The sequence below is a fragment of the Heterodontus francisci genome, chromosome 8 (genome assembly GCF_036365525.1).
Source record: "Heterodontus francisci isolate sHetFra1 chromosome 8, sHetFra1.hap1, whole genome shotgun sequence".
NCBI classification, from domain to species: domain Eukaryota; kingdom Metazoa; phylum Chordata; class Chondrichthyes; order Heterodontiformes; family Heterodontidae; genus Heterodontus; species Heterodontus francisci.
The window spans coordinates 25,671,549-25,931,968 of NC_090378.1; the positions used below are offsets into that span (position 1 = coordinate 25,671,549).

At 43.1% G+C, this 260,420-nt stretch overlaps 3 protein-coding genes across 5 annotated transcripts in view; 1 reads left to right on the forward strand and 2 right to left on the reverse strand.

Moving 5' to 3' along the window:
* The window catches only part of LOC137372709 (choline transporter-like protein 3), an 82,284-nt gene extending 78,421 nt beyond the window's left edge, over positions 1-3,863 (forward strand). For all 3 annotated transcript variants that reach the window (XM_068036830.1, XM_068036832.1, XM_068036831.1), the window contains exon 16: positions 1,511-3,863. In XM_068036830.1, coding sequence (XP_067892931.1) covers positions 1,511-1,565 — 55 coding nt within the window. In that variant the 3' untranslated portion in view covers positions 1,566-3,863. The remainder of the gene's footprint in view (positions 1-1,510) is intronic.
* A 5,246-nt stretch (positions 3,864-9,109) lies between these two features.
* On the reverse strand, positions 9,110-83,797 carry cnn3a (calponin 3, acidic a). Its single transcript, XM_068036833.1, has 7 exons — positions 83,576-83,797; positions 23,439-23,560; positions 19,400-19,466; positions 18,378-18,515; positions 14,145-14,261; positions 12,500-12,646; positions 9,110-10,629 (listed from the first exon to the last, which is right to left on the reverse strand). Exons 1-7 carry the CDS (start codon positions 83,630-83,632, stop codon positions 10,288-10,290), a joined length of 990 nt encoding a protein of 329 aa, XP_067892934.1. The 5' UTR covers positions 83,633-83,797; the 3' UTR covers positions 9,110-10,287.
* Positions 83,798-116,504: 32,707 nt separating this feature from the next.
* Positions 116,505-215,095, reverse strand: alg14 (ALG14 UDP-N-acetylglucosaminyltransferase subunit). The gene is made up of 4 exons (XM_068036834.1): positions 214,874-215,095; positions 204,973-205,124; positions 177,419-177,541; positions 116,505-118,590 (listed from the first exon to the last, which is right to left on the reverse strand). The coding sequence occupies exons 1-4, from the start codon at positions 215,016-215,018 to the stop codon at positions 118,360-118,362; spliced, it is 651 nt and encodes a 216-aa protein (XP_067892935.1). The 5' UTR covers positions 215,019-215,095; the 3' UTR covers positions 116,505-118,359.
* Positions 215,096-260,420: the final 45,325 nt, after the last annotated feature.

Consider the following 260,420-nt stretch of genomic DNA (forward strand, 5'->3'; position numbering starts at 1 on the left):
AGTACTTACCAGCAGAGCACTTACCGTGTGTCCGGCCCGACCCGACCTGACCCAAGCCAGAAAGCCAGACCCTGAAAATGGGCCTGACCCGATCCGAACCAGCCACATGTTGTTGGGTCCCATCGGTAGCAGGCCTCTAGCATGAAGTACATGTGGAAGAAGCTACTGAGTTTTTTTAAAAAAAGGTCAGAGGGTGTTAGGAATATAAGGGAAGGAGGAAGTGGCTGTGAAAAAAAATCATCTCATGCTTTTTTGGAGGTGGGGTGGAGGAGATGATTTGTTGTTTAAGATGCTGGGATTGTTCTCGACTTCCAGTATCCTTAAACAATAGGATTCATTCTTGGCCAAATCTGACTGTGACCTACCATGCCAGTCAAGTTCTAGGTGCGTTTGAGTCTGCAGCCCTCAGACTTGAAGGCAAGAACTGTTATGTGGGATGGGGATGGAAGAGCAGGCTTGACCAGAGGTTTGATGGGCTGAAGGGATAGAAGGCAGAACCGGAGACACTTAACATGTCAAAAGCGTTCAACAATTTAGGCAGCAAAAATCTTATGTAGTACAGCCAAGGTTTTCTGGTCACCAGTCTGTAATTTTCCTGTCCATTCAAATCAGTGGGAGGAAATCATAGCTATGAGTGCACGGGCTGAAATTTATGAGTGTGCTGCCATTGGCAGCGGTGTGCTCCAATATTGCCGGTCTTCCCGCGCAGATGCGCCGATAAGCCCCTGCGATATTTTGCACGGGGACTCACTTAAACGAAGTGAGTGGAGCGGCCGCCCCCAACGAGGTAGCGGGGGCAGCCGCTGAGCCTCAAAGGCGTCTGGGGCCACTGCGCAGGCACTGTTTTAAAGGACTTCAAGCCCTTCAGGTCCTGTCAAATCTTTAAAGGTGCTGGCACCCAGAAATTAGAAACAAAATGACAGAAAAACTTTCCTTTCCCTTTCCAACCCCCCGAGTTATTAATTAATAAAATAACCTATGCCCCCGAAAAACCAATTTGTAAAATTATAAACTTTGACCAGCATCTTTGACCCTCAACCACTTCTCACCATTCCCACACCCAATCGGAGCAGTTTTCCCTACCCCCCCCCCCCCCCTGACGGCACGCAAGTTTCAGTCAGCAGCCGGGACAAGGTAAGCCAATTTGCATTTATTTTACTTCATTTTAGTATTTAAATGAAGAGTCCTGCCTTTGGGTTGGGGGGTGGGGTGTTGGGGTGTTGGAGCACCGAGGCCTCGCCGTCGCTGGTAAAATGCAGCGGGGCCTTCTCGGCATTGGGGGTCGTGGCAGGCCTCTCCCGGAAGAATTTTCAGGGCCCTCCCCATCACAACCCCCACACAAGAGGCCTCATAAAATTCAGCCCGAGTGGAAAACCACAGTTTGAGTTGAGAGATCTTGCCCTTAAAATGTTTAACTAGCAAATATTTTACACAGTGATTAGTTAATATGTAGTCAATACAGCACACCTACAAAATTAAAATTGCAATGTAATTCTTTACTATTTGGCAGGGTGCAAATACAGCATGATGGAGCTCCAGTGAATGGGATATCAACATTCCAATGATCTTAACATTTAATTACTACAAGCCAAATGGAGCACCGAGCCCCATCAAATTAGTCTGAATGGTCTAGTTCATGTAGGAGCATTTTTCTACATTTTGTTTAATCCTTTTTTCTTAAATGTTTTATTGCTGTTCAGTCTATCATATGCTGGGATTTCTTTACTGTGACACCAGTAACCTTACATTGCTGACAGTTCAGCTTATGTTACTTCTGTACACAAACTAGTACAAAACTGGATATTCTTGGTAAAAAGGCAACACATCCAATGATCTTATCTAGGTTGGGTCAAAGAGTTTCACCAAATAGCTGTTAGCTCCATTGCTAATGATTGAAAAGGGTTTGTGTTGACATTAGTGTTTCAGGGAAAATTAATATATTAAATTGAAAACATGGATTTTTAAAGAGAATATATTTGTCATCAATTGAACTGTAATTCTTAATGGATGGTTGTAAAATGTTAGTCAATTTTTAAATCTAAGTATTACCAGAACTTAGCGAGTCCATTAAATTAAATGCATAAAACTTGACCCCATAGACAATTTTTAAAAATAAATCCTGAAAAGTCATAGTTCTAAATGTTTTATCTTTCATATTTATTAAGTCTTGGTATCCGTATTGTTTATAATAATGTAGTAAGCCTTTAATATTATTTACTGATCCCTTCTAACCACATGAAGCTCTCTGCCTCCCATTGAGGCCCACTCCAACTATTCCAAGCTCTGCTCTGTCCATCAGTAATTATAGAAGCATTCAGTCCCCTGCTGTATTTCTACCCTCTTTTAACAAAAAAAAATCTAAAAATAAAAAGCTGGCACCCATAAAACAGAGGACTTATGAGCAGTAGGCCCTTCGAGCCTGCTCCGCCATTCAATAAGATTATGGCTGATCCATTGTCCTGTCTGCCCCCCATAAAAGGGACTGTGAAGTTGTCAGATTGTCATAAAGATCCAACTGGTTCACTAATGGCCTTTAAAGGAAGGAAACTTGCCATCATTTTCCACTCTGGCCCATACATGACTCCAGACCCACACCACTGGGTCTGATTCTGACCTGTCCTCTGAAATCACTCAAATTGTATCAAACTGCTAGAGGAAATTGCAACAGTTCCAAGAAGCTGGCTCACTTCCACCACACAGCAACCGAGCATGGCAATAAATCCCACGAACACAAGATGCAGTAGACCAAGCTCGCAGCAATGCCCTCAACCAGAGAATGGAAAAGTAAAGAAATGCCTTCTGTACTAATGTTGTGAATCTAGTGTGTTGCCCTGCTGAGCCGTTAAGACAATTTTACACCCCTTACCCCGTTAAGACAATTTTACACCCCTTACCCATTTATTTGGAGTAACACTGAGTTTTCTGCTGCTGCTAGGCCTCATTCACTGGCAGCATATTATCAGAAATTCAGGTATATCTTACACAGATTCCTAAGCATAGTGCTTGTGATAGTGAGCACTGCCCATTTGAATATTTGGAATGTGGCATGGGGAGTGCAGGGTCCCTACTAGCAGCATAAATTTATAAAATGATCAACATCTTAACCCACTTTGCTCTTTCAATCATGCCTCCTATAAGGATAGCCTTCATACTCTGAGATAGGGCAAGGTGGGAGGAGGCTCATGTGGAGCCTCAGCACCAGCATAGACCTGTTTGAGCACTGTAAAATTTACAAAAGTGTCCTATGTAGAAGTTCCTACAACAGCAGGAATGCAAACAGTCCCAGCTGTTGGCCAGTGATGATCCTCCAAGTCTGAGTGCAGGAACTCCCTGGAGTTCTTCAACCTTTTCTTCTAACCTTCTCCTAAAAACTTAAGACATTGAGCCTATCTGCATGCTGGTCCTAGACTAAACAAAAAGAAAATAAATTTGGTAAGAGGTAGATGCTAAGATCTGCCTGTTAAGAAAGGTGCATCCACTGCCATTAGTTCCAATACTTGGGACACTGCTGTAAAAAAAAAAAGACTTGCCCTTCTTTATAGTCTACATTACAAATACTTCACTTACCAAAAGTAAGGTTATATTAGATTGAGTCTTCACCAGCAACACCCCCCTCCCCAAATTAATGTTTCTGGTTTGAGAATATAAGGGTTAAGATTGAACTATTTTTGTATAGTTTGTAATTTGAAGATTTTACATTTTAATGGATCAAGCAATGGGTAAGCCTGTCCTTAGAAGTACAATTCATGGTAAAGTCTTTTGTTTAAAAAAAGTGTTAACTATTTTATGTCTCTTAAATTATGTATCTTTGAGTTGATACTGACTGGGTGTATCAGTTTTTAATATCCTGTCAGAATAGAACACAAGTCTCATTGTAAAATTAAAAATTTTAACAACTTAAGTGTCATTTGGCTGGATGAATTGGAAGCTTCTAGCATTTACATACACTAACATACCATATATTCTTGTGCCAATGTCAGTGTGTTGGAGATTGTGAAGGCTGGATTTGATAATTATCCTGTATATACAAATGACATATTGGGTGAGATTTTGTATGGGTTGAAAAAACATGAAAGATCTGGCGGTTAAACAGGTTGGTTTAACCACACTAGGAATTATCTGTATGGTATTAAATTCAGATAAGAAAACCTATTAAATCTGAGTGTCCTCGCCAGTGGAATCCCATTTAGTGACTCCAAATCCACATTCTCCCACTTGTATTCCTTTAGAAAAACAGTACATGTAAAAAGTTAGTATTCTTTTGAAGGCAAGGATCTAACTGGAGGACATTCCTGTCCCCTTTCCTACTATTAACCATCTGTTGAACCAAGATTGTTGCGGTAGTGCTGGTTCTGTGCTGTGACACCAATTTGCATCACCTGAGGCAGTTGACCTGGCTATGCATCTTAAAAAGAAAAAGCACTGGCTGACTGTGGAGGAAGGGGTGCAAAGCAGACCAGGGGTAAAGAAAGTAATGTGCATTTATCTAGTGCTTTTCATGACCTCAGTACATTCCAAGGTTCTTTACAGCCAATGAAGTGCTGTCACTGTTCTAATATAGTAATCCATATGCATTTAAAACTAGGACTTTGTTCCAGTCACAATCGGCAATGGCTTGGAGCTCAGCTGTTAATTGTCCCAGGCTGTGATAAACACTTAAAATTGATTCATTGTTTAGCTTCATTACTACTAGATCAGAGAAAATGGAACTCCAAATTTTACCACTTAGCCAGCTATAATGTTGAGTTGGCTGGCTCCCAAATACCAAGCTGTAACAATACCTTACTGTGCTACAGAACTTTAAGCACAAACAGGAAAATATCCAGCGACAGAATGCAAAGTCTTAATTAAAATGCTAATACCTGATTTTGAAAAGGTACTGTTTTAATGGTTAAGGCTAACAGAATTAAAAGTCTTGCATGTGGTTTTAAATGACCTCCAATAAGAAAATTAAGTGACAAAGGATAGTTTTGGAAATATATTTCAAAAGAGCTTTTCATTATGTAAGCTGAAAAAATCCGATGTAAGATTCCAACAGTTGCTTTCATTACCAAATTACCACCATATTTGCTGTGTTTAAGCTAGAGTTCCCAATTACTGATTTGAAATGAGTGAGATTTACATCAAAACACTGCTTTAGTTGGGGAGAATTATGTATTCCCAACTGGAATAGAAGTTTCTAAATATGCTGCCTCTCCTCCTTCCTGCCCCGTTGAAAGGACACTGTTTTTGTAGACAACATTGGTCTATGAGAAGCAGTTTGATTAATAGTTACAAAAGTGGTGCAGAGTTATTTCCATTATGTCACTCAATTTTCAACCTCTGATCCTTATCCCAAATATATTCCTTTTAATTGATATCCTGATGAGTATAGTATTCAGTTCAATTTGCAGCTCCTCAGATAATGAAGCAGTCCATGCCTGCATGGAGCAACATTCAAGCTTGGGCTGATAAGTGGCCACACAAGAGCTAGGTAATAACCATCTCCAACAAGTGAATCTAACCATTTCACTTCCCCTTAATGTTCAAATTCCCCACCATTAACATTCTGGGGGGGGGGGAAAGAGTTTAACCATTGACCACAAGGGTAACTGTACCAGCAACATAAGTGGTTACGAGGTCAGAGGCTGGGTATTCTGAAGCGAGTCATTCCGGGTACTGCCTGTGTGGAGTTTGCAAGTTCTCCCTGTGTCTGCATGGGTTTCCTCCAGGTGCTCCAGTTTCCTCCCACATGCCAAAGACTTGCAGGTTGATAGGTAAATTGGCCATTAGAAATTGCCCCTAGTACAGGTAGGTGGTAGGGAAAATATAGGGACAGGTGGGGATGTGGTAGGAATATGGAATTAGTGTAGGATTAGTATAATATGGGTGGTTGATGGTCGGCACAGACTCGGTGGGCCGAAGGGCCTGTTTCAGTGCTGTATCTCTAAACTAAACAAAACTTCCTGACTCCCCAAAGCCTTTCCACCTCAACAAGGTACAAGTCAGGAGTCTGATGGAATACTCTCCACTTTCCTGGGTGAATGCAACTTCAACAGTCAAGAAGCTCAACACCATCCAGGACAAAGCAACCTATTTGACTGGCACTCATCCACCACGTTGCAGTGAGTATCATCCAAAGATGCACAAAGCAACTCACCAATGCTTCTTCAACAGCATCTCCCAAACATGCAACCTCTAGCAACTAGATGGACAAAGGAAGCAGGCTCGTGGGAATACCATCATCTGCAAGTTCCCCTCCAAGTCGCACATCATCCTGACCTGAAAACATATTGCTGTTTCTTCATTATTGCTGGGTCAAAAGCCTGGAACTCCCTACTGAACAGCACTGTGGGTACACCTACACCACAGGACTGCTGCTCCTCTGACTGCTTCTCAAAGGCTATGAGGGATGGGCAATAAATACTGGCCTTTCCAACACCTACATTGTACAAAAGAATCAAAAAAATGAGTCATGTATTTGCTTTCTTTCAAGTGTTACATAGGAATTACAATACAGAAACAGCCCATTCAGTCCATCATGGTGTTTATCCTCCAAACAACCAGCAGTCCTAATCCTTTGTGTCTGCTCTGTTCCCATTTAACCCCCCTTCCTTCGATCAGTCTCTATTTCAATCACCAACTCCATCAGTGCATTTCACCACCTCACAAAGCAGTTCTTGACCCAGCTACTGGAAACAGTCTGGCTCCATCTAATTGTCCCATCCATTTTAGAAACTTTTATTATCCCATAATCTGTCATTCCAACAAAAAAAGCCAACTTTTAAGTTTTTCTTAATACTTGTATTCCCTCATAACAAAACAATCTAGAGAGTCTGCATTGTATCCTCTCTAAAGCCTCAATACCCTTCCTATAGCAGTATGACAATGTCTTAAGGTAGTTGTGTGCAAGATAGTACTGCACTACAACCTAGTCACTCTAAATAAAAATGTGAATGTTATAGTTGTAACAAATTCTAAGTACTTCTAGAAAAACAAATCAGTTCTGATTATGTTCTATACACTGTTATGCCTATATTTGTAAATGAACAGGTTACACTAATCAATTCTTTTGTGCTGATTATTTTAATACCAAAATTAAACACTGTAGCACCTCGAGTGCTCACTATAATAGTTTACTATAATAACTTGATCAGTTGGTAATGGTGAAAAGTTTGAATGCTTGATTAATTATTTAACATTCAAATGCTCACTCCATCACTATGGACAACTGGCTTATAAAAAGACAAAAGGTCTCACATTAACAATGCAGTCACACTGCAGTTTGAGACCAGTAGCTGCATTCAGCTTCTAGCTACGCAGAGCTTCATTTTGTATGGCTGGCTGGAACAGTCTCGCCCAGGAAGTAAGCTGTGTGCATGTCTGCATAGAGAAAGGGCGGAACTTTCTCCTAACAGTTAAAAAGGTAAATTGTTTAGAAAACAGAGAAAATATTTAAATTCAACAAAAGAACTAGGAGGAGGAGTAGGCCATATGGCTGCTCAAGCCTGCTCCACCATTTAAGATCATGGTTGATCTGATCTTGGCCTCAACTCCACTTTCCTGCCTATTCCCCCTTTACTCCCCTATAGTTCAAAAATCTAACTCAGCCTTGAATATATTCAATGACCCAGTATCCACAGCTCTCTGGGGTAGTAAATTCAAAAGATTCATGATCCTTTGAGAGAAAAAAAGTCCTCCTCATCTCCATCTTAAATAGGTAATCCTTTATTCTGAAACTGTTCCCCCTAGTTCTAGATTCCACCACAAGGGGGACATGTTGTCAGCATCTACCCTGTTGAGCCTCCTTAGAATCTTGTTTCAATAAGATCACCTCTCATTGTTGTGAATTCCAATGAGTATGGGCCCAACTTTCTCAACCTTTCCTCAAAACAACCCCATTGACCTACTGAACCTTCTCTGAACTGCCTCCAATGCAACTATAGCCCTCTTTAAATGAGACCAAAACTGTGTGCAGTATTCTAGGTGTGGTCTCAACAATGCCCCATCTTTTTCTTTTGGGCCTCCTTATCTCGAGAGACAATGGATACGCGCCTGGAGGTGGTCAGTGGTTTGTGAAGCAGCGCCTGGAGTGGCTATAAAGGCCAATTCTGGAGTGACAGGCTCTTCCACAGGTGCTGCAGAGAAATTTGTTTGTTGGGGCTGTTGCCCCATACAGTCATAGCAAGGCTCCATTATATTCCATTAGGTGGACAGACCACCAAGCATTTTGAAAACAAGATTTAACACTGCATTGGATTTATTGTGTCAAAGTGGTGCATGACTACTCCATCTAGGGAGAATCTCACTACACTTTCCTCCTGAGTCAGATTGGATTTTGACTATTTTCATTCAGGACATTTATATTACCAGTTCAATGTTTGTGCCAATGCTAAATTGCTTTGCATTGGTACTAAATTTATCATAAATGAACTAAACACCTTTATCTTCCACTAAATGTGGTGTGGTTGAGATTTCAGGCTACATAGTACTTCTGGCTTGTATTAGCCAACAAATACCAATGTAAAAAGGTGCAACTGATTGAAAGATGTAGGAATGGATTGTATTTGCATTCAACTCCAACTCAAACTCTCTTCCTGCATCCGAGTCCTAACACATAGACATGCATGTGGAGCAAGTATGCTCAGCAATATGAGCTAAGCAGTACAAAAATAATAATAATGCTTCGAAATATCAGTGCCTCTCAACTCTGTTGCAACCTTGTAACATGCTTACTGCCAGCTACAGTTCTGAATGGTAAACTATACAAGTGATTCTGAAATTTTATTTAGAAATAAATAAATTTGAAACATTTTAGATTTACTGATTGCTGGGGTAAATTTAGAAATTCACTCCAGCAATCAAATCAACAACTGAGACTTTTCATCAGTAATTACTACAAAAATCAATCTTGATTACGTTGTAATGGAAGGTTGGTTTAAACTCCTCTTTATAACAGCATTGCGTCCAGTTACACAGTTAAGTAAACTGTACCAGAACAGATCATTCACTTATGTGTTTGTCAAATCTAAACAACTTGCATTGTGGAGCACTTTTAACATAGAAAAATGTTCCAAGGCACTTCACAGAGGCATAAACAAAGAAGACAAGCCAAGAAAGGTACAGACAATTATTTCTAGTGAACAAGTTGTCTCTATAGTAATTTTTATTCACAAAAATGAACCATACACAGACATTTATGCCAAAGAAAATGGCAATAAATACAAAATGAGAGAATTCCTACATGGATAAAATATGGCACATAAGTAAAATACATTTAATCTATAGCAAAAATGAAAAAAGCACTGCATTTCGTAAAGTCCCTTTTTAGTACAGATATTTGTTCAATCACTTAACTTTGCAAATTGTTTTGATCATTTCATTTGGTTAAAAGAATGATTTCAATCACAAGCTTTTGCCTCTTCGTATAGACATCTCAATAGTTCCAAATAATGCATTACATCAATGTATATTGTTTTAAACTTATTAACCTACATATTGCATAACTAGTTTTGCTGTTTAACAATTCAGGATGTAAAGGTTTAAGGCATGGTTAACTATTTAAGATTTGTGCCCCAGTACTTTAGCTTTGGACCCCACATAACACAGTAGTGAATGGTTCCTTTTCTTACTTGCAGCTGTTAAGGTCAATTTCACTTCTAACCTTAGAAGGGCTGTTACCCATGAACAAGATATTTTTCACAGTTTTGTGTTCACTTTAAGTTGTGTGTTTGAAAAGGCATTGGTCCCAAACAAAATGGTTATGAAAATTAGAACAAAAATCATAAGACTAAAGGATATGACAACTGGCTAGCTGTAGATGCACATTTACACTGGTTTCAGCTTTTAACATTTGTCACTACATCATAACTGACAGCAACTTGGTGCAGTAAACATGCATTGCATTTGTTTAAAAAGGAAAATGCCAATATCAGCAATATTTCTGGCAGCCTCCCAGAATACAAAAAAACATGCTCTGTAAGAAGGCGGCAATTAAAGTCAAAATACTAAATTTTAAAAGTGGGAAGGCACCAGGTATGATTTCTAAATGTTGATTTTAGGTATTTTCCTTCAAGTCAGAGTGAAACTGAATTATCTCCAGTACTTAAAAATGGTAATTACTGCTACCAGCAAGTGGCAATAAAGAACAGAAAAGCAAGACAGCAAAATACTGATTTTATGGATTAGCTGTGCACAGAAAAGGCAGCAATCCAATCTTTTGGACCTTTAAATTCATGGAAGACTGTGTAGCAAAACCAAAGCTGTCTAGCTAGTTCACAAAGGTGTAATGGGTCATAATACTGCTCATTAATAATCAACACCGTGATCGGAATATTCACCACGGTAATCTCCTTGGTACTCATCCTGATACTCCAGGGGATAGTCGTCAGGGTATTCACCTTGGTAATCTCCATCACTGTATTCTGAGCCATTTGTTCCCTGGCTTCCATTGTGGATGACAGGTTCAGTTGGGGTGGCACAATATTTGGAGTCGTACACCTGCCGTCCCAGGCCATATACAGTCATGCCTGTTTGAGAGGCCCCTTTATTAGTGCCCATCTGCAGTGATATTGTGGAAGTGTCACATTTCTCCGTCGACACTTTTTGATCGTAGATGTGTCTTCTGGTACCTGGGGCTGTCATACCAGCCTAGAGAGAGCAGGGGTTGTGGAGGAGAGTGAAATTATTCAAGGGAACAGGGTTTTAATACAGGTATGAAAGAGTTGGTAGACAATTCCAAACTGTAAAACTAACATTGGCAAAAAAAAAAAAAGCACAATATGAAAAGATGATTGCCAAAACCAGAAATGCAACATCCTGCCTTTGCCAAAATACCAGATTTAGGTTTGGCAAAGGCAGTCTGCAACCTCCCTCTTCAGAAATAAAGCATTGTGCAAAGACTACTGCATATGCTCATGTACAAGCTAATAAATGTAGGCCTTTGTTTGGAAGTTTGAAGTTTGGGGAACAGCTCTCTTATATGAGAATAATATACACAATAGGCTTGGAGTACACCATGACTGTTACTGAAGTCTGTCACACATTTATTAAAATCAAAGGGTCCAAGTGTCTTGCAGTCCAGAGAGCTATGGTGACTCTTGGGATGGCAGAGTGTGGGAAATCCGAATCGGTTGCTGTTTGAAGAAGCTGAGCAGTTTGTTAAAATCGCATTCTCCAATCTCAGCAGTCTGTCTCTTTGCAGGCAGGAATTTGAACTCACTAAAGCAGCGGGGGCGGGAGGGGGAGGTGCAGGTCAGGGAAACAGGAGCCTACAGTAACTGGGAACATCCTAAGCAGCACAGTCAGCCACCCGAGACTAACCGGCCATTACACAAGTATAAATGTTCATGTCCTGTACAGTCACGTGCCAGCTGGAGACTGACCAGGCCATGAAGACTTTAAATGTTTTCAGACAGACTGCAAGTCCCTTTAGTATTAGTAATTAGTAAATACCCAGATCAGTTCCTTACAATTTAAAAAAAAAACTCTGCATTTTCTTTACGCAAGAGTTTTAAAAAAATCTCCACTGAGTACCTAATCCACACCATTCTCTGGGTCATTACATTTCTAATGTAACTGATGTACCACTTGGCTTGTACTTCAAAATATCTCAGCTAACATGACAAATGGAATTTTAGTCCCATGTAAATTGTAACCCTGAAGCTCATATTATAGGCGGATCAGGATTTTTTTGGCTGGATTGTTGGGTGGGGTCCATACATGGATCACTATATATACACACACACACACAAACGAGTATATTTTAGGAATGAGACGGGCTTCTTCTACACAGAAAAACTGCATAGTAGAATGCCAACATACCAAAATCCCAGAATACTGAAATATTTGATTTAGCAAATAGCCTTTACGTCACCTTTAGCTGCCTGACTGCTCAAGTCTCAATTTCCCTGAAGGCTTTCACCACTCAACAGTTTAGCTGTAATCAGGAGTGTGTGAAGTGTGGTGCTGTGCACAGCCCGATTGACTATGGAGGAAGTTACCAACTGCTCATACAGTCCAGATGTGCTCTACTTCACTGACCTGAACTGTTTAAAATTAGACTCTGAATTCAAGTGCCAGTAAGTAGAGCAAAGCGTGTAAAACCAGCTATTTCCTACATTAGTTTGTAACTTCCGGCTTGCTCAGTTGGGCAGTGAGTGGAGAAGTCTTTGGAGCCATCAGGATTCTGAGGCAAGCAGCTTTCTTGTATATTTCTGATTTATTGAACAGATCCAGGTCTGCCAAGGAAGATTTCTACTCAGCCCCCAATGCCAATGGCATCATCCATCATCAGGTGTTTTTGTGGGGACGAGGTGCAGTGTGGGGGGGTGGGGGAACGAGAGCTCTGCATGGAAGGAATGAGCTGTTAGTATGTGCAGTAACTGAGCAGATCATAGAAGGTTTCTAACAAAGGGAGTATATCTGCCATATTACTGAGGATTAGTACCCTTGCAAGGGTTTCAGCTGGGAAAAGATAACATCCAGTTCTAATCGCACATACACACGCTGGGTTGCTTACCTGACTGGCACCTTTGTTTGTTCCCATCTGGAGACTTATGGTTGTTTGATCGTATGGTTTTTCAGTATGAGTCTTCGGATCATAAAGATGTCTTCTAGTCCCATAGGCAGTCATACCAGCTTGGCTGGCACACTTATTGGTCCCCATCTGAAATAAAATGAATCACAAAATTTTCTTTACGGTGGCATCAAAGGAAAGTGAGGGCATGTGACCCAATACAAAAAAGAAAAACATCAACATCTCAGTTGAGAATCCAGATAACATTAATCTGGCCAGTCACATTTCAAAGGATGATTTGAGGATTCAGACAAAATTGGGCTCAATCTCCTCCATCTATCCCCTCTAGGAATGCAATAGGTTACCAGTACTTACTGATGAGGCTGTTTAATGGCCACTTGCACAAGCTACTGGTGGAGGGCAGTGACCAGTGCTTTTGGAACTACATCCCTGCAAGGAGAAAATGCCCTTAGGGAGGGAGAGGTGGTAAGGGTGGGGGGGTGGTGGGGGGGGGGGGGTGCAGAACAAACTTGACATGAAGTGGAAAAAAATCTTGCCGACCAGTAGAGAATTGGAACCCAGATATACTGGGAATGCTAGTTTCAAGTTAGGTCAGGGCTTAGGAGATAGAGAAACACCACATCATAAACAATTTACAAAAGAACCCAAGATTTTAGGAGTTTGACAAGTCTGTCGATCTTTGGGTAAAAAAGTTAAGCAATGTTTATTTTTAAATAATAAAGCAAAGAATTTTAGTTTTAAATCTGACATTTTTATCCCTCCTGACACGTATACACCATGACCAACTAAGGCAGGAGGAACATACTAGTGTAGCACCGTCCTAACTTCAAAATTCCCTTCTTTCTGCACAGGGCACCTGGCTTCTATTGATGCCTCCCCACACCAATATGCTGCTGATTTGAAGCTCAACAGGGTAGATGAAAACTATCATGGAATGCAGTCTAGTTACTGTGACACCATGTCTTGCTGCTTTAATATGGAATAAAGATTATTTATGGTCACTTAACACTTAAATTGCTTGTGACATTTAAAGTCAATAGCTGCATCCAGCTTAGAATTTTTCAGCTTTGCTCTCCTCGATCATTCTATTATCCTGCCCTACCAAAATGAGGGAAATATTTCCTCCCCTTCAAAAAAGGTTTGAGGGGGACAAACTATTGTGACTTTTTCCAGATAGTAGAGCTAAAAAATTTTTACAGCCACAACAAATACTACCCTGAGCAGTCAACAAAGATACAGATTTTGCAGTTGTTTTCTCATTGAAAAGTGGCATGCATCAGTATTATAAGATATCATACTTAACCGTAGATATCAAAACTGAGGAGACATTTTGCATTGAAGCGACAGGAACCCAGAAATCATCTAATCAAAAAATCAGTAATGCAACCATTTGACAACTACATTATTTCATGACAATATCCAACATAACTGACATTCATTACCAGTTTAGTTATTTCTATTCCATTCTTGGGCAAATTAGAGTTTTATTACCAAGATATAACAATTTGGGAAACTGAAAAATATACAGCAGGTACAAACTTGTTTCATCACGACCTTTGTTCCCAGTTAATTAGTGGTGAGGAGAGAGAAATACCTCACAAGTACCTTCGAAATAATTAATGACTACCTGAAGTCCAATTACACTTTGTCCAGCCTTCAGTTTTTCCTCCTTGAAGTGCCTTTCTTGTTTATCTGCATATTTAACGCCAATATCCATTCTTGTGTGAAAACCTTTAGTTTTTGCCTGTTCAAAAGAAATCAAGTATAGCGACACTGAATGCAAGCCACTGTAACTGAAGGAAACCAACAGTTCAGGCAGTGTTTCCTTTGGAACAATTACAGAAAACATAAAAGCAACTAACAAAGATTTAACAGTAAACCTGCATTTGGAACATGGAGACTAAACAAAGTGGGAATAGAGACAAACAAAATGCAACTCTGCAAAGCAGTTGTTCAAGGAACGGCTTCAAAATTTGCAAGTTAACTCCAATAAATCGGAAATATCCCTGGGATGTAAATCAAACTTTACTTGTCTTAGTCCTATCAAAATCAGCCTTTTGGATTCCCCCCTGGTGCTCTCTGCTGCCTTATCATACTCCCTCTTTGATTTCAGCACTAAGGGAGCAATACTGTTATCTTTGCTAATTTTACTTGGATACAAATCAACTAATCCCAACTTTGTCATTTATACTAGGAAGGTGGAAACTTCAAGCTTTCAAATGACATAGGATGGCATGAATTTACTTGAAACATTTGCTTTTATTTGTTGTTTAGCTGCCTCTCTCATCTTACATAGAAGTTACAGCACAAACAAGCCATTCGGCCCATATGCTCCACTCAAGCCTCCCTCCCACTCTAATTCATCTACTCTCATCTACATATCTTCTATTCCTTTCTCCATCATGTACTTATCTAGCTTCCCCTGAAAGGCACAATGCTATTCATTTCACATTCTAACCACTCTGGGTAAATAAATTTCTCCCGAATTCCTTATTGGATTTATTAATGACCATCTTATTTTTATAACCTATAGTTTTGGACTCTTCCACCTAGAAACATTTTCTCTACATCCACCCTATTAAACACCTTCATAATTTTAAAAATATCTCTATTAGGTCACTCCCTCAGCCTCATCTTTTCTAGAGAAAAGAGCCCCAGCCCTTTTCTGATTATTATAACCTCTCATTTCTGATACCATCCTTGGAAATCTTATTTGCTCCTTCTCCCGTTCCTCTATAATCCTTTTCATAATATGGAGTCCAGAACTGTACACAGTACTTACGTGTGGACTAACCAAGATTCCATACAGGTTTAATGCAACTTCCCTGCATTTCAATTCTATTCCTCCAAAAATAAACCGCAGTGCTTTGTTTGAATTTTTATGGCTGTATTAACTTGTGTTCCTATTTTTAATGATTGGTGAATGTGTAAACTTCTTTGCTCCTCTAAACCAGTTAAGACTTTTGTATTCCAAGGCATATGTGGCCTCCTTATTCTCCCAACTAAAATGAATAACCTCACACTTACTAACCTGCGAGTTACACGCTCATTCCACAAGTTTATTAACGTCTTGTATTTTGTTGCAATCCCCTTCAGCACTCTGCTGTCCGTGATTTAACTTGCACCAAGTCCTGTTCCACTGTCACCCCTGTGCTCCCTACATTGGCTCCCGGACAAGCAACGTCTTAATTTTAAAATTCTCATCCTTGTTTTCAAATGCCTCCATGGCATTGCCCTTCCCCATCTCTGTAATCTCCTCCAGCCCCACAACCCTCCAAAATATCTGCATTCCTCTAATTCTGGCCTCTTGTGCATCCCTGACTTCAATCGCTCCATCATTGGTGGCTGCACCTTCAGTTGCCTCAGCCCCAAGCTCTGGAATACCTCCCTACATCTCTCTGCCTTGCTTTCCTCCTTTAAGACACTCCTGAAAACCTACCTCTTTGGCCAAGCTTTTGCTCATCTGACCCAATATCTCCTTGCCTCAGTTCCATATTTATTTTATAATGCTCCCGTAAAGCGCCTTGGGATATTTTATTACGTTAAAGGTGCTATAAAAGTTGTTGTACTAACTATACCCCCCATCCAACAAAATTTAGTGTCATCTGCAAATTTTCTTTCCAATTTCCAAGTCTAAATCATTAATGCAAATGGTGAACAGCTATGATCCCAGTGCCAATCTTTGTGGAATATCACTTCTCACCTTCTGCCAGTCTGACCAATATTTCTTGAAGCATTTGTAAAATCAAGAAATTTTCAGCTGGTCTTAGTTGCTTAAAAGATTTCTAAACGGAGCACATTTTAGCCCAATGAGCAACTTACTGTTGACTGAATGCAACAGATTATACATCAGTAATATTTTAAAAGTACAGTATAAAGCATTTCTTAGAGCAGCTATTGCCCATCCACACTTCATTCAATGCTTTCATGCTCATTTTATTTGTAACTTTATCCAAGTGTAAGCATTAAGTGTTTCAAAAATGGCAAGATCTTTTTCCTACATAATCAAAACCAAAATTAAGCATCAAAACTGCTTAGAAGATTACTGATTCCAAACAGATAGGAACTGCTTCTTTAAAATATCACAATACAAAGAATGAGACGGGGCATATTGGAAGCAAATAAATGCCAAGCCAAACCACTGCCAATTAGAGGAGTAAAACTGAAATGGGATAGGGGAGGAGAGAAAGTGGTAAGACAGAGGGTAATGGCAAGCATCCAAAAAGAAGATCAGATTCATCTGAAGATAAGCAACTTTTGACTTTGCTACTGCAATATTCAAGGAACACTAGTAGTCAGATTTTCTTTACTGTTCAGTGCAGACAAACAGTAATTTAGTAGAAAATATGAAATGGACAAGGAAGTGGAAGAAGAGAGAGAAACCAGCAGGACAAAGAAACCAGATGGACAAAAGTGTACACTCATCCTTATGTAAGGAATGGGCATTCCAAAATAATTCAGTTTCATCAAGAACATGGAGATTGATGGCGTGATGGTGGAAGTTTCAGTACTTTAGTAAAATATATATTTCCATTTTTGTTTTAACCCTAGTATACTGGGCCAAATTCTATAGCTCAAAAGCACTCTCAGATGCAGACCCCATTGCTCTGCAGCACACTTTTAAAGTTAATGTTGGGTAACAGGAGTTTTAGTGGTGCTAAAAAGCCACAGAAAGGATTACTGCCCACAGACACAAGAACATCACACTTTCACAGTATCTCCTGCTTTTGAGTGCGAAATGGTGGTATCAGAAGGCAATATTGTTATCACTTTTAAAGTCTTTGTTCAGTTGAAAACCAAATCTTAGAAGGAAACAAGTGATTTGTGTAGCAGCTGGCATACAACGGTGGTGACAAGAAACCTGCAGTGTCAGCATCAGTGCATCTCCTTCTGGTCTAATCTGCAGGGGGCCTACTTTTGAGATAGCATATGTACATCTAAATAACAGCCCAAGCATGCAGAAATTAAAAATGTAACAGGTTGCATGGTCTTTTAATGACCTTGGTACATGCAATTCCTCGTACAATAGACACAAATAAACCAAGATCTGAACTCCTGTGCCCATCATGTCCTCAAATAATTGACTGTGAAGTGCTTTTGGGATATGAGGACATGATGGGCACAGGAGTTCAGATCTTGGTTTATTTGTGTCTATTGTACGAGGAATTGCATGTACCAAGGTCATTAAAAGACCATGCAACCTGTTACATTTTTAATTTCTGCATGCTTGGGCTGTTATTTTTATATTTTATTTATATATATTATATATATTTTATTTAGATGTACATATGCTATCTCAAAAGTAGGCCTTCACAGTCAATTATTTATTTTCATTCCATTAATTATTTTCTGAAATGTAGTCACTTATGGAAGTAAAAGCAGCTGCCGATTTGTGCACAGCAAAATCCCACTATAAGTGCAGATACTTTTAGTGGTGCTGGGTGATGGATAAGCATTAGCCAAAAGAGGACTCCCCCCATACCCCACCGCACCCCCACCTACTCTTCTTTGAATAGTTCCATGGGATCTTTTACATCCACTTGAACAGGTAGAAGGGAACTCTATTTAATATCTCATCCAACAGACAGCACTTGCAACAATGCAGAACTCCCTCAGTCCTGCACTGAAGTGCTGGCCTAGACTATGTGCTGAAATCCTGGAGTGGAAATTGAACCCACAAGCTTCCAACTCAGAGGTGAGAATGTCAAGTCAATCAGGCAACCAAACTTAGTACCAGATATTAAAAGGTAATTAGCCTCCAAAATTAAAAAAAAATTAAAAACATTAATGGGATCTGGGCTGCATTAAAACCATACATTAACAACTTCCTAGATTAGACTCCCTCCATAATCGCACTTACCAGACTTGCAAGTGCCAAAAGTGTTGTCTGTACTTGAGTCAGGTTCCCATTCTCAAAAAGGTCATTTGCTTCAAAGATGTCATGTGGTTTCATCCCATAACACTGAATGGCTTTAATAAAGTTACCAATATTCTCCAGCTGAAGAAAAATAGACCAAGCAGTTAAACAATGTACTCTAGCCCACTTTTGAAAGATATACAGTTTTATTAATATACCAATTTCACTACCATCCCCACCCTTCTTAATACACTGACTCTTTGCTGGGGTATGCCTCCATTGTCTTACACAGCTGGTGGTTCTTCACATGTATCAGGAGGTTATTCAACCATGGATGGCACCACAGAAAATCCAAGAATGTCATAGCATCAATTGATGGTATTCCTTTGTTCACACACTTCATTCCAAAATACCTTCTGGCAGAACAGTAAACAATACTGCTAAACAGGAACTTTATAGAAAAGAATTTGCCAATTTAAATTTTGCTCGAGTGTGTCCACAAATGAACTGTGAACAAACCTTAGAAATTAGCAACCATCCTTTTATAAACTGACAGCTCTGGACTGGCATCCAGAGCCAAACAGGATACTGAACCAGACCAATTAAACAGAATGCTTCCCAAGCTTGTGGTTGACATTAGCCCAGCAGCTGCCTGGCAGCTTTTCAATAAGAATGTCAGGGAAAGGAGTTGAAAATGAACCAACTAAGAGAGCTCAACTGGGGTATGGCTCACTGGGTGCTTTCCAGTATACCCTGTCCAGCTGGCAGTTCACCTTAGTATCAGCAAGTTATTCAATCATAGAGAGTACCCCAGCCAATCCAATCATGAGAGCAGCAGGTGAGAACGTGTGCCAAGGTCAGCAATGGACAGCTCAGAAGTGCCCAAATCATTTGCACATTACTCAACTATACATACAAAAACCAGGCAAGATACCAAAAAACACCGGTAGAATCAAACTCCCAACATTAGTCAGGACAGAGCTGGTTAGAATAGCTTTAAGAAAACAGACAGTTACATTTCTTACCTGATGCCAGTTTAATTTGGATTCATTTATTTTCTTGATTGAATTGGGTTGTAGCATGTTCATGAGCCTGAAAGATTGATCAAGAAGGATTCAGTACAACTTCTAACCATTTGGCCGAAGCCAAAATTTTTAATTAAAGGCCAACTAAGCTGTTCTAGACTCTCAAATCTGCAGCTTACTACCTTGTCGATTGTGGTATTTCTTCGCTCACACACTACATTCCAAACTACTTTCTTTCAAGATGGTAAACTATATAGTTAACCAGGAACTTTATAGAAAAGCATTGGTTAGTTTAAACATCGCCAGTGTTGGGCTATCTAACTTTAGAAATTAGTAACTATCTTTTTACAAACTAACAGCTTTAGACTGGCATCCAGACACAAACAGGATACCAAACCAGGCCAGTTAAACCAAGCTGTTTACCCGAACCTGCAGTTGCAGCTTTTCAAGAAGAATATCAGGGAGTTGAAAATTAGCCAATTCAAGAGCACAACACTTCAAAACTGAAAAGCTTGGAGCAGGGTCCAGGATTCATCATTCAGAGGGACTACCTCCTGCTTGTGCAACTGGTCCATTTGCATTAGATAGGTTTCACAAACACAGGGATGGGGTGATGAATTGAAGAAAATCCCAACAAGAAACATATGGCTGCAACTGCCACAATCTTCATTCCCTAAAGGAGGTGTTTTTCTGCCATATTTAAATGTAACTTTTGAATTTTTATATATTAAAAAAAACACTCCAGATGCATACAGCTTCAGTCAAGAGAACTGAATCAAGTTTATCAATAAATTTGAACGCTGATATGGCTTTGAGCACACTGAGCACAAGTCAACTGTGCCAACAATAAAACTGTTACTGTAATCAGCTATGGACATTCTGGCAAAAAGCCATTTGAGACAGCAGCTCGGGGAATTATCTGCATGAACGTACGTTGTGGAAAAAGAAAGTTTAAGTATTTAAAGTTTTCCATCTGAACTTCTGAGGAAACTGTTCCATGAACAGCTCAAAACCAATTTAAACAGCATAGCCAGATGCCCAGACCCAGTGCAATAGACATTTTGCCTACTTCACTGCCTAGTGCTCAGACCAGTGCAGGAGGCACTTTGCCTATTTCAAAGTACGCCTAACAAAAATAAACAGGTGTTAAAAGTAGGTTTACTGCACAAGTCAAAAGACCCAACAATATGGAAGGAAAAAGGCATGCCATAAAAAGCCTTGTGTAAATCCTGCAGCTATGCCACAGTAGCAAATGGGTCACCACAGGTCTGTGATATTGCAACAGAAGTCCAGTGGGAAGATGGAGACAGTCTAGATGAAATGCTGCTTGAAGTTCAATCAGATGCTGGGCTGAGGGAAACCAGAAGGGGGCTTTATGGAATCTGGCCAAGTCTACAGGAACAAAATTTAAGTTGGTTAGGATTGGAGTCTAATTAAGTATATCAGAACTGTTTCTGTAGGAGATTTTTGCATATTTAAACAATCTTCAGAGATGCCACCTTAATCAATGCATAAATGATTTAGAAAGTTGCCTTTTTGTCAATTGTTGGTTTCCCTCATCCCCCATATTAGCAACCTCCAAGGTAGAAATCACACTCTAAAATCAAGGTGTGTATATTTCTCTTAGCATGGCCGCTGGGCACCATCTTTGCTTCCACTCACAGTAGTCATTCTGAGCTGACCTACAAATTCACATTGAGTTGTTTCTCCAATGTGAAACCTGCTTCATTGTGCTGTACATCAGTGAAGAAATGCTGTATCATAGTCTGTCAGTCAGTCAGCATCGGTAAAGAAAAAAAAGGTTGTAATGTTTCAGGTGTGTATCCTTCATCAGAAACTTAAATAGTTGCGAGATAAACAGGAATTTCAGCAAGCTTGTAGAAACAGATGCTGCTTGGTCTGTTCTTATTTCAGATTTCCAGCATTTGCAGCTTTTCCTTTTTATTTTTATAGAATGCCAGATTACCTCCTTTAAAGTACAGTCTTCCTCATGTTTTGAACGGCAATCATTCTCCACAAAAGTTACACCCAACCTGTCCTCTGTTCCCGCTTTGGCTTATTTGGAGCCATCTGAACAAAATAGCATAGATGCATTTTATTAGGCGTTACCTTTGGATAGTCGTGGCATTCGCGTGGTGTCGGATGGATGTGCATGAAAATCCCACTCCAGAGACTTCAGCACATAATGTCGGCTATCACTGCAGGGCAATACTGAAGGAATGCTGCACTATTGAAAGCACTATTTTTTGGATAAGACATTAAAATGGAGCTCACATCTGCCCACTCAAGTCAATGTAAAAGATTATTCAAAGTATTTTGGCCAACATTTATCCCTCAACCAACACCTAGTACAGATAATCTGGTTTTGTATTTCATAGCTGTTTGTGGGACCTTGCTGTGTGCAAACTGGCTGTCATATTTTCTACACTGCAACAGCAACTACACTTAAAAAGGTACTTAATTGGCTGTAAAGTTCTTTGGGACATGCTGAGGTGGTGAAAAGCACTATGTAAATAAAAGTCTTTCTTTCCATTGCTTGTGATCACTGTCCTAGTGTTGTCTGATTTGGTCAAAAGATTTGTGGACATGACCACAGCAAAGCGCTTGGAAACATCTAAATGGAAAATCGTCTGGTCTAGATTCAAAGAATGCAACTTCCCTCATGACAATGATGGATTTTCCTATTGACAATTGTGCTGTATTTAAAGAGTAAGGCATCACTAAGTTTGCAATTTTGAGTCTCCCATACATAATCCTAGCAGTTTCTTGTTCGGATGCATTAGCCTTTATTGTGAATGTGAATTCAGGATGTTTAAAAAAAAACTAATTTCAAATTTGTTCTGATGAAGGGTCACTGACCCGAAACGTTAACTCTGCTTCTCTTTCCACAGATGCTGCCAGACCTGCTGAGTGGTTCCAGCATTTCTTGTTTTTATTTCAAATTTCAGTACCTCATTCTCATCCATCCAGCCCTCCCTCTCTTTTAAAGTTATCTGTCTGTTACCCTCCAAAGCCCCATATGATTTTTTTCACTGTGATCACCTCCCATAGCCTTTGTATCAAGGACCTCTTCAGTGTTGAGCGATTTCAGCCTTTATCTAAATTCCTCTGGTTCTTTCTCCTCAGATTTCTCCGTCTGCACTTCAACTCCCCCCGCCCGCACTTCAACTCCCCCCGTCCAAGGTTACCCCTTCAACTTTTCTATCGTAAAAGGTCTCGCAACACCACCATAATATCACTGCCTGTGTTAACTGGTTCAACTAAGTGCCCTCTATTTTGCCATGACACCCTGGTTCAAATCTTCAGCCCCTTGTCTTCCCCATTACAATTCCCACTTCCGCACCCTCAAGTCTTAGGATCACTGACTCAAGTCTGCACCTTTAGGGTGTTCCAACTGCTTCACAAAGACTTACTTTCAGAGTGTAATTTCTGCCTTTTTGTACATATGCAGAATGCAATTTATTGGTTTATAAATTAAAATGACAGCCAGCTTTCAATTAACAGAATGGTAAACGAAGGTGGTTAAATGTAACAAATTGAATATAAACAGAAGCAAGCAGCATGTAAACTGTATTTCCTACATTACAACAGTGACTACACTACAGCCAATCAAGTACTTTTTGTAAAGCACTTTTGGACGTCCTGAGATTGTGCAAAATGCTATGTAAATATACGTTCTTCTGTTTTCCCATTTAAGCCAGCACAAGAAAATAATAAAAACAGAAAATGCTGGAAATACTCAGCAGGTCAGGCAGCATCTGTGAAGAAAGAAACAGAGTTAAACGTTTCAGGTCTATGACCTTTCATCAGAACTCAGCTTTCCAGCACCCACAGTATTTTGCTTTTGTACAAGAAAATAGGACACATTTTTGGAGGCAATCTTTCCAAAGTCGAGATGTGGCCAGAAATAGAAACATTAAGCACTTTTGACGCCAGCACAAGGAAACTGCAGCACAGTCCCAGACTCTAAAGTGCAACATGGCAGCAGCATAATGGACACCAGCGGGAACAGGGCTTAGCAAAGCAGTCAATTACTTACATGCAAAGAATGACACCATCCTTAAGGCTGACCTGGAAGTTCTCACCCAAGCGTCTGCCTGTGACTTCTTCAATCCAGACTCGCAACTCTTCCTCTTTCTGAGGGTCATATTTCTGAAGAATCTAGAAGAAACAACCAAAATATATGATATACATACATTACCACATAATTGAATGTACATCTACGCATCGACAGTGATGACTCTCGTGTGCTGAAATTTGAGATTTGTGCAGCACTCCAGGCATCCTTACTCAAGAAAGGGCGTAAGGACAGCCTGACCAACTACAGGCCTATAACATCAGTGATAGAAACAATAATCAGGGAAAATATCAATGGACACTTAGAGAGATTCGGGTTAATTAAGGATAACCAGCACGGATTTCTAAAAGGCAGATCATGTTTGACTAATCTAATTGAATTTTTTGATGAACGACAGACAAGGCTGATGAAGTCAATGTGGCAGATGGTGTTTATATGCATTTTAAGAAAGCATAAGGTACCACATAAAAGGCTGGTTAACAAAATTGTGGCTCATGGAATAGAAGGGTTAGTGTCCAATTGGATAATAAATTGACTTAAAGACAAAAAACAGCGAATTGTAGGAAATGGTTGTTTTTCAGACTAGAGGATGGTAGCCAGTGGTGTTCCCAAGGGTCAGTGCTGGGACCACTGCTTTTTTTGCTACATATGCTCCATACTTGGATATTGGAATACAAAGTAGAATCTCAAAATTTTCCACAACAAAAAACTTGGAGGTGAGGCAAACAGTGAAGATGATACGAGTTACCGCAACAGGACACAGATAGGTTAGCAGAATGGGCAGAGAGGTGGCAGATGGAACTTAATACTGAGAAGTGTGAGGTGATGTATTTTGGCAGAAGGAATAGGGAGAGGCAATAGACACTTAATGGCACAGTTCCAAGAGTGTGCAGGAACAGATGGGCCCGGGGATGCATGTGCATCGAGCTTTGAAGGTGATAGGACATACTGAGAGAGTGGTTAGTAAAGCACCTTGGGTTTCACGAATAGAGGCATTGAATACAAAAGCAGGGAAGTTATGCTGAACCTTTACAAAGCTCCGGTTAGGCCCCAACTGAAGTATTGTGTCCAGTTCTGTTCACCACACTTCAGGAAAGATGGGAGGGTCCTTGAGGGTGCACAGGAGATTTATCAAAATGGAGGATTTTAGTTGGAAAAGCTGAGTTTGTTCGCCTTAGAACAAAGGAGATTGAAGGGAGATTTAGTAGATGTGTACAAGATTATGACAGGCTTAGATAAGTTAGAAAAGGGAAAACTGTTCCCATTAACAAACAGTACAAGGATTAGGGGATACAGATTGAAAGTTTTGTGCGAAAGATGCAGGGTGTTGGAAGCAGAGATTATCAATTTAAAAAAAATCTCTCTTCAAGAGTAAGTTGGACGGCCACCTGAGAGAAGTATACTTGCAGGGCTATGGGGATCGAGCGGGGCGGTGGGACTGATTGCATAGCTCAGTGAAGTGCCGTATATGACTATGACTCTAATCTGGTTTCCTGTAGAGAATTGCATCATCTTTATTATTGGCATTGCTTTACTGGTGGAAAAAGAATGTCATCACTAACTTGCACAAGCTGAAAACATACAATGATGGACCTTCCCTCATAAAATACAAGCATTACAATAAACCCATTGGAAACTTCTGGTACTTTTCTTTCATAAAGCCTCAATATGAAATACTTGGTCAAGGTTTGAGCATGAATGCTCTCCAATAAGAATCCAAAGTCCTAAAGGCCAGATTAGGTCTTGCATGAGGAATCTTGGCAATTAATCGACGTAATGAATGACAGTTGCTCACTTCCATTTTGAGACCAACTATTAGTTAATACTTCAGGATTCCTAAGAAACATGAGGAGCAAGCTTGTGGACTATATTCCACCAAGCTAATAACTGCATGACTGACCCTACTTTGGCAATCTTACTTGTTCACAATTCACAAGAGAGATCATGCCTAGACTCTAACCTCACTAACAGCTCTCCCTGAACCCGTCATTATGACATGTGACTCAGGGTCTGACTGTTCCTCTTTTGGAAGCTTTGTATTTCTTGCTTACACAGAACCTGAAGGAGCAATTTTACCTTGAGCCAAGTTGTCTACGCCAGTTTTGGAACTTCACGCAACAAGCTTTTTGCTGAGGTATAAATAAAATCCTATAGGAGCATAGGAAGATAGGAACAGGAGTAGGCCATTCAATGAGATCATGGCTGATCCGCAGCCTAACTCCATATACCTGCCTTTGGCCCATATCCCTTAATATCTTTGCTTAACAGAAATCTATCTATCTCAGATTTAAAATTAACAACTGTTCTAGCTTCAACTGCTGTTTGTGGGAGTGAGTTCCAAACCTCTACCACCCTGTGCGTGAAGAAGTGCTTCCTAACATCTCTCCTGAACGGTCTGCTCCTAATTTTTAGACAATGCCCCCTAGTTTTACAATCTCCAACCAGTGGAAATAGTTTATCTTTATCTAGCCTGTCTTTTCCTGTTAATATCTTGAAGACTTCAATCAGATCACCCCTTAACCTTCTAAATTCTAGCGAAAACAGGCCTAATTTGTGTAATCTCCTCATAACCTAACCCCTGTAGTCCAAGGCCCTGCACTCCCTCCAAGGCCAATATATATATCCTTCCTAAGGTGTGGTGTCCAGAACTGCTCACAGTACTCCAAGTGGGGTCTAACCAGGGTTTTGTACAGCTGCAACATAACCTCTGTGCCTTTATACTCCAATCCTCTAGATATAAAGGCTAGCATTCCATTAGCCTTTTTGATTATTTTTTGCACTTGCTCGTGGCATTTTAAAGATCTATGCAACTGAACCCCCAAGTCCACTGTACTTAACCTCTTCCCATTTAGAAAGTACCCTGCTCTATCCTTTTTTGGTCCAAAATGGATAACCTCACACTTGCCCGCATTGAAATCCATCTGCCACAGTTTTATCCACTCACCTAGTCTGTCAATATCTCTTTGCAATTTTATGCGATCATCTAGACTGTCTACAAAGCCACCTAACTTCGTATCAGCAGCAAATTTGGATATATGACTTACTATGACATCATCCAAGTAGTTAATGAATAATGTGAATAATTGAGGCCCCAACACAGATCCCTGCGAGACACCATTAGTTACATCCTGTCAATCAGAGTACTTAACCATTATCCCCACTCTGTCGCCTACCACTCAACTAACTTTCTAACCATGTCAATAATTTGCCCTCAACTCCATGGGCTTCTACCTTAGTTAACAGTCGCTTATGTGGGACTTTATCAAATGCCTTCTGGAAGTCCATATAAATAACATCCATAGACAATCCCCTGTCCACTACCTTAGTCACCTCTTCAAAAAATTCAATCAGATTTGTCAGGCATGACCTTCCAGTCATGAATCCATGCTGGCTGTCCCTGATTAACTGAAATTTTTCTAGGTGTTCAGTCACCCTATCCTTGATTACAGACTCGAGCAACTTGCCCACCACAGATGTCAGGCTAATTGGTCTGTAATTTCCTTGGTTCCCCCTTTCACCTTTCTTAAAAAGTGGAGTGCCATGTGCAACTTTCCAATCCAGAGGGACCACTCCTGAATCTAAGGAACTCTGAGAGACTATAGTTAGGGCATCTACAATGTGCTCCCCTACTTCCTTTAACACCCTCGGATGGAAATCGTCAGGTCCTGGGGATTTCTCACTCTTTAGTTCCATTAATTTCCTTGTTACTGATGATTTACTTACGTTGATTGTATTAAGTCCTGGGAATACTCAGACTAGGCAGCATCTGTGGAGAGACAAGCCATTTTGTTGCCCTCTTCAATTCTTTGCTCATGCCACAAACCTATCAAAGGTTTGCTCCTGCTACCAATCTGCATCCTTCACATCTCCATCATATTCTATCTGCCTGCCTGCTTATTTCTAAAAACTTAATATAAGGAGATGGCAAGTGAAAAAACAAGAGGAGGACTGTAACTTGCAACAAAAATAGGTGCAACATTTTAAAATGGAGAGCCATAAATGCTAGATTATAAAGAGTGGACGAGGCCATTTGAGCGAAAGCACGAGTTAATCTTGGTACGCAAAACTGGCTTGCATCAGTCTGGGAGTGTTCTTTGATAAATAAGCTCCAGAAAAAAAATTTTGACAACGTAAATGGGCTTCACACTGCTCATGCCCCAGAGTTTGCTCTCATCCAGTTTTCAGCATTTTCTTTTGAATATTGTTTTAGCTAATGATGCAAAACATCTGTCAAAAGACCATCGATCATTAAACTAATTAAAACAAATAATTATACACTTGAGACCGCAATCCTTTGAGATTTAGAACAAGAGTGCTCCTAACAGAAAAGGTGGTGCAGATATTTTCACTAAAGTACAACAGGATTGGGTAGTAGCCATCAATGCTATAATCATTTCTAACTTAGTCGAAGGAACCATTCAAACCAAAGCCCCAGGTTAGAGTTTCCGTTGGTTTCTACCTGGTCTAAAAGGTGATCGCACAAAACCAACATTGATTTGTGCATTCCATTATGTAAACCATGATATAAGCTATAATGTGACCTGGAGAAAAGCATTTAAGCAAACCCCTCACTTATGTCATCTGATCATATGAATTTAATGAACAACATATTACTTAAATGGATCAGTTTTCAGCTGCTTACTGATCAACAGTACAAATGAAAATGATGCACTGTTTTATACCAAGCATTTGGTAAACACAACATTCGCTTCCTAAATTAGCCTTTGTAGAATATTCTACAGTGTCAGCTTTACATATTTGTTGAAAAGGAGAAAACCTCTGCACTTGGCTAGACAAAAGGAAAATTTAGCTGATAGTAGGCAGCACGTTCCCCAGCACTCTCAAGCTGTCACTGCAGACATATATACTGCAGGTCAGTACTCTTTTCTGACAAAAGGTTTAGTGTTGAAAAAGATTAAACAGCTGACTTCCAAACCAGACAGAGCTGTTTTGGAAGGGGAAAAAAAAATTGATCCCATGAGCTTCATGGAGCAGAAGAATGTGCCAATGTTAGCATTTTCAAGGAAGTTAGGAGGCAGCATATTCTTACACACAAGCATAGACATATACAAACACACTTTTGTAAAAAGGGAAATAAAGTACATTGACAATGAATGCTTGGGCACTCAAGCAGTGAAAATCTGATCATTGACCAGAATCAAGTTACATCACAGAAGTTAAGCAAATTTAAGCTCATCAGGAGCAAGTTGGTAGGTTTTGACTGATAGGATCATTGTTAAACTCACGACTGCCTTGTAGTTTGAGATGGCTATTCCACTGATAGTCTTGTTGTACAGGTTATAAAGCTTGGTCTACAATATGTTAAAGCTTTAGTCTTGCAACAGTTTGGTGAAACCTTAGTCAATGCTTTGGATGTTTCCGAAACTCGTGGCAGGGTTTGGCACTATGTATTCCTATAAAATATATATGGGCTCACAGAGCTATCTGGTTTCCTCTTAAATTGCTCTGAAACTGTAGTTGATGGCTCATCCTCAGACTCATTTTTTCCATCATTAAAGCAGCAGTCCTCTAAAGGTTCTTTTCACTCCCACTCTGTTCCTTTCCATCAATCACCACTTACACTCACCATCCAGCAACACTAGTGCTGGTGTTTCCACTGCACATTGATCAACCTGTATATCACATACTCTTAATTCAAGATCTCCAGTCATCTTGTAATGTTACAATTAAATAACTACATCTTGAATCACATGCAGACAATGGCAATCTTGTTTCACTTCATGGTTATCTTGCAGCATGTGAAGAAAACTCATCAAGTATCTCTTACGGTTAATGGCTGGTCCAGCCTTCGATGGGCCAGATTTTGGGGTTGTAACGATGGAAAATCTATCAACCTTCGCCATTATTACCCTGTGAAACGGACAGCAACGTCTGGAGCCTGCACATGCGCAGTTAAACGAGGAAATCCAGAAGTTGCTGTCAGTGATTCCATGCTCCTCCACATGGTGGGTTACAGAAGTTCCCACAGTCTTTAGAAATCACTGAACTGATGAGAAATTCCTCTTTTATGCCACAGCAAAAAAAAAACACTGAAAAAGTTACTAAGGCATAACTGGGGTTTTAAAACAGCATATCAAGTCATAACTACCGAACAACCTCTGGCCCTGGAAAATTAGTTTTATATTTAAGTAATGTCAAATTTTTCCATAAAGATCAACATTCCATAGTTTTAATATAACTTTTTAAAAGTTTATTCATGATAGGTCAGCTTCTAATGAGCATGTCCTAATCTTTATTTCGCTCTGTAAATTTATACAAAAAGCGAAGGATAATCAGTGCATTTTACTTTGTGAGATCTCTTCAATGTGATTGGCTGCTTACCCTGCTTGATGACGTTACTGCTGGTGGATGCCTGGAGATCCCATTGACTTGATGCCGGATTCAAATTGTCAGGAAAGGTGAAATCCACAACAGAGATCGCTAGATCTTTGTGAGCAGTTTTTTCTAAGGTCAGCAGTAAGGCACCATCGCTTCACCACTGCTCACAAAATCCAGGCTATAATCTTTTCTAATCTCAAGTTGTTCTTCTAAATCTGCCTTTTTTTGCCTAGTTTTCCAAAATAGCCTAAAAACTGGTCTTGTCCTGATCACTTCCTTTCTCCTCCAACTTAACTCCAAATCCAAGCTCATCAACTGTTTCTATATCTAGGGAAGTACTTTCACCAGCTTTCTTATACAAGAATTGAAACAGGTTACAAGAAAACCTCACCCGACAGGCATTCCTCCTACACTTTTAATGTGCAAATTTCCCTTTCGCTATTTTATTGCGAATATGGGTCAGTGCTTCTCTGAATTTTTCTCTTCTTGAGCTTCAAAAGCATTCTTCTAGCAGTCTAACAAACTTGATTGCATTTTTTGAGGAGGTAACTAGGGTAATGTAGATGAGGGTAAAGCAATTGATATAGTATACATGGACATCAGTTAAGATTTTGAATAAGGTCCCACATGGGAGATTGGTTAAGAAGGTGATGAGTTCCAGGGTAATTAGGCAAATTGGATCCAAAATTGGCTCAGTGGCAGGAGGCAGATGGTGATGGTCGAGGGCTGTTTTTGCGATTGGAAGCCGGTGACCAGTGCTGTACCGCAGGGATCAGTGCTGGGACCCTTGCTGTTTGTAGTGTACATTAATGATTTAGACGTGAATATAGGAGGTGTGATCAGTAAGTTCGCAAATGACACAAAAATTGGTGGAAATAGGAGGAAAGCCTTAGATTACAGGACGATATAGATGGGCAAGTAAGATGGGCAGAGCAGTGGCAAATGGAATTTAATCCTGAGAAGTGTGAGGTGATGCATTTTAGGAGGACTAACAAGACAAGGGAATATACAGTGGATGGTAGGACCCTAGGAAGTAGAGGGTCAGAGGGACCTTGGTTTATTTGTCCAGGATCACTGAAGGCAGCAGCACAGGTAGATAAGTTGGTTAGGAATGCCTTGATTAGCCAAGGGATAGCATATAAAAGCAGGAAGTTTTGATGGAGTTGTATAAAACGCTAGTTAAGCCATAGCTGGAATACTGTGTACAGTTCTGGTCGCCACACTATAGGAAGGATGTGATTTCACTGGAGAGGATGCAGAGGAGATTCACCAGGATATTGCCTGGGCTGGAGCATTTAAGCTATGAAGAGAGGCTGGCTAGGCTAGGGTTGTTTCCCTTGGAGCAGAGAAGGCTGAGGGGGGACCTGATTGAGGTATACAAAATTATAAGGAGCATGGACAGGTTAGATAGGACGAAACTTTTTCCCTTAGCTGAGGTGTCAATAACCAGGGGGCATAGATAGGTAAGGGGCAGGAAGTTTAGAGGGGATTTGAGGAAAACAAAATTCACCCAGAGGATGGTTGGAATCTGGAACAAACTGCCTGAAGGGGTGGTAGAGGCAGGAAGCCTCAACATTTAAGAAGTATCTAGATGAGCACTTGAAACGCCATAGCATACAAGGCTATGGGCCAAGTGCTGGAAAATGGGATTCAAATAGATCGGTGATTGATGGCCGGCATGGACACGATCGGCCGAAGGGCCTGTTTCTGTGCTGTATAGCTCTATGACTATTCGTCCTGCTCCCTATGATCAATTCTATATTGAAATGAATATACAACCTGTGGTCTTCATTTTTCTCAGCGTCTCAAAACTGTGGAACTCCTTGCCCTCATTTTATAACGTGAGGCTATACAGAATCTTAGCATAATACCTCCTAATTACTTGCTGATTTAATTTTTTTAAACCCCTCTTCTCAACCTTCATGGTGTCATAGGCTGTGGGCCTCGAGCCTTTCATTGTTTTTTTTCAACTAAAATAAACATGATTACTGTGTTTTATTAAAAGATCCATAACTAATACACTGCATAAACCTAAGAAATATTCAGTGTAAACCCATCTAGTTAAATCCATAATACACCAGGTTTGCTCAACTGATTTCTTCAGCCAGGATACAAAGCAATTTGCTGAAGCAGCCCGTTCCCTTTTTCACAAGGCTATTAAAACCATGACTGGAAGCAAAGACAACAAATTGGAATGATAACCAGACTATATGTCTGCACCTGGTAAAAACATTAGATAAATCACTGCATTCCAAAAGAAACTTCAACAACACAGCTACATTTAAAAAGAACTCACAGCAAAGAAGCAAATTAGATTTTCCTTTGAAGTTACCATCTTGAACTGAAAGCGATTTAAAAGCAAAAGATCTGTTTAAAAAGTGGGATCCTCACTCACAGCTCCAGTGACCCGGGTTCAATTCTGGGTACTGCCTGTGTGGAGTTTGCAAGTTCTCCCTGTGTCTGCGTGGGTTTTCTCCGGGTGCTCCAGTTTCCTCCCACATGCCAAAGACTTGCAGGTTGATAGGTAAATTGGCCATTATAAATTGCCCCTAGGACAGGTAGGTGGTAGGGAAATATAGGGACAGGTGGGGATGTGGTAGGAATATGGATTTAGTGTAGGATTAGTATAAATGGGTGGTTGATGGTCGGCACAGACTCGGTGGGCCGAAGGGCCTGTTTCAGTGCTGTATCTCTAAACTAAAAAAAAATTACAGCTCAAATTATTTTAAATATTCTGAAAAAACAAGAGAACTCAGGACTTGTTTTAAGGTTTTTTTCAACACACACCAACTTCTTGCGAGATTGAAGATTTTAATCATCTGAGATTAGAAATACTTAAGATAAAATGCAGTCACAGTTGAGAGTAGTTTACACAATTTCCATGAAAAATTATGAGAAACACGGAGTTTACAAAAGTTTTTGTCATCTTGAACAGATTGAAAATATTCGAACTAAGTATCAAATAGTAATAGTGCATGCAGTTCAGGTCACCCTCCTTCCAAAAACAGGCATTAATACAGATTGTGCTCAGTAAAACAAAAGAACAGAAGAAAAATATTCAAGATTTGAAATAATATGGGAATTGATTAAATCTTCACCGAGGCTAATAAACACCGCAAACCACTGCCAAGAATAGAATCCGGATTCTTTCAGAAGAAAATTCCACAGAAATCAAACACAGGACAACATAGATGGATCCTAAAGATGAATCTAGTACATATTAATTGGATGAGCTGCAGTTTTGAAGAAGTCAAATAATAGCAATAGTTTGAGACTGGTGGCAACAAAAGTCCACTGGACATGCCCAATAAGAAAAGGCTCCTTGGCCTATTTCATAATTATTCATTCAACAATTGGACGACAGTTTCCTGCTCCAGGCTGCCTCGTAGGTATAGCAATATGAAGCAGGCTCATTCATAATAATCTAAAGGGCATCACTTCGACGGGTGTGTAAGACAAAGAAGGATGTAAAGAGGAAGTCAGATGCCGTTGAATAGGGGTGGACCAAAATAGTCAACTGGTGGGTTGCATTCAGCTGACCAACCAAGGCCCTTGTAAACCCTCATCCCGAACCTGCTGTTGACACTGCCCCGATTCCATGGTTGCTATGCTTCAGAGGACAGCAGAGTTCCACTGTGGACCTCAACCAATATTTAACAAGTATCCCTTTTTTGCCAAGTGTTTAAGTCAGTATTAGAAGTGACCAAAGGCCTTGAAGCACGCAGTTTGCCCATCCTGACATAAAATAAAAAATGCCCCAAGGCTTAAAGGGGTCATCTTGACGCACTATTCACTGCTTGTAAAATAATCTCCAGGGTAGGATCCCGTTAGTCCCAACTGATTCTTAGCACTTGCACAAACAGAAAGATAGGTTTCAATTCAGATGCCACCTTACCGCTCCATCGGACTCCTATCCTCCAGTATTTCGACTCTCCACGTCCATTTAGCCAGAGAAGGCAAGTGCTATGGATTCTAAGTGAACATAAGATTGCCCCTAGTATAGGTAGGTGGTAGGGAAATATAGGGACAGGTGGGAATGTGGTAGGAATATGGGATTAGTGTAGGATTAGTATAAATGGGTGGTTGATGGTCGGCACAGACTCGGTGGGCCGAAGGGCCTGTTTCAGTGCTGTATCTCTTTAAAAAAAAAAGAAATAGGAGCAGGAGTAGGCCATTCGGCTCCTCAAGTCTGCCCTGCCATTCAATAAGATCATGGCTGATCTGCCCCAGACCTCAACTCCTGTTTTGTGCCAGCTCCTCATAGCCCTCAACTCCCCAATATTTCAAAAATCTATCTCCTCTTTAAATACTTTGTGGTCTAGCCTCCACAACTCTCTGGGGTAGAGAATTCCAGACATTCACTACCATCCGAGAGAAGAAATTCCTTTTCATCTCAGTTTTAAATGAGTGTCCCCTTATTCTGTAACTATGTCCCCTAGTTCGAGATTCCCCCACTAGTAGAAACATCTTCTCAACATCTACCCTGTCAAGCCCCCTCAGAACCTTGTACGTTTCAGTAAGATTCTTCTGAACTCTAATGAATAAAGGCCTAACCTGTTTAGCCGTTCTTGATTAGTCAACCCCTTCATCCCAGGAATCAGCCTAGTGAATCTCTTTTGAACTTCCTCCAATGCCAGTATGTCCTTTCTTAAATATGGGGAGCAAAATTGTACACAGTACTCCAGGGCCGGAATTTTACCGTTATCTGTGGCTCCAGGGCAGATGCGTCTGAAGCGGATGAGGGTTCCGATCCCACTCCACGTCTCCTGGCCACCGGCATCACGCGCGGGGCAGCCAATTAGCGGCCCCGCGGCGTATTTATGAAATGAAAGGGCGCACGTGGGCAGGATGATAATCAGCATTGGGGGCGGGGCCACATCCGGGAAAGGCTGATGCAAGCCCTTGAAAAAGGTTTACTGCAATGAAATTGAACAGTTAGTTCTTACCTGGCTTTACATTAAGACATCAGTGGCATTAGTTCTGGAGGATTAAAAGGCTCTACACCTGCAAGGAGAGAAGGACTGGGAGAGTACAGGCGAAGTACAATAAATGGAGGGGAGAAGCATTCGCTCAGCCCACCGATTTCTGAATGAATCATTGCAGGTCCTCCTTCAGGCGGTTGAGGAGAGGCGGGGGGGGGGGGGGGGTGGGGGGGGCAGAAGGCGACCCTCCCAAGTGACCAAGAGGGCCTGACTGGAGGTTGCGGAGGTGGTTAGCAGCCGTGGCGTTGTAAGGCGGACATGGATCCAGTGCCGCAAGCGCCTCAATGACCTACTTCACTCTGCCCAGGTAAGAGGCAGTCCTCATTCATCTAATCGTTAATGTGTCAAGGGAGGGTCTATGTGTACACATGATGCAATGTGGAAGCCCTATATGATCATTGCTTGGCTGCTGCCTTGCAGTGGATGCAAGATGGGCAATTCTGAGATGAACAGTGATGTGCAAGTGTTCAAGTCGTACTCAGCACTGGCACAGCAGTGAAATGTAACATCAACCCCTTTGGGTGACTGCGCGAGATGCCAACAAATATGTTTAAACTAAGTATTTTTGTTTAATTAGGAAAAGAGAGCACACAATGCCAGAGAGGGGTCCTAGACAGGTGGTGGCGTGGCCAGTCAGGCATACCAGAGTAGAATGGAGGAAGATGCTTTGACGATACCAGAGGAGGAAGGAGGACACGCCGTTGCAGATGGCGAGGCCGGTGGACCTGGCCATGGGTGAGTGATCCAGAATGTGGTGTTATAGTGTATGGGGGCGGGGTCAGGGAGCGGTGTTGGGCCAATGGTGTGGTGATTGTCTAATGCATTGAAGTGTGCCCTCAAATGTTAAATCACACAGATGTGACCTTAATGGAGTCAATAACATGTGCATAAGTCTGGATTGCTGATCAAACTGATCAATATGATTTTCCCAACAGGTGAAACACAGCATGGGCCAGGAAGCGTCTCCATTGCCCGACCATCCACCTCTGAGATATCCATCCAGTGTATGAGTTCAGCAAACTCTCAGGCATTTGAACATCTGGCTTCCTCCGTTGAAAGAATGGCGGCTACAGTGGAGACACCAGTACTGGATGCAATTCGTAACCTCAGAGCGAGTGTGGCCTCCCTGGACCAGAGCACCAGAGAGCAGAATCTGATGCGCTGGCGACAGGTCAAGGCTGCTCATCCCTCTGATGTCACAACTGAGGACCAGCCGAGCCTCAGGAAGACACAGGGGCAGCAGATTGCATATGGGAGCTCCTCTCAGGGCGCCTCTGTTGCATCCTGCAGCTCCTTGCTCCCTCTGCCAGGGAGATGTGAACCGCTAAATCCCAGGGCGTTAGAGGTGCTCATGATATTTATTGAGAGAACCCGGAGATGCCGCAGCCCTCATTGCCGGAAGCAAGCAGAGGACGTCCGCCAAAGTCATCACAAGCAGGGCGGCAACCAGATCAGCCACCTGCCTCTGCTGAGTCTGGTGGCGAGGGATCATCCACCTGCATGAGCACTCGCAAACGAAATAAGAAATCACTTTATTACTCCTGGTTCACTGGGTTACATGCAAGTTCTTTATTTAATTTGTATAAGAAAAAAGTGTAATACATTTTGCGTCTTAACTATTTGACAGGTCATTCCTGAAGTCACATCCAACATCGTTGCTCAACACAAGTAGTTTTAAATGTGAGGTCACACACTTGGGTTGGGTTCCTCATGATGTTAAGGATTGCATCGTCACATTATCTCTCCCCTGAAGGTGAGTGAACTTGCCCTCTCAGATCTTCACAATGACTCATCTCATACGGCAATATCAATTTTGTGAAAATTTATATCCTCTCAATTGAAACGCTTGCCTATTAGAGACTCCCTGGTCTCTCTAGCACTTAGTGCTAAATTACATTCAGCTTCCTCTCCCTGATCATCATGTGACTGATGCCCAGGTTTCTCATCAGAAACTTCATCATCATCTGATGACTCATCGCGCTGACATTGATCATCCTCCAGGACCTCTCCATTTTCAATTGCCAGGTTATGCAAGGCACAGCAGACGACAATGATTCTTGCAACCCTTGATGGTGCGTCCTGCAGTGCGCCACCAGAGTGGTCAAGACACCTAAATCTCATCTTTAATAGGCCTATATAGTTTGTCGATTGTCACTCTGGTGGCCGCATGGCTCTCATTGTATCGTTCCTCCACATTACCCTTTGGGTTCCTCAAAGGTGTCAAGAGCCATGTCTTCAGAGGACAACCCCTGTTGCCAAGTATCCATCCCTCCATTCTGTCAGGAGAACTGAAAAGTGCAGGCACCTGGGAGTTTTGGAGAATGAAAGCATCATAACAACTCCCAGGGTAACGTGCACACACCTGCAAGATTCTCTTCCGATGATCACAGACGAGCTGAACATTCATTGAATGGAATCCCTTGTGGTTCATGAATGCCCCCGACTGACCTGCTGGTGCTCTAAGGGCCACATGAGTACAGTCCATCACACCCTGTACCATTAGGAACCCAGATATAGTGCTGAAGCTTCTGGCTCTCAGCCTGACTAGTGTTGTCCGTCTTGAACGTGATGAAATGGTTAACACGTTAGAACAATGCATCAGTCACAACCTTTATGCAGTGGTGCGCTGCTGCTTGTGAGACACTGCACAAGTCTGTCGCTGAGGCTTGGAACGAGCCACATGCATAGAAGTTAACAGCTATTGTAACCTTTAGAGCGACCGGCATTAGATGGCCACTGATACAGTTTGAGGCAACATGCACTACCAGCATCTCACAAAGCGATGAGACAGTCGCCCGTGACAGCCGTAGTCCTCTTCTGCACTGTGTTCTGACAGCTGCAGGTAGCTCAGACGCGGTCGGTATGCCCTTCCTGCTGGGTAGGCACGTCTCCTGACATGTGTTCAGTCCCAGGCGACTCGGCTACCTGCTCTCCCTCCCACACTACGAGGATGCACTGGGCCAGCTGGTTGCACATTCCCCTGCCCATTTTATTTTATTTAGAGATACGGCACTGAAACAGGCCCTTCGGCCCACCGAGTCTGTGCTGACCAACAACCACCCATTTACACTAACCCTATATTAATCCCATATGCCCTACCACCTACCTACCTACACTAGGGGCAATTTACAATGGCCAATTTACCTATCAACCTGCAAAGTCTTTGGCATGTGGGAGGAAACCAGAGCACCCGGCGGAAACCCAAGCGGTCACAGGGAGAACTTACAAACTCCTCAGACAGTACCCAGAACTGAATCCGGGTCGCTGGAGCTGTGAGGCTGCGGTGCCAAACACTACCGCCCACTGTGCCATTTGTCCTTCTGTCCCTCATTGGGGCATAGTCCTCCTCATCTGATGATCTACCTCCAGAGTGAACAATTCCCATTGTTGTACAGCAGGCCAGATGCAATGACCACAGGTATTGGCGTCCAGCTATTAGGACTGGCTCACCAAAGCCCCTTCCTTTCACCCAATAACTCAGGAGCAGCTGGGGCCCAGCAGCAGTGAATAACAGTCAGATGAACCCTTCTGCACAAGCTGCAAGCAACACCCCTTGTTAGGACACACAAATAACATCAGAATTAATAAAGAGTAGAAAGAAAATTTGTACCTCCAACTCCCTCATGAATCAATGCCTGCCGCCCTTTTAAACCTGCCGGGTTCCCGAGACGCCCCATGACCCGATTTACAGCCGTAAAATCAGACGGCACACATAAAATTGCTTTTTCAAGTACCTTAATGAGCTTTCAATTGCTTGTAGTCGGGCGGTGAGCGCAGACTTGATCTCGCCCGACTTCCTACGTTGGTTAAATGGCGTCTGCACGTAATGACACCGAGGACATGGCCAGACGTCGTCTCGCTCCATTTTACCTTCCCGATGCCTCCAATGGGACCCGATTCCTGAAGGTACAATTCCGGCCCAGGTGCGGCCTTACCAACACCCTGGAGAGTTGTATCAAGACTTCCCTTCCCCATTTTTAAACTCCAACCCCCTAGCAATAAAGGTTAAAATTCCATTTGCCTTCTTCATTACTTGCTGCATCTGCATGCTAACTTTTTGTGTTTCATGCACAAGAACACCCAGATACCTCTGTGCCGGACTTTTCTCCATTTAAATAATAGTCTGCCTTTTGATTCTTCCTACCAAAGTGCATGACCTCACACTTTCCTACGTTAAACTCCATCTGCCAGGTTTTTGCCCAATCACTCAACCTATATATATCCCCTTTCAGATTCCTTATGTCATCACAACATGCCCTCCCACCTATTTTTGTATCGTCAGCAAATTTAGATATATTACACTCTGCCCCCTCCTCCAAGTCATTAATATAGATAGTAAATAATTGAGGCCCTCGGACTGATCCTTGCGGCACTGCACTAGTTATGTCTTTCCAACCTGAAAAAGACCCATTAATCCTGACTCTGTCTTCTGAGAGTGAACCAATTCTCAATCCATGCTAATACATTACCCCCAATACTGTGAGCTCCTATCTTGTGCAATAATCTTTAATGTGGCAACTTATTGAATGCCTTCTGGAAATCTAAGAACACTACATCTACCGGTTCCCCTTTATCAACTCTGCTTGCTATATCCTCAAAGAACTCGAGCAAATTTGTCAAACATGATTTCCCTTTCACACAACCATGTTGACTATTTGATTGCATTAAGCTTTTCTAAATGTCCTGCTATTTCTTCCTTAATGATGGACTCTAGCATTTTCCCAACGACCGATGCTAGGCTGACTGGCCTATAGTTTCCTGCTTTTTGTCTCCCTCCCTTCTTGAACAGGGGCATCACATTAGCGGTTTTCCAATCTGCTGGGACCCTCCTGGAATAATTCGACTAATGCCTCCACTATTTCTGCAGCCACTTCCATTAAAACCCTTGGATGTAGGCCATCAGGTCCTGGCAACTTGTCTGCCTTTAGTCCCAGTAGTTTGTCAAATACTTTGTCCCTCGTGATGGAGACTGTTACAGGATCTTTCCTCCCATTAGCTCCTTGCTTATCTGATATCTGTGGGACGTTTATAGTGTCCTCCACCGTGAAGACCACAAGTGCTCTTGCTAATAGCTTCATATCTGAAAACTTTTCAGCCAATTCTAACTTCCAGTAGAACACAAAATACCCAATTCAAACCAATCCTCTTCCCAAAATCTAAAACAAACCCAACTACATGACTCCTGATATTCAAACCAAAACTAAAAACTAAATCATATTGTTAACCTGCTTAAAATGCTTGAAGGTTTATCTTGTAACTGAAGTAAGGCAGTCAATAACAAGACTATGAATACAAGAATGTGGTTGTTTCGAACGTGAAAAACTTTGGTACTAAGCATATCCCAATCGAAAATTATATGAACTATTTTTGTCACTTTAATATTGATATTTACTTAATAGTAAACTGAACTGTCTCTAAAGTTATGTGCTCCAGCCCTGGAATGGAACATGAACCCTTGACTTGAGGTGAGGACAGGGAGGCGGTGGCAACAGTACCACCAGGCAAGTCATTTAGTACAAAAACTTAACACTCAAATGCAAAGTTAAGTGGATAAGCCATTCAATAACTCATTCTAAAACTCTTCAAGATGCTGTTGAAGTAACATTAAGAGTTTCAACACAGACTTTTCTACATACTGAAACTTGCAATTAAGGAGCAGCATAACTGGGTCACCACCATACTTGTTGTGGCTGGTGACGGTTGCAAAATTCTTCAATGTTAATGACTTTTCATAATACCAGTTACCAAATATGAAGAGTAACTCTTTGCACACTAGGCTGTGGGGAACTAAGAAATGGCCCAGCAAAGAGAGCAGATGCGCTGCCAACTACCGCCCCATTAGCCTACTCTCAATCATCAGTGAAGTGATGGAAGGTATCAACAGTGCCATCAAGCGGCACTTGCTTAGCAATAACCTGCTCAGTGATGCTCAGTTTGGGTTCCGCCAGGGCCACTCAGCTCCTGACCTCATTACAGCCTTGGTTCAAACATGGACAAAAGAGCTGAACTCAAGAGGTGAGGTGAGAGTGACTGCCCTTGACATCAAGGCAGCATTTGACCAAGTATGGAATCAAGGAGCCCTAGCAAAACTGAGGTCAATGGGAAATCAGGGGGAAAACCCTCCGCTGGCTGGAGTCATACCTCGCGCAAAGGAAGATGGTTGTGGTTGTTGGAGGTCAATCATCTGAGCTCCAGGACATCACTGCAGGATGCAGTGTCCGGGTAGTGTCCTAGGCCCAACCATCTTCAGCTGCTTCATCAATGACCTTCCTTCAATCATAAGGTCAGAAGTGGGGATGTTCGCTGATGATTGCACAATGTTCAGCACCATTTGCAACTCCTCAGATACTGAAGCAGTCTGTGTAGAAATGCAGCAAGACCTGGACAATATCCAGGCTTGGGCTGAGAAGTGGCAAGTAACATTCGCACCACACAAGTGCCAGGCAATGACCAACAAAAGAGAATCTAACCATCTCCCCTTGACATTCAACGGCATTACCATCGCTGAAACCCCCACTATCAACATCCTAGGGGCTACCATTGACCGAAAACTGAACTGGAGTAGCCATATAAATACCGTGGCTACAAGAGCAGGTCAGAGGCTAGGAATCCCGAGGCGAGTAACTCACCTTCTGACTCCCCAAAGCCTGTCCACAATCTACAAGGCACAAGTCAGGAGTGTGATGGAATACTCTCCACTTGCCTGGATGGGTGCAGCTCCAACAACACTCAAGAAGCTCAACACCATCCAGGACAAAACGGCCCGCTTGATTGGCACCCCATCTACAAACATTCACTCCCTCCACCACCGACGCACAGTGGCAGCAGTGTGTACCATCTACACGATGCACTGCAGCAATGCACCAAGGCTCCTTCGACAGCACCTTCCAAACCCGTGACCTCTACCAACTAGAAGGACAAGGGCAGCAAATACATGGGAACACCACCACCTGCAAGTTCCCCTCCAAGTCACACACCACCCTGACTTGGAACTATATCGCCGTTCCTTCACTGTCGCTGGGTCTAAATCCTGGAACTCCCTTCCTAACAGCACTGTGGGTGTACTTACCCCACATGGACTGCAGCGGTTCAAGAAGGCAGCTCACCACCACCTTCTCAAGGGCAATTAGGGATGGGCAATAAATGCTGGCCTGGCCAGCGACGCCCACATCCCGTGAATGAATTTTTAAAAAACACATAGTAGCTAACTGAAGTGTCAGTCCAAGTTAAGTAAATACCAATATTAAAATGACAAAAATAGCTAATATAATTTTGGATATGCTTAGTATCAAAGTTTTTTTACGTTAGAAACAATCACATTCTTGTATTCTGTAGTTGAGCTGAACTAGTTTGTCCTTCCACAACAGCAGTTGAGAGACAACAAATGGAGCTGCTATCCCCGAGTTAGGTGGGATTTGGGCAGGGGAGGTGAAAAGAATGGACAGAGGGGATCCTTTTAAAATATAAAGTAAGCCTTCCTAATCCTGGACATCACACTTCAGCTCTTAAACATACATGCGTGCGCAGTCTTTGGAGTAGTGCTGGAGAGTGCAACACGAATTTAGGGAGCTAGGTAGCAGATTAAAAAGCAGGACCTCAAAGGTTGTAATCTCTGGATTACTCCCGGTGCCACATGCTAGTGAGTACAGGAATAGCAGGATAGAGCAGATGATTGCGTGGTTGAGGAGATGGTGCAGGAGGGAGGGCTTTAGTTTCCTGGATCACTGGGTCAGTTTCTGGCAAAGGTGGGACCTATACAAGTTGGATGGGTGGCACCTGAACCGGCAAAGTACCAACATTCTTGCTGGGAGGTTTGCTAGTGCTGTTGGGGGGATTTAAACTAATTTGGCAGGGGGATGGGAGAGTGGAGGTACAGTAGGGGGTGATGCAGTCAAATATAAGAGAGAAACTGAGTCAGTCTGGAAGGCAGAGCAAATATAGACCTGTTAAGGCACAAGTGAAAAATGCAAGGCTGGATTGCATCTATTTTAATGCAAGGAGTCTTACTAGTAAGGCAGATGAATTGAGGGCAATGATTAGCACACGGGATTATGATATTATAGCTATCACAGAGACATGGTTGAGGGAGGGGCAGGACTGGCAGCTCAATATTCCAGGGTATAGAATCTATAGGCGAGACAGGGGAGGGGGTAAAAGAGGAGGTGGCATCGCACTGTTGATCAAGGAGTCAATTACTGCATTAAAGGAGTTATGATATCTTAGAAGGTTCCTCAAATGAGGCCATATGGGTAGAACTTAAAAACAAAAAGGGGTCAATCACTTGGCTGGGAGTGTACTACAGGCCTCCAAACTGTCATGGAGAGATAGAGGAGCAATATGTAGGCAAATCTCAGAGGTGTAAAAATAATAGGGTAATAATAGTAGGGGATTTCAACTTCCCCAATATCAACTGGGATAGTCTTAGTGCAAAAGGCTTAAAGGGGGCGGAATCCTTAAAATGCATGCAGGAGAGGTTTTTGAGCCAGTACGTAGAAAATCCTACAAGAGAAGGGGCCGTACTGGACCTAATCCGAGGGAATGAAGCCGGACAAGTGGCAGAAGTGTCAGTGGGGGAGCATTTAAGGGATGGTGACCATAACTCTAAGATTTAAGGTAGTTATGGAAAAGCACAAAGATGGACCAGAAATAAAAGGTACTGAATTGGGGGAAGGCCGATTTCAATATGATAAAACAGGATCTGGCCAAAGTGGACTGGGAGCAGCTACTTGTAGGAAAGTCTACATCAGACCAGTGGGAGTCATTCAAAAAGGTAATAGTGAGAGTTCAGAGCCAACGTACCCATTAAGGTGAAGGGTAGGACCAACAAGTCTAGGGAACCCTGGATGTCAAGGGATATAGAGGATTGGATCAGGAAAAGAAAAAAAGAGGCTTATGGCAGATTCAGAGCAACTAGAGGAGTATAGAAAGTGTGGGGGGGGTACTTAAAAAAGTATTTAGGAGAGCGAAGAAGGGCCATGAAAAAACACTGGCAGGCAAGATAAAGGAAAATCCCAAGGCATTTTATAAGTATATTAAGGGCAAGAGGATAACCAGGGCCCATTAGGGACCAAAGTGGCAATCTGTGTGTGGAGTTGGAAGACACAGGTGAGGTTTTAAATGATTACTTTTCATCTGTGTTCACTATGGAGAAGGACGATGGAGGTGTAGAGATTAGGGAGGGGGATTGTGATATACTTGAGCAAATTAGCATTGAAAGGGAGGAAGTATTAGCTGTTTTAGCGGGCTTAAAAATGGATAAATCCCCAGGCCCAGATGAGATGTATCTCAGGCTGCTATGTGAGGCAAGGGAGGAGATTGCAGGGGCTCTGACAAAATTTCCAAATGCTCTCTAGCCACAGGAGAGGTACCATATTGGAGGACAGCAAATGTGGTACCATTATTCAAGAAGGGTAGCAGGGATAAACCAGGTAATTACAGGCCAGTGAGTCCAACATCAGTGGTAGGGAAACTATTGGAAAAAATTCTGAGGGACAGGATTAATCTCCACTTGGAGAGGCAGGGATTAATCAGGGATAGTCAGCAGGGCTTTGTCAGGGGGAAATCGTGTCCAACTAACTTGATTAAATTTTTCGAGGCAGCGACTAGATGTGTAGATGAGGGTAAAGCAGTTGATGTAGTCTACATGGACTTCAGTAAGGCTTTTGATAAGGCCCCGCATGGGAGATTGGTTAAGAAGTTAAGAGCCCATAGAATCCAGGGCAATTTGGCAAATTGGATCCAAAATTGGTTCAGTGGCAGGAGGCAGAGGGTGATGATCGAGGGTTGTTTTTGCGAGTGGAAGCCTGTGACCAGTGGTGTACCACAGGGATCGTGCTGGGACCCTTGCTGTATGCAGTGTACATTAATGATTTAGACGTGAGTGTAGGAGGTATGATCAGTACATTCACAGATAACACGAAAATTGGCGACGTCGTAAATACTGAGGAGGAAAGCCTTAGATTAAAGGACGATATAGATGGGCGGGTAAGATGGGCGGAACTGGAATGGAATTTAATCCTGAGAAGTGCGAGGTGATGCATTTTCGGAGGACTAACAAGGCAAGGGAACATACAATGGACCCTAGGAAGTACAGAGGGTCAGAGGGACCTTGGTGTACTTGTCCATAGTTCACTGAAGGCAGCAGCACAGGTCGATAAGGTGGTCAGGAAGGCATATGGGATACTTGCCTTTATTAGTCGAGGCATAGAATATAACAGCAAGGAGGTTATGATGGAGCTGTATAAAACACTAGTTCGGCCACAGCTGGAGTACTGTGTACAGTTCTGGGTACCACATTATAGGAAGGTTGTGATTGCCCTGTAGAGGGTGCAGAGGAGACTCACCAGGATGTTGCCTGGGCTGGAACATTTCAGCTATGAAGAGAGACTGAAAAGGCTAGGGTTGTTTTCCTTAGAGCAGTTGAATGGGGACATGATTGAGGTCCACAAAATTATGAGGGGCATTGATAGGTTAGATAGGAAGAAACTTTTTCCCTTAGCAGAGGGGTCAAAAACCAGGGGGCACAGATTTAAGGTAAGGGGCAGGTGGTTTAGAGGGGATTTGAGGGAAAAAAATTCAGAGGGTGGTTGGAATCTGGAACGCACTGCCTGAAGAGATGGTAGAGGCAGGAACCCTCACAACATTTAAGTAGTATTTAGATGAGCATTTGAAACGTCATCGCATACAAGGCTACGGGCTAAGTGCTGGAAAATGGGATTAGAATGGTTAGGTGCTTGATGGCCAGCACAGACACGATGGGCCGAAGGGCCTGTTTCTGTGCTGTATAACTATTACTCTGAGTGTGGTGGAGGCAGATTGAATTGCAGCTTTCGAAAGGAAATTGGGCAATTACCTGAAGAGAAAAAAATTGGAGGGCTATGGAGAAAAGGCGGGGGATTGGGTCTTGGGCGAGGTGCTCCTGCAGGGACCCATCACAGACACGACAGACTGAATGACCTCCCTCTGTGCTGTAACCATTCTATGATTCTATTTTATGATTCTAACCAGGCGCAGCTGTGATTCTCTGGCCAGTTCAATAGCCCCTGGTATGCTCTGCCCAGGCACACCATTAAAACAAAATATACATGTATATACATACACAGAAAGCAATCCATACCCACTTCAATTATGCAGCAGTATAATTATTGGCACGAACTCTAGTCTGTGGGCCCCAATATTTAGAGGGCAGTAATTCTATGTGGCTGTCTGTCTTCTGTTCGCTTAATTTCTCTTGGCAACCTATCAATAAATTGCATCTCGTCTCATCTATGACACTCCAATGCCAAGTGCCACACTGTAAAACAGAGATTTTACCCCAATGTTTCCCACAGAGAAAATCCCATACCTACCACTTCCCTCAGCTATGCTACATGCATCTTGTTACAAAGTGACATAGACACTTGAGAACAGGTCATGTAACTCCCCTGTATACCAAGTAGTGTATAGTGCTGGGGATTAGTAAAACAAGATTATGCTGTCATTCCATGCTTCCTCAGGGCAAGATCCATCCATAACCGTAACTGAATAAAATGAGTCATATCACAAACCACAATATTTAGTCCATAACATCCAACAGTTTTTGCTTAAAACCAGAAACAAAAAATTATTATTTTTTATATAAGGGAACAGATCCCAATGCACTCTGAAGAGCAGAGGAGCGCGCTCAGTTTTCTGATCAATAATTATAAGAGACTTAGTAGTTGGCAGGAAAAAAGACAGAAGTGCAAGGGGAGAGCCAACTGTGTAACAGCCCCGACAAACACATTTTTCTGCAGCACCTGTGGAAGAGCCTGCCACTCTAGAATTGGCCTTTATAGCCACTCCAGGCGCTGCTCCACACACCACTGACCACCTCCAGGCGCTTACCCATTGTCTCTCGAGATAAGGAGGCCAAAGAAGAATAATTATATATTAACCACCTCCAAAACATATTTGGTCATTTATCTCACTGCAATGTGCAGGATCTTGACTGCGTTCAGTTGCTTCATTCATGACCTTCCCTCCGTCATAACATCAGAAGGATGGATGTTGAATGCTCGGTTCAATCCACAACTCTAAGATAATGATGCAGTTCGTGACCACATGCAGCAAGACCAGGACAGTACCCAGGCTCTTGGGCTGATAAGCAAGTTCGTGTCACACACATGCCAGGCAATGAGCATCTCCAACAAGAAAATCTGATCATCCCCCTTGACATTCAAACGTATTACCATCGCTGAATCCCCCATCAACATTCTGGGGGCTTACCACTAGCCAGAAACTGAACTGAAATAGCCACATAAATACTGTGGCTACAAGAGCAGGTGAGAGGTTGCGAATTGTAGGGAGTAACCCACCTCCTGACTCCCCAAAGCCTTTCCCCATCTACAAAAGGCACACATCAGGAATGTGATGGAATACTCACCACTTACCTGGATGAGTGCAGCTCCAACAACACTGAAGAAGCTCAAAATCATTCAGGACAAAGTGGCCTGCTTCATTGGCACCCTACCCACACACCTTAAATATTCACTCCCTCCACCAACTCGCCAAGGGTCCTTTGACAGCATCTTCCAAAACTGCGACCTCTACCACCTACAAGAACAAGGGCAGCAGGTGCATGGAAACACCACCACCTGCAAGCTCCCCTCTAAATCACACACCATCCTGACTTGGAAATATATCACTGACCCTTCATTGTTGCTGGTCAAAATCCTGGAATTCTCTTCCCAACTGTACTGTTAGTGTACTCCTACACCACACAGATTGCAGCACCACCACCGCCACAGGGGCAATAACATACGAGTTAGGAGCAGGAGTAGGCCACTCAGCCCTTCAAGCCTGCTCTGCCATTCAAGATCATGGCTGATTTGATAGTAACTTCACATTCCCACCTACCCGCAATAATCTTGAACCTCCTTGCTTATCAAGAATCTACCTCTGCCTTAAAAAATATTCAAAGACTCTGCTTCCACCACCTTTTCAGGAAGAGAGTTCCAAAGACACTCAACCCTCGGAGAAAAAAATTTCTCCTCATCTGTCTTAAATGGGCGACTTCTTATTTTTAAACAGTGACCCCTAATTCTAGATTCTCCTACAACAGGAAGCATCCTTTCCACATCCACTCTGTCAAGACCCCTCACATATGCTTCAATCAAGTCGCCTCTTACTCTTCTAAACTCCTGTGGATACAAGCCTAGCCTGTCCAACCTTTCCTCATAAAACAACCCACCCATTCCAGATATTAGTCTAGCAAACTTCTCTGAACTGCTTCCAACGCATTTACATCCTTCTTTAAAGAGACCAATACTGTACACAGTACTCCAGATGTGGTCTCACCAATGTCCTGTATAACTGAAGCATAAGCTCCCTTCTTTTGTATTCAATTCCCCTCGCAATAAAGAATAACATTCTATTAGCTTTCCTAATTACTTCCTGTACCTGCGTACTAACCTTTTGCAATTCATGTACCAGGACACCCAGATCCCTCTGCAATCGCTCACCATTTAGATAATATGCTTCTTTTATTCTTCGTGGGAAAATGTGAAATTGTCCATTTTGGCACATTATACTCCATTTTGCCCACTCACTTAACCTATCTATATCCCTTTGTAGCCTCATGTCCTCTTCACAACTTACTTTCCTACCTATCTTTGTGTCATCAGCAAATTTAGCAACCACTTTTGGTACCTTCATCCAAGCCATTTATACAAATTGTAAAAAGTTGAGACCCCAGCACTGATCCCTGTGGCACACCACTCGTTGCATCTTGTCAATCAGAAAATGACCCATTTATGCCTACTGTTTTCTGTTAGCTAGCCAATCTTCTACCAATGCAAATATTACCCCCTACACCACAAGTTTTTATTTTCCCACAATAACCTTTGATATGGCACCTTATCAAATGCCTTCTGGAAAGTCCAGTACATCCACCAGTTCCCTTTTATCCACAGCACATTACTTCTTCAAAGAAGTCCAACAAATTGGTTAAACATGATTTCCCTTTCACAAAACCATGTGGACTCTGCCTGATTACCTTGAATTTTTCTAAGTGCCCTGCTATAACAACTTTAATAATAGCTTCTAACATTTTCCCCAATGACCGATGTTAAGCTAACTTGCCTGTAGTTTCCTGCTTTCTGTCTCCCTCCCTATTTGAATAAAGGAGTTACATTGGCTATTTTCTAATCTCATGGAACCTTCCCCAAATCCTGGGAATTTTGGAAAATTAAAACCAACACATCAACTATCTCAGTAGCCACTTCTTTTAAGACCCTAGGATGAAGTCCATCAGGACCCAGGAACTTGTCAGCCCGTGGCTCCAACAATTTGCTTCGTACCACTTCCCTGGTGATTGTAATTTTCTTGACTTCCTCCCTAAAGGCCGGCTGCCCGACCTGAACCCGACGTGTGGGGGTCGGGTCAGGTCAGGTTGCACTTCCGGCTCTGGCATTCGGGCTCGGGTCGGGCAGGATTGGACACGCTCTATCACCACCTCAGGTAAGTGACTCTAATGTTAACTTACTTTGTGGACTTTAAAGGTGGTTTTGTTAGTTATTTTAAGCTTGTGCAGGTAAGGAACAAAGTGAAAAATGGAAGGACTCAGGCCGAGCTCGGATGGGGTTCTGTCGGGTCTCATTTGCAGACCCGAGCAGGCCTTTCTTCCTCCCTCCCTTCCACTGCCTCATTTACAGCTATTTCTGGGATGTTACTTGCATCCTTATAGTGAAGATCGATGCAAAATACCTGGCTTTGCCAGCAATGCAGACATCGGATAAGCAAATAAAAAAGGCACTATATAAATGCAAGTTGATGTTCTTCATTCAGACTGTCTTTGAACACAAGAGCACTTTAACAGAAATCACTTGCTTTTTGACCATTTACACGTTATTCAAGAAATGCTTGCTTAGCCATTCCATGCAACCAGGTTATGGACTAGTGCCCCACAGTGCTTGAAGCTTAGACATGACAATTCCAAAACAATTTTCTTTTAAAAACATTACCAAACGAACACACTGCATCATGTCCACAAGTCTGGTATCAATTACAAGAACACTTTTTGTCTTTTTCAGACTGTAAACAATTCTCCCTCATTTTTCTCCCCTCCCAAAAGACATTGACTTTTGCTCCAATAACTACAGCTCCCAGTACCTTGTCCAAGTGAGTATTCTTCATGCAGACAGCAAGAATCAGTAATCTATGTAAATCCTTCAACAGGCACTAACACTACAAGTTTCCCAGCACAGGTTACCAGATATCTGCCAGCAAACAAAACCCTGGCTGAGGACTCCCAGTATTAAAAAGTGGCTCACTAAGTCTTGCTCAAGGAGCTAACCAACATTGACTTAGCACTTCCAATAAAGTTAAAGTGCTGGAAATACTCAGCAGGTCTGTCAGTATCTGCAGAGAAAAAAAAACAAAGTTAACATTTCAAGTCAATGACTTTTGATCAGAACACATTCATGATATTTTATAAAAGCTATTTTAAGAGTGACTATCTCTGCAGTACAAGGGAAAAAGCAAATTTAGGATTAATTTACAGAAGCACTTCTTCAATCTATACCAGGAACGGTCTTGCAAAAATGGCAGCATAAAAAGTTATTCAAGCCGCAATTATACACTGTTAATATATTTTTTGGGGGGTTTGGGGGTGTGGAGGGGGAAGAATGAGCAATGCAAGGATGAGCTAGGTGAGTCAAATGATTTCCTTTTATTTGTATTCACCTTGTGAAATTGGAGGTAACAAGTTGATATTACAAACAGTGTGCCAAAACAGAATGAATGAAAGAGAAATCATCTTTATTTAGAGGGTAGTTAGAATGTTAACTACTTCATGTGGTGGCGAGTTTGAGACAAACAGCATAGACGCATTTAAGGGGGAAAATAGATAAACACGAGGGAAAATGTAATAGCAGGATATACTGATAGGGTTAAATGAAGTAAGGTGCAAGGAGGCTCATGTGGAGCACAAACACTGGCACAGACTGGCAGTGAATGGCACCAGATTCATCCCCCGCCCCCCTTGCTCCTAGCAGCAAGAGGTGTGGAAGGGGATTTAAATCATATTATGAGCAGTGTACAAAGACACTACAAACATTGGATGAGAACTATTACAGTTTTTAGGAATTCACTTAATAAATATGCACTTAATGAATTCAAAAAGGGGAACGTTCCTTTTATATTTCCCCACCCCCATCAGCATTTTTCCTTTTCCCAGGGAAGAACCCTACACTTTGCAGTCTTTGAAAATGCTGAAGCTTTGACCTATCAAGAGTCTCATTAAAGTCCTGGCAACTTCATAGGTATTCAATTAAAGTGAAAGAATTTAGTTCAAGAGTGGATTTAAGGAGTCTGCACGCAAGCCAATAAAAGGTTTACTGTTCTAAAGGCATATCCAGCTTTTAGCTGAAAAGGACATTTGTACGTGGAAGAGTTTTTAAAACTGAAACATGAAAAAAGGTAAACTTATGACCCAAGTTAGTTTTATAAAAGGATGCCTCAGTGGCTAAATGCAGTATAAAAACCAGTACAAACTTGCGAACTAAAAATTAATAAAAGCAAAATACTGCAGATGCTGGAAATCTGAAATAAAGAGAAATGCTGGAAATACTCAGCAGGTCTGGCAGCATCTGTGGAGAGAGAAGCAGAGTTAACGTTTCAGGTCAGTGACCCTTCTTCGGAACTGGCAAATATTAGAAATGCAAAAGGTTATAAGCAAGTAAAGCGGGAGTGGGCAAGAGATAACAAAAGGAGGTGTAGATAGGACAAGGTCACAGAATAGCTGACCAGAAGGTCGTGGAGAAAAGGCAAACAATATGTTAATGGTGTGTTGAAAGACAAAGCATTAGTACAGATAGGGTGTTAACGGACTTAACGGACTGAAAATTGAACAGCCGCAAGTGCAAACATGAAAAAAAAGTGGGTAAGCAAACTGAACAAACTAAGATGAAATAAAATAAACACAAAAAACTAAAAAAAAAAGTAAAATGGGGGCCCGTCATGCTCTGAAATTATTGAACTCAATGTTCAGTCCGGCAGGCTGTAGTGTGCCTAATCTGTAAATGAGATGCTGCTCCTCGAGCTTGCGTTAATGTTCACTAGAACCCTGCAGCAATCCCAGGACAGAGATGTGAGCATGAGAGCGGGGGGGGGGGGGGGGAGTGTTGAAATGGCAAGCAACCGGAAGCTCGGGGTCCTGCTTGCGGACTAAGTGGAGATGTTCCGCAAAGCAATCACCCAGTCTGCGTTTGGTCTCCCCAATGTAGAGCAGACCAAACTGTGAGCAATGAATACAGTATACTAAATTGAAAGTACAAGTAAATCACTGCTTCACCTGAAAGGAGTGTTTGGGGCCTGGGATAGTGAGGAAAGAGGAGGTAAATGGGCAGGTATTACACCTCCTGAAAATGCAGGGGAAGGTGCCATGGGAAGGGGACGAGGTGGTGGGGGTAATGGAGGAGTGGACCAGTGCGTCGGGGAGGGAACGATCCCTTCGGAATGCTGACAGGGGAAGGGAGGGGAAATTGCGTTTGGTATTGGCATCACGCTGGAGGTGGTGGAAATGGCGGAGGATGATCCTTTGGATTTGGAGGCTGATGGGATGGAAAGTGAGGACAAGGGGAACCCTGTCGCAGTTCTGGGAGGGAGGGGAAGGGGTGAGGGAAGAGGTGCGGGAAATGGGCCGGACACAGTTGAGGGGCCTGCCAACCACAGTGAGGGGGGAATCCTCGATTGAGGGAAAAGGAAGACATATCAGATGTGCTGTCATGGAAGGTATCATCAGAGCAGATATTAACCCTGGTGAGAAACTACATTTTCTCAGAGCGCATTTTCTAATACAGTATCGATCTATGCCAAGTCAGCTTATTGCACAGAGGGCAGCAGTTACCACAGTACAATTAATTAGCAGAGAGACAGTAAGTAGCCCCAGTCCTCAACACGATTTAGTGAATGATGTTTGCTGTAAAGTGAGCCCATATGGACTTTTGGCTAAGGCAGGATCAATGTCAGATGAATGGTTTGCCAACAATCAATTGCCTCAGCTCACCGAAACAGTGGCCTATTGGACAAAATATTGCAACAGAAATATCAGGGAAAACTGGGTGAAAAAACCCTGAATTAATCTCTGCAATTTATTTTTTAAACTGGATAATGTAGTGCAACATCCTTAATAACTACAATCATCGACTAATTAATTTTGAAGCATTTTTACTTTGAGTTAACTATCCATTTTAATTCAAATATAGTACATCAAGGATTCTTAAAAACAAGCTGCAACCAAAGTTGTGACCCCAGCCTGAGTAAATGCAAATGTTGCAAAGATTTGGTATGTTTGGATTCCAAGCAGATAATTTGAAGGATGGCGCCAAGATGCTCTCAAACAAATGTGCTGTGTGATTTGCTCAGATATTTTCATAACTGGCAACTACTATACAAATTAGCTAAGAATCATTTAAATCTACAACAACTGTTTGAGGAGTATTTAATTAGGCTGAACTGTTCAAATCACTGGCTGTGTTTGGAAATTTCAGAGAAGATAGTTCAGGCCAGTCAGACAGACTATAAAAAAAGGGAAGTTTAGCAAAGAGACGGCAAATAATTTTTCTTCAGGATATAGTATGATATTCCTATAAATATATATCCACTATACATCATTGCTACTCAATATTTGATCAACTACATGGCAAAAAAAATCTGCTTCGTAATTAAAGTCTGAAATGTGACAAAGAAGTTTATGCAGCACAGGATACACCCAGAAACCAAACTAAAATTTTCAAGAAGAGCTTTTGATCATCATTTCAGGCAAATTACAAAACATGCGTAGACAGATATCAGGGCCAGAAAGCGAACGAGGATTGAGGAGCCAAGAACTCCACGTATTAAAGTAATCTAAAATTAAGCAAGAGAAAGAAAAAGATGTCCCAAAGCACTTCGGTCAGTGCACTTTTTTTTTAAAAATGTAGTCACTGCTGTAATGTGGGCTAAGGGTAGAAAAAATTAAACCATAATTAGCATGGCATCTCAATTAAAGCATTCAAAATGGATTCAAAACTATGGCATTTGGATTTGGGTAAAATAAAGTGGCAGATCAGGTCCCAATGAGATGGTGCCAGTGACTGCTCCTCCTTATCCTCCACAACTTCACCTCTCCATCTTTGCAATCTGCTCCAACTATACTTGCCAGTACAGGCCTTTACTCTTTCAACTCTGACGTCTTGCAGACCCTCTCCGCCACCTATACCTTCGATGGCACAAACTTCAGACAATTTAGCTCTGCATCAATCTCTGGCTAAGCTCGCTACTGCAGTTCGATGACAGAGATTGAAGAGGCCTTGGTTCTGGACTGGAGGCAACGTAGGTTAAATAGTTTCCCACTCGTCCTGTAGAGTCATTCATTCTACTCCCAGAGGGAGCCTCAAGAAAATGAGGTGGAGTGTTGCGGGGAGGAAGATGGAAGAGAGTTGGTGCGATGACACAGCCTTGCTTGACCCCAGTTTTCACTCGGCTTGGGTTAGTGGCAGAACCATTGGCAAGGATAACTGCTTGCATGTCATCATGCAGCAGGCGGAGGATGGTGACGAATTTCTCCGGGCAGCCAAATTTGAGGAGGATGGTCCATAATCCCTCCCGTTGATAGGAGTCGAAGGCCTTTGTGAGGTCAAAGAAGGCCATGTATAAAGGTTGCTACTGCTCCCTAATGTTTTTGCATTGTTTGGTTTCTTATTTTGATCACTATGACTGCTCTGACATCAAATCAGATCTCAATTCAGAACATATTTCCAACATTTGTTCATAACTAGGCTTCACATTACCCAGACACAAATGAGTGACCCAGAATACTGCTTTAGTTACATCTTCCTGAACATTCCCACTAGTCATTTTCAGATTACTTAGGATTTTGCAACTGGAAACACTCAGTAGCACTGCACATTATTGTTCTAAGAACTTAATGATATTTAAAAACCATTAAACACCACAAGGACTACAGCGGTTTAAGGCGGCAGCTCACCACCACCTTCTCAAGGGAAATTAGGGATGGGCAATAAATGCTGTCTTAGCCAGCGATGCCCACATCCCATGAACGAATAAAAGAATTAAAAATCTGATTATGCACCAGATTATGTGTGGGTTTTTGTCTGAGACTCTTTCTTAGCAGGAAATCCAATTGATTTAACTTACATTTTCATACCATAATTTAGTTCCCAAGGGTGATTTATTTTTCCAAATATAAAATTTCATTTCCAATAGAGGAGTGTTTAGCATTGTAAAAGGAATGGCATTTAACGGCCCAATTCCAACATGGAGTTCCAAAGTCACCTTGCAATTTCTCTGCTGCAGTAGTTAAAAAATGTTATCAGCAGGACTCCTGCTTAGCTGTAACTGTCTCTCAGCTATTCTGGCTGGAAAAGACCTTATCTGGCTGTTCTTCCTCTCGAACTCCAGAGAGATTCCTTTTAACAGGTAGAAACTTGTCATGGTTGGGTGTCAATCAGGTGACTAAGGGGTGATTCATACAATGCTCCAGGATACGAGAACCATTGTTACATGATGGCGCTGAATGTTTGACACCTATTATTTTGGCAATGGCTTCAAACTCAGTCTGTCTGCTAAAGTCTTTGTTAGCTCCATTCCTGTTATTTCAATGTGTTTCTCCAAAGCTAATTCAGACATGGATCATGGGTTTCATCTTCAAACATGTTTATTGACTTTTATTTCATAATTCCTCCAGTTCATTTCATATTTCACTGTTCCCTTCATGAGCATAACAAGCTGTACACGTTACTTGTAATTTCCCAATTGTCGTACTCATCAAAAAAATAGAATTTTTATAAAGCGTTTGGATCTTTGAAACAAAATATGGTGTCGTCTAATTAATGCTCTACTTCAGAATACTTGCAATTATATTCTAGTTAAGACAAAGTCTCAAAAGAATTTTACAGTGAATCACTTTGCAAGTGCAGCAATTGTTATCCAGATTGTATTCTTCTGAACACTGGTGGCATCATACATCATGTGCTTCGGCCCTTCACTTTACAATGATTAGGACACACGTGCAGCAGATACAAAATGGTTGCTACCACAAAAGGTTATATTGTCCATTCCAATACTGTAAAATGTTACTTCAATCTATAAACCCCTTTTCAAAATTGTACAATTAGAGTTCCAAAATTGGCTGTCAAGACATTTTGCTGCTCCACTTGAAGTGTCCCTTAGACATAACTACAACAGGGATTTTAAAACCATTTTCCTGTAGCCAAATATTAAAATGAGAATTCATAGGAATTTTGCATATGAAAGGATTAAGCACCTCATCTCTCCCACCCCTAACACATTTATGTTCTTCATAAATGCCAACAGTCCCAGTGCAGACTCTCCGGTCTTCTCCCATTGCAGCCTCATCTGCCTCCATTCTCATTGGGTCTTTACTTCCAAATGAAGCTCTACTCCCTTAAACCCTTAGCCCTGCTGCATTCCCTAGCAAGAGCATCAGCCACAGCATGCCTGATTCATCAGCAATGCTTGTTTCACTCTACCGTTTCCGCAGGGCCCATGTACTTCCAACCTCAGCCCAAGCCTCCAGCTCTTCCCACTGTTCCCTCAGCTCCAGCTTCTTTCATTAGTACATATTCTGGCATTTCCCAAACTCATTCATAGTAGTTAAGCGTTATAGCTCCAGATTATCTCAACAGCAACAGGCTGACCATAACATCATGAATCTCCCACCCCTACTCTTCTGCCTCGCTAGCCCAGTTCCACCTCACATTCTCTGCAAATCAGTTTCTCTCACCCAGGCTTCTGCAAGGCACCTCCTTTCCTAGTTCCAGTATCCGCCCCTAATATGTTGGTTACTAAATCAACAGATTTGCGAATGATAAATATTGGTATTCGTGTTTCGATTACAAACACTTCTGGAGTACTAACAAAAATCTAAGATTATAACTTTCCACAAGTGGCCTATAAAATTAATGTCACTAAAGTAACATGCGGGGGGGGGGGGGGGGGGTCTTTGCGCTGTACACCAAGAAGGGAGACAGAGAAAAAGACGCAAGAAGAGCGAGACAGATGGCAGTCAGGGAAAAAGAGAAAATTACAGAAAGAGTCAGAGAAGTGGAGACAACGAATGAGGGCAGGAGGAGGTAGAAAGAGTTTGGCAGGGGACACAATCAAAAAATTAGACTTTTTATTTTTATTTATAAGCAACAACATGGATTGTTTGAAATGATATTCAAATAAAATGCACCTGACTCAGTGCAGAGAATATTTTTCTTTCATAAAAGTGGTGCGAGCTGCATATGAATGAAGTAAATCTCACCACCACCCCAAAATAAAATCAAGAAAAAGGCAAAAAATTAATTATATTCTGTAAAAATGTATTTCTGGTTGAGCAGAGCTTATGCATCACAACACAAGGTGGTCCTGATTTTGAGCAGTTCAAAAGAAAACATTAAAAACTCAAAAGGAAAATATTGCGGTTGCTGGAAATCTGGGAAAAACAGAAAATGCTGGAAATACTCAGCAGGTCTGGCAGCATCTGAGGAGACAGAAACAGAGTTAACAGCCTCCTTTTTGGGCACTCCATACCCCAGTGGTAACGGCACTGCCTGCCCTCAGCAAGCACCACTTCCCCGCCCCACCCGATCATCAGGGCCTGTCTGTTTGGCCCCAGCATTCTCAGACCCCACTTACCTGTCGAGGCCGCACAGCCATTAATGCGTTCTAATCCTGCAGGTGCAACCCGAGCAATGGCCACCGCTAGTGGTGGATCTGCTGAGGCTGCTGGCCCTTTGATTGGCCACCTATAGAAGATGCCTCTCTACGTCCTGCCTTCGGCCGAAGGCGGGGTCGCCTCCCACTTTTGGCCTTGGCAGCGGGACCTCAGCCATTCTGGCAAAATTCAGCCCCAAGTTTCAGGTCTGAGGAAAGGTCACAGATGAAAAGCCTTTGAATCTGTCACTACATTCTCTCAAGAATTAGCAATTCTTTGCAATCTGATTAACTAAATGACCTAAATTTGGACTAGCGGTGGAAATTCGGGGATTGTACTGTTTTGATATAAAGGTTTCAAATCACTATTTCGTATGAACTGCATTTTCAAAATAGCACTTGTATAATTAAAGTTCAAAATGACCTTTAATTAAAGTCAGTGATACTTGAAACCATTGTAAGTTGTATAATGGAAGTTTCATGCAGCTTTGTGAAGAATGTGTAATTTACACTTGCCAGATTTTTGGGTAATAAACGTTTGTGTTCATATTTCGATGACTAATGCCTCTGGAATACCAACATGAACCTTTCCAAGACTATATTTCCCATATGTGACTTTTCACAAAGTAGCTTCTCTTTTTTGACAATGGCTGCAGGATAGAATGGTGCCGGGAATACGTCACATGAAAAATTTTAATATTTAAATAGTGGAAATTTAGCAAGAAGGGATTTTTCACATGAGCTCACAATGGAAAAAATTAGTCTGATTTGCCCTGGGAGTCCTGGATTTGTGCCCATTTTATTGTGTCCCTTTCTTCCCTTTTCAACTGTTTTGAGGTAGCGATGAGAAAGTGGCCTTCGGAATACCAATGTGAAAGAAGTCACAGGGAGCAGAAGTTAAAAACAGAAAAATGCTAAAACCCACACAGCCCTGTGTAATTGCAGCATTCCGTTACAATTTTTACAAGAAATGGTAAATCACATAAAAAGGATATTCATAAATGCCAATAACTTTAGCCAATATAACACAATGACCAATAAAACCAAAGTGCTGGAAATTCTGAACAGGTCTGGCAGCATCTGTGGAGATTGGAGTTAATATTTCAGGTCTGTGACCTTTCATCAGAATTCTGAAACGTTAACTCTGTTTCTCTCTACACAGACGCTGCCAGACCTGCTGAGTATTTCCAGCACTTTGTTTTTTATTTCAGATTTCCAGGATCTGCAGTATCTTACTTTTATTTTAGCATAATGACCAGATAGGTGTGGGTTAAAATTTCCTAAATCTGATCATTTAACCTGGACTCTTATGAACTGACACCAGGTGTGAGGATTGCCATATATCAGGAAACCTTGAGAAGACCACTCGGGAATGATCAGGTCCTCCAAGGTTTCCTCAGGCTCCACGCACATGCACGCACAAAGACCAGAGAAAATTTTACGCAAGCAAAAAATGCTAATGAGGGGGAGAATATCTTCTCAAAGTTCTTGTATGCTTTGCTGTTGCTATAGGTACATTGCTGGAACCACACAGTTCTGGAGAAGCCATTAAGATTCGAGATGCTGTAATAAACCTCATTACTGTTTTGACAGTACTGTGAATAAGGCCAATTTGCTACAATTCTAACTAGTATTTTTGAAATTTGAATTAAAACTAATAAAAGCAAGTTTATGTTGAACAATCCATGACATGATTATTAAATATATATGTATTGCCTCCAATGTAGCAAAATATCCCATGCTACTTTAAAATGGAGTGGGCCATGGGTACAGGTAGAGAGCTAAATAAAGTCATCAACAACTGGCAGGAGAGCTGACCACTCCTACGCCTGTACATTCTTCTGTGGTTACCTGCCGATTTTGATGTGAATTACAATAGCATCTCCAAATGACACTAATTTCACATAATACATAGTTACAGATTGTTCCGGACAGACATACAAATAAAAAGGTGAAACATGAACGAGGCACCACATAACCCACACAATTCCATAGTACAGAGGACAGTAGCCTGGTTCAACTGTTTTTGTGCCAGCTCTGCTACAGCAATTTAGGATGAATCCCACTGCCCTGCTTTCTCCCTTTACATACGAACATATGAATTAGGAGCAGGAATAGGCCACTCGGCACCTCAAGCCTGCTCTGCTATTCAACAAGATCATGGCTGATCTGATTGTAACTTCGACTCCACATTCCCACCCTTGCAATGGACGCCGGCCTCAGAACAGGTAACCTTTCGTCCCCTTGCTTATCAAGAATCTATCTACCTCTGCCTTAAGTATTCAAAGACTCTGCTTCCACTGCCTTTTGAAGAAGAGAGTTCCAAAGACTCACGACTGAGAAAAAAATTTCTTCTCACCTCTGTCTTAAATGGGCGACCCCTTATTTTTAAATAGTGACCCCTAGTTCAAGATTCTCTCACAAGAGGAAACATCCTGGCAACCACAGAACTATACACCAGAAGCCGACATCTTCAGGAGAGGAGGGAATAAGTTAGCTGAATAAACTAAATTTTAAAAAGTTCAATTCACATTCTGTTGCATCAAATTTCAAAAAACAATGTTATCTAGCAATTTTATGCAGTTTTGAGCCAGGCTGCTTAAACAAAAACCACTCATTCTGCAAGATTACAATTTAACATTGCAAAGTTTAATACATTTCCAGCAGCTTTCTAAATAAATGGCCAAATGCCTTCTGTTGAAATCTTACAGAACAAAGTACCTATTTTCCAGTGTTGCCAACAGACTGACGGCATAGGTTTAAAATACTATATAGAAAGGTTGAATCTCCAGACAGTATTACCTTTGTAGGTCACATTGACAGCTGAAGTAAATTTTTCCACTCTCTCAAATAGTTCTTCAGACACGTTGTTAGAATGGTTTCTTGCAGAGTGTCTGGCTTATGTCCAAGGCAAAGAGCCTGCCACCAGATGTCTTGATTAGCAATGGGGTAACGTACAATTGTTTTTGTTTGTGCAGAGTTCGAGAAGTCATCAGTCATTACAGAACAATTGGAACTGAATGGTCCAGAGCTTCCGCTAACTCATAGGTTAAAGATCACTACTGTCCATGTGAAGCTGAATGACAAATAACAAATATGGAAAACTCTCCACAAACACAGTCCATCAATCTGAACTCCATTTGTCCTTGCATGTCTATTAACTGTTATCTCAATATTCCATACCAGGAAATGTGAATAAGTTACAAAAGGTGTAAAAGTGCTATTTTCACCCTCAAAAGAGCAGAAATCCTATACAAGCTAATAACCATTCCTAAAAAAAGTACTCAAATAATAACTGACCCAGTGTTAGTGCTAGAGTGCATTACAGAAGAAGCAATTGTATTACAACTCTGGGAAATGTAAAGTATCCAATAAAAGCACACTCATGAAGTTAGAATGTGGACATTAACATGCAACCACAAAGTCCTGATCATGTGAATAGTTAAATTCAGATGCTCACATGCTTTAATAATCATTTTTCTCCTGTATATAAAAGATGAATGCACAGGAAACCCAGCATAATACATTGTTGAATTCACAAGCCACTGCCTGTATTTTGCAAAGTCTGATATAGCCAAGACTTGCAATTTCATTTACATGATACATAAAACTCACCCCCCACCCCCTTCTTCTGTGCAACCAAAAAAAACATGAATTCACTCTAAATAATAGATGACAAAAGCTCCATTTAAATTAAAGCTGCATAATCACTGTCAATGTGTATTTACATGGTATTTCAAATAAAAACCATAATCTGCATGGTTCATAAGAAATAGGAGCATGTGTAGGCCATTCGGCCCCTCGAGCCTGCGCTGCCATTCAATAAGATCATGGTTGATCTGATTGCAGCCTTAACTCCACTTTCCTGCCCGCCACCCATAACCCTCGACTCCTTCGTAGACCAAAAATCTGCCTAACTCAATCTTGAATATATTCAATGACCCAGCGTCCACTGCTGCCTGGGGTAGAGAATTCAAAAGATTAACAAAGCTTTCAGAGAAGAAATTCCTTATCTCGGACTTAAATGGGAGGCACTTTATTTTGAAACTGTGCCCCCTTGTTCTAGATTCCCCACGACGGGAAACATCCTCTCAGCTTCTACCCTGTCAAGCCCCCTCAGAATCAGATATTTTAATAAGATCACCTCTCATTCTTCCATACTCCAATGAGTATAGGCCCAACCTGCGCAACCTTTCCTCACAAGACAACCCCTTCATCCCAGGAATCAGCCTAGTGAACCTTCTCTGAACTTGCAAATATATCTCTCCTTAAGTAAGGAGACCAAAACTGTACACAGTACTCTAGGTGTGGTCTCACCAATGCCCTGTACAGATGTAGCAAGACTTCCCTACTTTTATACTCCATCCCCTTGCAATAAAGGTTAACATTCCCTTTGCCTTTTATTTGCTGCACCGGCATGCTAACATTTTTTGTGATTTACATATGAGGGCACCATGATCCCTCTGTACCTTAACATTCTGCAGTCTCTCTTAAATTTAACTAATATTCAGCTTTTCTATTCTTCCCGCCAAAGTGGCCAACCTCACATTATCCCACATTATATTCGATCTGCCAAATTTTTGCCCACTCACTTACCTACCTACATCCCTTTGGAGACGTGGTTTCCTCCTCACAACTTGCTTTCCTATCTATCTTTGTATCGTCAGCAAATTTGGCTACAATACGCTCAGTCCCTTCATTCAAGTCATTAATATAGAGCATAAATGGTTGAGGCCCCAGCACTGATCCCTGTGGCGCCTCACTGTTTAGTGTTTGCCAACCTGACAATTCTACATTTATCCCAAGATTCTATTTCCTGTTAGTTAGCCAATCCTCTATCCGTGCTAATATATTGCCCCCAACACCATGAGCTCTTATCTTGTGTAGTAACCTTTTATGTGGCACCTTATTGAATGCCTTTTGGAAATCCAAATACATTATACCTATTGGCTCCCCTTTATCCACCCTGCTCGTTACATCCTCAAAGAACTCTAAAATTTGTCAAACATTTGCAGTTTTCCAATCTGCTGGGACCTTTCCAGAATCTAGGGAATTTTGGAAGATTATAAGCAAAGCATTCATGATTTCTGCAGCCACTTCTTTTAAGACCCTGGCATGCAAGCCATCAGGTCCAGGGAACTTGTCCACCTTTAGTCCCACTAGTTTTCCTAGTACTTTTTCTCGTGATCATGATAGTTTTAAGTTCCTCGCTCCCTTTTGCGATGCTTTTTTTTTTTAACATCTTACTTCACTTTTAATTTGGAGCGAGAACTTGTACTTTGGAAACCAAATTTAAAGAGTGCAGCAAATCAGAACCTAATGGAAATGCTGTTAGAACCTCTCAATTCCAGTGATGTAATGCAACAAAATGCCTAAACCTAACAAAAATCTTCGAATGCACCACCTGCATTTAAGTATCACCTTTAACATTGTAAAAGGTTTCAAGTTGCTTCACAAGCCGTCAAACTTTTGATGTATCGGAGTTACTTATAAGCACACGTTACTGAAAAGGTTATGGAAAAGTGTAATCTACAAGCATTACAATTCTCAATCCTTATCTTAGAGAGAGATTGCTTTAGTTAGTAGCACTTTTGAGTCAGAAGCCTTGTGGTTCAAGGACTTGACCACATAATCTATGCTGGCATTTCAGTGTAGCACTGAGGGAATTTTGCATTCTAAGAGGTGCCATCCTTAGGAGGAGTTTAAACCAAAGCCTTGTACTCCTGCTCAGTGAATGTTAAAGATCGCATGAAAATTTGTCAACAAAAAAAAAAGCAATGTGTTCTTGTTGTGTCCAGACCAACATTCATCCCTCAAGCACAAGATTAACTGTTTGTTTAATTTGCTGTCTGAGAGACTTTGCTACGCGTATGTTGGCAGTCACATTTGTCCATCTAACAGGACTACAATTCAGAAATAATTATTTAATTAGCTGTGAAGTGTTTTGGGACATCCTGAATTGGTGAAAGATGCTATATAGATGCACATTCTTTCTTCCAACAGACTACAAGAGATCATGCATTTCCTGCATTACAAATGCACAAATGAAAATATAACTTCCATTTATATAGCATCTTTAATGTATAAAAGCAACTCTCTTAGGTGCTTCACACATTGGCCTATGTAAAATGAACACTAGGCCAGGAGAGATTGCGAGAGGGGACCAAAAGCTTGGTCAACGCAAAGAGTTTTGAGCAGGTTTTTTTTTTAAAAAAGAAAAGTGGAGAGTTGAGGAAGGAGAAAATACAGAGACAAATATTGTTGAACACAACAAAATCATTTTTACAACTGAGCAAAATGTATCAAATTGCCAAGTATGCTTTAAACAGTCCATAGATTTGAATAATACTTGCTACTCATTGTGCCATTTTAGCTCTTAGAAGGCCAAGTTGATCAGACTACAGAACAGGAACCCAGCATGTTATTAGTTTGGTAGCAATGTTTCTGGTTTCTATCGCAAACACATTTTTAAATATGTAAAATATAGGAATCCCAGAGATAGAGGAATTGTAGGGAAAAGAGATATGGGAGGATGTGCTTGCTTCAAAATTAATTTGAATTACAGCCTCAAACTTTGGTGAAGTTTTTGCCCATCCAGGTACATGGCGTGGAGATTGAGATATACAGTTAGAGCCTCGTTAAGTAGCCAGTCTTCCTTTGGGTAATACATACCCAACAGTAACCATTCTATTTGGACTGAGAGAATTAAATGGACCCTGTTTAATACGTTTCTGACTATACAGCTACTCCTATTGCTCTTATTTAACTTGCTTTTAAAACTAATGCTCTGGCTTTTGTGTTTATTTGATTTTCTTTACAATATATTCAAACAATTGCATAAGACAATAATTCCAAGTTATAGGAGCTACTTTTCTACAGAGAGAATTTTAATAGTTCTTCGCTTAATCACAAGTTGTATTCTTGCTCATGGAAAATAAAACTCTAGTCAAGAAGCTGTCCTAACAATTTCAGGCTCCATTTTAAAAATTCCTCGCTCTCGAAATATTTTCAGATTGGTCAAAAATATTAGTTTTGATTTGTTACCTTTTGTAAAACAACATCCAGTGTATTTTAACTTGTAGCTGTAAATGTGGCACCTCATACCATCCTCAGAATAGTAATTTCCATCTCCCTGTCTTCATTATATAGTCTTTTTCTACTCAACAGCAACAAGATAGCAGAGCTTATGGCAAGGGCTGAAGACAATTGCTTCCGTCTTCCCCGTGTTGGGTTGGAGGAAGAGGTGACTTATCCATTACTTGATGCCAATCAGCAATATGATAGCATGGAGATGTTCAAGGCAGCTAGACCTGGATGTAAGTAGCATATACAGTATGTGAAAGTTGGCATCAGGCCTGCAACTACATTACTAAATGGCAGCATATAAAGAGTAGCAAGACGAGGATAAATTCTCAGGAACTCCATAGATGACTGCACTGTAATGGAAGCTAGATCATTGTTGCATATGTACTGGTTGTTCTCAGATAAGATGGGATGGAACCAAGCCAGTGCAGTTTCAGGACACAGTCTACAGTGGAGAGGTGTTGAAAGAGGATGTCGCAGTGAATGATATCGAGTTCTGTAGAGAGGTCTATGAGGAAAAATGAAAAATGTCCTTCTGTAATTGTTATAACTATGGCTTAGGTCATTTCACTGGTGTGAACAGGGCAGAGCTGGAAGAGAGATTAGCACAATTTTGAGCACGATGTGCAGCACAGTATTGGGAGGTGAGAAAATTTTGCAAGATTTTCGCAAAGATGCTGAAAAGGTGAAATAAACTCAGACTTCAAATGTCTTCATATCTTAATTCTTCATCCCTGAAACTATCTGGTGTATTTATTTTTTCCATTACTTTTATATTAATGATCAGTTTGAGCAACCTTACACAGTGCTCAAATTGTAGCCAAACTTAAGCTCTTGAACAAGTTCAACTTTACTTCCCAAGTCCTGCATCCTATGCCTCTACATACAAAACAAGGGCTTAGTTTGCATTTCTTATGGAATACAAGTTCTGCAGAGCACATCTTGCATCTGTAGAGTTTTATCCATAGTCTCTTGGAATACACCAAAAGGTGAACAAAAATAGTATAATCTTTTGCATAATGATGGCGACATCCTAACGAGCAGACTCTTCCAGCTACACGTGATAATAGGCTTGAGAGAAGGTCTAACCTAGAAAATGTTGCCCTCATTAGTGGAGTAGACTGCAATTTGACCACAGGCACTGGATACTATGGGGCGTGCAAATCCTGACATGTGGTATCTTTATTAATCACCACAACGTCTAATACAGATCCAGAGCTCCCTGGATGACGAACACGTGAGTGAGTGAGTGCGAGTGAGTGAGTGAGTGCGAGTGAGTGAGTGAGTGCGAGTGAGTGAGTGAGTGCGAGTGAGTGAGTGAGTGCGAGTGAGTGAGTGAGTGCGAGTGAGTGAGTGAGTGCGAGTGAGTGAGTGAGTGCGAGTGAGTGAGTGAGTGAGTGCGAGTGAGTGAGTGAGTGAGTGCGAGTGAGTGAGTGAGTGAGTGCGAGTGAGTGAGTGAGTGCGAGCGAGTGAGTGCGAGTGAGTGAGTGAGTGAGTGCGAGTGAGTGAGTGCGAGTGAGTGAGTGCGAGTGAGTGAGTGAGTGCGAGTGAGTGAGTGAGTGCGAGTGAGTGAGTGCGAGTGAGTGAGTGCGAGTGAGTGAGTGCGAGTGAGTGAGTGCGAGTGAGTGAGTGCGAGTGAGTGAGTGCGAGTGAGTGAGTGCGAGTGAGTGAGTGCGAGTGAGTGAGTGCGAGTGAGTGAGTGCGAGTGAGTGAGTGCGAGTGAGTGAGTGCGAGTGAGTGAGTGCGAGTGAGTGAGTGCGAGTGAGTGAGTGCGAGTGAGTGAGTGCGAGTGAGTGAGTGCGAGTGAGTGAGTGCGAGTGAGTGAGTGCGAGTGAGTGAGTGCGAGTGAGTGAGTGCGAGTGAGTGAGTGCGAGTGAGTGAGTGCGAGTGAGTGAGTGCGAGTGAGTGAGTGCGAGTGAGTGAGTGCGAGTGAGTGAGTGCGAGTGAGTGAGTGCGAGTGAGTGAGTGCGAGTGAGTGAGTGCGAGTGAGTGAGTGCGAGTGAGTGAGTGCGAGTGAGTGAGTGCGAGTGAGTGAGTGCGAGTGAGTGAGTGAGTGCGAGTGAGTGAGTGAGTGCGAGTGAGTGAGTGAGTGCGAGTGAGTGAGTGAGTGCGAGTGAGTGAGTGAGTGCGAGTGAGTGAGTGAGTGCGAGTGAGTGAGTGAGTGCGAGTGAGTGAGTGAGTGCGAGTGAGTGAGTGAGTGCGAGTGAGTGAGTGAGTGCGAGTGAGTGAGTGAGTGCGAGTGAGTGAGTGAGTGCGAGTGAGTGAGTGAGTGCGAGTGAGTGAGTGAGTGCGAGTGAGTGAGTGAGTGCGAGTGAGTGAGTGAGTGCGAGTGAGTGAGTGAGTGCGAGTGAGTGAGTGAGTGCGAGTGAGTGAGTGAGTGCGAGTGAGTGAGTGAGTGCGAGTGAGTGAGTGCGAGTGAGTGAGTGAGTGCGAGTGAGTGAGTGCGAGTGAGCGCGAGCGAGTGAGCGCGAGCGAGTGAGCGCGAGCGAGTGAGCGCGAGCGAGTGAGCGAGCGCGAGCGAGTGAGCGAGCGCGAGCGAGTGAGCGCGAGCGAGCGAGTGAGCGCGAGCGAGTGAGTGAGCGCGAGCGAGTGAGTGAGCGCGAGCGAGTGAGTGAGCGCGAGCGAGTGAGTGAGCGCGAGCGAGTGAGTGAGCGCGAGCGAGTGAGTGAGCGCGAGCGAGTGAGTGAGCGCGAGCGAGTGAGTGAGCGCGAGCGAGTGAGTGAGCGCGAGCGAGTGAGTGAGCGCGAGCGAGTGAGTGAGCGCGAGCGAGTGAGTGAGCGCGAGCGAGTGAGTGAGCGCGAGCGAGTGAGTGAGCGCGAGCGAGTGAGTGAGCGCGAGCGAGTGAGTGAGCGCGAGCGAGTGAGTGAGCGCGAGCGAGTGAGTGAGCGCGAGTGAGTGAGTGAGCGCGAGTGAGTGAGTGAGCGCGAGTGAGTGCGAGTGAGTGAGTGAGCGCGAGTGAGTGCGAGTGAGCGCGAGTGAGTGAGTGAGTGCGAGTGAGTGAGTGAGTGCGAGTGAGTGAGTGAGTGCGAGTGAGTGAGTGAGTGAGTGCGAGTGAGTGAGTGAGTGCGAGTGAGTGAGTGCGAGTGAGTGAGTGAGTGCGAGTGAGTGAGTGAGTGCGAGTGAGTGAGTGAGTGCGAGTGAGTGAGTGAGTGCGAGTGAGTGAGTGAGTGCGAGTGAGTGAGTGAGTGTGAGTGAGTGAGTGCGAGTGAGTGAGTGAGTGCGAGTGAGTGAGTGAGTGCGAGTGAGTGAGTGAGTGCGAGTGAGTGAGTGCGCGAGTGAGTGAGTGCGCGAGTGAGTGAGTGCGCGAGTGAGTGAGTGCGCGAGTGAGTGAGTGCGAGTGAGTGAGTGCGCGAGTGAGTGCGTGCGCGAGTGAGTGCGTGCGCGAGTGAGTGCGTGCGCGAGTGAGTGCGCGCGCGAGAGAGTGCGCGCGCGAGTGAGTGCGCGCGCGAGTGCGAGCGCGCGCGAGCGCGTGCGCGCGCGAGCGAAGTGCGCGCGCGAGCGAGTGCGTGCGCGAGCGAGTGCGTGCGCGAGCGAGTGCGAGCGAGTGCGAGTGCGAGCGCGAGAGAGAGAGAGCGCGAGAGAGAGAGAGCGCGAGAGAGAGAGAGCGCGAGAGAGAGTGTGACAGAGAGAGAGTGTGACAGAGAGAGAGAGTGACAGAGAGAGAGTGTGAGAGAGAGAGAGTGTGAGAGAGAGAGAGTGTGAGAGAGAGAGAGTGTGAGAGAGAGAGAGTGTGAGAGTGTGAGAGAGAGAGAGAGTGTGAGAGAGAGAGAGAGTGTGAGAGAGAGAGAGAGTGTGAGAGAGAGAGAGAGTGTGAGAGAGAGAGAGAGTGTGAGAGAGAGAGAGAGAGTGAGAGAGAGTGAGAGTGAGAGTGAGAGTGAGAGTGAGAGAGTGAGAGAGAGTGAGAGTGAGAGTGAGAGTGAGAGAGTGAGCGAGCGTGAGAGAGAGACAGAGACAGACAGAGACAGAGAGGAAACAAAAAAAAGGGTGCATATGACAGATGTGAGGTGATAATACCATTGAGAACAAGGCTGAATATAAAAAGTTATGGGGAAGTGTAAAAACAAGCAACAGAAACAAGGAGGGTATAATAGGAGACTCACGGCTAACATAAAAGGGAACCTAAAAGTCTTTTATAGGCACATAAATAGTAAAAGGGTGGTAAAAGGAGGAATGGGGCCGATTAGGGACCTAAAAGGGGATTTGCACATGGAGGCAGATGGCACAGCTGAGGTATTAAATGAATACTTTGCATCGGTCTTTACCAAGGAAGAAGATGCTGCCCAAGTCATGGTGAAACAGGAGGTAGGCGAGACACTGGATAGACTAAAAATTAAAGAGAAGGGATTAGATAGGCTGGCTGAGTTGATAAGTCAATAAAAGCATATGGGATCTTTAGCTTCATAAATAGAGGCATCGCGTACAAAAGCAGGTAAGTTATGCTGAATCTCTATAAAGCTCTGGTTAGGGCCCAACTGCAGTCCGGTGTCCAGTTTTGGACACCACACTTCAGGAAGAATGTGAGGGTCCTTAAGACAGTGCAGAGGAGATTTACCAGAATGGCTCCAGGGATGGAAGATTTTAGTTACAAGCTTAATTTGGAAAAGCAGAGTTTGTTCTCCTTAGAACGAAGGAGATTGAGGGGAGAGTCAATAGATGCGTACAAGATTATGACAAGCTTATTTAAGCTAAACAAGGAAAATGGTACAAGAACAAGGGGACACAGATGGAAAGCTCTGGGCAAAAGATGCAGGGGGAATATGAGGAAGCACTTTTTTTTTTTGAACACAGCAGGTGGTAATGACCTGGAACTTGCTGCCCACAAGGGTGGTGAAAGCAGAGACAATCAATGACTTCACGAGAAAGCTGGATGGCCACCTGAGAGAAATAAGACTGCAGGGCTACGGGGATCAAGCTGTGGAGTGGGACTGACAGCACAGCTCCATGGAGAGCCGCACGGACTCAATGGGCCAAATAGCCTCCTTCTGTGCCATAAAAGAGTCATAGTCATAGAATCAAAGTCTCCAGGACTGGATGAGATGCATCCAAAGATACTTAGGAAATTAAGGGTGGAAATTACAAAGGCACTGGCCATAGTCTTCCAATCCTCCTTAAATACAGGTGTGATGCCAGAGGACTGGAGAAACAGGCCAATTGGTTTAACCTTCGTGGTGGGAAAGCTTTTAGAAACCATAATGCAGGACAAAACTAACAGTCACTTGGACAAATTGGGATTAAGGAAAGCCAGCACTGATTTGTTAAGGGCAAATCATGTTTAAATTGCTTGAGTTTTTTGATGAGAAAAACCTGCTGGAAGTGCATCCGTCTCCAGCTCCTATCAGACTGTGTTAGGGAACTGGAGCTGGAGCTGGATGAACTGAGGATCATTCGGGAAGCTGAGGGGGTGATAGATAGAAGCTACAGGGATGTCGTTACTCCACAAAACAAAGGCAGCTGGGTAACAGTTAGAGGTGGGAAGAGGTCAGTGCAGGGATCTCCTGTGGTCGTTCCCCTCAGCAACAAGTATACAGTTTTAGATACTGTTGGGGGGGACGGCCTATCGGGGGCAGGCTGCAGTGAACGGGCCTCTGGCACGGGGTCCTGCACTGTGGCTCAGAGGGGAAGGAGGGAGAATGGGAGAGCACTAGTCATCGGGGACTCGGTGAGGAGTACCGACAGGCGGTTCTGTGGGCGCAAGCGAGACGCACGGATGGTTTGTTGCCTACCTGGTGCCAGGGTCCGTGATGTTTGTGATCGCGTCTTCAGGATCCTTAAAGGGGAGGGGGAGCAGCCAGAGGTCGTGGTGCACATTGGCACCAACGACGTAGGAAGGAAGGGTGGCACAGATGTTAGAAGTGAGTTTAGGGAGTTAGGCTGGAAGCTGAAAGCTCGGACGGACAGAGTTGTTATCTCTGGTTTGTTGCCGGCGCCACGTGATAGTGAGGCTAGGAATAGGGAGAGAGCACAGCTGAACACGTGGCTGCAGGAATGGTGTAGGAGAGAGGGCTTCCAGTTCTTGGATAATTGGACTGCATTCTGGGGAAGATGGGACCTGTTCAAACAGGACGGGCTGCATCTGAACCAGAGGGGCACCAATATCCTGGGAGGGAGGTTTGCTAGTACTGTTCGGGAGGGTTTAAACTAGTTTGGGAGGGGGATGGGAACCGGACTTGTAGTCCAGGGACCAGTGGGTCCACTCAGAAAGACAAAGAGTGTAGTGAGGTATTGGGGAAGGTAGCACTGTCGCAGAGGACAGATGGGCACGGAGAAGGGTTAAAGTGCGTATACTTCAACGCAAGAAGCATCAGGAATAAGGTGAGTGAATTGAAGGCGTGGATGGGCACTTGGGACTACGATGTTGTGGCCATCACTGAAACGTGGATAGGTGAGGGGGAGGAATGGTTCTTGGAGGTACCTGGTTATAGATGTTTTCATAAGATTAGGAATGGTGGTAAAAGAGGTGGGGGGGTGGCATTGTTAGTTAGAAATAGTGTAACAACTGCTGAAAGAATTTTCGAGGAGGATCTGCCGACTGAGGCACTGTGGGTTGAGGTCAGGAACAGGAAAGGAGCAGTCACCTTGATGGGAGTTTTCTATCGGCCCCCCAATAGCAGCAGGGAGGTGGAAGAGCAGATTGGGAAACAGATTTTGGAAAGGAGCAGAAGTCACAGGGTAGTAATTATGGGGGATTTCAACTTCCCAAATATTGATTGGCAACTCTTTAGATCGAATAGTTTGGATGGGGTAGTGTTTGTGCAGTATGTCCAGGAAGCTTTTCTGACTCAGTATGTGGACTGCCCGACCAGAGGGGAGGCAATATTGGATTTGGTACTAGGTAATGAACCAGGGCAAGTGATAGAGCTGTTGGTGGGCGAGCACTTTGGAGATAGTGATCACAATTCTGTAGCATTCACTGTGGTAATGGAGAGGGATAGGTATGTGCAACAGGGCAAGGTTTACAATTGGGGGAAGGGTAGATATGATGCTGTCAGGCAGGAACTGAGGAGCATAAGTTGGGAGCATATGCTGGCAGGGAAGGGCACGGTCGAAATGTGGAACTTTTTCAAGGAGCAGATAGTAGGGGCCATTGATAAGCATGTCCCTGTCAGACAGGGAAGGGATGGTCATGTGAGGGAACCGTGGTTGACAAGAGAGGTTGAGAGTCTTGTTAGGAAGAAGAAGGATGCGTATATAAGGTTGAGGAAAAAGGGCACAGGCATAGCTCTGGAGGGATACAAGATGGCCAGGAAGGATCTGAAGAAAGGGATTAGGAGAGCTAAGAGAGGGCATGAAAAATGCTTGGCGGGTAGGATAAAAGAAAACCCCAAGGCCTTTTACGCGTATGTCAGAAATATGAGGATGACTAGGGGGACCGTAGGTCCGGTCAAGGACAATAGCGGGAGACTGTGTGTTGAGCCGGAAGAGATAAGTGAGGTTTTGAATGAGTACTTCTCTTCGGTATTTACGAATGAGAAGGGGTGTATTACTGAAGAGGACGGTGTGAAACAGACTGGTAAGCTCGAGGAAGTGCTCGTTAGGAGGGAAGATGTGTTGGGGTTTTTGAATAACTTGAAGATAGACAAGTCTCCCGGGCCTGACGGGGTATATCCAAGGATGTTATGGGAAGCAAGGGATGAAATTGCAGAGCCGCTGGCAATGATCTTTTCATCTTCTCTGTTGACGGGGGTGGTACCAGGTGATTGGAGGGTGGCAAATGTTGTGCCCCTGTTCAAGAAAGGGAATAGGAACAACCCTGGGAATTACAGGCCAGTTAGTCTTACTTCGGTGGTAGGCAAGTTGATGGAAAAGGTGCTGAGGGATAGGATTTCTGAGCATCTGGAAAGACACTGCTTGATTCGGGACAGTCAGCACGGTTTTGTGAGGGGTAGGTCTTGCCTCACAAGCCTGATTGAATTCTTTGAGCAGGTGACCAAGCAAGTGGATGAGGGTAAACCAGTGGATGTGGTGTACATGGATTTTAGTAAGGCATTTGATAAGGTCCCCCATGGTAGACTTATGGAGAAAGTCAGGAGGCATGGGATAGTGGGGAATGTGGCCAGTTGGATTAAGAATTGGCTAACTGATAGAAGGCAGAGAGTGGTCTTAGATGGTAAATACTCAGCCTGGAGCCCAGTTACCAGTGGCGTGCCACAGGGATCAGTTCTGGGTCCTCTCCTGTTTGTGATTTTTATTAACGACTTGGATGAGGAAGTCGAAGGGTGGGTCAGTAAATTTGCAGATGATACAAAGGTTGGTGGAGTTGTGGATACCGAGGAGGGCTATTGTCGTCTGCAAAGGGACTTGGATAGGTTGCAGTGCTGGGCTGAAAAGTGGCAGATGGAGTTTAACCCTGAAAAGTGTGAGGTCGTCCATTTTGGAAGGACAAACACGAATGCAAAATACTGGGTTAACGGTAGGGTTCTTGGGCATGTGGAGGAGCAGAGAGACCTTGGGGTCTATGTGCATAGATCGTTGAAAGTTGCAACTCAAGTGGATAGGGCTGTGAAGAAGGCATATGGGGTGTTAGCGTTCATTAGCAGAGGGATTGAATTTAAGAGCCGTGAGGTGATGATGCAGCTGTACAGGACCTTGGTAAGGCCTCATTTGGAGTACTGTGTGCAGTTCTGGTCGCCTCATTTTAGGAAGGATGTGGAAGCCTTGGAGAGGGTGCAGAGGAGATTTACCAGGATGTTGCCTGGAATGGAGAACAAGTCTTACGAGGAAAGGCTGAACATTCTAGGCCTCTTCTCATTAGAACGGAGAAGGATGAGGGGTGACATGATAGAGGTTTATAAGATGATCAGGGGAATAGATAGGGTAGACAGTCAGAAACTTTTTCCCCGGGTGGAGCAAAGCGTTACAAGGGGTCATAAATTTAAGGTGAAGGGTGGGAGATATAAGGGGGATGTCAGGGGAAGGTTCTTTACCCAGAGAGTGGTCGGGGCATGGAATGCCTTGCCTGGGGAAGTTGTTGAGTCAGAAACTTTAGGGACTTTCAAACGGCTTTTAGATAGGTATATGGATAAAGGAGAATGATGGGGTATAGATTAAATTGTCCTTGACAGAGGACAAAGGATCGGCACAACATCGTGGGCCGAAGGGCCTGTTCTGTGCTGTATTTTTCTATGTTCTATGTTCTATGTTCTATGTTCTATGTTCTATGTTCTATGTTCTAGATAACAGAGGGTTGATGAGGGCAATGTGGTTGATGTCTTGTATATGGAAGGCATTTGATAAAGTGCTACATAACAGGCTTGTCAATAAAGTTAGAACTCATGGAATTGGCTGAATGACTGGAAACAGAGCAGTGGTAAATAGTTGTTTTCCGGACTGGAAGGTATATTGTGGGGCTCCCCAGGGGTCGGTGTTGGAGCCCCTGCTTTTCTTGATATATATTAATGACACAGACTTTGGTGTATAGGGCACAATTTCAAAATTTGCAGACAACAAAACTTGGAATTATCGTGAACTGTGAGGAGTATAGTGATAAACTTCAAAAGGACAGATATGCTGGTGGAATGGGTGGACAAGTGGTAGATGAAATTTAATGCACAAAAGTGTGAAGTGATTCATTTTTGTAGGAAGTATGAGGAGAGGCAATATAAATTGAAGGATACAATTCCAATGGGGGTGCGTCTTGGTGCAGAGCATTGAACCCTATATTTAAACTCTGCCTCAAATCTCCAATCACGTTTCATATCTTTGGCATTGGTCGTATTACAGAATTTTGAAAGTTCAGAAAAGATTTCAATGACATAATAAAAATGCCACAAACGATGATGGAAGGAGTTTGAAGTTAGTAAAGGTACTGAATTAAATGGTACCATGGGAAGAAAGTGGAATTTCCAGAAGGTTCCATCAACAGACTGGAAGAATATCATATGGCAGATGGAATTGCAGATGTTGCTAAGAAACACTCCATTCTCTTGACTTTCTGCACCATCCAAATAATGAAATTGGCCATGGAAGTAGGAAATGTTCCAACTAAACAGAAAAACAAAACTTGGAAGTCCTTGAGAAATGAGGATTTAACTGTGTAATGGAAGCAAGATGCTCAGAAACTCACAGGTTTAAACAAAGCTTGAAAATATTGCTACAATTAGCAGAGAGGAAAAGCAATGCTTTCGCTCTGGTCGTGAAATAAAATCAGCTGGGAAAAGAGGTGATTATTTTTTTCTTAAGTTGGTGAAATCAGAGATAATCTCTGAAATTTTTATCCCACGATAAATTGTGAATATAAGTTAGTAATAGTATTAGACTCAGGAGTTTCATTATGCATTATTCTAGAAGAGCATTATGGTAGAGATCCATTCCCAATGTACAGCTGTTTTAAAATCATACAAGGACAGCAGGTTGTAGCAGGAGGATCAGAGGCCTGTCTTCTTGCTTGTTTGAGAAAGCAGCCTAACTTTCATTGGAGAAGCTTCTGGCCACCTATACGGTTAATTTAACAAAAAACCTGAACTTAAAAAGGAACACATTATTAAAATATGTAATATTTGACAACGTATGACTGCCTGGCATTGAAAGTAAATTGTGAGATGAGAACCAGATGCCTCTGAATTTCTTTCATCCAAGTCTGTAACTTGTGCTTTTCATAAAACATTCTGATGAGCTGAATCAGGCTAGAAGGCTAATTACAGAAAAACATGATGAATAAGTGGTGAACGTGTGGTATCATCGAATGGGGTGGGGAGGGGGGGTGGGGGGGAGCAGAGGTGAGAGAGGGTGGGGGGGAGCAGAGGTGAGAGAGGGTGGGGGGGAGCAGAGGTGAGAGAGGGTGGGGGGGAGCAGAGGTGAGAGAGGGTGGGGGGGAGCAGAGGTGAGAGAGGGTGGGGGGGAGCAGAGGTGAGAGAGGGTGGGGGGGAGCAGAGGTGAGAGAGGGTGGGGGGGAGCAGAGGTGAGAGAGGGTGGGGGGGAGCAGAGGTGAGAGAGGGTGGGGGGGAGCAGAGGTGAGAGAGGGTGAGGGAGCAGAGGTGAGAGAGGGTGAGGGAGCAGAGGTGAGAGAGGGTGAGGGAGCAGAGGTGAGAGAGGGTGAGGGAGCAGAGGTGAGAGAGGGTGAGGGAGGAGTGAGAGAGGGTGAGGGAGGAGTGAGAGAGGGTGAGGGAGGAGTGAGAGAGGAGGGGGCTGCTACCATTCACACTGCAAAACATTCTCAACTTTAATAATCTATGTGGATGGGCTACCTAATAACATGCACATCACGTATACCCAATCTATTGTTCTAATTCAGCATTACTGAGCTGGATCAATGAAGGGCACACGCCAAATAAAGCAGAGGGCAACGATAAAAGGTGTGCTTCTTCTTTGTTGTATCCAAACTCCTTTTTAAAAAGGAACTGCTGTAAACAAGAGCTTATATTAGCAACCACTGTTGTGCAATATCAAAAGCAGAGTGCAAAGCATTAAAAATAGGTGATGCTATTGTACTGCTGTATCAGTAGCATTAGAATTACTCATGTATCAAAAGCTTGATTTGCCCACAACTAAATATTCTTTTGTGGGCATCTGACTTCATAAGCGACACCTACTCAAATCAGGCAAGCAATTTGCCCTGTAGTCATTTGTTTTTGTCTGCCTCTTGGGTCAACCATGCATATTGTTTTTTCCAAAAGATGAAGGCATGAATCGCTTCAAGTCTTGCAGTTTGCTGTATTCTACATCAGGATCTGCTTTTCGAACATTCAACCATTCAGAGGATGCCTCCCCAATGTTACAAATATTACATTGAGACAAAAAACATTATGGAACACACATCATTCAGCACTCACTTGTCACTATATTCACCCTGAATTCTAAAAAGCCAATTTAGATAAAGTCCATCCTTTGGGGTTGTCAAGTTGAAATATTAAATATGTTTCTTCTGCTCTCCACTACAAACACTTAGTGATGAAACGGAGATCAGCGCATAATGAAACACAGCCAGCAACCAAACTGGCCAAAGGACTGAAGTACTTCTAAGAACCACTTTCTGGTTGTGTATATACATGTGCATTGAGTAGAACAAAATTAAAATTGCACATGCACCCATTCCATAGTTGTTAAATGTTAACCGTTAACTGGCAGGTTAATCTGTATCAACATGGCTGCTCAAATGAACCATACATAGGATGCTTTACTATCACCTAGCAGCCAGAGCTTGCAGCTAACATGCAGACTCATTGTGCTTTTTGGGCATTACCTGTAGCTGCTGTTATAACTATTGCTAACATGACATTAAAGAAACTATCACATTGGCATCAAAAGGACCTACCAGGATGATCCTATTATAATGTGAGTTCTTATTCAGATAATAGGCATCATTACAATGCATTTTGAAATGAAATGTTGTGACCCACTCACCAATTTTAATGTACAATAGGTATGCTTTCTAATTTGAAGTTAATACAATGAATAAAAGAAGCAACTTTATTTTCACTGACAATTGCGACTCAGGATATATTTCTTAATCACTTAGAAGTATTATTCTTGCATCCTATATATCTAATGTGCCCATGTACTAGCATATGTTAAATAAAAAGTGTGTATGTATGGGGCAGAAGAGGCAATTTTTAGTACAAAACTTATACTTTGAAAGGAAAACTAGAAATATTGTACCTCAGCCATTTTAAATCAATAGAACAGAACCAGATGCAAGCTCAATTTGTTTTTCAGTAACTCAATGCTGCTCAGTATTCTTCATTACACCCCTAAGAAGTAACGCACTGGATCGTGATCTGAGCTTAAACCGAGTATATATTTTCATACTGTGCTGTAAAGTTCAGTGTGACTTTAGTCTACTCTGGTCTTCAACAATGAATGCAATAGCAGATATCAGCAAATAAACTAGTCATTATGAATAAGGCCATTGTTCAGTGTAATTTAATAATAAGCACTACAGGTTTACGAAGTGATAATCAGCAGCTTGATAAGTAGAAGAGAGCACCAAAGTCCCACCTCCTCTCTTCTACCCAGAAAGATTAAAAGGAAAGCAGTGTCTTTTTATGTTATCAGCATAATTATTACAACCCTTAGAACAGCTTATGTACACAGGAACACAAACCCAAAGACATCTTAGAAAAGCTGCTGTAAACAGTAAAGCAAAGGTTTAGATCAGTGTGTGAATTGATAGAAGTTTGCAGTTCACTGTATTCTTAGCATAATACAACCAACTGATTTTCTTTTCACTCTGCACACAATGCAGCTCAAGAAACACCATGTTAAAAAAACGGCCTACAAACAAATTTGACACCCACGCTTCACAACTGATCTTTCCACACTGCTGAGAAACTGGGATGGGATTTCTAAATTGGCTGAAGATGGCAGCTGCAGGAACTCAAGACAAATAACATCAGTAACATTTGACAGCATAATGGAGAGTCTTACAAGGCAACACAGCCTCTTAAATTCTAATTTTTCAAAACTAGAGCTGCACTTTGTCCCACTGGGTTAACCCTGGGAATCTAGCATTATTGAAATTACAAATACGCAACTAGAAGGAATGCAAAGATTCTGTGCCTGTGTGCTGCAACGGCTGAGCTGAAATTACGTGAGCCTAACCAAGTTCTAATTAGTAGAAGCCAGACTATATAAACAAAGTAAATCCTGGAAATTTTGTACAAGCTTCAATCAACAGATTTCAGTTCTTTCTCTGGCCATGGGAGGAGTATAGTAACAGAACATTTATTTTGCGAGACTGGGTGATATAAACTTTCTATTTCGTTAAATGTCAGCACCTAGAGATTTGAGGCTGGGTGGTACGCTCTCCCCATTTTACACCCCTGTTCCTCTAAACACTGTCTATTCCCAGTGTAGGTGAAAGAAAGTGAGCACCCAGATGGGCAGGATGCTAAAGTAGAGCTGAGCCAGAGCACAGGCTGGGAGGGCAAAAGTCAGCTTACTGTCTTGTCCCTTGTCCTTGCATAGCATTCCTTTACTGCTACTGGAGCTGAATATAGGATTTCACAGCAACTGTAGGAGTACAGGATTCATTTTGAGGGGGTGCTCCTCCTCCCACCAAAAAAAGCTACTAAGCTGGACTGAAAATCTTAATACTTTGAAGAAAATAGGTTTGTTTCTTGCTACACCACTTTTTTTTTTAAAAGCTTAGAAATTACATCGGTTATATTATGATGTTCCTCAATTTGCTATTTCTATGTAGACTGTCACCCACTTGTAGTAAAACAGTGTCTTAAAACACACATGAATGCATTAAGCTATCATTCACCAAAGTAATTTTCAAGCTTTGGTCTCAAAATGATAATATATTGAACAGTGTTTTAAAGAAAAGCTCTTCATCATAACGACTGACACACAGCATTTAAATTTTGGCCAAAGGATGACTATCTACAGCACCATGACCTTGTGTTATGTAGCATCTTGCAACAACTTACCCAATGCCTTTAATGTAGTAAAATGTCCCAAGGTGCTTCACAGAAACGTTACCGAACAAAGTCTGTCACTGAGCCACATAAGCCACTCAAAGGGTGGTGAATCTTTGGAAATCTCCACCCCAGAGGGCTGCGGAGACTCAATCATTGAGTATGTTTAAGACAGAGGTCGATAGATTTCTAGAAATTAAAGATATCGAGGGATATGGGAATAGTGTGGGAAAATGACACTGAGGTAGATCAGCCCCGAGGGGCCAAAAGGCCTACTACTATTTCCCTATGTACCCTATTCAGTCAGATGACCAAAAGCTTAGTCAGAGGTAGGTTTTAAAAAGAGTCTTAAAGAAGGAAAGCGAGGTAGAGTCGCAGAGGAGTTTAGGGAGGGAATTTCAGAGCTTCAGGCCTTGCAGGTGAAGGAACGGCCACCAACGATTGAGCAATTAAAATTGGGGATGCGCAAGAGGCCACAATTGGAGAACAGCAGATATCTCAGAGACCTGTGGGGCTGCAAGAGATACACAGAAACAGAGAGGGGTGACACCATGTGGAATTTGAAAACAAAAATGTGAATTTTAAAAATCAGGCGCTGCTTAACCAGGAGCCAATGTAGGTCAGTAAGCCCAGGTGTGACGGGTGAACGGGACTTGGTGAGAGTTAGGACATAGGCAGACTTTTGGGTGACCTCAAGTTTACAGAGGGTAGAATGTGCGAGGTTAGCCAAAAGTACATTAGAATAATTCAGTTAAAGGCATGGCTGAGGGTTTCAGCAGATGAGCTGAGGTAGGACACAGTCAGACAGTGTTACAGGGAGTAGAAATAGACAGTTTTAGTGATGACACAGACATGTGTCATCACTAACCACAGTGGTTGGAAGCTCATCTCGGGGTCAAATATGACACCAAAGTTGCCAACAGTCTGGTTCAACTTCAGAGTTGCCAGAGAGCGTGTTGGAGTCAGTGGCAAAGGAACAGAGTTTATGTGAGGGGGGGAACCAAAGACAATGGCCTCGTTGTCCCCATTGTTTAGTTGGAGGAAATTTTTGCTCATCCAGTACTGGATGTTGGACAAGCAATCTGACAATTGAGGCAGTGGATCGGTCGAGAGAGGTGGTGGTGATGTGAAGTTGGGTGTCGTCAGCGTACATGTGGAAACTGATGCTGTGCTTTTGGATGTTGCTGAGAGGCAGCATGAGAATTAGGAAGCAGCCAAGGATAGAATGGGAAGAGAAGCCAATTCAGGTTATTATCTGGCTACGACTAGATAGATAAGAATGGAACCAGGCAAATGGAGTCCCATCCAGCTGGACGATAGTGGAGAGGCGTTGGAGGATGATAGTTTGGTCAACTGTGGCTGCAGTCAGAAAAACATGGAGGAATAGTTTACCTATATCACACTCACACAGGATGTCATTTGCATGAGCCGTTTCAGCACTGTGGCAGGTGTGTAAACCTGACTGGGAAGATTAAAACATTGAATTGATAAAAATGGGCATGGATTTGGGAGGAGATAACACACTCAAGGTCTCTACAGAGGAAAGGGAGGTTGGAGATAGGGTAGTAGTTTGCAAGGACGGTAGGGTCAAGGGTTGGTTTTTTGAGGTTCTTTTTGCGGCAGATCTGAAGGAGAGAAAACCGCAAACAATATCAGCTAACATGGAAACCAGGAAGGGAATTAATCAGTAGTTCAGTTGAAATAGGATTGTGGGTCCAGGAGGTGGATCGCATGGACAGAAGGAGCAACGAGAGGGTATGAGGGGAGATAGGAGAGAAACTAAAGAAAGTTACAAGTTCAGGACTAGAGCAAGGGGTGCCTTAGAAGACTAGGGGAAGGGAGGGAAGTGGTCAAGGCAGCTGATCAGATAGTCTTAATCTTAATGACAACAAAGTCCATGAGCTCCTTGCACTTGTTGGAGGTGAGGGTCGAGGAAACCGTGGAGATGGGATTAAGAACTTGCACTTTTACAGCCAGGAGCTCTTCTACATTTCTGGATTCCACAAGGGAAAGACCTGGTCTATTCAGGTTCAAAACTTACCCTTGCCTTAATTATTCTGCCCCTTCATTAATACATAACTGTACAAAATTGCAACTAGATTAAAACTGAAAAAGTGGATCAATTTGTTCAGAGCTATACTACTGTCATCTGAAAAAGTATTCAATGACAGCCATACATTCCAGCAATGGGTGGAACAGTCAAGGACAATCTGCTGCTGACCATTCAGATATCAGCTAACATGGCGGCACAGTGGTGCAGTGGTTAGCACCGCAGCCTCACAGCTCCAGGGACCCGGGTTCGATTCCGGGTACTGCCTGTGTGGAGTTTGCAAGTTCTCCCTGTGTCTGCGTGGGTTTTCTCCGGGTGCTCCGGTTTCCTCCCACAAGCCAAAAGACTTGCAGGTTGATAGGTAAATTGGCCATTATAAATTGTCACTAGTATAGGTAGGTGGTAGGGAAATATAGGGACAGGTGGGGAAGTTTGGTAGGAATATGGGATTAGTGTAGGATTAGTATAAATGGGTGGTTGATGTTCGGCACAGACTCGGTGGGCCGAAGGGCCTGTTTCAGTGCTGTATCTCTAATCTAATCTAATCACCATTTTTTTTTTAATGATTCATACTCATTTTTTTTGGATTCAGAGTAGTCACTGTCCAATCCCACAGGTACCTCCTCTTTCTTTACATCCCAGAGTGCAGTTACTTTCCAGAGATCCAAGTAATTATTTTTAATGCCCTGGGATGGAAAGGGACTTTTCCACTTTTATCACGTAGCCTCACAGGATTGTCTCTGACTTTGGAAGGCAGCACAATAAAGACTATAACATGGGGTATGGGAGGAAAAAATAAAAGACAATAAAATGACAAAAATAGTTTAGTGGGCCAGGAGCAAATTGAAAGGAACAATCCATGTACCAGGACAGTCTTCTCTGCACACCTTGGGGAACTGTCCCAACTATATAAAATTATTTAATGGCATTGATAAAGTGAACCCAGAATACTCTGTATGCGTCAGGTACTTAGTTCGGAGGACAATAATCTAAAATTAGTGGAAAGTAAATTTAGTGCTGATCTTTGGGAAAATGCACAGTAAACAGGTGAAATGATCTATCAGATTTGGTGGATCCTGCTGGATGCTGACTGGGCAAGCTGACATGCTGGACTGATCAAGCTCTTTTTGACTTCTCTGATGTCCTTATATGGTAATTTGTTCTACATGATGTGCTGAGATGGTAAAAGCACTTTAGAATCACATGTTTCTTTTAAAGAAATGATGGATTTCCCAGCATCTCTTGCACATCACATACAAATAACAAAAGTCAGTCCAGTCACTTTGCTTATTAAAAAAGTATGTTGGAGCAATGGAGCAGCTACTGTAAACCTGCCTCATACAATGGTTGAGTGACTCTATGAACTAGTTGGATGATCTCCTGCAGGCTGCGGTGACTCTCCAAAATTGGAATTTATTTTTAAAAAAAGAAAAAAGGTAAAACAAATGCTGGGGGGAGGGCAGGGAGGTATTGTAATTCTGAAGTACTTATTATGTCTTACCCATCCATTGTCCTATTGTTCTACAAAATCAGCTTGCAAGCAAAATGTTTAAGATCAATAGACCTCTTGCAACACCAACATACGCGGTGTGTAGCCATACATTACAGCCACACAGAGCGGCTGGATCCATGGAAAACCCCTCGAACTGTATCGGGAAAATTTTCATTTGCTGTAAAATGCAAAAATGTATATGGCATGACAAATGAAATGGAAGGGTTGTGAGGCAACTCATGATTGTATTGAAGGAAACTGATCACCTTTGCACTGTTTGTATTTTGTGACTTGGTGCTGTTTGAAACTGGTAATGTCTTTTTTACAGATTTTTATTAATAAAGTATATTTTGGAAATTTAAAAAAATTACAGCCATACTCGCGCGCGTTACATTTTAAATCAGTTATGTCAAATACAGTCAAATGTCAAATAAGACTAGTAGGAGACCAAATTTTCAAGATCGGGATTAATGCATAGAATTCTCATTTAATTCTGGATCATGATTAAAAAACGTGAACGGTGTAAACCAAGCTTCAGCAAAATGCTAACATCTTAAAGCTGATTAAGGAGTTGCAGAATCTCTTTTGATGATCACAAGAGCAAGTGCCACCCCACCAAGCAGCACTAAATCAAAACTCCTCATTCAAATCTGACAAACCATTCTTCGCCAACTCCGCTCACAACTCAGATCCTTCCCTCCCACCCAACTCTTACCGCTGCTTTTGCTGAATAAGGAAAATGGACAAAACTCACGTCGACCAATTTGGAATCCACTCCCCAAGGAATTTGCTGCAAAACATCAAAGAGCCCTGGCGCCCTCAGACAATAGAGCTGGAAATGGAAAGAGACCGAGAAGCGCCTTCGCCCAGCAATTCGCTGGTATTTGTAACATCAACACCAAGCCATTAACACAGGCAGCCAACAACAAAAAACACATGTCCTTCCTTTGTGTTAAACAAAAACGCCAGTCATTTTTAAACGACCGTTAGCTTTTGCTTGCATAATATTCACTCTACATCACAAAAGTACGATGAGAGAAAAGGAACAGCTCGAATCACGGCCAGCGCCGTGGTCGTTGTCCTCCCCTCCTCAGGCTGGGCTTTTTTTTTACCTTGTTTCGCACTTCGGCGGTGAGTCCGTACACGGGGCCTCTGTTGAAGTGAGCCATCGTGTGAGTGAGGTGCGGAGAGGAAAAGGCGGCGGCGAATTGTCGTTAGCTGGCGCGCGGCTCCCGGTCCAACGTTCCAAACTGCCCGCTTCCCTCGCACAGCGCCGGCTCCACGCGCAAACTCTACCTCTCCTCCCGCACAATGCCAAAGCCCCGGCTCGCCCACGCCATTGGAGCAGCCGCCCGACCAATCGGCTTCCCAGCCTTTGTCTCGCTCCCCCGCCCCTGGGAGCCACGCCCACAGGGCGAGCCTGGGTTGGGGGGGAAGCACGAGGAGCTGGGCTCCTGTGTGTGGGGGTGGTTAGGAGCAAGGCGGCAGGGAAGGGGACCAGGGGCTGACTAGCCAGACCACCCCATAGTGTATCCGCCTACAGTGACTTCGATCCCCCATTGTGTGGGGACTGGGAAACCCAGCCCCCCTCTGGAGAGATAACGGCAGTTTCTTCCCCCAGATATTCCCAGGGGGGAAATAAGTTTATTGTTGAGGAATTTTATTCCCGATAGCTCTTTGCTTCTTCGGATTTTATCCTACTGATAAATCCACTGGTTTGTCTGCTTTCCCAGAGTAGCAATCGGAATAGAACTTTTAGATTATGAAAGTAATCCTTGCCAATTTCGCATGTTCAAATTTTCACAATATCCAACCTCGCCAAATAAACTTCACATTGTTTTTTTTATTGTATTAAAGGTTGAAGATGAATCTGCTGGAAATAGGATGCTGAGCGATATTACTGCATGAGCACAGGCTATAAGTCAGGGTTTGCCCCTGCAGAAACTGTACAAGTGCTTTGGTCAGGCGCCAGCTTGAATACTGTGTCCCGTGTTGGTCACTGAAACACAAGGACGGTACAATATTCAAATTCTAAAGGAGGCAGAGGGCAATGATCCTTATTGCGAGGAATGCAGAAAAGACAAACAAGAATGATTTCGGGTAGAATGGGGATGAATCATGAGAAAATGTCAATTTTATAACCTAGAGAGACGAGGACAAAGGAGAATCTCCTTGAAGTTCAGCCAACAATAAATAATTAGGGGAAATCCTGAATATTGCTTTAATATAAAATGGGATAATAGGATCAAAGGTTACAAAATAGTGAAAGTCACATTTGAAAAAAAGTACAAGAAATAACTTCTTCATGGTGGAAAAAATACATTTATATTCTGTTTTATTTCAACTTTTATGTCTCCAAATGCCTTGCGTACAATAAACTATTCTGAAATGCAGTTGCTGATATGGCAGCTATTTTTGCACAGCAAAATACCAAAATTAGTGATCAGAAAAATAAACTGATCATTTTTGTTGCAGGGTATTGGTTGAGGGAGCAATGCTGAGAAAGATAAAGGGAGGTCTTCCTGCTCTTCAAACAGTGCATCTGAACCACTGTAACAGGCAGATGGTCTCTCTGTTTCACATTTCCTCCAAAATATGAAACCAGTACAAAAAAAACCTATTCTGCACTGGACTAGAATCTCAACCTTATAGTGTAAAACACATGTGTGGCCCTCACCCCCAAACGTAGTTTAATGCAAGACTCATAGCGTCATAGAGTCATTTATGGCACAGAAGGAGGCTATTCAGCTCATCGGGTCCATGCCGGCTCTCTACTGAGCTATGCTGTCAGTCCCACTCCCCAGTTCGATTACCGTAGCCCTGCAAGTCTATTTCTCTCAGGTGGCCATCTAACTTCCTCTTGAAGTCAGTAATTGTCCTCACTTCTACCACCCATGTGGGCAGCCAGTTCCAAGTGATTACCAACCACTGCATAAAAAAGTGCTTCCTCATATTCTGTATGATCTTTAATACTAGAAGGAAGATATTCACTGGACAAACAGCCTTTTCTCGTTCTCGAGATTTCTTATATTTATCTGTAGATGTAGGAATACTAGTTCAGCAGAACAGTTACTATTTAACAGCCCTATTGACCTTTCAATATTTCCATTATTGTATTGTCTATGAAGTGATCCTTTTAAATATTTGTCATTGTGTTTTGTGGGTAGATGGGGCTGTCAATTTGTGCATAGCAAGCTCCCACAAATAGCAATAGGATAAATGACCAGTTACTCCATTTCATTAATGTTGGTTGAGCAATAATTGTTGCCTAGGACACCAGGAAGATTCCTCTGCTGTTCTTCAAACAATGCCACATATCCACCTGAGCAGGTAGGCAGGGCTTTGGTTTAATCTCTCATGCAACAACAACAACAAATTATATTTATATAGCGCCTTTAACTTAATAAAACATCCCAAGGTGCTTCATAGGAGTATTACAAAACAAAATATGATGAGGTCACATAAGGAAATATTAGGTCAGATGACCAAAAGCTTGGTCAAAAAGGTAAGTTTTAAAGAGGGTCTTAAAGGAGGAAAGCAAAGTGAAGAGAAAGTGAGGTTTGTGGAGGGTATTCCAGAGCTTGAGGCCTAGGCAACTGAAGGCATGGCCACCAGCGGTGGAGCGATTAAAATCAGGGATGCACAAGGGGCCAGAATTGGAGGATCGCAGATATCTCAGAGGGTTGTGGGGCTGGAAGAGATTGCAGATTTAGGGAGGGATTTGTAATCAAGGATGAGAATTTTAAAATCAAGACTTTGGTTGACTGGGATCCAATATAGGTCAGCGAGGGTATAGGTGAGCTGGACTTGGTGTGAGTTAAGACACGGGCAGCAGAGATTTGGATGACCCCAAGTTTAAGGAGGGTAGAATGTGGGTGGCCAGCCAGGAGTGCATTGGAATAGTCAAGTCTAGAAATGCAACACTTGCAACACTGTAGTATATCACTGAAGTATCAGGTTAGATTGTATGCTGAACATATGACCTTCTGATTTAGAGGCAAGAGCACTACCTCGGAGCTAAGATAGTTAGTAAAAAAACAACGTAAAATTCTTTGATTACTGGATATGAGTCATTATCAATCCCAATGAATAATTAGACAGTGGTGGATATAAAAGGCATACATCAAACTGGCAGAGGTATTTGCTAATTTCTGCACATTCCCTGTATCGATGTCCTTCTTCACTTATCATCAGATACTAACATTTTTTTGCTGATGATTCTACCCTGCATTCCTCAAATTATCTCTGATCACAGTCAACAACTTTCAGTCCTCTTACAGCACCATGTCTTAATCACGAAATTTTCATTTTCTCTACATCCTTTAAGGGGCAATGACAATTGTATTTATTTTAGTTCTTTAAAGACAGTTTCTTCATGTCTCTGGCTTGATCAACCAACAGCTATTAATGCTAATGTTATGAAAGTGCTTCCTTTTTTTATACGTGTTTTAGAATTATGGAGATGGATTCATTGGAGAAATGAAGTGATTCCATAGATGCTGGACTTTTTTTTAAAGGGTCACTGGAAGGACTCTGTTTAAAAACAACACTTACTGGATGACACATGTCTTCAGCTCAGTAAACAACAGGTGCTTTCTGACTATGAGAGTTGTTTACAAAAGAAGTGACATGTCAAGATTTATGGTGCTCAAGAGTGGGTTTCATTTTTTAATGCAATTTTGAGTCAGTTGGGTTTGTAACCTGCTGAAATAAATACCCTGCTCATCTTTTCTCCACCTCTCTGAGAAACCCTGCAAAAAAAATCCAGTTTGTGATAGCTGTAACGCCTGATGCTTCATTTCTCCTGAGAAGCTTGTGGAAGACTTCCTCTCAAGATCTCCTGAATTAACTGCTTCTGAAAAGAACCCAGTGACCCGTCTACATGTACCCAGAGCCAAACTGTATGCCATCTGGAACATAACATATCTTATCCTTTTTCTTCAAGAATTAACAATTACTTTGGCCAAGGCATCTTTATTTTTCCTTTAACCAGTGTGTGTATGTGTGTGTCTATGTATGTCTGTGTGTTGGGTATTTAGAAGGAAATATATATATTTGCTGTCATGTTTCAAACTGTGTGTTAAAGCTTTGCATCTTTATTGACTAAGTCTTGTTTTATAATAAATTAATAATTTTGTTGCTTATTAAAGAAATCTGGTTGGTGGATTTTATTCTGAAACTAAAATAATTAGAGTATATAATTGGCCACATCGGTAACTGGGTACATATTTAAATGTATGTTGTGACCTATGGAGAAGTGGAACTAGAGAAAGACAGTGCACTCCTCCCTCCTGCCTCAGTCGTAACATATAATTGGGGGCTCATCCGGGATAACCAAAAGCCGATGACGTGCAATTGTAAGTGGGGTAGTAATAACTGAAAAAGGGAAAAGGCAAACACCAGATTTCTTGTGCATTAGAGTAAAGTTTACACTACCGGAATGGCTTTGTCACTTGCTATGACCTTTCTGAGGAGGGAGGATTTATCCCTGAGTGATTTGCAAATCTTATCCAAGGCTAGGCTAAAGGAATTGGCAGCAAAGTTGGAATTAGAGTTAAAACCAGGAGCTAAAAAAGCAGACATAATTGAAGTAATAGCACAGCATTTGAAATTGGAAGAAGGAAAAGGCAATCCAGATGATAATTCAGTTGAATTAGCTAGGATTCAGTTACAGATGAAGCAGCTTGAACAGGAAAGAGAATTAGAAAGGAAAAAATTTGAGTTTGAACAGGAAAAAGAAATGAAAAACTTGAACTACGATTTCAAAAGGAAAGAGAAGAAGAAAGAGAGAGAGAAAGAGAAAAAGAAGGGAAGCTAGAAAGGGTCTTCGAATTAAAAAAGATAGAACTAAAAAAACAGGGTGGCCTTGACCTCAATGAAAATTCTGGTGAGGAAAGAATTGACTCCAGCCCAGGACCTGGTGGAGAGCTGTTTAAATTTGTGCAAGCTGTCCCAAAGTTTGAGGAAAGGGACATAGGGGAATTTTTAATTTCTCTTGAAAAGATATCTAGACAGATGAAGCAGCCGAAGGAAAGCTGGGCACTGCTTATGCAAAGCAGGTTGATTGCCAGAGCTCATGAAGTTTATGTCATGCTTTCTGAGGAGGACTCTGCAGACTATGAGATGGCAAAAAAGGCTATTTTTGCTGCTTATGAGTTAATCCTTGAAGCTTACATGCAAAAATTTTGGAACCTCCAGAGACAGCCTGGGCAGACTTATATAGAATTTGAGAGGGTAAAGCAAATTAATTTTGATCGTTGGATGCAGGCACTAAAGGAAAAGGCCATGTATGAAACCCATGGGAAATAATTCGCCTAGAAGAATTTAAAAATGCACTCCCTCTGTTAGTAAGAACCCCTGTAGAGATCCAGAAGGTTTCAACAGCCAGACAGGCAGCTGAGATAGCTGATGATTATGAGCTTGTTTAGAAAGCCCAAACCCTTTGTCCGCCACTCCCACAAACACAGAAGGATAGAAGGTGGGAGGGTGAAAGGAAGGCAAGTAGCTGGCGACAAGTAGGAACAGCTGGGAACACCCTGGGAACTCCTCAGGCCAGAAAGGAAGATGCTGAGGGTTAGAAGTGAGGTCTGAAAGCCTAAGTGTTTCCATTGCCACAAGTTGGGACACCTTTGTGCAGAATGCTGCAAGTTGCAGGGTAAACCCACGGCACTTATTGGGGTACACAAGGCCATTGCAGAGAAAGGAGCCAAAACTGAGAATACGACAGATCAGGCTGTAGCTCTGACTGCAGCTGTAAGGCCAAGTACAAAAACTGCTGTGAGTGCGGGGGACATGAACAGGATACCTAAGAGTCATAGGGAATTGTCAATAGGAAAAGTAACTCCTTATCCCTCAAGTGAGGCAGGTAAACCTATATTTATACTTAGGGATGCAGGAGCCACCCAAACATTTTTGCTGGAGATAGTCATAACTTTTCCACCAGAGAGCACATTGAATGCCAAGGTCTTATTGAATGGTATCAGCAGGGAGTATATACCCATACCTTTGTATTGGGCGCACCTAGAGTGTGACCTAATGTCTGGAATGGTAACTGTAGGAGATGTCCAAAGTTTGCCTGTAGATGGAGTTGACCTACTCCTGGGCAATGATTTGGCTGGAGCAAAGGTAATAGCTTCTCAAGTAGTTACAGAGAGACCAAGTGAAGTCAAAGAGACAGAACAGTTGCAGGAAAAGGTTCCAGGAATGTTTCCTTCATGTGCAGTGACCCACGCAATGGCTAAACAAGTTCCATTGTCGGAGGTAAAATTGGCACCACAGAAAGATAGCCAAATATCTGAAACTTTCTTTGGGGATTTGAATAATCCGAAGGAAATGTTTAATAAGTCTTCTCTGATCAAGGCTCAGCAAGCCTATCCAAACTTAAGTAAAGTGGCACAATCAGCTGAAGCAAAGGGAGTTCCAGAAGGCTACCATCTTAAAAATGGGATTCTGATGAGGAAGTGGAGACCACCTCACAGACCTGCAGATGAAGAATGGACAGTAGTTCACCACAGTTGTGGTACCACCTAAGTATCAGAAAAGTATCACCCTCACTCACCTGCTGTGCACCAGTCCACATCTGCAGCATCCCCATTAGAGGCAGTAGCTGACTGAGCCAATGTCCATGTCACTGAGTCCGTGGAGATGCTCAAGAGTAATGGTGGCATGGCAATGCCGTTATTGCATGCGTTGGCTCTCCTGAAGGGCCAACGGTGCAAAGGGATGTGACATTGGTACTACATGCTGGCACACATCATTCACACAGAGAAAAGGACACACATGTTGATGAAGAACATTTAGTGAAAGACGTACTTACGTTGCTGTGACACCAGTGCATTTCCAGTTATGTCAGTGTGTTCTCTGTAAAACCTTTCATGATCTATTGAAGTCTCACATCCTGGTATGTGCAAATTTAAGATTATTCACCCAGGTGCGGCACACCTACAAGAAGCAATGTAACACTTGAGTGGGAGAAGAGGATCGCAACATCACAGGACACTGGGACACAGCAGGGTGAGTGTGTGGCAGCAAAGCAGAAAGTGCTGGGGTCACTCAGCAGGTCAGGCAGCATCTGTAGAGAGAGAAGCAGAGTTAACAAAGAACAAAGAACAAAGAACAGTACAGCACAGGAACAGGCCATTCGGCCCCCCAAGCCTGCGCCGATCTTAATGCCTGCCTAAACTAAAACCTTCTGCACTTTCGGGGTCCGTATCCCTCTATTCCCATCCTATTCATGTATTTGTCAGGATGCCTCTTAAACGTCTCTATGGTACCTGCTTCCACCACCTCCCCCGGCAACAAGTTCCAGGCACTCACTACCCTCTGTGGAAAGAACTTGCCTCGCACATCCCCTCTAAACTTTGCCCCTCTCACCTTAAACCTATGTCCCCTCGTAACTGACTCTTCCACCTTGGGAAAAAGCTTCTGACTATCCACTCTGTCCATGCCGCTTATAACTTTGTAAACCTCTATCATGTCGCCCCTCCACCTCCGTCGTTCCAGTGAAAACAATCCAAGTTTATCCAACCTCTCCTCATAGCTAATGCCCTCCAGACCAGGCAACATCCTGGTAAACCTCTTCTGTACCCTCTCCAAAGCCTCCACGTCCTTCTGGTAGTGTGGCAACCAGAATTGCACGCAATATTCTAAGTGTGGCCTAACTAAAGTTCTGTACAGCTGCAGCATGACTTGCCTATTTTTATACTCTATGCCCCGACCGATGAAGGCAAGCATGCCGTATGCCTTCTTGACTACCTTATCCACCTGCGCTACCACTTTCAGTGACCTGTGGACCTGTACGCCCAGATCTCTCTGCCTGTCAATACTCCTAAGGGTTCTGCCATTTACTGTATACTTCCCACCTGCATTAGACCTTCCAAAATGCATTACCTCACATTTGTCCGGATTAAACTCCATCTGCCATTTCTCCGCCCAAGTCTCCAACCGATCTATATCCTGCTGTATCCTCTGACAATCCTCATCACTATCCGCAACTCCACCAACCTTTGTGTCGTCCGCAATCTTACTAATCAGACCAGCTACATTTTCCTCCAAATCATTTATATATACTACAAACAGCAAAGGTCCCAGCACTGATCCCTGCGGAACACCACTAGTCACATCCCTCCATTCAGAAAAGCACCCTTCCACTGCTATCCTCTGTCTTCTATGACTGAGCCAGTTCTGTATCCATCTTGCCAGCTCCCCTCCGATCCCGTGTGACTTCACCTTTTGTATCAGTCTGCCATGAGGGACCTTGTCAAAGGCTTTACTGAAGTCCATATAGATAACATCCACTGCCCTTCCTTCATCAATCATCTTTGTCACTTCCTCAAAAAACTCAATCAAATAAGTGAGACACGACCTCCCCTTCACAAAACCATGCTGCCTCTCGCTAATAAGTCCATTTGTTTCCAAATGGGAGTAAATCCTGTCCCGAAGAATCCTCTCTAATAATTTCCCTACCACTGACATAAGGCTCACCGGTCTATAATTTCCTGGATTATCCTTGCTACCCTTCTTAAACAAAGGAACAACATTGGCTATTCTCCAGTCCTCTGGGACCTCACCTGTAGCCAATGAGGATGCAAAGATTTCTGTCAAGGCCCCAGCAATTTCTTCCCTTGCCTCCCTCAGTAACTTTCAGGTCTGTGAACTTGGACAAGTTAACTCTGCTTCTCTCTCCACAGGTGCTGTCTGACCTGCTGGATTTCTGCATCACTTTCTGCTTTGCTGCCAGATTGACAGCAGCTCCACTCTTCAGCAGTAAACTGATTATTCATTGGGGGAGGGTGGGGGAGGGGACTGGAAGTGTGAATAGCTTTTTATTTTAATTTTTTAGCAACCTGTCACTTTCAACAGTAAAATGTAATGGAAGGGCCTGAAGCCCTTTGAAAATGGCGCTAGCACCTGCGTGTTGGTGCCGGGTGGCGTTGATGGGGATGGTGCACCCGCCCCCTCTACGTCATCAGGGGGCGGGCGTTCCACCCCTTCCATGTAAATGAACTGCCGCACGAAATATCGTGGATCTCAGCAGCGAGTTTTTAAAATTCAGCCCTATGCTTTCATATTTAGATGCAGAACAATGAGAAGACCTAACAAGGCTACTCACAGCATTTAAAGGAGTCTGTAGGGATAAACAAGGATGTACAACCTTCGCCATACATGATGTGGATGTAGGAGAATCATCTCCTATAAAACAGCATCCTTATTGCTTAAGTACAGAGGAACAGGCCCAGTTGAAAGTAGAAATCCAATACATGTTGGAAAACTACCTAATTGAACCCAGTCAAAGCAGCTGGAGCTCCACAGTCATGTTGATGCCTAAGCCTGACAGTTCAACTAGATTTTGTATAGACTACAGAAAGGTTAATTCAGTAACAAACTCCTACCCAATTCCTTGCTTGGAAGATTGTATTGATCTGAAGGATGAAATTTCAGTTGGAATTCACGTGAATAAGTCAGAGCTGGAGACAATAATTAAGGAAGGAGATGTGGCTGTGAAAACAAGTTTTGGGAGCTACTTTATCAAACACCAGGAGGGAAATAGAAAGTAATGAAGGTGAACAAGGTAAAAGAGACAAACAAAAATCCCATCGGAGAGAAGAGCAGAACTTCTTCAAGGTAGGCATTCCTGGAAGAGAAGTGGTAGTGAATTAAACACTAAAATAAAAGCAAAATACTGCAGATGCTAGAAAATGCTTGAATCCATTATTAAGGAAGAAATAGCAGGACATTTAGAAAAACATAATGCAATCAAACAGTCAACATGGTTTTACAAAAGGGAAATCATGTTTGACAAATTTGTTAGAGTTCTTTGAGGATATAACAAACAGAATGGATAAAGGGGAAACTGGTAGATGTAGTGTATTTGGATTTTCAAAAGGAGTTCAATAAGGTGCCACATAAAAGGTTATCACACAAAATAAGAGCTCACGGTATTGGGGGCAATGTGTTGGCAAGGATTGAAGATTGGCTAACAGACAGAAGGCAGAGAGTCAGGATCAATGGGTCTTTTTCAGATTGGAAAGCTGTAACTAGGGTGTGCCACAAGGATCGGTCCTAGGGCCTCAACTATTAATGACTTGGAGGGAGGGACAGAGTGTAGAGTATCCAAATTTGCTGACGATACAAAAATAGGTGGGAAGGCATGTTGTGATGAGGACACAAAGAATCTGCAAAGGGATATAGGTAGGTTAAGTGAGTGGGCAAAAACTTGGCAGATGGTGTTCAATGTGGGAAAGTGTGAGGTAATTCACTTTGGTGGGAAGAATCAAAAGGCCGATTATTATTTAGATGGAGAAAAACTACAAAATACTGCAGTACAGAGGGATCTGGGTGTTCTTGTACATGAAACACAAAAAGTTAGCATGTAGGTGCAACAGGTAATTAGGAAGGCAAATGGAATTTTGGCCTTTATTGCTAAGGGGTTAGAGTTTAAAAATAGAGAAGTCTTATTACAACTGTACAGGGTGTTGGTGAGGCCACACCTGGAGTACTGCGTACAGTTTTGGTCCCTGTATCTAAGGAACGATATACTAGCATTGGAGGCAGTTCAGAAAAGGTTCACTAGGTTGATTCCTGGGATGAAGGGGTTGTCTTATCAAGAATGGCTAAACAGGTTAGGCCTTTATTCATTGGAGTTTAGAAGAATGAGAGGTGATCTTATTGAAACATATAAGATTCTAAGGGAGCTTGACAGGGTAGATGTTGAGAATATGTTTCCACTGGTGAGGGAATCTCAAACTAAGGGACATAGTTACAGAATAAGGGGGCACACATTTAAAACTGAGATGCAAAGGAATTTCTTCTCTCAGAGGGTGGTGAATCTCTGGAATTCTCTACCACAGAGAGTTGTGGAAGCTAGGTCACTAATTGTATTTAAGGAGGAGGTAGATAGATTGTTGAAATCTTGGGGAGTCAAGGGTTATGCGGAGCAGGCCCGAAAGAGGAATTGAGGCCTGGGACTGATCAGCCATGATCTTATTGAATGGCGGGGCAGGCTTGAGGGGCTGAATGGCCTACACCTGCTCCTTGTGTTCTTGTGATGCTGGAAATCTGAAATAAAAACAAGAAATGCTGGAAATACTCTGCATGTCTGGAGGCAGCTGTGGAGAGAGAAGCAGAGTTAACGTTTCAGATCAGTGACTGATGAAAGGTCATTGACCTGAAACTCTCTCCACAGATGCTGCCAGACCTGCTGATTATTTCCAGCATTTCTTGTTTTTATTTCAGATTTCCAGCATCTGCAATATTTTGCTTTTATTTATTTTTCCTTTAACTGGTGTGTGTGTGTTGGGTATTTAGAAGGGAATATATATATTTACTGTCATATTTCAAACTGTGTGTTAAAGCTTTGCATCTTTATTGACTAAGTCTTGTTTTATAATAAATTAATACTTTTGTTGTTTATTAACGAAACCTGGTTGGTGAATTTTATACTGAAACTAAAATAGATATTAGATGCATTGGTAACTGGGCACACATTTAAATGTGACCTGTGGAGATGTAGAACTACAGAAAGACAGTGCACTCTTCCCGCCTCGGTCACAACACTAACTCCAGCCTGCATTCTTTTTTCATCCATAAATATACTGGTCTCAGATTGAGCTCTGACAATTCTCCATTGGCTTTCAAAATGCAGACTATTTCATATGATCTCCTCCCTGTCCTCTGTTTATAACCAAACTCTGCACCTCACCACTGATTCCAACACCCACCCAGACCACTGTCCATTCCTGAAGCAGACTGTTCACAACCTCAAAGTCCTATTTGGCTCTGAGCTGATCTTCCAACTCCATATCCTCTCCATCACAAAAATTGCCTAGTTCCACCTTTGTACCATCATCCACTTTCACCCCTACCTCAGCCTGTCTGTCACTGAAACCTTCATCATGCCTTTGTAATTTTCAGACTTGTCTATTTTAGTGCTCTCTTGGCTGGTTTCCTATCATTCACCCTCCAATTTCAGCTTATATAAAATTTGGCTGCCTGTATCCGATCCTGCATCAAGTCCCGTACATTCCTGATCTTACTGATCATGCCTCCCATCTCCTTCGTGCTGCAACTTTAAAATTCATATCACCTTACTTACTTTCCTCCACAACCTTGTCACTCCCTATTCCTGGAGCCTCATCCAGCCCTACAACCCCAACACACCCCTCTCTATTCCTCTAAATCCGGCCTATGTATAAAACATAGTAAAAAAAAACTATTCACATATTGAAGTCTACTTAAACTCTGTAATGATTTAACTCCCAGGTACTAATTATGTCACTGAATGGAATAATACCTGCTTTGAAAGTTAAAATGAAAATCTACCATTGTACAGAAAATGGGCTGAAAGCAAAGTTGGGACCCATTGTTTCCATAGTTACAGAAAATATCACAGGAACTGAAAGATGATTACAGATCTTTAAAAGAAGGATCTGGGAATGAAATTTATTCTCAATGGAAAAGTAAGAAAATTCAGATGGTAGATATGATGTAAGTTTCAAAAACATTGAAGGGAGCTGAAAATATGGTAGGAGAGAGGAATTTTGTGTCCAACTAGAAAAGGGAATCAAAGAACATGAACTAAATGTAAGTTAAGGAATAATGTTTTCATGGCAAGAGCATTCAACCTTTAGAGCTTTTGCTATCTGCTGCAATGTTTGGAGAATTTCAAAAAGCAATTGATTTAACTTCTAAAGGAGAAAAAAAGAGACAGTGTCAGATTGGGTCCTGAAGAAAATGTTAAATGATGGAAATCTGGACCAGTGGAATGGCCTTTTCTTCATTTCTATGTAGCTTATGAAACTATAAGGACTGTTTCTAAGAATAATTAGTTAGAAAAGAATATTCTATTGAAAAGTTATGAACCTGAAATGTTAACTCTGTTTCACTCTCCACAGATGCTCCCTGAATTGTTAAGTGTTTCCAGCATTTTCTCTTTTAATTGTAAAATATAGAAAATGATTTTAACATTCTATTGATTTATGTTATGTTTTTATTTGTTTGAGCAATTAATATTGACATATCCAAGAATTACTCAGAAATACAATTGACCCAAAACTATAAGAAAACTGATATAAAATGCCTCAACGCTTAACCCCTGAATTTAATCACGGTATCAGTTATTGTTAATTTAATTCTTTTACATTATTGGAAACAACAGAATTTCCCAGCCTTGCTGGGAGCAGAATGCATGGTTAATTCAACAACAATGTTCACAAAAACAGGAATAAACAGAAATCAGACAGGTTGTAACAAGTAAACCATAATACTTACCCGACAGTTCAATTCTTTAATACTGATATTACAGTCACACATATTTATTTCCTTTTTAGATGAGCAGATTTCTCTTTTTTTAAAGCATTTATTTAACTTTATGGGAAATGGTAATTGTCCTTCAATTTATTATACAATACAGAAATAATTTCATCATGTGATAACTTATCCAATGGCTCATCTGGTAAACAAAATTTTACTTTAAAAGAATTCCATGGTATTTAATTGGGAAGGAAAAAATGTCAAGTTTTAGGGTTCACTTTATCAAACTGTAGCATTTCTCTCCCAATTCCAACTATTATCACCACCCCTCACCTCCATATGTTGTGTTATGGGCTGGATCTTAGGCTTCGTCACTTCAATTTGCTTAGATCGGTTATAAAGGTTTTTTGTCAGCTTTCAGTCAGCTCACTAGATGAAGTACCACACGTAGGGCTGGATTTTAAGGAGCCCTCGATGTTGGGATCCATGGCAGTGTGAGTGGTGGGGGGGGGGTGCTGAAGATAGCCCTGGATTAGGCCTGTCACTGAGCTCGACACCGTCTGGGTCCGGCCCGATATTACCGGCAGAGGCGAAGCCTCGTGGCGGTCTCTCCCCCCCACCCCCCACCCCCCCCCCACCCCGCTGCTCGGTGACGGGACTGCAATTTAAATATTTAAATAAATTAAAATACCTGCATTAATTAATTTCATGTTGCCTCCTGATGTCCTGCCGTGATCTTCACCCTGCCGACCAGCACTGCCACGCCATCGGATCCCCATCCGGAGAAATGAGGCGGAACACTTGTGGGGGGGGGTGGGGGGGAGGTAAGTTTATCAGTGCAGGAGGGGCGGGTGGGAAACAGAGTCAAATTAGTGTCATGGGTGTAGGGGATGGTGGGACGGGTTGTGGATGAAAGTTTGTACAGTTTTGGGGGTGGAAGGTCTGATGGTAAATGTAAGTGTTCTGGGGGTGAAAAGAGCAAATCATTAATTTAATTGTTATGGGGATGGGAGAGGGGAAAGAGAGATGCACTTATTTTTCTTAATTCTATTTAACTTTAAATATTTAAATTTCGCGGTAGGACTGACAGCCCGTTAATAATGGCATCAGCACCTGCGCACAGGCAGTTGACGCCATTGCCAGGGCTGGATAGCCTGCCCCCCTCCATGTAATCGGAATGGTCCACCCCGGCTATTTAAATGAGTCGCACTTGGAATTGCGGCTGCTCTTTGGTGTGTGGCCCGTGCGGCGGGCTTATAAAATTCAGCACATATTGTATGGTGTTCCATCTGGGCAGTAGAGTGAGGAAAAATTGGCACTGATGATTGAAACTGGATTTAATAGAGGTGTTCAAAATAATGAGGGGCTTTGATTGAGTAAATAAGAAGAAACTGTTGGTAACCAGAGGACTACAGATTTAAGATAATTGAAAAACGAACCAGAGGCGAGTTGTTGTGCTTTGGAACACACTGACTGAAAGGGTGGTGGAAGCAGTTTCAATAGTAACTTTCAAAAGGGAATTGTATATATACTTTAAAAGGAAGAACTTGTAGCCTGGGGAGCGAGATAAATTGGATAGCTTTTTCAAAGAGCCAACAGGCCTCCTTCTGTATGATTCTATATTGATTTGACTTCAGTCGAATTCTACCACTTGCTGGAGCACAGAGCACCTACAGTGAAATTTGCAGTTCAAACTATTTCACATTCCCATCTGGAGGAGGCGGCTGACCAATATACAACAGTATACAAAATGCATAGGATTAAAAAGAGAAAATATAGATTTACATGTGAAAGGCCAGGGGAGTGGGACAAATTAGACAGATCTTTCAAGGAGCTGGCACAGGCACAATGGGCTGAATGGCCCTCTTCTCAGTTATATCATTCTGTATGAATGTTGCAGGGGAGATCTCATAGGCCTGAATTTTTTGGTAGTAATGATAGTGAAACTGACAGCGTTCACTGTCATTACTCTTCTGATACTGATAGCAACTTCTGGAGTCTGTGCATATACAGTTAAACACAGAAATCTAGAAGTTGCTGTTAGTGATTCTACACTTCTCCACAGGATACACTTTTAGATCCCCTCAGATTGCAATCAATTGAAATCAATGAATGGGTAAGAACTTTCCCCTTTTTGCTTTTAGTCTGGCTGTAAAAGCTCTTGAAAAGGTTACACCTTGTTGAATGAGGTGTAACTGGGATTTTAGCAACATACTAAGATCATAATTACTGATGAAAAATCTCTCTGGCCCTGAAAAACTAGTTTTATAATTATGATATCAAATTTCTCCATTATGTCATGCAGACCCCCACCTGCCAAGAATGAGGTATATTAAATTTGTCATATGAACATTGATTTTTAAACTGTTGCTGGAGTGAAGAAATTACTTGTTTGAAGATTACCAGATACTGGGCTGGAAGGACATTTGCATACTAAGAGACACGGCTTGTGGAGACAAAGAACTATTCCCTGCTGCAATTAATCCCAAATGGATTTTGATCACCAGACATGGAAGGTGTAAGGAAGTGCATTCCAGGCCCTGCTAAGATGATACAATCCACAGAGCCAGGACTGGTTAAACCAGCCAGTCACATGACTAACTGGCTGGCCCAGGTTCTTTTAAACTAGCCACAGGACAGTTTGAATTGAGAGGGCAGTTTTGAAACTGAAGCTGAAACAAGCAAGTCTCTTGCCTGGCTGTCTCTCTCTCCCAAGCCATCGGACCCACGGAAGACACCTAAACCTTAAGAGGGAAAAGACTCTGACCTCGAAACAAGTTGAAGCGTGCACTGGGTCCCAACGAATAGCAAGTCTGACCGGTAACAAAAGACTTCACATTGAACTTAAAAGACTGTAATTATAATCCCGATACTGCCTCAAACTTTTCCCCTTTATTCTTTTCTACTTTTTCTATCTCTATCTGCGTGTGTTTATCGCATATGCATGCTAGCGTGGTCACGTCATATATTCGTAGTCGTTAACTTGATTAGAGTTTAAGATGAATAAACTTCCACCTTTCATGTTTAAATCTAAGGAAACCTGTCTGGCTTTTTTGCCTTATAATTGGAGCAGTGAACAAGGATTCACTGAGGGGGAGCTAAAAACACAATGTTTTAAAATTAAGCCCTGTTACTGTTAAAGCAGGCAAAGGCTGAGAGGGAATCCCTAGACCCCTTCTCACCTGGTCGTAACAGAAATTTGGGGGCTTATCTGGGTGAAACATGTTGAAGCGTGCACTGGGCCCCAATGAATTGCAAGACTGACTGGCAACCAAAGACTTCATGGCAAGCTCAAAGGACAGTAAAATAGAAACCCATCTATTGCCTCAAGCTTTTCCCCTTTATTCTTTTCTACTTTTCTGTCTCTATCTGTGTGTCTTTATCGCAGATGCACGATGGCGTGGTCTCGTCGCATATTCGTAATCGGTAACCAGATTAGAGTTGAAGATTAATAAACTTCTACCTTTCTTGTTTAAATTCTAAGAAAACCTGTCTGTTTGATTTCTTTGCCTTACAATTGGAGCAGTGAACAAGGATTCACTAAGAGAGGGCTTAAAAAAACACGGTGTTTTAAAATTAAAACCTGTTATGGTTAAACCAGGAAAAGGCTGAGAGGGAACCCCTAGCCCCTGGTTTTAGTCTCTCCCACAGGGGAAACATCCTTTCAACATCCACCCTGTCAAGTCCCCTCACGATCTTATATGTTTCAATAAGATCACCTCTCAGCCTTCTAAACTCCAATGAATACAGAGCCAATTTATCCAACCTTTCCTCATAAGATAACCCTCTCATCCAGGAATCAGTCAAGTGAAGCTTCTCTGGGATGTTATTTGTATCCTCTACAGTGAAAACAGATGCAAAAGATCTGTTCAATTCCTCCGCCATTTCCTTATTTTCTATTATTAACTCCCCAGACTCTCTCTCCAGATGACCAACACTCACTTTACTTACTCTTTTCCTTTTTAAATACCTGCAGAAACTCTTACTATCTTTTTTTATATCGCCATACCTTTCCCACAAGTCTCTATTATTTTTCCCCTTCCAACAATATGGTTTCTTCAAGGTCAGTGGGGAGCTGACCACAAAATCCAGGCCATAATTTTCAAGGAGTATATTTTTTAAATGGATAGATTAACATTCTTGTGACAGACAGGGTGTTATGCTTATGCCGCATTTAACAATTGTCAAAATAATTTATGCAGCTCTAGAAAACTATGAAAACTGGCAGGTGATAAACAAAGATAAAGCAATGAGAAGACATCAAAAGAAACCAATATGAAAGTAATGAAGTGAGACTGTGAAAAAGGCACAGGAAAAATACACAGAAAACACCTCCAAGGTGAAGGCAAATGAAGTGGAAGGCAGCTGGGAGGAAGGATGAAAAAATATCAATTGCTAAAGTCAATGTGTATCTGAGAGGGATGCACTGTGCCCAGGAGGAAGATTAGGCACTGTCCTTGAAGGTTGTGTTGAGCTCATTTGGAACAGTGTGGGAGGCTAAAGACATGTTTGAGGGGGAATAGGAGGAATTGCTGAAATGGTGAGCTATGGGGCTGTAAGCATCACAGTTGCAGATAAAACCGAAATGTTCAGTGAAACGGTTACCCCACTGTAAAGGTGAACACAACAGAGAGACTGAAAATATATGATATAGTATTGTATAGATTACAGGAAATGTGCCTAAATTGCTGTCTCACAGAGTGTTAGGGATCCTGCACTATTGTTTGCGAAGGAGTAAATAGTGCAAGAAGATGGAATTAGATAAGTATTCGAAGATTAGTGGACACAAGCACAGATTGCCATTCTTCTGTGATGTAAGTTCTATGATGAATAGATATTGCATGAGAACTTGCAAGAAGAAGGGCAGCCAGAAGTCAGGGTGACAAAAGACTGAACAAGGGTATCCTTGAGAGACTGGTCTCTCCAGTAAGTAGAGAAGGAGGGAAGTTTGCTAGTCAGTGTGTGATCATTCAGAGAGCATTGGGCTTGTGAGGGACTAACCATGAATCTTGGATGCATTTTCTTTTGATGGAATAACTGTATAATAATCAAAGCCAGGAGTTCAAATGTATGAACAGACTTTGTGAAAAATATCACTCTGGGGTAAAAAAAAGACCAGCAGAATGTGTAAGAAATCATAGCAGACTGGATGGGGAATATGCTTAAATTAGAAAAGTTTTTCTTACAGGTGGCAGCATTTATTTTGAGAGACAATATATGTAATTATGAAATGTAATTTTACCAGAGCTTTGAGGAATCTGAAGAGTTTGAGTAATGTGAGGGAATTAAAACTTTTCCTACTGTTAAATATGTTAATTTTAAGAAATCTGAGTAGGGCCAGACATTACACACTGATATATTCTGAATATTGGTGAATTGCAAAAGGATTCTAAACTTATAATGTCCATCTTTCTTGTTGTGAATTATAACAAATGAAAAATTTGATTTTAAGTGTTGGCTAAGTATCAGATTTTAATGAAGAAGGAAGCCAAATTTGGAATCCAACATAAATACACAAATCATGCCTGAGAAGCTCGGAATATAATGTAGGGCAAAATAATCTATTAGAATAGCTGGCTGACACAAAAAGTGCACACAATAGTTTTAGTGCAATCTGAGTGTACCACTACCTTCTCAAGGGCAATTAGGGATGGGCAATGAATTCTGGCATAGCCAGTGATGCCCACATCCCATGAATGAATAAACAAAAAATGTTAATATATTATTTAAACAACTTACGTCAGGCATATGTTGGAGATGCTTCCAAAGACTCAGTAAATATTATAAAGATGTCTTGTATCTGAGACTGAACTGTTTCAGTCATTAAACTAATTTGTCAACAAGTCTTTCTCTGGCGTATTTCAAACCAATCTTAGTGTCTCTTGTAATTCTTAATATTAGTATCTTACCTCAGTCTGGAATTTAGCCAGATCAAAGTCAATAATTCTCCTTCTTACCCAGCTGTATTTAATTACTGTGAAAATGCATTGCTTCAGTAACTTTGGAATTTATGTAGGTATTTTGCAGAGTTGCCAACATTAACACGCAGTGTATTTCAGCAGCTGGCAATCTTCAGAAATACTGTTCTTGACTATTTCATTATCAGGCAGCGAGACACTGCGTACAGTAGTCTTTTGAATAAGAACATTTTGTTGCATATAAAAACTAGGACTAAAGATTGATCTTAAAGGAAATTTAGGAGCCCAGATGCAAGCATTTAGTAAGATGCATTAAGTACAGTAACTGAGCTCGGATTGCACAATAGCACTATTTCATTGGCCTATAATTATGGAACTATGTAAATCAGATTTGAACATTAAGCTTATTTATATGGTATAAAAAATGGTGGAATATATATGAACAAATTATACTTCCAATGGTGCCTGACACTGGTTATAAGTGATGGCTCAACATGTATGCTAGAACTGTTCCATTCAAATGAATGGAATTTGGCACATTGGGCCAGCCTGTAAGACTTTGCAGAACTGCTCGACATCTTGAATCTTCCTATTGCTTGAGTTTGCAACTGTACGAATTCCTTATGTTATTGCTGTCTAGTTTGTGCAGCACATCATTGATTTCCAGCCAGTCCAAAGTTTTATCCATTAGAGCTGGTCTGAGACTGTCCAAACACTTCGGCCGGAATTTTATGCCGGCCCAGTGGGTCAGATGGTGGTGTGGGGGCAGCGTAAAATTGAGCGGCAGGCTCCGGGAGGCCTACCCGCCCCGATTCTGCCTCCAGACAAGTTTACGGAGGTCAGGCGGGGGTTGGGAAACGGCCTGCCGCCCGAGACCAATCACGACCCTTAAGTGGCCGTTAAGTGGTCACTTAAGGGCCCTCGCCCGCCTCCACGGGTATTTTACTCGTGGTATGCGGGTGTGCTGGGGATGTGAAAGGCCACCAGCAATAGCTGCTGGCCTTGCCGCGCCCCAGGCGGGGGGTGGGGACATGGCAGTCGGGCACAAGGTGCCCGAATGAGGGCCACCCCCGCCTCCCAACCCACCCCTGGGAGCCAAGACACCCCCCTCTCCCAAAATGACCACGCCAGCCTCACCAGAGAAGAACCGATCCCCCTGGTGAGGCATGCCCCTACTTACCCCGTCCTGCGTTGGCTTGGCTGCAGTCCCAGCAATGGCCACCGCTCCTGGTGGCACTGCTGGCACTATGAGCTGCCGGCCCACTGATTGGCCAGCAGCTCACTGAGGCGGGACCTCCTCTCAAGTGGGTGGAAGTCCCACCGCGGGACAATAAAGTCTGGGGATCCGTAAAATATGGGACGGATCCCCAGGCTAGGCGGAAGCGGGTTCGTCACTGACTTTCATGTTGGAGTCCGGCTCCCATCTATCCACCGTAAAATTCCGGCGTTCATTTCACAACTTCAGTCTAAAAAAACTGTATAAGTCAAATTTGAATCCGAGGGGCAGCATCTAACCCTCTGCACCACCAAGTTTATTAATCAAGATCTTTATTTTGAAGCATAATCTAAATAGTCTTTGACACTTGAATGCCAACACCAATATTAGGTTTATCTGGTACATTATGCTATACAACGTCTGCACGAATCAACGTTTTAGTGATTTCAAATAGGTGCTCTTAAAATGTTTTATTTGCATTTGCAAACAAAACATTGATGTAGAATTGGACATTAAATCTAAAGATGGCCAACATAAGTTCTCTGTACCAAAACTAATTTGCATTGATAGGTGACCAATTTCAGCACGTCATTGCTGTTCATGTAAGTCAGTGTGAACACTGATTAGGTACAGTTTCAACCGCAGGAGCAGCACAGACAAGAATGTATGGAGAGCTGGATATTTGAGGGAAAAAAATCCTCTAAGACGTTGTAGTCCCATTGTACTACTTTGAAAAAGAGCACAGAAATTCTGCCAGCCTGGCCAATATTTAACCCTCAAACAACATCACAAGAACAGATTATCTGGTCATTATCTCAACTCTTCTTTGTGTGCAAATTGTACGTGAAGTACTTTGGGATATGATTACGAAAGGCGAGATTTAAATGCCAGGTTTTGTTTTTTATTGTTTGCTGGCTTGTCAATTAATTCGTAACAAAAGACTGCAGGTTTAACTACAGAAAATTATTAGAGCCGACAATGCTTTGCATAGCTGCTGCTTGAGGCCAAGACTACTGTTCTTTTCAGGGAAGAATAGATAAACATTTAAAGCAGACTTACATGAACATTTAATACAGGATTACATGATTAATTTTTAATTGCTCTGGCAAAATCAGCACAGAAATGATGGGCCAAATGGTTTCTATAGTAAATACAAATTTAAGAAGTCTTAAAAATGCACTTAGAAAATCAGTGTATGGTCAGATAAAGTCAACATGACTTTACAAAAAGGGAAATTGTATTTGACACATTTATCAAGAGTTTTTTGAGGATCTAACTAGTAGGGTAGATAAAGGGGAGTCAGTAGATGTAGTATACTTAGATTTCCAACAGGCTTTGATAAGGTGCCACACAAAAGGGCAAAATAAGGGCTCATGGAGTTGGGGGTAATATATTAGCATGGATAGAGGATTGGTTAATGGACAGGAAGTAGAGAGTAGAGATAAATGGGGCATTTTCAAGTTGGCAGGCTGTGACTCGTGGAGTGCTGCAAGGATCAGTGCTGGGCCCTCAGCTATTTAGAATCTATATTAATGACTTAAACATAGAGACTGAGACTAATGCATCTAAGTTTGCTGACGATACAAAGCTAGATGAGAATGTAAGCTGTGAGGAGGACACAGAGGCAGCAAAGAGATATAGACAGGTTAAGTGAGTGGGTAACAAGGTGGCAGATGGAATATAATGTGGGGAAGTGTGAGGTTATTTACTTTGGTTGTAAGAATAGAAAAGCACAATATTTTTAAAAAGGTGTAAAACTTAAAAATGTCGATGTTCAGATGGATTTGGGTGTACTCATACAAGGAACACAAAAAGTGAGCATGCAGGTACAGCAAACAATGAGGAAGGAAAATGGCATGTTGGCTTTATTGCTGGGGGATTGGAGTACAAGAATAAGAAAGTCTTGCTACAATTGTACAGAGCTTTGGTGAGACCACATCTGGAGTACTATGTGCAGTTTTGGTCTCCATGTTATTTTTAATTCATTCATGGGATGTGAGCATCGCTGGCTAGGCCAGTATTTATTGCCCATTACTAATTGCCCTTGAGAAGGCGATGGTGAGCTGCCTTCTTGAACCGCTGCAATCCATGTGAGGTAGGTACACCCACAGTGCTGTTAGGAAGGGAGTGCCAGGATTTTGACCCAATGACAGTGAAGGAACGGCGATATAGTTCCAAGTCTGGATGGTGTGTGACATGGAGGAGAACATGCAGGTGGTGGTGTTCCCATGCATTTGCTGCCCTTGTCCTTCTAGTTGGTAGAGGTCGCAGGTTTGGAAGGTGCTGTCTAAGGAGCCTTGGTGCGTTGCTGCAGTGCATCTTGTAGATGGTACACACTGCTGCCACTGTGCGTCAGTGGTGGAGGGAGTGAATGTTTGTGGATAGGGTGCCAATCAAACGGGCTGCTTTGTCCTGGATGATGTCGAGCTTCTTTATTGTTGTTGGAGCTGCACCCATCCAGGCAAGTGGAGAGTATTCCATCACACTCCTGACTTGTGCCTTGTAGATGGTGGACAGGCTTTGGGGAGTCAGGAGATCAGTTATTCGCTGCACGATTCCTAGCCTCTGACGTGCTCTTATAGCCACGGTATTTATATGGCTACTCCAGTTCAATTTCTGGTCAATGGTAACCCCCAGGATGTTGATAGTGGGGGATTCAGCGATGGTAATGCCATTGAATGTCAAGAGGAAATGGTTAGATTCTCTCTTGTTGGAGATGGTCATTGCCTGGCACTTGTGTGATGCAAATGTTACTTTCCACTTATCAGCCCAAGCCTGGATATTGTCCAGGTCTTGCTGCATTTCTACACGGACTGCTTCAGTATCTGAGGGGTCGCGAATGGTGCTGAACATTGTGCAATCATCAGCCAACATCCCCACTTCTGACCTTATGATTGAAGGAAGGTCATTGATGAAGCAGCTGAAGATGGTTGGGCCTAGGACACTACCCTGAGGAACTCCTGCAGTGATGTCCTGGAGCTCAGATGATTGGCCTCCAACAACCACAACCATCTTCCTTTGCATTAGGTACGACTCCGACCAGCGGAGAGTTTTCCCCCTGATTCCCATTGACTCCAGTTTTGCTAGGACTCCTTGATGCCATACTAGGTCACATGCTGTCTTGATGTCAAGGTCAGTCACTCTCACCTCAACTCTTGAGTTCAGCTCTTTTGTCCATGTTTGAACCAAGGCTGTGATGAGGTCAGGAGCTGAGTGGCCCTGGCGGAGCCCAAACTGAGAGCCACTAAGCAGGTTATTGCTAAGCAAGTGCTGCTTGATGGCACTGTTGATGACACCTTCCATTACTTTACTGATGATTGAGAGTAGACTGATGGGGCGGTAATTGTCGGGTTGGACTTGTCCTGCTTTTTGTATAAAGGACATACCTGGGCAATTTTCCACATTGCCGGGTAGATGCCAGTGTTGTAGCTGTACTGGAACAGCTTGGCTAGGGGTGCAGCAGGTTCTAGAGCACAGGTTTTCAGTACTATTGCCAGAATGTTGTCAGGGCCCATAGCCTTTGCAGTATCCAGTGCCTTCAGTCATTTCTTGATATCACGCGGGGTAAATCGGATTGGCTGAAATCTGGCATCTGTGATGCTGGGGACTTCAGGAGGAGGCTGAGATGAATCATCAACTCGGCACATCTGGCTGAAGATTATTGCAAATGCTTCAGCCTTATCTTTTGCACTGATGTGCTGGGCTCCCGCATCATTGAGGATGGGGATATCTATGGAGCCACCTCCTCCAGTTAGTTGTTTAATTGTCCACCACCATTCACGGCTGGATGTGGCAGGACTGCAGAGCTTAGATCTGATCCGTTGGTTATGGGATCACTTAGCTCTGTCTATTGCATGCTGCTTACGCAGTTTGGCACGCAAGTAGTCCTGTGTTGTAGCTTCACCAGGTTGACACCTCATTTTGAGGTATACCTGGTGCTGCTCCTGGCATGCCCTCCTGCACTCTTCATTGAACCAGAGTTGGTCTCCTGGCTTGATGGTAATGGTAGACATGCCAGGCCATGAGGTTATAGATTGTGGTTGAGAACAATTCTGCTGCTGATGATGGCCCACAGCCCCTCAGGGATGCCCAGTTTTGTATTGCTAGATCCGTTCGAAATCTATCCCATTTAGCACGGTGATAGTGCCACACAACACGATGGACGGTATCCTCAATGTGAAGGCGGGACTTCATCTCCAGAAGGACTGTGCAGTGGTCACTCCTACCAATACTGTCATGGACATATGCATCTGCAGCAGGCAGATTGGTGAGGACGAGGTCAAGTATGTTTTTCCCTCTTGTTGGTTCCCTCACCACCTGCCGCAGACCAGTCTAGCAGCTATGTCCTTTAGGACTCGGCCAGCTCGGTCAGTAGTGGTGCTACCGAGCCACTCTTGGTAATGGACATTGAAGTCTTCCACCCAGACTACATTCTGTGCCTTTGCCACTCTCAGTGATTCCTCCAAGTGGCGTTCAACATGGAGGAGTTCTGACTCAGCAGCTGAGGGAGGGTGGTAGGTAATAATCAGCAGGAGGTTTCCTTGCCCATGTTTGACATGATGCCATGAGACTTCATGGGGTCCAGAGTCGATGTTGAGGTCTCTCAGGGCAACTCCCTCCCGGCTGTATACCGCTGTGCTGCCACCTCTGCTGGGTCTGAGATCTGGGCTGAAGGAAGGATATACGTGCATTGGAGGCAGTACAGCGAAGGTTCAATAGATTAGTTCCTGTGATGAGAGGGTTTTCCTGTGATGAGAGGCTGAGCAAATTGGGCCTATACTCTCTGCAGTTTAGAAGAATGAGGGTTGATCTCATTGAAACATTCAAGATTTTGAAGGGGTTTGACAGGAGACACTGAGAGATTGTTTCCCCTGGCTGGGAATCTAGAACAGTCTCAGGATAAGGGGCCAATCATTTTAGACTGAAATGCGATTAAATTTCTTCACTCAAAGGATTGTGAATTTTTGGAATTCTCTACCCCCAGAATATTGTGGATGCTCCCTCATTGAATATATTTAAGGCTGAGGGATAAGGGGACCAAGCGGGAAAATGGAGTTGAAGCAGAAGATCAGCCATGATCATATTGAATGGCAGAGTAGGCTTGAGGGGCCACATGAAGTACTCCAGCTCCTATTTCTTATGTTCATAGGAAAGTCTTTGAAAGGGGGATATTGCTCATCAGTGCATCTCTTGTTTGCATAAAGAACAATTTTTCATACACAAAGAGCTACATCAACACAGCTAAGGGAAAATTGTCAATCATATCACATATGATATGCCAAGCAGCAGATAGCTTTTCTTATATAAATCATAGACATTGGAATGTATTACATTCCAAGAACCACCTACATCAAAAGGTATTCGGAGAGGAAGGAAAGAAGGCCAAAGGGTTCTTGTGTGAAGATCCTCCTTCAGGGTAATAGAATTGCTTATAATGCCTAACAGTCACTTGTCCTTCAGATTGCACTATTCACACAGACACTAACATGTAGGCTCCAAAGCAGTTTTACTCAGGAGAAAGGTTGTAGCAAATGAATGCTGGCCAAGGAAATGTAGGAATGTACAAGGCTGGAAGAATATTACAGAAAATCTGGCCCATGCCTAAATTCAAACAAGATATGTGGTTCAATTTAGTTTTTCCTCAACTGCAAATCCTATTCCATCTCAAAATTACTGCTGTCTTTTATCTCCTCATTGAGCAGTCCATTCCAAACATTCACCACCCACTGAATTAAAATCGGCATTGTCCTGAAACACATTATGTTTAGAACAAGTACTTTATGAAGACCATAACTATTTCTTCTAATGGGGCTTCAGTCATTGTGGCATTCTTCTTGTTGCTAGGTGAAGAACACCTGCCACAAGCTGCGGTGGGGTTACAGTCCAAACCCAGTGATAGAGTGCCTTACATAAATTTCTTTATAAGAAGTGAGCACCAAAGAGGATGACTTATATGTTTAATCAATGCCATGGTTCAATACTGTTCCCCATGACAAATCTCATGTATATACAGTTGCTGGTTCAATCAGATGTGATTGATTTTGGATACCACCTAGTTTTGAGCCCAGATTGTAAAGATTGGCCAGTAGTTGGTGCAGAAATTCACCAGTTTTGAAATATATATTTTATGATGCTTTTAAAAAAAACTTTAAATAAAAGTGAAGGATCTCAATACACTTGCTACATCTGTTGATCACAATACAACATAAACGCAAATTCTTACAGAATAATTTTGTCATTGTATGGACACACTCTACAAACAAACTGTAAGATTCTGGCAGCATAATCAATCAGTCTTCACTGTTGTGTCTCTAAAGGCCTAGGGTTCACCCCACCCCCAGTTATTCTGTGTCAGAATAGTCAGTCAGTCATTGAATATTTTTAAGACGGAGGTTATATAGATTCTTATTAGGCAAGGGTATCAAAGGTTATCAGGGGTAGAAGGGAGTGTGGAATTCCAGACATAAACAGGTTAGCCATGATTTTATTGAATTGTTAGAAGGGCCGAATGGCCTACTTCTGCTCCTAATTCATATGCATTCTAATTACTCCGCCCTTGTGATTTGGGAATGGGGTCCATGCACGGCCGAAGCAGTGGATGAAAGTCCTTCTCTACCACAATTCTACCACCATGAATGGGCTTGCCAATATTCCAGGCTTTTAATATTCTAGGTTTTTAATTTAATGAAAGTAATCTAAAAGTTTAGTGAGGTGTCTGTTAACTATGTAAAACTGGAGAAGCTGGGATTGTGCTTCTTAAAGTAACGAAGGATAAGGGAAGATTTAATAGAGATTATTATGAGGGGTTCTGATAGAATAAATAGGAAGAAACTGTTTCCACTGGCTGAAGGGGTGGTAACTAGAGGACACAGAGTAGAGTTAATTGGCAAAAGAACCAGTGAAGAGAGAGGGGAAAAATGTTTCACGCAGTGAATGGTTATGATCTGGAATGCACTGCTTGCAAGAGTGGTGGAAGCAAATTCAATAGTAAGTTTCAAAAGGAAATGCTTGAAAAGGAAAATGTACAGGGTTACAGGGAAAGAGCAGGGCAGTGGGGTTAATTGGACCGCTGTATCAAAGAGGCAGCACAAGTGCCATGGGCCGAATGGCCTCCTTCTGTGCTCTACAATTCTATATGAAATAATTGTGCTTGATCATTTCTATTTACTGGTCTTATTTTAAGCCCCTTTGCTTGTTCTCTTTACTGATTTCCCTGAATTTACCTCGGTTGGGGTTTGGGGTCCAATTCCACCTTCCCCCCCCCAATAATTTTCTTCCTTTTTTAAACTGAAAATACTATTGCAAAATGAAAAACTTTTGGAAATTGAAATGAATATTAAGCTTAATGATTCTTACTTATAGAGTGGCACTCTATGATCATCATAAATGTCATATCATTTAATTTTAAAAAGCCCAAAAACTCTAAGTTACGTGACATGTGGCTATATTTTGATAACTCTTAGCAACTTTTACACTCTATTGCCAACCCAGTGCTGGCAGTGTAAAGTGCATCCATTTGGGTATTGGCTTGGAGAAATAAACAGATGCTACTTCATGGTGCACTGCTTTTTCAGAATGAGATGGCACAGGGTGGCACAGTGGCGCAGTGGTTAGCACCGCAGCCTCACAGCTCCAGCGACCCGGGTTCAGTTCCGTGTACTGCCTGTGTGGAGTTTGCAAGTTCTCCCTGTGTCTGCGTGGGTTTCCTCCGGGTGCTCCGGTTTCCTCCCACATGCCAAAGACTTGCTGGTTGATAGGTTAATTGGCCTTTATAAATTGCCCCTAGTATAGGTAGGTGGTAGGGAAATATAGGGACAGGTGGGGATGTGGTAGTAATGTGGAATTAGTGTAGGATTAGTATAAAATGGGTGGTTGATGGTCGGCACAGACTCGGTGGGCCGAAGGGCCTGTTTCAGTGCTGTATCTCTAAACTAAACTAAAAAAAACTAAGACGGCACATTTTCCAATCAGCAAATTTCTCACATTTACTTATTGTGCTCATATTTCATTACTCTCTGTTATTTCTAGGCAGGCGCTGATGCACTCAGAAGAATCTCACACCCGAATATTGTGTTTTTACAGAAACTTTACCACTCAGAAAATATGCCCCGATATGTCAATAACAACTTCATAATCATTTCTAACAGAACTAACACAGCAACAGTTGAGGACTTGTGAGAAACTGTATCCTAGCTCTGTTGCTTTTCCCTTCTTCAAGTTCGTCAGTCATGTGACAATGAAAGGATTTTTAAAAAAACTATTAAATGCCAATGATAGAATCATGAACAATTTAGCATAGGAGACCATTCATCCCATCTTGCCTGTGGCAGCTGCACACTGGAGATATTTATTCCAATATTAGTTATCTGTTCTTTCTCCATCTTCTTCAATCTTTTCTCCTTATTATCCAATTACCCCTAAAATGCTGTGACTACCACAAACAACACACAAACTTTCATTTATATCGTACCTTTCATGACCTCAAGACATCTGAAAGCACAAAAGCCAATTTGCATACAGCAAGCTCCATGAATACAAAGAGGTAACGAACAGATCATCTGTTCCAGTGATGTTGTTTGAGGGATATTAACCAGAATATCCTGCTTGTCTTCAAAATAGCAGCATGAGATCTTTTACTTCCAACTGCAAGGGCAGGATGGGGCCTTGGTTAAACATCTCATCCAAATGATGGCACCTCCAAGAATGAAGCACTCCTTCATTACAGCATTGAGTGACAACCTAGATTACAGACTCAAGTTTGTCGAGTGGGACTTGAACCCACAACCTTCTGAGTCAGCAAGAGTGTTACCAACAGAGCCATAGTTGACACCTAATTTTGCTTCAATAGCCACTTGTGATAATGTATTCAATATTATATTAACTTTGTGTGAAAAATATCTTCTAGCTTCCCCTTTTTATGTTTTGATCAGTCACTGATTTACTAACCAGTGGAAATAATCTTTCACTATTTCTTTGCCCTCCAAAACTCTAAGAATTTATTCCCTTAACCCTCCCTGCTCTACTGAATATAGACCTGGTTTTATCAAATTTCAGTCCATAACTTCCATCATTCTTGGTATCTTCCTAGTAAATCTACATTGCCCCTTCTCCAGGACTCCAACATAATTTCTATAATGAGGTACCAAACTTGTGGATAGTTCTGCAAAGTAGACTAACTTCTAAATATTACCTTGTGGAGATTAACTGTCTGTTTTCTATTGTATTCAAGATCTCTACATTAAATCCGGAATCCCATTTGCCTTTTTTTAAATGGATTTTTCTTTCAGCTTTTAAAGCCTTGTGCATCTATTTCCTTAAATCTGTTCTTCCATTCAATTGAGAAGAGTAGTTGGTTATACATTCTGTCCTTTCTCTCAAAATGAATTATCTACAGTGAATTGCATTTGCCATTTTCTAAGTGCTCTCTATTATTATTCCATATGAGCTTTTGCACTTTTACTGTTACCAACATGAGGATAAACTGTCTAATTACCTGGCTATTGCATTGTCCTTTATTGAATTAGTTGCATTTATAAATTGTCTTCAACATAGTGATACATCCCAAGGCACTTAAGAGCGTCTTCAAACACAATTTAACACCAAGCCACATAAGGAGATATTACGGCACATGACCAAAAACTTGGTTAAGGAGGTAGGGCTTTAAGCAGCATCTTAAAGGAGGATAGTGTGGTAGGCAGGTTTAGGAAGAAAATACCAGAGTCTAAGCAGCTGAAGGCATGGCCACAAATGGTGGAGCGATTAAAATTAAGGATACAAAAGAGAGTGCAGAGATTTCAGAGGGTTGTAGTCATTCTCCAGTCCTTTGGAACAATTCCCATTTCCTCAATATTCTAAGGTGAAATCTGAACAGGCTTGTTATATTATCCACCTCACGTTCCATTAGTAATTCCCAAATCCTCCTTCAATTATTCTATCCTCTTTTCTACATCCTCCTTGCTATATGCAGAAACATAATAAAGTATCTGCACTATTTCTTTATTCTCCACTGTAAAATTTCACTTTTCGACGGTGACCCAGTCCATTTTTAATTTCCTTAAACTTTTGATGTGTAGAAAAGTTTTCACCATTACCATTTAATTTGACTACCAATCCTTTTCACACTTTCTTTGAGCTTTCCTATTCTTTTTGTACTTCTATATTTTTGGTATTCTCTATTAGCAGCCTTACTTTTATCTTATACTTGCTTTGATCTCATTATTCATCTAGGGAACTGTGGACTTTGTCCTGGTTAGAATATTTTCGGTCTGTCCCCTATCCTGTTGGCTGTGTAGTACAAATCTCATCTCTGAGTCTAATGGTTCTGGGTTCAAATCTTTCTCTTGAATGAAACTTCAGTGTAATACTGAGTGAATGCTGCTGCATTGTCTCTTGGATGAGATGTTAACGAACAGACTCGAGGCTGAACAATCAACTCCTGTTCCCTAATGATCCATCCATCTACCTACTTAGGTGGACATAAATAATCCCATAGATTTTTTTACCAAAGCAGTGCAGGGAGTTTTACCAGCATCCTGGGCACTATCAATTCCGCATTCATTTTGTCACTGTTGTGGGATCCTGCTGTGTGCAAATTGGTTCCCATCTTTGCCTACAAAACGATGACTACATTTCAAAAGTAATTTCTTAAATGTGCATTCCTTTGGGCTGACCTGAGGATGTGGAAGGTGTTATATAAATGCAAATTCTTGCTTTTTTTTCCTTCATCCATCTCATTTCATTGCACATTTCACCTAGTGTTGGATTAAGTACAACATTTTGCAACCAGTTTATTTGATTTATGACCCCATTTATTAAAATAGAACTTGATGTTTTCCAATCCAACACATTTATTTTTGATAGTTTTTTTTTCTTGAATTCTGACTCAATAATACTGGTCCTTAAATGTTCTCCTACCTTCAAGTCACTTACTTATCCTAGTTTATGATCCAAAACCAGGTCTAAAACTGCATCCTCCTCATTGGGTTGGTAATATATTGAGTTAATAAACAGTTCAAAATACATTGTGCCATTTTGACCACCACTGTTAATGTTATCCCATTCTCCCATTGTACCCAGGGCCTGATAATCTAAATCCCAGAGTACTTAAGGAAGTGGCCCTAGAAATAGTAGATGCATTGCTGGTCATTTTTCAAAATTCTATAGACTCTGGAACAGTTCCAATGGATTGGAGGGTAGCTAATGTAACCCCACTATTTAAAAAAGGTAGAGAGAAAACAGGGAATTATAGACCGGTTAGCCTGACATCAGTAGAGAGAAAAATACCACAGCCCATTATAAAAGATGTAACAGCAGAGCACTTGGAAAATAGTGACAGGATCAGACAAAGTCAACATGGATTTATGAAAGGGAAATCATGCTTGGGATATCTACTGGAATTTTTTGAGGATGTAAGAAGTAGAATAGACAATGGTGAACCAGTGGATGTGGTGTATTTGGACTTTCAGAATGCTTTCGATAAGGTCCCACAGAAGAGATTAGTGTGCAAAAATTAAAGCACATGGGATTGGGGGTAAGGTACTGACTTGAATAGAGAACTGACTGGCAGAAAGGAAACCAAGAGTAGGAATAAACAGGTCTTTTTCTGATTGGCAGGCAGTGACTAATGGGGTACCGCAGGGATCAGTGTTAGGACCCCAGCTATTCACAATATATATTGATATAGATGAGGGAATTAAATGCAATATTTCCAAGTTTGCAGACGACACAAAGCTGGGTGGGAGCGTAAGGAGAATGCAGAGAAGCTCCAGTGTGATTTGGACAGGTTGAGTGAGTTGGCAAATACATTGCAGATGCAGTATAATGTGGATAAATATGAGGTTATCCACTTTGGAGGCAAAAACAGGAAGGCAGATTAACTGAATGGTGATAGATTGGGAAAGGGGAAGGTGCAGCGAGACCTGGGTGTCCTTGTGCACCAGTTGCTGAAAGTAAGCCTGCAGGTGCAGCAGGCAGTTAAAAAGGCAAATGGTATGTTGGCCTCCACAGCGAGAGGAAGGATGTTCTTGCTATGGAGGGAGTGCAGCAAAGGTTCACCAGACTGATTCCTGGGATGGCAAGACTGACTATTGAAGAGAGATTGGGTCGATTAGGCTTGTATTCGCCAGAGTTTAGAAGAATGAGAGGGGATCTCATAGAAACCTACAGAATTCTAACAGGACTGGACAGTCTAGATGCAGGAAGGATGTTCCTGATGACGGGGGTGTCCAGAACCGGGGCCACAGTCTAAAGATAAGGGGCAAGCCATTTAGGACTGAGATGAGGAGAGATTTCTTCACCCAGAGAGTGGTGAACCTGTGGAATTCTCTACCACAGAAAGCAGTTGAGGCCAAATCATTAAATATATTCAAGAAAGAGTTAGATATAGTTCTTAGGGCTAAAGGGATATGGGGAGAAAGCGGGAACAGGGTACTGAGTTTGGATGATCAGCCATGATCGTATTGAATAGCAGAGCAGGCTCGAAGTGCCGAACGGCCTACTCCTGCTCCTATTTTTCTATGTTTCTATGTTTACCTCTGGATTGTTGAGAGTTCCACATTGTTGCAGTCCCTTCGGCAAACCTCTTTGAATGGTTTTGAACTTAGCAGCAAGTTTGAATTGTCTACAATTCTTCTGCTCAATTTGCTGTTTAGCAGTTGACAATGGAAGTCCAATATTGTTGCAGAGCCTTTTATTATTTTTCAATGTAATTCAGTTTAACATCACCTTAGATAGTGGCCTTTTTTTCTAATTGCATTGTTACAAAGTGGACCATTTAGGAACTTAATAATGAAATCTACACAGTCCATCATTAAGGAGTACAGTAGCATCAATACAAATACATTGCCATTTAAATTCCAAAGCAAGTTGTAGATTGCAGCTGCAGCAGGCATAAATCAAGATCTGAGAGACAAACCTGCTTTCGTGAAGTTTCAGCAGAATGGGCCACCCTTTAAATTCTAAGCTGTGCAAGTGTCAGTTCAGAATGCAGATAAATGGAATTTACGTTTGACAGAAAGTAAACATGACACATTGAGGTCAGGGTAGGAATCTGCACACCAATTCATTTAAGACACAATTACAATAACTAGACAACACTATGAAAGAAACTGGCGGCTGCATATGAATTATTGTTGCATTCTATACACAGTGATATTTGACTTGCTGCCAAGTCCGAGACAGATTTCAAAACCAGCGCATATGCAGAACCTAAAATAACCGTAACGCTAGTCTTTGCTTTTTTTTGTTTAAAAAAAAGTTTCTCTCCTTGAAGTTGTTCACCACTGTGGATGTTTTCCCAACATGTGATGGGTTACAGAGGTGCAATCCGAGTTGGAGAAAGTCAAATGTTCCATCACCGAGGACTGAATATTTACTTTCTGCATGGCATTTCCTACATTACAACAATGACTACACCTCATTGGCTATAAAACACTTTGGGATGTCCTAAGGTTGTGAAAGACAGCATATAAATGCCCCCCTTTCCTTCTTTCTTTAACACTGGAACCTCAATCATCTGCCATAATGAAGGGGATCAGTCCCATCTTTCCATCCTAGTGATCAATAATTGGGAATCTCCTGAACTTCTTTCAACACGTGCAACGAGAGGAATGAGAAGCAGCAATGATAAGAGGACAAAACAAACCCTAGAAAGAAACAAAGGAATAGCAGACAGGGAAGCAAAATACAAGAAGAAACACAATCTTAAAAAAGAAAACTAGTAGTGATGAGATTATGGTAACTAATGACAGATTAAACAATTCTAAATATCACAGAAAGATAAAATAAATGTATGCACACAAAATATGGCAACATTTCTATTGCTTCTGTATTTACCCTTGGTGTTTTGAAAAACTGTGAGAAAGGCTGGTCATAACATGATCATTTGACAACTCAGTAAAGAAAAACAAGCCCTTCAAAACAAGGGGAGTTCAAATGATTTCTGGTTGGGAGTCAAGTGCACTGCCACATTAACCTTTGATAAGCAAAATGTTTATAGCAATTAAGCATTCACAATAAATATAAATTAAATGCAGATCCAATTAGCATACAGTGTCATTCAGGGACTGAAGTATGCAGTAAGAAGATAGGATAGTGTTGATCCATTAAAATAGATGGATCTGTTGGTCTAATGGCCTTCTCCTATTGTTAAAAAATTAAGTTGACTGACAAGAAAGTGGAGAGTTGAGGAGTCCAAGTGCTTGAAGTAGCCAACATTTCTAACAACTTTATAAAATCATTTACAAGGGAGTTTACTTCTCATTCACTACACAGATAATACTTTATTCTCTGACCCAGCAGCAGTCCCGAGACAACAATTTTATGTCTAGTAAATCTTCCCCCAACTCCATAGATTCACACAGAATTTTTCCTTTCAGTCTGCACTTTTCCCCTTACAGAGACGAGGCCCAACATACAATGTCTGGAATGTATATTTATCCTGCATAGCTGCTGCTTTCTGACATATGTGCACAATCTTATCTACACAATCATTGTCCCAGCCTCCACAGGTATCTCAAACTAGTCGACCAAGGTAGATTGCTTTGGGATATTTCTTCTGTAGCACTGACCATTGAACAAAAAAGTAATCTGATAAATTGTACAAAATCTTCCCAGAAAGAGACAAGGTTTCTACTCGGCAGATGCTCTCCACATAGATAATCAGTACTTTCTTCATTCCAAGTATTCCGAGCATCAGAGCAGATATACAGAGGGGCACGCATGTTCCTGGTCCGTTACACAGCACCTGCACAGAAACACAGAAGGGTTATTTGCATGATTTACATGTGTCAGAGTTTAGTGCAGCCAGTGTGGATCTTTAATGCTCTGCTGTTCTAGTGTTGGATGTAGGGTCTTCACTGTTATGACCTAGACACGCACATCATTTCAGAAATACCACTGGGGAGGTGATTGAAATAAAGTGAGGGAGAAAGATTGAGTTTTTTTAGATTCAGCTTTTATTTTTGAAATATCCGTACAAGAATCTTGTATCAAAATTTGTCTAATACACAGAATTTACCAGACAGTTGTGACTGAGATTAGATTCACCATGAACATAAGCCACACAGGGCACTTGGTTTGATCCCTAGTCTGAGCCATGACAGTGGTGGGGCTTTAGGATAGGGAAAAAAAATTCTGCCAGGATTCCCACTCCAATGACCTTTGGTGGAAAGTTCGCACGTGGATGTCTGGAAAGGACACAATCCGCTTGGCTGTGATGCCTGCTCCAACCCACCAGGGGTTAAAACGTTGCTGTTTAGGCCCACATGTGATGAACGGACACGCGGAGGCTGCCAGCACACACAGAACTGCAGCCAAACAGGAATTACCGATTTCAGGGAGCAAAGATGAAGTGAGAAAATCCAAAAATTATTTAAATTGACAACTTTACCAAAGCTAACACCAGTGCTTACAGCCCAGGCAATGATCTAATTCAACCCTGCCAGCCAAGAATAAACCACTAAGGAAAATATTTTGCTACATTCCACACACACACACTGTAAACGATAAATGTTACATTGTAAAAGAATGATCTAGTTTTATTGATGTGTTAGATGAAGTAATGCTGTGAAATTAGATCCCCACCAATAAAGGCTCTTAGTTGACAACATTCTTACACCGCCAAGAGTAGCAACATCAGCCCTCACAGACAAAAGACTCTTTTTTTTTAAAATTCAGAAACGATATGGTGGTAAAATTGTCATCCGCTCCCATCCCCCATTCAGCCACAGGCTTGCTCTCCACCAGCTGTTAGAGTAACTAGCTTGCTCTACACCCCCAAAACTGATGCTGTCTCTCAATTTAGAAAATATAAAAAGCACTACAACCCCATCCTCACTCCCTTCATTACTCTTTCCCGCATGGCTGACTTTATCAAACTGATAATGGTGGTTACAACAATGCAGCACCTTCTTCTGGGCTTCAGCCTGGCCCCATCATCCTCCAGTTCGCTCTCTTTTTGGCTTCCTGACCCTAAACTCATGCTCTACTCTTTCCCCTCTCCTACAGAAAGCCTCAAACCCTATTCTCACTTGCTTCCTCCTCCTCCACCCTTCCTCTAGCCCTGCTCAACAATCCCACCCTGCTGATAGCCTCTAACCTTCCTCTACTTCACCCTTGCCCAGCCTTGACCTCTCCTTTACTTTTCTCCTCACTGCTCTGCTTTAATCCTCTAGCCTCAAGCATACAATCCTCCCTCAGCCTGCTTTAATTATTCCCGCCACCCCCCTCCCCCCCCCCCACCCCACCCCACAGTGGATTTGGAGGCAGGGCAAGCATCTAATTGGGTGATATGGTGGCAGGGAGACCCTGCCATCAACAAAATTATGTCCAGGTCGGAAGGTCTGTTAACGGTGTCATGCAGGCCCCCACCAGCCAAGAATGGGGCACATTAATTTTGCCATGGACATTAAATTTCAAATTGTTGCTGGGAAGAAGAGAAGGCCTGTGACAAGGGGTTGCCAGGCCCCCCCGGCTGGAAAGACATTTTTGCATATTAACAGACAGTGCTTGGACCAAAGGAGCTATCCCCTGCTCCAATACAATCCACAAGCAGACGTGGTCAAACCAGTTAGTCACATGACTAACCTGCTCGACAGTCTGGGATTTTTTCTGAATTGTACAGTTTTGAACTGAGAGCCTGCAGAAAGCTGTTTGCTCCTGGATTGAAAATACCTCTCCTGGCTGGCTCGCCACAGCCTCTCCTGTCTGTTCCCATCTCTTTCTCAAGGAATTCCAAAACACACTGAAGACACATGAACCCCAAGAGAGAGAGGTCTCCTACAGTGAACAAGGTTTAAGAAGAATACTGGGCCCCAATGAAAAGCAAGATCTACCTACAATCAAGGACGTTACAGAGAGCTCGAAGAATCGTAACAACTCTTCAGATATTGCCTCAAACTTTTCCACTTTATTTTTCTTCTCTTTTCTGTTTCCATTTGCATGTGTGTATCGCATTTGCATGCTAGCGTGGGGGCGTCGTGTATCCGCAGAAGTCAACCGAATTAGAGTTTAAGTTTAATAAATTTAAACTTTTCTTCTTTAAACATAAGAAAGCCTGTTTATGCTGGTTTCTTTGCCTTATAATTGGAAAGCAGTGAACAAGGATTCACCAAGGGTGCGCTAAAAACAGTGTGTTTAAAAATTAAACCCTGTTACAGTAATACCAGGTGGAGGTTGAATGGGAACCCTAGACCTCTTTCTCACTTGGTCATAACAACGGCTTTCCTGCCCAACAACAATTGAGGCCCTTAAGTTGACATTAGTGCCCATTTAAGAGTCTCATCCCACTGCAGCAGGTGGGCCAGTTGCCACACAGGGAGCATGGCAAGAGAAACCATGGGGGTTGCTTGCCGGCTCTTGGGTGGGGTGGGGAGGGGACGACTCCCTCGCGAAAAGGCACAGTGCCTAAATGAGGGACCCAGCATTCGGAAAAGGGGGAGGTGGAGGGGGGGGGCTCGCTGAGAGCCACCTGCCTGCCCTTGCTGCTGGCCCCCCTACGCCCCCCTCCTCCATGACCCTCATGCCGACACCTCTCCCGTCCTGACCTACCTGTGGCCTGGGTCCAGCGGCATTCCTGGGCCTCTGCTGGGTGCTTCACCAGAAACAGCCACCGCCTTTGTGGTGGCACTGCTCAGTTAAAGAGCTGCCGGCCTTTGATTGGCCAGCACTCTCTCAGCACGGGACTTCCATCGCCGGGATCCTTGATCCCGTGGAAGGCCCGCCGCTGTCCAGTTAAGTACCTAATTGGCAATTGATTCGGCGGGCCTCCCGAAGAAGGGGTGACGTGGGGTTCTTGGCGCGCTTTTGCCAGAGCTCAAGACCCTCATTGCCTGGATAAAATCCCGGCCAAAGTCTCCACTCCCCATGTGAAAGAAAAAAAGAGGAATTGAATTTATATCGCGCCTTTCACAATCTCTGGGTGTCCCAAGACACCTTCCAGCCAATGAAGTATTTTCTGAAGTGTAGTCACTGTTCTAATATAAGAAACGCAGCAATCAATTTGCACACAGCAAGCTCCCAATGATAGCAATGATAATAATGACCAGATAATCTGTTTTAGTGATGTCGTTTGAGGGTTTAATATTGGCCAAGGCACCGAGGGAACATACCTACTCTTCTACAAAACAGTGTCATGGGATCTTTAAGACCCACGTGATAAGACAGGGCCTTAGTTTAATGTCTCATCCAAAAGAAAGCACCTCCAACAGTGCAGCACTCTCATAGTAATGCAATGAATTGTCGGCCTAGATTTTCTCCTCAAGTTTTGGGAGTTGAACTCACAACCTTCTACGCAGAGGCAAGAGTGACCAACATGGACACCCAAAACACAAATCCCAAAAAGCAAAAATTCATCCCTATTTAGGCTGATTGCCCATCAAGGCAAAAATAGCTTGTCTGTTTAAGCGGATGATAAAATTTAGGGCTGAACCAGTCATACTGCTTAATAAGTTTGTCCAGGTGATGGAAATAATTAATATTGATCACTGGGCTCTCACATGCCTTTTTTTTTTTACAATCTGTGATGCATGCAATTGTCCTTTGAGTAAGTCTCAAATACTTTTGTTTTGAAGGTGTACGCAATGCTCATTAGGATTCTGAGGGGCCACCCGGGTTTAGAAATTGATTTTTGATTGATAACTCTGATTAAATTGAAGACACCAAAAGGGAAGAAAGGCTCATAAACCAAATGCGTGCTCCGTGTTCTTTCTTGCTGTGGGCTATGTGGGCCAGAAACAAATGGAGATTGCTATCTGTCACCTTTCTCACAAACTTTTCTTTGCAGATTCTTGATTCAGGAGTCAGAGAATTCATACAGCTTCAGGACGTTTGGTTTGATATAGCTTTTAAGAACGAGCAAGAAAACAGAATTCTATTACCGTACTGATCCTGCTAATTAATTTATTCCCTCCCTTCATAATTATTACTTTTCCACCAATTTCAGAGTTACAAGTGAAATCCAGTGTTTCCAGTGCAAAAATGCCCTGTGTTCACAAGGTCAAGTTTCAGTTGGCAGGAAGCATGTGCTTGCCTAGGGAAACAGACTATTGTGTGGAGCCCCGGTGAAAATTATCTGGAGGGGGTCTGGATCATAACAGAGCCCGACAGCTTTACGCAAGCAACATATACATGGCCCCTGTCTCAGTCATTTCTACCAACAACTTGATCCAAACAGACCTTTTTTTTTAAAACCAGGGAACTGACACTATTTAAAATGGATGTAATAACTCATCCAAAAACATCACTTTAACGAGGATAGCAGCTTCACAAGATAAAGTTTGGATGATGGCAGACTTCGGTTTATCTAATTCTTCCAAAATATGGCCATTGCAGCTGCTGATTCCACTCTGCACAAAGAAATATTTATTGCCTCTATCCTAAGCTTACCTCTCACAACCCTGATTCTTCTGCTGTGCTACTGTGACATGTATGAAAATACTGCTCCGGGTTCATTTTCTCTCTGCCATTAATTATCTTGCCTCCTTCAGTAAACATAGTCTCTTTTTCAGACTGAAGACCTGTAGCTTATCTTGTTCTTCTTTGCATTCTTCTGGTGTCTTGCCCAAGTTGCATTCTTCACACATGAGCTCAGTGAAAGCAGTCTGTGCTCAGTGTGAGCTTAAAATATTCAGACAAGTTGTTTCCAACAAGTTAAATCAGCTTCCTGAAGAACTAATTTACAATCAGGATCGTTGAAATAAAAAAGTGAAGAAAATGATTTACATGAAAGAATTACAGAAGTCAAACACTCAGCATATGGCTAATCTGAAAAAATACTGAAAAAGGTCAAACAGTTTACTAAGTACTTTCTCTTTAAATTACTCACTCAACAACTAGCAGGAAAAAAAATATAGTCAGCAAATATATTTCCAAATGGAGCATCCAAATTTATTGCCTGATAGAGACCTGCCATATCAAGTCTTCCTGTTTCTACAGCGGTTCAGCTGACTGAAATGACAACAGAAATTTCAGATTGGACCAGTAGCTATTCCAAAGTCTTCTCGGAGTGAGAAGGGGATGCTGCAGACTTACAGGCAGCTGTGGACCATCTTCCAAGCCAGTCCAATCCAGACTGGCTTTGGAGGTAAGGGAATCCAGTACAGCAGTAATTTTTGACAAGTACTTTTTAAAAAACAAATTGTTCTTTTTGACAATACTTTTCCTATCAGAAGTTGTAAGATTACCTCTAACCAGAATACAGCCAGTGACCTTTCATCAGAACTTTCAACAGACCTGAAACATTAACTCTGTTTTTCTCTCCACAGATGCTCCCAGACCTATTGAGTATTTCCAACACTTTGTTTTTATTTCAGATTTCCAGCATCTGCAGTATTTTGCTTTGATCCCAATGGTATTGACTGATGTTTATACTAGGGCCTGTTGCAACTCAGCTCTCAAACTCAGATGGAAAATTCTTGAAAGACCTGGGCCTTTAATGTAAATAAGTAATATATTAAAATTTTGCCATAGCCATTCAGCTATGTCTTTTGTAAATTCAGCTCCTTAACTTTCACATCCCCTGCAATTAAAAAATATTGCAGAAAGCGCAATTATTAGGATTATTATGGATTCCGCTTCCACCATTGCTACTGGTCTGGCCTCCTCCTGTGCCATCAATTTTTCTGTTTTTGTGTCCCAACAACTCGCTGCATTAAAAAATGCTTTGAACATCTCTCTTTGTTCCTTTGATGATAATCTTAACTATCACCACAAAACACAAAGATTTTCCAACTCTGTATATCACCTGTCTTTGCCCCCGCCTCAGCTTCTCTGCCAGTGAAACACTCATTAATGCTTTTGCTATCTCCAAACTTAAATATTCCAATGCTCTCCTGGCCAGCCTTCCATCTCGCAGCCTCCGTAAACTTGAACTCATCCAAAACTCTGCTGGCCATATCCTAACCTGCACCATCCTGCTTATCCATCACTCCTGAGCTCACTGACCTACACTGGATTCCAGGCCACCAAAATCTTGACTTTAAAATTCTCATCCTTGTGTTCAAATCCTCTGAGGCCTCACCCCTCCCTATCTCTGTAACCTGCTACCACCCTATAATCCTCCAAGAACTCCAACTTTGGCCTCTTGTGCAAGTCCCATTGCCTTCGCTCCACCACTTGTGGCCATACCTGCAGTCTTCTAGGCATGCTTTTCAAGTCTTACAAACTAGCAGAACTGGCCTTTCTAATGCTAGAGAGCACAGTGTCCATTAGTGTGTCATTTGACAACACACTACCAGTTAATTGGACCGGCTGACAACATTTAGTTCAGTATTACACATTGACAACATTTATATTTAACATGATCGCATTTGATTTGGTGCAGCGCTTTCCAGGGGCTGGGTGATACAAGGTCTCCATTTTCTTTGATACAATAAGAACATATTTATTAGAAGCTGTGGCAAACCATTTGGCAATAGACTCCAAATCCTCCTGAATGTGTACCTCTAAAGCCCAACCATTTACAAACAAAGCTCATGTAGGACCTTTGAGGAGATCTGTTTGCATGGAGGTTGAAGGGCTTCAGAGTAGTGTGAAAGCATCTACCAGGGCCTCTTGTTGCATCAAACAATCACGGATTCCAAAATTACTTTTCATAACAAGTAATACAGACTCATTTATGCTAAGCTGAATTGCAAGATCTGTACCTCTGGAAGCAGCAGGTGTGACAGAAGATTGTATTTCTTTCTACTGCGAGTTGTTAGGAATCCATATGGTTTGTTCGAAATAAACTTTGATGCAATATAAAAGGCAAAATTGAATTCTCCAAAGCCAAGTCTACATACAGTAGCATATACAAGTTGCCAGTGACTAAGTGGTTTGTTTTATTTAGGTAGTGTGCTTGGTGGCAATCAATTTCCAAACCCTCACAATCAAATGCTACTTTCAATGGATGCAACTTGGTTTGCTTGAACGAGTTGCAGGAACAGATGCTCATGGGTCATCTTTAGAAAGAAGTAGGCAGAGTCATGGGAGATGGGGGTGGGGTCAAGGGGATGTGTCCTGAGCTTCTATTTTACGAAAAAGGGAAACGAGCAGGTCCTTTGGGACAATGCATGCCCTAATTACTGCAGAACAAACACAGCAACATAGATACACTGTACTACACAACGTTCTTATAAAATTTAACAAGGGTTCAGCCTGCCATCAGTCCAAAGGTATCTCTAGAAGTGGCAGTGCCAAATTCCTGAAGAACAAATGGAGAGTTGAGCTGAACTTGCCCTTTCAATTTACGAGGCGTTCTGGCAGAACTACAGTTCTGTGTAAAATAAGCAAAGGTTTGGCTGAACTATCATTGCACTTGAGGTAGTGTCCTTGGTGTGTAAACAATTTGGATGGAGTATTCATTTTGCTGTTTCCATAAAGGATATCCCGTCTTATTTTTGCGTTAATTATAAACTGGGGTTGAAAGCTGGCTGCTCAACTCATCTGTTACTCTGGCTTAAATCTCAGCCTACTCAGCAAGAGCTACAATAATTTTGTTGCAGAAATAGACACGAAAATGAATCCTGCCAAAGGATGACCATCTGTTTGACCCAGTTAAATTTTAGCGAGTGGTTGCCCAATAAACTTAGATCACCGAAAATTAGACAATAAAAAGTTTGTTTTTGATTTCTGCCTTTTAAATATCCTAGTTATGAGTACAACTAAGTTTTCCCACAGAATTATGGAAATTACAAGTCAGAAGGAGAACACTTGGCACGGTCACCTTTGTGGGGAATAGTTCTCCAGCTGCAGCTATTTGCTCGAATCCCATTCTCCTGCATAGTTTTATATTTGTTCCTTCCAAATTCTCATGCAATTCCCTTTTAATTAATGTTGTAGTTTCTGCCTCAATAGCAACTTACAAAGCATAAAAAACTCCTTACTTGATAAAGATCCACCTTCCCCTTTCAGTTTTCTACTGTGAACCATGGTCTCTGCTCCCTTGTTACTGCTAAACTAACCAGAAGAAATCTCTCATTTATCATTTTAAAACATTAGCTAATTTTTAAAATCTCCATTAGATTTACCAAAATGTCTCTGTTCCCATCGGGAAGCAAGAACAATTTTTCAAGCCTTTTTTTCATAAAAATAACCATTCATTCTTGGTGTCATACTGCTCCCTATCTCTATAATCTCCTCCAGCTCCACAACCCTCAGATATTTGCAGCCCTCTAATTCTGGACTCTTGAGCATCCGATGTTAATTGATCCACCATTGGTGACCTTCAGCTGCTTAGGCCCTAAGCTCTGCAATTCCCTCCCTAAACCTCTCCGCTTCTCTACTTCGCTTTCCTCCTTTGAGACAGTCCTTAAAACCTTGGCCAAGCTTTTGTTCATCAGGCCGAATGTTGTTCGGTATCTAATTTTGCTTTATAATGCTCCTGTGAAGCACCTTAGGATGTTTTAATATGTTAAATGCGCTGTATAAATACAAGTAGTTGTTGTTGGGCGTTAAACTCAATTTACACAGCAGGCCTCGTCCAACATACTGACACCTGACATGGGGAACATTCACCAAAAGTCATTTAGAAACACGAATAGAAACTGATGAGTATGGGTATAAAATGTCCACAATGTGTACCAATGTCTGGGTTTTTTTTATTTGTTTGAGGGATGTGGGCGTCGTTGGCTATGATAGCATTTATTGCCCATCCCTATTTGCCCTTGAGAAGGTGGTGGTGAGCTGCCTTCATGAACCGTTGCAGTCCTTGGGGTGTAGGAAGGGAGTTCCAAGATTTTGACCCAGTGAGAGTGAAGGAATGGAGATATAGTTCCAAGTCAGGATAGTGTGTGGCTTGGAGGGAAACCTGCAGGTGGTGGTGTTCCCATGCATCTGCTGCCCTTGTCCTTCTATGCGGTGGGGATCACAGGTTTGGAAGGTGCTTTCGAAGGAGCATTGGTGAGTTGCTGCAGTGCATTTTGTAGATGGTACACACTGCTGCCATTGTGTGTAGATGGCGGAGGGAGTGAATGTTGAAGGTGGTGGATTGGGTGCCAATCAAGCGGACTGCTTTGTCCTGGATGATGTCGAGCTTCTTGCGTGTTGTTGGAGCTGCACCCATCCAGGCAAGTGGAGAGTATTCCATCACACTCCTGACTGCCTTGTAGATGGTGAACAGGCTTTGGGGAGACAGGAGGTGAGAACTCTCACCGCAGAATTCCCAGTCTCTGACCTGCTCTTGTAGCCATAGTATTTATGTGGCTAGTCCAGTTCAATTTCTGGTCAATGGTGACCCCCAGGATGTTGATAGTGGGGGATTCAGCAATGGTAATGCCATTGAATGGCAAGGGGTGATGGTTAGATTCTCTCGTGTTTGAATTGGTCATTGCCTGGCACTTGTGTGGTGCGAATGTTACTCGTCATTTATCAGCCCAAGCCTGGATGTTATCCAGGACTTGCTGCATATGGACATGGGTTGCATCAGTATGTGAGGAGTCGTGAATGGTGCTGAACATTGAGCAAACATCAGCCAACATCCCCACTTCTGACCTTATGATTGAAAGGAGGTCATTGATGAAGCAGCTGAAAATGGTTGGGCCTAGGACACTACCCTGACACTGCATCCTGCAGTGATGTCCTGGAGCTCAGATGATTGACCTCCAACAACCACAAACATCTTCCTTTGTGCTAGGTATGACTCCAACCAGCGGAACGTTTTCCCGCTGATTGCCATTGACTCCAGTTTTGCTAGGGCTCCTTGATGCCATACTCGGTCAAATGCTGCCTTGATATCAAGGGCAGTCACTCTCACCTCACCTCTGGAGTTCAGCTCTTCTGTCTATGTTTGGACCAAGGCTGTAATGAGGTCAGGAGCTGAGGTGACCCTGGCAGAACCCAAACTGAAGCAGGTTATTGCTGAGAAAGTGCTGCTTGATAGCACTGTCGATGAGCCCTTCCATCACTTTGCTGATGATCCGAGTTGACTGTTAGTGCAGTAATTGGTCAGGTTGGATCTGTCCTGCTTTTTGCACACAGGTCATCCTGGGCAATTTTCCATATTGCCGGGAAGATGCAAGTGTTGTAGCTGTACCAGAACAGCTTGGCTAGAGGTGCGACTCGTTCTGGAGTCCAGGTCTTCAGTACTATTGCTGGAATGTTGTCAGGGCCCACAGCCTTCGCAATATCCAGTGTCTCAGCTGTTGCTTGATATCACATGGAGTGAATCGGATTAGCTGAAGACTGGCATCAGCGATACTGGGGACCTCAGGAGGAGGCTGAGATGGATCATCCCCTTGGCACTTCTGTCTGAAAATGGATGCAAATGCTTCAGCCTTGTCTTTTGCATTGATCTGCTGGGTTTCCCCATTGTTAAGGATGGGGATGTTTGTGCAGCTCCTCCTCTTGTCAGTTATTTAACTGTCCACCACCATTCATGACTGGATGTGGCAGGACTGCCAAGCTTAGATCGGATCCATTGGTTGTGGGACCGCATAGCCCTGTCTATTGCTTACTGCTTTCGCTGTTTGGCATGCAAGTAGTCCTGTGTTGTAGCTTCACCGGGCTGACACCTCATTTTTTAGGTTTGCCTGGTGCTGCTCCTGGCATGCCCTCCTGCACGCTTCATTGAACCAGGGTTGGTCCCCCGGCTTGACGGCAATGGTAGAGTGGGGGATATGCTGGGCCATGAATTACAGATTGTGTTTGAAAACAATTCTGCTGCTGCTGATGGCCCACAGCACCTTATGGATGATCAGTTTTGAGTTGCTGGATTTGTTCGGGTGTGAGGTCCTGCACCTAATTTGCTCCGTAGCATGACCTCCACCATATTATTTCTGCCAGTTTCAATCTCCAGTCCTAGTCTCTGAACCACTTGCAGTCCCAGTTCCAATCTCCCAATCCCCGCAATCTAAGTCCCAATATTACAACATCTTCAGCCCGGCCTTCCGACAACCTGGATCTCCCAACACCCCCAACCACTCCACGCCCCACAGCCCTGACCTTAATCTCCCGAGTTCCGATCATGCCACCCGTGTTCTGACTTTGTGGCGGTGGGAGGGAAGCAGGGTGATGACATGGAGTGTGCTGTGTTGCAAAGTTTAAAAGGCTCGATTCACGTCCCATTCCAGGACATCTGACAACCTTCAGCTCAGCACATGCGGACCAAAATAAACTGCATCAAGGGCCAGGGACATCTGTTTGACACCTCAGTCTGGTCAATCTCTTGATGGCTGTAATATTCTAAGTTGTACAATCATGCAGAAGCTTTTTTTCCTCCTGCCGTGTCCAGTTTTGTATGAGGCAAAAGGTGGCTATTACATACTTAGCAACATCCCAAATCATGTGGTTGGGAACTTAGAAGTAAGTGTTCTTTTTGGGAAAATCCCATTTCCTGGTAAAATAAAGGGAGAAATGTTCTAAGAGGAGGATGAGCCACCATTTCAACTCAGTGTGAGTTTGCTAAAAGTAATTTTCAGACCCGTGACTGACAAGTCAACGAATGGAGGTTGTCCTTCAATAAGACTAGTGAGGCAGGGAATTTAAAATGTTGGATCTTACTATTGGACAATCTTTTGTTTACGTGAGCAAAGCATTGGTTGTGAAAAGGCTCTGCAGCATTGATGATCACTGCAGAGATCAAGGACACAGTAAAGACCTGTGCCCAGCAATGGGAAAAATATTATACCAAGCTTCAATCTAACTTTACCGGAGACTTTGTTTAGATTGACGGCCAATTATACAACAATGGTGATTTAACAACAAGCATTGCCTTTTCTATTGGAAAACTGCTTTATGGAAGAGGAGAAGGGGTGGTCAAAGAGATGGGATTTAAGTAGGGTCCTAAAGGAAGAGGGCAAAGTGAAGAGACAGAGAGTCTATGGGACGGAATTCCAGAATTTAAGACATTGCCACCAATGGTGGGGCAAACGAAGGGGCTGAACACAAGAGGCTGGATTCAAAGAAATGCTTTCAGGGGCTCATATTTTTTGGGGGAGGTAAGAGATGGGGACAGGCAAGGCTATGGAGATTTAGAAGTTTAGAGTTTTGTACATTACAACTGTACTTAATCTGCTGTTGAGCAGTTTGGATGTCCTGTGGTCATGAAAAACTGTATAAAAATGCAAGCACTTCCTTTCTTTCCAGTGGCTTTGAAATATTTCCAGGAGACGATGTGTGTTCTGTGCAGGAATATGTGCAATGAAGTGGATTGTTCTGTTAATCTAGTTTATTGGGTTTTTGGCTTGCTGTTGTCTTATGGTAAAACAGTTTGCTTTTCTTCAGAAAACAATCAGACGTGTTAGAATTGCTGATAAGATGGCATCAGATTCAATTATCTGAATTGTATACTAACGTGTACAACGTCAACAGTGGCTCAGTTGGCAGCACTCTTGCCTCTGAGTCAGAATGTTGTGGTTCAAGTCCCACTCCAGAGACTGCACACAAATTGAAGGCTGACCAGTACAGTACTGAGGAAGCGCTGCACTCTCAGAGGGGCTGCCTTTCGGATGAGATGTTATACAGAGGCCCCATCTGCTCTCCTGGGTGGATATAAAAGATCACATGGCATTATTTTGAAGAAGGGCAGAGGAGCTATCCTTGGTGTCCTGGCTGATATATATTTCGCATCCAACATCACGAACTAGAACAGATTGCCTGGTCATGAATGGGTCGCTGTTTGTGGGACCTTGCTGTGCACAAGTTTGCTGTTGCATTTCCTAAATTACAGCAGTGACTACACTTCAAAAATACTTAATTGGCTGCAAATTGCTTTGGGACATCTTGAAGTTGTAAAAGGCATGACATAAATAAAAGATTTCTTTCCTTTTGCCCCATAATATAAATATATTTACCATTGTATCTGGAAACAATCATTCATTCCTTTAATACCTCAACAAGTGTAAATCACTGCACAAAGCCTTTAGCAAATACCTGAACTAGGGCGGCACAGTGGCGCAGTGGTTAGCACCGCAGCCTCACAGCTCCAGGGACCCGGGTTCGATTCCGGTACTGCCTGTGTGGAGTTTGCAAGTTCTCCCTGTGTCTGCGTGGGTTTTCTCCGGGTGCTCCGGTTTCCTCTCACAAGCCAAAAGACTTGCAGGTTGATAGGTAAATTGGCCATTATAAATTGTCACTAGTATAGGTAGGTGGTAGGGAAATATAGGGACACGTGGGGATGTTTGGTAGGAATATGGGATTAGTGTAGGATTAGTATAAATGGGTGGTTGATGTTCGGCACAGACTCGGTGGGCCGAAGGGCCTGTTTCAGTGCTGTATCTCTAATCTAATCTAGAAATAGCCCCTCGATACCTTATACTGTCCAATAAATATGAATGGTTTCAAATAGCTTAATTTGGTCTTTCTCTGGCAACAGCAGCTGCTTTCTGCAGACACTTATTGTACTTTAGAATACATTAGCACTTTACGACTATTTAGTATACATGTGTCATTCATTTTTGATCATTTCCTTCAAATATAAATTATATTTTGACAAAACGTGATGAAATCAGATTTGTCCAAGCATGCATAATTTATCTACCTCAAAAATAAATATGAAGTTTGAAACAAAAACTGTGGCTAAGGCCCAGACTTTGCAAACGAATGGTGCTCGCTGTTTACCTCACTGACAGCTGCCCACAATTTTTTGCAACCTTTATTGTGAAAACTTTAATCTAATGCGGCATCCGATTTGTGTGGCACCCACTGCTGGGGATCTGTGGCATATGTGAACAGGACAAGCAACAGCGTGGCTCTTCAACCAATTAGACTGAAGAATGCTCACTAAGACATGCAGAGTCTAAACCAGGAAGCATAAAGCAGGAAATATAAATTAGATTTAAATGTACAGAAAGCAAAATAAAGATTGGGAAATACAGATGGGATCAACAGACTGAGATAAAAGAGACAGACAGAAGACATTAATAAAAACTTAAACTAAAAAAAAATCTCCAGCACTATTAACTTCTGAAGGAATGAAACTCCACACTTGTAAAATTACGTTTCCAAGGCCAGAAAGGTTTTGTAGTAATGATCACTTCACTCCATTAAAAACTCACTCAATTCTGAATGCATGAGCCTTAATCTTTTTGCTGTATTTAGTGGGGGACTAGTGAGCCAGTACACCAAGTTGACACTGTTACAGTTATTTCAATGTTGAGTCCAACAGCAAGGACACCAACAGCACACCCTGTGGAGGAGCAGGATATGTCCAACAGCAACTTCTGGATTTCTGTGTTAAATTGTCCAAGTGCGGAAGCCTGAAATTGCTGTCCGATTTACCCCATTACAATGGTGAGCGCTGTTAGCCTCACCTTTATTCTTACGGTAAAATCCAGCCCTATAGTTCTACATGTTGTATTTGAACATAAGAAATAGGAGCAGGAGTAGGCCATTTGGCCCCTCAAGCCTGCCCCGCCATTCAATAAGACCATGGCTGATCTACGGTGTCATGATGCGATCTTCTATACATCAGGGAGACTAAACACAGATTGGGTGCTTTGCGGAACAATTTTGCTCAGTCTGCAAGCGTGACTCCAAGCTTCCTGTCACCTGTCATTCTGATTCTGCACTCCACTCCCACTCTGATCTCGGTCTCCTACACTGTTCCAATGATGCTGAGAGTAAGCTCGAGGAATAGCACCGCATCTTTCGACTAAGTACTTTACAACCTTCTGGACTCACTAAGTTCAACAGTTTCAAATCATAACCACTGCACCTTTTTTCAGACAGGTCAGAAATCAGTCTGCTAGGAACAAAGAGGCAGCAAAGTGGGTTTCATAAACTGCATAATGTTTCAGTCTAAAAAAGTGCTGGAAAGAGATGAAAAGTGTTCGATGATAGACAAAGTTCATCTGAGCCAGAACGGGAAAAGGCAGTAGAAAGAAAAAAAAGATGAGTCAAACAGCTCTAAAATAGAGGCGAGCAAAGTGAGGAATGTGAGGAGGAGAAACTGGCAGGAAGTAGGAGAGACAGACAAGATCTGAAGCGGCTGAAATTTGTGCTTACTGGCTATTAAACCCTTGAACTGCATTTTTGTTTGGTTCTCAGAGTTTGGATATAGTGACCATTGCCAGTTATTCTCCCTTCCACCTTTGTTTTGGTCAGTCAAATAATGGATGCTTTTTCCTTTAACGTTCATGCAATGGGTCTCTATCTAAAATGTTAAATTATTTTCTCTCTTTTCAGAAGCTTGCAAACCCGCATTTCCAGTATTTTCCCATGTTCATTTCATATTTCCAACATCAATAATTTTTTAAAATTTTTCTTTCTCTTTTTGCAAGAGAAAAGCATCATTGTCCACCTGAAGGGGAAGGGTGAATGGCCAGCAGTCATGGTCCACATTGGAACCAACGACATAGGCAGAAAGAGGGATGTGGTCCTGCAGTCAGAATTTAGGGAACTAGTAAGAAATTAGCATGCAGGACCTCAAAAGTAGTAACCTCTAGTTTACTCCCAGTGCCACGCGCAAGTAGAGGCCTGCTACCCGACCCGAACCCGACGGGACCCAACGACATGTGTCGGGTTTGGGTCGGGTCGGGCCCATCTTCTGGGGCCGGCTTTCGGGCTCCAGTTGGGTCGGGCCAGGCACACACAGTAAGTGCCCTGCTGGTTAGTATTAAAAATAAAAACTTACCTGAGCTGGGAGTCCAGGACGAAACTGAGCCTGCACAGTGAGCGAGTGACGTCACTATGACATCTCGAGCGTGCGCTGCAGCTTCTTACAGATTCGATGTTGGGAACGTAAGTAAAGGGATGATCGGGTCGGGCCGACTAGTGGCAGGTTCGAGTCGGGTCGGGCTTGGGGCAAAATTGGAGGGACTTGGGCCGGGTCGGGTTCGGGCCTGCTGTGGTTCGGTCAGGTTCGGGTAGGGTTCTTTTTCCCGACCTAAAGCAGGCCTCTACGTGCAAGTGAGTATAGAAATAGAAGGATAAGACAGATGAATGTGTGGCAGTAAAGATGGTGCAGGAGGGAGGGCTTTAGATTCTTGGAATATTGGGACCGGCTCTGGGGGAGATGGGACCTGTACAGGCCGGACGGGCTGCACCTGAACAGAGCCGGGATTGAGTTTCTTGTGGGACATTTTGCTTGTGCTGTTGGGGAGGGTTTAAACTAGTTTGGCAGGAGGATGGAGACATGAGGGTACACTCAGTTGGACAAAATCAGAAATGAAAATGGAAGACAGAAAATTAATGGATGAGTCTGGAAGACAGAGGAAACAAAGGTTAGAAAGTAAAAAAAAGATTTTGGCAGTGCTCAAGGGTATCTATTTCAATGCAAGGAGGAGAGCAAATAAAGCAGATGAGCTGAGTGGCAGTATGACATCATAGCTATTATAGAAACATGGCTTAAGGAGGGACAAGAATGGCAGCTCAACGTTCCTGGTTACAGGGTTTTCAGACGCAATATGGAGGGGGATAAGAAAGGGGGGGGGGGAGTGGCAATTTTGGTCAAAGAAATTATTACAGCCGTGAAGAGGGATGATATGCTAGGAGGTTCATCAAATGAGGCCATATGGATTGAGCTAAGGAACAAAGAAGGGGCAATCACACTGCTGGAAGTGTACTATAGACCCACAGTCAGAGGGAGATAGAAGAGCAGATATATAGGCAAATCTCTGAGAAGGGCAAGAAAAATAGGGCAGTAATAGTAGAGGATTTTAACTACCCTAATATTAACTGGGATAGTTTTTTGTGAAAGGAATTGAGGGAGCAGAATTCGAGGTGCATTCAGGAGAACTTTTTTGCCCAGTATGTAGCAAGTCCAACAAGAAAGAGTGCAGTTTTAGACTTAGTTTTAGGAAATGAAGATGGACAGATGAAAGGAGTGACAGTGGGAGAGCATTTTGGCGGTAGTGATCATAATTCAGTCAGTTTTAACATAATTATAGAAAAGGACAGAGATAGAACAGGAGTTAGAGTTCCCAATTGGGGCAAGGCCAATTTTACTAAACTGAAGAGTGATTTAGCGAAAGTGGACTGGAAACAGCTACTTGAAGGTAAATCAATGTCAGAGCAGTGGGAGGCATTCAAAGGGGAGATTCAAGGGGTTCAGAGTAAACATATTCCCACAAAGAAAAAGGTTGGGACAGCCAAATCTAAAGCCCCATGGATGTCAAGGAGCCTACAGGGTAAGATAAGGCAGAAAAGGAAAGCTTACGTCCGACACCGAGAACTCAATACTACAGAAAGCTGAGAGGAGTATAGAAAGTGGAGGGGCGAAATCAAAAAGGAAATTAGGAAAGCGAAGAGGGCATGAAAGAATATTGGCAAGCAAAATTAAGATGAACCCAAAGATGTTTTATCAATACATTAAGAGTAAGAGGATAACTAAGGGGAGAGTAGGGCTCAAAAAGGTAACCTATGTGTAGGGGCGGAGGATGTTGGTATTGTTCTTAATGAATACTTTGTGTCTGTCTTCACAAAAGAGGGGGATATTGCAGTTAAGGAAGAGAGGTGTGAAGTATTGGATGTGATAAACATAGTGAGAGAGGGAGTATTAATGGGAATAGCATCCTTGAAAGTTGATAAATCATCAGGGCCAGATGAAATGTACACCAGGCTGTTAAAAGAAGCAAGAGAGGAAATAGCGGAGGGTCTGACCATCATTTTCCAGTCCTCACTGGATACAAATGTGGTGCCACAGGATTGGAGTACTGCTAACGTTGTACCTCTGTTTAAAAAGGGAGCGAGGGATAGAGCGAATAATTACAGGCCAGTCAGTCAAACCTCAGTAGTGGGTAAATTATTGGAACCTATTATTGGATAAATTGTCACTTAAAAAGATTAATCAAGGATAGTCAGCATGGATTTGATAAGGGAAAATCTTGTCTGACCAACTTGATCGAATTTTTTGAAGAAGTAACAAGGAAGATAGATGAGGCAGTGCAGTTGATGTGGTCTACATGGATTTTAGCAAGGCTTTTGACAAGGTCCCACATGGCAGACTGGTTAGAAAAATAAAATCCCATGTGATCCAGGGAAATGCAGCAAAGTGGATACAAAATTGGCTCAGTGGCAGGAAACAAAGGGTAGTTGTTGACTGGTGATTTTGCGACTGGAGGGCTGTTTCCAGTGGCATTCCGCAGGGCACAATACTGGGTCCCTTGCTTTTTGTGGTACACATTAATGATTTGGACGTAAATGTAGGGGGCATGATCAAGAAGTTTGCAGACGACACAAAGATTGGCCATGTGGTAGATAGCGAGGAGGATAGCTGTAGGCTGCAGGAAGATATTGATGGTCTGGTCAGATGGGCAGAGAAGTGGCAAATGGAATTCAACCCAGAGAAGTGTGAGTTGATGCATTTGGGGAGATCAAACAAGGCAAAGGAATACACGATTAATGGGAAAATACTGAGGTGTATAGGAAGTGAGGGACCTTGGAGTGAACGTCCACAGATCCCTGAAGGCAGCAGGACAGGTTGATAAGGTGGTTAAGAAGGCTGATGGAATCCTTTCCGTTATTAGCTGAGGTATAGAATATAAGAGCAGGGAGGTTATGCTAGAACTGTATAAATCATTAGTTTGGCCAATGAGTACTGTGTGCAGTTTTGGTCACCTCATTACAGAAAGGGTGTAATTGCACTAAGAGAGGGTACAGAGGAGATTTACGAGGATGTTGCCAGGACTGTAAAAGTGCAGCTATGAGGAAAGATTGGATAAGCTGGGGTCGTTCTCCTTGGAACAGAGAAGGCTGAGGGCAGATCTGATTGAAATGTACAACATTTTGAGGGGCCTGGATAGAGTGGAGGTGAAGGGCCTTTTTACCTTAGCAGAAAGGTCAGTGACTAGGGGACATAGATTTAAAGTGATTGGTAGAGAGATTAGAGGGGAGAGGAGGAAAAATATTTTCACCCAGAGGGTGGTGGGGGTCTGGAACTCACTGCCTGAAAGGGTAGTTGAAGCAGAACCGCTCAACTCATTCAAAAGGAGTCTGGATATGCACCTCAAGTGCTGTAATCTGCAGGGCTATGGACCAAATGCTGGAAGGTGGGATTAGAATGGGTGGATCGTTTTCAACCAGCACAGATACAAGTGGCCTCTTTCTGTGCCGTAAACTTCCTATGATTCTATGATAGTATTTGAAACAATCTATATTCATTCAAAAAGAGGATGGTGTCACTTCAAAAGTACAGATTTCCAACACATAATTCTAACTGATTTAAAGTTTAGTCTGTAATGTAGAAACAGCCTGTCTATATAACAAAGTTTAAACAATCTAGGTCCATCAGCATTGAAAGCTCTAACAAATTGAGGTGGGGAAATTATCCATCGAACTGAAAACATTAAGATCAATATCAAGATGCATGCTGACAAGAAACAATTGTGTTAGAAGCAGGAACGGGACCAATTGTTACTTTTACTATTGTGCTTTGAGTCAGTTCCAATGAAAGTTCCAGGACCTAAAGCCACCAACGTGACCTTGCTAAGGATGTTTATGTATACAGTCCTGTGATTTCAGCATATTGAAATGTTACTACCCTGTAACGCTACACTGTCACTACCCCAAAGACAAATAAACTCCAAGCAGGAAAGCACACAACTTTAGAAATGTCCTTGGGACACTCCGAAGGCAAAAATGTAGAACTTAAAAACTGGTACATGGAATTACAGTAACATGGAACTATGAGAAAGGAATTGAGATATTCAGATAACAGTGAGCTGCAAAACATTTTTTTAGAGCAATTCATACTCAACATCTTGACTGCAAGATTGCACAGCTGTTGTTTTAGGAGCAGAAATAGTTTATTATTGAATTAATCATTTTAAACTCCCAGAACTTCATGAGCCTCAATAGAAGTTTAAAAACACCAAGTGACAACAAGCCTTAATACAGAATATCACATCCACGGAGTATTGAAATATACTATAAAAGAGTATTGATAACTTTTTCCTATCATCTTTTATTATATATGATATGGGCTCTCGCTTCCATCTCCATCTCTTTTTCTATTAATATATCACCACAGCAACTACAATTTACCACAAGTGGGGTACACTCATTCCTATGAAATATTATAAGCATCAAAAAATATTCACTTATTTATCTATATTAATTGGTCTTCCAACTAGCACACACTTCCTGTTTCTCACCCTTCCTGCAGTCACACTTTTTCTCTGACACTTGGTGATTGAAACAGTGGTACATCTGCCCTGAAATAGCGAGAACATAGAAATCAGGAAGAATGGGTGGAAAGCTGCCAGTAAAGGACTACAAAGGTGTTAGCCATGGCTCAGTGCTGGTAATCACACCTCTGCATCATCAGGCTGCCCTACTTCAGAGACCTGAGCACATAATCTAAGGAAGTGCGGCACTCACTTTTGGATGAGGCCGTCGACCTTCTCAGATGGACGTTAAAATATCCCATGGCATTATTTGAAGAAGAACAGAATAGTTGCCCCAGTATCCTGGCCAATATTTAGCCCTCAACCAACTTCACTAGGACAGATTATCTTCAGCATTTTCCTGCAGGATAACAGTGACTGCACTTCAAAAGTACCTCCCTGGTTTTGAAGTGCTTTGAGATGTCCTGATATTGTGAAAGATGTTATGTAAATGCCAGTTCTTCCCTTTCTCTCACCAAAGCCGTTGTAAACAAGCCTTATTGAATTCTTTGAAGATGTGACAAAACACATCGATGAAGGAAGAGCAGTGGATGTGGTGCATATGGATTTTAGCAAGGCGTTTGATAAGGTTCCCCATGGTAGGCTCATTCAGAAAGTAAGGAGGCATGGGATACAGGGAAAGTTGGCTGTCTGGATACAAAATTGGCTGGCCCATAGAAGTCAGAGGGTGGAAGTAGATGGAAAGTATTCAGCATGGAGCTTGGTGACCAGTGGTGTTCCACAATGATCTGTTCTGGGACCTCTGCTCTTTGTGATTTTTATAAATGACTTGGATGAGGAAGTGGAAGGCTGGGTTAGTAAGTTTGCCGATGACACAAAGGTTGCTGGAGTTGTGGATAGTGTGGAAGGCTGTTGTAGGTTGCAACGGGACATTGACAGGATGCAGAGCTGGGCTGAGAAGTGGCAGATGGAGTTCAACCTGGAAAAGTGTGAGGTGATTCATTTTGGAAGGTCGAATTTGAATGCAGAATACAGGCTTAAAGACAGGATTCTTGGTAGTGTGGAGGAACAGAGGGATCTTGGGGTCCATGTCCATTGATCCCTCAAAGTTGCCACCCAAGTTTATAGGGTTGTTAAGAAGGCGTATGGTGTGTTGGCTTTCATTAACAGGGGGATTGAGTTTAAGAGTCGCGAAGCTATGCTGCAGCTCCTGAAGGCCCTGGTTCGACCACACTTGGAATATTGTGTTCAGTTCTGGTCGCCTCATTATAGGAAGGATGTGGAAGCTTTAGAGAGGGTGCAGAGGAGATTTACCAGGATGCTGCCTGGACTGGAGGGCATGTCTTATGAAGAAAGATTGAGGGAGCTAGGGCTTTTCTCATTGGAGCGAAGAAGGATGAGAGGTGACTTGATGGAGGGGTACAAGATGATGAGAGGCATAGATAGAGTGGATAGCCAGAGACTTTTTCCCAGGGTGGAAAGGGCTATCACCAGGGGGCATAATTTTAGGGTGATTGGAGGAAGGTTTCGGGGAGATGTCAGAGGTAGGTTCTTTACACAGAGAGTGGTGGGTGCGTGGAATGCGCTGCCAGCGGTGGTAATAGAAGCAGATACATTAGGGACATTTAAGCGACTCTTGGATAGGTACATGGATGATAGTAGAATGAAGGGTAGGTAGTTACTTAGATCTTAGAGTAGGTTAAAGGTTCGACACAACATCATGGGCCGAAGGGCCTGTACTGTGCTGTACTGTTCTATGTTCTATGTTCTAAATATCCCAGAGTACATTAAAAGAGGGAATTTAAATCAAAAACCCCGATGCTTAGTGTAAGACCCCGGTTATAAAACTGCATATCTATGTTACTGACAGATAGGAAATGATATAGGTGGTTTCCCTTTTCACCTCTCAACAGTGTTTTTATTAGAATTGAATTAGAATTTCTATTAGAATTTTAATCCTTCAGCGTTTTAATGTTCAATAAACAGACAAATGACAGGTTTTCTTGTAGGTTTAAAAAGAAAAATGTTTATTAAACAAAAACCCGAAAATTTGCAACTTCACCCACACACAACAAACATGAAAAGATAGAAATGAAAAGATAGAGATTAAAAGATAGCATGCATTCAGGTCTTTTGTTTAATATAAAAGACTTCATTCTGAAACCTTGTTTGTTTTCCAAGGAGGAAAATTTAAACGATGCCGGCCTGTTCTTCCATTTCTCCTGCTTAAGCTTTGGAGAGTTTCAGGTGGATGGATGCTTGGCTGCAGACTTCTTTGGTTAAATCTCAACTACAGTTTGATGACGAAGACCCTGTTCCAATCTCTCAGATGGGGAGTTTTCAAAGGTCACCTTTTCGTCTCTGCCTCTAGGTAGTTTTTAAAGATAGTATTCGGCAGGGTCTCCTTCCTGGCTGGAATAGGTCTCTCTCTCATCCTCCTGGCTGCTCGCTTTCTGTCTCTTCTCCGTTTTTTGCAGAGAAAAATCTCTTTTAAAAAAAAAAAATATATCAGGCTTGGTTTCTGTCAGGTGACCAAAGTTGCTGTCCCCTGAAGTGATTCAGTCCTGCAAGCTAGGTATTCAAGTTAAATGTTGCTGACCTACTTAATGCAGTTGTCCCTGATTGGATCACGTGATAAACTTTGGTCCTGGTTAGAGTTGCCAACACTCCAATTGTCCTGGCGTGTCCAGGAATTAAAGATTAATTTCCAAGACATTGCTGCAAGCAGCCCAGGAGAAAACCATTGAGGCATTCAAGAAATGTGTTTTTCTTTGCACACTTTCATTTATTAGTTATTGCAGACGGTGGGGGGGGGGGGGGGGGGGAATGGCTGTTTGATTGGCCTGGGCAGTTGGAGGTCATGTGACAAAACCTTCAGGAAGATGTCCAACCATCATTGGCAACGTTACCCCCGGTATCCCTAGCCATCATTACCACAGTTGGGAAGGTCTTAACAGTAAATATTTCAATTTTGGGCAGGGAGGGGCAGGGGAAATCTAGTTTTATACATTACCATCCCCCTGCCACCTCTGCTTCTTGCCAGTGCTTCTCCTTCTGCACATTACTGCCACTGCTTATTTAGAAAGGTGCACCATACCTCACACAATTATACCACAATGCAAGACCCTGACCCAGTATTACCAAACTCCAGGAACATCCCCAGTCACAATCTGACACCCAGATTCCCCCTACGCAGCGCTAATAACCCAAGGCCTCCCTCTAAGTGATTCTAAACTCACTGGTAATCGCCAATCCTAGAGTAATGTTAAACTCTAGCATTGCCCCACCCTGGCCTCAGAGCAGCCAAATCCCAGGATTCTTACCGAAGTTCTGTCAAACAATAGGTCCACCCACTCAACATTGCCAATGTCAAGGACCCATCCCATCCCATCCCCCCCGCCTGCCCCAAGGCATCAAATCTCAATTCCTCTAACTAACTACTGCCAAATTCAGGCACTGACTCCATTGTGCTGACAATTTGAGAACCACTTCCTGTCCTGCAAAACTCCATCTCCATCTTTCTTTGGCATCCTGATCTCCACAGACAATGGGTAAGCACCTGGAGGTGATCAGTGGTTTGTGGAGCAGCGCCTGGAGTGGCTATAAAGGCCAATTCTAGAGTGGCAGACTCTTCCACAGGTGCTGCAGATAAAATTGGTTGTCGGGGCTGTTACACAGTTGGCTCTATCCTTGCACTTATGTCTTTTTTCCTGCCAACAGCTAAGTCTCTTCGACTCGCCACGCTTTAGCCCCGCCTTTATGGCTGTCTGCCAGCTCTGGCGATCACTGACAACTGACTCCCATGACTTGTGGTCAAGGTCACAGGACGTCTTTAAAGCGGAGACATGGATGGCCGGTGGGTCTGATACCAGTGATGAGCTCGCTGTATAATGCGTCCTTGGGGATCCTGCCATCTTCCATGCGGCTCACATGGCCAAGCCATCTCAAGCGCCGCTGGCTCAGTAGGGTGCATATGCTGGGAATGTTGGCCGCCTTGAGGACTTCTGCATTGGAGATATGGTCCTGCCACCTGATGCCAAGGATTCTCCGGAGGCAGCGAAGATGGAGTGATTGGAGACGTCGCTCTTGACTGACATACGTTGTCCAGGCCTCACTGCCGTAAAGCAAAGTACTGAGGACACAGGCTTGAAACACTCAGACTTTTGTATTCTGTGTCAGTGCGCCATTTTCCCACACCCTCTTGGCCAGTCTGGACATAGCAACCGCCTTTCCCATGCGCTTGTTGATTTCTGAATCGAGAGATAGGTTACTGGTGATAGTTGAGCCTAGGTAGGTGAACTCTTGAAGCGTGGTCGCCGATATTGATGGATGGAGCATTTCTGACGTCCTGTCCCATGATGTTCGTTTTCTTGAGGCTGATGGTTAGGCAAAATTCGTTGCAGGCAGCCGCAACCCTGTCGATGAGTCTCTGCAGACACTCTTCAGTGTGAGATGTTAATGCAGCATCATCCATACAGTTCTGCTCTGCCCCTGAATGGCTGAACTGGGTGGATCAATCTGCAAGCCTATCCCCTACTAAGGCTGCCAAAATCCAGCCCCCATTGCCACTTAACCCAAAAGGCCACCTCTCAAGCACCTAAACGGCAGCTATCTACCTCCAACCTGGTAATATTTTCCCAAGCATCTTCCTGTACATCCTGCATTTTTATAAAAGATAAGATCGAAAGTAAAAGGAATGCTGTAAAAATAACATCTAGTAATTTACAGCCTTCACAGTAAAAAGCAGGGAATTTGATCCCCAAAATACTGGTAATAATCTCACAGAACCATATAATAAAAATTCAATTTCAGTCATTGTAAATGAGTATATCTAATGATATATTCAACGCAGTGTGACATAAAACCCCTATTGTTTTCATTATAGTGTCAGTGTTGCTCAGTTGTAGCACTCGTGCCTGCAAGTCAGAAGGTTGTGGGTTCAAGTCCTAAAGACTTGCGCACAAGAATTTTGGCGGACACTGCAGTGCAGTACTGAGGAAGTGCTTTTGGAGGTGCCATCTTTTGGACGAAACACTCTCAGGTAGATGCAAGTGATCACATGGCATTACTTTGAAGAAGGGTGGCCTTTAGGGTCAAGATGCAGTTGGGGGGGCTGGAGTTTACCCTCAGTGTCCTGGCCAATATTTATCCCTCAATCAACATCACTTAAAAAAGTATCTGGTTATCAGACTGCTATTTGTTGGAGCTTGCGGTGTACAAATTGGCAGTGCACTCACCTTCAAGACAAAGCAACAAGTGTTAGAGACCTGCTTAAAGGACGACTGCACGCATCACAGGCAGTAGAAGACACAGACGCAGATGGGCCGAAGGGCCTGTTTCCAAGCTGTATACTCTAAGTAGGGATGTGATAGCCTGATCAATGTTGCTTTTTATTAAGCGTTACGACTAGCTTGGTCCTAAATGACAATATTTTGCTCAAACGAACTATTTTATCTTGATGGGCAATCTACCTAAATAGGGATGAATTCTTTGTTTTTGTGAATTGTTCCTCTGTTTTGGGTGTCAGTGTTGGCTCAGTGGTAGTTTTCTTGCCTCTGAGCCATGGGTTCAAGAGCCACTCCAGGGACATGAACACTCAACAAGATAAGAAATCAGAGCAAGAGTAGACCGTACAGCCTCTTGAGTTGCTCTGCCATTCAATAAGATCATGGCTGAATTTCTGCAAGAACTGCATTTTCCCACCCTATCCCCATATCCCTCGATTCCCTTTGTGTCCAAAAATCTATCGATCTCGGTCTTGAATATAATTGACTGAGCAGCCACTGATCTCTGGTGTAGAGTATTCCAAATATTTCCAACCTTCTGACTGATGAAATTTCTCATCTCAGTCTTTCCCTGAGACTATGACACCCCACTTCTAGACTCTCCAGCCAGGGTAAACTTGGCCTCAAGTTTACAGAGAGTAGAATGTGGGAGGCCAGCTAGGAGTGTGTTGGAATAGTTAAATCTAGCGAAGGCATGGATGAGCGGTTCAGCAGAAGAGCTGAGGTAGGGGAAGAGTCAGGTGATGTTATGGAGGTGGGAATAGGCAACCTTGGTGATGGCACAGATATATGTGGTCAGAAGCTCCTCTCGGGGTCAAATATAACACAAAGGTTGCTAACAGTCTGGTTCAGCCTCAGACAGTTGTCAGAGAGAGGGATAGATTCGGTAGCCAGGCAACGGATTCTGGAGTGCGGGCCGAAGGCAATGGTTCTGCCTTCTCAATATTGAATTGGAGGAAATCTTTGCCCATCTAGCACTGTTAAGTTATTAACAGTGGAGGAGCTTAGAGGGGTGGTAGCGAGATAGAGCTGGGTGTCATCAGCGTACATGTGAAATCTGATGCTGTGTTTTCAGATGAACGGCAGCATGCAGATGAGGAATAGGAGAGGGCCAAGGTTATATCCTTGGAAGACACTGGAAGTAATGGTATGGGAGTGGGTAGAGAAGCCATTGCAAATGATTCTCTGGCTACGATTAGAAAGATAAGAATAGAACCAGGCTAGTGCAGCTCTACACAGCTGGACAACGGTGGAGAGGCATTGGAGGAGGATGGTGTGGTCAGCTGTGTCAAAGGCTGCAGGCAGTTCAAGAAGGATGAGGAGGGAAAGTTTACCTTTATCACAGTCACATAGGATGCAATTGGTGGCTTTGATAAGAGCCGTTTCAGTACAGTGGCGGGGCAGAAACCTGATTGGAGGATTGGATGGATTCAAATGTGTAAATTATTGATCTAGATTGTAAATAGCTGAGGCCCAAACACTGATCCTTTCAGTACTCCACTAGACTCTGCTGCCAACCTGAAAATGACCCATTTATTCCTACTCTCCATTTTATGTCCGTTTGCTGATCCTCAATCTAGCTATCACCGCCCAATCACGAGCTCTAATTTTCTGTAGCAACCTCTTGTGTGGCACCTTTTCAAATGCCTTCTGAAAGTCCAAATATACTACATCCACGGGTTGCCTCTTATCTACCCTGCTCGTTAGACCCTCAAAAAACGCTAACAGATCGGTCAAACACAATTTCCTCTCCGAAATCCCAGCTGACTCTGCCTAATCATAGTGATTTCCCAAATGCCCTGTTACCATATCCTTCTAGATTCTAGCATTTTCCCTGCTATTGATGTCAGACTAATTGGCCTATCGTTTTCTGTTTTCTCTCAGCCTCCTTTCTTGAACAACGGGTTTATATTTGCTACATTCAATTGAAGGAGCCATTTTAGAATGGTCAAGGCTAACATTTCAGTACAATACTGTAGCAGTGCTGCACTATTGGAGGAGACTTTAAACTGAGGCCCCATCTTTCTTCTCTGGTGGGTATTAAAGATTGTATGACACTATTTTGAAGAAGAGCAGGGGAGTTCTCCCCAGTCTCCTGGATAATATATCCCTCAACTGACATCACTAAAACAGATTATCTGGTCATTATCTCACTGCTGTCTGTGGGAGCTTGCTGTGTGAAAATTGGCTGCCGTGTTTCTTTCATTACAACAGTGACTAAACATTTATTTCATTTGTTGCAAAGTGCTTTAGGATGTCCAAAGGTTATGAAAGGCCCTGTATAAATGCAAGTCTTTCTTTGTTAAGCTACTCTCCATGAGCACTACCATGACAGATCTGCCGGTATACATTTAAAATGTCTACTCCAGAATGTTGAAAAGTACACCAAATAAAGTGTCACAAATCAAAATTTTCAGAGACTTTTCCCTTGGACCTTCTGTCTGCCTGAAATGTAAATCCCACATCTGATGTACAGTACATTCACTTACCATCACCACTACACAATGCCTTTTAGTATTCAGGATCTTCTTTGGCCTCCTTATCTCGAGAGATAATAGATAAGCGCCTGGAGGTGGTCAGTGGTTTGTGAAGCAGCGCCTGGAGTGGCTTTAAAGGCCAATTCTAGAGTGACAGGCTCTTCCACAGGTGCTGCAGAGAAATGTGTTTGTCGGGGCTGTTACACAGTTGGCTCTCCCCTTGCGCCTCTGTCTTTTTTCCTGCCAACTACTAAGTCTCTTCAACTCGCCACACTTTAGCCCCGTCTTTATGGCTGCCCGCCATCAGGATCAAGACTCACATATAATGAGTGCTGACATTAGCAAAAATATTACACAACTTCCACTGCTGGTGAAACCATATCCCAGTGTGAGTCACCATCTTTCGGAGGCAACAGGAGAAAACTGGAATGGGAAAAAATGATGGTCTTTGTTTCAATTCAAAGCATTATTGTTTGTCCAAATCTTCAGCAACCTACGCAAACCACTTTCTCCAATAACTAACTGAAGCAGCTATCATTCAATCTATAATGTCCTAGTCCAATAGAATCTGGTTTGTGAACTCTAATAGGATTATCACCATAGGCAACAGTGTCTTCTTACACTATTAACACTACAAATTCTGTGGTTTGTTGAGCTGTAACTTGACTGTGTCCTCACTTAGAAAACTCTCAAGAAAAGTAAGATCTTCCCCTGGGGAACACTCAAGATAGGCGCCAGTGAGAAATGGGGCAGAGATGTACTTCACTGGATTTCTGCCCATTTTAGTGTCCAATCCATATCCTGCTGTAAATTCTGGTGACTAGGGGTAGCACCTATTTCAAACAGGCAGGAAAGTATTAATTTGAGGGCAGGGATGTTCCGCATATCAGTGCCCACCTTTCTGGTGCACAGCAGATTAAATGTAATTAATATCCATGCGAAATGGATGCCCAGGGTTGCAGGGCAGCAGTAATTATATGGAAGGTAATGGAAAGGACTCTTTTATGTCAAGACAAAGATTAACTGTTTCTCTTCATTTTTTTGGGTTTACTCTCCTTGCACCCCCCACCCCCTCCCCCCCCCACCCCTGATGCTAGTTAAATTATTTTGAGCCAATGCGTCAATTGTTAGAATTGTTTTGCTCCCAGCACAATTAATTGCACCAGTGGGTTTCCCAATGGCAATCCCCAATCTCAGCTGGAGTGCCAACAAAAGGATGCCAAACAAGTCAGGCTGAAGATATGTGTTCATGCACCAATACCCCCACAACAGCACCTACAGACAGAGGTAAATATACAATGTATTAACAGCACATAAACTGGTCATTTGGCCCAACAGATCCATGCAGGTGTTTATGCTTCAGATATACCTCCTCCTACCCCTCTTCATTTAACCCCCATCAACATATTCTTCAATTCCTTTCTTCCTGATTGACCTATCTAGTTTCCCCTTAAATACATCAATACTATTCGCTTCAACTACTCCCTGTGGCAGTGAGTTCCACATTCTAACCACTCTCTGGAAAAAGAAGTTCCTCCTGAATTCCCTATTGGATATATTAATGGCCCCCAGTTCTGGTCTCCGTCACTAGTGGAAACATCTTCTCTATGTTTACCTTAACAAACCCTTTCATAATCCTGAATCAGGTCACTGCTTAGTCTTCGCTTTTCGAGAGAAAAGAGCTCCAACCTGTTGAATCTTTCCCAATAGCAGAAATGAGAGCTTATACTGATCATTCTAGTCAATATTTTTGTCTATATCCTTTCTATAATCAGGTGACAAGAACTATGGACAGTACTCCAAGTGTGGTCTCACCAAGATTCTGTACAAATTTAACATAACTTCTCTGCTTTTCAATTCTATCCCTCTCAAAATGAACCCTAGTGCTTTGTTTGCTTTTCTTATGACCTTATTAACCTGTGTTGCTACTTTTAGTTATTTGTGTAGTATCTGTAACCTGAGATCATCTGTTCCTCTATCCCATTTAGCCACTTATTTTCCAAAGAGTATGTATGTGGCCTCCTTATTTTTCCTATCAAGATGCATTACTTTGCAATTATCTATATTGAATTTAATTAATGCCCATTCTGCAAGTTTATTGATACCTTCCTGTATTTTGCTGCAGTCCTCTTCCATATTACACCCCCCAATTTGATGTCCTCTGCAAATTTTGGAAATGTACTTTCGATTCCCAAGTCCAAATCATTTATGTATATGGTCACAACAGTAAACAGTACTGATCCTGCCAGCCATTTTCCAATCTGAGTAACTACCTTTAACCCCTATTTTCTGTTTTTTAGCCGGCTTGCCACATGTTCCGACCACAGCCATGAATCTATTACATGGTACCTTACAGAAGGCTTTTTGGAAATGCAACTATACTTTGCTTTGCCACCTTGTAGATGGTGGACAGGCATTGGGGAGTCAGGAGGTGAGTTACTCACCTCAGGATTCCAAGCCTCTGACCTGCTCTTGTAGCCACAGTATTATATGGCTACTTCAGTTCAGTTTGTGGTCAATGGTAGCCCCTAGGATGTTGATAGTGGGGGATTCAGCGATGGTAATGCCATTGAATGTCAAGGGGAGATGGTTAGATTCTCTCTTGTTGGAGATGGTCATTGTGTGCCACAAATGTTACTTGCCACTTCTCAGCCCAAGCCTGGATATTGTCCAGGTCTTGCTGCATTTCTACACGGACTGCTTCAGTATCTGAGGAGTCACGAATGGTGCTGAACATTGTGCAATCATCTGCGAACATCCCCACTTCTGACCTTATGATTGAAGGAAGGCCATTGATGAAGCAGCTGAAGATGGTTGGGCCTAGGACACTACCCGGACACTGCATCCTGCAGTGATGTCCTGGAGCTCAGATGATTGACCTCCAACAACCACAACCATCTTCCTTTGCGCTAGGTATGACTTCAGCCAGCGGAGGGTTTTCCCCCAGATTCCCATTGACCTCAGTTTTGCTAGGGCTCCTTGATGCCATACTCGGTCAAATGCTGCCTTGATGTCAAGGTCAGTCACTCTCACCTCACCTGATTAATCCCACCTGATGAAAGCCCTGCAAAACCTTGCCAAAAACAATGGGCTGAATTTTCGGGCACCACCAAGGGTGGGAACGGAGGCAGATGGGGCCCAAAAATGCCAGTGCTGGCCAGCATGCTGGTTTCCCGACGATGGTCATTTTTCAGGAGGTGGGTTTGGGGCCAGCAGGGCTACCTGCCTCACGAAGCGATAGTCAATTAGCCTTGTTAAAAGCCTAGTTAACAGCAAATAAAGGCAAACTGGAATTTTCCGGTAAGCCTCCAATTTCCCGAACCAACGAGGCAGGCACCCAGCAACAGGCTGGAGGGAGCAGTGCTCAAGGCAGACCTAGACGCCCACTCTGCCTGCCTGGCACGGGTGCAGTCAAGGGCTGCCCTGTGGAGTGAGTTCCTGTCATACTGGTGGTCTGGCTGCTGTATCTATTTTTAATTTTTAAGAAAGTTGGTGAGAGTGTGCCTCCATGTTGAAGTGCCCTCTCAGCTACTTAGCATCCAGTGCAGGCTGAAATTCCTCTCAAGATGGAAGGCCTCGATTGGCCTTCCAACTTTGAGAGCCCACCTGCCCACCACCCTTAATTGGACAGGAAAGCAGTTTTCATGCCAATTACGGGGACGCCTCTGTCAAAGTCACAAAAAGCGGCTGATTTCCCGCCCAGAGGTGTGTTCGGGACCTGGAAATAGTCTCAACTACTGTTTCCCATCCCCGGAGAGAAAATCCAACCCAATGTTTGCATGCAAACACAAGTTCAATTAGAAACTCAGGTTGGAATTTTACATTGAGTGGGAGGCCCTGCCCACTGGCCAAAATGCCAGAGGCGAGCCCACCTTAACTGGCCTCGGGCAGGACTTCCACCACTCTGAGCCAGGAAGTCCCGCCAAATGGAGCTGTTGACCAATCAGCGAGCGGGCAGCTCTCAGTGCCAGCAGCGCCACCGGGAGCGGTGGCCACTGCCGGAACTGCACCCAGCTACAGCAGGATCGTGGACATGGGTCTGAAAAAAAAGTAAGACTCTGCGCCTTGCTGGGGACAGTCGGCCGGGCCCCGACGAGGCAAGGGAGGGTCAGACTGGGGGGGGGGGGGGGGGGGAGGTAAGAGTGTTATGCAGTAGGGGCGGTGGGGCGGGGAGCCAGCCCTCCATGGGGCACAGGAGCCTACCCGCCCCGTCCCGCCCAGCCTGCAAGGAGGCCGTTAAGTGGCAGTTAATTGGCCACTTAAGGGCTTTTATTGGCCTGGGGCAGGCAGGCCATTTCTCACCACCACAGCCCCTCTTAAAATTGCAGTGGGGGTGGGAGAGCATCGGGAACAATCTTCCCCTCCCCTCCCACTCAATTTTACGATGCCTCAGCCACCAGCCCGCTCCCCGGCCGATATTGAGTGTGTGGTCAATTCTTCACACACTGATGACAATGTGCTCTTACAGAATGTGCTCTTCGTGCTAAACTCTGATTCTCTTATGCTATCTCAACGTCAGGAGTGTGGCTGGCTGCTCTCTTGCTGTTGAAGCCTCCTTGGACTGGGGTGGCCGTTGCTTCTTGCCAGCCAAGTCCTGAGATGGACCTGTTACAAGCCACAATAACTGTGCAGGTGAATAGGCATCCTTAGCCCTACTGTCTTTTAGTCACATGTGCAGGCCTTGGAGGGGACTGGTGGGAATGCCTGCATGTGCTGTTATCCCAAGAAGCAACATAATCAATAAAAACATGCATTTAGTGCTGCTGACATAGAAACCCTTCAAAATGTGCCACTCAGGCACAAGCAAAAGATGCATGCCAAGGACATATTAGAAGGAGTGACCATTAGCTTGGGGGCAGACAGGGCCTCAGTTTAGCATCTCATCTGAGAAAAAAGACAAGATGTCCAAAGCACTTTACAGCCAATGAAGTACTTCTGAAGTGTAGTCATGATTTTGATGTAGGAAGCACGGCAGCTCATTTGCACACAGCAAAATCCCACAAACAGCAATGTGATGGTGACCTGATTATCTGTTTTTGCGAAGTTATTTGAGGGATAAATATTGGCCAGGACACTGGGAAAAACTCTTCTGCTCTTTTTTGAAATAGTGCCATGGGATATTTTAGTCCACCTGAGAGGGCAGATGGGGTCTCAGTTTACATCTCTTCAGAAAGATGGCATCTCCAACAGTGCATCATTCCCTTAGTGCCACACTGGGGTGTAAGCCTCAATTTTTGTTCTCAAGTCCCTGGAGTGAGTCTTGAACCCAGAACCTACTGACTCAGAAGTGGTCAACTTACCAACTGAGCCATGGCTGACGCTTATTGAAGACAGCGTGTTTGGTTGCCACCAGAAACCTTGTACCCTTGTCATTGACTCCATCCCCACACCTTTCTGGTTACTGTTTCAAGAACACAAGAAATAGGAGAAGTAGACCATGTGGCCCATCGAGCCTGCTCCACCATTCAATACGATCATGGCTGATCAATTCCACTTTCCTGCCCGCTCCCCATATCCCCAGATTCCCTGTGAAACCAAAAATCTATCTATCCCAGCCTTAAATGTATTCAATGATGGAGCATCTACAACCCTCTGGGTTAGAGGATTCCAAAGATTCACAACCCTTTGAGTGAACTAATTTCTCCTCATCTCAGTCCTGAATGATCCGCCCCTTATCATGAGACTGTTTCCCCGTGTTTTAGATTCTCTGACCAGTGGGAACAATCTCTCAGCTTCTGCCCTATCAAGCCCTTTCCGCATCTTGTATGGTTCAATTAGATCGCCTCTCATTCTTTTAAACTCCAGAGCATACAAGCCCAATTTACTCAGCCTCTCATAAGACAACCCCCTCATCCCAGGGACCAATTTAGTAAATCTTTGCTGCACCGCCTCCAGTGCAAGAATATCCTTTCTTAATTGTGGAGACCAAAACTGCATACAGTATTCCAGGTGCGGTCTCTCCAAAGCCCTGTATAATTTTCGTAAGACTTCTTTATTCCTGTACTCCAGTTCCCTTGCAATAAAGGCCATCATGCCATTTGCCTTCCTCAAAGCCTACTGCACCTGCAGGTTAACTTTGTGCATTCCTTGTACGTGTACCTCCAAGTCTCTCTGTACATCAACACCTTTCAACAGTTTCACACCTTTTAAAAAATATTCTGCTTTTTTACTTTTACAACCAAAGTGAACAACTTCACACTTCCCTGTATTATACTCCATTTGCCATCTTGTTGCCCACTCACTTAGCCTGTCTATATCTCTTTGCAGCCTTTCTACGTCCTCCCCACAGCTTACCTTTCCACCGAGCTTTGTATCATCAGCAGACTTCGATACATTACTCTGTCTCTTCATCCAACTCATTAACAGAGTGCAAATAGCTGAGGCCTCAGCACTGATCCTTGCCGCATTCACTGCCTGCCAACTTGAAAATGCCCCATTTATGCCCACTCTCTGTTTCCTGTCTGTAAACCAATCCTATATTCAAGCTAATATATTACCCCCAACACCATGAGCCCTTATCTTGCCTATTAATCTTTTATGCAGCAACTTATCGAATGCCTTTTGGAAATCCAGGTATACTACATCCTTCTTTGGGCCTGCTTATCTCGAGAGACAATGGATAAGCGCCTGGAGGTGGTCAGTGGCTTGTGAAGCAGCGCCTGGAGTGGCTATAAAGGCCAATTCTAGAGTGACAGGCTCTTCCACAGGTGCTGCAGAGAAATTTGTTTGTCGGGGCTGTTGCACAGTTGGCTCTCCCCTCGCGCCTCTGTCTTTTTTCCTGCCAATTACTAAGTCTCTTCGACTCGCCACATTTTAGCCCTGTCTTTATGGCTGCCCGCCAGCTCTGGCGAATGCTGGCAACTGACTCCCACGACTTGTGATCAATGTCACAGGATTTCATGTCGCGTTTGCAGAAGTCTTTATAGCGGAGACATGGACGGCCGGTGGGTCTGATACCAGTGGCGTGCTCGCTGTACAATGTGTCTTTGGGGATCCTGCCATCTTCCATGCAGCTCACATGGCCAAGCCATCTCAAGCGCCGCTGACTCAGTAGTGTACACAAGCTGGGGATGTTGGCCGCCTCGAGGACTTCTGTGTTGGAGATACGGTCCTGCCACCTGATGCCAAGTATTCTCCGGAGGCAGCGAAGATGGAATGAATTGAGACGTCGCTCTTGGCTGACATACGTTGTCCAGGCCTCGCTGCCATAGAGCAAGGTACCGAGGACACAGGCCTGATACACTCGGACTTTTGCGTTCCGTGTCAGTACGCCATTTTACCACACTCTCTTGGCCAGTCTGGACGTAGCAGTGGAAGCCTTACCCATGCGCTTGTTGATTTCTGCATCTAGAGACAGGTTACTGGTGATAGTTGAGCCTAGGTAGGTGAACTCTTGAACCACTTCCAGAGCGTGGTCGCCAATATTGATGGATGGAGCATTTCTGACGTCCTGCCCCATGATGTTTGTTTTCTTGAGGCTGATGGTTAGGCCAAATTCATTGCATCCACATTCCCTTTATCTACCCTACTAGTTACATCCTCAAAAAACTCTAATAAATTTGTCAAACAGGATCTCCCTTTAGTAAAACCATGCTGACTTGTTCTAATCATACTATGCTTTTCCAAGTACAATGTTAAGACTTCTTTAATAGTAGCTCCCAGCAACTGATGTTAGGCTAACCGGCCTGTAGTTCCATGTTTTCTCTCTACCTTCTTTCTTGAAAAGCTGTGTAACATTTGCCAACTTCCAAACTGACAGGACCATTCCTGAATCTAAGGAATTCTGGAAAATCATAGCCAGCGCATATCTGCAGCTATTTCTTTTAGAACCAGAGATGTAGGTCATCTGGTCCTGGGGACTTGTCAGATTTTAGTCCCTCAAGTTTCTCCAACACTTTTTCTTGGCTGACATTAATTTCCTTAATCTTCTCACTCCTTTTAGCCCCTAGGTTACTGCCTGTTTCTGGTATGGAACTTGTGTCTTCTACTGTGGCTGAAACAAACTGTTCACATCCTTGGTGTCTTATTTTACTCTGATCAGAGCTTTCAATTTCATATCCTCTCCATTACAAAGAGCAATACCTTCATCACGGTAACGTCACCCACCTCTGCCTGTACCTCAGCCATTCTGCTGTTAATATTCTCATCAATTCTTTTGATGCCTCCAAACTTAGCCTATTTCAATGCTTTTGTGGCCCACCTCCCATCCTTCACCTTCCATAAACTTCACCTTATCTAAAAAAACTCAGCTGCCTGTATCTGTTGACACCACATCCCGCTCGCCCATCAGCCCTGTCCTTCCTGACCTACATTGGAACACTAGGAACCAATGTCTTGTATTTCATTCTCATCTCTATAACTTCCCCTAACAACTGCCTGCACCTCCCACCCAGTCAATTCTGTGTTCTTCTGACTCAGCCCGTTGTCTATCTCGCTCCCTTTTGTCTCTCATTGGTTGCTGTTCCTTCAACTACATTGGTCCCATACTTTGGGTCTCGTTACCCTGGGCCTCCATGCCTCCCCACCTGCCTCTTCTTTTTTAAGATTCTCTTTAAAGCCTTTTCTTTAGAAATTAAAGGAAACTTCCTGTACGGGTAATGAGTTAAATCTGTTTGGACAATGTGGCTAGTTCTTGTCTGTCCTCAGGTAGAGATAAAAATGCATTTGCAGCACAACATCTGACACCACCTCTAGAAATGTTTGATGTTCTGAAACTATGCTTCTTTTAAAAGCAGGACCCATGAGAACAGATCCCCTGTTTCTTCAGCTAAGAGACAATGGGTCATAATCCTCCTAGTGGGAAACAGCTGCCACCTGATTCACCTTCTCCCTCATCTTCGAGTTCCAGGAAATAAAAATGACCAAGAGGTATCATCACCCAACATCCCGCCTTCCTTTTACTCATAGTAATATCAGCCTAATCCATGATCTAGCCACATTGTGCAAAGATTTAACTTTTTACCTATACAGGAAATTTCATTTAATTTCTAAAGCAAAATCACTAATTAAAATCTCCCATTGTGTCACAGTAAAGGATTGAATAGGATTCGGAAACACCTGATTGCGGAGTTTTTACTGTCTACTTAATGAATAAGAATATGATGCAGTGCACCTTCATATTCTGTACAGTTCCAAACACACCAACATATTTATAGGTTGCTCTGATTGCTTGAATATTATGGGCTGCCAATTGCTAATTTCAGGTGTTGAACAACATTTTTGTTTGGCTAAGTAGCAGCTGAACAAACTGGATTGTTGGGAGTAATACGCACGACTTTAAGGTTAACAGAAAGATTTGCTCAGGTAGCTATGCTTTCTTGCATTACCTCTCTTGACTGCTGTGCGGTGCTAAGGTTAACCCACGCTAGTGTAGAAAGAAAAAGACAAACTTGCGTTTACGTAGCATCTTTTACAACCTCTGGGCACCACTAAGTGCTTTAAAGCTAATTAAGTTCTTTTTGAAGTGCAGTCACTGTTTGAGGAAACAAGGCATCCAATTTTCACACAGCAAGCTCCTACAAACACCACTGTGATAAAGGCCAGACAATCAGTTTTAGTGATGTTAGTTCAGAGGTAAATGTTGGCCAGGACACAGGAGAGAACGCCCCTGCTCTTCTTTGAAATAGTGCCATGTGATCTTCTACGTCCACTTAAGAGGGCAGATGGTTTAATATCTCATGCAAAAGATAGTACCTCCCACAGTGCAGCACTCCGTCTGTATTGCACGGAATGTTAGCATGAGAGTCAACTGACACATCTCCCTCAGCAGCATGGAACAGTTTAGGGAACAAAAGGAGGAAATATCCACTGACTGTGGTAATTGTGATTACAACGAAGATCTGTGAAAAAACTCATACCGACACATGTATGCTTTTGTTGTAAATATACTTGAAAGCAGTTAGGAAACAAACCCGGTTAGGAATGAGAGTAAGGTGAGAAAAACAATTGAAAGGAGAGATGTATAAGAAACGACAAGAATATAATGTCAAACCTTTTAAAAGAAGGAAAAAGTAAAACAACGCCATGAAGGTACAGAGCTAACATACAAACACAAGCATGGGAGCAATATAGAGAAATAAAGGGAAAGAATGCGAACGGAAAAAGGGGAAAACTAAAAGGTCAACAGGGAAGAGAAAAAGTGACAGCGAGAGAGATGGGAAATCAACTGTTGAGATTTATTACATTCAGAGAAAGACAGGAGAGAGAAAGAGCAAAAAAACAGGAAAAGCAAAAAAAGCATAAAGAAACCTGAAACAGCAGTTTCCCAGTCCAATAAATCTTCATTTGGAGACTCCAAAAGGCTTATCACCAAAGGCAGTGGTGTCCTCTTACACTGTAACAACACCGCAGATTCTTTGGTCTGTTGTGTTATAAATTCATTGTCTGCATCCCCAGCTAGTTACAATACTCTTAGGGTGCTTCTACTCCACAGGAATGCAGCTGACTGCAGACGTGTAGTTCTCCTGCCACTGGCGCGGCATCTTAACTATAAACAACTTCACCCACAGGAAACCAGTGGATTGTAGACCCAAAAAATTACAAACCTGCCATAGAATTAAGGCTCCTGTTGGAGAATGCTAATCATTCAAAGCCAGTCCCCTCAGGTCTTAGATCAGACAACCAGGCCCCTGGAGACGAGCAACCAAAAGAAGGGGGTGGGGGTGGGGGGTTCGAACATGGAGATTGCTTTTTCAGGAGAGAAAATATGAATAAAAGCACCTTTAAAAAGCTAATGTATTTCATTCTAGATTCCCAAGAACACCAAAGAATGTTATGTACAGTATCAATGGTTAATAATTGAACTGAATTTCATAGCTAATGGTGAAAGCATTTACTGCAGTCAGTGATCTCACTTAACAGATCTGAGCGCCCATCACCCTCCTACAGTTTATTCACAGAGGAATTCTTTAATGACTGAATGACTGTAAATCAGGACGCCAGTGAAATTTGACTATAAGTGCCCATTTAAATTTAATCACAAATTCAGAACTACCATATTTGCCACAAATTTTTGTCAATAAAAGTACTGACAGCTTCGAGTTGCATAAAGATTGCTTGCACTTTTCCTCCAGTGCCCAGGACACAGATGAAGCTGTGTATTTCCTCAGAACAGACATTTTGCTCCTCGGATTATGTCTCAGCAAAATATAAATGGCTGCAGAGCGGAAAAATAGAATTCCAAGCTCAGTCTCTCGACTCAGCCCATCATCCTCCCACTGAGAGCAGAAAACCTGATCTCATTTCTCTAAAGCTTTTGGACTTGAGACTGGCAGCTGGCCAAGAGGTCTGTGAATGCAGCCTGTGAACACAGCACTTCTGTTCTGGTAAAATAGTACCAATCACTGGGGACCAGTCACAAGCCCTGCGGCTCTAATTCGTTGTCAAGGCTACAGAGGGTAGCGACATCCTTCTAATAGGCCATGGATGCTTCACCCACTGCCATACCGTAAAAACATTCGTACAGATCACAATCATTTCAAATATCTGTAGACAACACTCTAAAAATGGCCTAATTTGTAGGCAAATGAATTTTCCTCCACACAGTCCCAAACCTGCTTTATGTGGCGGAGGTGCCATCTTTTGGAACAGACGTTAAACCAAAGCCCTGCTCTCTCAAGGGAGATGTAAAAGTTCTGATGGCACAATGTTGAAAAGAGTAGGGGAGTTCTCCCCGGTGCCACGGCCAACACTTATCCCTCAATCGTCAATAAAAAAAACAGACTAACTGATCATTTATCTCACTACTGTTCATGGGACCTCTGCTGCGCGCAAATTGGCTGCCGCATTTCCTACAGCACAACAGTGACTGCATTTCATTTAGCAATGCTGTATGTTGCACAACCAAGTTTTAATAGGATTGAGGGGCTCCCTGATGGCTCGTTGGATTTATTCTGTAATTAACTGGGGAAGAAGTGATAGCAACACCATAACTGGCCTCAGTTTCCCCGAGTTACACATGAGAAAAGTCTGCCAGTGCTCCCACTCCTGGTCTGTTTGGCACAACCCCAGTTAAAAGTGTTGGGTGTCAGCTGTAATGTTCCCCCCTTCACGTGGCAGAACGTCTTGCCAATAGTCACTGTTAAAGGCTCCCAAGTGAGGAACAGCTTGAAAATGTATCAGCAGCAATAGAACCATACCTCAGCACCATCAGGAGAGAAGTAGTGTAAACTGGCAAGAGACAACATTAAACCTGAATAATCCAAAAACTACCGCAAGTGCACTGTCTGTATGGACAATCAGTAGGAGTAGCGAGGGGCAAACAATGCAAGGCAGGATGTTCCAGATGCTTCAAGAATAATCTTAAAAGTTGTGATCTGGCAACAACAGAACTTGCATTTTTATAGCATCTGTCATGACCTCAGGACATCCCAGAATGACTTATAGTCAATGATATACTTTTGAAGTAAGTCACTGTTTCAGTTTTTAATCCTCCTCACATATACTGATGTTCCATTATGAAGAACGTGGTACGGCATACAATCGTAGACAGCTAAGATTTGTACAGTTACCCCGAACTGGATCTGCTATATTAAAAGAAAGTGGGTAGGATTTTGTCCTGCCCTGGGGAACGGGAATGGAGCAAACAAAATTGCAAGGGGTGGCATTGGGAGACATGCCTGGCAGTGTCCTGGCATCCTGCCATTTTGTCCAAAACCAATTGAGACGCTTAAGGGGTCAATTAATGGCCGCTCAAGGGAAGCTTCCCAACTCCACTTCCAATTTACTGAAGTTGGAGGGGCCTGCCGCTTCATGAAGGCACCGCCAGGTGAGATATGGCGGCCTCCTAGAGGGCTTGAGGGACGGGGTGGGGGGGGGGCTCCCTCCTCTGGGGGCAATCCATAGGCCCATGAAAGGCCCCTCTGGTGGCAAAGGCTTCCTCGCAGCATGGCTTCTCCATCCCGCCCTCACCAATTCCCTTCCCACTTGGGACTGCTCGTCTCTGGGGTCTCCAACATCTTCGTCACTCCAGGCCTCCTGCAGTTCTGGCAGTGGCCACTGATCCCGGTGGTGCAGCTGGCACCAGACCTCCGATTGGTAGGCAGCTCTGGAGGCGAGAGCTTGTCTCTTAAAGGGACGCTGTCCCTGATGGCGGGCAGATAACAGGCTGCCCGCTGTGAAATTCCACTGGGGATCCGACAGAGGGCCAAATCGGGGTCTTCCGCCTTCCGGCCTGCTGCCGGGACCCGTCACCAGGATAAAATCCAGCCCAGTATCTCTCTCTCTGATGATCAATCCTTTGGTATGAAAACCTATACAGCACACCTGGTTTACAGCTCTGTTACTGATAAGGAGATTAAAGTAAATGTTTCTTTGTGTGGATTTCACCTTGATGTACCAGACTGGCTCATAACACACAGATAAGAGCATGATGAGATTACAAATTAACCGGCACTTCTGTCAGAATGTCCGATATTATGTTAATAAAACCTTTTTTTTTCCAAGCAGCTGGTACAAAGATCAGTCCATAGACACAATGTTTTTTACTGTGACAGTTTGAGAACAGGGGGGTGTTAAAAATATTAAGTAATAACATAACTGAAATGTTTCAGGTTAGAGTACACATGATACAGATTGCATCTCTATGTCCTGCAATCTATTTGAACCCCCAGCTTGTGTCATATCATATTCATGATAATTTTGTTGTCATTTTCTCCCTACCTCTTTTGAGGATGCTGACCCTTGCTGGTATAAATCTCTGCAGGAACTGACAGCATCCAGTACCTTGACATAATCTGCCCCATTATTCTTTGAGAGCCCGGACAGCTGAGTTTCAGCAGGTTTGAGATCCTGAGGTCAATCCTCCCCATGTCCAAATACTTGCACTTTCTAGCAGGGATTAATAAATAGCAACTAAGAGGCACCATTTTTTCTTTTCCCTAATCTATGGGGTGCTGGAGTTCTTTTCTTTCTTTTGGGCCTCCTTATCTGGAGAGACAATGGATACGCGCCTGGAGGTGGTCAGTGGTTTGTGAAGCAGCGCTTCACAAAATGTGTAAATGTGGCAAACAACTACCATTAACCGGCAAACCAAAATCAGCATTCACTTAAATTTACATTTTGTCAGATAATGTAACAGCTGGTTTCATTCTACAGTAAAGTCTTTTTTATTACGAAACTGATTAACGAAAGTTACAGAATTAAAAATAATCAGAAAGTACTAAATGATTACACAGATCTTCCAAAATGTCCAATTTTACTTTTTTTCACCAGAGGAACAGAAGGCGGCCATTCAGCCCCTCCAGCCTGTCTGTCATTCAATGAAATCATGGCTGATCTGTGGCATAACTTCATATACCCCACTTTGGCCCATATCCCTTAATATATTTGGTTAACATAAATTTATCAATCTCAATTTTAAGCTTAAAAACAGATCTGGTTTTGGTTACCGTTTGCAGGAGAGAGTCCCAAACTTCTACCACTCTTTTTGTGTAGAAGTGTTTCTTAATTTCACTCCTAAGGTCTGGCTCTAACTTTTAGACTATGCCCCCTAGTCCTAGACTCCCCAACAAGTGGGAATAGTTTCTTCCTAGCTACTCTATTTGCTCCCTTAATATCTTGGAAACTTCAATCAAATCGCCCCTTTCCCTTCTAAATTTCAGGGAATACAACCCTAGTTTGTCCATATAAATAACATCCACAGACATTTCCCTGTCCACTACTTTAGATGCCTCATCAAAAAATTCAGTCAGATTCATCAGGTATGATCTGCCCTTTACAAATCACACTGGTTCTCTCTAATCAGCTGAAAATTTTTAAAGGTGTTCAGTCACTCTATCCTTAATTATAGACTAGTAATTTCACAACAACAGTTGCTAGGCTAACTGGTCAGTTTACAATTCCCTGCTTTCCCTCTCTCGCCTTTCTTAAATAAAGTGACATGCACAATTTTTCAATCTATAGGAATGGTTCCCGTATTGAGAGGACTTTGGAAGATGACAGTTCGGGCATTTGCAACGTTCTCACATACTTCTTTTAGAAACCTGTGATGAAAACTATTTGGCCTTGGGATTTGTCATTACTGTTATTTTGCTTTTGTTAAATTGGGGAGTCTCTGTTCCAGTTTCAATGTTAATTTTGTCAAGCTGACCTCTTCCTCTACTGTAAATACTGATGCAAAGTAATCATTCAACATGTCCGGCACTTCCTTATTCTCATTGACAAATCCACAGTTATCAGTTTTCAAGGAGCACGCATTACTTCTGACCACCCTGTTCTTCCTAATAGAATTGAATAATTTTGTATGTCGATTTTGATAATCCTTGCAAGTTCCTTTTTTGTACTCCCTTTTTCATATCTCTTACTGTTCTGTCACCTTTCGCTGTTCTTTGTATCACTCTCATTCTCCAGGATCTGTCCTTTATTTTTGCATTTTTATATGCATTTTCTTTTCGTTTTAGGTTGCCTCTTAACTCTTTAGCCATTCATGGCTGTATTTTTTGGCTTGTAAAGCTCTTGCCCCTTACAGGTACATACTTATCCTGTATCACAAATCTTTTTGAACATTCCCCCACTGATCTTTTGCCTTTTCGCCCAGATTTACCCAGTTTACTGTGGGCAGAATCTGTCTCATCCCATTGAAGTCAGCCGTGCCTAAATCTTGAACCTTCACAGCTATTTCACATTTTTCCCTATCGAACACCATGCTAAATGTGATATCATGATCGTTATTAGATATACGTTCACACAGAGTTAGGCTGTTAACTAAATCTAAAATAGCATGCTCCCTAGTTGGTTCTAGGGCATATTATTGCAAAATAAAACTATCCAGGCACATTCAAGAAATTCACGAACATTCAACATTGTGTTGGATATGATTCATCAGTGCAAGATTTTCTCAAACAAAATGGTGAAATGCTTTTCCTCAATATTCACAAATACACTGTAAGGTTTTGTTACAGCACTGTGAAACATTGAGCGCTAATTGAACACAGATATTATTGAAAAGTTCCATGGGTCCGTGTTTAGAAAGAGGTTTTGTCCAAATGCAAGAATGTCACAGAAGCCTGAACTCGAATGACTCAACCAAATGGGACTTTGAACTCTCAAAATATCAAGAGGTCACAAGCTGCTTTCCTCAAAAGGGGAAAAAAATTCATGACAACATCGGCCTTTCAAAAATTACTTCAATCTGTGTGTGGATGTTGAGTGAGAAGAGGATTGGGTTTGGCTGCAATGCCTCCCTATGGTAACTTGCAAACACTCTGTCATGGCTCACACATAAATAACAGCCACTGGGTAAAGCCCAAGGAAGTGATCCTCAGTAAAGAGTAAATATCTTCAGGGGATGAATAAAAATTGGCAAAAGAGAATCTCAACTGACTATAGTTACATGGGTGGTCCTCGCTTTCATAAGCACTTGTGAGAAAAAAAATGACTAACTAGACACTCATGGGATATTTCCAGAGCAATATTTTTACAATGAAACTTAACTTCCAAAAAATCTTTCAAGGTAACAAGATTCTCAAGTGTATACTAAAAGACTGCAAGAACCAGGATCACATTATTAACACTTGTAATATTAACATAATTTGCATATATTCATACATTTGTATAGAACTTTTAGCAAAGTAAATATCTCAACATGCTTCCAAATCCTGCCTTATCTAATATAGTTAACGTTTCTTCTGTCTGTAATTTGTGACAAGACAGTAAATTGGTGTATAAATGCTGAAAACTTACACTGCACCACGTTTATTCCTGTACATCACAGCATACTTTGTGAAATATACCTCAGAGGTCGAGAAAGTAAAATGGCCTGGAAATTGGGCCACTCAGCACTTGTTTTTCAGGCACTAAAAGGGCTTCTAAGCCTCCAATGTGGCAAGCAGGAAGCACATGCTCATTTCAAGCTGGAAGTAACAGAGAAAGGATTGTCAGAGGAACAGTGGGGCCAATTAGGGACCAAAACAGAGATCCAATGGTCGAAGCAGAAGGCACAGCTGAGGCAACTAAATGAATATTTTGCATCAGTGTTTACCAAGACTTTGCCAAAGTGATGGTGAACGAGTGGGTTGCCGGGACACTGGATGTGAAAAAACTAAAGTGGAGGTACGAAAAAAGGCCGGCAGTAGATAAGTCACTTAGTCCAAATGGGATCCCAGACTGAAGGAAATATGGGCAGAAATTGTGGAGTTGCTGGCCACAATCTTCCGATCCTCTCTAGATACAAAGGAATAAAGGACTGCAAAAGTTACATCCTTGTTCAAAAAAGGGAAGAAAGATAAAACTGGCAATTACAGGCCAGTCAGTTTAACGTCAGTAGTGGGGAAGGTTTTAGAAACAATAATCCAGGAGAAAATTAACAGCCACTTGGACAAGCATGGACCAATAATGCAGAGCCAGCTCAAATTTGTTAAGGGCAAAACATGTTTGGCTAACTTGATTTTTAAAGAGGTAACAGAGAGAGTGGATGAGGGTAGTGCAGTTGATGGGTATATGGACTGTCAAAAGGCATTTGATAAAGTACTACACATTAGACTGGTTAGCAAAATTGAAACCCACGGGACAAAAGGGGCAGTAACAGTGGGCTGAATTTTTCCAGCTCGCTGCGAGCTTCAAAAATGGCATGGCGCACATGCGAGATGCGCACCACAGAGCTACCATGATATTTATCGCAGCAGCTCATTTAAACGATAACGAGGAGGGGGAGGACGCTCCGCCCCAGCAACAGCGTCCGGCGCCACCACGCAAGCATCATTTTTAAAGGGCTTCAAGCCCTTCCAATTCAATACATTTTTTAAAGTAATAGGGAGAGTGAATTTAAATTTTAAAACTTAATAATACCCTCTCCCACCAAATCCCCCATGACAAAACAGATTATTTGCCCACCCGCCACCAAAAAAATTACTTACCTCTCGGTCCCGATCCTCCCCCCACAAAGTTTATATACTTTGAACCATACCCCTTCTCACCATCCCCTAGACCAATCAAAATGGTTTCACCCCGCTTCCAACCCTCCCGCCCTGAAGACTTACTTCCTCCCCCTCCCCACCAGTGTCCTGCATTGGATCTCTGGTTGGAGATCCGAAGGCGCAGGAGTCCTGGCAACTGGCCGGAATACGGCAGCGGGACAGCCAATGGGAGCAAGTATGTTAATTAATGCATTAATTAATATACTTAAATACGCCATGGCCAATAACATGGGGTGGGGCCTTCGGGAGAGGCTCACTACGGACCTCGATGCTGGGGAGGCATTTTCTGGGCCACCCCACCCCCCCCAACCCCACCCTGGCCATGACCCCTGACATCGGAGGGCTGGTAAAAATCCAGCCCAGCATTGATACAAAATTGGCTAAGGGACAGAAACCGAGTGATTGAGTCATGGAGTCATTTATGGCACAGAAAAAAGCCATTTGGTTCATTGAATCCATGCCAGCTCTCCATGGAGATGCAGTCAGTCCCACTCCCCGGCTCGATCCCCATTGACCTGCAAGTCTTATTTCTCTCAAGTGGCGATCCAACTTCCTCTTGGAGTCATTGATCGTCTTTGCTTCCAACACCCTTGAGGGCAGCAAGTTCCAGGTCATTACCACCTGCTGCGTAAAAAGGTGGTTCCTCATATTCCCCCTGCATCTTTTGCCAAAACTTTCAATCCATATCCCCAAGTCCTTGTACCATGAGTTAATGGGAACAGTTTTTTCTTGTCGAACTTATCTAAACCTGTCATAATCTTGTACACTTCTATGAAATCTCCCTTCAATCTTCTTTGCTCTAAAAATAGAAAATAGGAGGAGTAGGCCATTTGGCCCTTCGAGCCTGTTCCGCCATTCATTATGAACATGGCTGATCATCCAACTCAGTAGCCTGTTCCCGCTTCCGCCCCATACCCTTTGATCCTTTAGACCCAAGAACCAAATCTAACTCCTTCTTGAAAACACACAGTGTTTTGGCCTCAACTGCTTTCTGTAGTAGCGAATTGCACGGGCTCACCACTCTCTAGGTGAAGAAATTTCTCCTCATCTCAGTCCTGAAAAGTTTACCCCCGCATCCTTAGACTATGACCCCTGGTTCAGGACTCCCCCACCATCGTGAACATCCTTCCTGCATCTACCCTGTCAAGTCCTGTTAGAATTTTATAGGTTTCTATGAGATCCCCCCTCAATCTTCTGAACTCCAGCGAATATAATCCTAACTGACTCAATCTCTCCTCATACGTCAGTCCCGCCATCCCAGTATTCAGTCTGGTAAACCTTCGCTGCACTCCCTCTGTAGCAAAAACATCCTTCCTCAGATAAGGCGACCAAAACGGCACACGATATTCCAGGTGTGGCCTCACCAAGGCCCTGTATAATTGCAGCATGACAACCTTGCTCCTGTACTCGAATCCTCTTGCTATGAAGGCCAACATACCATTTGCCTTTTTTACCGCCTGTTGGACCTGCATGCTTACCTTCAGCGACTGGTGTACGAGAACACCCAAGTCTCTCTGTATATTCCCTTCTCTCAGTTTATAGCCATTTAGATAATAATCTGCCTTCCTGTTTTTGCGACCAAAGTGGATAACCTCACATTTAGCCACATTATACTGCATTTGCCATGCATTAGCCCACTCACTCAACTTGTCCAGATCACCCTGAAGCCTCTCTGCATCCTCCTCACAACTCACCCTCCCACCCAGTTTTGTCTCATCTACAAATTTGGAGATATTACATTTAGTTCCCTCATCTAAATCATTAATATATATTGTGAATAGCTGGGGTCCTCGCACCAATCCCGGTGGTACCCGCTAGTCACTGCCTGTCATTCGGAAAAAGACCCATTTATCCCTACGCTTTGTTTCCTGTCTGCCAACCAATTTCTATCCATCACAATACACTACCTCCAATCCCATGTGCTTTAATTTTACACGCTAATCTCTTATGTGGGACTTTGTCAAAAGCCTTCTGAAAGTCCAAATAAACCACATCCAATGGCTCCCCCTCATCAACTCTACGAGTTACATCCTCGAAGAATTCTAGTAGATTTGTCAAACATGATTTCCCTTTTGTAAATCCATGCTGACTCTGTCCGATTCTACCACTGTCCTCCAAGTGCTCTGCTGTAAAATCTTTGATAATGGACTCTAGAATTTTCCCCATTATTGACGTCAAGCTGACTGGTCTATTATTCCCTGCTTTCTCTCTATCTCCCTTTTTAAATAGTGGGGTTACTTTAGCTACCCTCCAATCTGTAGGAACTGTTCCAGAGTCTGTAGAATCTTGGAAGATGACCACCAATGCATCCACTATTTTTAGGGCCACTTCCTTAAGTACTCTGGGATGCAGACCATCAGGCCCTAGGGATTTATCAGCCTTCAATCCCATTAATTTCCCCAACACCATTTCTCTATTAATACTAATTTCCTTCAGTTCCTCTTTCTCACTAAGCCCTGTGTTCCCCAACATTTCTGGGATGATATTTGTGTCCTCCTTTGTGAAGAAAGAACCAAAGTATGCATTTAGTTGGTCAGCCATTTCTTTGTTCCCCATAATAAATTCCCGTTTCTGACTGTAAGGGACCCACATTTGTCTTCACCAATCTTTTTCTTTTCACATACCTAAAGAAACGTTTACAGTCAGTTTTTATGTTCCCCGCAAGCTTGCTCTCATACTCTATTTTCCCCTTCTTAATCAATCCCTGGTCCTCCTTTGCCGAATTCTAAACTGCTCCCAATCCTCAGGTCTGTTGTTTTTCTTGGCAAATTTCTTGGCCTCTTCCTTGGATCTAATGCTATCACTAATTTCCCTTGTAAGGCATGGTTTGGCTACCTTTCTCATTTTACTTTTGCGCCAGACAGGGATAAACAATTGTTGCGGTTTATTCATGCGCTCTTTAAATGTTTGCCATTGCGTATCCACCATCATCCCTTTAAGTAAGGTTTCCCAATCTGTCATGGCCAACTTGCGCCTCATACCTTCGTAGTTTCCTTTACTAAGATTCAGGACTCTAGTCTCAGAATCAACTACGTCACTCTCCATCTTGATGAAGAATTCTATCATATCATGGTCGCTCATCCCCAAGGGGTCTCTGCACCACTAGATTTTCAATTATTCCTCTCTCATTACATAATACCCAATATAGGATGGCCTGTTCTCTAGTTGGTTCCTCAACATATTGGTCCAGAGAAACATCCCGTATACACCCCAAGCATTCATCCTCTACGGTATTGTGACTAATTTGATTTGCCCAATCTATCTGCAGATTAGAGTCATCCATAATTACAGATGTTCCTTTATCGCATGCGGATCTAATTTCCTGTTCAATGCCATTCCCAACATCACCACTACAGTTTGGGGGTCTATATACAACCCCCACTAACGTTTTTTGCCCCTTAGTGTTTCTCAGCTCTACCCAAACAGATTCCACATCGTCAGAGCCAATACCTTTCCTCACTATTGCGTTAATTTCCTCTTTAACCAGCAATGCAACTCCACCACCTTTTACTTTTTGTCTGACCTTCCTAAATACTGAATACCTCTGGATGTTTATTTTCCTGGTCACCTTGCAGCCATGTCAACTATATCACACCCGTTTACATCTATTTGTGCGATTAATTCATCCACTTTATTGCGAATGCTCCGCGTGTTAAAGCACAAAGTCTTAAGGCTTGTCTTTTTAACATTATTTGTCCCCTTCCCACTATTTTTCACTGTGGCCCTGTTTGATTCTGGCCCTAGATTTCTCTGCCCATCACTTTTCTTATTCCCCTTACTGTCTTTTGTTCTGGTCTTTGATCCCCCTTCTTTGACTGCTTGCAAAGGTTCCCATCCCCCTGCCATTTACGTTTAAACCCTCCCCAACCACTCTAGCAAATACTCCCCCCTAGGACATCAGCCCTGGTCCAGCCCAGGTTAACCCGTACAGTTTGTACTGGTCCCACCTCTCCCAGAACTGGTCCCAATGTCCCAAGAATCTAAAACCCTCCCCCTCACACCATCTCTTCAGCCACGTACTCATTCGAACAAACTCAGCATTTCCAATCTAACCTTGTAACTAAAATCTCCCACCCCTGGAACCATTCTGGTAAATCTCCTCTGCACCCCCTCAAGGGCCCTCACATCTTTCCTGAAGTTTGGTGACCAGAACTGGATGCAATACCCCAGGTGGGACCTAACCAGAGCTTTACAAAAGGTTCAACATAACTTCCCTGCTTTTGAATTCAATGCCTCGGTTTATGAAATCCAAAATCCCGTATATGCTTTACTAACCACTCTGTCAATATGTCCTGCCACCTTCAAAGATCTATGCACATGCACCCCTAAATCCCTCTGTTCCTGCACACTCTTTAGAACTGTCATTAATATGTTGCCTCTCCCTATTCCTTCTGCCAAAATTCATCACCTCACACTTGTCAGTATTACATTCCATCTGCCATGTCTCTGCCCATTCTGCTAGCTTATCTATAACCCTGTTACAGAGAATTAGCTTAGGCATCTGGATTACTAGTCCAGTAACATTACCACTATGCCACCATCTCCCCCTAAATATTGGGTACATCTTGGGCCTCATCATTCAGGTGCGCGTTTTGGTTCCTGCATCCGCTGCATGCCCAAAAACGGGCCCATACAAATGTATTAATATGGCATGCTGTGTGAAAGGATCAATGGGGGTGTTTTACCAGTAAAAATATGATGGTCTTTAATTAGGTGTAGCGAATAGGCAGCAGTTTACTGAACTTCAGGCCTCCGTGCGCCATTACAGCTTACAATAGTGAAGAAAGCTGTCCATTTAAATGGTGCTTTATTTCTTCCCTTAGAAAAAGATTTCAAAACACATCACATGCAATGAATGTCTTTGAACTGCAGTGACTGTTATGAAGACAGACAAGGCAGCCAGTTTGCATAAAGCAAAAGTTCACAAATATCAGTGAAATAAATAACCATTTAACCATTTGTGCATGGGGTTGAAATGCTGGGCAGGTCACTTGCTGAAACTCCTGCCCATCTGCAAATAGTGCCAAGGGATTTTTAGATTTTTTAGATTTAGAGATACAGCACTGAAACAGGCCCTTCGGCCCACCGAGTCTGCGCTGACCATTAACCACCCATTTATAGCAATCCTACACTAATCCCATATTCCTACCACATCCTCACCTGTCCCTATATTACCCTACCACCTACCTATACTCGGGGCAATTTATAATGGCCAATTAACCGGTCAACCTGCAAGTCTTTTTGCTGTGGGAGGAAACCGGAGCACCCGGAGGAAACCCACGCAGACACAGGGAGAACTTGCAAACTCCACACGGGCAGTACCCAGAATTGAACCCGGGTCGCTGGAGCTGTGAGGCTGCAGTGCTAACCACTGCGCCACTGTGCCGCCCTGAACCATTAAAATAAAACAGCAAACAGTTTAACATCTCGTTGGAAATAAATTAAAACAAGGGAAAGCTGGTAATAAAGGAAAGGTTAGGACCTTCAGAAGAGGAGATTAAATTCCAAAATAAAAGTGGAGGGGTATGATAGCAGAGTGGTTACGTTACTAGATTAGTAACCTAGTGGCCTGGACTAATGACTTGGAGATATGAGTTCAAATCCCACCATATCAGTTAGGGAATTTAAATTCAATTAATTAAATAAAATCTGTAATAAAAAGCTCAGATCAGTAATGGTGACCATGAAACTACCAGATTATGGTAACAATTAATTTGGTTCACTAATATCCTTTAGGGAAGGAAATCTGCTGTCCTTTTCTGGTCTGTGACATGTGACTCTGGCCCACAGCGATATGGTTGACGCCTAACTGCCCTCTGAAATGGCCTAGCAAGTCACTCAGTTGCCTTCAAGGTGGCGGCTCACCCCTGCCTTCTCAAGGGTAGTAAGGGATGGACAATAAATGTCTTACCAGTGATGCCCACATCCAGTGAATGAATAAAAGAAACATTAAACAGAACACGTGGCAGGGGCATTTGGTGGAGAGTGACAGTGGGAGAATGATACGGATGAGCATAGCTTAGTTTCCCCTCCAAATTGCTTTTGCATTTTCTGTTCAGTATATATCCTCTTCAGCATGACTCCCCTATCATCTTAAGTCAGAAGGTTGAGTTTCGAGAGATACAGCACTGAAACAGGCCCTTCAGCCCACCGAGTCTGTGCCGACCATCAACCACACATTTATACTAATCCTACACTAATCTCATAGTCCTACCACATCCCCACCTGTCCCTATATTTCCCTACCACCTACCTATACTCGGGGCAATTTATAATGGCCAATTAACCTATCAACCTGCAAGTCTTTTTGCTGTGGGAGGAAACCGGAGCACCCGGAGGAAACCCACGCAGACACAGGGAGAACTCGCAAACTCCACACAGGCAGTACCCGGATTTGAACCCGGGTCGCTGGAGCTGTGAGGCTGCAGTACTAACCACTGCGCCACTGTGCCGCCCCAAAGGTTGATTAAGCCCCACTAGGGACTTAAGTACTCAAACAAGACTGAAACATCAGAGAGAGGGTGGCATTGTTGGAGGTGCTACCTTTATGATGGAACATTAAACAGAGACCCTGTCTGCTAAAGATTCCACGGCACCTTTTCCAAAGACGAGCAGGGAGATCTGGTGCTCTGGCCAACAATTATCCCTCAACCAATGTCATCAAAACGAATGAACTGGTCATTTACCTCCTTGCTGTTTGTGGGAGCTTCCGACATACAAACTGCTGTGTTTGCCTGCTAAACATGTGGCCATACTTCAAAAGAACAGCATTATATAAATGCAAGGCTTTTCTTTCTCATTCCTAAGTTTTTATGGTCCTGATTTTCTTTATATCGAACAAAGAACAGTACAGCACAGAAACAGGCCATTCGGCCCTCCAAGCCTGCGCCGATCTTGATGCTTGCCTAAACTAAAACCTTCTGCACTTCCGGGGACCGCATCCCTCTATTCCCATCCTATTCATGTATTTGTCAAGATGCCTCTTAAACGTCGCTATCGTACCTGCTTCCACCACCTACCCCGGCAGCAAGTTCCAGGCACTCACCACCCTCTGTGGAAAGAACTTGCCTCACACATCCCCTCTAAACTTTGCTCCTCTCACCTTAAATCTATGTCCTCTAGTAACTGACTCTTCCACCCTGGGAAAAAGCTTCTGACTATTCACTCTGTCCATGCCGCTCATAACTTTGTAAACCTCTATCATGTCGCCCCTCTACCTCCGTCGTTCCAGTGAAAACAATCCGAGTTTATCCAATCTCTCCTCATAGCTAATGCCCTCCAGACCAGGCAACATCCTGGTAAACCTCTTCTGTACCCTCTCCAAAGCCTCCACGTCCTTCTGGTAGTGTGGCGACCAGAATTGCACGCAATATTCTAAGTGTGGCCTAACTAAAGTTCTGTACAGCTGCAGCATGACTTGCCAATTTTTATACTCTATGCCCCGACCAATGAAGGCAAGCATGCCGTATGCCTTCTTGACTACCTTATCCACTTGCGTTGCCACTATCAATGACCTGTGGACCTGTACGCCCAGATCTCTCTGCCTGTCAATACTCCTAAGGGTTCTGCCATTTACTGTATACCTCCCACCTGCATTAGACCTTCCAAAATGCATTACCTCACATTTGTCCGGATTAAATTCCATCTGCCATTTCTCCGCCCAAGTCTCCAACCGATTTATATCCTGCTGTATCCTCTGACAATCCTCATCACTGTCCGCAACCCCACCAACCTTTGTGTCGTCCGCAAACTTACTAATCAGACCAGCTACATTTTCCTCCAAATCATTTATAAATACTACAAACAACAAAGGTCCCAGCACTGATCCCTGCGGAACACCACTAATCACATCCCTCCATTCAGAAAAGCACCCTTCCACTGCTACCCTCTGTCTTCTATGACTGAGCCAGTTCTGTATCCATCTTGCCAGCTCACCTCTGATCCCGTGTGACTTCACCTTTTGTACCAGTCTGCCATGAGGGACCTTGTCAAAGGCTTTACTGAAGTCCATATAGATAACATCCACTGCCCTTCCTTCATCAATCATCGTTGTCACTTCCTCAAAAAACTCGATCAAGTTAGTGAGACACGACCTCCCCTTCACAAAACCATGCTGCCTCTCGCTAATAAGTTCGTTTGTTTTCAAATGGGAGTAAATCCTGGCCCGAAGAATCCTCTCCAATAATTTCCCTACCACTGACTAAGGCTCACCGGCCGATAATTTCCTGGATTTTATCGTTTTCTCTTTATATATTTCCCCTTTGTCAGTTGATAGCACTCTCAGTTTTGAGTCAGAAGGCTGTGGGTTCAAGTCCCACTCCAGAGATTAGAGCACAAAAATTGAGGCTGACACTGCAGTGCTGTACCAAAGGAGTGCTGTACTGCCAGAGGTGCTAACTTTTCGATGCAACGTTAAACCGAGGCCCCGTCAGCCCCTCAGGTGAATGTAAAAGATCCCATGGCACTATTTCCCTCAATCAACATCACAAGATCAGATTACAGATTATCTGGCCATTATGACATTGCTGTTTGTGGGACCTTGCTGTGCACAAATTGGCGGCTGGGTTTCCCACATTACAACAGTAATTACACTTCAAAAGTACTTCATTGGCTGTAACGCGCTGTGCGACATACTGAGGTTGTGAAAGGGCCTATATAAATGCAGGCCTTTCTTTCCTTTGTATTTTGTCAGGTTCTTAATTTTGTTTTCTTCAGGTGCCTCCCCAGCATTGTATTAAATTGATTTGAAGCAGCTTTTAAATAAAGATAGCGGGAAGAACCTCTTTATTCAAAGAGAATTATACACCAAGAACAATCTGTTGACTGGGCAGAAGAGATAAAAATATTAGGGAAATTCAAAACACTGCTGGATGAGCTATAATGGGAAAGTTAGAATGGATGAGCTTCATTGGAACAACTGGCCTTTTTGCTTTATTTTCTTCTCTCACGTTATTGTCTATTTTCTGAGCTTTTCTCACTAGTAACCCACAATGGCCTTGATCATTTTTCCTCCGGTTTTTAAACAAATCATTTTACTTTCTCCTGCAGCAGCAACTCACCACTGGTATCATCAATTTATCAAAATCAACATCTCTCCATCTCTGATGAAGGGTCACTGACCTTAAACGTTAACTCTGCTTCTCTCTCCACAGATGCTGCCTGACCTGCTGAGTATTTCCAGCATTTCTTGTTTTTATTTCTCTCCATCTCTGATTGACCTGTGCTCACAAGTCGTTAATTTTCAGTGCTTTCATATTTTTTTCACAAGAGATGGCTATGTTTTCTGCCTGACTGGCTGACACTGCCCTTGGCATAATTAACATTTTGCCCCATTCACCGAGACAACATCCACCTGCTATAGCTTCTCTGCTTTTGTTGAGTCAGCTGCCAAAATATTTAGTGATGGATTGAAGGGTTTTCTGGAGGATCCTTTTCCCTTTGTGGTGGACCCCAGACTTTCTTGCACAACTCTGCACTCACATTTTTTAAAATCCCAAATGGCAATACACACTTTATCTCCCACATGGCATAGGATTGCACACAAAAGTATAAGCATTAATTTCACAGCGTTCAAAACACCATCCTCACTCACGCACGGAAGTCCGAAATGTACAGATTCAGTTTAACACCCAAACGTCCACAAAAACATATTGTGTGCACTCCAAATGGAACAAAAATACATTTTGTGGTACCTGTGCAACTGTTATCCACCTGGACTGGTGAAAAACCAGATTATAGCATGAAGCAATCAAAGCTGATCCATTGGCACTTGCTCGTGTGCACACTGCAGTAATGCAATGGGGAGAATTTTCACCGTCTCTTTAGCGGTAATCTGGTTTAGCGTATCATTCACCTTTTGGAGAAACTTGCCCAGGTTTCATCCCATTGAAAGCAAATTGGGCACAAGAACAGAGAGGCCATTCAGCCCTTCCAGCCTGTTCTGCCATTCAATCTGTTCACAGCTGGTCTGTACCTCAAATCCAATTGCCTTCCAAGATAAATAATCCGTTAACATCCTTGCCTAACCAAAATCCATCAATCTCAGTCCTGCGAAAATTTCAATTGATCCAGCAGAGTGTTCCAGATTTCCACCACACTTTGTGTGAAAAACTACTTCCGGATTTCATTGCTGAATGACCCAGCTCTCATTTTAATTTCTTGTTTTGGATTCTTCACTGGAGGAAATAGTATCTTTCTACCCTACTGAATCCCTTCTTCATTTTAAACATCTCAATTAGTTCACCCCTCAGCTTTTTAAACTCAAGGGAATACAAACCAAGATTATGCAACTTTTCTCCATAATTTAATCCTTTAAACCCTGGTTTCACGCTGGTTAATCTGAGATTTTCCCCCGCCAAGACCAATACCTCTTTCCTGAGGTGTGATGCCCAAAACTGAATGCAGTGCTACAGAAGGGGGTCTGACCAGGACTCTCTACAACGGAATCATAACTTCCTCCCCTTGTATTCCAACCCCATTGAGATAAAGGTCAATATCTCATTAGAATTTGAGTACTTTTTTACCTCTGCACTAGGTTTTAGCAATTCATTAACATAGCCACCCAAATCCCTCTCCTCCTTCACAGTTCCTAGCCTATTAAGAAAATATTCTTATTTATCTTTCTCAAATTCAAAATGGATGTCCTTGCATTTCCCCACATTAAACTCCATATGCCACTCTTTTGCCCACTCACTTAATCTGTAGATCCCTTTGCAACTTCCTGCTCCCAGCTACACCACTTATTGTGTCTCCTAATTTAAATGTCATCGACAAACCTGGACATACACCCAAGTCATTGATGTATGAAAATCTAAAACCCTAGTACAGGTCCATGGGGAACACCACTTGTCACATTCTGCCAATCGGAGAAAGTTTCCTTTATCCCTACTCTCTATCTCCTGCTTCCCAACTAATTACCAACCCATGTCACAAGGTTACCTCCAATTGTGTGCGCTTTTATTGTTTTGCTAATAATCTCTTGCATAAAACTTTATCAATTGCCTTCTGGATGCCTATATAGACAGCATCAATAGACACTCCGCTATCCACCATATTAGTGACCTCCTCAAAAAAACATAACTAGATTACAGACTTGACTTATCTTCCACAAATCTATGCAGGTCCTACAATAAAGCGGGCAATGCACTCTTACAGATTACTGCACAGATGGCGATGGTGAACATTATCCCCAGTGTTCCGACAGCAAACTACACATGTTAAAATTCCTGCTTCTGCAGGACTTCAGCTTGCAGCTAGTTCACAGAATAAGCTCCAGCAGTCAGTAAACAGAGTGGAGTTACTGTCCAATCACTACGCTGAGTAAAAACACATTTTCCTGAACTGTGCAGAGAAGCAGGAGGTTTGTGTTAGGCTCCAACACTCAAAGCAGCAAGTTTGCTTCTCATGTGGTAATCTGGCACTCATGCATCACATAATATTGAGGAAAAGAAATGGTATACATCAGGCAGTAAGGGGTAATGGTAGAAGCACTATCAAATGATTTTTTAAGTTGCCACAATTTTTTTGAATTCAAAATCAGAACTGCATTCTATTATGCTGCAAGAACACAATTTTCAACATGGGTGGGCTAAGGGGATTACAATTAAGTGCTCCCACCCAGCTGCCGTCTTAAACCCATTTCCTAGCAGTGAATATTACTAAGGCTAAAATGGTAGGCTTACCATTGCTTCTGTCACTGACCACGACATGGGAATGAAACAGCAAGGAGTGGGCTAGACTAGACTGAAGGGTACTTCAAAGGAACAGTTATCAAATATTCTAATTTCTTTTTAAATCTCCTCAGCAGAAACGGTCACAGGTCAAATGGAGAATCATGGTTAACTTAAGAATGGTTCCAATACAGGGATCCCATCAAGCGGCTCGGACAGCATAAACCGCAATAGAGTGCATTACCATCATTTAAACCAGGACACTAGACAAAGTGACTCCTGAGACTTTGCTTTTAATAATTTATACTGCAGAGTTCACGGAGATATTTTTCCTGGGTTTTCTTTAGCCTGCAAGTAGGCTAATCACTGGTAATCACTGCAAGTTACCTGACTGAAAATCCACACTTGAGAGAAAATATCAGTATAATGCAACTCACAATCTAACCAAATTATATTAACAATGAACTGAATTGGGGTGCATGCAAATGGAAATACTGGGAGATTGTACTCCCATTGGGTGATGCTGGCCTGAGCTACTGCAGATCTAAGTATATACAGCACATTGTGCGGGGGTAAAACCCACACCCAAAATGGCAGGTCAAATGTACTAACAACATTTTGTACTTTTTTTTTTGAAGCTAACGGCAGTATCTTAGAATGAGCAACAAAAGCTTTATCTGTTCTCATAAAAGATCATTCGAATATGGAATGCATTATCGTAACTGGCTCTTGAAGCAGAGCCAAGTACAACATTTCAGAGTACACAAACATTCAAAGGAACTGGAAACAAGCAGGAACATTGGACACAAGTAGAAAGCTCCAATAGGCAGGCAGTTACTGAAACAGACATGATTGGCTGGAAGGCCTCCTTTCATGATGAAATTTTTGCACAACAACCCATGTGTGACATACAACATCTTTTACAGTGAAGGAATCCAAAAACACAAAATCTGGGTGTTGTCCATACAAAACAAAAATAAGTAAGGCCTTCAGTTGCTGATTGTGGTTTAAGCTGAAATCGTAAAATACCTGAGCCACTCACTGCATTCAATTTATCAACGTACAGATCGACTGCCGAACACTACAAGGCATTTCAGCTAAAATGTCATACGCTGTGTCTTTTTTTTTTACACAAGCAGAAGGGAAAAAATGTGAAAATAGCAAGAAAAAAGTAAGTGTATGTAGCTTGTATATCAGATATAGGCTGTGTAAGCTTAAATAGACGCCAATGTTAGTTTGGTTATACGTACCACATCAGGTTTCAGCTGGAATACCAGTGGGATGGAATACAGCAGTGAATATATTGTAGATAACACCGAAGATGTCCAGGACTGGCAAACTTCACGACTACGAGGAATCCGGTGAATAGTATACTGTAAAACAAGTGATAGGTGGAAGTCATACTGAGGAAGATTTTTTGCACTAAAAAGGAGAAAGTAGTATTAAACCACAACAAGTGTGTGTAGCATTCACTCTACCAAGACTACATATATTGACCTTCAATTCAATTACTCACTATGGCTAGGTCTGCATCTTAACTGGTCAAGAATGTAGCATCTTCTGGCACATTTTAACCAGAGAGAGTCCTAAACAGCCCATAAATACCCCACCTAAACCCCCATCTCTTTTCTCATCAAGACTATGAGCAATTCCTTCCCAGAACCCCCTCCTCGACTCATTTCTTAAAAGTAAAAATCTCAAAAGTTAATTTAATATTTTCCACAACCTCAGAACTATACAACCAATTAACTACTTTAGAAGTGTAGTCACTGTTTTAATGTAAGAAACGCGGCAGTCAATTTGCACACAAGGTTCCACAAATAGCAAGGTTTTATTAATGTTAGTTGAGGGATAAAAATTAGCCAGGACAAAGGGTAGAACTCTAAAATAAAAGCAAAATACTGCGGATGCTGGAAATCTGAAACAAAAACAAGAAATGCTGGATTCACTCAGCAGGTCTGGCAGCATCTGTGGAAAGAGAAGCAGAGTTAACGTTTCGGGTCAGTGACCCTTCTTCGGAACTGACAAATATTAGAAAAGTCACAGATTATAAACAAGTGAGGTGGGGGTTGGGCAAGAGATAACAAAGGAGAAGGTGCAGATTGGACCAGGCCGCATAGCTGACCAAAAGGTCACGGAGCAAAGGCAAACAATATGTTAATGGTGTGTTGAAAGACAAAGCATTAGTACAGATTAGATGTGAATATACTGAATATTGAACATCAGCAAGTGCAAACCTGAAGAAAAACAACCTGAAAAAAACAGTGGGTAAGCAAACTGAACAAACTAAGATGAAATGAAATAAATGCAAAAAAAGATTGTAAAAAATGTAAAAAGGAATGCAAAAAAAAAAAGGAAGAAAAAATAACTAAAAATGACTAAAAATGAAAGTAAAGTGGGGGGCTGTCATGCTCTGAAATTATTGAACTCAATGTTCAGTCCGGCAGGCTGTAGTGTGCCTAATCGGTAGATGAGATGCTGTTCCTCGAGCTTGCGTTGATGTTCACTGGAACACTGCAGCAATCCCAGGACAGAGATGTGAGCATGAGAGCAGGGGGGAGTGTTGAAATGGCAAGCAACCGGAAGCTCAGGGTCCTGCTTGCGGACTGAGCGGAGATGTTCCGCAAAGCGGTCACCCAGTCTGCGCTTGGTCTCCCCAATGTAGAGGAGACCACACTGTGAGCAGCGAATACAGTATACTACATTGAAAGAAGTACAAGTAAATCGCTGCTTCACCTGAAAGGAGTGTTTGGGGCCTGGGATAGTGAGGAGAGAGGAGGTAAATGGGCAGGTATTACACCTCCTGCGATTGCAAGGGAAGGTGCCCTGGGACGGGGACGAGGTGGTGGGGGTAATGGAGGAGTGGACCAGGGTGTCGCGGAGGGAACGATCCCTTCGGAATGCTGACAGGGGAAGGGAGGGGAAGATGCGACTGGTAGTGGCATCACGCTGGAGGTGGCGAAAATGGCGGAGGATGATCCTTTGGATATGGAGGCTGGTGGGATGAAAAGTGAGGACAAGGGGAACCCTGTCACGGTTCTGGGAGGGAGGGGAAGGGGTGAGGGTAGAGGTGCGGGGAATGGGTCGGACACGGTTGAGGGCCCTGTCAACCACAGTGGGGGGGAAATCCTCGGTTGAGGAAAAAGGAGGTCATATCAGAAGCACCGTCATGGAAGGTAGCATCATCAGAGCAGATGCGTCGGAGACGGAGAAACTGGGAGAATGGAATGGAGTTCTTACAGGAGGTAGGGTGTGAAGAAGTGTAGTCGAGGTAGCTGTGGGAGTCAGTGGGCTTATAATGGATATTGGTAGACAACCTATCCCCAGAGATGGAGACAGAGAAGTCGAGGAAGGGAAGGGAAGTGTCAGAGATGGACCATGTAAAGGTGAGAGAAGGGTGGAAATTGGAAGCAAAGTTGATAAAGTTTTCTAGTTCGGGGCGGGAGCAGGAAACGGCACCGATACAGTCATCAATGTACTGGAAAAAGAGTTGGGGGAGGGGGCCTGAGTAGGACTGGAACAAAGAATGCTCGACATATCCCACAAAAAGACAGGCATAACTAGGACCCATGCGGGTACCCATAGCGACACCTTTTACTTGAAGGAAATGCATGGAGTTGAAGGAGAAGTTGTTCAATGTGAGAACAAGTTCAGCCAGGCGGAGGAGGGTGTTGGTGGATGGGGACTGGTTGGACCTCTGTTCCAGGAAGAAGCGGAGAGCCCTCAAACCATCCTGGTGGGGGATGGAGGTGTAGAGCGATTGGACGTCCATAGTGAAGAGGAGGCGGTTGGGACCAGGAAACTGGAAATTGTCAAAATGACGTAGGGCGTCAGAAGAGTCACGGATGTAGGTGGGAAGAGACTGGACCAGCGGAGAAAAGATAGAGTCTAGATAGGAAGAAATAAGTTCAGTTGGGCAGGAGCAGGCTGATACAATGGGTCTGCCGGGACAGTCCCGTTTGTGGATTTTGGGAAGGAGGTAGAAGCGGGCTGTCCGGGGTTGCAGGACTATGAGGTTGGAAGCTGTAGAGGGAAGATCTCCAGAGGAGATGAGGTCAGTGACAGTCCTTTGGACGGTGGCTTGATGTTCGGTGGTGGGGTCATGGTCCAGAGGGAGGTAGGAAGAGGTGTCTGTGAGTTGGCGTTGAGCTTCTGCAAGGTAGAGGTCGGTACGCCATACAACAACAGCACCACCCTTGTCTGCAGGTTTGATGACCATGTCGGGGTTAGACCTGAGAGAACGGAGTGCCTCAAGTTCAGAGGGGGACAGGTTAGAGTGAGTGAGGGGGGCAGAGAAATTGAGACGACCAATGTCTCGCCGACAGTTTTCAATGAAGAGATCAAGAGCGGGTAAGAGGCCAGGGTGAGGGGTCCAGGTAGAGGGAGAATGCTGGAGGCGGGTGAATGGGTCTGCTGGTCGGGGGGAGGACTCCTGGTCGAAGAAGTGAGCCCGGAGGCGGAGGCGACGGAAGAAGAGCTCAACGTCATGCCGAGCGCGAAATTCATTGAGGTGGGGGCGTAAGGGGATAAAACTGAGACCTTTGCTGAGTACAGAACGCTCAGCATCAGAGAGGGGGAGGTCAGAGGGTATAGTGAATACACGGCAAGGGGTCAGATCAGAAGGGGTGGGGTCAGAGGGAAGTGAAGCGGAAGGAGGATCTGGAGGGGCATTAGTCCCCATCAGCTGCTGGAGCTTGCGTTCCTTAACACCTGAAAGGAAGAAAAAAAGTTTTTTGTTAATGCGTCGGATGAGACGTAAGATGAGATGAAACTGCGGAGTAGAACAGATTTGAGATAAGGTGAGACGGTGCTGCTGGAGAGAGAGGTCCAGTGTGTGCATACGGAGAAACTGGGAGAATGCTTTGTCTTTCAACACACCATTAACATATTGTTTGCCTTTGCTCCGTGACCTTTTGGTCAGCGATGCGGCCTGGTCCAATCTGCACCTTCTCCTTTGTTATCTCTTGCCCAACCCCCACCTCACTTGTTTATAATCTGTGACTTTTCTAATATTTGTCAGTTCCGAAGAAGGGTCACTGACCCGAAACGTTAACTCTGCTTCTCTTTCCACAGATGCTGCCAGACCTGCTGAGTGAATCCAGCATTTCTTGTTTTTGTTTCAAAGGGTAGAACTCTCTTGCCTTCTTCGAAATAGTGCCTTAGGATTTTGTAGGTCCATCCGAGAATGTCTCATCCGAAAGATGGCACTTCCAACAGTGTAGCTGTCAGCTGAGATTTTTGTGCTCAGGTCTCTGATGTGGGACTGGAACCCACAACCTTCTGACTCAGCTGCAGGAGTGCTATCAACTGAGCCACAGCTGACACTGCAAAACATACTACACATAGAATGAGAAGACTTTTACAGTGATTCCATTCTCACCGCTAACTGGATTTCTGCTTAAAATGAAAACAATTCACAGTACAGGCAGAGAGCTCTCCATCTGGCATAGAGCTGAAGTTCCTTTCACCATTCGGTGGGTAAAGAGATAACTTAGCAAATATCCAGCCACGCAGATTGGCAGCATTTCAGGTGCAATCATGGTTAGTACAGAGGCAGTTGATCTCAGTTGCACAGGTGATAAAGGAGCTTCAGGCTTTAGCAAATCGACTGCAATAGGACATAGATAGGTTAGCAGAATGGGCAGACAAGTGGCAACTGGAATTTCATAAAGAGAAATGTGAGGTGATGCATTTTGGCTGAAGGGATAGGCAGAGGCAATACAGACTTAATGGCACAAAGAGTTTTAAAGAGTGTGCAGGGACAGACGGATCTGGCGGTGCATGTGCATAGATCTTTGAAAGCGACAGGACATACTGACAGAGTGGTTAGTATCGCTGAACATTGATAAAGCTCTGGTTAGGCCACAACTAGATTACTCTGTCCAGTTCTGGTCACTACACTTTAGGAAGGATGTGAAGGTCCTTGAGAGGATGTAGAGGAGATTTACCAGAATGGTTCCAGGGATGAGGGATTTTAGCGACAAGGTTAGGTTGGAGCAAAGGAGATTGAGGGGAATTTCATAGAGGTGGACAAGATTATGAAAGGTGGACAAAGAAAAGCTGTTCCCATTAGCTGATGGTATAAGGACTAGGGAACACAGATTGAAGTTTTGGGTAGGAGATGCAGGGGAGATGTGAGGAAGAACTTGTTTTATGCAGCGGGTGATAATGACCTGGAACTCACTGCCCAAGAGGATGGTGGAAGCGGAGACAATCAATGATTTCAAAAGGAAATTGGATGGGCACTTGAGGGAAATAAACTTGCAGGGCTACAGGGATAGAGCGGGGGATATGGGACTGACCGGATTTCTCTATGGTGAGCCAGCATAGAGTCGATGGGCCACAAATGACTATGACATGTTTGGGCTGGGGGTAGACACTGACCCAGAAGGATTGTGCTCTTGATCTCTATCAGAAGATCATGCTGGGATTGACACAGAAAAGTGACAAAAGTTGCAAATTGGAAAAAGGAAGAAAAAATTGTTGGAAATACACAGCCTTTGAAAAAAGGCAGGTTGACACTTCAGCCAGAGTCCCTTGATCAGAATTCCTGCTGGAAGAAGTGTGTACGTGTAGGCGGTGGCGTAGTGGTATTATCATTGGACTAGTAACCCGGAGACCCAGGGTATTTATCTGGGGACATGGGGTCGAATCCCACCACAGCAGAAGGTGGAATTTGAATTTAATTAATAAATCTGGAATTAAAAGCTAGTCTAATGATGGCCATGAAACCATTGTCGATTGTTCTAAAAACCCATCTGGTTCACTAATGTCCTTTAGGGAAGGAAATCTGCTGTCCTTACCTGGTCTGGCCTACATGTGACTCCAGACCCACAGCAATGTGGTTAACTCTTACATGCCCTCTGAAATGGCCTAGCAAGCCACTCAGTTGTACCTAACCGCTACGAAGTCAATAAAAAGAAATGAAACCAAACGGACCACCCGGCATTGACTAAGGCAACGGAAACGACAACGGCAAACCCAGCCCTGTCGACCCTGCAAAGTCCTCCTCACTAACATCTGGGGGCTTGTGCCAAAATTGGGAGAGCTGTCCCACAGACTAGTCAAGCAACAGCCTGACATAGTCATACTCACGGAATCATTCCTTACAGACAATGTCCCAGACACTGCCATCACCATCCCCGGGTATGTCCTGTCCCATCGGCAGGACAGACTCAGCAGAGGTGGTGGCACAGTGGTATACTGTAGGGAGGGAGTTGCTCTGGGAGTCCTCAACATCGACTCCGGACCACATGAAGTCTCATGGCATCAAGTCAAACATGGGCACGGTAACCTCCTACTGATTACCACCTACTGCCCTCCCTCAGCTGATGAGTCAGTACTCCTCCATGTTGAACACCAATTGGAGGAAGCACTGAGGGTAGCAAGGGCACAAATGTACTCTGGGTGGGGGACTTCAATGTCCATCAGCAGCAGCAGAATTGTACTCAACCACAATCTGTAACCTCATGGCCCGGCATATACCCCACTCTATCATTACCATCAAGCCAGGAGACCAACCCTGGTTCAATGAAGAGTGCAGGAGAGCATGCCAGGAGCAGCACCAGGCATACCTCAAAATGAAGTGCCAACCTGGTGAAGCTACAACCCAAGACTACTTGCATGCCAAACTGCGTAAGCGGCATGCGACAGAGCTAATCGATCCCATAACCAACGGATCAGATCTAAGCTCTGCAGTCCTGCCACATCCAGCCGTGAATGGTGGTGGACAATTAAACAACTAACTGAAGGAGGTGGCTCCACAAATATCCCCATCCTCAATGATGGGGGAGCCCAGCACATCAGTGCGAAAGATAAGGCTGAAGCATTTGCAACAATCTTCAGCCAGAAGTGCCGAGTTGACGATCCATCTCGGCCTCCTCCTGAAGTCCCCAACATCACAGATGCCAGACTTCAGCCAATTCGACTCACTCCGCATGATATCAAGAAACGACTGAAGGCACTGAATATTGCAAAAGCCATGGGCCGACAATATTCCGGCAATAGTACTGAAGACCTGTGCTCCAGAACTTGCCATGCCCCTAGCCAAGCTCCAACACTGGCATCTACCCTGCAATGTGGAAAATTGCCCAGGTATGTCCTGTACACAAAAAGCAGGACAAGTCCAACCTGGCCAATTACCGCCCCATCAGCCTACTCTCAATCATCAGAAAAGTGATGGAAGGTGTCATCAAGCAGCACTTGCTTAGCAATAACCTGCTCAGTGACACTCAGTTTGGGTTCGGCCAGGGCCACTCAGCTCCTGACCTCATTACAGCCTTGGTTCAAACATGGACAAAAGAGCAGAACTCAAGAGGTGAGGTGAGACTGACTACCCTTGACATCAAGGTAGCATTTGACCGAGTATGGAATCAAGGAGCCCTAGCAAAACTGAAGTCAATGGGAATCAGGGGGAAAACCCTCCGCTGGCTGGAATCATACATAGCGCAAAGGAAGATGGTTGTGGTTGTTGGAGGTCAATCATCTGAGCTCCAAGACATCACTGCAGTAGTTCCTCAGGGTAGTGTCCTAGGCCCAACCATCTTCAGCTGCTTCATCAATGACCTTCCTTCAATCATAAGGTCAGAAGTAGGGATGTTCGCTGATGATTGCACAATGTTCAGCACCATTCGTGACTCCTCAGATGCTGAAGCAGTCAGTGTAGAAATGCAGCAAGACCTGGACAATATCCAGGCTTGGGCTGAGAAGTGGCAAGTAACATTCGCACCACACAAGTGCCAGGCAATGACCATCTCCAACAAGAGAGAATCTAACCATCTCCCATTGACATTCAACAGCATTACCATTGCTGAATCCCCCACTATCAGCATCCTAGGGGCTACCATTGACTAGAAACTGAACTGGAGTAGCCATATAAATCCCGTGGCTACAAGAGCAGGTCAGAGGCTTGGAATCCTGAGGTGAGTAACTCACCTCCTGACTCCCCAAAGCCTGTCCACCATCTACAAGGCACAAGTCAGGAGTGTGATGGAATACTCTCCACTTGCCTGGATGGGTGCAGCTTTAACAACACTCAAGAAGCTCGACACCATCCAGGACAAAGCAGCCCGCTTGATTGGCACCCTATCTACAAACATTCACTCCCTCCACCACCACACAGTGGCAGCAGTGTGTACCATCGACAAGATGCACTGCAGCAATGCTCCAAGGCTCCTTAGACAGCACCTTCCAAACCCGCGACCTCTACCAACTAGAAGGACAAGGGCAGCAAATACATGTCAACACCACCACCTGCAAGTTCCCCTCCAAGTCACACACCATCCTGACTTGGAACTACATCGCCGTTCCTTCACTGTCGCTGGGTCAAAATCCTGAAGTCCCTTCCTAACAGCACTGTGGATATACCTACCCCAAATGGATTGCAGCGGTTCAAGAAGGCAGCTCACCACCACCTTCTCAAGGGCAATTAGGGATGGGCAATAAATGCTGGCCTGGCCAGTGACGCCCACATCTCATGAATGAATTAAAAAAAAATACGCGTGGAGGTCGGATAAAGGGTTGAGCCGTGATGCCCCCTCAATGTTCAAATAAACGGCTAGTAGCTCAGTGTCAAAACTCTCAGATAGAGAATGGTTACTGGGGTGAGGTAGTGAAGAGCTGCTGGCTGCCATGATACCATGGTCTAGTATCAGTCAGCAGGGAGAAAAGAAAACAATAGTACACTTAATTTTATAGTCTTGCCCCACACAAAGCATCTCTAAAGACAAGCAATAGTTTATAACAAATAGGAGCTGGAGTGTGACATACAGCACCTCGTGCGCTGCCATTCAATAAGATCATAGCTGATCTTCTACCACAACTCCATTTCCCACCCTGTCCCCGTAATCACTGATTCCCTCATTGTCCAAAACTCTCAATGGTGAACACACTCAATGACTGAGTATCCACAGCCCTCTGGGGTAGAGAATTCCAAAGATTCACAAACCTCTGACTGAAGAAATTTCTCATCTCAGTCCTAAATGGCCAACCCTTTATCCTGAGACAAGTTCCTGACTCTCCAACCGGGAGAAACAGCCTCTGTCAAGCCCTCTAAGAATTTTATGCAGGAATGAGTTTGTTTAACAACAAACCAATTCGTGCAACCCATTTTTAGCAAGATTCCAATTAAAGCAATGGAAATAGATTTTCGTGGGATCAGCTGTTTTGTAATTTGTAATTTCATAGCTAGTTTACAACAGAGAGGCAAGCACATACAAAGAGCTGGGAACATGAACATTCAGGACAATCACAGGATTTGCTATGGAGGATATAACTCATGCCTTTAAAGAAATTGAGGGAGCACATCCACCTCACCACCACAGCCCCTCTCCCACAACATCTTGGATCTACGGTCTACAAATAATCTGTATATAATGTTGCGATGCTTAACCTCCATTTTAAAAACACAAAAATGTTAACTACGGTCAGGTTTTCATTCTAATCAATCCCACCAAAAACTCATGAGCTAATCACAAGCAGTGCTCGGTGTTAAAAAAAAATACAGAACTGAGGGAATGTGGGGGATCGGGTAAAGGAATAGCCTAATGTTTATTCATAACTCTGAAGTTTCATTCTCTCTTCAATTTAATTATGAGAGACTTTCACATTACATCATTAATTAAGTTTTGCAGCACTGTTGACCCTCAGGCATTTATTGAAATTTAATTCAGTTTCCTGTAACCCTCTAATATTTCTGCCTAATTTTCACTTTTCTGTGAATTCAAATATAGCTTTGCAATTTGGGCTCTCCCAAGACTTCGCACTTGTACCCAAAGCAAAAAAGTCAGCTCCTGTTGGCAAGGACACATTTCCTATGAAACATTAGCCTTTGACACAAAGCATCCAGGATGCAGAATTACCAGAGGCACGGACACTGGAAAATGGTATAATTTACCCTAGTAATTCCTGATCTCTCTGGAATCAGCAGAAAATAACAAGCTAACAGACCATATCATTCAGATTGAAAACCACTAATTGACAATTATTAAGAAACTGCAAGTACAGAGAAGCAAAATGGATCAATCGGCTGAGTGGGTACAGTGGTAAAAATTTGATTCTTCACTACTTTAAAACCATTCCAAAACAGGAATCGTCCCATGTTCTTGAAATAACTTTTGTAGTTTGGATTATACATCCCTGATCAAAGCTTCTACATGAGTAACACACTTCGTGGAGTCTTGATAGCCTCCAACCAGTATAGTGGCACAGCAACACAAAGTTCATGTGCTGACAGTCCAAGTTATATATGCTCTCTTCCCTTTGATCTAGGCTAGTACTAAGGAAGACTGATATATATTATATAGCCAATCAAACCAGATTTCAATGTTACCAGGAATAAACTGAAGAAATAGTCAATCAAGAACCTTATGCCAATGTCGAATAGCTCCATCACCTGGGTACACTTTAAATCTTTTAACACTTGCTGAGCAATTCAAGGCTGCATGTAGCCACACTACTAATCCCGACCAGAATGTAGACAATTGGTTAATTCCCCCTTCAATCAAGCCTGGAGACTGCACTGCTGTAAGTGGCTGGAATTGATACCACACACATAATTTGTATTGTTTAACTATCCTTCACTTGCTGCACGTTACAGGAGAAATCACCCTGCTTTTATCGGGTGAAGTTGCTTCGTTTCAGTCATGAGTTCTGTTTGCTGCAGCTTGGATGGGCTCTTTTTAAGCAGACTCTATAAATAGAAAAGCAAGATACTGTGGATGCTGGAAATCTGAAATAAAATAAACAGAAAATGCTGGAAATAATTAGCAGGTCTGGCAGCATCTGTGGAGAGAGGAAGAGTTAACGTTTCAGGTCTGTGACCTTTCATCAGAACTGAGAAAAGTTAGAAATCGAATAGGTTTTGAGAAAATGATGGAGGGAGGGGGAAGAACAACAAACGGGAAGGTCTGTGATAGGGTGGAGGGCAGGAGAGATTAAATGACAAAAGGGTTCATGGTGTAAGGCCAAAGGGAGTGGTAATGGGACACGTAAAGAAACAAAACCTGTGCCTAGAGGAAGTGTGAACGACAGGATCCTGAATAGTTGCTGTATGAATACAAAGCACATGAAATAAGACAGAAACAAGAGAAGAAAAAAATCAGTAAAGAAACACCAAACAAAATGGGGGCACAGGTAATGTTTTAAAATGGTTGAACTCAGTGTTGAGCCTGGAAGGCTGTAAAGTGTCCAGTCGAAAGATGAGGAGGTATTCATTGAGCTTGCGTTGAGATTCACTGGAACACTGCGGCAGGCCAAGAACAGAAAGGTCAGAGTGGGAGCAAGGTGGAGAATTAAAATTAATATAAATAGACTATTTGGTGGGAGTCAGTCCCACCTCCAATTTACTAGCTGACATGATACTGTCAATAAAGACTCTGGCATTCAAACAGCTAAATCCCAAATAACTATATGCGGCTACTATAATCAGGAGACATCCAGAAACAATGTGACTGGCTTTTGAAAATAAAACACAAAGTTCATTTTGATCTCAACGCTGAGGGTTAATGATAGCAGCTCCCATCACAGCTGCTATCTTACATACATTAACAGATCACAAGCCTGGGCTATTTGGTCAAACCATCTAGATTTGATGAAGGATTAAGATGTAAACAAAGGGCAGACTGACCCTGCCTGCCTGCCCTTCCCGCCCCCATTCAATGTCACCCATGCAGATTGTAGTCTCTCCCAGAAAGCAGTCTCCAAAGACACTTTTACAGCTGATGTTGTCACAGCTGTGCTGTCCTGTAAGTATATATATATATATATATATATATATATATATATATATATATATATATATATATAATCTTGATATTGTGTATACATTAGAAAAAGGTTTGTATGACCTGAAACAGGACAGTTATGTATACGAAGACATGAAACTATCAGGCAATGACATCCCCCCATGCACCAATTTAAGAAATGCTCCACATTTTGTTTCATTTTCCCCGAGATGTTACTATCCCACCCCCTCCTGTTCTTGGCCAGCCAGGCAAACATGATTAAATTTCAATTTGAGGAAGAATGTGATTGTTCATTAAAGCAAGAGTCGGGAGAGTCACTAAACCAACCGCATGTTGGCTAGTTCAACTCGCAAATAATTTAGTTTTTATTCTTTAAAACAGTAAAGAGCTATCCTTCTTCAGACCAAACTTGCACTGAATGCACAAGAAAACTGTGGTCCCTTCTAAAGAAAATGAGTGTTACTTTTGAGAAGGGGGCCATTGTATACTATGCAAGTACGTGCAAAACAATTTGATCACTGAATTTAATTAGAGAATAACTATGGTGGTGGGGGAGGGCGGGAGGACGTTCTAGGATAATTAGTTGATGAGCGTGGACCATCACATCCTACACTGAAGCAAGCAGAAGGCTACATATCAGCATGGAAAATAAAGCTCAATCATTCACCACCACGGATGTTTTGCTAGACTCTGGGTTACTGGATTGTAATATAATAAACAATAGTAAACCCCAGTGAAGGGAAAGTAAATTGCACTTTATTTTCAATAAAGAATGGTTAGAACCTTTGTCCTCATCTGTAAATCCCTGTATGATTTCACTCTACCCAGTCTCTCAAATCTACTCCAGCCCTAAATCCCCTTCCAAATGTTCCATTTCTCTGATTCCAGCCCTCTGTGTATTCCTCTGTCCACTGCACCAGCAGTAACCCCCCCCCACCATCCACTTTCACCCTACCCAATCCGGCCTCACTCCACTGACGGCACGTTGTGCAGCTGCTTGTGTTCTACATTTTGGAGATTCCGCCTTAAACTTGCGTCTCTCCCTCCACCTCAAAAACTGAGGGAATGGCACACTGTTGGAAAAGGTGAGCATAAAAGGTCCCATGGCATTATTTTGAAGAGGAGACGGGAAATTCTCCCTAGTGCCCTGGCCAGTCCTTCAACCAACATCACTTAACAAAAATAGATTATCTGATCACTATCACATTGCTGTTTGTGGGATCTTGCTGTGTGCAAATTGGCTGCAGCCTTTCCTTACAACAGTGACTGCATTTCTGGCTATAGAACACGTCTGGGCACTCTGAGGTCTGAAAGGCATTAAATAAATGCAAGTCTTTCTTCCTTCATTTACAATAGGAACTGTTGATGTAAACTGCTAACATTAACTACATACTCCCTCTGGTAGACACGTTGTAGCATCACCACTGGCAAGATGATGAAATTACAGCACAAGATGTTTACATTGCGTCACAAAAGGTTCTATTTTTACACTAGACTCTTGGACTTCTATGTGTTTAAAAAAAAAACTGAAAAAAGGATTTTGCTCAGTGAAAGACACCTGCAAAAATAAATGGAATTCCTGTACTGTTTTGAAAGGAAGTTAAACTTGGAAAAAGACAGGAAGGCCAGCAGTTTCAAGGAAACCCGAGGGGTTTGACCTTTCCTCAGAGCTGTTTTTGAACCGGGGGAGACAGTGTGTTTGGACGTGTGATCATATTCAGGAAGGTTCTTTTTTTAAACTTTGGACCCTTGTTACGACCAGGTGAGAAAGGTGTTTAGGGGTCCCTTTCAGCCTTCACCTGGCCTTACTGTAACAGGATTTAATTTTAAACACACCGTATTTTGAGCTTCCCCTTGGTGAATTCTTGTTCACTGCTTTCCAATTATAAGGCAAAGAAATGAGCACAAACAGGCTTTCTTAGGTTTAAAGAAGAAAACTGAAATTTATTAAAACTTAAATTCTAATTCGGTCTTCAATGGGTCTTGGAGTACCGTGAGAAAGAGATGGGAGCAGACAGGAGAGGCAGCGGCGAGCCAGCCATGAGAGGTTTGCTCCTGGACTGAAAAAATAGCTTTCTGCCAGATCAAAACTCTATGGCAAGTTCAAATTCAAAAAACTCAGGTTGTCCAGCAGTTTAATCATGTGACTAGTGGATGTGACCATGTCCATTTGTGTATTCGGCTATATTAGCAGTCAACCTGGAATGCGAGCTCCTCCACCTTCAAGGTCTGGTAATCAAAAGTCCACTGTGGATTAAATTGGAGCAAGGGGTAGCCCCTTTGTCCTTTCCAAGTACTGTCTGATAATATGCAAAAATGTCTCTCAGCAAAGGATCCATTGTGGGGTTTTTTTTTTTTTTTTTAAAAGCAGTTTTCTTCACTCCAGTAACACTTTAAAATTATTGTTCATGTGGGGGCCTGCATGACACCCTTTAAAAGCCTGTGAATTGGACAAAGGGCAGGTATTTGAAATCTTTGTTTGACCAGCCCGGAGCAACAGAGAAAAGACCCAGAAAAGTGCTACCTCTCTCTGTAAAGGAGACTTGCATCTCTTGAAAAGAAATCCTGCATTTGAAAAGTGGCTGATTCTTGTTGTCTCCCGTTCTGAAGAATTTCTGCATCCAGTGAGATTCCTGCTGCCTCCTGTGTTCTAAGAAATACTGAAATCTGAAGAATTCTTCTACTGTTAGACTGCTGCTTCAAAAACCCCAAGCAAATCTGTTGCTACACCCCTGACGGAAGACCTAAGTGACACCTGCTGCAGTTAAATCTCCGTGAAAGCCTACCAATCACAGATTGTTCATCAACCTCACCTGGAGAGACTTCGAGTGGCATCCGATTATTCGATTCTGGGACACCTCACCGTACTGAAAACTTCCTACCAGAACATGAACCTCAAATTTTTTTTTAAAAATTATTCCTTCTATTCCTAAGAAACAGTTATAATCCAAACCACCCTTTCAAAACCGGTTAACCGTTTCTGTTTCAATGTATATGTTTGTGCATGAGGGTTAAGGGTTTAAGGAGTTTTTTCATGCATAGATTTATCTCGTTAGTAGTTAAGATTGATTAACTATTTTTTGGAAAAAAAATAATGTTGTTGTTGTTTAAAGAAACCTGTTTTGGTGTGCTTTATTCAGGGGGGAAAATAGAGTGTTTAATTTGGCTAGTCTTCAGTAGGTGGGAAACTTTATTTTATATGCTATGACCTGCGGAGTAGTGGGACTGAGTTAACAGTGCATTACTCCCGCGTTGGTCATAATAATTGACTGTTCCCAATATAAATGTAAAATTAAGAATTTATATTGGTAGTGTAGAAAGAAGGACAGAATGGATGAATTCAAAATAGGGACTGTTAAATCTGCATGCTCTGATCCAATATCGCTGCCTTCTAATCCTGCTCCACCTGAAAACTTCTCGATCTCCACTCTTTGTGTGCTACAGCAGGGAAATCAACTTATAAAATACACAGGCGATCGTACTTTCTTGAGAATCCAATTTATATATTTTTTTTAAATCAAAAAAGAAAAAGAAAAACGTCATCAGAAGATAAAGCAGCCTATGTGCACTTAAAACCATTACAGTGACACACAGCCATGGCTTAATGCATTTTGTCAGGCAGGTTTGGCACAGTTTGAAGTAAACTGCCTGACCCCATAATTTTCCAGGAGTAATACTGTGAACTTCTGACCTGCCAAAAATAAAACCACATTGGTTCCTTTTGAAAGCTATGAGTTCAGAAGAGGAAAAACAAAAAAACATTTTATTTATGGCCGAATTATGTGCATTCATCCTCAAGGGAAGAGAGAAACCTCCTCTTTACACACTGGCCCAAGAAATTACATTCATATATATATTTTGAGTTGATCTTCCATACCAGGCCAAGTGTAATTTTCAGCTGAAGCGAGGTTAAAAGGTGGGGATAATTGGGTCAGAGCACACAGGTGTAAACAGTCCCTATTTTCAAGTTGTACATTCTGTCCTCATTGTTCTATTCCAGAAAGCCAGCTGAAGGATAGAAATGAAGCCAATTTTTACACACATTTATATTTATTTACAGAATTACACACTACAAGCATATACCTCCTAATCCAACAACCACAGCTTTAGAGCAGAATTTAATTTAATTCCGCCCTCAGGAGCGGGCTGGGAGGCGGTGGGGAACTGTAGAATCAAGGAGGGAGTCGAGTGCCTGTCACCTTCCCAACCTCCGATGAAGTCAGGGGTGAGAAAGTCGAGCGAAGCCTTCCCACCAAGAGGCCATTTAAGGGCCTCATCCCACCACGGCTAGTATCCAGCAGGTGGGGGAGACCACACAGTTAAAGCTGGTGGCCTCAAGTGGGCCCTCACGATCGGGCACCCGTGACCAACGGAGGGCACTCCCCGATAGCAAGAACCTCTTCCTCGTACAGCAACCCACCCCCTAGACCCCTCCCCACAAAAGACACCCCAACTTGGGTCTGCCAACTGGCCCTGGCTAGTCCTACAAACTTATCTTCATTCTGGGGCCTCCTCCATGTGGCTAGCCCTGGCCAGCTGCAGTCCCAGCAGTGGCCACCAATCCTGGTGGCGCTGCTGGGATTGAACAGCTACCAGCTATCCAACTGGCCATCAGCTCTTGGAGGTAGGATTTCCCCCTTAAAGGGATGGAAGCCTTGATGGCAGGCAGTTAATTTCCCAATGGCCATGTAATTGCACAGGACTTAAAAGAATGGCCGCAGCAGGGTTGCCCCCAGCTTTCCGGCCGGTGGACAGGGCCAGCACCGCGGCCATTAAATTCAGCCCTTAGTCTCTATTTATAGGGCTCAAGTGAATCCCTGGTTAATGCCCACCACCTGCATACAATTAAACACAGTTAATTTACAATCAACAGATTCCTTTCTCTCTCTTCGAATAAAGTTGGAGTTAATATGCACAAATAAAATTTCAAAACAAATTAAATCAAAAACCTCCATGTTGTGTACAAAGCATTGCATTGCAAGACACCCCTCCTTTAGGATCCTTAACAATTTCTTTGTACATGCAATTTTATTTGTAAAACAATTAGACAGTTGGACGATCGATTAAGAGATTTCCTTTCTCTCCAGCATTTGTTTCAAGCCAGCAAGGTCAATCTGTAACCTTTTCTCACTCACTTTTTGTAGAGTGTACATTATCCACATAACATTCAATGGGTATACGATCTTCAGTACGTCCCTTGCACAGAATTTCACTTAAAAGTTTTGATAAATCCCATATCCATTACCTGCACAAGAGCCAGTGTTTCAGCAGCTACAGTACTTTTAACACTGGTTTGTATTTTCTTAGCTTCCCAAGCTAAAGGACAACATTTCACATTTTCACCCATGAGATATTAAGAAGCCAGCTGCATTAGAATACCATCAGGAAGATTAGTATGTGAAGCATCATCAAAAATGACTAGCTTCATGTTCTTTGGGACACCTAAGGATGGGAACTTAAGTACATATTTCTACAGATCTAATTTTTTTAAAATGTTTTATTTGCCCTTTAACATTCTCAACTTCAAGGTGTTTCATCGTAGTACTTAATTCCAACACATTGAAACTAATATCTGGTCTATTCTGAGCGCCCAATCAGTTCAACTGACCAATCAAACTTTGCAATTGTTCCATCTCTTTCGATATAACCACATCTTTCTAATGATGACCTGGCATGATTAACCGGGATGGGACTAACATGCTATAGATAGGATCATTGATTTAAAATGTTATTCTAGACTTATTCTGCTTAATATCTAAACCAATATATTGAAATGCCACACAAGCCTGTCTCCCAGGCCGGAATGTAACAGTGAGGTGGTGGTCCCACCCACTGGCCGGAAAGTCAGGGTGAGCCCGCCTCCACCAGGCCTGGAAGCCAGGCTGCTAAAATTGCAGCAGGGGTCCGTAGGTGACGGACACGAAACCCCCCCTGCCTCCCACACAATTTTACATTCCTCCTCACCTCCTAGCCCACTCTGGGGGGGGGGGGGGGGCATTAAATTCAGTCCCAATTACCCTAATCTTAACATGCTTCTCAAATTCCACAGTACCACCCTATAAGAAATCATCGGCATGCATCATGAAGATGCCTGAAAGTTTTCCTTTATGATACCAATAAAACATTGCTTTTGGTTGAATACAATCTATATTCAGGAAAACAGATTTCACTGAAAAATACCACATGCTGGAAGCATCATTCAGACCATAGACACATTTGTTTAGTTTCCTTAGTTTTTCTTCTGCATCTGCTGCCTCTTTGGGCAGTTTCAGAACCACCTCTCTCTGAAATGTATCGTACTGTAGAGAAGGATTTTATGTCGATTGATCTACACTTCCATGAATATGTAGCAAAAAGAGCTAAAAGGACTTTCAAGAACACTTTTCCAGCTGTGGGAGAGACCACTCTAACAAGCAGCCACTCTTCAAAATCCCCTGCAACTAGCCTTGCTTTAGCCTTAAAGTCCCATCTGCAAGGATATTTTCAGTGCAGATCTATGTGACAAAACTGGTTTCCCTCAGAATAAATTCCAAACTCTCCAACTATCTAATTCCTTTGGGCGGCGCAGTGGTTAGCACCGCAGCCTCACAGCTCCAGGGACCCGGGTTCAATTCTGGGTACTGCCTGTGTGGAGTTTGCAAGTTCTCCCTGTGTCTGCGTGGGTTTTCTCCGGGTGCTCCGGTTTCCTCCCACAAGCCAAAAGACTTGCAGGTTGATAGGTAAATTGGCCATTATAAATTGTCACTAGTATAGGTAGGTGGTAGGGAAATATAGGGACAGGTGGGGATGTTTGGTAGGAATATGGGATTAGTGTAGGATTAGTATAAATGGGTGGTTGATGTTCGGCACAGACTTGGTGGGCTGAAGGGTCTGTTTCAGTGCTGTATCTCTAATCTAATCTAATCTAATCCTTTTGCTTTGCTTCTCTTATTAGTATACCAATTTTAATGACAGCCACCAAAAACTTCACAATCATGGAGGACTTCTGCTTCTAGTTCTGTGGTCTTCACTTCATTGTGTAATTTATTCAAGCTGGAGTCTCTATTTGCACTTTTTATGTCTGTCAGAACTACGACTGCAAGAAAGTCCTCTTTCACTAACGGCGGGTCTTCCTCCGTATTGTGATTGTTTTCCGACGCAAGAGTCAGTTCCAGACCCACTTTTAGAACTTGCACTGCGCTTCCTTATTCTACACTCTTTCACCCCATTTGCCAGTCCATGGACCTCACCTCTTGGCCATCCTCCTGAACATTCAACCAATATTTAAACTTGCCGGTAGCTTTCTCTGCACGTCCCACAATTGTCGCATCCCTCCATTCACTACACCTCTCTGGAATATGTCACCCAAGTACCCACTCTGGGCAATTGGCCTGCGGATGTGATATATTTGTCCTGCGGATGTGATATATTTGTCCTGTGTGACATGATCACTCACGTTATTACCATCCAGCCCTTGATCTACTGTATTCTGTTGCTCAGGACCTTCATGACAAAACACGGAGCACTTGAGGTATAAGGTGCCTTGTTTACTTCCATCAGCTGCTCAGAGTTCGAGATTTTATAATGAATTACGATTAATCGTGAGGATGAACCTTAACAGTTTGATCGCCATATTTGATAACTACTGTCTTATTATCATGACCTTTCCATTCTCTATGACCCATTTTCTTATAATACAGTAAATCTCCTGCATTAAATTCTGTCCTAGATAGTTTTAAACTATGCATCAGAGCTCTGAATTTTCTCAGACCTCAGCTTTGATGAGAGCCCATCTCCCTGCATGTAAAGCATTAAAATGTGCAGGAAAAAAATGGAACTATAGTGCCTTCTAGAGCAGGTACAGCCACAGAAGGCAATTTGGGATTTTGCCCATAGACCAATTGATAGGGACTACACCCTCCAACCATCTGAGTGAATTCTTTGCATGAACCACCTGTGCCAGTGGGGTTGTCAACATGCAGTCTGATTGAGCATGTAAAATTTTATGCGGCATTTCATCAACCACCACAAGATTCCTTTCACACAGCCCACTGCTGAAAGGACTTTCAGTTGCAGTACTCATGACCCTGATGTTCATGTTTTCACATATCTCTGAACTCATCATTAGCAAATTCCCCTCCATTGGGAATCAGAAACTTAGCTGGTGCCCCAAGTTTAGTCCCTATCCATTCCTCCATGATTTTTTTATAATCACGCTTACCAAGTATTATTACAAAAAGACTAAATCTGGTTGCCAAGTCTACAAAATGTACAAATGAAAATATCTGCCTTTATCCCATACCTTTAGAACCACGGCAACTACCTAGTTAAAGTCACATGCCAATGAAAGGCTTACAAGATGTGGCGACATCCTCTGATACCTTTTACAGATTTCACACTTCTCACTAATGTCGGTTAGCTTTGTATACTCTTCATCAACCACACCCGCATCGTTCAGCAAGATTTTAAAGCTCTGACAAGTAGGGTGAACAAATTGTATATGTAATTTTAAGACAATTTGGTTTTTTTTCTCTGACTCTTAGCACTGGATGCCATTAATACTTGTCTAACACTCTGATGAGAAACATCAGTTTTTGTTATGGGGATGCAATAATGTCCTGACTGGGTCAGATCCACTGACTTTCCAAAAATAATTGCATTATCATTCTCCATGTCAAGTTTCATTTGTGCCTTTATCAAAGAATATTTACTCAACAGCAAAGGTATTTCACTAGAGACTAGATCAGTACTGATAAAGTGGCTTACTCTAGCTATTTTACATGGAATTACAACTCCGTTTAGTGACCGCAGTGTGTTGTCATCACCAAACCTAAAGCAAGTAGTGCTTTTATTTTCTTTAACCTTGCAGCGATCCTCACTACTCAATGAATCAAAGTAACATTTTAACCAATCTGTCCCACATACTGTTGAAGTGCAAGCACCATCTAGCACTGTACAGTTAAATGAGTCCACAAACAACACATTCATAGAAAATGCTGGAAATGCTCAGGTCAGACAGCATCTGTGGGGAGTAAAACAGAGTTAACATTTCAGTTCTGCTGATCTTGAAAGGTCACAGGAACCAGAAACTGTTTCTCTCGCCACAGATGCTGTCTAACCTGGAGTATTTCCAGCATTTTCTGTGGTTTGTTTCAGATTTCCAGCATCCGCATAATTTTGCTTTTGTATTGAAGAACACATTCATCACAGGATTAAAACTCCTTGTGACCAGTATTATTTGTTCAAATTATCATCAACCTTCTCCTCAGAATTCTCTGTCATGTATCATTTTGAGGACCCTGCCTCTCCATTTTGGGCAGTTTATTGCACAATGATACTTTGAGTCACACCTGAAGTGCCTATGAGCTGTCCCTTGGGCATTCACCTATTATTGCTGTTCCAATTCTGTCTTCTGCTGTCATACCCAGATCTGCTAAAGGTGCTTTCATCCTCATTCTGCCTTTCTTTAATCCTTCCATTGTACTGATGCCTGCCTCAAGTATCTGGACCATTTTGAAATCTGGCAACCCTAGAGTCCTCTCTTCTTTGTGTCACTGTGGAATGTCCCATTTGTTCCACGAAGGCTGAAGAAAATGACTATTTCCCCAGTACTCTTTCCAAGGCAGCAGACATCTGATCCAACAGGGTCTCCCTCTCAGAGAACTGAACACCAGGTAGACCCAGAAACCTGTCCATATGCAACATCTTAACACAATCCACCAATTTAACCTGTTGTATAAAAGATTGATGAAATTCAATCTGTTAAAGTCCATGATATATTTCGCCATGGAATGACCAACTGTTTTCCGAAATCTGTCAAATTTTAACCATGCCTCATAGGCATTTAATAGATCTTCTTTCTTGTAAATTTCATCCAAGAGCTCTAACAGAAGATCCAAACTTTCACCAGTATCCAACTGACGGGCATCCAGCTCACTAAATACTTTACTGCCGATTTTACTTTTTGTAAGAAACGACAATGCCAAGATCATATCTTGTTTTCTCTTTGGTAGAGATGTAACCAGTGCCCACATATCCACTTAATTCTCCCACTGGTCATATGGTTCAGACTCCGAGAACATTGGATGGTAATCATATCCCGACAATTTATACTTGCTTTCCGCCATTTCTCACAATGGCGATTAGGATTGGAGTTTACTCTGATTTTTTTTTCTTAGCTTCCAGCCTTCACTTTTACACAACCATTCTCTGCTACCATGTTCTATTCCAGAAAACCAGTTGGTGAAGGATAGAGCTGGAGCCAATCTTTCCACGCTTTAATATTTATTTCAGAGTTACATATTGCAAGCATACAATTCCTAACCCAGCAACCGGTTTCAGATTGTATCTGTTTATAGGGCTCAAGTAAATCCCCACTTAATGGCCATCATCTGCATACAATTAAACACAATTAATATTCAAATAACACTCAGCTCCTGTCCTACAGTTGATGGGATAAAATAAAATGATTTTGGGCCAGGTTTCAGCTAGGTGTGCATGAATGAATTCATGGCTAAAAAGTGTGGTCAAAAAACACACACGGTCATATTTTTAATTCCACTTTCCCTAACTACATGCTTCACCTCAGCTATTCTGGCATTCCACCTTTGTAGCGATTCGGCACTAGAATGATCACATTGCCCTCGTCTAGTAGATATTTCCCCTACTGCTGCCCAAATTTGTAGAAGATATTTTATAGTCCAAAATGAAAACTAAACTGATGTCCAGACTCCTCTCCTTACATGGATATGGCTCTGGTTACGATTTGTTTTTTTTTGGAGATAAAGATTTTGATTATGACAGGTCTGACCGATATACCTCATTTCAGTTCAGGCTCTCTCCCAAAACTCTTCACTTGCGTACACAGAGCACAGACACAGTTTCCATAAATTGACCCTGGTCTCCTATGAAATGAAATTTGTTCCCTTATATACTGGTATGAATGGGGCAAAATGTTTAATATTTACCTTTCCTAAAGTATCTTTCACTAGATATGATGTGGTTTTCTCACTACATTCGTGAGCCCACACTGAAACACACTATTCTGGCAGCCCACCATGTACAGGCAAAACTCAATCAGTTAAATTTATTTGCAAAAAAATTATAGAGACAGATGAATATAGCAACCAACCTTCAGTGTGATTATTTGACTCATACAATGATTAAACTCTTCTCTAAAAGAAGTTAAAAATCTAAATTGAAACTGTATAGAAAGAACCAAGTCTCTGTCGGTACATATGGGCGGCACAGTGGCGCAGTGGTTAGCACCGCAGCCTCACAGCTCCAGCGACCCGGGTTCAATTCTGGGTACTGCCTGTGTGGAGTTTGCAAGTTCTCCCTGTGTCTGCGTGGGTTTCCTCCGGGTGCTCCGGTTTCCTCCCACACCCAAAAGACTTGCAGGTTGGTAGGTAAATTGGCCATTATAAATTGCCCCTAGTATAGGTAGGTGGTAGGGAAATATAGGGACAGGTGGGGATGTGGTAGGAATATGGGATTAGTGTAGCATTAGTATAAATGGGTGGTTGATGGTCGGCACAGACTCAGTGGGCCGAAGGGCCTGTTTCAGTGCTGTATCTCTAAATAACATAAATAAAAATATGTGGCAGACTTCGCACACAGCCTCTTCCTCAATCTTAACTTGGAAATTCCCAGTCAAACGGGAAAGTCAAGATGCAGGAAAATAGGAAGAGTAGACCATTCGGCCCTTCGAGCCTGCTCCACCATTCATTATGATCATGGCAGATCATCCAACTCAGTAGCCTGTTCCCACTTTCACCCCATACCCTTTGATTCCTTTAGACCCAAGAGCTATATCTAACTCCTTCTTGAAAACATACAATGTTTTGGCCTCAACTGCTTTCTGTGGTAGCGAATTCCACGGGCTCACCACTCTCTGGGTGAAGAAATTTCTCCTCATCTCAGTCGTGAAAGGTTTATCCCGTATCCTTAGACTATGACCCCTGGTACTGGACTCCCCCACCATCGGGAACATCCTTCCTGCATCTACCCGGTCAAGTCCTGTTAGGATTTTATAGGTTTCTATGAGATCCCCACCCCCTCACTCTTCTGAACTCCAGCGAATATAATCGTAACCGACTCAATCTCTCCTCATATGTCAGTCCCGCCATCCCAGGAATCAGTCTGGTCAACCTTCGCTGCACTCCCTCTATAGTAAGAGCATCCTTCCTCAGATAAGGTCTTCTGGAACTCGAAGGCAGATTACAACACGAGATCACAGAAACTCATTCTTAATAGCCAGGCAATTATATCATAAATCAAGTTGATCATTAAAATAGATAGAGTGAGAACAGCAGTCATCACGGTGCTTTTGTTTTATTTTACTACCTGGTTTTGACATCAAACAGCTAGCCTGCTCTGACAGATCAAATATAACTCTACAAAGCTCACACTTCAAAAAGATGAGAACATTTCTGAAGCAATTCACTTATGAATGTATGCAACTTTCTGTAAGACATTAACTGCAGAAGACAGCCCTCATTTAAAAAGTAGACATCCTGAGTAACTACTACTGTGCTGGCATTTTTCCCCAAAAAGGACATAAAAGACCTCAAGAATATGGATAACTGAAGTCCATTTTAAGTTCAGAATATTTTGCCTGGCTGAGGTCATGTGGAAAAACAAAGGTTAATAATGTCAGGACAGGTAAGAGTGACACCTGGTACACAGAAATATTTTCTCCTTCGCCAAGCTCTGCGCTAAACTCTGCTCAGTCATTGCGTCTATATTTTTAAAAACAAATACTTCTTGTGCCTTAGCCAGATGCACAGCTGGATTTCTGCTTCTTTTCTACTGCAAATACTTTGCCTATGAACACATGAATTTCCTACTGCATTTGCATCAGATTTCAGTATTTGCTGACTTACTGAGAAAGAACTTGCATTTATACAGATCCTTTCATGACCTTGGGATGTCGCAAAGCACTTAGCACCCAATTAATTACACTTGCAGTCATTGTGTTAATTGTTTTGAAAATAAGGCAGCCAACTTGCACACAGCAAGGCCCCACAACAGCAATGAGGCAAATAACCAGATAATCTGTTTTAGTGGCATTGACTAGTGATGACTTTGAAAGTTAATAGCACCAGGTTATCCTGTTTTCTTTTGGGTAGTTAACATTCTCTTTTGGGAAGGCGGTCTCTAAAAACTGGTCAACATTTGCAGGATGTCCCCCAACATGGAAGGGTTTGAAAACCTCTACAGTATGTTTCTCCTTTTTCCATTTTTCCTTTTGGAAGGAAACTGGATGATCCATTTCTCAACACTGCTGGAGAATAACTTTGTGCCAATATATATTTTAAGTTACTAGTTATGACTATCAACTCCTGATGGACAGGCTTGCCATTACACTACCATAATAATGGCAAATCAGAAATATCTGTGCTTTTTGCACTTGCAAAGGTTGCTAGGTCACTTACAGGTAGCCCCAATGCATTTCTTATCTTGTGAACTAAAAACCGACTCAAAAGAAATTAACAAAGCAAGTCACAGGGAGAATTTACTAAGTTTAACACATTTACCATCCCACCTGCCTGAGTTTCTGCTTCAACCATTAAACCACATTATTGTTGGCTCTGCTGCCATCTGGCGATGGAACTGAATTCAAACTTTTCCTCTTTCTTCACTAACAATCCTGGAGCATTCATTTGAAATGCATGGCAATCTGAAACTAGAAAACCACGATGTGCTTAACTTTGATCCCCAGCATACCAGCAAAGAAACACCATATTCCCGTAAAAGTAGTCCAGATGCTGGGAATCGGAAACAAGAACAGGAAATATTGGAAACACACACAGAGATGCCAGTCAGCACCTGGAGAGAACAGCCAAGTTTATGTTTCGGCTGCATGCTCTGCAACCCAGCTCAGTAACTTTAAACTTCAACCATAATGCTCACTTTCAAACCCATTTTAATTTCATACCTGATCCAAAAGTTTTCCACCTCTCCCATTTCCCACGGTTGCCCACTTTCTTGACTATTTGCATATACTAATGTCCCTTTAATGTCGAATTCCCATTGTTTGACTGAGATGATCTGTTACATCACTCCACCCATGATTCCTCTCCCTATTACATACATTTCCCCCTCCACCATTTCTGATTTTATTAATGAAGGGAATTTTAATGCTTCCCGATCAGTGACAGAAGGGGAGGGACAGATAAAATGGAGAAGCTGCAATTCCTGTTCTAATAGTCGTTTAGTAGTACAGAACTCGAGTATTGCTGAAAATAGAGACATGTTGTCGAAGCTTTTCATCTTGCACTCATCAGGACAATCCGCAAGAATACCAATGTAAAAGGAAAACAACAACTTTATACTGCTTAAGAGGGTGCTGATTGGTTGGCGAGTGAACTCTGATTGGTAGAGGCGTTGCCATGGCGAATGCACCAGTTTACGGTGACTGACAGTTAACTGCCAAGCTTTGTTTCAAGCTTTGAAATTTAAACCTGGCAGCTTGACTCTTGATTGGTTCATTCCTCAGGGCAATGCCTTGACCAGTGAATGGCTGTCACTTATTTTGTTTAATTGAAACAAGTGCAATGTTTGTACATGTTCTTTCTGTCTGCAAAGAACAGGGCCCTGTGTATTAATATATGTAGCTTCCAGTAGGCGCAAATGTGCCACACTGCGAGCCCGATTGACAATCGTAAATTGGTTGTCAGTGTAATTCTAGCACACTGAGTATTATTTAGCAAATGTTGACCAATCGCGGAATCATATCTAATGTTGGACACTGTGTTTGGAGTTTTGCAAGCACAGGCTGGTCGGACACAGCCTGTACCTTCCCTGTTGCGAACATCGAAAGGGATATGTTGTTTGTTACAATCCGCCAGTCTTTGGGACGGACGGCCTATATACCTAGCATCACACTGCATTGAAATTCATATATCACATTACTCATTTGTGTGATGGGCAGAACGTCTTTTTGGCTTGACAGCAGCATCCTGTTAGTGGCGAACACCACACGTGTTGCTCCTGCATAGTAACAGTGTGAAACAGCTAGTTTCCATACCCTTATTCCCCTCACATGCGAACCCCTTGTAGCAACCTCTTCCTAAATTCATCTTGCTGCCGGCTAGCCTTTGCTCTCTTCTGCTGACAGGCACCCTCTGAGCCACTCCACCTTTGTCCTCATCTACCAACCACTCTTGGAAGGCACGGCAGATTAAAATCCAGTGAACCTCAGATGCAGACTCCTGCACAGACTTGCCTTTCGCGTTCCCCAGCTTCTCGCTGGCACTTCAAAACAAAACAAAAAATTAGCCCTAATAGTTTGAGCACCTCGGAAAAATAAACTTGCCTGCTCTCATCATAGATGCTGACTGACCTGCTGCCTATTGCCACCATTTCCAGTACCCAGCCTCACAAATGTGCAATTCATCTTTCAGGAGATTAACATATTCAAATTCATTCAACTTTATGAATTAGAGAACTCAACAGCCAAGTAACTGAACACATGGCATCAAGTTCCATTAACTGGCAGCTCTGCAACAGCATATCTGCCATCACTAATAGCCAAAAGTTGTTCCCAGCAGTTATGAACTAAACAGGCATCTACCACTTTCCAGTACCTCCATCTATTTTGTGTGGGGGCCTGGACAGCGAGTCTCTCTGCAAGCTCGTCAACTGTGGGGTCCATCATGGTAAGTCTCTCTTCTTCTGCGTCCATACATAAGCATATTTCCAGCAAATATTACTGCATCATAAGTAGGTGCAGGAATCTAGCATTGATTCAGTCTTTGCTAAGTTATCTGATCTTGGCTACAATTGGCCTCAGTGTTTCCACTAGACTGGGGGTTGCAGGGTGGCCGGGGCGGTGGTGGTGAGGTGGGGGCGGTGGGACAGAGTGGGGTGTGTGGTTGAAGAAGAAATCTTCCAGTTCCCACTACTGATGGCTAACCAGGGACCTCTGCTGGTCATACTCATTTGTATGTCAGGCAAAGACATCATCGGACTTGGTGGTGATCAGAATAATTCTCCTGTTGGCGGAAAATACCACAGAAAATGCGAAATAAGACAAAACAACAGTTGAAGCTATACCTCCAGTCCATGCTAACACTTACCTGAGGTTCAGTATTTCCTTTAGTTCGAGCAGCCTCAAGGAAGCGGACTTTCTCTTCACTCATGCTGTCTGTGTTCGCAATGACATAATGCCTGGGAGCATATGAAGCAGAGAGGCTCTCCATTAGCCTGAGAATTTCTGTTGTGTGTCCCCCTGAGTAAAGAATAATCAGACATGAAGCATAATGCTGGGCCAAACGAGTCACAATCGATTAGTTTTGCCACAAAAGTGCTGTAACCACTACAACAACTTGCATTTGTATAGCACCTTTAATGTAGCAATAATACCAACCACTTTGCAGGAGTGTTATGAGACAGAATTCAACACCAAGCCACATAAAGAGTTATTAGGACATGTGGTCAAAGATCTAGGTTTTAAGGAATATCTTAAAGGAGGAGAGACAGTGTCAGTTGTAGCTCAATTGGTAGCTCTCACCTGAGTCAAGTCCAGGACTTGAGCACAAAAAAAAAATCTAGGCTGACAGTCCAGTGCAGTACTGAGCGAGTAATGCATTGTTGGATGCGCCGTCTTTCGGATGAGACGCTAAACCATGGCTCTCCCTGCCCTCTCAGGTAGACACAAAAGATCTCATGGCACTATTTTGAAGAACAAAGAACAGTACAGCTCAGGAACAGGCCATTCGGCCCTCCAAGCCTGTGCCGATCTTGATGCCTGCCTAAACTAACACCTTCTGCACTCCCAGGACCCATATCCCTCTATTCCCATCCTATTCGTATATTTGTCAAGATGTCTCAAACGTCGCTATCGTATCTGCTTCCACCACCTCCCCCGGCAGCAAGTTCCAGGCACTCACCACCCTCTGTGTAAAAAACTTGCCTCGCACATCCCCTCTAAACTTTGCCCCTCTCACCTTAAACCTATGTCCCCTAGCAACTGACTCTTTCACCCTGGGAAAAAGCTTCTGACTATTCACTCTGTCCATGCCGCTCATAACTTTGTAAACCTCTATCATGTCGCCCCTCCACCTCCGTCGCTCCAGTGAAAACAATCCGAGTTTTTCCAACCTCTCCTCATAGTTAATGCCCTCCAGACCAGGCAACATCCTGGTAAACCTCCTCTGTACCCTCTCCAAAGCCTCCACGTCCTTCTGGTAGTGTGGCGACCAGAATTGCACGCAATATTCTAAGTGTGGCCTAACTAAGGTTCTGTACAGCTGCAACATGACTTGCCTATTTTTATACTCTATGCCCCGACCGATGAAGGCAAGCATGCCGTATGCCTTCTTGACTACCTTATCCACCTGCGTTGCCACTTTCAATGACCTGTGGACCTGTACGCCCAGATCTCTCTGCCTGTCAATACTCCTAAGGGTTCTGCCATTTACTGTATACCTCCCACCTGCATTGGACCTTCCAAAATGCATTACCTCACATTTGTCCGGATTAAACTCCATCTGCCATTTCTCTGCCCAAGTCTCCAACCAATCTATATCCTGCTGTATCCTCTGACAATCCTCATCACTGTCCGCAACCCCACCAACCTTTGTGTCGTCCGCAAACTTACTAATCAGACCAACTACATTTTCCTCCAAATCATTTATATAAACTACAAACAGCAAAAGTCCCAGCACTGATCCCTGCGGAACACCACTAGTCACATCCCTCCATTCAGAAAAACACCCATCCACTGATACCCTGAGGGGTTATCCTCAGTGTCCTGGCCTATATTTATCCCTCAATCAACATCACAGAAACAGGCAATCTTGTCATTATCACATTGTTGTGGGAGCTTGCTGTGCGTAAATTGGCTACTGCAATTCCTACAAGAGTGACTATACTTCATTGGCTACAATCTGCTTTGGAACGTCCTGAGGTCATGAAAGGCACGATATAAATGCAAGTGTTTCTTTTTTTTTAAAAAGAGGTAGACAGGCAGAGTGATTCAGGGAGGAGATTCCAAAGTTGAATCCAAGCATGGCTGACAATGCTGCAGCAAATAAAATGGGGAATTTGCTGGAGGCCAGAACTGGAGATGCACAGAGATCATGCCGAGTTTCAGTGCTGGAAGAGGTTACAGAGATAAGTTGGGACGAAGCCATGGAGGAGTTGGAGAGGATATGAGATCAGAAGCTCAGCTCAAGACCAAACAGGAAGTTGAGGTTTCTAACGATCTGGTTCAGATTCAGTTCCTAGGGAGGGGATGGAGTCAGTGGCTAGCGAATGGAGTTTGTGATGGGGAGCAAAGACAATGGCTTTGGTCTTCTGAATGTTTGACTGGGGGAAATTTCTGCTCATTATTACTGGATGTCAGTCAAGCAGCGAAATAAAATCAGAGATAGTGGAGGTGTCAAGAGAAATGGTGGGAGGTAGAGCTGGGTGTCATCAGCATACATTTGGAACATGATGTGTTTTTGGACGATGTTGCCGAGGGCCAGAACCTAGGTATGAAGTATGATAAAAGGTTATGGCTTGGCAAGCACTAGGTTTATTTTGGGGAAGGTCACAATCAAGACCCAGAATTCTTCAACTGTCTGATCACACCAAACACTTTACACGTGTTTATAACAGTAAAAAAAACTCTTTTGTCTTTATTTAAAATTGAGTGACTTTGGGTATGCGGTACTGAGGCAATTGAATTAAGTGCAATCCTGTGATTTTAAAAAGAGGTGAACCTTATCTTGTGTATTTGAGCATTCAAATGCAGCTCACTCACGAGGGTGGGGTTTGGCCAAGTGTCTTTGGTCAGTAGCTCTAAATGATTTGGGTGTCACTGGTTTCCAGAATCTTGCCTATGAATAGCATTTTCTCAAAGGCAAGACCTATATCTAAAACATTAATAAAATTACTATCTACAAATCAGATGGGAGGACCATATCAGTCAGACAAGGCTAGATGGTGCTCTGATAAGAATTAGCTGCTCTCCAACAGGTTTTGAATAGAATATAAATGTAGCATAAATATTTTGTGTATAGGAACACAGGAGCAGGAGTAGGCCATTCAGCCTTTCAAGCCTGTTCTGCCATTCTAGACCATGGCTGATCGTCTACCTCAACGCCAGATTCCCACACTATCGCCATATCCCTTGACGTCATTAGCAACTATCAATCTAAGTCTTGAACTTACTCAGTGACTGAGCTTCCACCACCCTCTGGGGCAGAGAATTCCAAAGATTCACCACCCTCTGAGCGAAGAAGTTCCTCATCATCTCAGTCCTAAATGGCTTGCCCTTTATTCGGAGATTGTGTCCCCTGGTTCTAGATCCCACAGTCAGGGGAAACATCCTTTCTGCTTCTACCCCGTCTTCCCCTTTAAGAATTTTGCAAGTTTCTATGAGATCGCCTCTCATTCTTCTAAACTCCAGAAAATACAGGCCCCGTCTCCTCAATCTCTCCTCATTGGACAATCCCACCATCCCAGGAATCAATCTGGTGAACCTCCGCTGCACTCTCTCTGGCAAGTATATACTTCCTCAGGCAAGGGGACTAGAACCGCACACAATATTCCAGGTGCTAGGAACATGCACTGATACCCATGATTCTTTAATAATAATTCTTTATATGGCTCATGCTTAATGGCTACTCACAAGGGAAGGAGACAAGTATCAGGAGGGGTCACAAAGTGGTTGTCAGGGTTTTGGGAAATGTGGTGAGGAAAAGAATTGCAAGGTGGATTATCTAACAATATTCTACCCTAGGAGCCAGAAAGGAAAGAAAGAAAAATTTATATAGCTCCTTTTACAACCTCAAGATGTCCCGAAGCATTTCATAACCAATGGAGTAGTTTTGAAGTGTAGTCATTGTTGCAATATAGGGAAACACGACAGCAAATTTGGGCACAGCAAGGTCCCATGAACAGCAAATCAGATAAATGAGCAATTAAACTATTTGAGATGCTGGTTCAGTTATAAATATTGACTAGTACACCTGAAAAACTCTTTTGCACTTCTTTGAATACTGCCATGGGATCTATTACCCAAGAGGGTAGACTTGACCTCAGTTTCACATCTTATTCAAAAGGCAGTACTGTCACAACTCAGGCTGAAAGAATCACATTTAGAAGTGACAGATTTAACTTTAATAAAGATTTAACAAGCTTTTCACAGAGGCGCCTTTTTACTGCTGCAACATGTGCTATCTAACCTAACAACAACCCGGTCAGGTGACTCCCCGTAGTACAAAGTGTTCCTTTCAGTTTCTATTCTAAGTACTGTATAGTATCTAATACTCAAGCGCACACACACAGCCATCATGCCATCCCTCCTTTATCAGACCAAAACATGACCATGATTTTCCTGTTTTGTGTATGTTGCTTAGACTCCATCGCTTACCAAATGTACTGCAATAAATTTTGCAAACTAACTTAACAAATCATTATTTTCCTAACTCACTGAGTAAATGAATTTCCTCAATTACATTTACTTTCAAGGGCAGCGTTCAGCATACACCCTTTTTGTTGTAAACACAATCACAACACAAAACTTCACATCTAGGCACACGCTTTGTGTCAAGATTTGCTGTTTTCAATTTAAAATCACATTGTTTTAAATCGCCAATTGTTGCTCCGAACTGATTTCCAATTTCATCTTCCGTCAAGAAATCACACACACAAAATCATCATATAGTTTGGTGGTCTCCTCCTGAGCCAGGGTCTGTCTGTCGTCTCAGGAACTCTGGTCACTGCGTCAGGATTAGGAAGTGTCATAGCCCCCTCTGGAACCGATGTTTCTCCCTCTAGATAGCAAACTGTCTGCCTGCCAACAGCATCACTGGCTTGGACTTCTGAATTGCTAGATGTCAGCTTCGCCTCTGCTCCTACATCTGGTTCATCTGCTGCTGTGTCTTTGTCACCATGATATTTTTAATGCATGAAGAACTTCTGTCATACAGTCCTCCCTCTGGCAGCCGTGCAATCACACGGTTTCCCTTCTTGGCAATAACCGTGTAAGGTTTGGGATAACATGGTCCATCCATCTTACTCAGACTCTCCCGTCTCAGCAATACTTCATCACCTGGCATCACATCAGACTGTCTAGCTCTTCTTCTGCGGTCAGCATAAAACTTTGCTGCACCCTTTTTCTCAGCATCGTGACGTTGAACCTCCTGATCAACTCTAATGTCCCTCAGCTCTGGTATCTTGGTGCGTATTTTGTGTCCAAATAACAACTCAGCTAGGCTCTTCCCGTCATAGTGTGTGTAGTTGCACTATGCACGGCCACATATGACAACGACACCTCCCCCAGTCTTTACCATCAGCCTGAGCAATCCTCATCCATTTCTCAAAGGATTGGTTTTGTCTTTCCACTACCCCATTTGCTTGCAGCCATTTAGGTGTTACTCTGTGATGGTGAATGCCTCTGAATTTCATGTAATCTGCAAAAGACTGTGAAATGAATTGTGGCCCATTGTCTGAATACAAAGTGACTGGTAAACCATGCCTTGCAAATATTTGTCAATGCAAACACCGTTTTCTCTGCCCTTGTAGATTTCATTACCACATACTCATAATAATGGCTGTAATTGTTCATCGTCACTTGTATGAACTCTCCTAATGCAAGTCGGCCTTAGAAGTCAACTGCTACATCCTCCCATGGTCCAGCCAGTAACAGTGTGCTGCGTACTTGTTCTGGTGAATTGGGTTTGCTGATAGGTTGACATCCATGACATGTTTTGACAAACTGCTCCAAATCTTTCTCCATTCCTGGCCACCATACTTGGATACATAAGTTTTGCTTAGTAAGAACCACTCCCATGAGCTAACTAAGCTTTTGCAGCATTACAAGTCTGTTGCCTCTGAGAATACACTTCCCAATTGTACACAGTTCATCTTATATAACAATGTATGCCTTGAATGGGCAATTCTCCCAATTTCCAACTTGGATTTGCGGTCTGACATCATCCAATTCTAGATCTTTGTTGGACTCTTTCAATCTCTCTAGTTGTCATTGCTCTGGGTGTAGCATGAACTGCCACAAACTGCACGAACGATTCAGCTTCCCTCTCTCGTGAAGATCTGCGTGTTTGATCCTCCCTCAGTAGTCGTGACAGCGAGTCAGTAATGTGGCTCACCCATGGTGTTGGCCCTTCAGCTGGCTCTATGGTGTCTTGGTCAACCAATTCCTTGATCTTTGCCTCAACTTTCCCTCTCGGACCAAAAGGTGTTCTGCGTACAGGTTTCACATTCTCGACAATGGTTAACCTCAGTTGGCGGTTGTGCAACTTCCCAATTCCATGACTCCTCCCGAAGTTCTGCATCGGATTTCACTTTCAATCCAATGTGTAGCGTCACCAAGGCTTGGGCAGTCTCTGCTGAGCAGAGGCTCACCAATCGCTTCAGTCACAACGAATTCTGCCTTAACATTCCAATTCCCAGCTCACACTCGCAGTGAAGCATCCAACAGTTTGAAGGGAAAAACTGTTCCCACTCGCGAAAGGATCGAGAACAAGAGGACACAGATTTAAAGCGATTGGCAAAAGAAGCAAAAGCAACATGAGGAAAACTTTCTTCACGCAGCGAGTGGTTAGGATTGGAATGGGCTGCCTGGGAGCGTGACGGAGGCAGGTTCAAATCGAGGCATTCAAAAGGGAATTAGACTATTATCTGAAAAGCAGGAATGTGCAGGGTTAGGGGGAGAAGGCAGGGGAATGACATTAGGTGAACTGCTCATCCTGAGAGCCGGTGCAGACATGATGGGCTGAATGGCCTCCTTCTGTGCGGTAACAATTCTGTGGTTCTGTGAAGTGGGGTTTTAGATGTGTAAGGATAGAGCTTTTTGACACATTTTCGAGGTGAGAACTTGATTCTCTTCATCTTCAGTTCCTCCCACAGTGCTCTACTGATGACATTACTGTCACTGCCTGAATCTATAATAATGCTCACTTCAACACCCCCAACAATCACTGGAACTTGCTCATGATTGTGCCCATCGACAGAAAACATGCACCCATGATTGCTATTCGTGTCCATACTCACCGTATCTTCAACTCGTCTCACAGTTGTACTACTTTCAACTCTCTTTCCTTTACATGGTTTGCCAGGCTTTCCACTCTGTTCAGCTTTGCTTCTGCACTTCTTAGCAAAATGGTCTCTGCCCCCACATTTTCTGCACATCTTTCCCTTGGCAGGGCAGCAATCATCTCTTCCACAGTGCCCCAAGTTGCCACATCTGAAACACTCTCTCGCAGACTTCTGTTGTTTACATTTATACGTACCTGGATTCCGTTGTGTCACTCATTAACCTCCGATTTTGTTGTGCCGATGGCGGAAATGGGACCAAGTTTCATGCTGTGAACTTGTCCATCCATTGCTTCCAATGCAGCCGCTATCTTCAAAGTGTCATCCAAAGAACAAAGAAAATTACAGCACAGGAACAGGCCCTTCGGCCCTCCAAGCCTGCGCCGATCCAGATCCTCTACCTAAACATGACGCCTATTTTTTAAGGGTCTGTATCTCTTTGCTTCCCGCCCATTCATGTATCTGTCTAGATACATCTTAAAAGATGCTATCGTGCCCGCGTCTACCACCTCCGCTGGCAACGCGTTCCAGGCACCCACCACCCTCTGCGTAAAGAACTTTCCACGCATATCCCCCCCTAAACTTTTCCCCTCTCACTTTGAACTCGTGACCCCTTGTAATTGAATCCCCCACTCTGGGAAAAAGCTTCTTGCTATCCACCCTGTCTATACCTCTCATGATTTTGTACACCTCAATCAGGTCCCCCCTCAACCTCCGTCTTTCTAATGAAAATAATCCTAATCTACTCAACCTCTCTTCATAGCTAGCGCCCTCCATACCAGGCAACATCCTGGTGAACCTCCTCTGCACCCTCTCCAAAGCATCTACATCCTTTTGGTAATGTGGCGACCAGAACTGCACGCAGTATTCCAAATGTGGCCGAACCAAAGATGTTAGTCAGCTCCTCTTTCCAGCAGCTTGCACCTTAACTTATCCGGCTTGCAACGTTACATAGAAACATAGAAAAATAGGAGAAGTAGGCCATTTGGCCCTTCGAGCCTGCACCGCCATTCAATACAATCATGGCTGATCATCCAAACTCAGTACCCTGTTCCCGCCTTCTCCCCGGATCCCTTAAGCCCCAAGAACTATATCTAACTCTTTCTTGAATATATTTAATGATTTGGTTTATGTTGGACCACCTGATCCAGTATCTGGTTATTCAGATCCGCCGCAATATAATTGCATCTATCTGACACTTGCCTAAAACAAGTCACAAATTGGGCTACTGTTTCCCCCTCTTTCCGTCTCATCTGACGGTAAACATGACTTTGGAATGTGGCATTTGGAGTCACCACATAATGGTCCTTCAAAGCTTTCACTGCACGTTCATAATCCACCTTTTCTTCCGTGTCAGGCAATCTTGAAAGTCGCCCTCACCAAAGAACCTATATTGAGCATCAACCTCACTACGCTTTCTGCACCTCCATTGCCCTCTCCAAAAACAAACCACGACTGTCAGCATACACTTCAAACTGCCCCAGCCGCCTTTCCATTTCGCTGAAGGTACTGGCATCAGCTGTAGGATCAAACTGCTCAATTCCCCAGACTGCAGACATATCAGCTCCAGCAAATGCCATGACACAATCCTAAATATCTCTGTATATACCTCTGTACTTTTTTTTGTTATTTATTCCCGTTGCCAATGTCACCTCTCAGGCTCAAAGAATTACACTTGAAGTCATAGATTCAATAAAGATTTAAAAAGCTTTTAATGGAGGCTCCTTCTTACTGCTTGCGACATGTCCAACTGACCTTACAACAACCCCCAGGTCAGGTTACTCCCCACAGTACAAAGTTTTCCTTTCAGTTTCTATTCCAAGTACCGTATACTATCCAATATTCAAGATCCAACCCCCACATACAAACACAATCAGCCATCATGACAAGTATCACCAACAGTGTAGCACTCTTTTAGAACTACGCTGAGTGTCAGCCTGGATCACTCACTTAAGTCTGGTTTGACCTTCTAACCCAGAAGCATGAGTGCTAGCAGAGCCAAGGCAAGTCAGCTCATGAGCAGAAGAGTCTTGAAGCACCACTTGCTATCCACTCTCCGATATCCAGTGAAATCAAGAGCATTAACATTGGGGAAATGTTTGAAGGAACATTTATCACCAGCGAGAATGATAAATTGCAAACCTGTTTAGACTTCGGGCTCTTGCAGTAGCAGTCAGGAGACTACAACGGGCTTCAACACCCCTGGACTAGAGAGGGGGAAGATCAGTCTGTGAGAATTAAGGCTTTCAGGAAACACTGAAAGAATATGGCAGAAAAACAGAAAGGGTGAACTGTGTCAGAACAGGTCACAATTTTGAACTAGAAAATTCGATTATCACCCCTAAGTGACACTTGACAAAGCTGGGGAAATAGGAGGGTGTGTGGGAGAGGGGTAGTTATATTAATATTTATTTGTCAACAAATACAATAATCATATTTAATACTACCAAACTTAACCTTTACTTGAAATTAAGCACAACTATAGATATGAAAACTTACGTTAAAAACGAACTGTGTGCTTGCGACACGCCGTTAATGGTTAAAATATAGTAAAAATACATTATGATAACTTTCTGATCATTAGCTCCTAAAACCTGTATGCAGAGATGCCATAATCCCTCATCACCCCCAATGATACTTCCACGAAGGTATCCTGCAGAATTTCAGAAATTCAATGCAAGTAAAAATTACATATAGCAATGTGAAAGTCTAATTGCTTTTTTGCAGAATTGAGTGGTCACATTGGGCGAGTCATAAAGTCAACTTCGGTGTATGGAATTGCTTTATTCTGCGTGTTCCCAAATTTGATCTCAATGTTTTTATTTGCACAAACTTCATTCGTTTCCGGGTTCCCTTTCCTTTACAAACATGGGGGGGCAGCAGCTGCGCACTGGTCTGACCCCTCGCTTCCTGCTACTGAAATCAACTTACCGGAACCGAGCACCACCAGGATGCTGGCGAGGCGCTGCTTGGCCGGCTTGTGCGCTTCAACTCTCTTGAGAACCAGCAAAACTCTCGCAATGAAAATGCAGCCGAAAGCAAACAGCGCAGCACCAACTCCGCAACACAGATCCATTAAGCCCGGGAACGGCTGTCAATCAAACTCTGCGCAGCCGCATTCGGCTGCACAGACCCAGAGCGGCTGTCAATCAAACCCTGCGCAGCCGCACTCGGCTGCCAATCAGACTCTGCGCAGCCGCACTCGGCAACACAGACCTATTCAGTCTGAAATAAAAAAAAGTGCTGGAAATACTCAGCAGGTCTGGCAGCATCTGTGGAGAGAGAAGCAGAGTTCACGTTTCAGGTCAGTGACCTTTCATCAGAACTGGCAAAGCCAGGATCCGCTGTCAATCAAACTCTGCGCAGCCGCACTCGAAGGACCGGGATGGAAATGGTTTGCAACATCTTAGTTCAGTAAAGAATCTGCATTGCAAAACCAGGCAAAAGCTTGCCACCTCAAAAGCGACGGTCAAGACAGACTTTATGACGCATCAAGAGCTAGATTGCCAACTTGCAAAACTCAGTAAAGCTGTCAACTCAAGAAATAATCCATAACTGCAAAGCAGCCCAGTGTAAAGACCAATGGCCAAGGCTGCTGTTTTGAAGGGGCTGCATGAATTTAACCCTTTTCCTTATATTGGATTTCAAGATTTTAATGTGTCTTTTACAAAAACAGATGCATTTATAGAAGAGCATAAGAAATAGGAGCAGGAGTATGCCATTCAGCCCCTCGAGCCTGCTCGTCATTGATCAAGATCATGGCCGATCTTCTACTTCAACTCCACCTTCCCCATATCCCTTAATTCCCTTAGTATCCAAGAATTTGTCAGTCTCTGACTTGAATATACTCAACAACTGAGCATCCACAGCTCTCGGTGGTAAACAATTCCTAAGACACACAACCCTTCAAAGAAGGGGTAGCACAGTGGCGCAGTGGTTAGCACCGCAGCCTCCCAGCTCCAACGACCCGGGTTCAATTCTGGGTACTGCCTGTGCGGAGTTTGCAAGTTCTCCCTGTGACTGCGTGGGTTTTCGCCAGGTGCTCCGGTTTCCTCCCACAGCCAAAGACTTGCAGGTTGATAGGTAAATTGGCCATTATAAATTGCCCCTAGTAGGTGGTAGGGGAATTGAGGGAAGTTGGGGATGTGGTAGGAATATGGGATTAGTGTAGGATTAGTATAAGTGGGTGGTTGATGGTCGGCACAGACTTGGTGGGCCGAAGGGCCTGTTTCAGTGCTGTATCTCTAAATAAATAAATAAATTTCTCCTCATCAGTTGAAAATTGCTGATCCCTTATTCTGAGATTGAGACCCCTAGTTCTAGAGAAACATCTTCCCAGCATCTACCATGTCAACCCCTTAATTGTATGTGTTTGAATTAGATCACCTCTCATTCTATTAAACACAAGGGAATATAGGCCTAGTCTATGCAATCTTTTCTCCTAAAACAATCCTTTCATCTCTGCAAACAGTCTAGTAAACCTTTGTTGCAATCCCTCTAAGACAAGTATATTCTTCCTTCGCTAAGGAGACCAAAACTGTATGCAGTACTCCAGGTGTGGTCTCACCGAGGCCCCATCCAATCGCAGCGAGACTTCTTATATAAGAATACTCTTATATTCTGATCCCTTTGTAATAAAGGATTATGTACGATTGCATAGAATATATGGCACAGAACCAGGCCATTCGGCCCAACCAAACCATGCAAGCGTTTATGATCCACTCGAGCCTCCTCCCACCTTTCCTCATCAAAATCTATCATATTACCCCTCTATTCCCTTCTCCTTCATATGTTTGTCTAGCTTCCGCTTAAATGCACCACTTCAACCACTCCCTGTAGTAGTGAGTTCCACATTCTCACCACTCTTTGGGCAAAGAAGTTTCTTCTGAATTCCCTATTGGATTTCTCGGTGACTATCTTATATTGATGGCCTCTAGTTATGCTCTTGTCCACAATGCGAAACATTCTGTCTGTATCCACTCTATCAAAACCTTTGATAATTTTAAAGACCTCTATTCAGTCACCCCTCTGTCCTCTTTTTTCAAGAGAAAAGAGAGCCAAACTGTTCATCCTTTCCTGATATGTATTTCCACGCATTTCTGGTATCATTCTTGTAAATCTTCTCTGCACCCTCTGTAGTGCCTCTATATCCTTTCTATTATACGGCGACCAGAACTGCATGCAGTACACTAAGTGTGGTCTAACAAAGGTTTGAAACAGGTTGAGCATAACTTCCCTACTTTTCAATTCTATCCCTCAGCATAATTGGATACATTACTCGATCCCCTCATCTAAATATAGATTGTAAATAGCTGAGGCACAAGCACTGATCCTTGTGATACCCTGTTAGTTAGAGCCTGCCAACCTGAAAATGACAGGTTTATTCCTTCTCTCTGTTTTTTTGTCCATTAACCAATCCTCAATCCATGCTAATGTATTATCCCCAATCCCATAAACCCTAATTTTGTGTAAAAATCACTTGTGCAGCCCTTATTGAATGCTTTTTGAAAATGCAAATACACTACATCCACTGATATAAAAGCAAAATCTATCTCTGACACTTCACTTCCTTGACTTCTCGGTCTCCATCGCTGGGGGTAGGCTGTCTACTAATATTCTTTATAAGCCCAACGACTCCCATGGCTACCTTGACTACACTTCCTCACACCCTGTTTTCTGGAAGGACTCCATCCCATTCTCTCAGTTTCTCCATCTCTGACACATCTGTTCTGATGATGCAACCTTCCACAACAGTGCTTCTGACATGTCTTCCTTTTTCCTCAACTGAGGATTCTCCCCCACTGTGGTTGATAGGACTGTCAACCGTGTCCAACCTACTTCCTGCACCTCTGCCCTCACCCCTTCCCCACCTTCCCAGAACCACGACAGGGTTCCCCTTGTCCTCACTTTCCACTCCACCAGCCTCCACAGCCAAAGGATCATCCTCCACCATTTCTGCCACCTCCAACGTGATGTCACCAACAAACACATCTTCCCTTCCCCTCCCCTGTCAGCATTCCGAAGGGATTGTTCCCTCTGTGACACCCTGGTCCACTCCTCCATCACTCCCGACACCTCATCCCCTTCCCATGCAATCACAGGAGGCGTAACACCTGCCCTTTTACCTCCTCTCTCCTCACCATCCAGGGCCTCAAACACTCCTTCCAAGTGAAGCAATGATTTATTTGTACTTCTTTCAATTTAGTGTATTGTATTCGCTGCTCACAATGCGGTCGCCTCTACATTGGGGGCCCAAACGCAGATTGGGTGACTGCTTTGCGGAACACCTCCACTCAGTCCAAAAGCATAACCCTGAGCTTCTGGTTGCTTGTCATTTCAACACTTCCCCTGCTCTCATGCCCACATTTCTGTCCATGGCCTGCTGCAGTGTTCCAGTGAACATCAACGCAAGTTCGAGGAACAGCACCTGATCTTTCAATTAGGCACTCTACAGCCTTGCGGACTCAACCTTGAGTTCAACAATTTCGGAGCATGACAGGCCTTTTTAATATTTTTCTTTTATTAATTTATTTTTTAACCATGTGCCCGTTTTTCATATGGACAGAGCTGCTTATTATTCTGCTATTAACACTCTCTCTGGACTAATACTTTGCCTTTCACCACAAACATTAACATGCTCTTTGCCTTTGTCCCATGACAGCTTTATTATTTAATCTCTCCTGCCCTATCATACACCTTCCCTTTTGTTCTCTTCCCCACAAAACCCCCTAGCCGCCGCGCTCACTTGCTTAAAACCAAGTTCTTTTCTAACCTTTGCCAGTTCTGATGAAAGGTCACAGACCTGAAACGTTAACTCATCTTCTCTCTCCACAGATGCTGCCAGACCTGCTGAGTATTTCCAGCACTTTCTGTTTATACTACATCTACTGATTCCCACTTCTCCACAGACTCGTTACGTCCTCAAAAAACTCTAACAGATTTGTCAAACACGATTTCCCTTTCATAAATCCATGTTGACTCTGCCCAATCATATAATGATTTTCCAAGTGCTGTGTTATCATGTTCATAACAAAAGATTCTAGCATTTTCCCTACTACTGATGTCAGGCTAATTGGCCTATGGTTCTCTGTTTTCACTGTCCCTCCTTTCTTGAATAGCAGGGTTACATAGAATCGAGGGAATTCTGGAAGTTCAAAACCAACGCATCCACTATCACTATAGCCACCTCTTTTAGAATCCTAGGATGTGGATGATCAGAGCCAGGGGATTTGTCAGCTTTTAGCTTCATATATTTCTCCGCAACTATTTCTTAAGTGACACTAATATCCTCAAGTCCCTCATTTTCTTTAGGCTTTTGTTCTCCATTACTTCTGGAATGTTTTTTGTGTCTTCTACGGTGAAGACAAATACAACGTATTTGTTTAATGTCTCTGCTATTTCCTTATTCCCCATTATCCCCTGTCTCTGCCTCAACAGGCCCACATTTACTTTCACTAATCTCTGCCTATTCACATACAAATGGAAATGTTTACAATTTGCTTTTATGCCTCTTGCTATACTCCCATTCTTTTTACTCTTTCCCTATCAATTTCTTGGTTCTCCTTTGCTGAATTCCAAAACCCTCCCAATCCTCAGGCTTACTACTCTTTTTGGCAACATTATAAGCCTCTTTCTTTGATCTAACACTAGCTTTAACTCCTCTTGTTAGCCATGGTTGTGGGGTTTTTAATTTCCTAAGTGAAGGTATAATTGTTGCAAATTATTAATTAATTAATGGAGGAAAGTATAGGAGGTCTGATTAGCAAGTTTGCAGACGACACTAAGATTGGTGGAGTAGCAGATAGTGAAGGGGACTGTCAGAGAATACAGCAGAATATAGATAGACTGGAGAGTTGGGCAGAGAAATGGCAGATGGAGTTCAATCAGGGCAAATGCGAGGTGATGCATTTTGGAAGATCCAATTCAAGAATGAACTATACAGTAAATGGAAAAGTCCTGGGGAAAATTGATGTGCAGAGAGATTTGGGTGTTCAGGTCCATTGTTCCCTGAAGGTGGCAACGCAGGTCAATAGAGTGGTCAAGAAGGCATACGGCATGTTTTCCTTCATCGGACGGGGTATTGAGTACAAAAGTTGGCAGGTCATGTTACAGTTGTATAGGACTTTGGTTCGGCCACATTTGGAATACTGCGTGCAGTTCTGGTCGCCACATTACCAAAAGGATGTGGATGCTTTGGAGAGGGTGCAGAGGAGGTTCACCAGGATGTTGCCTGGTATGGAGGGCGCTAGCTATGAAGAGAGGTTGAGTAGATTAGGATTATTTTCATTAGAAAGACAGAGGTTGAGGGGGGACCTGATTGAGGTGTACAAAATCATGAGAGGTATAGACAGGGTGGATAGCAAGAAGCTTTTTCCCAGAGTGGGGGTTTTAATTACAAGGGGACATGAGTTCAAAGTGAAAGGGGAAAAGTTTAGGGGGGATATGCGTGGAAAGTTCTTTACGCAGAGGGTGGTGGGTGCATGGAACGCATTGCCAGCGGAGGTGGTAGACGCGGGCACGATAGCGTCTTTTAAGATGTATCTAGACAGATACATGAATGGGCAGGAAGCAAAGAGATACAGACCCTTAGAAAATAGGCGACAGGTTTAGATAGAGGATTTGGATCGGCGTAGGCTTGGAGGGCCGAAGGGCCTGTTCCTGTGCTGTAATTTTCTTTGTTCTTTGTTCTTTGTTCTAATTCTTTAAATGTTTGCCATTACCTGTCTACTATCATATCTCTTAAGCTAGTTTCCTAATGTACCTTAGCCAATTTGCTATACATAGTTTGTTTCATTCAGATTTAAAACCCTAGTTACAGACCAAACTAAATCACTCTCAAACTCGATATAAATTTTTTATTATGATCACTCTTCCCCAGAGGCCCCTTTACTACAAGGGTATTCATTAACTCTATCTCGTTGCACTAATCTGGATATAAAATAGCCTGCACCTTAGTTGATATACTGAACAAGAAAACTATCTTCTAAACATGCCATGAACTCGTCCTCCACACTATTACTACAAATTTGATTTGCCCCATCTATATGATGATTACACGCCCCTGTAATTTTTTTTATTCATTCATGGGATGTGGACGTCGCTGGCTAGGCCAGCATTTATTGCCCATCCCTAATTGCCCTTGAGAAGGCGGTGGTGAGCTGCCTTCTTGAATCGCTGCAGTCCTTGTGAGGTAGGTACACCCACAGTGCTGTTAGGAAGGGAGTTCCAGGATTTTAACCCAGTGACAGTAAAGGAACGGCGATATAGTTCCAAGTCAGGATGGTGTGTGACTTGGACGGGAACTTGCAGGTGGTGATGTTCCCATGCATCTGCTGCTCTTGTCCTTCGAGGTGTTAGAGGTCACAGGTTTGGAAGGTGCTGTCGAAGGAGCCTTGGTGCATTGCTGCAGTGCATCTTGTAGATGGTACACACTGCTGCCACTGTGCGTCGGTGGTGGAGAGAGTGAATGTTAGTGGATGGTGTGCCAATCAAGCGGGCTGCTTTGTCCTGGATGGTGTCGAGCTTCTTGAGTGTTGTTGGAGCTGCACCCATCCAGGCTAGTGGAGAGTATTCCATCACACTTCTGACTTGTGCCTTGTAGATGGTGGACAGGCTTTGGGGAGTCAAGAGGTGAGTTACTCGCCGCAGGATTCCTAGCCTCTGACCTGCTCTTGTAGCCACGGTATTTATATGGTGACTCCAGTTTAATTTCTGGTCAATGGTAGCCCCTAGGATGTTGATAGTGGGGGATTCAGTGATGGTAATGCCATTGAATGTCAAGGGGAGATGGTTAGATTCTGTCTTGTTGGAGATGGTCATTGCCTGGCACTTGTGTGGCACAAATGTTACTTGCCACTTATCAGCCCAAGTCCAGGTCTTGCTGCATTTTTACCCGGTATGTGTGTGTGTGAGGAGTCAGTATGTCAGTATGTGAGGAGTCGTGAATGGTGCTGAACATTGTGCAATCATCAGCGAACATCTCCACTTCTGACCTTATGATTGAAGGAAGGTCATTGATGAAGCAGCTGAAGATGGTTAGGCCTAGGACATTACCCTGAGGAACTCCTGCAGTGATGTCCTGGAGCTGAGATGATTGACCTCCACAACCACAGCCATCTTCCTTTGCACTAGGTATAACTTCAACCGGCAGAATGTTTTCCCCTTGATTCCCATTTACTCCAATTTTGCTCGGGCTCTTTGATGCCATACTCGGTCAAATGCTGCCCTGATGTCAAGGGCAGTCCCTCTCACCTCACCTCTTGAGTTCAGCTCTTTTGTCCATGTTTGAACCAAGGCTGTAATGAGGTCAGGAGCTGAGTGGCCCTGGCGGAACCCAAACTGAGCGTCACTGAGCAGGTTATTGCTAAGCAAGTGCCGCTTGATGGCACTGTTGATGACACCTTCCATCACTGATTGAGAGTAGTCTGATGGGGCGGTAATTGGCCGGGTTGGACTTGTCCTGCTTTTTGTGTACAAAACATACCTGGGCAATTTTCCACATTGCTGGATAGATGCCAGAGTCGTAGCTAGACTGAAACAGCTTGGCTAGGGGCACGGCAAGATCTGGAGCACAGGTCTTCAGTACTATTGCCGGAATATTGTCAGGGCCCATAGCCTTTGCAGTATCGAGTGCCTTCAGTCGTTTCTTGATATCACTCGGAGTGAATCGAATTGGCTGAAGACTGGCATCTGTAATGCTGGGGACTTCAGGAGGAGGCCGAGATCCATCATCAACTCGGCACTTCTGGCTGAAGATTGTTGCAAATGCTTCTGCCTTATCTTTCGCACTGATGTGCTGGGCTCCCTCTTCATTGAGGATGGGGATATTTGTGGAGCCACCTCCTCCAGTTAGTTGTTTAATTGTCCACCACCATTCATGGCTGGATGTGGCAGGACTGCAGAGCTTAGATCTGATCCGTTGGTTATGGGATCGCTTAGCTCTGTCTATTGCATGCTGCTTACGCAGTTTGGCATGCAAGTAGTCCTGGGTTGTAGCTTCACTGGGTTGACACCTCATTTTGAGGTATACCTGGTGCTGCTGCTGGCATGCCCTCCTGCACTCTTCATTGAAACAGGGTTGGTCTCCTGGCTTGATGGTAATGGTAGAATGGGGGATATGCCGGGCCATTGGGTTACAGATTGTGGTTGAGCACAATTCTGCTGCTGCTGATGGCCCACAGTACCTCATGGATGCCAAGTTTTGCATTGCTAGATCTGTTCGAAATCTATCCCATTTAGCACAGTGATAGTGCCACACAACACGATGGACGGTATCCTCAATATGAAGGCGAGACTTCGGCTCCACAATGACTGTGCGGTGGTCACTCCTACCAATACTGTCATGGACAGAAGCATCTGCAGCAGGCAGATTGGTGAGGACAAGGTCAAGTAATTTTTTCTCTCGTGTTGGTTCCCCCACCACCTGCCACAGACCCAGTCTAGCACTTTAGTACTCAGCCAGCTCGGTCAGTAGTGGTGCTACTGTATTATCCTTGTTCATCAGAGACACCATCTATGACTCAGCAATGATCACCTTTGACAAACGTGAGAAGCAGAATGCAGACTGATTTCAATCTCACTGTGAAGAGATGGAACCAGTCATAGCCGCTAAGCTCACTGCACTGCTGAACCACAAGAAAGCCCCCAGCGAGTTAACATCCCTACCACTTAAAGTAGCCAGAAGAACCGCGCAGAGAACAGCCAAGCGCTGCACAAATGACTACTGGCAACACCTATGCAGTCGTATTCAGCTGGCCTCCGAGGAAACAACAGAGGAATGTGTGATGGCATTAAGAGAGCTTTTGAGCCAACCATCAAGAAGATCATCCCGCTCAAGACTAAATCAGGGAAAACGATCACTGACCAACGCAATCAAGTGGACCGCTGGGTGGAACACTACCTGGAACTGTACTCCAGGGAAAATGATGTCACTGATACCACCCTCAATGCAGCCCAGTCTCTGCCAGTCATGGATGAGCTGGACAAACAGCCAACAAAATGAGAACTCAGTAATGCCATTGATTCTCTAGCCAGTGGAAAAGCCCCTGGAAAGGCATTACCCCTGAAATAATCAAGAGTGCCAAGACTGCTATACTTTCAGCACTTCATGAACTGCTTTGCCTGTGCTGGGTTGAGGAAGCAGCACCACAGGACATGCACAATGCCAATATCATCACCCTCTATAAGAACAAGGGTGACCGCAGTGACTGCAACAACTACCATGGAATCTCCCTGCTCAGCATAGTGGGGAAAGCCTTCGCTCGAGTCATTTTAAACAGACTCCAGAAGTTGGCTGAGTGTGTCTACCCTGAGGCACAGTGCGGCTTTCAAGCAGAGAGATCCACCATTGACATGCTGTTCTCCCTTTGCTTGCTACAGGAGAAATGCCGTGAACAACAGATGCCCCTCTACATTGCCTACTTAGATTTCACCAAAGCCTTTGATCTCGTCAGCAGACGTGGTCTCTTCAGACTACTAGAAAAGGTCGGATGTCCACCAAAGCTACTAAGTGTCATCACCTCATTCCATGACAATATGAAAGGCACAATTCAGCATAACAGTGCCTCATCAGACCCCTTTCCTATCCTGAGTGGCGTGAAACAGGGCTGTGTTCTCACACCTACACTATTTGGGATCATCTTCTCACTGCTGCTCTCACATGCGTTTAAGTCTTCAGAAGAAGGAATTTTCCTCCACACAAGATCAGATGGCAGGTTGTTCAACCTTGCCCGTCTTGGAGCGAAGACCAAAGTACGGAAAGTCCTCATCAGGGAACTCCTCTTTACTAACGATGCTGTATTAACATCCCACACGGAAGAGTGTCTGCAGAGACTCATCGACAGGATTGTGGCTGCCTGCAATGAATTTGGCCTAACCATCAGCCTCAAGAAAATGAACATCATGGGACAGGACATCAGAAATGCTCCATCCATCAATATCGATGACCACGCTCCAGAAGTGGTTCAAGAGTTCACCTACCTAGGCTCAACTATCACTGGTAATTTGTCTCTCGATGCAGAAATCAACAAACACATGGGAAAGGGGTCTGCTGCTATGTCCAGACTGGCCAAGAGGGTGTGGGAAATGGCGCACTGACACGGAACACAAAGGTCCGAGTGTTTCAAGCCTGTGTCCTCAGTACCTTGCTCTACAGCAGCGAGGCCTGGACAACGTATGTCAGCCAAGAGTGACGTCTCAACGCATTCCATCTTTGCTGTCTCCGGAGAATCTTTGGCATCAGGTGGCTGGACTGTATCTCCAATGCAGAAGTCCTCGAGGCGGCCAACATCCCCAGCATATATGCCTTACTGAGCCAGCAGCACTTGAGATGGCTTGGCCATGTGAGCCACATGGAAGATGGCAGGATCCCCAAGGACACATTGTACAGCGAGCTCATCACTGGTATCAGACCCACCGGCCGTTCATGTCTCCGCTTTAAAGACGTCTGCAAACGCGACATGAAGTCCTGCGACATTGACCACAAGTTGTGGGAGTCAGTTGCCAGCGATCGCCAGAGCTGACAGACAGCCATAAAGACGAGACTAAAGAGAGGTGAGTCAAAGAGACTTAGCAGTTGGCAGGAAAAGAGACAGAAGTGTAAGGAGAGAGCCAACTGTGTAACAGCCCCGACAACCAATTTTATCTGCAGCACCTGTGGACGAGTCTGTCACTCTAGAATTGGTCTTTATAACCACTCCAGGCGCTGCTCCACAAACCACTGACCACCTCCAGGCGCTTACCCATTGTGTCTTGAGACAAGGAGACCAAAGAAAGAAAGAATCCTTGTTATTTGCATCTCTCATTTCCTGATTTATACTTTGCCTGACAATACAATTGCCATTGAGGGCCTATCAACAACTCCCACCTTTGTTCTCTGCCCCTTGTTGTTACTTAGCTCCACCCAAAATAATTCTACATTTTGATTTTTGAGCTAAGATCCTTTCTACTGTCTTTATCCCATTCCTTATTATCAGGGCAACATCTCCTTTTCATTTTGTCTGTCTCTTCTGAAAGTCAAATATCCTAGAATATTTAATTCCCAACCTTGGCCACTTTGCAACCACATCTCCATAATGGTTATTAGATCAAACCCATTAATTTCTATCTGTGCTATTAATCCATCTATTTTGTTATGCATGCTTCATGTAGTCACTACTGCCGACTTACCTTTGTTCAGCTCTCTGCTCCTTTCTGACCATGACCTGATTTTTCCCTAAATTGCTACTCTGTTCTACATCCTCAATATTTCTGTTATTGATTTTGAATTTACCCTTTCCTGAATCCGCCCACCCCTTCTTCTTTAATTTAAAATTCTATCTCCCTCCTTAGTTACTCAATTCGCCAGGTCACTGCTCCCCGCCTGTGGTAGTTCATGGAGGCTTGCCTTGCCCGTGCTTGCAGACTGGTGACTCTCAAGCTATACATTACCAACTATCTCTCTCTAATGGACAGAGATGCCTATGACCCTTTGGGACTACAGCTACAACAACAAAAGTCAAGTTGTAATTGAAACCCACGTTTTCTTTGGAGTCCTGAGAGCTTTACAATAGTTCACATATCAAAGGAACAAGTATTATTACAGAGCCTGTCCCAATGGAACGGCTCCCTCTTTTTCCAGTACTAGCATGAATCAAAACCCCTGCCTCCCACACCACTTTCAGCCATTCATTTAACCTTCTAACCTGTTGTCCCTATGTTATGACCAGGTGAGAAAGGTATCTAGGGGGTCTTTCTCAGCCTTCACCTGGTCTTATTGTAACATGATTTAATTTTTAAACTGTGTTTTGAGCTCCCCCTTGGTGAATCCTTGTTCACCACTTTCCAATTATAAGGCAAAGAAATTAGCATAAACAGGCTTTCTTAGGTTTAAAGAAGAAAAGTGAGATTTATTAAAACTTAAACTCTAATTCAGTTAATGCCTACAGATACACGCCGCACCCCACACTAGTTTGCATACGCGATACGCACATACAAATAGAGACAGAAAAGAGTAGAAGAAAAATAGTGGAGAAGTTTGAGGCAATCTCTGAAGGGCGTTTGTTCCTGTGCTTCAAGTTCGCTGCAGAGTCCTTGATTGTAGGTAGTCTTGCTTTTCGCTGCGGCCCAGTATTCTTCTTCAACGTTGTTCACTGTAGGAGACTTTTCTCTCTTGGGGTTCATGTATCTTCAGTGGGTCTTCAGTTCCGTGAGAAAGATTAGAGCAGACAGGAGAGAGATGTTCTCCATCTATGAGCAAACAGCTTTCTGAGTTCAAATTCTCTGTGGCAAGTTCAAATTCAAAAAACTAAACTGGTCTGACCATGTCTATTTGTGTATTCAGCCATTTTAGCAATTACCCTGGAATGCTAGCCTCTCCACCTTCAACGTCTGGTAATCAAAAGTCCATTGTGGATTAAATTGGAGCAGGGATTGGCCCCTTTGTCATTTCCAAGTATTGTCTGTTACTATGCAAATGTCATTCCAGTCAAGGGTCTGGTGTTTTTTTTTAAAACAAGTTCTTTCTTTACTCCAGTAACAGTTTAAAAATCAATGTTCGTGTGGCGAAATATGAGTGCCTCATTCTTGGCCTGCTTAACATCTATGACAATTGGCAGTGGCTCAGGTAACAATCCAAAGATGATTGCCTGTGAAGTACTGCTTTTTAATTTCAGCTCTTCAAAATCTTTCAGCAGAATCTCATTCTTAGTCCTCTGTTGTTCTTCCAACGTGGACCAAGACAACCAGATCCCACCAACTTCTTCTCCGGCCATGAGGAGATATATTTAACTCTGGCACCAAGTAGGCAACACATCTTTTGGAACTTCAGGTCTTGGCTGCAGAGAACAGTAACTATTGCCCTGACTATACTGTCCTTCATCACTACCACATTCCTTTTCACTCCCTCCACTTGAATGGCCTCCTGTACCATGTGCCATGGTCAGTTTGTTCACCCTGCAGACATTGCCCTCATCCACACAGGCAGCAAGAACCTCAAACCTGTTGTATAAGGGCAAAGACCAAAGCTCCTCCAGCACTGCTCCTAGGACTCCTTATCTGCCTGTCTTGCAGTCACACCTTCCTGTCCCTGACTACTAACCAGACCTGTACAACTACCTAACCTATGGGTTGTGACTGCCTCCTGGGTCAAAGTGTCCAGATAACTCTTCCCCCTCCCTGATGTCCCACCATGTCTGCAACTCAGACTTCAGCTCAGCAAATCTGAGCTGAACTTCCTTGAGATGCAGACACTTCCTGTAGATGTAGTTGCCTGGAATCATGATGCTCCAATAAACTCCCACAAGCTGCAGTTTCAGCACACCAACTGCACTGCCAACTCCATCCAGCCTTGTTCTATATATTTAATTAATTAAATTTAATGTATTTAATCAAATTAGCTTATTTTTTCATTTCGAAGCTAATTACTTGATCTGATTTAAGTTATAGGTGCAATATTACTTGTCCCTTTGGTGTGTGATCTGTTGTAAGACTCACAGGACTACAAATAATATCCCAATAAAACATGAGTTTTATTATAACTGAACTGGAACCAATATATACACAAACAGTTACTGCACGAGATAGATGTAAACACCTCTCACTCTACCAGACACCACCCACAACTGCCTGGTCATGTATGGCATGACATCATTTCCTCTGATATCTTCATTTGCAGCTCTTAAGGTGGTCCATTCTTAAGGTAGTCCCTTCTTAAGGTTGTCCCACAACAATAGGTGGATTAAATTAAACGTTTACCTGTAGACTTAACCCCAACGCCCCTTCTTGTCCTGTGGCATCATTATGTGACCTTTCCCCTTTGTCGTTCACAGTCACAGACCACTGCTCCACTTGTCTCTCAGTCTCGCTCTTTTCACTGCACCTTAACCACAGTAAAATATCCCAAGGTGCTTCACAGGAGCATCACCAAATAAGAAAGAATGGAATTAGAACTTTATTTATCCACAGAAATGTGGCAGCCACTCACAGTCAGGTTCAATGACTACAAATTTCCTTTTCATACTAAATCAATCGAACCACATAAGGAGATATTAGGGCAGATGACCAAAAATTGGGTCAAAGAGGTAGGTTTTAAGAAGCATTTTAAAGGAGGAAAGAGGGGTAGAGAGGAGGAGCGTATTAGGGAGGGGATTCCAGTGCTTAGGGCTTTGGCAGCTGAAGGCATGGCCACCAATGGTGGAGTGATTAAAATCGGGGTGCGCAAGAGGCCAGGATAGGAGGAGTGTAGATATCGCAGAGGGTTGTAGGACTGGAGGAGTCCACAATTCAGTTTGCTTTTTTGTGAACACTGAACACCAACAGCCTCACGTGTTTGTTTTATTCTTTCATGGGATGTGAGAGTCGCTGGCAAGACCAGCATTTGTTGCCCATCCCTCATTGCCCTTCAGAAGGTGGTGGTGAGCCGTCTTCTTGAACCACTGCAGTCCATTTGTGTAGGTACACCCACAGTGCTGTTAGGGAGGGACTTCCAGGTTTTTGACATGGCGACAGTGAAGGAACAGCGATATCGTTCCAATTCAGGATGGTGTGTGGCTTGGAGGGGAACTTGGACATGGTGGTGTTCCCATGCATTTGCTGCCTTTGTCCTTCTCAGTGATAGAGGTCGCGGGTTTGGAAGGCACTGTCAAAGGAGGCTTGGTGTGTTGTTGCAGTGCATCTTGCAGATGGTACACACTGCACCCACTGTGCTCTGGTGGTGGAGGGAGTGAATGTTGAAGGTGGTGGATGGGGTGCCTACACAAGTGGGCTGCTTTGTCCTGGTTGGTGTTGAGCTTCTCGAGTGTTGGTGGAGCTGCACCCATCCAGGCAAATGGAGAGTATTCCATCACACTCCTGACTTGTAACCGAGACATTGTGGACTGACTTTGGGGAGTCAGGAGGTGAGTTACTCGCCACAGAATTCCCAGCCTTTGACCTGCTTTTGAAGATACAATATTTATATGGCTGGTCCAGTTAAGTTTCTGGTCAATGGTAATCCCCGGGATGTAGATAGTGGGGGATTCAGTGATGGTGATGCCGTTGAATATCAAGGGAAGATGGTTAGATTCTCTCTTGTTGGAAATGGGCATTGCCTGGCACTTGTGTGATGTGATTGTTACTTGCCACTTGTCGATCCAAGCTGGATTGTTATCCAGGTCTTGCTGCCTTTCTATATGGACTGCTTCAGTATCTGAGGAGTTACAAATGGTTCTGAACACTATGCAATCATCCAAGAACATCCCCACTTCTGACCTTATGATGAAGGGAAGGTCATTGAACTTTGGGGGAAGGCTTTGGGGAGTCAGGAGGTCAATTACTTGTCACAGAATTCCCTGCCTCTGACCTGCTCTCATAACAACAATATTTAAATAGCTGGTCCAGTTAAGTTTCTGGGCAACGGCAACCAGCAAGATGTTGATGGTGGGGGATTTCAGCGATGGTAATGTCATTTGACATCAAGGAGAGATGTTTAGCTTCTCTCTTGTTGGAGATGGTCATTGCCTGGCACTTGTGTGATGTGAATGTTACTTTCTACTTGCTGCATGCAGGCACAGACCACTTCATTATCAGAGGAGTCATGAATGGTAATGAACACTGTGCAATCATCAGTGAACATCTCCCCTTCTGACCTTATGTTGGAAGGAAGGTCATTGATGAAGCAGCTGAAGCTGGTTGGACCTAGGACACCATCCTGTGGAACTCCTGCAACGATGTCCTCGGGCTTAGATGATTGGCCTCCAACAACCACAACCATCTTACTTTGTGCTAGGTATGACTCCAACCATTGGAGAGTTTTCTTCTTGATTCCAATTGACTCAGTTTGGCTAGGGCTCCTTGATGCCATACTCAGTCAAATGCTGCCTTGATGTCAAGAGATGTCACTCTCACTTTACGTTTGGAATTCAGCTCTTTTGTCCATGTTTGGACCAAGGCTCTGTTACAACCAAGTGAGAAAAGGATCTAGGGGTTCCCTTTGCCTGGTTTAACTGTAACACCGTTTAATTTTAAACATGCCGTGTTTTAGCTCCCCCCTCTGAATCCTTGTTCACGGCTTTCCATTTGTAAGGCAAAGAAATCAATCAGACAGGTTTTCTTAGATTTAAACAAGAAAGGTGCAAGTTTATTAACTTAAACTCTAATCTGGTTAACGACTATGAATATGCAACATGACCACGCTAGCATGCATGCGCGATAAACACACATGCAGATAGAGACAGAAAAGGTAGAAAGAATAAAGGAGAAAAGTTTGAGACAACAGTGAGGAGAAAAGCCTTAGATTACAGGACGATATAGATGGGCTGGTAAGATGGGCGGAGCTGTGGCAAATGGAATTTAATCCTGAGAAATGTGCGGTGATGCATTTTGGGAGGACTAACAAGGCAAGGGAATATACAATGGATAGTAGGCCCCTAGGAAGTACAGAAGGCCAGAGGGACCTTGGTGTACTTGTCCATAGATCACTGAAGGCAGCAGCACAGGTAGATAAGGTGGTTAGGAAGGCATATGGGATACTTGCCTTTATTAGCCGAGGCATAGAATATAAGAGCGGGGAGGTTATGATGGAGCTGTATAAAATGCTAGTTAGGCCACAGCTGGAGTACTGTGTACAGTTCTGGTCACCACAGTATAGGAAGGATGTGATTGCACTGGAGAGAGTGCAGAGGAGATTCACCAGGATTCCAGCCTGGGCTGGAGCATTTCAGCTATGAAGAGAGACTGAAAACGCTAGGGTTGTTTTCCTTAGAATAGAGAAGGATGAGGGGGGACATGATTGAGGTATACAAAATTATGAGGGGCATTGATAGGTTAGATAGGAAGAGACTTTTTCCCTTAGCAGCGGGGGGTTGGGGGGGGGTGGGGTGTTGGGTGGGGTGTCAATAACCAGGGGACATAGATTTAAGTTAAGGGGCAGGAGGTTTAGAGGTGATTTGAGGAAAAAAAATTTCACCCAGAGGGTGGTTGGAATCTGGAATACACTGCCTGAAGTGGTGGTAGAGGCAGGAACCCTCACAACATTTAAGAAGTATTTAGATGAGCACTTGAAATGCCATAGCATACAAGGCTATGGGCCAAGTGCTGGAAAATGGGACTAGAATAGTTAGGTGCTTGATGGCCGGCACAGACACGATGGGCCGGAGGGCCTGTTTCCGTGCTGTATAACTGTATGACTCTATTTACAGTCCTTTGAGTTCGATGTGGAGTCTTTGGTTGCTGGTAAGTCTTGCTGCTCATTGGGGCCCAGTGCACACTTTAACTTGTTTCGATGTAGGAGTCTTTTCTCTCTTGAGGTTTAAGTGGCTTCAGTGGGTCCGGGGGCTTGTGACAAAGCGGAGAGAGCCAGCCAGGAGAGAGGCTCTCTTGTTCCAGGTTCAGTTGCAATCTGCAGGCTGTCTTCAAACTGTCCTGTGTGTTGTTCAAAAGCCTGGGCCAGCCAGTTAGTCATGTGACCAGCTGGTTTAACCACTCCTGCGTTTGTGGATTCTCCATCTTAGCAGACACTGGAATGTGAGCTTTCTTACACCTTCAATGTCTGGTGATGAAAATCCATTTGGGTTAATTAGACCAGGGAGTAGTTGCTTTGTCTCTCCAAGCACTGCCTCTTAATATGCAAATATCCTCCAGCCAAATGTCTGGTGATCTCTTTAAACAAGTCATTTCTTCACTCCAGCAACAGTTTAAAAATTAATGTTCATATGATGAAATTAATATGTCTCATTCTTGGCAGGGTGGGGGGGGGGGGGTCTTCATGACAGCTGTAATGAGGTTTGGAGCCAAGTGGCTCTGGCCAAATCCAAAATGAGCATCAGTGAGCAGGTTATTGCTGTGTAAGGACCGATTGATAGCACAGTCGATGATGACGTCTATCACTTTGCTGATGATTGAGAGTAAACTGATTGGGCAGTAATTGGACAAATTGGATTTGTCCAGCTTTTTATGGACAGGACATACCTGGGCAATTTTCCATTTTGATGGGTAGATGCTAGTTTTGTAGCTGTACTAGAACAGCTTGGCTAGGGTCGCGGCTAGTTCTGGAGCACAAGTCTTCAGTACTATTGCCGGGAGCTTGTCAGGACCCTTAGCCCTTGCAGTATCCAGTGCCTTCAGCCATTTCTTGATAACATGTGAAGTGAATTGAATTGGCTGAAGACTGCCATCTGTGATGCTGAGGGCCTCAGAACGAGACCAAGATGGATCTTGCATTGGCACTTCTGACTGAAGATGGTTGCAAATGCATCAGCCTTGTCTTTTGCTGGGCTGATGCACGGGGTTCCCCCATCATTGAGGATGGGGATGTTTGTGGAGCCTCCTGTTCCGGTTAGCTGTTTCATTGTCCACCATGATTGACGACTGAATGTGGCAGGACTGCAGATCTTTGATCTGATCAGTTGGTTGTGGGATCGCTTATTTCTGTCTATCACATGCTGCTTCCACTGTTTAGCATGTATGTAGTCCTTTGTTATAGCTTCTCCAGGTTGGCACCTCATTTTTAGGTATCTCTGGTGCTGCTCCTGACATGCTCTGCTGCACATGTGTCATATATAAGGTGACAAATTTGTATGTGAGGGACCAATCCATTGGGTATAGGATGGGATTGACCTAGTGAATAAGTAATTTTCATCAAATAGTAATATTTATGTCAACAAAATTTGGCAGTCATTTTAAATGTTAGCCATCGCTAACTTCTTTCTCAGCCTGCAGCATAAATAAATTATCGTTTGCTATGCAAAGAGTCATTTCAAAGACATAGTCCCTAAAGTATATTCTCATACAGGCCCCCACCTGCCAAGAACGAGGCACATTAATTTCACCGTACGGCCATTAAATTTCAAATTGTTGCTGGGAAGAAGAGAAGCCCTGTGACAAGGGGTTGCCAGGCCCCTGGCTGGAAAGACATTTTTGCATATTAACAGACTGTTTGGGAAAAAAGGAGCTATCCCCTGCTCCAATACAATCCACAAACAGACGTGGTTAAACCAGTTAGTCACATGACAAATCTACTTAGCAGTCTGGGTTTTTTTTCTGAATTGAGTTTTGAACTGAGAAACTGCAGAAATCAGAATGTTGCTGGACTGAGGCAGACCTCCTCTCCTGTCTGCTCCCATCTCTTTCTCACGAAGCTGAAACCCACAGAAGAGACATGAACCCCAAGAGAGAAAAGTCTCCTACAGTGAACAAGGTTTAAGAAGAATACTGGGCCCCAACGAAAAGCAAGACCTACCTCCAATCAAGGACTACAGTGAGCTTGAAGAACCGTAACAACAACTCTTCAGATATTGCCTCAAACCTTTCCACTTTAATTTTTCTTCCGCTCTTTTCTGTCCCTATCTGCATGTGTGCATCGCTTGTGCATGCTAGCGTGGACGTGTCGTGTATCCGTAGGCGTCATCCGAGTTAAAGTTCAAGTAAGTTTAATAAAATTTCACCTTTCTTCTTTAAACCTAAGAAAGCTTGTTTGTGCTCGTTTCTTTGCCTTATAATTGGAAAACGGTGAACAAGGATTCACCAAAGGGGGAGCTAAAAACAGTGTGTTTAAAAATAATACCCTGTTACCATTCATTCTGGCTTACTTGGTGAATGATCAATCATATCGCCAATCATAAGAAAAAGTATGTTGCTTTAAAATCACAATTCAATTTTCCAATTGATCAAACTGATCAAATTGTGGGCGGCACAGTGGCGCAGTGGTTAGCACCGCAGCCTCAGAGCTCCAGGAACCTGGGTTCGATTCTGGGTACTGCCTGTGCGGAGTTTGCAAGTTCTCCCTGTGTCTGCGTGGGTTTTCGCCGGGTGCTCCGGTTTCCTCCCACCACCAAAGACTTGCAGGTGATAGGTAAATTGGCCATTATAAATTGCCCCTAGTGTAGATAGAGAATATGGGATTATTGTAGGGTTAGTATAAATGGGTGGTTGTTGGTCGGCACAGACTCGGTGGGCCGAAGGGCCTGTTTCAGTGCTGTATCTCTAAATAAAAATAAATAAATAAAACCAAAACATTTTCTTTCTCATGCAGCCTTCTGATGGAAATCAGGTGCAGGAAAAAAGCACTCTCAAAACAGCTGCCATCACATTTCATTCAATGTTGTTGTTATTGTAGAGTTAAGCTTTATACTAAAGTAAACTAATAGTCAGTATTTATCTTCCCAATAAGCAGTAGTTAGCCAACATAAATATTAAGTCATCCTTGTTCCTGAGGGACTGCCTAAGAAGAACAGTGCTACAGGAGGTCAGGTAGTTTTAAGTATGAAATATGAGACTGCATTGAGGTTGCAAATAGCATGGAAAAGCAAATTACATCCACCGTTCAGAAAACGCCACTGTTCATTGATTTTTCATATTATTACATTGGGCTGGATTTTACCAGCCGTCTGGGAATGGGCTGGGAGGCAATGGGGCCCAGAAAATGATGAGGGAAAAGCAGGGGTTTGGGGGGGGGGGGGCGGGGGGGTGCCTGTTACCGTCCCACAGTGGGGATGGAGTGCCTATTACCGTCCTGCAGCGGGGATGGAGTGCCTGTTACCATCTCGCTGCCATGCCATTTTACCACGGAAGGGAAGGTAGAGGATGGCCCTCCTGCCCATAGGCCAATTGAGCCACATAAGTAACCAATTGAGGGCCTCATTTCACCACTGCTGGCATTTTAACAGCAGCGGGTGCGACTGCATGGGGAGACCACCTGCTGAAACCTGGCGGCCTCCCTGCCAGCTCGGGGAGGGTGGAGGCCCTCCTTCTTGGGTAATCTTTGGCCCATGGAGGGGCCTCCCAGTGGCAATGGCTGCCCCCAAGGCAACTGTCTCCTTGCCCTCACCAACCCACCTCTCCCTCTCACCAGGCCCTGTCTTACTAGCGCCGGCACCCCCAGACCCCACATCCATCCATAGGATCCTCTTCTTCCAGGTGCAGCCCCAATAGTAGCCACCGGTCCCAGTGGTGCTGCTGAGACTGCTTAGCTGCTAGCCCTCCGATTGGGGTGGGGCGGCTATCCTTCATAGGGACGACAACCAGTTAGTTTCCTGACCCCCATGAAATGCGGCCAAGGGTCCACAAACGACTGAGGCAGGGTCGGCCCCGGCTTTCCGACCAATCATCGGAACCCCCACCATGAGCATAAAATTCAGCCCATTTTATTAATTAACATAAACAAAAGTTACAATAATAATATGATTCCATAACATAATGTGAGATTATCTTGTATACTGTTTTAGGCATAGTACTTGAAAGAAACTACATGGGCGAGTGCTAGAAACTATAAGGCACACAACAGGGAGCAGGAAAATAGGAACTGTTGCTTGAAAAGTTATTTATAGTCCTTCTATATCACGTCTTTCTATATCCTGAAGAGGAGTAACAATGAGATAAATATCAATTAATCTGCTTTTGATGGTGTTAGTTGAAGGAGCAATGTCGGCCATTATACTGAAAGAATATTAAGGTGCCTGCAGATCATTTAAATCAGCAGTCCCTCAGGTATCTAACTGACTCGCAAACAATGGAAAATTGTGAAATGGGAGCTGAGGTGGAAATATTAGATGAGTAGTGAGCAGCAGAAACATCTAAGGCAATGAAATTAATACATACACCAAAGTCGAGAAAGTATTCACAAATCCATCAGAAAAATTAAGTGGTCGAGAAGAAAACGTAGAAGAGTGCATGGAGTAGAAAGCCTATTAACCGCCATATAATTTCAACTATTACCATAGTCTAAAGTCACATGACATATCATTGAAGGTTAATCATTTTTAGACTTGTTATATAGGGTGTAATCATTCTGTTAAATGTTAGCATACAAAGGCATCAGTGCATTTGTATGAAACTTCTTTGCCTACTATTTTAACAAAGGTGGTAAATGGATGATGTAGGGTTGGAGGGACAATGGTTAAAATGATGGCCAGAGCAATTTTTTAACAAATTGTTTAATGTATAGCACACTTTCATCTGCCAAAGCTACTATGTGACAAATACAGTCTGTGAACCTGACAAAGTAGCTTCAGGAATCTGATTTTAGATCCAGCAATGAATGCAATTTGGGATGTTTCTGAGACATATGAAATAGTGCAGCATCAGTGTAAGTCTTGACATATTTATTTTCTTATTTCCTAAGACAGTTTCAGCTGATCAAAGGAAAACAATGTTATTGTTGTGGAAGCAATAACCAAAATAAATTGTTAATAAATCGGTGAATACAGAAATCAGATGATAGACAAAAAAATCTGATGATTTTATGGACTTAGAATTTCCTCATAAGATTTCTGAAGTCTGGGCACCAAAGTTTGTAAATGTATGGCTTGTTCCACATACATTCAGGCACTTTAGTTAACTGTGTGGTATAGTTTCTGATAATTGGCTTGTTCCTAAATTTCTTGTGAATTATTCAGGAGCTGCAGTAAATGTTTTTTCTTCATAATGGCTGTAACACTTTGAACATAGAACATAAAACAGTACAGCACAGTACAGGCCCTTTGGCCCACGATGTTGTGCCGACCCTTCAACCTACTCTAAGATCAAACTACCTACATACACTTCATTCGACTATCATCCATGTACCTATCCAAGAGTCGCTTAAATGTCCCTAATGTATCTGCTTCTACTACCACCGCTGGCAGTGCATTCCACGCACCCACCACTCTCTGTGTAAAGAACCTACCTCTGACATCTCCCCTAAACCTTCCTCCAGTCACCTTAAAATTATGCCCCCTGGTGATAGCCCTTTCCGCCCTGGGAAAAAGTCTCTGGCTATCCACTCTATCTATGCCCCTCATCATCTTGTACACCTTTATCAAGTCACCTCTCATCCTTCTTCGCTCCAATGAGAAAAGTCCTAGCTCCCTCAACCTTTCTTCATAAGACATGCCCTCCAGTCCAGGCAGCATCCTGGTAAATCTCCTCTGCACCCTCTCTAAAGCTTCCACATCCTTCCTATAATGAGGCGACCAGAACTGAACACAATATTCCAAGTGTGGTCTAACCAGGGCTTTATAGAGCTGCAGCATAACCTCGCGGCTCTTAAACTCAATCCCCCTGTTAATGAAAGCCAACACACCATACGCCTTCTTAACAACCCTATCAACTTGGGTGGCAACTTTGAGGGATTTATGGACGTGGACCCCAAGAACCCTCTGTTCCTCCACACTGCCAAGAATCCTGTCTTTAAGCCTGTATTCTGCATTCAAATTCGACCTTCCAAAATGAATCACCTCACACTTTTCCAGGTTGAACTCCATCTGCCACTTCTCAGCCCAGCTCTGCATCCTGTCAATGTCCCGTTGCAACCTACAACAGCCCTCCACACTATCCACAACTCCAGCAACCTTTGTGTCATCGGCAAACTTACTAACCCAGCCTTCCACTTCCTCATCCAAGTCATTTATAAAAATCACAAAGAGCAGAGGTCCCAGAACAGATCCCTGCGGAACACCACTGGTCACCGAGCTCCATGCTGAATACTTTCCATCTACTACCACCCTCTGTCTTCTATGGGCCAGCCAATTCTGTATCCAGACAGCCAAATTTCCCTGTATCCCATGCCTCCTTACTTTCTGAATGAGCCTACCATGGGGAACCTTATCAAACGCCTTGCTAAAATCCATATACACCACATCCACTGCTCTTCCTTCATCAATGTGTTTTGTCACATCCTCAAAGAATTCAATAAGGCTTGTGAGGCATGACCTGCCCCTCACAAAGCCATGCTGACTATCTCTAATCGAACTATGCTTTTCCAAATAATCATAAATCCTATCTCTCAGAATCCTCTCCAATAATTTGCCCACCACCAACGTAAGACTAACTGGTCTGTAATTCCCAGGATTATCCCTATTCCCTTTCTTGAACAAGGGAATAACATTTGCCACCCTCCAATCATCCGGTCCTACTCCAGTGGACAGTGAGGACGCAAAGATCATCGCCAAAGGCGCGGCAATCTCTTCCCTCGCTTCCCGTAATAACCTTGGGTATATCCCGTCTGGCCCCGGGGACTTATCTATCCTCATGTCTTTCAAAATTTCCAGCACATCCTCCTTCTTAACATCAACCTGTTCGAGCATATCAGCCTGTTACACGCTGTCCTCACAAACGACAAGGTCCCTCTCACTAGCGAATAGTGAAGCAAAGTATTCATTCAGGACCTCCCCTACCTCCTCCGACTCCAGGCACAAGTTCCCTCCACTATCCCTGATCGGCCCTACTTTGAGACCCTGGACACAGTGGAATTATTTAGTTTTTAGAAAGTTTTTAAACCATTGAACTAATCTATATTAATTGTTAACCAATGTCACAAAAATGTGCTATGTTAAATGTTACGACCACGGCGGGAGCAATGCACTGTTAATACAGTCCCATCACTCCACAGGTTGCAGCATATTATTAATGTTTTCCCACCCAATGGAAAACAGCCAAATTAAACAATCTAGTAACCCCCAGAATAAAACAGACTAAACCAGGTAACAGACAACAACAAATTAACTATTTATTAAAAACAAATTTTAAACACTATTAAGATAAACCTATGTCTAAAGACCTTATAACTTGTTATTTTAACCTGACGCTCTCATTCACACACATACACTTAAAAGTCACAGTTAACCAGTTTCTTTTAAAAAATATTTTAAAAATTAGCTGTTTCTTAAGAATAAATAAATAAGTAAGTCTTTGTGGGTTACGTTCCTGATGGATGAGGTATTCGAATGTGAAAATAATCAAATGCCCCTTGAAATCTTCACACGGATTTGATAAAATAGTCTGTTCTTAATAGGCATTCAAAACACTTCGGCTGCAGCAGGCATCAAACAGTTCTTTCAACGTGAGCACGGCAATAGGCCAACTGAATTTTTAAAACCAACAGTATCTCAGTCAAAACTTTACTCCGAATTCCATCAAACACAATCAGTCAAGAGAGATTCAATCTTGAAGCAAATACTTTCTGGCTTGGAAGTAAAGTAGAGGAGTTTTGCTACCTTCAGCAAAATAAATGGTCTCTTCAAAAAAAAAGGCTTTTTTTCTCCTTAGGCAATTAACTCGGCTTGTCACTCCTTGCAGAATTTCTGCTGACAGAGAAAAGACAGCTCTTTTCTTCAGTAGCACGCCTCGCTAGAGAGTCTCTCAAAACCAACTGGTTCAGACCAATTTACACACAGTCAAATTGAAACATTATACCATGTGACCTCTTTCTCTCCTGCTGTGGTGTAGGGACATGTGATCAGTGTTAAAGGCACACTGTTTTCAAACAGAGTCTTAAAGGCATACACTGTTTTTAATCTGAGGAGAAAAATAATTACAGTTCTGTGACACAAATGATGATTTTTTAATCCACTGGCTGGAAACCTGAATATTAAACTGGTGGAGACAAACCACTCAAACCTTGCAAGCTTCGAACTCTGCCTGCTGACCGTGACCACTGAGGCGTATCCCCTGCTGCAGACTGTAGTGTTCATTGGTTTAATTGATCTCTGTTTGATTGTGTTAGTCTGTTCACCAATCGATGTTTACTGTACTTAATTACTTAAGCCTGAAAGTGGAGCTAGTGGATTTTTGGAAGGTTTTTGAAAGAACAGATAGAGACCTCCTCTTGCTGCATCCTGGAGAACCACCAAATCAGCTGTCCACATCTTCAAACTGGCAGCCGAAGAATCACCAAATTCAGCTGGAAGTCAGCTGAATCACCAACCTCCACAGACTGTATACACTTTTATTTCTCTGGACTCTAATTCAACCATTCTATCCTTCCCCACTCTGTAACCTGTTTGTGTGTGTGTGTGAAAGTTGGAATGTATTTTATTATTTTACCTAGATCGGTTTAAGTATAATAAAGCTAACCTCTTTGCTAAACTCGAGAAATCCTGTCTGATTGGCTCTTTTTATGATCACAGCACGTAAACAGTTAAACACTCACTGAATTGGCAAGTATATCCACTTAAAAAATAAATAAACCTGTTGTGGTCTAACAAGAGGAAGGAAAAGAGGGGAGCTATTCGACCCCTCCTCACCTGATCGTAACAGAAATTTGGGGGCTCTACGTCTGAGTTCAAGCTCAAAGACAAATGAGAAATTGGAAGCAGGCCACCAAATTGATCCCTGGCAATAATTTTAAAAACTTCAATACAGGTTTTCTTGTGGTTTTCAGTGCTAGAGTACTAAAATGTCCACATTCAAAACCAGTACCTTCCTAGAACAGAGTGAAGTAACCTGGGACAGTTTAAAAGTCTTATCCATTGAAGAGTTAAGGATTATAGCTGGGCATTTAGAGATAACTATCCATCCAAAAGCTGGGAAACCCAAAATCCTAAACCTTATGGCCAACAATTTTGAAATTGAAACTGAAGAACCGGGCACAGGCATAGAATCTGAAACAGGAAGACTAGAACTAGAATTCCAAGAAAGAAAAAAGGAAAGGGAGAGAGAATTCCAGGAAATGGAGAGACAAGTAACGGAAGGAGGAGAGACTATTCCAGGAAAGGAAGAAAGAAAGAGCTTTCCAGAAGGAGAGGCAAGAAAGAGAGTTAAGGAAACTTGAACTGAACAGGGGAAGACCCAATGTACCCAGTGAAGGCACCGTGAGCGAGGAACTACCCCAGCTCAGGACTGAGTGCTGAGCTCTTAAAGGTCTCCCAATTGATGCCAAAGTTTGATGAGGGGGATGTGGAAGCATTTTTCATCTCATTTGAAAAACTTTCAAAACAGTTGAAGTGGTCAGCAGAGGGCTGGATCCTGCTATTGCAAAGCAAATTAACAGGAAAAGCCCATGAGATTTATTCCCTATTGTCCAATGAGAGTTCATTCAACTAGGAAATGACCAAAAATGCTATCCTGAGAATATATGAGCTGGTACCGGAGCCATACCGCCAAAAATTCCAAACTCTCCGAAAACGACCTGGACAAACTTATATCAAGTTCGAAAGGGTTAAGCAACTCGCTTTCAACTGATGGATACGGGCGCTTGAGAGAGAGCCCACCTATGAAAACCTCTGAAAGGCGATTCTCCTCCAAGGAGTTCGAAAACTCTCTTCTCCTTTCTATAAGAAACCACATGGAGGAACAAAAGGTTTCAAGAGCCAGGCAGGCAGCAACCCTGCCTGATGATTATGAGCTTGTCCACAAGCCCTTGCCCCAAGGGCAACCCTTCCCTAGTCACCTCTAAAACCTGAAAAGGATAGAAGGTGGGAGGGTGATAGGAGCCTGAACAGCCATGGACGAGAAGGGAAAGCTGGAAACACAGGGGCCCCTCTTCAGGCCAAAAATAAAGGTGCTGAGAACAGGAGTGATGCCCAAAAACCTGTATGTTTCCATTGCAACAGGGCAGGTCACCTTCAATCTGACTGTTGGATGTTATGGGAAAAACCCATAGGATTAGTCAGGGTACACCAGACCAGTGCAGGAAAATGAGTCCTGATGGAAAGCACAGCAGACCAGGCTGTGGCTCTAACTGCAGCAATAAGTCCCTGTAAATGTACCGCTGTGAGTGTGGGAGAACTTAACAAAATCCCAGTGAGTTACCAGGATTTTATGTCTAAAGGAAAAGTAACCCCATACCACTCGAGTGAGGCAAGTAAGCTCATAGTCATATTTAAGGATTCAGAAGCCACCCACTCCCTCCTGATGGAAAAAGGCTTGACCTTTCCTCCAAAGAGTGCAGTGAATACCAAATTATTAGTGAACAGTATTGGGGAAGGTATATGCTCATACCTTTATATCAGGTGCACCTGGAGTGTGACCTTATTTCAGGATTGGCAACTGTGTGGAATGTCCCTAGTTTACATGTGGATGGGATTGACCTGCTCCTTGGTAATGAGCAGGCGGGGACGAAGGTGGTAGCTTCCCCAGTGGTCTTAGAGAGGCTGAACAAGGTCAGGGAGAGAGAGTAGTTATAGGAGAAGGTCCCTGGCATTTTCCCTGACTGTGTGGTGACCTGGTCCATGGCCAAACAAGCTTCGTCAGAGGAGGCTGAATTGGTACTGCAGGCAAATGACCCTGCTGTCTGGTTATCTGAAACCATTGTTACGACCAGGTGAGAAAGGGGTCTAGGGTTCCCTCTCAGCCTTCACCTGATCTTACCGTAACAGGGTTTCATTTTAAACACACCTTTTGTTTAGCTCCCCCTTAGTGAATCCTTGTTCACTAACTTCCAATTATAAGGCAAAGAAACTAGCCAAACAGGTTTTCTTAGGTTTAAAGAAAAAAGGTTGAACTTTATTAAACTTAAACTTTAATTCGATTAAAGCCGATGGATACGCAACGCGCCCACGCTAGCATGCATACATGACACACGCATGCAGATTGAGACAGAAAAGAGCAGAAGAAATAAAGTGAAAAAGTTTGAGGCAATATCTAAAGATGGTTTTGGTTACTGCTCTTCGAGCTTGCTGTAAAGTCGTTGATTGTAGGTAGGTCTTGGTTTTTGTTGGGGCCCAGTATTCTTCTTAAACCTTGTTCGATGTAGGAGACTTTTCTCTCTTGAAGTTCATGTGTCCTCAGTGAGTTCAGAGGATTGTGAGAAAGAGATGGGAGCAGACAGGAGAGGTCTTCTCACTCCAGGAGCAAGCAGTCTTTCTCGTTCAAACTCTTGACCAGGTTGCCAAGTAGGTTAGTCATGTGACTAGCTGGTCTGACCATGTGTCTTTGTGAATTCTCTTGTCTTAGCTGACCCTGGAATGTCTCTTCTTACACACAATACCTGGTGCTCAAAGTCCATTGTGGGTTAAATTGGAGCAAGGACTAGCCCCTTTATCCCTCCAAGCACTGTCTGTTAGTATGTAAAAATGTTTTTCCAGCCAAGTGTCTGGTGATATTTTTTAACAAGTCCTTTCTTCCCTCCAGTAACAGTTTAAAATCAATGTTCATATGACAAAATTAATATGCCTCATTCTTGGCGGGTGTGGGCCTGTATGACACCATCTTCAGGAATTTAGAGGAAGAAAAGGAGGTGTTAAGCAGGTCTTCCTTGGTTGAGGCTCTGCAAAGCGACCCAGTGTTAAAAAAGTTAGCACAGACTGCCCAAAGTGAAGCTGAAGCAGAGGGAGTTCTAGAGTGCTACTATTTAAAGGATGAGGTGCTGATGAGGAAGTGGAGACCTCCTTACATACCTGCCGATGAAGAGTGGACGGTGGTTCACCAGGTAGTGGTGCTGCCGAGGTACTGTAGGGAAATATTAAGAATAGCCCATGAAATTTCAATGTCTGGACAAATCGGTATCCGAAAAACCCAAGCCCGCATAAGACAGCATTTTGACTGGCCACAACTCCAGAAAGATGTGCTGGAGTCCTGTAAAACTTGTCACATATGCCAGATTGTGGGAAAGGCCCAACCTGCAATAAAACCTGCGCACTTAATTCCCATACTGGCTTTTGTGGAACCCTTCAGCAGAGTGCTGGTGGTTATGTGGGGACCCTGCTGAAAACAAAAGGGGGGCTACCGGTATCTTCTCACCATTATGGATGTGGTTACCTGATTCCCAGAGGCTGTCCCCCAAGAACGGTCTCTGCCAAGGTAGTGGTGGAGGGCTAACCCAATTCTTCACCTGATATGGGCTGCTTGCTGAGATCCAGTCAGATCAGAGCATGAATTTTATGTCTAGTATGTTTCAAAAGGTCATGGGTAATCTGGCCATAATCCAGCTAAAGTCCTCAGCCTACCACCCACAGTCACAAGGGGCTTTGGAGCAGTACCACCAGATCCTAAAGACAATAATCAGGGCATACAGCAATGAGTACCTCCATGACTGGGACACAGTTTTTTCTGTTTGCTACCAGGGACACACCCAATGAATCCACAGGCTTTAGTCCCACTGAATTAGTTTATGAACACGTGGTGAGAGTTCCTCTTAAACTAATCAAGGAGAGGTTTTTAGGACACAGGGACGAACCTTCCATGTTCCAAGAATGGCTCACAAGAGCCTGTGCAGTGGCTCAAACCTAAATGCCTCCCAGACAGCTATGAAAGGGCAGGCAGATAAACATGCCAAGGCTAGAACATTTCAGCCATATGTTAGTACTATTACTAATACAGGGAGAACCATTGAAAGTCTGGTTCACCGGCCATACAGAGTAGTAAAGAGGATTAGAAAGGTTAATTATTTAATTGACACCCCAGACCATAAGAAAAAGCAAAGGCTGTGCCACATCAATATGTGAAAGCCTGAAAGGGGACAAACAAGCACAAGTCAATCAGGCAGTCAAGAAAGAGGAGGGCAAAAGGAACAGTGAGGATGACTTAGAGGGAGGCCTGAAGGATTCCCAAATCGAACTCCCTACCGTCCGGTTAGCTAACACGGAAATGTTCAGGAGATTAGATACCGAACTCTCCTATTTAAACACAGAACAGAGAGGGGACGCAACAAGGCTGCTCACAGTGTTTAAAGAGATCTGCAGGGACAAACCAGGGTGCACAACCCTAGCCCTACATGATGTGAATGTAGGAGAGACCCCTCTCTTAAAGCAAAATTCTTATCGCCTAGGTCCGAGGAAACTGGCCCAGGTTCGGGAGGAAATTCAGTACAATACTGGAGCACAAGCTGATTGAGCCCAGTCAGAGGAGCTGGAGTTCCCCAGTTGTGCTAGCGCCCAAGCCCAATGGCTCAACAAGGCTCTGCATTGATTATAGGAAGGTTAATATGGTGACCAGAGCTGACTCCTACCCATTCAAAATAACAAAAATAGACTTGTTAAAAGGATACTGGCAGGTTCCTTTAACCGCCTGAGCTAAAGAGATCTCTGCTTATGTCACCCCCAGACAGCTTATTCCAGTGCTGAGTGATGCCATTTGGATTAAGAAATGCTCCAGCCACCTTCCAAAGGCTGATGAACGAGGTAGTGGCTGGCCTACCCAACTGTGTGATGTACCTGGATAATCTGTTAATGTACAGTGATACCTAGGGGACCACCTAGACCAGTTGGAATCCCTTTCCGAAGGTAACAGTCAGCTAACCTAGTGGTAAATCTTGCAAAGAGTGACTTCACAAAAGCTCAGGTAACCTACCTAGGGCATGTTGTGGGTCAAGGGCGGGTGTTGCCCAGAGTAGCGAAGGTACAGGCGTTGATGGATTTTCCCGTCCCCACGATCAAATGGGAAATAATTTGATTTTTGGGGATGTGTGGGTTTTACCGCGAGTTTGTCCCAAACTTCAGTACTATAGCCGCCCCACTGACAGACCTGTTACAGAAAAGAGTGAAGGTAGTGTGCTCAGGGAGGTTCCAATCAGCTTTCGAGAGGCTGAAAGCCATTTTAACCAATGAGCTGGTGCTAGCAGCTCCAAACTTTAACAAACCATTTAAAGTGGCAGTTGATGCCAGTGACATAGGGGTAGGTGCCGTCCGCTCCAAGATGATAAGTCAGGCATTGAGAGACCAGTTGGGTATTTCTCCAAGAAATTAAACAGACATCAAAAGAGATACTCTGGGAAACTCTGGGACTGTTACTGGCTCTCAAGCACTTTGAAATATATGCCCAAAATGGATATAGAGAGACTGCAACTTATACCGACAACAATCCATTGACATTAGTGGAGAAATTCAAAACCCAGAATGCAAGGTTATTTAAATGGAGCCTGCTTTTGCAACCTTACCACCCAAAGATTATCCACATTACAGAGAAATACAATGTGATAGCTGATGCTTTATCTAGAGTCTAACTCAATACAGAATCATCCTGGAAGAAAACTAAACCAGAGCATAGCTAAGGCAGTGTAAGATTGATAAGTGATTGTTTGAGGATGAATGCATGTGTGCCATTTCTTTTTCTATTTACAACCTTATAATGAAATTCTCCTGTCGTCGCCTTTCATTTTGCATGTTGTGGAGGTGTCATGAAAACATGCTTTGTGGAATGATGATTTTTTTAAAATCCGCTGGCTAGAAACCTGAATATTAAACTGATGGAGATGAACCACTCAAACCTTGTAAGCTTTGAACTCTGCCTGCTGACCGTGACCACCGCGGCATATTCCCTGCTTCAGACTGTAGTGTTCAGTGGTTTAATTGATCTCCTTTTGATTGTGTTAGTCTGTTCACCTATCGATGTTCACTGTGCTTAATTACTTAAGCCTGAGGATGGAGCTAGTGGGTTTTGAGAAGGTTCTGGAAAGAACAGACAGAGACCACCTTTGAAGGAAATCAACAGCATTGCTACCTCCCGAAGAGCCACCGAATCAGCCATCCACATCTTCACACCAGAAGCCACAGGACCAACAAATTCACCCTGAAGCCAGCCGAGTCACCAAACTGCACAGACTTTATACCCCTTTTATTTCTCTGGACTCTCTTCTATCCTTCCCCACTCTGCAACCTGTGTATATGTGTGTGTGCAGGTGCGTGCGTGCGTGTGTGCGCGCGTGAAAGTTGGAGAATATTTTATTATTTTTACTTAGGTTAGTTTAAGTAGAATAAAGCTAACCTCTCTCTTTGTTAAGCTCATAAAAACCTGTCTGTTTTGGCCCTTTTTATGATCACGGCAAGTAAACAGTTAAACACTGACTGAATTGACTAGTATATCCTCTTAAAAAAGAAATAAACTGTTGTGGTCAAACAAGGAGAGTGAAAAGAGGAGAGCCCTTTGACCCCTCCTCACTTGATCATAACATCAAAGACAAGGAGATTCACACAAATATCACAGATATGGATTAGCTGTGTATTGATCTGCTGGCTTAATGGACTTAGGCAGAGAATATCTGTAATAGGACTGCTGACTGTACATTAATAATTGATTTACAATCAAACTATTATTGATACTGATAATGGATTACATGGTTTTGAAATTCTTAATGGTGCTGTGTTGACATTTCGTGCAGCAGAGATTCACAACAACTGGAAACATGATGCTTAAACACAATTTATGATATCTGCATAATAACAATATACTTAGCCATGCATTAACACACAATAATGCTTGGTCCCTTTGTTTCTCCTCAAAAAGTCTTAATACTGTAAACATCCTAAATTGGTTCAAGACTTGAACACTGCCATGTTGAACACTGGAGAAACTCTTATAGCGTCACTTACACACTGCTCGGTCTGACATGAGAAAAACGCTTGTTATCTGACAAGGCAGAGGTCCTTAGACAGCACCTTCCAAACCCGCGACCTCTACCAACTAGAAGGACAAGGGCAGCAAATACATGGGAACACCACCACCTGCAAGTTCCCCTCCAAGTCACACACCATCCTGACTTGGAACTATATCGCCATTCCTTCACTGTCGTTGGGTCAAAATCCTGGAACTCCCTTCCTGACAGCACTGTGGGTCTACCTACCCCAAATGAACTGCAGCGGTTCAAGAAGGCAGCTCACCACCACCTTCTCAAGGGCAATTGGGGATGGGCAATAAATGCTGGCATAGCCAGTGACGCCCACATCCCATGATTGTATAATTTTTTAAAAATACTCCATTAGTTTGACTGGAGGTCGATTTATCCACAATGTTGGTGAGTCTCAGCTCTATAGGTGAGTGGACTTCTAGCGATTAAGCTAAAATTGATTTATAATTCTCAAATCATTTAACAATACTGTATTAATTTAGTACTGCATTAATATTGGCTAATCCTTTGATATATTTAGACTGTGATGTAATACTGCTCATATTTGGACAGTAATCATTAAGCTTTTCCATGCACCAGCATGTACCACAGTCCATCATTTCACCAACTATAAAATTATAGAATTTACAGCACAGGAGACCATTCAGCCCATCTATCCCAATCCTTGCTTTTTCCTGCATCCTTTTACTTCTTTCTTTTCAAATACTTTCAGTTCTGTTTTTCATTATGCTGAAGACTTTGCTTCAACAGTATATGTGGAGAAGCAGTCTAATATCCTCTGGGTGAAACAATTTCTTCTAATTTACCTTTAATTTTTCTAATAATAATTCTCAGTCTACGCCATCTTGTTACTGATAGCCAATCAGTTGAAAAAATCTTTCACCGGTCAGTCTCAATTATTTTCATACTTTGAAAACCACTATTAGATTTTCCTTTTACCTTTTCTGTTCCAGTGAAAAAGACCCATTTCCAAGCTTTTCCTCATGACTATACTCTTTTACCCCAGGTATCCTTCTGGCAAATCTTCATCGACTCAGATATGCTTCCTTTAGTGGAATGCCCAGAATTGGATGCAGTATTCAAACTGTGGCTTAACTGAGGCTTTGTGTAAAATCAACACCAGTTTATGGTTTTTACATTCAATTTTCCTATATATAAAGGCAAGAATCCCATTTGCCTTTTTAAGATCTACATATCTATAGATATGCCTCCAATCTGTTAAGAATCTTACCCTTTGGGTTATACTTTCTTGTAGTACTATTTTCCAAAAATATCCTACACATTTCTCTGCATTGAACTGTATCTCCCCATTCCCCTTCCTATCGATCAATTCTGTTCCCTTTATTCGTTGATTTCCTAATAGGATCTATAATTTCCTATATAAAAAAAGCTGATGTGAAATATTTATGAAGCATTCCTGCAATTCATTTACACTCGAACACAAAATGGCCCATTTAGTGAAGGGTAGGAATAACGGGATATTCTTGGATTCTTGGATGTAGACAATGGTATGTCCACCTCTTTTTTTGATTATCTTTTTACTCTTATGTGCCTATCAAACTCCTTCATTTTCTCTTAATGTTGACTGCCAGTCTTCTTCCACACTCCTTCTTAGTTTTCCTAATCTCCTTTTCTTCTTTTCAATGTCAGTTTGGTTCAGTGGTAATACTCACCTCTGTGTCAGAAGGTTATGCATTCAAACCCTGCTCGACGACTTGTCACCTAAGTGTAGGCTGACATTTCAATGTAGTACTGAGGGTGTGCTGCATTGTTATGAGTTTTCCTCTGTCAAGGTGGTGGAAAAAGATCCCAGGTGCACATTTTCAAAGAACACCCAGGAGTTTTCATAGCCTCTTTGCCAATATTCTTCCTTGATCCAACACATTTGCAACTTCTCAGATACTGAAGCACTCCATGTCCATATGTAGCAAATCTTGGACAACATTCGGGCTTGGGCTGATAAGTGGCAAGTAACATTCACACCACACAAGTGCCAGGTGCAAGTTTTTCTGTGTTGGCCGGTTGGGGGTGTGGGGGGTGGGTGGGGGTAGTTGGTGGAACATTGACTAGTCTTGGACCTACAAGGTACAGACTCTGCTATTCTTAAATCAAGATAGAGAGTTTATTAAGCACAGCAAGGATTTACACTGCAATACTTAATAACAGAAGTAGTTATACAGCAGAGTGCAGAGTGACTTCAGTTCTTGTTTCCTGAGCCACTGTGGCGCAGTCATAGAGTCATAAAGAGATACAGCACCAAAACAGGCCCTTCGGCCCATCGAGTCCGCGCCAACCATCAACCACCCATTTATACTAATCCTACATTCATCCCATTTTCCCCTCAATTCCCCACATCCCCACCTTCCCTCAATTCTCCTACCACCTACCTACACTAGGGACAATTTTTTTTACAATGGCCAATTTACCTATCAACCCGCAAGTCTTTGGCATGTGGGAGGAAACTGGAGCACCCGAAGGAAACCCACGTGGTCACAGGGAGAACTTGCAAACTCCACACAGGCAGTACCCAGAATTGAACCCGGGTCGCTGGAGCTGTGAGGCTGCGGTGCTAACCACTGCGCCACTGTGCCGTCTTCTCTCTTTAAGTGTTCTGCTCTTTTTTCCAAAAATGTACTTTATTCATAAAATTTTGTAAAAATACATTACAAAACAATTCAAATTGGACTTCTCATAAAGTGCAATACAGATCAATTTCTTTCAATACAGTACGTGAGGTGACTCACGACCCTTGCCATTCCAGGTTATATTTACAATGTATATTTGCATTACATACCAAAATAATTCTCTGGTGCATACAGCCCAAGGGGTTTTACACAGTTTCTTTAAGTGTTCTGATGATTGTGGTCTGGCTCCTTCTTCAAATCAGTACAGGCTGATGTCCGTTAGTACCTTTTCTTTATCCCTCTCCAAGGGTTTCTTCGTGCCATATCAAGTCATATTCCAAATTAACACTTTCGATTGGTCAGGTATGACCTCACCTTCCATACATTGTCTCTACAAAATGATTTGACAGTGTAAGTAATTGTCATACAATGAGGAATGCTTGATATCCCCATCAACATTCCTGTTATGAATGGCCGCTGAATACCTTTATTTACATTTCCATCCCATGAGGTCAGCAAGTCTATCAGTTATTGTTACTTTGAACCTCTCTCAATTAAAATGGAAAGGGGCAGTCATCAGATATCCTTCCTCATCTCAAAACCATTTCTGCCTTTGTCCTACAGCAGACACTATCTTTCACCATCTTTCCGGTACAGCATACGAATATACATTTCATGTAACAACATGATTCTTGACACAAGGTACACAACTTAATCCTAATATAATGCATTGATACACATACAAAGTATAACTATTCCCCAGCATAACTGCATCATTTCTTAAAAGCATTCTATTTTTAAAATATAGCACCTCATGTAAACTGCAGCAGGCCATATCCTGCACAGGTTCATTCAAGCAGTAACGTAACAATAGACTAAACATGGCAGTTAGTTAGTTAGTTCCTACACTGGCAATAACCATCTCCAACAAGACAGATTCTGTCACCTCCCCTTGAAATTCAACAGCATTACCATCAATGAAACCCCCACTATCAACTTCCTGGGGCTATCATTGACCAGAAACTGAACTGGAGCATCCATATAAATACTGTGGCTACAACAGCAGGGAATTCTGTGGCGAGTAACCCACTTCTTAACTCCCCAAAATCCTGTCCACCATCTACAATGCACAAGTCAGGAGTGTGATGAAATACTCTCCACTTGCCTGGATGGGTGCAGCTCCAACAACACTCAGGAAGCTCGACACCATCCAGGACAAAGCAGCCCACTTGATTGGCACCCCATTTACCACTTTAAACATTCATTCCCTCCACTACAGATGCACAGTAACAGCAGTGTGTGCCATGTACAAGATGTACTGCAGCAACTCACCACGCCTCCTTCAGCAGCATCTTTCAAACCCGCGACCTCTTCTACTTAGAAGGACAAGGGCAACTGATGCATGGGAACACCACCATTTGCAAATTCCCCTCCAAGCCACACACCATCCTGACTTGGAAATATATCACCGTCCTTTCACTATCGCTGGATCAAAATCCTGTAACTCCCTTCCTAACAGCACTGTGGGTGTACACGCACCAGATGGACTGCAGCAGTTCAAGAAGGTGGCTGCAAGAAGGAAGCAAGGGCAATTAGGGATGGGCGACAAATGCTGGCCTAGTCAGCGACACCCACATCCCATGAAATGAATAATATATTAAAAAAACAGACTAACTGGCTGGCTGTTCATGTCATTACTGTTTATGATATCTTGCTGTATGCAAATTAGTTATTGCTTTTGTCTAGAAAACACCAATGACCACACTTCAAAAGTAATTAATTGGTGAAGCTCTGTCGGATATCCTGAGAATAAATGTACATTACTGTTTTCTTTTTCAATCTATACTTATATTTCTCATAGGTTTCTTCTGTATTATGACCCCTGGCCTGTTGGTGCAATGGGGAAGTTGGACCAGAAATTTCATCTGAAATTGAGTATATTTTCACAAAGTCAAACTGTACTAAATATCCTTGCAATCTAATTAGAATATGGTCAAATATAAAAGAGACCATGAATCAACGCAATATCTGAGCTTGGTTGAAATATAATTGGAGCAGAGCGAATGGGGCTACCAGAATAAGGCTGGAAATTGCAAGGTAAGCAACACACAACTCGCTGTCCTGCAGATATTGAATTAATGGCTTTAAAATGTTTAGAGAGTCTTAATTATCTGAAACTTTTCCCTTCTAACAGATACCTACCTCTGAATCACAGAAGAAGACTACCCAGAAGACAGCCTTAAAAGTTGCTAACAGACAGTCTTGGAAAGGAGGCTCCAGCGTGTGATTGTTGAGTTATTTGCTAATTACAATGTTGGATTAAGTCTGAGTCTTAGACACCAGAGTTTTCTTGTTTTGCCTTTATTAAGTTTAGCAAGAAGAGAAGAAACCTAAGCAGAGTACAAACAGGCATAGTTACACGCTCGATGCCTGGACTTGCCTTCACCATGAGCCAGTTCCTGTCTTTGTGCCACAGTTAGGCTAACTGTAGAACCTTCTTCGTATTTTCCATGTTTCAACAATTATTAGCTCATCAACATCCCAGCCTACAGGTGCGGTGAGGATGTGGGTATGTGCTGAGGTCGCAGAGGCACTGAGTGCTTCCTCAATCATGGCCAGTGGAGCAGAGAAGTGCCAAAAGAAGTTTAATGATCCAACTAGAGCAGGGAAATTAAGAAACTCACAATGCCATACCTTTCTTCCATGCCCACTGAAGCTGCTCCACTTAGGTGGAAAAAGCTGATTAGTGGCCTGTTGAACAGCGCCTCCAACTCCCACTAGATGTAGGCCTTCAATTACTCCACAAACTTAAGGCACAAGCCTAATCTTTTCCCTTGTTGTCCAGGGACAGGCACCAACATCTTGCACCACAGACATTTGACAAAATTATTGACTCAGCCACAGACATGGGGGCAATTAATTTGTATATAAAGTGTACAGCCAACCTAGTGCCAACAAAACACATTCCAACTTAAAATGCCTTTCTCCCTATTTAGTGAGATAGCTGGCATTGATTTTGCTTGCACAAGTAGTCAATGTCTGCCCACACACTTGATGCAGCGATGTGAAGAATCCGAACAGATGTCTGTCTGACAGGTGTGATCTTGATCTCATTCTCTCCCCTCTCACTTTCTCTCCCTCTCTGTGTCAATCCCTATCCCCTCTGTGTGTCCATCTCCCACCCCTCTCTCCCTGCCCCCTCTCTCTCCCCCTGTCTCCCAACCCCCTCTCTCCACCTTCTCTCTCTCCCTCCTTTGTGTCCATCCCTCTCCTCTATCTCTCTTTCCCCTTTCTCTCCCTCTCTCTCTCCCCCTCTCTCCCCCTCCCGTCGCCCTCTCCAAACTCTCTCACCCCCTCCCTCTCTCTCCCCTCCTCCCTCTCTATCACCCCCTCCCTCTCTCTCCCCTTTCTCTCTTGCTCCCCCTCCCCCTCTCTCTTCCTCTCTCTCCTCCCCACCCCTCTCTCTCCCCCCAACCCCTTTCTCTCCTCTTCCCACTCTCACCCTCTCTCTCTCTGGCAGTTGCAGAGAGTGGGAACTCTCCCCGGAGTTGTTTTGTGATTGGTAAGCTTTTTAAAACATTCACAGCCCTCAGTTTCACAGCTGACAGAAGCGGGAACAGTGGCTTCTGAATTCTGGACCTGTTCAGGGTTTCCGGTAGGCTTTTAAAAAGAAAACGGTACCTGCTGGAAAACCCCGAACTTGTCCTGAGTTCAGAAGCCGCTGTTCCTGCTCCCAGCTGCTGTCAGCTGTGAAACTGAAACTGACGGCTGTGAATTTGTTTAAAGTCAGACTGGTCTGGAAAGAAGTCAATGGGAAATTTCTTATCCCTGAAATTGCCAGTCACAGACCTCAAAATTTTTACCACAGACACTGGTGTCTGTGTATGGACACGTTGCCAACCCCTGGTGTTGTCTTTGTTGGGCAAGAATGCGTACAATGCCAATGAGAGGGCGAAGTGGGGGAGGGGTCCCAAACAGCCACTCTCTGACCCCACATGAACAGAAGATGATGAAATTACTGCGCTGTTGCACCACAGTGGCCATGGTAGAGGTAGAAAATGGAGGTTGGGGGTGGTGAGGGAAGTCCACAAACAATTAAGTGTCTGCTCACTTGCTACTTATCAATGCTCCAGTACAGGACAGTGGCACAGGTCTGCTACCACCACCCTTGCACAGGCCACAACTCATCAGACTGGCATCTCATTGCCAAACTGAACCATTCACAGCTGGCAGAGGATGGGGCACAGGGCCTTTGAGGGAGCTGAGGGCAATTTAAGCACGTCTTTACTACCACCTCCTTGTTTTCAAGGAGGGAAGCTTCCAGGCTGGAAGTCATCCAGCTGTCTCATTGTTAAATATGTATCTTTTTAGAAATTAAACAACATTAAATGTTTCTTTAAGCTTTGGAAAGTTATAAAAAATTGGCGCAGAATTCAAATGTTAATATTGTTTGAACTCTGGTTGACAGCTGTTCTTAGCATTGGGAATAAAAAGAAGCTGGACTTTGCAGCAGCAGATAACATGCAATGGGACTTGCTATTGCACCTGGCTGCCATGTTTCCTCCAATAGAATACATACCACACTGCAAAAGTACTTCATTGACTGTAAAGCATTTTCAATGTCTTGAGGTTGGGAAGGATGCAATATGACTGCAAATTCTTTCTTCCTTTAGCAACATCGTTTTATTTAATGCCTCACCTTCAGTACAATCAACTGCCATCAATTCTCTGTTTTGTCTTGCTCAGCTAAAATTGCTGGATTTGTGCACAGCCAGGTAAAAAAGCACAATTAATGTTATTTTATACGCTTGCAGTATCAGAAATTAGCGTGCTGTAGGTATAGTAATGCGATGAGAGGAGCAACAACATTTCCAGTAATGTGGCTCTTGCTTATTTATAGATCTGAATCTGCATAGGAACAGAAGCAGATTACATATAAATTATATAAATAACTTTAGGTAGATAGTTGCAGCACAATGGCCACAAAGCTTTCAACCAAAAGTACTTTTTCATAGAAACATAGAAAATAGCAGCAGGAGTAGGCCATTCTGTCCTTCGGGCCAGCTCGCCATTCAAAGAAGACCATGGCTGATCGTCTAATTCAGTACCCTGTTCCCGCTTTTTCCCCATATCCCTTGATCCCTTTGGCATTAAGAAATATATCTATCTCCTTCTTGAATATATTTTAAGGCTTGGCCTCCACTGCCTTCTGCGGTAGAGAATTCCACAGGTTCACGCCCCTCTGGGTGAAGAAATTTCTCCTCATCTCGGTTATAAATGACATACCACATATCCTGAGACTGTGGCCCCCAGGTTCTGGACTCCATAGCCATCAGGAACATCCTTCCTACATCTAGCATCATCAGCCATCAAGAAGGCATTGTCTATATTAGGGTTGTCTGACCTTTTTGCGTGGGGGGGTGGGGGTGGGGTGGGTGGGGGGCCACATTAAAATTGTTGTCTGACATGGGGGACCGGTCAGACAATTTCAGAAAGATAAAGGCATTAAAATTTATCTTATTATTTGTCATGCTAGGCCCCCACCTCCCAAGAATGAGGTACATTAATTTTGTCATGAACATTGATTTTAAACTGTTACTGGAGTTAAGAAAAAACTTGTTAAACAGATCAGCCGTGGCTGGAAAAGACATTTGCATATTAACAGACAGTGTTTGGAAGGACAAAGCAGCCATTCCCTGACATTCAACCCACAATGGACTTTTGATCACCAAATGTTGAAGGTGGGGGAGCTCGTATTCCAGGTTGATTGTTAAGATGGCCGAATACACAAACAGACATGGTCAAACCAGATAGTCACATGACTAACCTGCTGGGCAACCTGAGTTTTTTGAATTTGTACAAACAGTTTGAGCAGAAAGCAGAATGTTCTTGGACTGAAACGATCTCTCCTGGCTGGCTTGCCACAGCCTCTCCTGTGTGTCTGCTCCCATCTCTTTCTCACAAGCCTCTGAAGCCACATGAACCCCAAGAGAGAATAGTCTCCTACAATGAACAAGGTTTAAGAAGAATACTGGGCCCCAACAAAAACAAGATCTACATACAATTAAGGACTCTACAGTGAGCTCGAAGAACCGTAACAAAAACTCTTCAGATATTGCCTCAAAATTTTCCACTTTATTTCTTCTGTTTTCTTTCTGTCTCTATCTGCATGTGTGTATCGCATGTGCATGGGCACGTCTTGTATCACTCTCTCTCCGCTTCCCCTCTCTCTCTCTCTATGTTCCCCTTTCCCTCTCTCTCCCAGCCTCCTCTGAGATAGAAATATGTTACGACTGACTGCTCAAGACAAAGCCCCCAATCAAAATATGTGATTCTGATTGCAGTGGGAGAAATGCACTGTCAATTTAGTCCCGTCCCTCCATAGATTACCTAACATATCACTTTAAACTTTCCAAATTAAAGATAACCACAGCCAAATTGAACCATCTATTAACCCCCGAATGAGACGAACCAAACCAGGTATCTTTAGATCAACAAATTAACTGTTTATTAGAGAAAACTACATTTTTAAACACTACTAAGATATAAACAACATTTGTTTAGAAAAGTAACAAAGTCCTTGCATATTTATGTTCCTGCCAAAGTAGAATCTTCCAATGTGGAACTGTCCAAGGTTGCTTGAAGTCCTTGCAGCCGTCTGATGGGGAAAAAAAGGTTCTTTAACAGTAGGACAGTCAGTAGCCTAGTTCAGCAGTTGGAGTGATGCTCTTCTTCTTTTCCAGTGATGAATTCAGCAATTACAGTTCAGTAGTTAAAGTAATTGGTTATTTTCTTTAAAGAAATTAATTTGGCTTGACATTTCAGAATTCTAAGAGTAAAATAAATAGGGTTTAAACAGACAGAGGGAGAGCTCTCCTATTTCCTTCAGTATATGTTGGCAGACAGTCTGTGTGTCTGTGTCTCAATTGTCTCTGCAAAAGCTAGTTTTTCAACTAGTTTCAAAATAAAATGGCAACATTGTATATCCTGTCCTTGGTCGCCAAATGGCTGTATCCAGAGCAACCAAGATGCACTTTCCTTGGTAACTTCTGAGGCTGGCTTGTTCTCCCTGGCTGTATGGCTGTATCCAACGGCAACCAGAATGCACCTTCTCTAACTCCTGAGGCTTACTTGTTCTTAAAGCAGTACTGATACTTTGCTGACTTAAAGACACATCACAGGTTTCCCCCCAAAAAACAGTAGGATCATAACAAATGCAATACTGTACTAATGTGCCTCCTGGCTTGCCCTAGTCATGTGACCTCTATCATGAGGCACTCTGACTGGGGGCAGCCATCACAGTCAGTTTCATTAAAGACAGAGTCCACACCAGACTGGTGTCCTGTGAGCTCGTAATATGGTGTCAGAAGTGGAGCTGAGACTGAGTGTTGAAGAAGCACAACTACAGAACAAGAGCCACAGGAATGGTCACAACTGCTAAAAGCTGCTAAAAGCCACAGAAAAGGAACAAAGAACTAGCTGAAAGCACAAGGTAAGACATTGGCTGTAAATTTTCCTCTGCCTTGCAGCCATAGAAATGAAAGGTGATATGAAGCAAAACTGGCAGTTTTTCCACTCGCAATGGCAAAATTATGAAAATGCGACCGATTTAATTAACAAACCAGAGTGGCTGCGAGTAGCTGCACTTCTATCATTGTCAAGGAGAGACTGTTACAAAGTGTATTCCACCCTAAATCTCTCTGAAGAACAAAAAAAAGGACAGTAGAAATTTTGAACGCCTTGAAGGCGTGCTTTGAACCCCAAGCGAACGTAACCTATGAACGGTATGTGTTCAATATTAGGGCTCAAGGTGAAAAAGAGTCCATTGATCAATATGTGACTGCATTAACACAGCTCACAGAATCCTGTGAATTTGCACAAATAAAGGATGATTAATTAAAGACAGGATTGTATTAGGCATAAGATATCACGCAGTGAGAGCACGTCTACTGAGAGAAGACAAACTTGCTCTCAGGAAAGCGACTGACATGTGCAGAAGTGCTGAGGTTATAAATCAGCAGCTAGACCATATTCATGGCAGAACAGACAGGCCTTGCATTATGTTGATAGACATTCCAGGCGGAAAGGGCAGAAAGATCACAGACAAAGGACAGGATGCAAATACTGCGGAGGATATTATGCACAGAAAAAGAAGACATGCCCAGCATGGGGAGAGCAGTGTTTTCACTGCAAGAAGCTGAATTATTCTTCACACAAGTGTTTGGCTAGAAGGAACACAACAAGCAGGTACGGATGGCCACTGGAGGGATGTCAGCTGAAGATTTTGATGAATCACTATACACCATACAACAGGTTGGTTCAGTCAGGTCAAAAGGTGATGAATGGTTTGTGACTGTTGGAATGATGACTGCAGAAAGAGAATATCAAGTCAACATAAAGTGCCAGATAGACACCGGTGCGTCATGCAACATCATGACCTTCACAGACCTGTGCAAAGTGGCTCAACATGGCAATCCAAAAATGAAGCACTTGAAAGTAAGTTTGAGGCTATATGATGGCACCATACTAGTACCAAGAAGACAAATTACTCTGAGAGCCCAATGCAATGGCAAGAACCAAGATCTGGAGTTCCAGATCATTGACGGCAAACAAAAGCCACTCATCTCAGCCAAAACAAGTCTAAAGCTGGTATCCCTCAATGTGCAAAGAGATTTGCAATGTGTCACAGCACACGAAACCATTGACCACTGAACAGATCCTAGAGGAGTACAACGATGTATTTATAGGTTTAGGATGTCTTCTTGGAGAATATCATCTCGAGCTAGATGAGAGGGTAAAACCAATTCAGCATCTGCCGAGGAAAGTTCCAGCTGCCCTCAAGGCCAGCCTGAAAGACAAGATAGAAGAGTTGGAAAAGAAGGGAGTAATCAAGAAAGTAACAACTCCTACAGAATGGATTAGCAGCATGGTAGCAGTGAAACAACCTGGAAAGTTGAGAGTATGCATCGACCCAAAGAATCTAAATAAAGCTGTGAAGAGATCACACTATCCCATGCCAACCATTGAAGGAATTTTGCCACAACTTGCAAAGGCAAAAATCTTCACTACTCTAGATATGAAGGATGCTTACTGGCAAGTGAAGCAGGATGAAAGCAGCAGCTTTCTAACTACATTCTGGATGCCATTCAGAAGATACTGATGGTTGCGCATGCTGGTTGGCATTTCCATGGCTCCAGAGGAGTATCAACGCAGATATCATGAGATAGTTAGTGATCTTCCCAGAGTGGAAGCGATAATGGATGATCTGCTAGTTTATGGATGCAGAGACACAATGGAAGAAGCCATTGCTGACCATGATCAAAATCTACTGCAGAGCTCGCCAGATGAACCTGAAGCTGAACAAGAAAAAATTGTAATTAAAGATGCCTGAGGTCAAGTACATAGGTCATGTATTGACAGCAAAAGGTCTTCGCCCAAATCCCGAAAAGGTGAGAGCAGTAGCAACGATGCGGTGACCAATAGATGTGAAAGTAGTGCAACGATTTGTTGGATTTGTCAAATATTTAGCAAAATTCTTGCCCAATTTCTCATTGGAGTGTGAACCATTACATCAATTCACTGCCAGGGATGTGCAGTGGTATTGGGGCACAGAACAGGAAGCAGTGTTCACTTAAATCAAGCAACTAATGACTGCAACAACAGTGCTGAAATACTACGACGTAAATGATGAAATCACCCTGCAGTGTGAAGCCAGCGAGACAGGACTTGGAGCAACCCTAATGCAGCAAGAGCGACTGGTTGTATTTGCATCCAAGGCGTTAACGCAAACGGAATGACGCTACGCTCAGATCAAGAGTGCCTTGCCAATGTCTTTGCTTGTGAACATTTTCATCAATATCTACTT

Coding starts and splice junctions, on each gene's coding strand:
- alg14 (XM_068036834.1), bottom strand. CDS start 215,018: ATGGATCTGTGTTGCGGAGTTGGTGCTGCGCTGTTTGCTTTCGGCTGC. Junction 177,542..204,972: donor AAGGAAATACTGAACCTCAG/GTAAGTGTTAGC, acceptor CTTGTTTTACAG/TATACTATTCACCGGATTCC. Junction 118,591..177,418: donor TCCAGCTGAAACCTGATGTG/GTACGTATAACC, acceptor GTTTCTGTGCAG/GTGCTGTGTAACGGACCAGG.
- cnn3a (XM_068036833.1), bottom strand. CDS start 83,632: ATGGCTCACTTCAACAGAGGCCCCGTGTACGGACTCACCGCCGAAGTG. Junction 23,561..83,575: donor CCGCCGAAGTGCGAAACAAG/GTAAAAAAAAAG, acceptor TGTTTCTTCTAG/ATTCTTCAGAAATATGACCC. Junction 19,467..23,438: donor GATGGTGTCATTCTTTGCAT/GTAAGTAATTGA, acceptor TCAATCTTTCAG/GCTCATGAACATGCTACAAC.